This window comes from Oenanthe melanoleuca, chromosome 23 (assembly GCF_029582105.1).
Source record: "Oenanthe melanoleuca isolate GR-GAL-2019-014 chromosome 23, OMel1.0, whole genome shotgun sequence".
NCBI lineage: Eukaryota > Metazoa > Chordata > Aves > Passeriformes > Muscicapidae > Oenanthe > Oenanthe melanoleuca.
In genome coordinates this window covers 4,761,815-5,024,293 of record NC_079356.1, presented here as the reverse complement: position 1 = coordinate 5,024,293, position 262,479 = coordinate 4,761,815, and the positions used below count along the sequence as shown (strand labels likewise).

Sequence of the window (262,479 nt, the reverse complement as noted above, 5' to 3'; positions counted from 1 at the left end):
ACTGTCCCGGTCAGGGCTGTGACACTGTCCTGTGAAGGGCTGTGACACTGTCCCGGTCAGGGCGGTGACACTGTCCCGATGAGGTTTATGACACTGTCCCGGTCAGGACGGGACACGCTGTCAGCCCGGGAAGGAGGAGGAGAAGCCGCCGCCGCCTCTTCCTGCCCGGCTGCGCTACCGGAGATGGTCACGGCTCGCTGCAGCCGCCGGCGGGGCTCTGCTGACACCTAGTGAGGCTTTCCAGCTGCCGGGACATCCCAACCTCCGGGGCTTTGATTTCCCAGCGTGAGAGCTGCGAGTGTCAGACCGGAACCCAGCTCAGGTTCTCCCCTTTCCTCGGGATCCCCCTCCCCTCCGAGCATCCCCCAGCTCCCCGCGCTGCCCTGGCAGGATCCATCCTGCCCTCACCCCATCCTTTCCACCGCTCACCGAGGCTGTTTTCTGCTTTTCTCGCCCTGTTTTCCACCTTGCCCACACACACTTGCCCTGTCTCCGTCACCATCAGACAAAAAAAAGTGATGCAAAATAGAGAATAAGACATCGCCGCTGCACTGGTTTGTGTTTTACAGCATCCTAAAAGTCACTGTAGTGAAGAACCAGCCTCGGCAGAGCAGGGCAGGGCGAATCCAGGGTGAGAGGAAGGAGAAACCCCAGAGAATGAGGAGAGGAACAAAAAAAATAACTTGAGAAGGGGGAAGAGGAGAGCAGGGCTGGCTGGGGATGCCCCAGCCCCAGTGTTTGCTCCCAGGGTGGGTCTGCCCGGCTGAACTCGGTTCCTGGAGGAACAAAGCTCGAGTTCCTGGTCGGGCTGGGGCACAGGAGCTGTGTGTGCAGCCTGCCAGGGCAGCAGAGCTTCCTGGTGCCCATGAGCTGCAGCAACCTGCTCCATCCCTGCCACGCGTTTGGTGCCTCACAACTGTTCTTTTTTTCAAGCACCGTGGGAATGTTTGCTGCATTTTTCAGCCATGTTTTGTCTAAAAGGTCCCTGCGTAGCTCAGACAGCAGCCTTTGGGTTTTTTGCAGCCACAGGAGAGCACTTGTCCCTTGTTGTGAGGTGAGGAGGGCGCTTGTCTGAGCTTCTTTCCTGGGAAAATGGATTTATGGGGGTTTTTTTCAGCAGGAAACCACATCACTGCCCCATAATTTCCATCATCTGCAGTAACCCTGGGGCTGCTGACAACCTTGGGAACAGCAGCTTTTGCAAAACATTAACCAAAGCCCACCAGAACACATCAGCCTGTGTTTGCAGATGACGAGAGTGACCTCAGCCTGGTGGCACAGACAGGGTGACCCCTGGGGACAGCTGTGACACCCATCCTGTGCCAGAGCCCAGCACTGTCCTGAGCACAGCCCTGCTCCAGCATTCCTGCTGCTCCTCCCCAGAACTTCCCAGGCTGGACCTGCCCCGTGCTCCAGCCTCCCTGGGGACCCTGGGTGACATCCCCTCCTGTGGGAATCTCTGCTTGGTTCAGCTTGAAGTGTTTGAAACCAGCCCTGGGTGATTCCTGCTGCTCCTGGATCCTTCCAGCCCAGGGAAATCCATCAGAACCACTGGAATGTTTCACAAATCCTGCTGCCAGATAAATCTGAGGCTTTTTGCCCTTTCCCTGCAGATAAGGAGGGGGTTTATTCCTCACCCTCTGCAAGGAGAAACTCTTCACACTCCCACGTTTTCCCTGCAGGGCTGTCAGCTCTGGAGTTGTCCCTGCAGTCACTCCTCCTGCCCCTCGGTGCCAGAGGATGGAGTTCTGCAGGTTCATGTGCTGCCTTTTGGACCTGGGACTGATGTTTGATTTTGTGCCCTTTGCAGCCATCTGGCTCCCAGAGCAGTGCAGAAACCTCCACCTCCCTTCCTGCACAGACCCCCCAAGTTCAGGGCTGGCCCAGGAGCCTGTTGGAGCTCTCAGCTGGGATTCAGGGCTGATTCTGGCAGCTGCTTCCAGCCCAGCAGGTGTGAGCATATTCCACATTTTCCCTGCGTTTCCCACCTCCTGGCTCTGAGTCCCTGCCCCTCACCCAAGGACATGGCACCCTGCCACCCCAGCTCTGCAGGGAGGTGCTTCCCAGCACTTGGATGCGTTTTTTCCACACCCAAGGTGTGTGTGGATTAATCTATAGCTGTAGGTACATTTTTTGCCTCCTTGTGCATTTTTTGCCACCCATTCTTCTCCATGCTTGGAGTAAAATCCTCTGTAACCACAACTGGAGCAAGATCCCTGCTCCCAGGCTGGAGCTTTGCCCAGGGCTCAGTGTTATCTCTCATGGTCACTTTCCCCCCCACATCTCATTTTCTTTAAAGCCTCAAACAGAAGTGTGCTCAGTGAGGAATATCCAGACCCCAGTTCAAGCTCCTCTGGCTGGTTTTAGTCTCTTAAACTGGCTACAAAAAAACCCAAACAAACAGAGACTCCTCCTTGTGAACTCCACAGAGCCAAAAGAACAAGGAGGCAAAGAATAAAATGTCCCTTATTTCTGCTGAAACTCTTAGAGGAGAAACAAAGGCTCATAGCAATCTTTCAAATCCTGCCCACACCCCTCAGAGGCAGCCAGGTCATGGCAATCCCAGCCAGGAGCAGTGCAGGGGTCAGAACATTCCCAACAATCCTCAGCTCTGTGCTGGCTGGAGCCTTCCTCCTCCTCTTGCAGAGATGCTCCTGACACCCACCTGCCCAACAGAGAGTGCTGGCTTTGTCCCCCCTGCTGTCCTGCAGGGATCTCCCCAGCCCCAGCTGAACACAAAACCAGCTCCCAGCCTCCCCACACCATCCCCTCCTGGCCATGGGGGCAGAGTGGGGCTCGGTGGAACATTCCCAGCTGATCCCTCTGGCTATTTTTAAACCCCATCCTCATTCCTGTCCTTTGTACCCAAATGTGGAGCAAAGGATGAGCCACCCTTCCCCTCCCCAAACTCCTCACTCTCAGCTCAGCCCTGGCCCCACCAACCTCAGCAAAAGGCAGCAGCTCTGTCCCCTGCTGCAGGAATTGGGGACAGGGCAGAGCCAGCAAAATTCACCCATCCATGGGGGTGGTCACTTCATCCCTGTGCTGCTTCCAGCCCCCTTCCCTCGAGTTCCACTTGCTGCTGGAGGATTGGGGAGGGCAGGGCTCTCCCCCTTCCTGCTGTGGGAGCAGGGAATGCGAGAGGAAGGTATAAATATCCAGGAGATTAGTGCTCCCCAGCACTGCCCCTGCAGCCAGTGTTGAGTGTCACCCACAGCCTGCATTCCCTTTCTCTCGGCTCCCCAGCTGCCTCTCCTGTTTCCAGCCTCGAGTTCACCATCTCTGCTGGCAGCACTTTGATTTCATTCCTCCCTCCACCCCCGTTCCCCTCTTGAAAAGGAGGAAATAATGGAGCCTTTGTTGGATGGCTGCGACACAGGCACCGAGCAAGGAGCTGCACGGGGCAAGGGGCTGAGCCCAGCCTGGATTATGGCATTCCTGCAGCACAGCTCAGGAAAGTCAATCCTGCACCCTGTGGCGTGTAAAGGGACCCTGGCTTTGCTGATAGCCGTGAAAAATCCCAGCTGAGAGAAAAAAAAAACCAAAAAACTTTTCACACTCACTTCCGACTTCCCTCACTTTTATGTAAATTAATATTAACAAGTCCTCAGGTTTGGGTTCTGTACAGATATATACACAAACAGGAAACAGCTCTGTATTTACATCATTAAGTTAATTAGGCTCTGTAAAAAAAACCAAAAGAACAGCTCCCACATTAGTGCCCTCTGTAGAGACAGCAGAGGTGAGCTCACATCCTGGGCATGGGCACAGTGTAATGTACACTAACGATCACCCCCAGGCAGGGCACTGGGCACGGCTGTTCCAGGCAAAACCATCCCAACCCAGCCTTCCCTGCCCTCCAGAGCCCGGCAGGGAGAGTGCTGGTCTCTGCTGAGGCACCACCACGTGTGTAATGTACACTACCAGCGCTCTGTGGGCCCCGTGCAAGGCACAGGGCGGGCACAGATCCCCAATTGCAGGCACTGGGGGCTCCCCACGGCTCCTCCAGCACCTCCATGGCACCAGCCCAGGGGGGACAAGTCCTTGGGGAGCCCCAGGGCGAGCAGCCAGCCCGGGTCACACGATGCTGGCCAGTTCTGTGTTGTCCGACTCCGAGCTGCTGTTGCTCTCCTCCCTGGGGGAAAGAGTTGGGAATGAGGCATGGATGAAGTGAGGTCTGCACCCCAGTAATATCTGCCTTGGAGCTTCAAAAAGTGCTCCAGGGTGACTTCAGCACCTCGTGCAGCCCCCACAGGAGTTTTGGGTGGCAGCTGGGGCGGGTTCCTGCTCTGCCAACACTTCACACCATCCCTTTGCAAGCTGGGATTGGGAAAACAAGTCAGCCCTTCCCTCACACCACCACCCACAGGTCCTGGAGGATTCCTGGACAAGTCACAGTGTGTCCCAACCCGTCTGGTCCTGCCCCCACACACACCCCCACACTGCCTGACACTCACCTTAAATCCTGCAGGGCTTTCTTGTTTTTCCTCCGCTTCTCCTCGTCGATGGGATACAGCTTGAACAGCAGCAGGCTCAGCAGGATCAGCCCCACGGGCACAGCAGACACCAGCATCTTCAGGGTGAAGTTCACCTGGTCAGGCTGGGAGCAGCCCCTGGTCTGGTACCCTGCAAAGCTGAGGGCAGAAAGGCACCTTGAGGGTTGGCAGGAGCTGAGCTGCTCCCAGTGCAGAGGGCTTTGGAGAAATAAACTGGGTTTAGAGCCCATTAATTCTCTCCCAGAGCTTGGGAAGTGCCTCCCTCCCTGCCCTCCCCTCAGCTCCCAGGCAGGAACTCACTCCAGGCTGAGCGTGGAGATGCCCAGGGAGACCCCAGCAGTGAACTTGGTGAAGAAGACATAGAAGGAGAAGAAGATGGCCTCGTGGCCATGGGAGCTGGGGTGCTGCAGCTTGAAGTCATCAACGACATCTGGCAGCATGGACCTGTGCAGAGAGAGGGATGGTGACCCCCAGGACTGAGACAGCAAGGAGCCCCACCTGGGGCTGAAAACACTGCAAAAAAAGCCCCTCTGGGGGTTTTTAACCCTTCTGGCAGCCCCTGCCCAGCCCCTCACACTCACCAGGGCAGGAGGAAGGCGGCTGCCACGCTGATCCCGGCGGCCACAGCCACCACGTAGGTGACAAAGAGGTTGCTGTCCACGAGAACCACCGTGATGAGGAAGGGGATGGCAGACTGCAGAGGGGGCAGAGAACAGCTTGGCATCACCACATCCCCTGGCATTTCCCCTCTCCCACATATCCCAGCCCTCCCACTGTGGAGCCAGAGGTGCAGAGTCCCTCCCTGAGCCCCAGGGCAGCACAACCAGCAGGAGGGACAGGCACCAAAATGTCACTGGCAGCAGCCCCTGCCCAGCCTTGTGCCCTTCTGGGGGAGCTCTGCTCATCATCCCCACGTGCTCCCACACTGGAGGGGACACTCACTGAGATGCCCACGTAGACAGCTGTCTTCTTCCCAAAACGGGTCAGGAACCACTGCCAGAAGGGAATGGTCAAGGTGGCCGAGAGCTGTGGGAACAGAAGGTCATGGTGCTGGTTCTTCTCTTGCCCCTCCCAGCAAGAACAGCTCCTGGCACAGCCTCCTCCCAGCCCAATTCCAGCACCTGGGATTTCCACACGCTCCCAGGGCTGGCACAGAGCCACACGTGGCGTGTGGGGCCACCTCCTCCCCCAGGGCAGAGCCCTGGCACCACACCTGCCCTGCCAGAGGGAGGGTCTGACTCAATCCTGGCTGCTGCTACCTGCACACAGCCTGGCCAGCAGCCAGGCTCTGGGGGCACCATGGCACCTTGGACCTTTGCACCATGGAGGAGAGGGCGGGAAACGCTTCCAGGAATGAGGCAAGCTGGAAAGAGCTCTCAAGGAGCTGGTTTGCTTCATGTTCCTGGCAGGAAACACTGAGATCCTTTTCTCAAAGTGGGGAGGGGAAGGAGACAAGTGGCAGGATTTGGACAAAAGGCCCCCATGGCTCCTGCTCTGCCCTGTCTGTGGCCCTGCTCACACAGGAACAAAGGCCCCGCTGTTCCTGCCAGCCCAGGACATTTGGCAGCTTCTTCTCCTTCTTCTTATCCCAGGGGAGCTCTGATCACTGTCCCTGTGTCCCTGTCCCACGGCAGCTCCCAGGGAGCAGCCACAGCGCCCTGAGGGCTCCAGGACAGGGCTGTACCCACCATGATGGCCAGGAGGATGTTCTGGAACTCGTTGCGGAAGCCCAGGGTGTAGGTGCAGAAGAGGGCAAAGTTTCCCTCCAGCAGCTGTGGAGAAGGCAGGCAGGGTCAGAGGGGCCATGTCTGTCCTCCCAGAGCTGCACCCCCAGCACAGGCAGGGAAGAAAGGAGCCATTCAGCCAGGGCACGAGGCCACATCCTGCTCCCTCTGCCCGGGGCAGCTCCAGCTCGTCCCCCACGTGCTCCCAGCCCCTGGGATGGTCCCCACAGCCACCCCCAGGCTGCTGCCCCCTGCCCCCAGCCCTCCCAGCTCACCATGAAGGCCAGTGAGGTGAAGAGGAAGCCAGCAATGAGCTTGATGTAGGGCCCGTGGTTCATCACCAGCTTCAGCCCCTGCAAGAAGGAGACAGGCTCGTCCGACTGCAGCTCAGAGGACTCTGGGGAGCAGAGATCAGCCCAGCGTTAGATCCCTCCCAAAATAACCTCCACAACCCCTGCCCACCCACAGCCAGGGCAGACCCTGCCCTCACCTGGGGGTGTCTCAGCCCCGTGGAGCAGCCTGGCTGATCCCCCAGGATAAACAGGGAGAGGGAAAAAATTTGGATATCAGGTCCCCCTGGGATGCACTGGTTGGCACTGGAACTTGGGCAGCCAAAAATGGGTGAGATAAAGGTTATCTAACAGACCCCAGAGGTGCTCTGGCCTCCTGCAGCACCTCCCCAGCTCCACCTGCCCCTCTCCTCCTCAAACGAGGGGCCAAAAGCTCAGCCAGGCTCCTGGAGAGGAAGGAACAGCAGCAATTCCACAAGTGTCCAGCACTGCAGCCCCTCTCCAGCCTCACCTCTCCTCTCCTTCACACCCAGCACCAGGATGAGGGCACAGAGGACGTAGAGCCCCACGATGACCCCTGCAGCAATCATGTAGGCATTCCTCTGTGTGAGACAGGAGCAGCAGTCAGGGAAGGGATCACCCCAGGAACAAGCCAGCCCTGAGGGGACCCCCATCTTACAGTGTCTGTGAGCGACTCGGTGTCGTGGGTCATGTTCAGCTCCTCCATGGCCACCGAGGAGTTGGTCAGGCTGAAGAAAAAAGGGCTCTGGATGCAGGGAGTGTCCACTTTGCCAACGATCTGGCCCTGGATGGCAGTGCCCAGCACGGTGCCCAGCACCTCCACGGTCATACCTGCAGGGAGGGGCCAGCAGGGCTGAGCTCTGAGCATCCCCAGCTGGGATTCACCACCCTTCCCAGGGAGAAATGAGTCAGCCCAGCTGTGCTACAGCTCCCTGCAAACCCCAGGGATAAAGGAAAAAAAGAAAAAAGGGGGAAAGGAAAAAAAGAAAAAAGGGGGAAAGGAAAAAAAGAAAAAAGGGGGAAAGGAAAAAAAGAAAAAAGGGGGAAAGGAAAAAAAGAAAAAAGGGGGAAAGGAAAAAAAGAAAAAAGGGGGAAAGGAAAAAAAGAAAAAAGGGGGAAAGGAAAAAAAGAAAAAAGGGGGAAAGGAAAAAAAGAAAAAAGGGGGAAAGGAAAAAAAGAAAAAAGGGGGAAAGGAAAAAAAGAAAAAAGGGGGAAAGGAAAAAAAGAAAAAAGGGGGAAAGGAAAAAAAGAAAAAAGGGGGAAAGGAAAAAAAGAAAAAAGGGGGAAAGGAAAAAAAGAAAAAAGGGGGAAAGGAAAAAAAGAAAAAAGGGGGAAAGGAAAAAAAGAAAAAAGGGGGAAAGGAAAAAAAGAAAAAAGGGGGAAAGGAAAAAAAGAAAAAAGGGGGAAAGGAAAAAAAGAAAAAAGGGGGAAAGGAAAAAAAGAAAGGGGGAAAGGAAAAAAAGAAAAAAGGGGGAAAGGAAAAAAAGAAAAAAGGGGGAAAGGAAAAAAAGAAAAAAGGGGGAAAGGAAACAGAAAAAAGGGGGAAAGGAAAAGGAAACAGAAAAAAGGGGGAAAGGAAAGGAGCCCTTACGATAGGCAGTGGCCGAGTCCCGCTCGCTCTGCTCCCTGCTGATGAACATGGTGAGTGCTGAGTAAGGCACGTGGAAGCACTGCAAAGGCACAGGGAGAATTTGCTCAGGATGGAGCAGCCCAAGGACCTGGGGCAGGGTGGTTTCTGCCCCTCTGTGCAGCTCAGCAAGGGGCAGGCAGGGACTGCAGCCTCCATGCCATGTGTGAGCAGAGCCTGACTCACCGTCACGAGGGTCTGGAAGGCACAGTAGAAGACAAGATACCACAGCACTTGTCCTGTGGAGATGTCTGGCACAAACCAGATGAGGAAGTAGGAGATGATGGCAAAAGGTGTGGAGACCATGATCCTTAGAGAGAACAAAATGTCAGCCTTGTGTCAGCCCAGCTCCTCCTGCTTCCACACATCCCGTGGGGTTCAGGCATCTGATCTGGGCTTCTGAGCTGCCCCAGGGGATCCAGACCAGGCTGGAGGCAGCAGCTCGGGTCTCACAGGGTTGGAAGAGCTGACTCAGAGTTCCAGAGAAGAGCTTTCCCTGCACTGAGAGGGATATCTCCTTCCACAGAAGTGACTGATCTGCTCCTGCTCTGGCTTCCACCCCCAGCCCCAGCCTGTCCCCCAGGCAGCACAGCTGTGTTCAGCAGGATGTAATCACCTCCCTCACCCTGGCAAGGGCAGGCAGCTCAGCCCTGCTCCCCAGCAGCCAAAAACCTCTCACCAGCTTGGCTTTGCTGCCAAGGCCCCCCAGGCCCTGCTGCTGGGGTCAGCCCTGCTCTGCTGGCAGCAGTGGAGTGAACCAGCAGCTCCTGGCTCCTTCCTCCACCTCTGCCCAGCCTTTCAGAGCTGTGGGAGCAAGGATGCAAAATGCAAGAGGATCAGAGGGGACAGCTCAAGTGCTGGGCTCTGGCAGCGATTCCTGCAAGTTCTGCCAGCAAGGACATCTGCCCTGCTCATGCAGTGGGTGTCATAACTCCTGTCCCACTGCAGCACAGCCAGGCACAGCTCCCCCCTGCTCCGGCACCCCAGGGACACCCAGGGGAGAAGGAAGGAGGGAAGTGAGCCAGGTGTTGAGGTAGGAGATGGATTTTACTGGGGGATTTGTGAGCACCCTGCGCCCCACAAACCCCAGGACAGAGACAGCGAGTCCTGGAGCGAGTCCAGCAGGACTGAACACGGGCCAGAGCCACTCATGGCCCTTCACCACCAGGGTACAGCGAGATCTTTCCATCCAGGCTGACGCACAGGACACAAAGCTTAAATTTAAAGTCAGGGAGGGAGCGAGAAACACCAACTCCATGGATGGAGAGCAGCGACAGAGGCTGCACAGGACCCAACACATGCACATTTTTCCGCGCCCACGTCACCCCGCCGGGGAAGGAGGAGGGGAGGAAAGCTCTGAGCAGCTCCAGCCCCTCCTTATCTGCGCTCACATACGTGGAGCCAAGGGAAACGCGGAGCCAAACGCTGAATGAAATCACCAGAGCAGCGTCACGCTCATTGCATTAGCGTCAGATGCAGCAATCCCCCCCAGAGCCCTGGCCAGGCTGAGCACGGCCCCTGGCCAGGCTGAGCACGGCTCCTGGCCAGGCTGAGCACGGCTCCTGGCCAGGCTGAGCACGGCTCCTGGCCAGGCACAGCAGTGACTGAGAGTAACCCCTGACCCAGGGCGAGGTGAGGAAGGCGCTGGAGGCGGCTCGGCTGACGCGCCCCGGCTCTCATTGGCCCCGCTGGATGGTGTGTTCCTTTGTCCTGCACACCCCCCTTCCCTCCCTTCCCAGCCTTCCCAAACGGCTGCTGGCCCGCAGGAGCTCAGAGGGACGGGGTTCTCAGTCATGGACACCTCAAGGAAAAGTTTAGTCAGTCCGTGGTGGTCAAGGAAATGGGGATCTCAGCTCAGAGCTGACGTCCACGAGGCTGGGGGAAGAGGAGGAAGTAGTGGATGAGGTGGTAGAAGGAAATGCGCCAAAAAACGTGTTTCAAAGAGAGGGAACTGAAAAAGAGGAGCGGTGGCACTTGGGAAAGGTGTCTTCTCCCTTCCAAGGAACTAGAACAAGCTTTGTGCTGGAGCCAGCTGGGCTTGGTCCCACAGATCAGAGCCCAGCAACAAAACCTCGCACAGGGCAGGGTCACTGGCAGGGGTCAGGCAGCAGCTTTGAGACCCCCCCCCAGTGCGTGCAGGGAAACTGAGGCAGCCACAGCAGCAACACCAGCCCGGGGCGGCGCAGCCCCGCAGAGCCAGAAAAACCTGGGTTTAAGAGGTTTAAAATCAGCTCGACTCCATCCAAATTGGGCTCAGCGGGCAGCCCTTGAGCCAGGCACAATAGCAGCGAGCTCCCGGCGCTGCCGAGGGGCCCAGCTCAAAGCCCAAAGCTCCGGCTAATTTTAACGAAGCGGGAGGAATGCGGCCACTCGGGTCCCACCCCCTGCCTGGAGATTAGGGCGAGCGGAGCCATCCGTGGCTCTCACACACAGCCCTGTGCTAATCTCCGGACCCCAGACCCCGCTGCAGGCAGCCAGCAGCTATTCCAGGCCACGTGTGTGGAGCCTGCCTCCAACAACTGCCTGCTGCTGCCCGGAGCTATTCCAGGAAAGGCAGGAAGCAGAGGCTGTAATCTGCGGGGGAAAGCACTGCTCCACTCCCCCCGTGCCCACCTCTCCCCGTATTTCCCAGGTTATTTTAGCCACCCTGTTCCCATTCAGGCATTAATGCTCCACATCCCGTGCAGGAACAGGTGTTCAGGGACGTCCTGAGCCATTTGGGGGTTCACAGAGCCCATCCCATCTGCTCCTTCACCGAGCACCCACGTGCAGATCCATGACAGCTGTTTCCCTGCCCCTCGTGACTGTCAGCTGGCATTTCCACCACCCCAGGTCGGCCACGCACACCCCTGGCCCTCCTCCCTGTGGAGGTGATGCCATCTGCCCTGGCTGCCACCAGCCAGGGCTCGCTAGCCACCACAGGCAAAGTCCATCCATGGTGGCAAGGACATTGGAACTCGCAGGTGCAGTGACATCGAGGTCAGAGCAACAGGCACAAAGCTGAGGCCACCCAGCTGTTGGTGGCACCCGGGGCTTTTTGGAGCTCTTGGCACCTCACCTGGGCGAGCCAGGGCGTGAGCACATCCTGCCCTGCACACCTCATGCCAGGGGATCCCAGAGCTGGCTGGGAGAGCTGTGACACAGCAGGCAGGGAATGCAGGCTGCCACCAGCAGCTCTTACCAGGGCATCAGGCGGCCGAAGCGGGTCCAGGGGGTTTTGCTGATGAAGAATCCCACCATGGGGTCTGTGATGGCATCCCACACCCGTCCAGCAAACAGGATGATGGAGGCATAGAAAGCATCCACCTGCAGGAGGAGGAATTCGTGTCAGGATATGCAACCCCCCTGGTGCTGCCAGCTGCCCCTCAGGACCAGCCCAACCCTACCTGTGACCCCACAAACATTTGGGGGCAGTCTCTTGGTCTCTCCCCCTCATTCAGAGGGATTTGAGGCTCCCAGTGCCTCCGAGCGCTGCCCCACCATACGGAATTCCCACATCTCAGAGCTCCCCAAACCCAGCACAAGGGAACCCACGGTTCCCTTCCCTCCGTGTTTCACACCGACCAGGCACGCTGCGGGTCTGTAGGACGGGTCCCGAGCCCCCCCAAAGCAACCCCCACGGACCCGCTTTGTCCCGCGGGGACCCCAAACACGAGCGGGACCGGACCGGGCAAAACCCGCATCCCCCGGGGCAAAGCGGCACCGGGAGCTCCGGGACCCGCACCGAACCGAGCCGAACCCCCAACACGCACCTGCGCCACGTCCAGCAGGTAGATCTGGAGGAAGAAGCCGAGCGCGCAGCCCGTGATCTGGTAGGGAGCCCCCCCGACGGCGTAGCACAGCTTGCTGCACACCGACAGCCGCTCGCGGCTCTCCTGCAAGCGGCACCGGGTTAGCGCGGCGGGAGGCGCCCCCGCCCCGACCCGCCCGGACCCCCGCCCGTCCCCGGGCTCACCCTGCGGCGGGGCTGGCGCAGCGCGGCCGGCAGGAGCCCCCCGGGCCCGGGCCCGGCCCGCAGGAGCCCCCCGGCCCCGGCGGGATCGGCGCCGCTGCCGCCGCCGCCGGCCATGCCGAGCGATGAATGGCGCGGCCGCCGCCGCCCGCCCTTGTAGAGCGGAGCCCGCCCCGGCCCGCCCCGGCCCGCCCCGACCCGCCTCCTCCTCCTCGCTGGCCCGGCCTTTCCCCCCTCCAGCGCTGCTCTGCTCCTGGCCCGGTGGTTTCGTCATTCGCCTCTGCCCCACATCCCCTCATCGCTTAGTTCCCCTGTTCTTCATCGCTCAGCCCCACACTCCATCCCATCCCTCAGCCCCCCATTCCATCCCTTCTGTCCAACTCATCCTCAGCCTCCCATTCCATCCCTTCCCTCATCCCCCCACTCCATTCCTTCCCTCCATCCCATCCCTCAGCTCCCCACTCTGCCTCTTCCCTCCGTCCCATCCCTCAGCCCCCCAGTCCAACCCATCCCTCCATCCCATCCCTCCAGCCCTTCCCTCCACGCCATCCCTCAGCCCTACACTCCATCCTTTCTGTCCATCCCATCCCTCCATCCCTTCCTTCCATCCCATCCCTCAGCCCCCCACTCATCCCTCAGCCCTACACTCCATCCCTTCCATCCATCCCATCCCTCAGCTCCCCCATTCCATCCCTTCCATCCATCCCATTCCTCAGTCCCCATCCGTCCCATCCCTTGGAATGGAACAGTTTGGGTTGGAAGGGGCCTTACATCCCATCTCATCCCCCCTCCCAGCCAGGTTGCTCCCAGCCCCATCCTCCCTGGCCTGGAGCAGGAATGGAGCATCCACCACCTCTCTGGGCAACCTGTGCCAGCGCCCCACCATCCTCATCGTTAAAAACTTTATTTATATCTCACCTAAATCCCCCCCCTTTCACTTTAAACCATCCTCCCATGTGCTAGGAGGGCTGCAGGGACACTGGCAGTGTGTCCCTCACTGGCTGCCCACATGGACATCGATCCCTCTCAGGGCTGTTTGCCCAGCACTGAGCACACACAGACCCGGTCAGTGTCACTGTGACAGCACCAGTGCCCTCCAGGCCACCAGGGTCCAAAGATCTCCCTGAGCTGAGGCAGCTCAGCAGGACTGAGCCAAGGGGGCCAGCGTGGCCAGTGCCATGCCCTGAGTGCCACTTGGGATGGGGACAGGCAGGAGGGCAGGAGCTGGGATGCAGCAGAACCTGAGAGATGAGCAGGGTGGGTGGCCCAGCAGCTCCAGGCACTCCCAGTTTTTGGGTGTCACCGCTGACTCACAGTTTCTGGCCCCTCAGCTGCAGCTGAGCTCCCCTGGCACTGCCTTGTCACAGGGATGCCACCTCCTGGGACCCTGCTGTCAGGGTGTCCAAAGCAGTGACACAAAATACCTCAAAACAAGAGGGGAGTGAGGTCTGGATAAAGAGCTGCCTCAGTTTCCCTTTTCACAGGGAAAACCTCTTGCCCAGGAGCAGAGGGGACTCCTGTGGTGGCACTTGGCCATCTCTAGGGACCAGACCCCCCACTGTGTGTGACCCCAGCACCATGACTCTGCTCCCTTTGTGCCAGGGGCTCCTCAGCTCCTGGGAATGCTTTTGGCATTCCTGTCCTTGAGCAAAGCACTCAGGAGCTGCCTGCTGGGCAAACAGGGCTTTAGGGGAACAAAGAGAAGGCCTTTGAGACAGAGATTGTGCAGAAAGACCACAGATAGGTGAACCCTGCCTTACATACGAAGAGGAGAAGTAGACAGACCAGGATTTCCCTGGATTAGGAGGATTTTCTCCCCCAGATCTGGTGTTGCACAATTTCCTGTGGGGAGATTTGGGCCTTTCCTCCCGAGCAGATGCTCTGGGGGATCCTGGTGGTGATAAATGAGCCACCAAGGGCTGATCCCAGCAGGGATGTCCCTGCAGCAGCTCCTGCCAAGCCTGGGGACTCCAGGGACCACTCACAGGGTCACCCTTGTCACCAGGACCACTTCAAGTGACACTACCCCAGCCTGGCCTCCACATCCCTCAGCTGGGGACACCCCTTTGGGGTTGGGACCCAAATGCTGGCCCTGGGGACTTCAGCTGCCATCCTGCCATCCTCCCACACCTCGCACTGTCACACATCCGGCACAGCCTGGAGCAGGATCTGAGCAAGTGTGAGAGCACCCGAAACCAGACAGCCCTGCCAGGCTGGGAGGATGGGCTTGGGGCCAGGCAGCAGAGAGGTGATCCCAGAGCTTCTGGGGGGCCACAGACCTGCCTGACACCACAGAGCCTCTCCAGGGCTCAGGGCACCTCCTGCTGTCTGACAGACACAAAATGAGTGGAGGGAGTGAGGAGCCAGCAGAGCTGGAACCAACGGTGCATTTTCCTCTCCTTTTTCCTGCACTCTCAGAGTGGGTGGCTGCACTCCCGGGGAGCTGGGGCTGCTGTGACCCCGGGGCTGTGGGCACTGTCCCCTCCCTGCCAGCCTGGCCAGGGTTTAGTGACGTTCCTGCAGCCCAAAGGGCCCTGGGGTGGCATTTTGCAAACCCCCAGCCTGACTCTGTGTCTGCTGCCCAGCAGCTTCTTGGGGACAAAGGGGACTGGTTGCACTGCACGTGGCAGCTGCCCTGTGCTGCCCCTCTCCTGCGTGGGACCCTGGGGATCGTGTCACGAGGCAGGGGATGTGTGGGCACAGCCTCTGCTCCCTCCCTGAGCACCCAACACTGCCATGGGGATGGCAGAGTGGCTCAAAGGCTGCTGCTGCAGCGGGATGGGGACAAACAGTGGCACAGCCCCAACCCAGGACACCCCTGAGACACCTGTCAGGCGCTGGGGGTGGCTGCCCAGCCTGGGGAAGCACTCTGGGGTCTGGAGCTTCAAACCCCAGCCCTGCTGGAAGTGGAGATCCAAAGGGCACATGGAGCTGCCCTTGCATCACGCGTGGAGCCGTGCCAGCCTCCAGCAGGGCCACGGCAGCTCCCGTGTGGCCGTGCCAGCCCCAGGGACACGGACCCGGCGCTGTCTGGGGACCTGTGCCAACACCTGCCGCTGCGGGGCACGGCCGGGGTCACCCTGTCCCGGGGGCGGCCCCTCTGCCGCTGTCACCCACCCACCCACGGAGCCACCCACGGACCCACCCACGCTGTTTGCGCAGCCCTGAGAGCCTCTCGGGGCTGTTTGCCCGGGCCGGGGAGCGGCCGCGATGAAAGCGCTGCCGGCGCCTCCCGCCTCTCCAGCCGCGATTCTGCACCTCCAAACATCCCTGCGGAAAGATGGGAGAGCCCCAGGGGCCAGCGGGATGGAAAGAGGGAAGGAGAGAGAGAGAGAGAGAGAGAGAGAGAGAGAAAGAGAGAGAGAGAGAGAGAGAGAGAGAGAGAGAGAGAAAGAGAAAGAAAAAGAGAGAGAGAAAGAGAGAAAGAGAGAGAGAAAGAAGGAAAGAAAGAAGGAAAGAAAGAAAGAAGGAGAGAGAGAGAGAGAGAAAGAGAGAGAGAAAGGAAAGAAAGGAAAGAAAGGAAATAAAGGAAAGAAAGGAAATAAAGGAAAGAAAGAGAGAAAGAGAGAAAGGAAAGAGAGAGAGAAAGAGAGAAAGAGAGAAAGAGAGAAAGAGAGAGAGAGAAAGAAAGAAAGAAAGAAAGAAAGAAAGAAAGAAAGAAAGAAAGAAAGAAAGAAAGAAAGAAAGAAGGAAGGAAGGAAGGAAGGAAGGAAGGAAGGAAGGAAGGAAGGAAGGAAGGAAGGAAGGAAGGAAGGAAGGAAGGAAGGAAGGAAGGAAGGAAGGAAGGAAGGAAGACCAATTGTCACTGCGGGTGCTGGGGCAGCACAAACCTCTGTGGCAGCTCGAGATAAAGGGAGCATCAGCCCGGGCTCCGCCGGGATTCCCGCATCCCGCAGCTCCCGCCCCGGCCCCGCCGCGGCAGGATTGGGATGCTCAGGGCTGGGATGGAAGGGCCAGGAGAGCATTTAGGGCGCTGTGACCATCGCGGGGACCCCACGGCTGGGAAAGCACAGCCCCGGGCCAGCATCTCCCGGGTGCTGGAGCTGGCAGAGCTCTGCACGGTGAGCTGAGCCCCGAGGCAGCGAGGGGAGGGCCGGACACAGCGGGACACAGCGGGACACAGCGGGAACGTCACCTGCTTGGGGACCTCAGGACACACCGGGACACATCGAGACATGTCACCTGTTTGGGGATATCAGGACACAATGGGACACACCGGGACACACCTGGAACATCACCTGTTTGGGGATATCAGGACACAATGGGACACACCGGGACACACCTGGAACATCACCTGGTTGGGGATATCAGGACACATTGGGGCACAGCGGGACGCACTGGGACACGTCACCTTCTTGGGGACGCCGGAACACATCGGGACATGTCACCTGCTTGGGGACCCCGCGACAGCGCCAGCCCAGCCCCGCTCCCATTCCCGCTCCTCTGCCTGCCCTGTGCCCGCTGGCATTGGGGAAACTGAGGCACGGAGCGATGGGCAGCGCTGTCCCCGCGGGCGGGCCGTGCCCGGTGCGGTGCCACCCGCGTGTCCCCGTCCCCGCCGCCCCACGGACGGTGCTCCCCGGGCCCAGCAGGTGGCGCCCGGTGCCCGCCGGTGGCGGCGGACAGGACAGGGACCGGGGGGAACCGGGGGCGACCGGGGGGAGCTGGGATGGAGCGGACTGGGCTGGACTGGGCTTGTCTGTGCTGGGCTGGACTGGGCAGTGCTGGGTTACACTGGTCTGACTGAACTGGACTTCACTGGGCTGTGCTGATCCATGAAGGGCATTGCAGTACTGGGCTGTACTGGGCTGTACTGGGCTGCACCGGGCTGCACCAAGCTGCACTGGGCTGCACCGGGCTGCACCAAGCTGCACTGGGCTGCACTGGGCTGTACTGGACTGCACTGGACTGCACTGGGCTTTACTGGGCTGTACTGGGCTTTACTGGGCTGTACTGGGCTGCATTGGGCTGTACTGGGCTGTGCTGGGCTTTACTGGGCTGTACTGGGCTTTACTGGGCTGTACTGGGCTGCATTGGGCTGTGCTGGGCTGTACTGGCTGTACTGGGCTGTACTGGGCTGTACTGGGCTGTACTGGGCTGTGCTGATCCATGAAGGGCATTGCAGTGCTGGGCTGTACTGGGCTGTACTGGCTGCACTGGGCTGTACTGGGACAGTTTCCTCCCTCAGGGCCGGTGCTGCACCACCCCCAGTGCCCCCAGCTCCCAGTGCTGCCCACTGGGACAAACCCCGTGGCCTCACCCCCACCAGGTGACAAAAGGAGGAGGGTGCTGGGGCTGAAGCGGGTTCACGCACTGAGAGGGGAATCTGTTGGTTCCGGGTGGACTTTGTACCCCTGCGTGTGTGTGTGTAACAATTAAGTGCCGGAGGTGAAAGCCCCGCTGTGTTTTCACAACATTTATTGCCGTTTCTAGAAGGAACTTGGGGTTGGAGAGGTGCAGCATCCTGCATCCTGTTTCCCACAGCGTGTCCCTCCGCACCCCACGGCTGGATGTGCCAGGTGCTGCTGGTGGGAGCTGTGTGTGTGTCCCAGGACACCCCAAATTCTCTCCTGACATCCCCCGTGGCTCCCAACCCCTCCATGCACAGACCTCGTTCCTCTTGGGCACTGGTTTTTCTGGTGTCCCCACAGCCCCTCCTTGTTTCAGGCAGCTTTCTCCGGGGTTGGTGTCTTTCGGGGGGAAATTATTCCAGCTGGGTCTGTGAGGGTTTTGAGAAGGAGTGGGGGTGGCTCCAGCTGGCATCCAGGGTGGCAGCCTGAGCTGGACACAATCTCTGAGTGACCCCACCGCTGCCCAGTGCTGGAGCCACCTTGGGTGGCAGCCCAAGAGGAATTGGGGTGACAGCCAAGCAGGGGGGACAGATGAGAACGAGCACTCAAAAATCGTCCCCGGCAGCAGGCGATGCCTCCTTGTGACCTGTCCCGTTTTCTCCAGTTAGCCTTGCCCTTGTCCCCAGGCTGGTGACACAGCGGCGGGTCCCTCCTTAGCCCTTGTAGGGGGGGATCCCCAAACTCTGCCCCTCCCGATGGGCCAAGGACGGCGCTGGGAGCCCCCGGGGCGCTCCTGGGGGCAGCGAGGAGCCCCCAGCCCAGCGCACGGGGTGGCTGCTGGTCCAGAACCCCGTGAGCATCCCCGGCAGCGACACCGGGCGCCGTGTCCCCTCGCGGGGCGGGGTACGGAGCGTTGTCACACCCTTTATGCAAACATTCGCCTGGCGATTGGCGGAGGAGGGGCCGAGCTCCGCGGCCGCGCTATAAAACCGGGGGAACAATGCGCCCGCGGTCCCGGCTCGGGGGCTGGCGCCGGGGTGGGGGTCCCCCCTCATCCCTGGGGCTGCCCCTCTCCTGAACTCCTGTTCTTCTCTCAGCCGCCCCCAAACCCGTGCCGAGATGGAGTTTGACTCGTACCAGCACTACTTCTACGATCACGACGCCCAGGAGGATTTCCATCGCTCCACGGCGCCCAGCGAGGACATCTGGAAGAAGTTCGAGCTGGTGCCCACGCCCCCGCTGTCCCCGCTGGGCTCTCCCGGGGACAAGGGGTGCTGCTCGGGGGCGGAGGAGCGCCCGGGGTCGGGATGGCTCTCCCGGTACTGCCTGGCCGGGGAAGAGCCGGAGTATCTCATAGGGACGGGGCAGATCTTCGGCAACCTGAGCGCTTTCATCCTCAAGGATTGCATGTGGAGCGGTTTTTCAGCGCGGGAGAGACTGGAGAAGGCGATGACAGAGAAACTTTCCACGGGCACGCAGAGAGCCACGCCGCACAAACCATCCTTCGCGCAGGATTTTGGCTTCAGCAGCTCCGTCAGCGAGTGCGTGGATCCCGCTGCCGTCTTCCTTTGCCCGCTGGCCGAGAGCAAGATCCCCGCGTCCTCGGGATCCGAGGGCCAGAGCGATTCCGGTAAGGGATGGAGCGCTCCGCCGCCGGGCTGCCGGTGCCCCCAGCCCTGCTGGAGCCCGGCGTGGGGCACACGCGTGTCCGCACATGTGTGAGCAGGGAACCTCCCAGCCGGGCTGCGCCTTTGTTGAGACTCCGAGCGAGCCCCGGTCCCGGCCCCGCGAACAAAGCGGGCTCGGCTGTTCCCCCTTCCCGCGGGGTTTCTGCTCGGGAAACCCTTGTCCCTCTCGGGAGGGTGCGTGAGACTCTGGTGGCCCCTTTTCCCTCGTCCCGAGCCCACGGGAACCTCGTGGGAAGGTTGAAGGACAAGTTTTCAGCTCGCCGTGCAAACTTTGGTGTTTTGAGCGTTGCACCGCGCTCTGCCGCCGGCTCATCAATTCGGCTGCTCCCCCTCCTTCCTCCCACGGCCGGGCCGGGCTTCCCTGGGGGCAGAAGGCAAAATCCGCCCCGGGGGCAGCAGCTTTGGGAGCAGCGGCGCGTCCCCCGAGGCGGTGGCTCGGTAGGACGGGCAGGAACAGCAACCCCGGTTGTGGCGAGTCCCAGCCCAGCCCCGGGGCGCGTCTGCCCGTCCCGCCTGGGGATGTGTGGGTGTTTTACACACTCCGATACCTCCAAAACCCACCCGCCCCAAGGGCAGGGTGCCCCGCATCTCTCCAATCTCACGCCAATTTTCGGTGCTTATTTGCAAACACCCTCCGGGCTCTTCACAGCCCCGCAGCCTCGTGGGTTGTTTCCCTCGCTCCCGGGCTGGCAGCGCTGCCGTGACCCCGTTAATAAATCTGCCGGTGGCCGCCACCTGCGCCGGTGAGTCACGGCGCGGGCTTTAATGCCATTAGTAGCCCGGGGACTGTAAGCCAGGTCGCGGGCGTTAAGAGGCTTAGCCCAAATCTGCGGGGGCCCGGCGGGGGATGCCGGTGGGGTCCCGGTGTCCCGGGGGTCCCGGAGGGGTCCGGCCGCGCCACGTGGGCACCGAACAAAAAGCAACAGATTGCAAACAATGAGAGGGGCCGCGCTGATGGACAGGAGCGCGGACCAATGGGATGGCAGCACAGCCGGCCGGCCCCGCGGGACAGCCAATGGGTGCCTGCGGGGGGCGGGGCTACGCGCTCTGACTTTTTTTATTAATGAGCGTGTGTGTGTACACGGGGCTGAGACCGCGCGGGTTGTGACACTGATGGGTGTCCCCAGCCCTGGAGCTCCACTATCGCGGGAGTTTGGGCTTTCTGGGCTGAACCTCAAACCTGGAAGGTTTGGGGTATCAGCTGGGGTCACAATCGGAAGCCCAGCACTGGCCCCTGACAGGAGAGTGGGGGCCAAACCTCTGCCCACGATGCTGAGCATCTCAGAGGACTTTTAGCAAGAAGCTTTATTTTCCCCCAAAGCCTAGGAAAAAAGTTGGAGGCCCTTCCTCTAAAGTGAGAGCAATCGCGGCTCTGCTCACCTCACTGTCCCCAAAGCCACTGGGCATTTCTGGGATGGGGCAATTGGCAGAGTGTTTTGGGGCCAATTAGGCTTTGTTTAGGTCTTTCTGTTTCTGGGCTCGAGATGCCTTTGAGGCTCAGAGTTTGCTGGAGGGACCTCTTCACCCCTCCCTCCCTCCCTGCACAGTGGGGGATTGTCCCCTCTGTCCCCGGGAAGCCGGGGCTGAATGGGCTTTATCACTTGTGAAAAGTAACGAGTCACCGAGGTGGGAAGCTGCAGCCGAGGGGAACAAAGGCTAGTTCTGCCCTTATATCCCTCATTTACAATTCCAATGGGCCATGAAAGCACCCGACCGGGATGAACTTTGGAACCAGGCTGTCCCAGCATCCTGCTCCTCCAGTTCCCCCCCACCTCGCAGGAGGGCTCGGCTGTTTCTCTCCTGGTGATCCTTTATGATGAACACATGTTGCTCCTGGTGCTGAAGTGAGGCGGAAATAAAGCCTCCCAGTCCAATTTTGGGGGACCAGGCGCATGAAACAGGGAAGGAATTCCACTCCTTCCCACGTGATGGTATTGGAAGGGCACTTAAATCACTCAGTCCCTTCTGGAGGTCACAGGGTTTGCAGTGCATGAGCAAACATTAGTGGGGAAGTTGTCCGGAGAGCTGTGGGGACTTCTAGAAAAGTGCCTGGGCATTCCTAGCTGATGAGAATCTCTAGGAAAGTGCCTGGGCATTCCCAGCTGATGAGGGTCTCTAGGAAAGTGCCTGGGCATTCCCAGCTGATGAGAATCTCTAGGAAGGTGCCGGGGCATTCCCAGCTGATGAGTTTGTTCTTTCTTTGCCGCGAGAGCAGAAGGTGAAGAGATCGACGTGGTGACGGTGGACAAGAGACAGTCTCTCAGCCTGAGGAAGCCGGTGACCATCACGCTCCGAGCCGACCCCCTGGACCCCTGCATGAAACGTTTCCACATCTCCGTCCACCAGCAGCAGCACAACTACGCCGCCCGCTCCCCGCCCGACTCCTGCCCCCCGCCCCAGTCACCCCAGCAGGAGCAGGAGGAGGATGAGCCACCCAGCACTGTGGAACCAGCCCCTGCTGCGACCCTGCCTGAGCCTGGCTTGCCAAAACCCGGCAGCAGCCCCGGCTCGGACAGCGAGGACGTGGCCAAGAGGAAAAACCACAATTACCTGGAGCGCAAGCGGCGCAACGACCTCCGCTCGCGCTTCCTGGCCCTGCGGGACCAGGTGCCTGGGCTGGCCAGCTGCCCCAAAACCCCCAAGGTGGTGATCCTGAGCAAATCCTCCGAGTACCTGCAGTCCCTCATCAGCGCCGAGAGGAGGATGGCAGCCGAGAAACGGCAGCTGCAGCTGCGCCAGACCCAGCTGCTCAAACGGATTGCTCACCTTAAGGGGCACTAGCAACCGGTGTGCCCCCCCCCATCCTGCTCCCCACAACCCCCCAGCTCCTTCTCAATTTGCACATTTTTTTTATTTTTTGGTTGCTTGTCGAACTGTTGGCCCTGGGGGCTGGAGCACGTGGCAGTGGCTGCGGGAATGGGTCTGCAGCAGAGACCCCACACAGCATCACCCACCCAGGGTTGGCTTCCTGGAGCTGGGTGTTCCAAGATTTCCCTTGTTCCTCAGTGACAGCTCCAGTTCAAGAGCTCAAATTCATTCCCCCTCCCCAGCAGCCCTTGCACCCTTCTCTGCCATTTGCCACCAACAGCATCTCTGGGAGCTACCCCTGGGCACCCACCTCGCCCTAAAAATCCCAAGCAACCACGTCTGCCTTGGCTCCTGGGAGCAGGCAGCACAGAGCCCAGCACGGGGCTCATCTCTGGACAGATCCCATGGAGATGGTGAGGGCAGGATGTGCCTCTCACTGGGATGAGCAGCAGTCCCCTTGCTCGGCTGGACCGTACCTCACTTCCCCGTCACTTCACGCAGTAGCTGGTCCTGGATTTTTGTGTTCTAGAAACTGCTGCTGTAACTGCGAGTCTTATACTGGAGGCTGTGTTTTTATACTGTATTTTTGTACCACTTTTTTGAGAAGTATTGGTAAAGAGTTTGCTTTTTTATATATATATAAATATATGAAAACTTTTTTTTTTTTTTTTTTTAAGGGGGATTTCCTGCTGTGGGGGAGGGCTCAGTCCTGCTGCACTTTAGGGAGATCAGGAAGGGGCTGGTTCCTGCTGGACCCTTGAGCTGAGTCCTCGCAGAGGCCATTCACCCCCTTGCAGCTCTCCAAACCATCCATTTGCAATAACAGGGGATTTTATCCCTTTCCCATCCTTGTGAGCATCCCTGTGACCCCCTTTTCCCACCCTTGGGAGTTCTCCTTCACCAGCAGCCACTTAAAATCCCCAGCAAAGCTTTGGGCTTTGCTTTGGGCAGGTTGGGCTGCGCTGCCTTCCCTGCCTGTGCCCTCCTGCTGCCCAGCCTGGAGGGGTGGCAGAGTCCCTGTCCCCTCCCAGGGCTGCTGGCAGGGGTGGTCCTGCAGGACGGCACCCTGGGGTCCCTGCTGACCTGCTGAGAACTGTTAGAGTTAACACTGGTTGGATTTAGCACTTTCTTCATTACCTCATACTTCATAAATAAATAAGTTTGCAACAGCCTGGGTTGGCTTTTTCCATGCAGTCGGCTCTGGGTTTCCATGCATCACCTCTGTGCTCCTGGGGGGGCTGTTCTTGCCCTCCCTGGGTTTTTGGGGTATCCTGGCCATGAATAGAAATTAATCTATTTTGCACCAGGGCTCAGCTGCACCAAGACTGAGCTCTTTGTCCTGGTTTTCTCCCAGCACTTGAAGAAGAAGTGGTTGTGGTGGTGGAAATGAATCACCTGGATTATTTTTCCTCCTTTTAAGTGGTTTTATTGGTAAGGAAGGGCAGAGAGCCCAGGCTGGGCTGGGAGAAGGCTTTGATGTAACTATAAACCCCCCTAATGGGGTTTGGGGCAGGGGGTGTGGGGTGATGGCTGCCCCACAGGTCAGGCTGGGGCTGTAACCCTATAGGGAGGGGGGAATGCAATCCACTCACACCAGAGAGCTCCACATCCCAGATCTGCCAAGTGGATGAAATGATATATACGTGTGTTCTTCCTGCTGCCCCCAAACCTGACACGTTTGGGTTTCCTTTGTCCTGGCAGCAAAAGTCTTACTCTAAATGCAGGAGGGATGTGGGATTATGTTACTGCTGAGGAGCCAGGAGCCAGGAGCTGCTGCTGGAGCCTCCATCACCCGCGGGAAACCAGCCTTAAATAGCAACGATGCCACACAGAAGCCCTTAAACACCCGTCCCCCTGGGTGCCAGCAGCGTTTCACACTCTGGGTTGCATCACACGGTGTCACAGCCTCTCAGAGCTGCATTAAAAGGTGCTCCCATGACCCAGAGCTTAAGCAGGGAGCAGGGTGACCTAAATCTGACACCTCGCCCATGCGCAGCAAACAAAGCCCAGATGTACCAGCCCCTCACGGTTATTTTGTTGTGTTTTTGTTACACTCGCAGTCTGTCTTTTCTCAGCTCAAGGTGACCCTCCCGAGAAGGTTTTTAGCAAGTTGGGCTTTTTCTTTTCCTGCTGAAGGCTACATAAGAAGTTTAAAATATTAATTATTTTTCTTGGAATTGATGAGCAGATCCACGAACTGAGACTGTCACTAGTGGGAGATGTCCCCAAATCAAACTGAGTTGCAATTTGTAAACACCTTTGAGTGTAAAGCCTCTATCCTCATATATCTACCTGAAACTTCCCTGGTTACTGGAGCACGTGTCTCCTCTCATATCATCACGGTCAGGAGGAGGGAAGGAGACTGACAGTGCTGTCAAGTGAACAAAATAAGCACACAGGGCTTTCCTGCTTGCTTGTTCAGCACTGCAATTTGTGAGCATCAGCTGCAATCAGCACAAGTGGGCACTGCCAGGGTCTGAATTCGTTAATTTTTAATGCACGCTGCCCTGCTAACACCCTGCTCTTTGCTGTACCCCCCAAACCATTTCTGCTGGCCCATCACATCTTCCCTCCCGTCCCTGCTCCGGCCCGGGGGTGTCTCGGGCACGATGCCGCCTTCACGCCTGGGCTGGCAAATTTTTAGGACAGTTTCCCGAGGCACCGATAATCCCTTGCCTGCCGAGGGGGGGCCGGCTGCCCACACCCCTCCGGCCAGCAGCCTCCCTCTCCGTGTTGCCATGGCGAGGGATGTGTGTTGCCAGGGAGAGCAGCACCGCGCAGGTGCCATGGCAACGGGCTCGCCTTCTCCCCCTCCTCTGTTGCCACGGAGACAGCGGCCCGCTCCCCATCTCCTCCTGTTGCCGTGGCGATGGGGAGGAAGGACGAGCCTCAGTGGACGCTGCGGTCGCCACGGCAACACGCTGCTCTGCGTTGCTATGGCAGCAGCCCCCTCGCATCATCCTACTCTGCCCTGTTGCCGTGGCAACAGCCCCGCTCCTCATCGCTTTGCCCCGTTGATACGGCAACAGCATCCTGAAAAAGGGACCACGGGGTACAGCCCCACGCGTGAGGGGCTTGTTTGGGGGGTAACGGTGGAGCCGAAAATGGGACGGGGGATTGCAGATGGGTTTGGGCACCGGGACACCGGGAGGGGAACGGGCTGGGTGTGGGGAGCCGCGGCACTGAAGGGGACACGGGCACGGAGGGGAACACGGGGGCACTGAGGAGGATACGGGGGTACGGAGAGGGACACGGGCACGGAGGGGACACGGGCACGGAGGGGGACACGGGGGCATGGAGGGGGCACAGAGGGGGACACGGGCACGGAGAGTGGCACAGGGGCATGGAGGGGGCACAGGGGCACGGAGGGGGACACGGGCACAGAGAGGGACACGGGCACGGAGGGGGACACGTGCATGGAGGGGGCACAGAGGGGGACACGGGCACGGAGAGTGGCACAGGGGCACGGAGGGGGCTGGGGCTGGGGAGGGGAGCCCCGGTGGGCACGGGCACACGGAGCTCACGGAGCTCGGGGCCGCACACGGAGCTGCAGCCGCACACGGAGCTCGGGGCCCGGCCCCGGCCCGCCCCCGTCCCGCCCGCCCGTCCCCGGCCGGGCCATGGCGGCGGCGGCCGCGCTGTGCCTGGGCCGGGCCCCGCGGCCGCCGCGGCCGCTCGTGGTGATCCTGGGCGCCACCGGCACCGGGAAATCGGCGCTGGCGCTGCAGCTCGGGCTGCGGCTCGGCGGGGAGATCGTCAGCGCTGACTCCATGCAGGTACGGCCGGTACCGGGCAGCGGGGAGGCCGCGGCCGGGCCTGCGGCGGGGAGGAGCCGCGCCCGGAGCCTGGGCCGGGCTTGGGAGGCGGCTCGGCCTCTGCCGGGGGCTGCAGCGGGAGGGGTGTGAGCTGCACCGGGAATGGTCTGAGCTGCACCGGGAAGGGTCTGAGCTGCACCGGGAAGGGTCTGGGCTGTACCGGGAAGGGTCTGAGCTGCACCGGGAGGGGTCTGGGCTGTACCGGGAGGGGTCTGGGCTGTACCGGGAATGGTCTGAGCTGCATCGGGAGGGGTTTGAGCTTCACCCTGAATGGTCTGGGCTGTACCGGGAAGGGTCTGGGCTGTACCGTGGGGGTCTGGGCTGTACCGGGGCCTCCTGGGCTGTACCGGGGGAGGTGCGGCCTGTACCGAGGCCTCATGGTCTGTGCCGGGAGGGGTCTGAGCTGCACCGGGAAGAGTCTATGCTGTACTGGGAAGTGTGTGAACTGTACCGGGAATGGTCTGAGCTGCACTGGGAAGGGTCTGGGCTGTGCCGGGAGGGGTCTGGGCTGTACCGGGAATGGTCTGAGCTGCACTGGGAAGGGTCTGTGTTGTACGGGGGAGGTCCGGCCTGTACCGGAGTCTCCTGGGCTGCACCGCGGAAAGTCCAAGCCGGGCCTGGAGGGGCACACAGCCCGGCCGGGGCCTGGAGAAGCTCAACCCCGGAGGCTCCGGGCAGGTTCCCTCCGGTTCTCCCGGGCCCCGTGTCCGGGTGCCTGTCAGGGAGAGCCCACGGGATGGATCCTGGCTGCTGAACGCACTCCCGGTGTCCCTGTCCTGTCCCGGTGTCCCTGTCCTGTTCCCGGTGTCCCTGTCCTAGTGTCCCAGCTCCAATGTCCCTGTCCTGGTGTCCCTGTCCAGTCCTGGTGTTCCTGTCCCACTGTCCCAGTGTCCCTGTCCTGTCCTGGTGTCCCTGTCCCAATGTCCCTGTCCCAATGTCCCTGTCCCGGTGTCCCTGTCCTGTTTCCAGTTCCCTGTCCCATATCCCTGTCCCTGGAGCCCTGCCCCTGTCTCAGCTCCAATGTCCCTGTCTTGGTGTCCCTGTCCTGTCCTGGTGTCCCTGTCCCAATGTTCCTGTCCTGGTGTCCCTGTCCTGTCCTGGTGTCCCTGTCCTGGTGTCCCTGTCCCAATGTCCCTGTCCCAATGTCCCTGTCCCAGTGTCCCTGTCCTGTTCTGGTGTCCCTGTCCTGGTGTCCCTGTCCCAATGTCCCTGTCCTGGTGTCCCTGTCCTGTCCTGGTGTCCCTGTCCCAATGTCCCTGTCCCAATGTCCCTGTCCCAGTGTCCCTGTCCTGGTGTCCCTGTCCTGGTGTCCCTGTCCCAATGTCCCTGTCCTGGTGTCCCTGTCCTGTCCTGGTGTCCCTGTCCCAATGTCCCTGTCCCAATGTCCCTGTCCCAGTGTCCCTGCCCTGTCCTGGTGTCCCTGTCCTGTCCCCAGTGCCTGTCCCATGGGCAGTTTTTTGGTTCGTGTCCCCCCCCTGCCCTGTGGGCTCTGAACACAGCAGCACAACCAAAACTGCAGAGTTTGTTCAAAGTGTTTGTTTAAGCTCCCCCACCCCCAATAAATTCACCTTTTGGAATGAAACCAGAGCAAAGGTGTTTTAATTTTAACCCACCAGAAGCTGCAAAGACTATAAAGGGTTGAGTGAGGCAAGGCTGGAGTAACTTGGTAGTGAGCAACCAGGCATCAGCAAAGGGACACCAAGAGGTTTGGGGAAGAGTATTTAAAATTATACTTTCTACTTGCCAGTGACAGTGTGTGTGATCTCATTTCTCACTGCAGGCAGCAGTGTGGGATATATCAGTTATGTGGTTGGGATAAGTCAACAGCAAGGAGCCAAAACTCATTTTTTTGGTCTTAATTTTGTTCAGCTACAAGAGCTTTGTCACAGGATGGACATTTCAGCCACCACAAGAATAACAATTTTGTTGTTGTTTAGGAAAGTATTTTCCATACTGATCCACACTTTCACTATTCACTTCCTATAGTGCCTGAACTTTCCATCAAGTTTAAGGTTGAATATAGTTATTATTTTTCTACATAAAAAGATGTTTTCTGTCCACAACACCCTTTGTGCTGCTCAGAGATCAACTTCTGCTCTCCTGTGCCCACCTCCCTGTTTCCTGGTCACCGTTTGTGTCCCAGTGAGCTAAATTTGAAATCCCAACCTCCTGAATTTGGGGCAAGCGATCAAAAAGCAATTTTATGCAGTGTTTCCCTTAAGCTCTTGGGGGAAAAGAGCAAGGTCTGAGCTGAACTGAAATCCCAAGAGGGCAAAATGTGAAGTGCAGGAGCTTTAATATTGGGGAAGTGGCTGCTGATTTGGATGAGGGCTGCTGCTGCATGCTGAGTCTGCAGGCGGGTTTGGAGCCTAGTGAATCCCTGCTGGTGGATGTCTGGGAGCTGAATCCCTGCTGGTGGATGTTTGGGAGCTGAATCCCTGCTGGTGGATGTTTGGGAGCTGAATCCCTGCTGGTGGAGGTTTTGGAGCTGAATCCCTGCTGGTGGATGTTTGGGAGCTGAATCCCTCCTGGTGGAGGTTTTGGAGCTGAATCCCTGCTGGTGGAGGTTTTGGAGCTGAATCCCTGCTGGTGGATGTTTGGGAGCTGAATCCCTGCTGGTGGATGTTTGGGAGCTGAATCCCTGCTGGTGGAGGTTTTGGAGCTGAATCCCTGCTGGTGGAGGTTTGGGAGCTGAATCCCTGCTGGTGGATGTTTGGGAGCTGAATCCCTGCTGGTGGAGGTTTTGGAGCTGAATCCCTGCTGGTGGATGTTTGGGAGCTGAATCCCTCCTGGTGGAGGTTTTGGAGCTTGCGTTTTGCTCCTCTCCTTTCAGTCGCCACCATGGGAATGCAGACAGCGCGGGGAGGACCCTGCTGCAGGCGCCCAATGGCATCCTGGCTGCGGTGCCTCTTGTCCTGCTTTCCTTTTAATCTCATTCTAGCGTGACTGTGGAGCCAGGGCCGAGCAGCTCGGCTGCTTTATCCCCTAATGCAGCGTGCTGGCGAGGCGGGGGAGCCCCGCAGCCCCGGCACGGCCCCCACCACGCTCCGCTGACCCCCGGCGCCCCCCAGGCAGGGCTGCTTTCTGCCTGCCTTTGTTGTGTCTCCCCGTGGCCTGTCCCCCTGCCACGCAGGGCTGCCTCTGCTGTCCTCGCAGGGAATTTGGAATTTGGAAATCCCATTGCTCATTCGGGACTGACAGCTGCCAGCGAGCGTGTCGCCCTCAGCCCCCTCCGTGCATTCATTGCTGGGCTCTGAGCAGCTCTGACAAATGCTGGCAGTGTTTTGGGCAGCTGCTGGAGCGGGAGCCAGGCTTGGGAAGGGGCTGGGGAGCCCTGAGCCCACCTGTTCCCACACACAGGCACCCCTCTATCCATCTCCAGGGTGTTTTCGTCACGGCTCTGAGTCGCTGTGCTCAAATTACAGACTTAACTGCTGCCTGCTTGCAGCTCAGGAGCTCTGGTTAATCTGCTGGCCTCTTAATCTTTCTTTTTGTCCTTTCTGTTGCTGTTTGTCATCCCAGTGAGTTTTGTTGAGGAGTAAGTAATTCCTTGGAGAGCCAGGCAGGGTGAAGCCAGTCTTGTTTCTTCATTCCTGGCTGTGAACATGCAGGGATCCCTGTGCCAGCTTGATGAGGGCCCCATCCACTCACCATCCCAGTGTCCCTTCTGGATCCCAGTGTCCCTTCTGGGTCCCAGTGTCCCTTCTGGGTTCCTCCCTTGGGGGTGGTGATGCAGTTGCTGTAGCACACATTTGCCACTCAGTGTGTGGAGTCAGGACATCTCCAGAGCCTTTGCTGGCATTGTTGTCATGGCATGGAGTCAGTCGTGCTCTCCTTGCAGCCTGGCATGGTTTGGGTCCTCCACACCCCTCTCCAGCATGGCCCCAGTGAAATCCTGATATTTTCCTGGCCATAGACGGCCTGGATGTGTTTGGGGTCTGTCATGTCACTCCCTGCACTCAGAGTGAAGTTGATGCTTTCTCCCCAATGATGACAGAGTTTGGGATGATGCACAGAACTGATGGCAAAGCAAATATTTGGGAGAGCCTGCCCTTCCCGGGCTGCAGATCCTGAAAAATCTGTGTTTGTGTTCCTGCCTCAGTTCCCCCACCTTTTCCCCCTTCCAGCCCAGCGCAGAGGTGGGAGGACACCCTCAAGGCTAAGCACCTTTGGTGCTGCCTTGCATTCCGTGTCTCGGAGCCCGGCTGCTCCAGGCTGCTGCTAATCTGTTTTGGGGCCTTAGAAAGCAACAAAGGCTTATCTGAGCCGCTGGCTGAAAATAGAAATGAGTGTCAGGAGGACGTCTCGGTGCGAGGCCCTGCCGACAGCCAGCTGGTGGAAACCTTCTCCGGGCTGACTGCCTGTGTGTAAAAGGCTGCCTTTGTTTCCTCCCAGCCCACACACTGACACTGCATTCCTGCCCTTGCTGCCAGATATTCCACCAGGCTCTCGGTGTTTAATCTCCAGGAGAACCCGGGGATGGCAGCCTGGGCTGTGTATCCTGGATGTGCAGGGCACCAGGAGCTGCTGGCTGCCTTTGAGCTGCCCATCAGCCCTCTGTGCTCGCCGTGATTTCAGGCAGGCAGTGGGAACTGGAGGAGCTGGAGGGCTGGAAATGGGGAAAGCAGGCAGGGAGCCAAAGCTCACTGAATTCAGAGGGTTTCTGTGCCAGCTGGAGCCCCGTGTTGAATGGAGCTGCCCAGGGATCAATGGGCTGCCTGCAGCCACGGGGCACGTTGGCAGAGCTGCCTGTGGGCCCGTCCTGCCTGCTCCCCATTCCCTGGGGCAGCTGCCTTTCTGCAGGCTTTGGTTGCCCTCCCTCTCCCCCTGGCTTCCTGCCCCCCGGGCCAGCCTTTTGGGATGGGAGCAGGAGCCAGCCCTGGCTCTCCCAGCTCCAGAGTTAAGCAAGGTGGGAGCAGAGCTGGTTCAGCAGCCCCAGCAGCTTGCATGACTGCTCCAGGCAGGGCTGGGGCTTCCCTGCTCCACTAACCTGGCATCGTCCTTCGCTGCCTCTCCGTGCCTGGTGCCCCTGGGTCACCTCTGTGTCACCTTGTCCTCCTGTCTGGGACCAGGGGAGCAGTGGGTGGAGGCTGTGTTGGAGGCTTGGCAGCTTCTCAGAGGGGATTAAGGGGAAATTTATTTCTTGAAGTCTGGCTGGGGTGGTTTCTGTGGGGGGATGGAGGAGGAAATGAGTGCAGCCATTTCCAGTCCTTTTCCTCATCATCCCGGTTTATCCCATGCTGGGAGACTTCTCTTAAGCAGGAAGGCTCTGAGAACTAAACAGATCCTTCCAAAGCACCTCCTTTGCTACCTCCTGCTCAATCCTAGAGCAGGAACAGAGCTAGAGCACAGAGCTGGGCTGGACAGAGAAGCTTTATGTGTCCCACTGTGAGCTCCCATGCTGAGGAGGGCTGTGCATGGGAAGCAGGGCGAGGAGCTGTCCTCCCTTCTCCTGCCTGGAATCTGCTCTCACAGGGAGGGAATCTGCTGGTGGAACACCAAGCTGAGGCAGCTCCAGCCCTTACAGCCCCTTGTGTGATCTTTGCACAGCCTGGAGGGTGGATTTGATTCATCTCCTGGGATGCAGGTTGCCTTGGCTCTTTACCAGGAATGCTGCCGTGGGCTTGGTGCTGAGGGTTTGGCTTTTCTCCCTGCTCTGCTCTCAGCTGAGGGCCAGCATCTCTCAGCAGTGCTCTCAGAGGGTGTGCATCCCCAGTTTGAGAATAAGGACATGTGGGATGCTGCTGGTTGTGCTCACCAGTGTCTCCTGGTACCTTGGCCAGGACAGTGCCTCATTCCCCTGGCATCACTGCCCTGCTGCCTTCTGTGTCCCTGAGGCTCAGGCAGAGCAGGCAGCACGTCACTTTTAAGGCTTTTAAGGTGTGCATGAGCTGTCTGTGTGTGTTTAGGAGGCTCCATGAAGTTGTGTGTTGCATCCACAGAGAGCTCTGTGTGTTGCAGGAAGCAGTGATCCTTGTCCTCACACGAGGCTCCGTGCCATGCTGGAAATGTTTGGAGAACAGCCCACCTGAGATTTTAGCTGCAGATGAGGAGGTGGCAGCCTGTAGGCCTTAATTTCAGAGCTGTGCTGAGCTGGTGACACTACCTGGGCTCTGACTGCACTGTCCAGGAGCTCAGTCAGCCCTCACCCCTAATTACAGAGCTGTATCAAACCAGTCACGAGCCGTTGGACTCAACGCTTCATCTCCCACGGGCAGGAACAAGCAGCAGGGAGAGGCAGCTTGGCCCTGGCAGGAGCAGCTGCTGGCAGGATTCCTGCTGCCCTGCCTGAGTGTGGCACGTGCCCCTGCTGTGTCCCTGCGTGTCCCAGACACCAGCAGGGGCTGGCAGGGGTGACTGGGACAGGGGGAGGCAGCAGTGGTGACACAGAGTGAAGGACACAGAGGTGAAGGACACAGAGTGAAGGACACAGAGGTGAAGGACACAGAGGTGAAGGACACAGAGGTGAAGGACAGGCTCTTCTCTTCCCCAGGTCTACAAGGGTTTGGACATCATCACCAACAAGGTTTCCCCTCAGGAGCAGCGTCTCTGCAGACACCACATGATCAGCTTTGTGGATCCCCTTGTCTCCAACTACACCGTGGTGGATTTCAGGGACAAAGCCGTGCCTCTGATATCCTGTCATGCTGCAGCTTGCCTGCCTTCCCCCCTCCATGGCCAGAGGGATCAAAGGCTGGGCTCCCCACATCCCAACTGACTGTATTTTTGGAGAGGATTCTGCTGGTGAGAGGGGTTTGGGGCTTCATTTACCCAGCTAACCCTCAGGACAGCCCAGGGATGATCTGTGCTGAGTGTTGCCCTCCCTGGCAGTCCTGGGGTGTCCCTGAGTTTTGGTGGTGGCTGTCAGAGGTGACAGAGAATAATGAGAGATGAGGGACACCTCTAACCCTGTCCTGCAGCCTTACTGGGGCTGGGAAAGTGGGATCTGAGCCCCAGGCTGCTGCTCCCACAGCCCTTCCCCCCTGCTCTCCATCTCTGCTTTTCTCTCCTTGACTCTGGCACATTGAAGATATCTTTGCCCGGGACAAGATCCCCATTGTTGTGGGAGGAACCAACTACTACATCGAGTCCCTGCTCTGGAAGGTCCTTATCAACACCAAGGTACTGTGAATCCCTCTGGGGAAGGATGAATCCCACATTTTGGGCAGAATTCCTGCAGTTTGGCACAATGTTAGAGAGGGGCAGGGAGAACCTAAAGGCCCTGCTTCACCCCATGGCTCTGGAGGATCTTGTTGCTTGCACAGGGTTGGTTCAGGGTTTGGTTCAGGGTTTGGTTCAGGGCTGTCCTGTGCCCCACAGGAGAGGCCCAGCAGTGCCCCCAGGCTGCACAGTGACAGGAAAGTGGAGCTGGAGCAGCTGGACAGTGCTGAGCTGCACCGGCGCCTGAGGCAGGTGGACCCCGCGATGGCGGCCAAGCTGCACCCCCACGACAAGCGCAAGGTGGCCAGGTGAGCTGGGAGTGCCAGGGCAGCAGGTGCAGGGCCCAGCACCCCTTCCCAAGGGAGCTGTGTGCCTGGGAGCACGGCAGGATGAGCATTCCCACCCCTGGGTTTACAGCCTGGGGGCCTCGGAGCGCTGGTGCTGGCGACTCTCTGGGATCTGAGCCCTTTGGCCACACAGCCTGAGCTGCCTCTGGTGCTGGGCTGTGCTCTGGGGCTGCTCCTGCTCCCTGCCCCAGCAGCAGCAGGCTTTGTCTGGAGCTATTTAAAGAGCAAGCTGCCCTGCTGGCTGAGTAACATAGCTGAGCTCTGTGGGAACAGCACGGCAGCAAGACCAGGCTTGCTGCTGTGTCCCAGCCGAGCCCTGGCCCCGGGGAGCAGAACACCGCCCACCCCATTCGCACGGTGCAGGGGGATGGAGGGTTGGGCACAGCACAGCTCCTCCACCTCCCTCCTCCCCTGCCTGGGCTGGGCTGGTGGTGAAGCTCCACAGCAGCATCTCAGCGCTCCTGCCTTCCCTGCAGCCCTGCCTGGCTGGAAAGGGCAGGGCTGGAGCCAGATCCCTGTCCCCTGCAGGGCTTGTCCCAGAGCCAGGCAGGAGTGGGTGGCTGTGCTCTGGGCTCCTTGGGTGCCAGCGCTGCAGCCCCAGGAGCTGGGTGTGCACGGATGCCGGGCACGGGACGGGGCTGGAGCCTGCCCTCCCCCCACATGAGAGGGCTGGATCTGGGCGAGTGTCTGCGGTTTGCTGGAGCCCCCGGGGCTGCTGGGGCAGTGGGAACGCTCCTTCTCACCCAGCCCCTGAGCTCTGTGTGTCTCTGCTTCCAGGAGCCTCCAAGTGTTTGAAGAGACAGGGATCCCCCACAGTGAAATCCTGCACCAGCAGCAGGGGGAGGAAGGCGGGGGGCCCTTAGGTGGGCCCCTGAAATACCCACATTCCTGCATCCTGTGGCTCCACGCAGACCAGGCAGGTGAGAGCGGGCTCCTGGCTGGCTGAGGAAGGGCTGACTCCCTGCTCCTGCCCCAGCCTCCTCCCTGGAGAAGGCAGCAATTCCTCTGGCATCACTGGGTGTGCCAGAGAACTCCCTGACCTGCCGGGCTCTGCCTTGCTCAGGTGGAGCAGCAGCCTGGCAGTGCTGACTCAGGTCCTGGCAGGCTGTGCAGCCCCCCAGGACACGGCTCCTCAGCGTGTCCTGCTGTCCTGCTGCAGCTCTGGATGCAAGGCTGGAGAAGAGGGTGGATGACATGGTGGCTGCAGGGCTGCTGGAGGAGCTGCGGGACTTCCACCGCCGCTACAACCAGGACAAGGTGGCACAGAACCGGTGGGTGAGCAGCCAGATCCTCTCTGCTCCTCCCTCTGCAGGTCTCCCACTGTTCCACAGGACATAGCTGTGACCCCTGCCTTTGGTTCTCCAGGCAGGATTATCAGCATGGCATCTTCCAGTCCATTGGCTTCAAGGAATTCCACGAGTACCTCGTCAGTGAAGGGAAGTGCTCGCCAGAAACCAGTGCCCTGCTGCTGGAAAAAGGTGGGAGGAGCATCCTCTGTGCCCCACAAAGCTCCAGGTGACACCACAAGATGGTCTAAACCAAGGTCACAGCCCCTGCTGCACCTTTCTCTCTGCATTTCCCACTTCTGCCAGCCCAGAGGAGCAGGGATTCGTTTTCCAGTGCTTGGAGAGCATCTCTGAGCACACCCAGAGCAACCCCTCCCTCCCCTGAGGCCTCCTTGCAAGATGTACAGGGCACAGCATGACCTGGGATGTGGAGCAGGTCCACTTGGGTGATCCCAGCTGGGCTGAGTGCTGTGGAGAGCAGGGCTGGAAAAGAGGAATGAAGCAGAAATCAGCAGCAGTGTGGTGAGGAGGAATGTGGGGATCAGTCAGCAGGGATGCACCCTTTGGTGGTGTGTTATTCTGGAATGTCTGGCTGCTGTTGGAGGGGAGCTGCTCTCCATACAAGCAAAGTCCATCTGTGCCAAGGAGGGTTCAGTGTGAAGTGGAGGTGGAGACTGAGGAAACCACAGAAATGATAAAAGGCTTGCAAACTAGTCTGATGCAGAAGGAGCTTGTTGTGTCTGCTCAGGAGATGATTAGGAGGGGTTAGATAAGGCTGGAACTAAATATTGAGCAGTTGTAGAGTGGTAAATATCCTCTGCTGGGTGAAATGAGCAGTCCTGGGCTCTGTTTGTGCAGAGAATTGGGCCTTATGAGAGCAGTGCAGCACTTGAACAGGTTGTCCTATCTGCTGAAAGCTTCAGGGTGGAGATTTTGGGCTCTTTGCACCCTCAGTTTATTCAGGGATATTTGGGGTACCTTGTCCAGCCTTTCCAGGCTGCCACTGCCTCTCCACTGTGAGCTCAGGGCTCTTAGTGCAGGCACAGACCCCCAGACTGACTGTGAAAGTAATTCTCATGGTGCCACTCAGCACAAACTTCTTCATTTTGTGATTTCCCTCCCTCCCCTGGAGCAGACAGCCTCTTCTCCCTGACCTTTTGGGGTTTTTTTCTCTGTTCCAAAGGGATCCAGGCCCTGAAGCAGGTGACCAAGAGATACGCCCGGAGGCAGAACAAATGGGTCCGGAACCGCTTCCTGAAACGTGAGTCCTGTTCTCATTCCCCCCTCCAGCTCCTGAGGGACACTGGGGCTTTGGGGCAGCCTGTTTTTGGGAGTCTGCTGCCAACCAGACCCTCCAGGAGCCACCCAGTGTCCCCATCCACTCACTCTGCCTCCCCCAATTCCCTCACGCTGGTTTGGGTTGCAGAGTGAATCTCCTGCCCCTGCTGGGATGTGTCCTGCTCACAGCCTCTCATCCCAGACACTCCTGTACCCCTGCACCCCATCCCCTCCCAGCAGCAGGGCCATCAGGAGGGATAAAATCCCAGTCAGGGTCTCAGCCTCTCAGGCACCACTAGATGATGATGGTCACAACATCCCTGCAGCTTATCCTGCCAAATGCTCCTGAGGGGCTCAGGGAGGGGGTCCCCACGCACCCACACATGCTCCTGGCAGGCAGAAAAGCCCATTTGACAGCTGCCCTCCAGATTAGGAGCAGGAGCCCTGTGGCTGCTCTGAGCCCAGGCCCTGCTCTCTGCAGTGGCAGGGAGCCAGCAGGACTTCCCCATCCCAGCCCCAGCCTTGGAGCAGGGCCAGCAGCAGCAGCTGGGAGCCAGGCACTTGTTGAAAGGTGCTCAGTAGGGGCAAAACAACAATAAAATAAGTAATAGTTTAAAATAAAAAAGAGAGAAGGCAGGGAGAAACTCGAGTCAAAAAAAGATGGGCTTTGAAGGAGGCAGGAGCTGTGCCAGGGCCGTGTGCTGGGTGGCTCAGCTCACCTTTCTGGTGGCAGGTGTGCTTCACATGGCCTGTCAGGGGCTTGTTTGTGGGTACAGCAATAAAACCAGCACCTGCTGGGGACTGGCACGTGGAGCCTTTGATGGCTTTGTCCAGGCAGGGACAGCCAGGTGAGCCATGGAGAGCAGCCAGGTCACCCAGGGAGCAGGTGCTCTCTGATGGCAGCTGTTCCACCCTGTCCAGCTGCAGCAAGTGCCCTGTGCCCTGGCATTGGGCCAAGAGAGACCAAAGGGGTGGCTGTGAACCTGTCCCTTGTCACTAGTGAAGCATCTCCTGCTGCCAGGAGCATGATGCCTGCACAATCAGTTCCAGCTCTGAGTGGGAATGTGCACGCTCAGATCCCTCAGCCAGGCTCCATGCCTGCATCTCCCTGTAAGCCTGGTGTGGTGGCTTTGTGCCTGCATCCAGCTCTTTCATCCTCCCAGCCTCCTGTGGACCAGGGCTGGGCTGAGGAGGTTGTTGTGATGAGCTGTTGGCATGCTCAGATTCCAGAACACTCCTGTGAAGATGCTTCCCTGAGTCCTGAGCTGTTCCTGCTGCTTGCAGGAGAGAATTTTGGCTCTGGAGAGCTTGGTGCTGTTGGTTTCTGAATGCTGATAGGAAAAAGCAGATCCTCTGCTCCCCCTGGGCTCTGGGAGGGGGTGCTGGGGTTTCTGCTGCTGACCTGCCTCGTGTTTCTGTAGGTCCTGGGCCCAACGTGCCCCCAGTCTATGGCTTGGAGGTGTCTGACCTGCAGCGCTGGGAGGAGGATGTGCTGAAACCTGCCCTGGAGATCGTGGAGAGCTTCATCCAGGTACTGGGGAGCTGGGCTTGGCACTGCCTGACTTCTCAGTGGTCTCCAGGCCCCCTCCCTTGGCACACAGTCTCTCCCTGGAGCAGGGCTGGCTGTTCACATGCCCAGCCTGGGCATTTCCTTGCAGCAATACAAGTTATCTCAGCTGAACATTTCCCCAATGCCTGGTGCTACACTTCGGTAAAACTTTGATGTCTGGCAAGCTCCCATCCCAACCTCTACAGGCAGATTTTCATGCAATTTGAGGCATTATTTGACCTGCAGGGCCGTGAGCCCCCAGTGGAGCCCCTGAGGATGGAGCAGGACGAGGAGAACAAGCGGAGCCACCGCGTGTGTGAGCTGTGTGACAGAATCATCATCGGGGACAGGGAGTGGGCAGGTAGGGCCCAGCAGGGCACCTGGGGGGGCTCTGTGCCCTGCATGACCCCCAGCTCATGATCCTGGCCTTTCAAGGATTGTTTGCAGGAGCTGTGCCATCCTGAACCATCTGTCAGGATCTCTCCCTTCCCCACACCCAATAAACACAGAGAGCATCACACCAGAGATCTGAGCATCAAACTCAGAGCTGTGTTTAGTCCTTCACAGCACTGGGGATGCTTCCTCAAAAAGCACAGAGCAAATCTCTCTCCTCTAAAATTCTGTTGTGTAAATGAAGGTTTCTTAATGTTTTTAATAGTTCAGTTTTTCTCCAATATTTCCTATTTGTCTGTGTTTATTTTTCTTTTTAAACTATTCCTAGCTGTAATAGTAATAGAAAAAGGATTTTCTATTTTCCATAGACTTACTTTAAAAGAGCTCAGCTGGAATCAGATTAAGTCAGTGAGTTTATCTGTGCTGGGAGGCTCATGCTGAGAACCAGAAACAAAAAGTCACGGAGAAACTGGCTGCAGAAATGAAACTGGTAAATCTCCATGTGTTGCTCAAATACAGGATGTGCAGGGTCATGGTTTAACCCCAGCATCTGAGCCCCCCACAGCCACTCTCCCACTCTCTGGGAGAGAGAATTGCAAGGGTAAAAGTGAGAAAATTTGTGGGTTGAGTTAAAGTTCAATAGAGAAAGCAAAGCAAAAGAAGGAATTAATTCACTGCTTGCTAAGGTTGGACAGATGCTCAGCCATCCCCAGGAAAACGAATGTGAGTTTGGGAAGACAAACTCCATCATCCCCATGTCCCCCTTTCCTCCTCCTTCCCCCCAGGATGGTCTGGGATGTCCCAGGGCTGAGCTGGGGTCAGCTCTCCCAGCTGTGTCCCCTCCACCCTGTGCACCCCCAGCTCCCTCTGTGTTGCTGTGAAGAGCAGAAAAGGCCTTGAGGCAATTCCAGAACTCTCAGCAATAACAAAACATCCCTGAGTTATCAACCCCAGTGCTCAGCACAAATCCAAACACAACCCCAGAGCAGCTACTGTGAGGGAAATCAACTCTGCCCCAGCCAAAACCAGCAGGTGCAGACACAACCAAAGATAAATTTCCCAGGTTGTTGGCTTTGAAGGAGTTGCTTGTTCCTGACTGAGGCAGGGAAGTGCTGAAAGCTCAGACAGGAGCTGGCTCTGAGTAGGAGGCTCCTTGCAGGGAGATCAGTTAAGTGCAGTTGTTATTTTAGCCACTCTCAGCTGTCCCAGGAGCTGCTTTGAAGGAACTCTGCTTGTCCAAAAAAGCTTTCAGGTCCCTGTCATCCTTTAGGTCCAGCAATTTTTGTGACCAAGTGGGAGCTGCTGGAGGTCCCCCCCAGATCCCACAGCTGCAGCTCCAAGTCCTTAGGGGTGTGACCCCAGATAGCAATGGATGGTGACAATGCCTCCCTCAGGCTGACCCAGCTGTTATTCTCTGTATCCAGCTGAACTGGGCTCAGATCCACAGATGGTGGGAGAAAAATGCTCCAAATCCTGGCTGTTATTGTGCCTGCAAAATGGAAAAGTGAGGTGAAAACAGTGGTGGGAGCTGGGTGGATCTGCTCTGTTTTCTTGGCTGACAGAGAATTTTGGGAGTTTCCCAGTGCCCTGCTGACTCTGGGGAGTTTTAAAATCGTGTCTGATTTTACAATTTATGTGGACTTCAAGAGCACAACTCCCCAGAACAGCAGCAGCAATTGGCACTTCTCAGCCACTGTAGCTTTGGTGTTGCTGGTGACAAATTGCAGGAGGTGAGACTTTATCTCAGGCTGAGGGTGACCCTCCAGCATTGTGATAAAGCAGCAGCTTTGCATGTGATTTCATCCTTTGGCAGAAAAAGGATGGCTGGAAAACACCTGAGGGCCTTGATTCAGAGCACATAGCCTCTTTTAATTAAGGCCCTGCTTGAAAAGTTTGTGCTTTAATTGCTGCTCTGATCTCTTGCAAATGGCAAAATCACCCTGCTGAGATGGTCAGACAAAGCCTCCCCTGAGATAAAACCGCTGATAAGGAGGTTTGGCTGTCCTTAAGGATGTGATTTCACCAAGAAATGCAGCTCCTGCTGCTCCAAACCAAATCCCTGGGATTACCCCTCTGTTCCCAGCTGGCTCCTGCTGCAGTTCTTTCATGGCTGGGGCACTGCCCTGGAGTTACTCAGAAGTTGAATTCTGCTCCAGGCTTTTCCCTGGCTGCCCTGTGGGATGCACAGGATATTCCCAATGCTGTGGTGCAGGGATCCAGTCCTACAAATGATCCTGGCAGTTCTCCATGGGGAGCAGGGAGCTGCACAGCCTCACCTGCAGCCTGCAAGGTGCCACCTCTTGGGAAACACATTCCCTCTTCCCTGGAGAGGCTGGGAGCAGACTTGGGAGTGACAACCTGGAATCTCCTGTTTACTCAGAACCAGGATTTTCCCTCTCTCAGTCCTTCCTGAGGGGGTTTGGGAGCTTTGTTCTCTTCTGAGCTCTCATAGTTTGGTCTGGAAGTGTGCAGAGGAGCAGCCAGGGCAGGGTTTGGGAGTTCATTTTTTTTCAGGAGTGAATTGTGCAGGAGGCTGGCAAGGGAGGGTGCTCTGCCCTGTGTGGGGGGTTCAGCTTTTTCCAAATTCCACAGATTAAACACTCTGTTTGCCTCTTTCTCCAGCTCACACTCGCTCCAAATCCCACCTGCACCACCTGAAGAAGAGGAGGAAGCTGGAGGAGTCCAGAGGGACCGTGGGGGACAGTGGGGACACAGGGAGCTCGGACGAGGACAGCAGCCTGCCTTTGCCTTAGGCCTGGAAAAGGGAACAGCTGTGCCTCCACCTGCACAGAGAGGAAGCTCCTTAGTCCTGGGCAACCTTGAACCAAGGAGCTGAGTCATTTTTTTTGGGGATGAGGCAGGTGTGTGAGAGCAAAGGCATCGGATCCTCTTCATGTGGCCTCATCCCGCTGTGTTCTGTGTTCCCATGCTCCCCCAGCCCTGCCTGGACCGGGCTGGGCCCTGGGGCAGGGCTGCTGGGAGCCTTCTCCCATGCAAAGTGTGAATTCCTGCATCCTTGGAATGAGTGGCTGAGCTGCTGGTATGTGCTTGTGTGGATCTCAGAGACAGAAATACCCCTGACTCCTCCAGCTTGGCCCAGAGCGAGCTCTGGCTGCCTTTATTGTGGAGAGGAATTTTTTTTTTGTTGTTCTTTTATATGCAAATAAAGTTGCAGGATTATTGTGGGTTCCCCCTCCCTGTTAACAAGCCCAGTTTCCTTGCTCTCTGATTCTGCCTGGCCCCATTCCCTGCTCTGGGCACAGGGCAGGAGATCCAGGTCTGGTTCCTTCTCCCAGTCACCTTTTCCACAGCTCCCGAGGGAGCTGAGCAGATGTTCCCAGCATGGTGGGGGCAGGGAGCCCTGTGCACACAGCAGGTGCAGGAGGAGCTGGCACCTGTTAAACAGGAACTTGGAAATGATCTCATCGAGTTTGCAACAGATGAGCCTGTCCTAGTTAAGGCAGAGTTCCCGGGGGGTTACACTGTGGTTTGGCACTGGGAACTGGCCCCGAATTTGAATCCAAGCTACAGAGCAGCAAATTCCTGGTGCTGTGTCCGCCAGGCAGTCGTGTCCCAGTGCTGTTCCTGGAGGATGTGAGTGCCATTTGTGCCTGGAATGCCCTGGTGAAACCAGGACAGTCTTTCCTGGGTGTTGGGGATTCTCCTGGCAAATGCAAGCCTGGGGGGTTGGTAGGGCACAAGTTTTTCCTTGTGCTGTGCCATGTGGCAAGAGCCAGGGCTCATCCTGCCAGGGAAGGGTGCGTGGGTGGATTTGCCAGCACGGGCTCTGGAGATTCCTGCTTTGGTGGGGATTAGATTAAACCTCCAGTTTGTGTTCCTCAGTGTGGAATTACTCCTGCAGCACCCCAAGGGGCAGCTCCTCGGGCTGTGTGATGGGGTGTGGGAGCTCAGTCTGGAGGGAACATGCAGGGAAGAGCTGGGAATTTGGCACTGGGCAGAGCTGGGCACCAGCTTTGGGATGCTGGGTCTGTGCTGTGCCAGCTGAGCCTCTTCTCCAGCCCAGGCTTGTTTGCCATCCACGCTGACTCAACCCATGGATGTGGGCTCAGCCCAGAGCTGGAGCACACAGCCACGAGGTCATGGCATGGAATTGTGATCTCCCAGCCTGGATGGACGAAATGTGAGCTGGCAGTGAAGCCCCGTGTGCTGAGCTGGTTTGTGACAGACAGCTCTGAGATGTTGAGTCATCTCCCCAGGCCAGGATCACTGGGATCACTGGGGCAGTGCTGGGAAGGAGGGCTGGGATTATCTGCTGCTGCTCCTGGGTGCAGTCAGATGTCCATACTGCTAGAGATGGATTAAATATCCTTAATCGGTTTAATATGAACTTTGTTATCCCCACGGATACATGTTATTCCTCTTCCACCGTAGCCTGTTCTCTTCAGGAGCCTGCTTGGGATGGGCTGTGCTGAGCAGGGGGGCCAGGGGCTCCCAGGCCTTTCCCCCTTGGTTCCCAGGTGTTCCAGGTGTACAGGCTGTGCCACACTTCCTTATCCATGCAGGATAACACACCCTGGTCCTGCCAGCACCACGATCCAGGTGGGTTTTCTTCCTTGGAGAGGTGGGAGCTGCACTGAGAAGTTTTTTGAAGCAGAGCCAGGGCAGCATCCCTGCTGTGGGTTGCTCTCCAAGGGAGGTCACTCCTCGCTGTGTTGTACCTCTGCTGTTTGAGGTCTCCAGGCAGGGGCTGGGATGGAGCTCCTGGCAGGGTCACACCAGCTCCTGGAGCTGGCACAGCTCCTGCTGCTCCTGCTGCTGCTCCGGGCCCTGCGGGAGGCACGAACAATGCAGGGATCGCTCGCCAGTCCCAGCCAGGGCTCGCTGAGAAAGTTGTTGTGGTCTCAGGTTTCAGGCTGCTGTCGGTGCCGGGAGGTTTGGGGATGGGAATGGCACTTCACTCCATCTGCCCTCCGCTAATCCCCAGACAAACGCGGCTCTTCCATCTGTGCAGCCGGAGCCGCCGAGCCCATCACACCAGCCACTTAATCTAAATGGCTTTGGCCAAAGATAAGGTCATTAATTACACTGGGATTAGAAAACAGTCCAGGCCCGGCGTGGCTTGGCTCGCCATCAATTAAAGTCCTCGATCCCCTGGTCTGGCTGAGCATCGGGAGCCCGAGCTGCAGGAGCTCGGTGTCCTTGCTGCCCGGGCGCCATCCCGGTGGCACTGTCCTTGGGCAGTCCCCTGGCTTGGGCACTGCCATTTGTCACCGTGCTGGTGTGCTCCTGTCCCAGGAGCTGGCAGGGCTGGGTGCCAGGCAGAGCAGGGGTCCCCCGGCAGCCCAAATCCTCGTGTCCAGCAGTGGGAGGAGCAGGGGCAGATCCAGGGGTCCCCCCGGCAGCCCAAATCCTCGTGTCCAGCAGTGGGAGGTGCAGGGGCAGATCCAGGGGGCCCCCGGCAGCCCAAAATCCTCGTGTCCAGCAGTGAGAGGAGCAGGGGCAGATCCAGGGGTCCCCCCGGCAGCCCAAAATCCTCGTGTCCAGCAGTGAGAGGAGCAGGGGCAGATCCAGGGGTCCCCCTGGCAGCCCAAATCCTCGTGTCCAGCAGTGAGAGGAGCAGGGGCAGATCCAGGGGTCCCCCTGGCAGCCCAAATCCTCGTGTCCAGCAGTGAGAGGAGCAGGGGCAGATCCAGGGGTCCCCCCGGCAGCCCAAATCCTCGTGTCCAGCAGTGAGAGGAGCAGGGGCAGATCCAGGGGTCCCCCCGGCAGCCCAAATCCTCGTGTCCAGCAGTGAGAGGTGCAGGGGCAGATCCGGGGTCCCCCCGGCAGCCCAAATCCTCGTGTCCAGCAGTGGGAGGTGCAGGGGCAGCACCTCCTCATCTGCATCCCAGCGTGTGCTGCCTCCAGCAGCCCTGCCAGGGCTCTGAGCTGCCCTGACTTGATGCCCACTGTCCCCGTATGTGTCTGTGGTCATCAAGGAGTTGTACATCCCTTTTGGTTCCCTTTTCTCACCCGGTTTTGTCTCTAAAATGCTCCGACAGGGAATGTCTCACCCATGCAGGGCTGCCCTTAGCCAGGGTGGCATGTGCCACCTCTCTGCCCTGAAAGTGCCGTGCTGGGGACACTCAGGGCTGGGATGTGGCCTCATCCCGTCCTCACAAGCCAAGGGCACCACAGGGGGATGCAGTGGGCTCTGTGCCAGGGCCCAGCCAGCACTGGGACACAGCTGCCACCTCTCCCAGCACCGGTGGCCAGCTGGTGTCTGTGCCCGTGCTCACTGGTGGCTTTGGAGGATCCGGCTGTCCCTTGACTCCTGTTGGAGGGTCCCGGTGGTGACGCTGTCCTGGCTCTTCCCAGCCCAGTTCCCACACTGCAGGGACAGGCCAGGGACCATCTGGGGGACGGTGTCACCCGGGGACATCAGCTCCTGCAGACACGCAGCAGCTGCCCTGAGCCCTGTCCCGGCCTCATCCTCAGCTCCCAGGGGGATCCTGGCGCTGTGCAGCGCCGGGGGGATTTAATGGCACCCTCGGGGTCCATTTGGGCTCAGCAGGGCTGGGTGACACCGCTGCCCTCACAGCCCCAGCGGGACAAATGGGGAAACTGAGGCACGGCTGGGGCGTGGAGCAGCTCGGGAGCAGGGCAGGACATTGGGGAGCCCGTGGCAGCATCTCAGGTGGCTGTTGCAAAGTCTGATGTTGCAAGAGCCTAAAAATAAAAGGAGCTGTTGGCCGGGGTTGTGCAAGAGCGTGTCCCCGTCCCGCCCCGCGCGGGAGCTCGGCAGAATTGGCGGCAAAAACCGGGCAGGATGCTGGCGCTGGGCCCAGGAAATGCCAGTGTCCCAAGGGCTGGGGGCTGTCCCCCGCTCTGTCCCCTCTCTGTCCCCTCCGTGCCACCCTGTGTCTGGGGAAAGGGTCCGTGTAGGTTTGGGGACATGGGGGCCAGGTGGGTGGGATGGGTGTCCCCACGGTGACACCCTGAGGAATTCCAGAGGGGTCCAGAGCTCGGGGAGCCGTGGGGACACTGCCCATGTGGCCCCCAGCACACACAGGGGGCAGTGGGGAAACTGAGGCAGAGCCGCCTTGCAGGAGGCTCTGGGGGTGCGGTGTGACCCATGGGTGTCCCTTGTCCCCTCCCGGGACATGCAGGGCAGAGCGGGGGTCAGCAAGGAGGGGGCTGGCAGGACACCAAATCCCAGGGGACTTGGCCCTGTGCCACGCTGAGGACAGTCCTGAGGGTCCCTTTGGGGGGGTGACACAGCCCCAGCCAAGGGCTGGGACGGGGTCCTGCCCTGCGGGGGTCTCCCCCAGCTCGGGGGGCTGCGGGTGGGGCTGCGAGGCACAGTGGGTGCCCCCAGGGCCGGCTTGGCTCGGCATGGACGGGCCAGCGTGGCTGCGATGTCGCGGTGTCACAGGGCCACCTGCCGGCAAAGGCACCGGCCCCGGCGCCTCCAGCAGCATCCCAGTCCTCCCAGTCCTCCCAGTGTGCAGCTGAACTGGGGAAAGAGGGAACCCTGGGTAGGCAGCACGGGTGGCACCCTGCGCTGTTTGTCCCTCCTGGTCACTGCGGGAGGGGGGATTTGTCCCTCAGGTGTCACAGAGAGGGGACACGGTCACGGAATGGGACACAGCAGAGACAGCCCCGCTCCGGCCACGAACAGATTAAATGTCATTTTATTTCACACCCCAAAAAAAAAAAAATGTAGAAAAGAAGAGGTGAGTGTGGATTTAATTGCTCATATTAAAAATCTACCAGGTGAGACTGAGCCATTTCCTCCAGAGTCAGTGCAGATCCACAGGGATCCTTCTTCCTTCTCCTTCTCCTCCTCATCCTCTCCCTCCTCCTCGCTCGGGGACCAGGATGGGGACAGGGACACCCTGCTGCCAGCCCCGTCAGCGCTTCCCTTGCCCGGGTCCCTCCTGCCCGGCCCCGGCCCCCCTGGCACGGTGTCCCCGGTGCCACCCGCACCTCGTGTCCAGGAGCGGCTGCTGGTTCGGGGGTGGGAAGCGGGGGCAGGAGCTCGTGGCGGGGGAGGGCGGCCCGGGGCCGTTTCGATTCGCTGTTAGCATTTCTGTGCATTCCTCCTTGTCCCTTTTCCCTCTGTACAAAATGAGCTGTATGGTCATGGGCGTCGGTGACACGGTGGCTGCGGCTCCGGGGCCGCCCCGCGCTCACTGCAGCAGGGCCCGGATCTGTTTGGACGTGGTGTCATCGTTGAGGTGCCGGGTGGTGTACCTGCATGGGGAGGGGACTGTGTTGGGTTCATGTGGTCAGAAATGTGGATTCTGTCCCCATCTGTTAACCCAGCTGGGGCAGTGACCCTGATCTCCATGGAGATATCCTCTGCTCATGGGCATCTTTAAACCAGCTGGGCAATCATCTTTATCTTCCCACAGCCCATCCTCCCTCCAGGAGATATCTCCTGTTCATGGCCACTGAGTCCCAGGGCATGACTGATAAAATTCCATCATCCCATGGGAGATGCTCCAGCCAGGGGAGGAGCCAAACATTTCCTACCCAGATAAAAACTGAGATTTTGGACACCAAGGAACCTTCTTCCCACTGGATTCCAGAGGAAAACCAGACCTTTGCACATCATCCCTGGAGCTTCAGAGGAAACTGCACCTTCTCCAGGAGCACTGCTCCAGCTGAACCACATCTGCCACTGCAGGAGGATGCAGCCACCATTGAATGGGACTGTGCCAACACCCTGACTGACTGACGGGTGTCAGCTTGGATTCTGACTCTGGCAGGGTTGGGATTGTTCTGTGTAATACTGCATTTCTATTTTAATTTCCTTAGTAAAGAACTGTTATTCCTAATTCCCATATCTTTGTCTGAGAGCCCCTCAGCTTCAGAATTATAATAATAATTTGGAGGGAGGGGGTTTGCATTCTCCATTTCAAAGAGAAGCTTCTGCCTTTATTGGCAGACACCTGTCCTCCAAACCAGGACATTACACAGGTCACAGCCCCTGACCCGCTCTGCTGTCACCCCACAGCCCTGCCAGGGGACACCACCCTGTCCCCTCTGTGTCCCCAAGCCCCCGTCTCACCTCAGAGCGTTCAGGAGCCCCTCGGTGCTGGTTGAGGGCTGGTCTTTCAAGACTTTAATGCAGCCTTTCATCTGATGGGGGCAGAGAGAGGGGCTGTGAGATCCACAGGGGGCTGTCCCCCTTCCTCCCCACCCTCCTCCTCACTGTCAAACCAGGGAGAGGGGCCCCCAGGATGAGTGGCACGGCTGTGACCCCACAGCTGTCACCCCAAGACCACTCACATCGATCTTGGAGGTCTTGGCAAAGGCCCCCACGGGGTGGACGTGGTCGTAGAGGATGATGACTCCAACCATCACCCTCATGCAGAAGAGCAGGGTCTCGGTGTTGGTGAAGCGGCTCCGGTACTCCCTGTGCCAGCAGAGAGCTGCCTGAGCCTGGCTGGGGGGCAGAGGGACCCCAGGAGCCAGATGTCCCCCCAAACCCCAAAGTGGGGCACTCACGGGGTCTCCAGCATCACCCTGCACACGCAGGCCATGGTGCTCAGGCAGTCGGTCGTGTCCTCGATCGGGAGGGTCTTGTTCTGAAACCCAGCAGGTCCCAGCTGCTGTTTCCACCCCCAGCTCCATGTGGGGTGGCTGGAAGGGTTCTCCACCCACCCTGAGGGTCCCCCCAGCCCCCCTCACCTCTGAGACGAACTTGGTGGTGGCATTGCTGAGAGTTTTCAGCATGGGGGTGGCCTCGGCGTAGAAGAGGGACATCCTGTTGGCCATCTCGTTGTTCACCTCGCTCTCTGCATCCAGCTGGGGGGTGTGACTGGGGTCACTGGGGTGGCTGGGCCCCCCCAAGCCATTCCCAGCCCTGTGAGCCCCTGGGGGAGGCCACCCCCGGCCGGGGGCACAGCAGAGTCCTGTCACCTGCAGGTTGTTGATGCGATTCCGGCTGATGGTGCGTCTGTAGTAGCTGAAGTCGTTCTGGATGGCAGGGTTGGTCATCTGAGGGGGGGACACCAGGGTTAGGGGTCCCAGGGGACTCGGCTGGCTCACAGCTTTGGCAGGGTCCCGGTTTGGGGACCCCCCCTCGCTGTCACCCCGCACGGGGAGGCACCTTGAGCTCATCGAAGCTGAGGGTGAAGTGCAGGATCTCGGCGAACTGCTTGGCCAGGGCTTGCTCCCGCTCCAGGTGCTGGGTCGGGGCGTAGGGGGGGCTGGTGAGGGCCTCCAGCAGGCTCCGCAGGGCGTTCTCTGCGGGCAGAGCACCCCCGGTCCCCCTCTGCACCTCCGCACCCCCAGGGGAAACTGAGGCACAGCTCAGCATCCCGAGCCGAGCACACGCCGCACGCCGGGACTCCCGCGGGCAGGGATGCGGGATGCGCGGGGAGGATGCAGGGCAGGTCAGGCGCTCACCCAGCCGCAGCGAGAACTCGTAGAAGCGTTTCAGCTTGGCGACCAGGGGGCACACGGCGCTCCAGGCGCGCTCCTGCAGCCGCAGGTCGCCGGGGTTTTGGATGGCCTGCGAGGGGAGAGCTCCGGCTGTTACCCCGAAAGGCGGCGGGTGCGCGGGCGGGGAGCGCCGGGGCTGCACCCACCTCTCGGATCTCCTGCCCCGCGCCAGTGTAGGACTGCAGCTCGGCCAGGATGGTCTGTGCCTCCTCCAGCACGGCGTTCACCTGGTTCCACACCGCGGTCTCGGCCTCCGTCGGCTGCGCATCTGCAGGGCAGCGCCCCGGGGAGAGAAACCCGGAGGGCTCTGAGCGGGGCCCGGGGCGGCGAGAGCCGGATCGGGGTGCCAGCACCCCATCCCCGGGCTCCCCCGCCGGCCCTTCCTGGCGGGATGCTCCCCCTGATCCGCTCTCCTTGCCCGAGCTCGAGTCAAGCCGTGGAGTGGGGGCAGGCGGGGGTGACTCCTGGCTGCCCTGTGCCCGCGGTCCTGCTCACCGCGAGGGGTCCCCGAGCAGCGCTCGGCCCCGAGAGGCTGCAAAGTGCCCCGAGGGTCGGGGAGAGGTCTGGCCCCCCTCCCCGGGGACACCCCCGGATGGCAAAGGTGGGGGGAGGACGTCTGGGATGGGCGCGATGCGATGGGCGACGGGGGTGAGGGTGGGGACAAAGAACTCAAAATGGTGTGGATGTGGAACTCAGGATAAGTACGAAACGAAAACGGCAAATAAAAATCCCATCTCACTTTCAAAGTCAAGGAAAAAATTAGGGCCTTGGTCAAGTTCGTTATAAGTCAACACTTTTAGAAGGTTCCCCATGTGAAACCTGCAAGAGAAGAAACAAGAGGAAAAAAAGCGTGATGGTGAGGTGGAGCCCGGGGAAGAGGCGCTGGGCTGGGGCAGCGGCGGCGGCCGGAGCCGCGTCCTCCCCCCGCTGCTCCCGGGGGCTCCGGGGGTCACCCGGGGCTGCTCCCGGCCCCGGTGCCGCCTCTTCCCCCCCGATGGTGATGAGCGCTGGATGGGGTGATGGAGAGGGAGGAGCGAAGGGAGGAGAAGCCGCAGGGAAATCCCTGGAGTCTTGGCCACAGCCACAGCCCGGCTGTAGTGCAGAGCCAGCCCCCAAATGAGGGAGCCCCCAGGACCTGTGCCAGGGGGCTGTGGAGGGGCTGGAGGCAAGGAAAAGGTTGTGCTGCCTCGAAGGAGCCAGGAGGAGCAGGAAGGTCCCTCGCCGTGGGAATGGGGGGCTGTGTGACCCCAGCCCGGGGTATTTTGGGGGGTGCTGGAGTCGGAGCTATGCACATCCTGTCCCCTCTGGGGATGGAACTGGGGCCAGGGCTGGGGCGAGCAGATGCCACCACACTCTTTTCACCCTCCCCACTCTTGCTCTGAGCTGTGCCCTGGGAGGAATTTTGGGAGGGGGATCCAGGGGAGCCCTGGGGCTGTGCCCAGCCTGGCATCCTGCCACAGCGGCCACCGTGTCCTGTCCCCCCGTGTCCAGCCCGGGGGGCCACGAGCTGTCCTTGCCTGTCCCTTAGCCCAGATCCGGGGAAGCTGAGGCAGGTCCCTGCTCTCATCACTCGGCTCAGGCTGCAGCCACAGCACCGACCTCGCCAGCAGTGCAGGTGGCACGGATCATCCCCTCCTCCTTTCCCAGCCTGCAGGCTGTCCCTGTCCTGCTGGTGTCACGGGAGGAGCCACGCGGCCACCAGGGCCACCAGCAGTGGGTGTGTGCCTCAGGTGGTCCCGGGCCGGGTGCTGCTGCATCCTGCATCCCAGCACTCAGCCACGATGTCCTCCCCACTCTTTGGGGGCATCTCCTGGGGTCCCAGTCCCCTGCCCCATTTTGGAGACATTTTCAGGGCCCGAAGGCACCTGGGGACACGAGGCTGCTCGGGGCCACTGTGCCTGTCCCCATCCTCTGCACAGCCCTGGCGCCCTCCCCATGCCCACCCTGCTCATGGCACTTACTTTCAAAATCCAGGAAAAAATGAGGACAGTTTTCTAAATCTTTGCCCAATACCTTTATCAGGTTGCCCATGGCCAGCAGACCTGAGCGAGAGAAACAGAACAGAGTGGAACAGCACCGGTGCCACTGGCCAGACCCCCCTGAGCCACCAGCACCCACCTCCCTGTGCCCACCCCTGCCAGCCCCCGGAATGTGACAGCTCTCCAGCACCTCTGCCAGTTCCAGAGGTGGGAAGGGAAGAGGGGTGAGGCTCTGGGAGCCTTGTGCTCCTGGGGCACCCCTGGCCATGCTGCCACCCCTGGGACACCCCAATTCCCCAACCTGGCATCCCCAAAGGACGGGGGGCTGCCCCAGGTGACCCCCACAGTGTCATGCCATTCCCCTGGGTTGTGGGGCTGGGCATTCCCATGGACAGGGGAAGACCCCAAGTGGGAATTGTGCCCCACAGACCCAGTTTGGGGGTGTGGTGCCCACCCCGGAGCATCCCACCCACCCCTCAGCCACGTCCTTGGGGCCTTACCTCGGTGCCTGGTGTGGCTGTGGTGGCTACGGCAGGAGCAGGGGCTGTGCCACCCGCCTGGGTCACTTCATGGGCCGGCAGGGACCTGTGGCACGAGGGCAGGAGGGTCAGGGCACCCCACTGGGCACCTCCCTGCCCTGGGGACCCATCAGTGTGTGACCAGGTGGGGAAGCACTGCATCTCCCCCCATCTCATGCTGCCACCAGCCTTCACCTCATTTACCTTAATTATTTTTTATTGCCACCAGGATCTCACCAGGCTGAGCATCCCTGTCCCACTTCACCCCTTTTGGGACCTGCCAACAGCTTGGGGACAACCCCAGAGTGGAGCCATCTGTCCCCATCTCTCCTTGCAGAGGCCAAGACCCCCAGGGATGACTTTCCCAGCTCCAGAGCTGGGTTTGCTCTTTCCTGAGTGCTGTGTGAAAATCCCTTCCTGCTGCCCATGAGCCACAGCCCAAATCCTGCAGACAACGGGATGCTCCCCAGTTCCCTGCACCCCACCTTTCCTACAGGGATGTGGGGGGTCAGGATTGGCCCCTTGGTGTCAGCAGGCGCCGGGAAGCAGCCGCGGGACTCAGCGGGTTGTAATTAAGCACTTGGGTTTAATTAATGAGGTTGGGGAAGGGGAAAGAGGGAGCTGGAGCAGCAGGGGGAGGGATGGGGTGGCCTCGTGCCTGGAATGGGGCTGTGCCCCCCCAGCACAGACCCTTGGCATCAACGGTGGTGGCTCTGCCTTCCTCCTCCTCCTCCTCCTCCTCCCAGGCCCAGTAAGTGGTGGATTTACACTGGGGCTGCACGAGCCTGAAATGCAGCTGGTTTTGGGGTCACTGGGGTGCACTGAGCACACCCAGAGCTGCTCTGGAGCAGTGAGCCCGAGGTTCATCCTGCTGAGCACTGGGGTGTCCCTGGAGGGCTGGGGGTGTCCCTTGGGTGCTGGGGGGTCCCTGGGGTGCTGGGATGTCGGAGGGTGGGGGATTGGCACCTGCTCTGCTCTGCTACTGGCACTCAGGCTGTGACTGGTGTGAGGGCATCCTCGTGCCCGTGCCACCGTCGTCCTTGACGGGCAGCTTGGGGCTGGGATTTGGGATTTGTCACTGTTGAGCGCTGCCTGTGCCCAGGGAAGGGGCACGGGTGGGTGCCCAGAGTGAGGGCACCCCGGGGTGACTCCAGAGCCGTGGCACAAGGTTTGGGTGCCAGGGATGGGGTTTGGGGTTTGCTGCAGCCCCTCGGGCCGGGGGTGGCTCAGCTTGAGGCTCAGCCCCCGTTTTGTGCCATTTCCTTGGCCCCAGGTGTTCAAACTCCCCGGTGGCACTTGGCCCGGGGGGGTCACGGCACATCCCTCCCAGGGGAGCTTTGGGGGAGGGCGAGGGGTCCCCCAGTGCAGGCTCCCCATCGCACACCCCAAATCCGCAGGGAGAGACACCCCCAAACCGGCTCACAGCGCTCACGGACGAACGTGCTGCCACAGGAGGGCTGGGAACAGCAGCGCCCTGTCCCCGGCCACACCCGAGGTGGCCTCGGCTTCTGTCCCTCCCTGCGGTGGCCTCGTTGCACCCCATCCCTGCCCCAGAACCTGCCCCTCGTCCCGCACCGCCCGCACGAGCATCCTGCCCCACGGGGACCCACGGCGGGTGTCACCTCCACGGGGACAGCCCAGCCCACGGCGCGAACCCCCTCTCCTGCTCCCAATCTGCATCCGGAGCATCCCTGCGAGCCGGCAGTGCCCGGGCTGGCCGCGCCGGAGGGGCAGCGATGCCCGCGCCCCCGTTTTGGGGCTGTGCCCCGGTGCTGGGCGCAGCGTCGCCGTGGGCACCGCAGCCTGGTGCAGCGCCGCAGCCCCGGCCGGGGGCTGCCTCCCCTTCCCCCGGACCTGGCCCCGCTCCCCGCAGCCCCGCGCCCGCCGGGATCCCGCTGGGTGCCCCCCGGTGCTGCCCCCGCCCATGGCACCCCCGCAGGGTCGGGAGCGCGGTGCCTGAAGGATTTTCCATGGGAAGCACAGCTTATCCCGGGAATTGGGGTGCCGCTGCCAGGTCCCACCCCAGGAATAACCAGGGCACCCCAAACCCTGAGCAGGGTGGAGTTGGGGCTTCTCAGCGCGGCGACCCCCGCGGTTTGGGGGGCTCCCCGGCCGGAGGGATGTGTGAGCCCCCCCATAGGGCTGAGCGGGGCCGGGAGGGGTGCGGGGGGCTCGCCCGTGCCCGGCTGCGGCTGCGGCTGCGGCTGAGCAGCGGATTTACCGCAGGGCTGCCGGAGCCGAGCCGCAGCTCCGCCGGCGCGGGCGGGCACCCACCCGTGCGCCCGCACCCACCCGGGGCCACCGCGAGCCCAGGAGGGGCGAACCCACCCCAGCATCGCCCACCCCACCGGCACCCACCCCACCCAGCACCCCCAGTCCTGCCGAGCTGCGGGGTGCGGTGCAGAGCGGAGAGGGGGGCTCCTGTCCCCTGGGGGACACAGCCAGCCCCTCGCCCCGCTCCCAGGCCTGGTGACATCCCTGTCCCCGTGGCCGTGGTGGCCCCGCGCTCACCGTGGCGGTGGTAGCCCGCGGGCGGCGCCGGTGGCCGGGAGGCTGCGGGTGGCGGCGAGCGCGGGGTGTCGGGGACGAGCCGCCCGCCGCGTGCGTGAGCCGCCCTGCGCCAGCTGCCGAATGCACCACAAAGACCACCATAGCCCCCCGGCCCCCCCACGCCACTGGTGACGGTGACGTCTCAAGTGTGAGCGAGATGGGGATGCTTAACCCCCTGCGTGCCGGCCGGCAGAGCTCTGCGGCCTGGCGGGGAGAAGGGGCCGGCTGCTGCTCGCTGGGTTTGGGGACACGGGGACATCCAGAGGGTCCCCCCTGTATCAGAGCCAGCCCCAGCTCCCAGGGCGAGGAGGGAAAACACAAATATTCCTTTGCTCCTGCCCCAGCCCGCGGGTGGCGCCGCTTTCCCCGGTTCCCTCTCCGGGGAGGGAGACGAGCGCTGACCCCACCTGGTGCCACCACAGCGGGACAAACCCACGCGCCGGGACCCCAGTTTTGGGCGGGCAGGGCCCCTCTGTGCCTCACCAGCTCCCCCAGGACCGGGGCAGAAGGGGTTAGGATGGCATGAACCAAGGAACCCCAAAATTTCGCTATTTCTGCTTTTTTACCCTGACTCCTCCCTTTTCCCGGGCCAGCGCTGGGCATGACAGTGGGGACATCAAGAGGGACCCCCAGTGTAGGGTCACCCCAGGTCCAGCTGGCCCGGTGGCACCCAGAGCTGTCCCTCAGGGGCGTGGCGAGGGTGACAGCAGCTCCTCACTCCTTTACAGGAACTTTTGTGCTTGTGGGGGGTCACAGAGGTTCTGGCCGAGCCACCCCGGGCACTGGCAGTGTCACAGCTGGGTCACCCGGCAGGGCAGCGCGACGAGAGCTGTCGGGATTCTGCGACAAGCAGCCGTGGCTGCTGCTCCCCACAGCCCCCCGCGGTTTGTGGGGGGCTGATCGGGCTGCAGCAGCCCGAGGCAGAGGGGGCTGCGGGGTCGCCCCCATCGGGCGCAGCCCCCCGGGCCGTGCTGCTGCAGTCCGTAGCCGCTGGGGGAAGCTGCAGCCCTTTGCATCCCTTGGAGCCGCCGGAGAGGGAGGATTTTGGGATCAGCAGCGCCCTGGAGCTCCGCGCCCCAGGGGTGGGTGTTGGGGGGATGATGCTGCGGGAGTGGGGAGGGAAAAGGTGTCGCGGGGCCAGAGATGCCTGCACGGTGGTGGTGGTGTCCCCTCGTCCTGTTGTCCCCTGTGCAAACCCCAAATCCCGCTGGAACCTGGGCTCAAGCGGGTTTTGGGGTGCCCCAGTCTGGGTGCTGGGCTCAGCTGGGTGCTCTGCCAGTGTGGCCAGCCCTCCGTGACCCCAGGGCATCGCCCCAGCACCACGACTTGGGGTGTCAGAGCCCCAAAAAGGGCACCCCAGCACCCGCAGTCATCCTGACCCCCATCCCAAGGGCATCCCCATCTCCTGGCACCCCCCTGCCGCCCCCCGCCCCTTCGGGACCCCCTTCCCGTGAGCTGGGCTGGCCCCAGCCCTGGCAGCCTGTGCTGCTTCAATTAAACCCTCATTAATATTTCAGTCCCCCTGAGCAGCCCGGGCACGGGCGGATCGCAGAGCCGCTAATTGCTGTCTTCTCTACTCCACATCCACGCACCGCCAGCGGGGCCGGGGGGTTCATTCCACCCCTCCCAACCCCCCCATCCCCCCAGCTCTCGGGGACCCTCACGGAGAGGCTTTGGGGTCACACTCAGCCACCTGCCCAGCAGGGTGACCCAAAATCCGTGCAGCTGCATCACCTCGTTCCGGGTGGGGCCCAGCCCTGGCACAAGGATGTCACGTCCAGCCGTGGGGGGGTCCCACCGTCCCACCCTCCTGCCCCCAGGGTGGGGGAGGATGAAACCTTTCGACCCCACTGCCCCAAATATTCGTGTTTTTTGTAACCCGGCTCTGTCTCATCTCCAGCTGGGGCAGTTTCTGCTGCTCCCTCCAGCAAAGGTGGGCGCACCTGAGGGCAGGTGGGTGCCTTGGAGAAGGGCTGAGCACCCCAAGGCACCCCACAGCCCCACTGGGAACGGGATGGGAGGGGATAGGATGGGATGGGATGAGGAGCATCCCTGGCTGGCCAGAGACTTCATCCAGGCTCAGCAGCCACCAGATGCACGGGGGCAGCTGCGGACGAGCCCAGGTGGCATCGGGATCACGGCAGGGTGCCAAGGTCACCGGGAAAAGTGCTCGGCGATCTCCATGGAAACATTCGACGTTTGGTTCTGGAGATCAAAGTGGTTTTTTGTCCCTCTCTCCTCTGTGCTTCAGCTGTGCCTCTGCCAAGCGATGAGACACTGGCGTGTCCCAGTGTCCCCAGTGCAGGCAGTGGGGAGCCAGCATTCCCGGGATCCCACTGCCAGCATCCCCCAGCATCCCAGTCCCAGTGTTACTGGGATCCCACCTCCACTATCCCCCAGCATCCCAGTAGCAGCATCCCGGTCCCAGCATTCCAGGGATCCCACTGCCAACATCCCTATCCCGGCATTCCAGGGATCCCACTGCCAACATCCCGATATTCCCGGGATCCCACTGCCAGCATCCCCCTGCATCCCAGTCCCAGCATCATTGGGATCCCAGCTCCAGTATCCCCCAGCATCCCGGTCCCAGCATTCCATGGATCCCACTGCCAGCATCCCAGTCTCAGCATTCCATGGATCCCACTGCCAGCATCCCGATCCCGGCATTCCATGGATCCCACTGCCAGCATCCCCCAGCATCCCGGTCCCAGCATCATTGGGATCCCAGCTCCAGTATCCCCCAGCATCCCGGTCCCATTTCCCCTCCCACCATCCCAGTACCCCCCAGTATCCCACCTCGACCCCCACCCCGCGGCCCCTCCCGCTTGATTGACAGCTCTGCCAGCCAATGGACGAGCGCGGCTGCGGGGGGGCGGGGGGCCCGCGGCTACAAGAGGGGCGGGAGCGGCGGGGGCTGAGCCGGCGGCTGGACCGCGGCCCCTCCGGTACCGGCACCGGCAGCGGCTCCGCGCCCGCCCGGCCCCCCGAGCCGCCTCCCGCCCGGTGTCGCAGCACAGGTAAGGGCTGTGGGGCCAGACCCGGCTCCCGGTGCGGAGCCGCCGTCGGGGCAGGTGCGGGAGCTGCTCCCGGAGCCGCTTCCAGGGGGCTCGGGGCCGGAGCGGTGCCAGCATCCCTGTGCCCCTCCCGTCCTCACCCCGAGCCTCATCCCTGCTCCCTGGGTGCCAGTCCTGGCTGCTGCTGGAGCCCGGGGTGCTCTCTGCTGCCCTGGGGGACACCCGCGGTGGTTCCCCTCTGTCCGGTTTTGGGATCAGCAGCCGCTGATCAGTCGGTGCTTTGGGGTGAGCGTGTGGTGGCTCCTCCTGGGTGCTGCTCCCTGCCCTGGCATGGCTGGGTGCTGCTTGGAAAAGGGAATCGAGGGCTGTGGACCTCGGGATGCTGCTCTGGAATCCCCCCAGCCCCTTTGGGCTGTGGTCAGGGGCTGCATCCTCCTGCCAGGGCGGCTGTGGTGGGTGTGGGAGGATTTGGATCATGGCAGGTCTGCCCATGCCGAGTGCCTGGCGTGGTTTGTAATCAATGCCATGGTTCGAACCAGCCCGTGGTGCTGGGGGGCCACAGAGCCGGGCTGGGGCCGCTGGGGCAGCTCTGTGCTCTGTGGGTGTCCGGACATTCCCTCAGCTCCGGGGGTTCAGCGCTGCCGTGGCAGACGGTGACAGATGCTGGTGGGATGATGGGGCAGGAAGGATCCTCTGCCTGTGGGGTGTGCCAGGAACGGGGCGGGCTGGGAGCAGAGGAACCCCCCAGCCCCATCCCTGGGTCCCCCCGTGCTCCCCAAACCCACACTGACACCACAGGACATCAGATCCCTGCGAGGAGCCCTTGGTTGGGCTCCAGGTGAACTTCTCCTCAACTTCACGGAGAGAGAAGCTCCAGGAGCTCGGGGAGAGCCATCTGCTGCTCTGGCTGAGCGGAGCTGTGAGCCAGGGCTGCGTGGGAGCGGGCACAGAGCGTATCAGAGCAGCTCTGCTCTCTGCCCACACAGCCAGGGCCTGCCGGGCTCCTGCTGCTGGCAGCCCTGCCCAGACCCCAGCCCCACCAGCAGCAGCTTTGGCCATCCCTGAGGCCAGCTGGGTGCTGCAGGGCTGATGGTGCCAGCGAGGTTTTTATGTGCTCTAATGGCAGATTCTTCACTGTCCCATCCTTAGAGAAGGTGTTCCTGCCCATGGCACTGTGACTGGAACTAAATGGCCTCTGAATTCACAGAATCACTGGGTTGGAAGAGACCTTCAAGGTCATCAAGTCCAACCCATGCCCTAACACCTCAACCATGGCACCAAGTGCCACAGCCAGGCTTTTTGTAAACACATCCAGGGATGGTCATCCACCACCTCCCTGGGCAGACCATTCCTACTTTATCACTGTAAGGTCCTTTCCAACCCAAACCATTCCAGGATTCTGTGATCATGCTCTAGCAAAGGCAATGGGAAGAGTTTTCTGAATTTTCAGCTGCTTTTTGAGTGTTTTCCTGCAGCCCAAAATGAACCCAGAGGGATGTGGGATCAGCCAGGGTGGAGGAGGGCTGGGAGGACCATCCCTGTCCAGCCTGGTGTGGCTTTTCCTTCCCAGGGGCAGCCATGGGCAAGCACAGCAGCAAGCTGGCCCCGGAGATGCTGGATGACCTGGTGAGGAGCACGGAGTTCAGCGAGCAGGAGCTGAAGCAGTGGTACAAGGGTTTCCTCAAGGACTGCCCCACTGGCATCCTCAACCTGGAGGAGTTCCAGCAGCTCTACATCAAGGTGGGCTCCAGCTGGGGGGTCTGAGAGCTGCCTGGAGGGCTGGAGCACCTCTGCAGCCCCCATGCTGAGTTCCCCCTCCTCATTTCCACTCCTCTTCTCTCCTTCCCGCAGTTTTTCCCCTATGGAGACGCCTCCAAGTTTGCCCAGCACGCTTTCCGCACTTTTGATAAGAATGGGGACGGCACCATCGACTTCAGGGAGTTCATCTGTGCCCTGTCTGTCACCTCCAGGGGCACCTTTGAGCAGAAACTCAACTGGGCCTTCGAGATGTACGACCTGGATGGGGATGGGAAGATCACACGCCTGGAGATGCTGGAGATCATTGAGGTACTGGTGCTTCAAACCAGCAGGGGTTGTTTGCTTGTTCCAGGTTTTTGGTAGATATTTTTGGTCCCTTTCAGCACCAAAGAATGAGTTTTCCTACTCACAGCCTTGTCTTGAGGTGGATCTGATAGGAATGAGTCCCCACAGAGCAGCAATCCTGCTTTGTGTCCTTCCAACATTCCCTCTCATCCCCACTCTCATCCCTCTCCAGGCCATTTACAAGATGGTGGGGACTGTGATCATGATGAGGATGAACCAGGATGGGCTGACACCCCAGCAGAGGGTGGACAAGATCTTCACCAAGATGGACAAGGACAAGGATGACCAGATCTCCCTGGAGGAGTTCAAGGAGGCCGCCAAGAGTGACCCCTCCATCGTCCTGCTGCTGCAGTGTGACATGCAAAAATAGAGCCTGGGGCTCAGGGCTGGACTGGCTGCACCCAAACTCTGCCCCTGTGATGGTTTCAATCCCCATTTCCCCCCTTTTTAAGCCCAGGCATGAGCCACATTCCATCCCTGCTGTCCTGCATCCTGGGCAGCCCCATGTCCCACACCCTCCCAGGGCAGAGCCTGCTCTGGCTGTTGTCACCCTGTCCCACCCTGCAGCTGAGCAGGGACAGCTCTTCCCACATCCCTGTGCCTTTCTCCCTGCTTTCCCCACTGCTCCACCTGGCCCATTCCCTGATCCTAACTGAGACCAACTCTGCCCCCTTCCTGCTGGTTTCCCCCTCAATTCATGGCTTGTGACGTCTCCAGGGAGGCTGAGAAGTCCCAAGTCCTGTTCCTGGTTCCTCCTTCACTGGCACTTCCCTGGAAAGCTGCCTGGAGAGGCCAGGGCAGGGTCTTGCACCAGCTTTGGCTCTTCCACCTCTTTTTCCTGCTGGGAGCAGCCAGGGCTGGCCAGGACACTTGAGAGGAGAACAGAATTGTCCAAAGCCAGCCCTGGATGTGGTCCCACCTTCCATCCCATCAGGTGGGTGACATCCACAGCTGCCCTGAGTGCTCTGTGGCATTTCTGACCCTCCTGGACATTGAGGTGACACCTGCAGCCCCAAACAGGAGTGAGGGTGTGGAAGGCAGGTCCTGGTGCTGCTCCTGCTGTGGGGACAGCTGGGGGCTGGCTGGGGGCTGTGGGGAGGTGTGGATGGGTCCTGAACCTGCTGAGCCTCCTGGCAAAGCTCTGAGACCACAAGAAATAAAATCTGTCTCCTTCCCCCTCCTCCCAGGCTGCTGCACCCACCCCTCCTGTCCCAGGCTGGTGTTTAGTCTGACCAGGCTGGTGTTTAGTCTGCACGTTGTGGTGTTGGTGGTTGTGGTGTCTGTTAGGAGATGGTGAAGTCCTTACCTATTTTTTTAATGGAAAAATAAACTGTGCCCTGTTGTGTGGTTGGTTTATTGGATGGTTTATTGGGGGGAAGCTGACTGGGGACAGTGAGGTGACAACACTGCACTTCTGAGAATGTTTTAGGGATCTCACCTGAGCCTGTGACACCCCAAGGGGTGGAAAAACCCTTGGGGACAGCAGAGTGGGGCTCAGGCTGGGGAACCTTGGGTGGGAGTGAAACCCAGGCAGCTCTGGGGCAGAGCTTTTGGGGTGGGGAGGCCCAGACCCCAAATCTCCCTGGAAATTGATTTATTTTGTCAACCAGGAGCTGGGCTCTGGCTGTGCCCTTCTCTCAGGGCTGGTGGATTTTTCCTGGGCTCCATCAGTCAGCAGCTGGGACCTGCTCTCAGTGCATCTTTGTCCTTTTCTCCACCCCCATTTCCCTGCACAGATTCTCCTCTGGCCGTTCTCCTCCCTCAGCAGCCTGCACAGACAGTGACTGTTGCTAAGGAGCTCTCACCAAATTTTAATCCTTCTCTGTGATCAATGCAGCAGGGCTGGAGCTCTTCCATCTCACCCCATCCCACCTGGATCCTGCAATTCCCCAGCCTCTGGTGTGTCCTGCAGCACTGGGGCACGGGGATGGGAGGGTGCCAAAACCACAGCAGGGTTTTTATTTTTAGGAGTGCTGCTGATGGGAGAGCTCTGCTCCTTGGCTTTGGCTGCTGTGCTTTCCAGGAGTGAGCGTGTGAGTTTGCAGCTCAGCAGGGCCTGGGGAAGAGGGAACAGGGCAAGGTTGTCCCACCCTGTGGGAGCTGGGGATGTGCCAGGGCTGCCTGAAAGGGCAGCAACTCAAAAAGCTCGAGAGAAAACTCCAAGAATAGCCTGGTGATCCTGGGCCCTCCGAGCTCCTGCTTCCCTGGGGGCCACCCTGAAGGTGTTTCCCAGCAGGGAGCTGCAGAGGCCCTGGGGAAAGGGAGGCTGTGAGGCTGAGATGATGCTGAATCCCCAAAGGGTTTGGGATTCCTGGAGCCAGCCCTGCTCTGCAGCTCACAGCTCCCCCTGGCTCTCTCTCCTGGCTGGAGCTCAGTGGAAGTGGGGTTGGTCACAGGGACAGGGGGGTCCCCGAGGCTGTTGTTTGTGGGGAGGGTTTTCCTTTAGCTGGAGCACAGGGATTTGGGTAAAACCCTGTTCTGTGGCCTCCCCCCAGGAGCTGCTCTGTTCCAGGTGAGATCCTCCATCCCTTTCCCCTTCCAGGCTCTTGGGTTTTGGTCTCTGGGATGCACCCCGTGCTCTCCAAAGGCTTCTGGGGGTCTGCTGCTCGTGGTGGAGTTTTTAGCCTGAGCTGAACGTGCAGCTCTGTGGCTGCTCCCACCAGCGCCCGTGGGAGTGGAGAGCGTTAATTAACACTCATTCCATTAACCAGCGAATGGCACAGGTCACCCTGGCACGGAGCTCTGGCTCTGCCCCTCCTGCTGCCACCAGCCCGGCTGCTCCATCCTCTCCAGTTCCCAGCACTGTGTCCCTCGTGTCCTCTCAAGGATGCCCAAACCCAGAGTCTGGAGAGGAGCTGGTGTCCCCCAGGGGTGCCCTGCTGCTGCCTCCTTTGTCCCCAGCCCCTTCCCTGGCTGCCGGGCTCGCTGTCCCCGCGCTGGCTCTGCCCTGGAGCCGGGGCTCCCTCCTCGACCTGTCACCGCTGTCACCGTGGGGAGCGCAGCGGCGGCGAGGAGCGCTCGGTCGCGAAGAGGTTAATCCGTGTCCCGGTGGACGGAAAGCCCGGAGCTTCATGGGATGCCTTATAAAGCGCGTTCCGCGGGCCGGGCCGGGCTCCGGGAGCTCCCGGGGCTGGCGGAGCCGCCGCGCCATGGAACCGCCGGGTCCCGCCGGGGCGCCGGGCCGGCCCTGGGATGAAGCCAAGGCTTTCTACGATAACCTCGCCCCCAAGAAGAAGCCCAAATCGGTGAGAGCCCCCGAGGTGCCGCGCTGCGCTCCCCGCCCCGCCTGCCCCATCCCTGCCCCGGGGCTCTCCGAGGTGTCCCTCCCATCTCCGGCAGGTGCCTCATCTCTGGATTCCCCCGTGGAACCTCCCCGCGGGTCCCTGTGCGTCTCCTCCAGGCTCTCTGCCCCATTTCCTCCACGCGTTTTGGGGTCCCCCGTGGTGTTTCTTTGACCCCCTGCCTCCATCCAGCCCCTTGGCGATGCGCTGGCTCTCTGCAGGCGCTCCCGCTCTTCCGCGGCATCCCTGGGTTAGCCGTGGTTGCCGTGGGTCCCTCTGGGCTCCCGCAGGTCCCCGGGCTGCGGTGTCCTTGCAGGGTGGCCCGGTGCCCCGTGAGCTCCCTGTCCCCTGCGCCAAGGCGAGTGACCCTGCCAGGGACAGGAGGGGTGGCACTGTCACAGCCGGGGGACAGCCCAGGAGCCCGCGGGGTGTCGCCGGGGTGTCGCTGCCCCTGCCAGGCTCCAGAGATTAGAGGGCAAGCCTGCGTTATCTAACGAGGGCTGAGCCTGCCGGCTTTAGGCGCGGGAGCGGCTGAAGAGCGGCCGCGCGTATCCCGGGATGGAGCGGGACAGCGGGGCTGCAGCCCGGCAGGGCTGGGCTGTGCCGGGGCCAGCTGGACCTGCAGCCCCTGAGCCCCCCAGCCACCCTCGGGACCCCCAAAACCCGGGCTGTGGCAAAGCTCTGTGCGACCCCTCCAGCTCCAAGCCCTCACTCGGGGCAGCCCTTGGGCTTTCCTGACCGGAGTGCCCCCGGGCCCGGACCCGCTGCCCGTGCCCTTCCCGGAGGACAGGGACAGCCTGGCTGGGTGGCAGGATGCAGCCGCTTGTCTTTGCTTTGCTCATGGATGTCAGCCCGGGCTCCTCCTCTTCCTCTCCTCGCTGCCAGCTCGCTGGGGAAACTGAGGCACGGGGGCAGCGACACGCAGGCACGGGGCTGGGGGTGATGCCAGGCGCTGTGCCCCCTCCTGGGGCAGGCTCAGCTGCTCCCGCCCAGCCAGGCAGCTGCCAGCCCGTAGGGAGCTTTTCCACAGGATAAATAGTGTTCTTGGAAAACTCCAAACCACCCTGGCACCTTGAACTTTCATCTGATCCCAAGCAGGGGACTCGTGGTGCCCAGGGATCCTTCAGGAAATGGGATTTGGTGTTGTCTGTCTGTACAGTGTCTGTCTGTCCTGGCCAAGCAGGAGATTGCTGTGTGAGGTGACAGGAGAAAATGTGATTTTTTTGGGAAGCCATTCCCGGCTGGGGAATGGGTTAATGGGGCATTCCAGCTCTTCTTCCAGGCTGCTCCTGCCAGGGAGGTCAGCAGTGGGACCTGTCACCCTCCAGCAATGCTGCACATGTCCCCCAGCCTCTCTGGTGGAGTCAGTGGGGCTGGTTTCCTGCTGCCTCCCTTCCTCTGGTTCCCACCCATCTCACCCTGATTTTTGGGATGCTGTAGCTGCAGTGGGGACAATGCTTAACCCTGCAGCAAACCCTTCCTCTTCTCCTTTCCATGACCAAAATCTGAATATTGAATTAATCCCAATAATTTGGTCTCTGCAGCACCCAGGGAAGTGCCTGGGGCTGCAGGATTTTAGGATGGGGTTGGGTCCAGCCCCAGACAGCTCAGAAGGACCAAGGGGTGCAGAATGGGGCTGTGGGTGCCACTGTGGCACCTGTGGCTCTGCTGGTCGGGAGTTCATGGTCCCACTGCACATCCCAGGAGCCTGTGGCATTTCCAAATGTCTGCCCCTAATCCTTGGGGGGCTGCTTAGGATTGACAGCTGATCAGAGCAGCGATTGAAAGGCTGCCAGCTGTTGGACCCCCACGGAGAAAATTGGGCTGTTTCAGGTGTGAAATACACCTTTACCCCAAAGCTGGGGGGTTTGAGGTCTGGGGTGGGAGCTGGAGCCTGCTGGAAAGGTGTTTTTGCACTTCTGAGGTGGAATTTGGACCTCCTGGAGCTGTGCCAATGGCTGATGCTCCTTTTCAGAGGGCTGGGCTGTCAGGACCTGTCCCTGGGTGTCCCTCCTGTCTGGCTGACCCTAGGGACAAACCCAGGATTGGGGTGGGACCTTCCCCCACCCTGGATATTCCTCTTAAACCCCTCATTAACCTCTTGTGGGGGTTCAGGATGGGGCTGGATCTGACCTTCCCATGGGAAGGGAGAGGAGCTCACCGTGAATCCCCAGGCAGCAAATTCAGCTGGATCTGGCTGAGCAGAGCCTGGACTTGTGTAGGGTGAGCTTTCCCTGACCTTGGCTGACCTTGGCTGCTGCTCTGAGGGGAAAACAGAGTTTGTGAATCAGCCCAAACCCTCCAGGGCTGGAGGCTGTGGTGGGATGGAGGCTGTGGGATCAAATCCATCCCAGCCAGGACTGGGAGTGGGACCCTCCCATGCACGCATTTCCAGTTACAAAAAAAATAGTGTTTGCCTTGAAACAGCACAATTTCTGGGGAAAAGCAGGGCTGGGTGGGTTGCTTGCAGCACTCAGACAGAGGATTCGAGGTGCTGTGGTTCCTGAGGCTTTTTAAAGCTCATTTTTGAACGCTGTAATGACCATCTGCAGCTCTAATGGGGGCAGAGAGGCATCCAAACAACCTCGAGGAGGGAACTCTTCCAAATGAAACCTCCACTTCAAAGAAATGCCAAAATGCAGATCCCTCCTTGCAGCTCCGAATCGCCTCGTTTTCCAAAAGTCAGCATTTCCCAGAGAACAGCAGGGCCATTCCAGCCCAGCCAGAGCTGGGAGCTGCTTTGGAGCTCCCAAACTCTTCCCTGGCAGGACCTGGCAGGTCCCATCCCCGGAGGCTCCCTGCCCGCAGGCACCCGGGGCTCCGGCAGCCCACGCTGGGCAGAGCCAGCCTGGAGCTGAGGGTTATTTTTATTGCCGTGTTTATTGCCTCTGAAATGAACCTCCCCGAGGCGGGGAAGGGACCTGGAGCAGCCGGGGCTGTTGCACAAGGTGTGGAGGGGGAGAGGGAGGTGGAAATTCCCTCTGGGCACCGGGCTTGGCTTGTGGCCCCAAACATCCTTCTCAGCCCTGCTGTATCTGGGCTGCTGAGCTGATTTGTTTTCCTCTCCTGGGAATCTCCCTGCAGGGCTCAGCCTGGTCCAGGAGCAGGGAGCAAACACCTGGGAGATTTCAGGAGAGGATGGAGCAGCTAATGGCCGGATGTCCCAGGAGCTTTCACAGTTATTAATATTTTCAGCTAATAAATGGCCCATGACACCAGAGTTATTAATTAATGAGCTGAAGTGCCAAGGCTTGGCCTGTGACCAGTGAGCAGCTGGGACTCTTTGGCACCTGGAGTGGTGCTGGTGTCGTGGATCACGTCCTGCTTGTCCTGGTGTTGTTCCCTTGTTGTCCTAAAAGAGCAACTTCCAAAGGGGATCTGATTACCTTGAAAATTCCCCCTTGAAAATTCCCCCTTGAAAATTCTCCATTGAAAATTCTCCCTTGAAAATTCTCCCTTGAAAATTCCCCCTTGAAAATTCTCCCCTGAAAATTCTGCCTTGAAAATTCTCCCCTGAAAATTCCCCCCTGAAAATTCTCTTCCCCTTAGAATTTTCCCCTAAGAGCAACTTCCAAAGAGGATCTGATTCCCTTGAAAATTCTCCCTTGAAAATTCCCCCTTGAAAATTCTCCATTGAAGATTCCCCCTTGAAAATTCTCCCCTGAAAATTCCCCCCTGAAAATTCTCTTTCCCTGAGAATTTTCCCCTAAAAAGAGCCACCTCCATCGGGGATCTGATTCCCTGTGGAAAGGGATCCCTGTGGCTGCAGTGATCCTCTCAGCCCGACCTAATCCGGGTCTTGTCCTAATCTCCCTCTGTTCAATGGCTTTGCCGGGGATTTGGGGGATTTTGGGGACGGCTGCTGCCTTTGGGAGTTTTCCTGCTGCTGGGAATGGGGGGAGGCTCCCACTGACTCATTCCTGGGTGGGGCTGGCGACTGAGCGAGCCCCAGGGCCAGCCCAGCCCTGAATCCCAGTGCGGATGGGGCACCTCAACCTTGCTCCTGGAAAGTTCAGCCCTGGGCAGGGTGGGAGCTGAACTTTGGAGCGGCTGGAGGAGACACCCTGGGTAAATGGCATTGCCAGGGGATTACTCACGGTTAAATGGCACGGAGGAGCAGAGGGTGAGGCTGGCTGGCAGCCAGGATTTCTCAGAGAGCTTCCCAAGCCCCGTCCTGCTCGCTGGACTCCTCTGTAGGGGACAGGACTCCCTGTGCCGCTGTCCCTCTGCAGGACTTGCTGTGCTGGCAGCCAGGATTTCTCACTTAATTAAGTTATTTTTGTGCTTGCGAGTGAGTGATGGGGATTAACACCCTCCCTGCCCTGCAAGGGGAGAGAGGGAGGATGGGTGGGGGTCAAGCTGACTTTCCCTCTGTCCCCTCTGTCCCCTCTGTCCCCTCTGGAGGCGCCTCCTTGGCTTCAGCTGGAGGAGGTTTTGGATTTGGGGTTTGGATTTGGGGTTTGGATGCAGCCCTCGAACATTCATCATAATAATGACTCATAAATCGTTGCTTGCACCACCTGTTTGTCATGTTCCCGCCCACAATAACTGCACGGGGTGCTCGGAGGAGCTGAGCTGGCGCGGGCTGTCTGTCACATCTGGGCGGCACCGCGGGGTGCACATCTGGCTCAGCCCCAGAGCGCCGCTCTTTCCTGCCTGGGGGGTGGGAAAAGCCACACGAATCCCTCCCGCAGGGGCTTCTCCTGGGTCTGCACGGGTTCTGGGAGCCGTGGGACGGCTTGGCAGTGGGATCTGAGGTGGCCCAGATGTGTGAGGATTGGAGTGCTGGGATGCAGCTGCTGGAAAATCCTTCCAGAGGTGTGTCCTGGTTTGGAGGACAGGTGTCTGCCAATAAAGGCAGAAATGGAGAATGTAAACTCCCCTCCCTCCAAATTATTATAAATTTGAAATTAAGGGGCTCTCAGGCAAAGATATAGGAATTAGGAATAACAGTTCTTTACCAGGAAAATTAAAATAGAAATGCAGTATTACACAGAACAATCCCAAACCCTGCCAGAGTCAGAATCCAAGCTGACACCCGTCAGTCAGTCAGGGTGTTGGCACAGTCCCATTCAATGGTGGCTGCATCCTCCTGCAGGGGCAGATGTGGTTCAGCTGCAGCAGTGCTCCTGGAGAAGGTGCAGTTTCCTCTGAAGCTCCAGGGATGATGTGGAAAGGTCTGGTTTTCCTCTGGAATCCAGTGGAAAGAAGGTTCCTTGGTGTCCCAAATCTCAGTTTTTATCTGGGTAGGAAATGTTTGGCTCCTCCCCTGGCTGGAGCATCTCCCATGGGATGATGGAATTTTATCAGTCATGCCCTGGGACTCAGTGGCCATGAACAGGAGATATCTCCTGGAGGGAGGATGGGCTGTGGGAAGATAAAGATGATTGCCCAGCTGGGTTAAAGATGCCCATGAGCAGAGGATATCTCCATGGAGATCAGGGTCACTGCCCCACCTGGGTTAACAGATGGGACAGAATTCACATTTCTGCATCACAACCCAACACAGGGTGTCACCCACCTTCCCCCCAGCCTGGAGCAGGGCCTTCCCTCCCCTGATCTGTGCCTTGCCCCCAGCCCAAGCCCGAGAACGCCATCACCATCGCCGTGTCCTCGCGGGCGCTGTTCCGCATGGAGGAGGAGCAGAGGATCTACACGGAGCAGGGCGTGGAAGCCTACGTGAGATATCAGCTGGACCACGAGAACGAGCCCTTCCTCCCCGGGGCCGCCTTCCCCTTCGTCAAGGTGAGCACCCACAGTGCCACAGACCCCAAAAATTTTGGGGCACAAGCAGTGGGGCAGGAGGGATGGATCCACGGAGCAGACAGAGGGCAGATAAACCTCCCAGCAATGCGCTGCATTTTCCATCCTGAGCCCAAGAATTGAATAAATCATCTCCATGGATCACATTTTAAATTTCCCTTTAGGGAATTGTCTTTATTTTATTTATTTATTTTATTTTTTTTTTTTAATTATCATTACAATTTATTTATTCTTGTAAATTGGCTGAGTTTAGCCTTGACAACCGAATCAGCCAGTTTCTAATTCTGACACGTTGAAATGAGGCATTTCAAACTTGAAAAAAGATTTTCTAGCTCCTGTACCAGTTAGTGCAGTTTTGGGTGCTGGAGCCCATTTCCAATGAATAAATTAATCAGCTCTGTGGGGCAAGACTTGTTTCTGATTGCTTGAAAAACACTTATTTGTAACTTGGAGCTAATTTATCCTCATTTAATAACTCCAAACCTTTTGTGTTTGACAACAGAAGAGTAGCTGGGTGGATTTTTCCCTCCTCCAAAATGAATCTATTTTTTCCCAGCTGATACCAGCTTGGCTCAGGGTGTAGTTGAGGTGGGGATTTCAGTGACCAGGAGTGTTTTGTTGATGGGAAGGGGGTCAGGACCATTCCTGGAGCTGCCCAGATTTGGGGATTTTGATGACCAAGAATGTTTTGTTGATGGGAACAAGTTCAGGGCACACCTGAGACTGCCCAAATTCATGGATTTTGGTGACCAGAAGTGTTTTGTTGATGGGAAGAGGGTCAGGGCATACCTGGAATTGCCCAGATTTGTGGTTTTAGTGACCAGAAGTGTTTTGCTGGGTGGGAGAGGAGTTGGGACCATACCTGGAACTGCCCAGATTTGTGGATTTGATGACCAGGAGTGTTTTGTTGATGGGAAGGGGGTCAGGACCACACCTGGGTCTACCCAGATTTGGGGATTTTGATGACCAAGAGTGTTCTGCTGGGTAGGAGGGGAGTCAGGACCACAGCTGGGGCTGGCCAAATTTGTGGATTTTGATGACCAGGAGTGTTTTGTTGATGGGAACGAGTTCAGGGCACACCTGGAACTGCCCAGATTTGTGGATTTGATGACCAGGAGTGTTTTGTTGATGGGAAGGGGGTCAGGGCACACCTGAGGCTGCCCAGATTTATGGATTTTGATGACCAGGAGTGCTTTTCTGGGTAGGAAGGGAGTCAGGACTACACCTGGAACTGCCCAGATTTATGGATTTGATGCCCAGGAGTGCTTTTCTGGGTAGGAAGGGAGTCAGGACTACACCTGGAACTGCCCAGATTTATGGATTTGATGCCCAGGAGTGTTCTGCTGGGTGGGAGAGGAGTTGGGACCATACCTGGAGCTGCCCAGATTTGTGGATTTGATGACCAGGAGTGCTCTGCTGGGTGGGAACAGGGGCAGGGCCATGCCTGAGGGCCTGGCTGACGCCCAGCCCTGTCCCCTCAGGCTCTGGAGGCAGTGAATGCTCAGCTCCGGGAGCTCTATCCCGACAGCGAGGAGCTCTTCGACATCGTCCTGATGACCAACAACCACGCCCAGGTCGGGGTTCGCCTGATCAACAGCATCAACCACTACGGTGAGAGGGGACAGAGCTGCATTTGGGGTGGTGGCACCAAGGAAAGGAGACGTTTTCTCCCATTTTCTGGGTGGTGAGCTGGTTGGGCAGCAGAACCAAAGTGAGCCCCAGTGCTTCCAGCAGCCAGGCTGGGTTTGGGGGGCAGCCAGGCTCACCCCAGGGGTCCCTCTTTGCCCTCAGATCTGTTCATCGAGAGGTTCTGCATGACGGGAGGGAACAGCCCCATCGGGTACCTCAAGGCTTATCACACCAACCTCTACCTCTCCTCCGACGCAGAGAAAGTGAGTGGGGCCATTGAAGAGGGTGAGTCTGGGCTCCAGCTCGGGGGGGCAGCGGGGGGAGCCCTCAGGGGGTTGATCCCAGGAAGGAGAACTCCAACATCCCATTCACTTAAGGTTTGCCTCACCCCACATCCCTGATGCTCCAGTTTCCATAGAAATGAGCATTTCCTGCAGCTGCACAGCTCTCCCGAGGCAAGGGAGGTGTTTTCCCTCCTTAATCCTCCCATGCAAAGGCTGATTTATTATCTGGGGGTTGGTTTTGCCCTGGAAGCTCTCGGGGCCGGGCTGCACCTTCTCCCAGCCGCGTTTCCCTCCCACCCTGTTGTGTTTTGCTCTGCTCCTCCTGGCTGGATCCTTGGGTGACTTCCACCTCTTGCCTGATGCTCAGGGATTGCTGCAGCCACCATCTTCAGCCCCAGCAGGGACCTGGAGGTGTCGGAGAAGCAGCTGCGGGTGGCGTTCGACGGGGACGCCGTGCTCTTCTCGGACGAGTCGGAGCAGATCGTGAAAGCTCACGGCCTGGACATGTTCTTTGAGCACGAGAAAGCTCACGAGAACAAGCCCCTGGCACAGGTAGAGCAGGGCTGGGGGCAGGAAAAGCCTCTGGGAGAGAGGCAGCACTCGTGGGATGCTCCAAGAGTTGGGTGTGAGCTGGGGTCGGGCAGTAGCTGCTGGCACAGGGATCCTTTGGGGTCATTTTTGGGGCCCAGGGATCCTTTGAGGTCATTTTTGGGGCCCAGGGATCCTTTGGGGTCATTTTTGGACCCTAGGGTGGCTTTGTGGTAATTTTTGGAGCCCAGGGATGGCTTTGGGATCATTTTTGGGGCCCAGGGATGGCTTTGGGATCATTTTTGGGGCCCAGGGATCCTTTGGGGTCATTTTTGGACCCTAGGGTGGCTTTGGGGTAATTTTTGGAGCCCAGGGATGGCTTTGGGGTCATTTTTGGGGCCCAGGGATGGCTTTGGACTCATTTTTGGGGCCCAGGGATCCTTTGAGGTCATTTTTGGGGCCCAGGGATCCTTTGAGGTCATTTTTGGGGCCCAGGGATGCCTTTGGGCACATTTTTGGGGCCCAGGGATGGCTTTGAGTTAATTTTTGGGGCCCAGGGATGGCTTTGGGGTAATTTTTGGGGCCCAGGGATGGCTTTGGGGTCATTTTTGGGGCCCAGGGATCCTTTGGGGTCATTTTTGGGGCCCAGGGATCCTTTGAGGTCATTTTTGGGGCCCAGGGATGCCTTTGGGCACATTTTTGGGGCCCAGGGATGGCTTTGAGTTAATTTTTGGGGCCCAGGGATGGCTTTGGGATCATTTTTGGGACCCAGGGATGCCTTTGGGGTCATTTTTGGGGCCCAGGGATCCTTTGGGGTCATTTTTGGACCCTAGGGTGGCTTTGGGGTAATTTTTGGGGCCCAGGGATCCTTTGAGGTCATTTTTGGGGCCCAGGGATGCCTTTGGGCACATTTTTGGGGCCCAGGGATGCCTTTGGGGTCATTTTTGGAGCCCAGGGATCCTTTGGGGTCATTTTTGGACCCTAGGGTGGCTTTGGGTCATTTTTGGGGCCCAGGGATCCTTTGGGGTCATTTTTGGACCCTAGGGTGGCTTTGGGGTAATTTTTGGAGCCCAGGGATGGCTTTGGGGACGTTTTTGGGGTGGCACACAAGGTGGAGGGGTGGTGACAGCCTGAAAAGGCTGACCTGGAACAGAGACTAGACAGAACAAAAGGAAAATAGGAATAAAAATAAAATAGGATTTTATTGAAAGGAATAAAATAGATATTTATTAAAAGGATAAAGTAGGGATTTATTGAAAGGAATAAAATAGGAATTTATTGAAAGGAATGAAATAGGGATTTATTAAAAGGAATAAAATAGAGATTTGTTGAAAGGATCCACCTTGGGCAGTGCAAGAGCCTGGCTGGGGCTGCACCCAAATCAAATCCAAGGTGGATCCTGGCCATGAGTTTTACACTTTGATAAGTTTTGACTCATCTACACATTGGGGTCAATTATCCAACCACAACCTCAGGCTATGAGTATCAACCCCCTTGGCCATTGTTTCTGCTTTTTGGGGAGCAGTTATCCTTGATTCTGTGGTAGGAAGGAATTGTTTTGTCCAACTCCCCTGTGAAGAGAACTCACTAACGTGAGCACAGTTACACACGGCGCAGCAGAGATTCCGAAAAAGGATAAAAGCTAAAAGCATCACACGGGTGACAGGTTTGTCCTTGCTCCACCAGGGCCCCCTGAAAGGCTTCCTGGAGGCGCTGGGCAAGCTGCAGAAGAAGTTCTACTGCAAGGGGCTGCGGCTGGAGTGCCCCATCCGCACCTACCTGGTGACGGCGCGGAGCGCGGCCAGCTCGGGGGCGCGCGCCCTCAAGACCCTGCGCAGCTGGGGGCTGGAGACAGACGAGGCTCTGTTCCTGGCAGGGGCTCCCAAGGGGCCCCTGCTCAGGAAAATCCGGCCCCACATCTTCTTCGACGACCAGATGTTCCACGTGGAGGGGGCGCAGCAGCTGGGCACCGTGGCCGCCCACGTGCCCTACGGGGTGGCCCAGAAACACAAACGGCCCGAGCAGGGGGAGCAGCAGAGCCCCAGCAGCAAGTAGGGGATGGGGGGACCCCAGCGCCCTGATCCTACAAGGAGTGCTTGTTCTGGGAGTGGGGGGATTCCCTTATCCCCCTGATCCTACAGGGAATCCTTGTTCTGGGAAAGGGGGAACACCCAGTTCCTCCTGGTCCTACAGGGAATCCTTGTTCTGGGAGTGGGGGATTTCCTCAGCACCCTGATCCTACAGGGACTCCTTGTTCTGGGGATGGGGGGATCCCCCAGCTCCTCCTGATCTTACAGGAAATCCTTGTTCTGGGAGTGGGGGAACCCCAGCACCCTGATCCTACAGGGAATCTTTGTTCTGGGAGTGGGGGATCCCCCAGCTCCTCCTGATCCTACAAGGAGTGCTTGTTCTGGGATGGGGGGATTCCCTTATCCCCCTGATCCTACAGGGAATCCTTGTTCTGGGAGTGGGGGATTTCCCCAGCACCCTGATCCTACAGGGAATGCTTGTTCTGGGAGTGTGGGATCCCCCAGTTCCTCCTGGTCCTACAGGGAATCCTTGTTCTGGAAGTGGGGGATTTCCTCAGCACCCTGATCCTATAGGGAATGCTTGATCTGGGAATGGGGGATTCCCTTATCCCCCTGATCCTACAAGGAAGGCTTGTTCTGGGGATGGGGGGGATCCCCCAGCTCCTCCTGGTCCTATAGGGAATCCTTGTTCTGGGAGTGGGGGATTCCCTTATCCCCCTGATCATATAGGGAATGCATGTTCTGGGAATGGGGGATTCCCCCAGCATCCTGATCCTATAAGGAATCCTTGTTCTGGGGATGGGGGGATCCCCCAGCTCCTCCTGATCCTACAAGGAATGCTTGTTCTGGGAATGGGGGATTTCCTCAGCACCCTGATCCTACAAGGAATCCTTGTTCTGGGAAAGGGAGCTCAGGGGCAGGGAGAGAGCAGAAGAAGCAAATATGGGGATGGGGGATCCCCAGTCCTCTGATCCTACAGGGAATCCTTGTTCTGGGAGTGGGGGATTCCCTCATCCCCCTGTTCCTACAGGGAATCCTTCTTCTGGGAATGGGCTGCACTCAGGGCAGGGAGGGAGCAGGAAATCTTCCTTTGTGCCTCTGCTCATGGGCTGCTGTGCTGTTGTCCCTGCTCCTCCTGGGGCTGGAGATGTTTTCCCAGTTCCTCCCTGCACTCTGCACTCACTCCAGGCAAAACCCCTCCAGGATGGGTCTGCCCTGTGTGGAATCTTTGTGCCAGGCAGGTTTAACTTATTTATTTAAAACCCCAAGCAAATGTTGAGGCTGAAGTGTTGGGCTGGAAAGTTGGGAGCACCCAAAAAACCTTCCAAGCAGCTTTGAAACAAATTTTTTCCCTTTTAACTTGAATTAAACTGTGAATTTTTTCCTTCACTGCCTCAGCTGCTGCTCCCCAACCAGGAAATACTGTCTGTCCTCTCACCTAGATTTTGCCAGCTTCAATGTGGAAAAACAGAAACAAATATTTAACATATTTAAAAAGAAAAAAAAAAAATCCTGTTTCCTGCTTGGAGCTTTGAGCTGCTGTATTGTTGGCCCAGGTTTTTATATTTGGGTATGACACTTGCATGATTTAGCACTTAAAATTAATAATCTCAGTGAGCATCCCAAGCCCAGCTTGTCCAAGGGCTGCAGGGCTTGAATTAAGTTAAAAGCAGGCCCTGATATATTAGGGACATCATTTGAAGTCCATTTAGGTAAATCTGCAGAGCATTTCAGCCTGGGGATTTCAATTAAAGGATTTTTTTTTTCTCCCTTTCTAGGCTGAGTTGATAATCTTTTTCTCCTCAGCTTTTTAAAACCTCTGGTGTTTCCTAAAATAGCCACCTCTGTCAGCGATGCTGTGAGAGAACCAAATCTCTGATTAAAAAACAGGATGGGAAATCAATGGGGAGAAACTGGTGTGAAAATCACACTGACATTTCTGCTCAAAGCCCTGTCCCAAAGGAGACACTGGGGAGGAAAATTTAAAGATTATTTCTTCCTTGTGGGTTTTTCTTTTCCTCTATTTCCATGAAATCTCACGGCTGAGCAGGAAGGATGCTCAATATTGTCAGACACTTTTTTACAAATTCCACGGGTTTAAATTTCCCAGTTTGTGTGTCTGGCTCTTTCCAGGGAAGTCTCAGCTCAAACAGTGAGGCTGGAGCTGGAATTATCACCCTGTTGAGGAATATGTAAATAACCAAGCTGGGGATGCCTTCAGTGGCTTTCTCATTTTCTCATTGCACTAAATCCTGCTCTAGCAGTGAAAAGCAAATTGCACTTTTCCCCCCTTCCCCCAAAAAAAAATTCCTGGCAGACTGTTAAGTGTCACATCTGGGTGACAAACACCTCGGAGGAAGATGTAAAATCCAAACAAACAAAGGAAAAATCTTGGGAGAAACGAGTTTGTGAGAGTCACATCCACCAGCACTCGGGTTTCTAGAAAAATCTTGTCTTTTTTTAATGTGAGCCCAAGATTTTGGGATCTGAACTGGATCCTGGAGACCTTTTCAGGCAGTAAACATTTCCAAGGTGTTTCCTGAGGATGGTGCAAGCCCAGCCAAGGGGAGAGGATGTTGCAGGAGGAATTAATTGTCAGGGTGCCAGTGGGGCTGGGGACAGGGGACGTGTCCCTGGGTGATCCAGGGCTGCTGCTGCTGTTGGCAGGAGGAGGTGGAAGCCCAGGGAAGCAGTGGGGTGCGATTTTGGGGCAGAACCTCGGGTTTTGCAGATTCCAGGCTCTGAGGTGCACAGGGAGCTGGGGACAGGGTTTGGTGACCCTGCTTTGGGTCCTCCTGCTGCCAGAGCAGCTTAGGGGGGATTTGGGCTCAGGAAATGGGTCCCAGGTGAGCCAGACCTCCCCAAACCGGGAGGATTTTCCATTCCCACCATGGCTGCCCCTTTTGCTTTTATCCACCTGGCTCCCTCTGGTTTTGTTGGGGTTTTTTTTTTTGTTTGGTTTATTTTTTTTTCTCCTCCATCACTGCAACTGGAAGACAAGGACTTGCTGCTCGTGTCCTTCCCTCCCTGGTGTCCCCTGGGGAGTGTCCCTGGGGTCACTCTTGGGATGGGCACTTCTCCTGCAGGGTTGTTGTGCTCTCCTGGCTGACAACTGGACTTTTCCTGCTGTGTGTTGTTGCTGTGGATTTCACTTCATTGTCCTCCGGTGGTTTTTTTTGTTTTGTTTTTTTTGCCATGTTAATGGGATCCCTCGGGGTGTTTTTTTCCCATAATAAACAGAGTTGGTCCCAGCCCAGCTCCCTCTGTTCTCACAATGAGTATTTGGTGCAGGGTCTGAGCTCCCTGCTTGGGACCTCCCAGTTTGATGGTGATGGGGTGGGGGTGACAAGAAGGAAAAAGAGGGTTTAAGGGAATTTAGGAAATGTGATGAAAGCACCAACTTTGGGACTGGAGGCCCGTGGGAGGGGTGGGATGTGACACAACCACCTCCCTCTGCTTCGTGAGAGGCTTTTGTGGGGCACCTGGGCTCGTGCTGGAGCCCGGGATAAAAATACAGCTTTGGCAGGAGCCTTTTGTCAACTTGATCTTCTCCCAGCCAACAGGTGGGAGGCAGCAGAAGCTCAGCAGAGGAGATTTATGGTGCTGAAGCAGCGAGCAGCGCCACTGCAGCTCCTCCCTGCCAATGAGGGGAGCAGATGGGCTGAGGGGAAGCAGCAAATGCTCCATCCATCACCAAATATAGCCAAGGAATGTCCGTAGGCCCCCGGGCAGCATCCCTGCTCTGGGTGCTCATTTCAGGGATGAAATGAGCAGAGCTTTCCTGATTTGCTGGAATGCCTTCCCCCAGCCCATCCCCACTCCTGGTGTGTTCTTCCACCAGATGTCTGGAGGGAAAAAAATTTAAAAAAAAAAATTAAAAAAATTAAATTCCAGCACACATTCCAGCCTGTGATGCACCAGGGAAAGTCCAGGTGTGTCCTGGGGGTGGGGATGTCCAGGGCAAAGCCAAAAGCTGCAAATAACCAACCCCAAGCCCTGGACAGAGATCAGGGAGGGACAGGGGAGGTTTGTGCAGGTGGGTTTGGGATGGTTGGCTTGACTTTGCTGCAAGGCTGAGGTTTTGATTCTGCTGCCTGTTTTCCAGCTTTTCCCTTCATCAGGCACGGCAGGGCTTTGCAGGGAGCGTGCTTTGAAATGGAGCCCGGGGAGGAGGAGGAGGAGGAGGAGGAGGAGGCAGAGCTGCTGGGAATTTTGCTGCCACTCAGCAATTGTCAGCACAGATGTTCCCGAGGTAATCACAGCCCTGAATAGCAGGAGCTGCTTTTCGTGATGAATCCAGGATTTAACCCCAGGAACCTGTGGGGTGTCTTGAGGGAGGGGGGCACCCCTGGTGAGATGGACTGTGCTCTGTGTTCACCAGAAGCTGTGACATCCCCTGCCTCAGTTTCCCCATCACCAGGACAGAATCCTGGAATCTGGTTTGGGTTGGAAAGGAGCTTAAAGCTCATCCAGTGCCTCCCGTGCCATGGCAGGGACACCTCCCGCTGTCCCAGCCTCTCCAAACCGGCCTTGGACACTGCCAGGGTGGTGAATCCAAAACTGATGAATGGTGCAGAGGGAATGGAGGATGATTGCAGCTCCTTGGGGAGGGAAAGCAGAAATCGGGCTGTGCTCTGAAGAGCAGTGGAACCCCTGCAGATCCTGATGCGTGGGTGCCACACAAACCCGGGTGGGACCTGCTCTGCAGCACGCTGAGTTTTACACCCTCCCTGCAGGGCAGAGCAGGAACCTGCAGCCATCCCAGGGGATCAAATGTCAGGGCAGGGAGGTGGTGACAGGGTGACAGAAACACCCGGAGCTGGAAGGGCAGATAAGGAGAGCCGGCGGCAGGAGAGCAGGGGAAGGGCACTCGCTATCAGCACCGTGCCAGGGCTGGAGCAGCCCGACCACCTCGTCCCCTCCACAGCGCTATTTTTAGCCGTGGCTGCTGACACTTCTGTCACCAGAGCCTAAAATGGTCCCTCCTGAGCGCACCCAGGGCCACCGGGGCCACCAACGAAGCTGTGACTCAACGGGGCGTGTGTGGAGCCCGGCAGAGCAGCCAGAGCCTCCTGGGCCAAGAGGCGGCTCCTCGGGAGATGCTCCAAAAAATTCGGGTTTAGGGCCTGGCCCCTGTCATGGTGTGAAGGACAGGTGTGTTTGCCAATAAGGGAAAAAACTTCTCTCTGAAATGGAGAATGTAAACCCCCTCCCTCCAAATTATTATAAATTTGAAATTAAGGGGCTCTCAGGCAAAGATATGGGAATTAGGAATAACAGTTTTTTACTAGGAAAATTAAAATAGAAATGCAGTATTACACAGAACAATCCCAGCCCTGCCAGAGTCAGAATCCAAGCTGACACCCGTCAGTCAGTCAGGGTGTTGGCACAGTCCCATTCAATGGTGGCTGCATCCTCCTGCAGGGGCAGATGTGGTTCAGCTGGAGCAGTGCTCCTGGAGAAGGTGCAGTTTCCTCTGAAGCTCCAGGGATGATGTGCAAAGGTCTGGCTTTCCTCTGGAATCCAGTGGAAAGAAGGATAACTTGCTGTCCAAAATGTCAGTTTTTATCTGGGTAGGAAATGTTTGGCTCCTCCCCTGGCTGGAGCATCTCCCAGTGGGATGATGGAATTTTATCAGTCATGCCCTGGGACTCAGTGGCCATGAACAGGAGATATCTCCTGGAGGGAGGATGGGCTGTGGGAAGATAAAGATGATTGCCCAGCTGGGTTAAAGATGGCCCATGAGCAGAGGATATCTCCATGGAGATCAGGGTCACTGCCCCAGCTGGGTTAACAGATGGGACAGAATTCACATTTCTGACCACATCCTGCTTTGCAGCCCAAGACAGCCCCTCACCAGGAGTCAGTGGGTACCTGCTGGGAATTGCCCAGCCCTGACTGGGAATCGTTGCTGTCCCTTGGTGCTGGTCCCTAAGGGATGGCTCTGTGGGAATTCCCACCCACGCTGCTGGGAAGAACCCTTTGGCTACTGGGCTGGAGCAGCAGGTGAGAGGGCAGAGATCTTGGAACCACAGAGCAAACCCACCCTGCTCCCTGCCTGGAGATCCCCTTTTATAAAAACCTCTTTTCCCAGTTCTGCCCAGAGCAGCCAGGGATGGAGGCAGAGATCCCCTGTCCTGGCGTCCTCCCATCCCTGCAGCCACGGCTCCGTTACCAGGGCTGCACTTCAGAGCTTTGCTGGCAGCCTGTGCCGGGTGGGGCTGTGCCAAAATCCCCCTGGGAGGAGAGCAGAGCACAGGAGGGGGGTCTCAGGATCTTCTGGGGCTGCAAGAGAGCTGGAGAGGGACTTTGGAATGGGATAGGATGAGGAAAAATGGGTTTAAACTGAAGAAAAGCAGATTTAAATTGGATATTGGGAATAAATCCTTCCCTCTGAGGGTGGTGAGGCCCTGGCACCAGTTGTTCAGAGAAGCTGCAGATGCCAGGGAGGATAAATGAAGGAAAATCTGCTCTGTTTGCACTGTGAGGGAATCTTGGCTTTCCTGACCTGTGCTGACTTTTGGTGGGAGTTGGACACTGCTGGAATTCACATCCATGCTGACGGCCCCAGGGAATGGGGGACATTTCCTTGGGGACAGGATGGGGACAGGGACAGCTGTGGTGCTGAGCAGGTGCCACGAGAGGGCGTGGAGGGCTGAGCAGTGCCACCAGAGGTGACCTGGTGGCCGATGTCCCCCTCCTCGGTGTCCTTCAAGGGCCAACGTGCCCCAAGTGGCAGTGCCACCTTCCACGGTGCCACCCGGTGCTCCTGCCCTTCAGGTGTGTATTTGGGGAGTGTGAACGAGCATCTCAGCCTCAGCACAGCCCCAGGGCCACCTGAGCCCCCAGACTGTCCCCAAACCCTCTGCAGGGTTTCACCTCCAAGGGGAAAGAGCAGCTGCTTGAATCCCACCAAGCTGGGCACGCAGAGATTTTTCCTCAGTGCCAATTCTGGCAGGGGACAGACGTCCTCAAGTGCCATCTCAGGCACTTTGTCACCCCGGGTGACCCGGCTGGGGGGCTGGGGGGCCATGTGGGGGTGTCCTGCTGGCTGCACAAACAGGCCCTGCTTCCTCGCTGGCCTCCTCCAGGTGCGGCTGGGAATCATTAGGAGCTCTCTGAGTGTGGGAACTGGAAGGGAAAGCTGGAGAGAGGCCTTCTTTCATCTCCCCACTCCCTCCTCCCCCCGTGTCTGCCAAGCCTGGCTTCCTTTTGAATCCTTTAGCTTGTGCCAAGCGCGGGAGAAGAGGAGGGGGGAAAAAAAGAGAAAAAGGGAAGGGAGGAAAAAAAAGAAAAGAAAAAAAAAAAAAAAAAGCGTCAACCACAGGAATGTGTCCAGGGATCTGGCTTCATTCAGGCTGCTCAGCCCTGAATACCCCAGCTCCACTCGGGGAGCAGTGGGAAAACAAACAGGGAGTGACAAAGGGTGTCGGGGAGGGGGACACATCCCCTGCCGTGGGGCTTTGGGAGCACCCAGGGTCAGGGTGCCGTGCTGGGAGAATCCCGGCTGTGAATTCCATCCCGGGATGGGGACACGGTGCCCAGCCCAGCCCCATCCCATCCCCGCGGGGACGCTGCCCCTGTGCCAGCCTGTCCCCCCGACAGGGCCAGCAGGGCTGCGGCAGGGAGGGAGCCCGGGAGGGTTCTCTCCAGCACTCGGGAGAAGGATGGCTTTTGACTCGCTGCCGACTTTATTCCCAGCAAATTAATAATTTCCTCCTGTGGCAGCAGCGCCGGCCCGTGCGGGTGTGCGCTGGTGGCTCCCGCTGCCCTCGCAGCCGCCTCTCCCCCATGCTCGCCCTCAGCCGGGCTCCTTCCAGCTGCGCAGAGCTGTCAGATCCAGCCCAGCTGTGCCGGCCGCGGCCTCGGGAGCATCCCTGCGGGGTGGGAGCTGATGGTGGAGTGCCGGAGGTGCTGGGGAAGCGCCTTGGGTGGCGGCGAGGGAGGCGCAGCTCCAGCCAGGAGCTCTCGCTGTCTCTTGGCTCCGCAGCCGCTCTGGCAGAGCTCGGAGAGACAGAGAAAAAGCAGCGAGGGAGCCGCCAGCGCTCGCTGGACCCTGTCCTGGACACAGGGACAATCCCAGAGCCGGGTGGGAGCGCTGGCCACGCCGGCAGAGCAGAAACCTGGGCATGGGATTTGTCACACGAGTCCTTGCACAGCTCCACACGCTTCTCCGCATGTGCCAAGCGCTCCGGGCACCCCGTCCTGGCGTGGGAGCCGCTGCCGGCTGTCCGTGTGTCCTGTCCGTGTGTCCGGACACCTCCCCGTGTGCGGCACGCACCGCGGCACTCGGGATGGGAGCTCTGCTGGGAACGCCAGCCGTCCCTCGGGCAGCGATTGTGTTTTGTTCCTTATTTATATCCCCGGGGTGGTGCCACAGGTGGGCGATTGTTCCAGCTGACAGCCTGAAAGGCGCAGGAACGAGATTGAACTTCCTGCTATTCAATTAGAGAAAGTGAGCATTCAGCAGCAGCTGCCGGCTGCTGGCAGGAGCCGAGCCCCCGCCGCGCCGGGCGATGCGAAGGCAGGAAAAGCCGCCTGATGCCAGGGGCACGGCGGTTCTGAAGCACCTCTGGCTGCCACTGCTCCCTCCTGAGTTTGTTTTTTGGGAGGAGATTCCCAAAAGTTAAAGCAGCCCCGTGGAGCAGAAGTCGGATGAGGAGGAGCTGGGGGGGCTGAGCCTGGAGAAAAGGAGGCTCAGGAGGGACCCCCTGGCTCTGCACAGATCCCTGACAGGAGGGGAACAGCCGGGGGGGATCGGGCTCTGATCACAGGGAACAGGGTCAGGAGGAGTGGAAATGGCATCAAATTCCACCAGGGGAAGTTTAGGTTAGATATTGGAGAAAAAAAAATCTTCACTGAAAGGGGTGTAAAGCTGCCCAGGGCAGCGGTGGAATCCCTGGAAATGTTCGAAAAACACTCGGGGACATGGTTTAGTGGAGAGCACGGCGGGGCTGGGTTAATGGTTAAACTCGATTTTAAGGGTCTTTCCCAACTTTAATGACTCTGTGGGAAGCACCGGCGTGGAAAACAGCAGCGTGTGCCTGGGGGGGAACACTTTAAGTGGGGAGAGCCCTGCCAGGAGGCTCCAAGCGCTGCTTGCCCCCGGGCCAGCCTCTGCCCTGAACTCTGGCTGATCCCTGACCCTGGGGCCTCTGTGGTGAGGGCTGCTGGCTTTGGAAACCCTCTGGATGTGCATTTCCCCTCCTCTGTGCTGGAAGGGCCGAGGGATGATCCCTTCCCCTATTCCTTGTCCTGTCTCACCAGGGATGCCTGTGCTCCCTCCCAAAGGCAGGTAAGGAAAGGAGTGAGTGCTCCTGTGAGCTCTGCACTGGGACAAACCCCTCTCCCTCTCCCCCTGCACGGCCTGAGCCCCCTCTGAGGCTTTGTGGGAACCCCTGCAGCACCCAGGGTGCAGTGAGAGCTCTGGGGTCTCCATGTGCCAGGAGCCCGAGGCTATCCCTGCTCCATTTCCTTCCCTCACCCTTCCCCTCCTGGGATTGATCCAAGTGGGAAGATTCTCCTGCTGCCACCTCTCCTGGCCCTTCCCCGCGCCATCTGTCCCCAGCACGGTGACAACCTCCCTGGTGGCGTTCCCGCTCGAGATCCTCCCGTGCCCCCCTCATCTCTCTATTTCTAACCCATCTGTTTCCACGGGGCCTCTCCCGGGCTGGTGGTGCTCATCAGGGCTGCGGCTGGAATCCTTTTTGGCGCACGGAGATTCCCGCAGCTCGCTCACCCTGCCCGCTGCGGAGGGAGGGACCGGGCTGAGCTCAGCGCCAGCCTCGCACGAACACGGAGCGTCGGGGCTCGCCGCAGGCCGGGGAGCTGCGGCTCTGCAGCCAAGGCAATCAGCAGCAATTAGCCCCCTTGCTGGGAACTCGCCCTGAGATGCTGCAGAGGCTTTTCCGTGCGTGCCGATGCTTTTGGAAGTGTTCGGGGGTTGGACGTGCCAAGCCGCCGGCCACGTCTGAGCGAGCCTCGGTGCCTCGTGTCACTTCCATGAGGCTGGGAGGGCTCGGGGGATGATGTCTGTGAATGTTAGAGGCACTTGTGTAGCCAGGCAGCGCAGGGACACGCTGTCATTGCCTCTGCAGTGCCATCTGGCCAGCAGCGGCGCAGCTAGAACCAGGGCTGTGCGCAGGAGAACATTTTACAACAGAAAGCAATTAACAGAATAAAGCCCTTTTTAAAATCCAGTAATTAAAAACAGTCCCTCCCCCTTGTTTTCCTTTTAAGCTGAAAGTTGCTGTTTACTCATTTGCTTTACAAAGTGTGCCTTGTTGTGGCTTCAGAAGAAATGAAAGTTTGAAGTGGTTAGAGAAGAAAGGCTTCGGGGCTGCTGCGTTCCAGGCAGGGCGGAGGGGCAGGGGCTCTCCAGCCCGGCTTGTTTGTATTTGTTCTTGTCTACTCACAAGATCGCTAAACACACATTTAACAAGTGGTGAAACTGTCTACCAGCCTGATCTCTCCCAGGGTTCATGAGAGAGGCCTGGCACATTAGCATTGCTGGGGGAAGGGAGGGGGGCACAGGCCTTTTGTAGGGTTGGTGCTTTGGGGCTGAGCAGGGAAGGGCTCCCTGCGCAGGCCAAGTCCCAAACAAAGGCATTGTGTTCCCCGGAGCCCTGGGACTGGCCCCGGGGGAAGGCCAGGACCTTGCCTCACCAGCCACGGGTTTTCCCATCCCAGCTCCTCTTGTTTCCAGCACGGGTGCAGCCCCGAGGCCATCCAAGGCTTTCCAGGGCCAGAGGTGGAGCGGGGCCGGCACCTCCGGGGCTGGCTCGGACCCTCCCTGAGAGCCAAGGAACCCAGGGGACCATCCTGGGCCACAGGAGCTCACCTTGTCACCTTGTCCCCATCACCCTGTGTGGGCACAATGTCCAGTGGCAGCAAGTCATCAGCCCACTCTGTGTGGCCACGGGGGGCTCCTGGACAAGCAGTGACCCCGTCTGTCAGCAGGTTTGGTGCAATATTAATTAATCATTGTGGTTTCTCTGTAAAGCAAGTGCCCAGTGCAGCAGCACCATTATGGGTGGGGAAACTGAGGCACGCCAAGAGCCTAACCCTGGTGGTGTTTGATGTTAAACCACCGGGATGTTCTGCTGATTCCAGAGCAGGATGGTGACCCTGTCGCTGTCCCTCAGCCCCACTGACCTGGTGACACAGAGTGGCACAGACTCAAGGGGCCAGCAGCAGCTCCAGGGTGTCCCAGCTGCGAGCTCAGCAGGTGCAGCCTCCTGGAGCCCCATCCCACGGGATTTGCAGGGCTGAGCCACATTCCCAGACCCGCCGTGGGGCAATAGGTGTGAGGACACAGACAGCCCTGCCAGGGTGGCGAGGGCAGCGCCGAATTTCAGCTCCAGGATCTGCCCTGGCCCTGCCTGGGGAAGGGTGAGGCCACGGGTTTGTGGGAAAATGTTGTTTTTCCCTCCCCTGGACTGCCCGTAGCAGTCGGCTGGGCGGGCTCTGGGTTGCGTGGGCCGGGGAAGTGGGGGGGAGTTTGCAATTGTGGTGCCTCTGGCTTGGAGCAGAGCCACGGCAAACAATCCTCTGCTGGCCCTGCTCCAGATCTGACAGAGCAGGGAGGTGATACCGCATTCATCCCTCCTCGCTTTCATCCCAAATCACCTCCTGAAAGCCCTGCCTGCCTCTCCTGCCCGCCGTGAATCTGCTCAGCCACAGAGCAGGGCAGCCTGTCCACGGCCAGGAATCCTGCCCAGCATCCCTGGAGGCCTCTGCTTTGGAAATTCCAGCTGTGGCTCTGGCAGGCGGCGGTGGGAGCTGAGGTGAGGAGGTGATGTTGACTGAAGATGTGCGGACAGGGCATCCCAGGCACGCACGGGGTTAAAGCAGAGGTGTCAGTTCACGGGGAGGTAACAGATAAGTCCTGCTCCCCGGCTGCCTCTGGCTTTCCAGAAGCCTTGCCCTCCCTCCCACATTCCAGCTGCTGCAGCTTTTCACAGCTGGCCGCTCTCCTGGGACATTTCCCAGAGCTGGGAAGGCGGGAGGGGAGGGGAGGGAGCAGCGTGGTCCCAGCCTGGGAGCGGGGCTGGTGGCTGGGCTGACCACTGCCCCTGCAGGGACACTTAGTCTGGAGCCCTTCATCCCTAGGACAGGCCTGGCACAGGCAAAGCAAGGCAATCCCAGGTCCCTGGCAGGGATCCACCCTCAGTCCTGGCCCGGAGAGTTTTTCCTGCTGCAGGGAAGGGACATCAATCTTTGCAGCTCACTTATTCCTTGGCCTCTGAAGCAGGGCAGCCAATTAGTGCTGGGTGTGATGGATGGCTTAGCCCCGTCCTCGTGACACCCATCTCTGGAAGCAGCTCCCACCACGGAGAGGCACAGGCAGCAGAGCAGGGGACAGCCTCACCAGCCCTGCCTCCCCGAGGGTCTCACAGGGATGGACAGGCACTGCAGCAATGCTCGCTGCGATTCCAGAGGGGAAACAGCCCCGAGCACGGGGCCAGCGCTGCTAATTCAGGGCTTGGGGAGAGATTTCCTCTGATAATTCCCTGGCTTGGCTGTGGCAAAGCCTGGAGCTCTCCGGGGAAGAGCAAATCAGCCCCGGGCAGAGGTTGGTCAGCCTCTGCCTGTGGCTCTGCCCTCGGGGTCACTGTACTGTGGGAATTGGCTGCAAAGATGCCAGGAGGGGCAGAGCCCAAATTTCTGCACCCCAGCTCCTCTTGCCCGCAGTGGGGGAGGTCAGGGATGGGTGACACTCCCAAAATCCAGCTCCCCTCACCCAGCTAATCCTCCCCTGTGTCTCCACTGAACCCTGAGGGTCTCTGCTCTGTCTGGGGTGCTCAGATGCCCCTCACAGTCCCCCCTGGGATCCTGGGGTCGATTATAAACGGCTCTCCAGGAGCACAGGCTGGAGAACGGATCTGATTACAGGAGAAGTGGGTTTTGGGGCCCCTGCTCTGTTCATAATGAAGTGTAATCCTGGAAAAACATGTTGCCAATTACACTTCAATTGAACCCAGATAATGATGCTTAGACAGGGCCCAGAAAAGATGGAGTCTGGACAGTGAATTCCTTTCTATTGGAGAAGAAAATTTTCCTCTGTGGCAGGTCTGGGCTCGGCTTGGTTCAGGCTTGCTGTGATATGAGCAAGAGCCTGAAACAACCAATCTCAGGATCCCATTTAAATGGTTTTATCAGTGGAAAGAGTATTAATCTCTCAAAAGCACATGTTTATGGGAAGTTTGGTTTGGAGATGTATGTGTTTCTAACTGAAATCACTTTGGAAAGGGAGGAGGAGCAGGTCTCAAAACTGCTAAAATAACACTTTTCTAATTCTTCTTGTTCAAAGTAACTTTTCATTTGGAAATGTAAGCTAATAACAGCTCGGCTTCTTGACCACTTCTCCCAGTGAAAACAAAACACCAGAATTAGAGTAACAAAGTGCTGTGACCCCAAGCAAAGCTTTTACCCCCTTTTTCAGTTTACAAACACCGCCGGGATGTCAGGTTTCCACTCCAGCCCAGGTTCAGGTCGCTGCTGCTTCTCTTCAGGAGGGAGCACGGCGTGGTTCAGCCCCAAAAACCTGCTGGGGGAGGGGATTGGGGTGCGAGCGCTCTGCTTGGCCGGGGCAGGCGTGGGCGAAGGGCAGGCAGGAGCCGCGATTTGGCTTTTCCGGAGCTGCTGGGGAATTGCAGACACCTCGGTGAGCTGGCAGAGATGGCTGAGGGAGATAGGGAGCACCCCAGGAGGCCAGGGTGGCTTGGCTGGCCCGAGCGGCGACGGGCTCTTATCGCCTCTGCAGAAGGGCTTTGGGAAACCCACGTGTTGCCAGATCTCAGCGCTGATTATTTTCTTCAAAATAAAAGGCATTATTTTCGTACTGGGAACCTCCACTTGGGCGCTCTCCCTCCTCCCCTCTCTCTGTCTCTCTCCCACACGCACACGGTTTTTGGTGCCTTGGGGGATTTTAGCAGAAAAACAGATTCCTGCCTCCTTCCTGCAAGAGCGAGGAGAAGGGAGATGCTCGCCCGCTGCTGGGCTGTGGGTTAAACTTTCCAGCATTGTGGAAAAAGCCCAGAAAACAACAATTCATCCCAGTGTTCAAAGCCTGAAGCGGGGCTCGTCTCGCAGGGTAGGTGTCAAACGCCCTGGCAGCGCTCTGAGCTGGCACTGGAAGCTCCGAGGCTGTGGGAGCGTGGCAGGGAGCCGAGCTCCCGGCGGGACCACCAGACCCGAGCCCGGGGCCACCGCGGCCGCCCCGGCCCTCGGCAGTGGCCGCTGATGAATCGGTGCCGCTCGAGGGCCCTTTGAGCGGCGCCCTCAAACAGCAGCGCCCTTCCAGCAAGCCGCTCTCCGCCGGGATCACGAGCCCGCGGAGCGGCTGCGGGGCCGGGCAGACATGTGTGTGCGTGTGGGGCTGGATGTTGATTTTTCCCTGAAACAACTCAAGGCTTTATCAGTCCCATCTCTTTCCCACGGTTTTCTGTTGCCAGTGAGGTCACTGGTCCCTTTAAACTGGGGCTGAGGCCAATGTGCAGCGGGTGGAAGGGGGGCCGTGGGCAGGAGGGGGGGGGGGACATGAGACGGTTCACACAGACTGTTCCTTTTACAGGAAGACTTGGGATTTCGACCAGCGAGCGGGAGGAGGCGTGGGGGCGGCGAGGGGGGGCCCTGGGAACCGGGGAGCGCCGGCGCGGCCGCGTAATCCGTCACTCCCGGGAGATGGTGGCTCATTAACCCATTACCCGGGAGGTGGGGACGTGCCGGGAGGGAGCCGGGGAAGGAGAGCCGGGGGTGGGAGAGGCAGAGCGGGCAGGGGAGGAGCCGTGCGAGGCCGGAGCGGCGGAGCCCGGGCAGGGACGGAGCATTGCCCCGAGCGCGGCGGGCGAGCGCAGCCGTGGCCACCGGGGCCACGCGTGGGGCAACCTCGCCGAGCCCACCGAGGTCTTCCCCCCGCCAGGATGAAGCGGCTCTGCGAGGAGAGCTCGTCCGACACGGAGTCTGACGGCACCATCGACGTGGGCCGGGAGGAGGAGTACAGGTGAGGGCAGGCTCCGTCCCACGCCGCTTTTTGGGGTCCCGGTGCCGCTCCCCAACCCAGAGCTGCTCGGGGCGCGACGCTCGGTGCCTGCCGGGCACGGCACGGGAGGGCACCGGGTCTGCCACGGCTGTACCGGGCACGGCACCGGACAGAACCGGGTCTGCCAAGGCTGTACCGGGTCTGCCACGGCTATACCGGGCACGGCACCGGGTCTGCCAAGGCTGTACCGGGTCTGCCACGGCTGCACCGGGAGTCCCTCGCACCTCGCTTAACCCCTTGGGGTCGGGCTGGACCTGCAGGATGACCCCAAAGTGCCGGCCAGGTTTGGTGCTGGCAATGGGGCTGACCCCACGAGGAAGCCCAAGTGGCCATAGAAGTGTTAAAGCAGTGTTAGGAGCTACAGGAGAATCCCATGGCTTCTCCTGCCAGGTGGGAGAGGGGCAGCAGGAGCCCGTTCTCTGCACCCCGAGATGGGGCAGAGATACCAGCGGCACCCACACCCCTGCGCTCAGGGCAACCTGAGGGCTCTCGGGGAATGTGGAAGAAACCGAGAGGGGTTTTTTTTGCATGAGAAAAACGCTTCTGCTGTGCTGATGCATTGGTAACGCACCAGCTGGGGCTGGGATGTGTCAGGGAGAGCCCGGGCAGGGAAGGCAGGGCTGCCCTGGTGCCCCTCGGCAGCGCAGTTGGCAGGTTCTGTCCCATCGCTGCCCTTTCAGCGCCGGGGTTTTGCTGTTTGTGGGGGAATGGTGAGGACAGGAGCGATGCCCTGGGGCTTCCCCGCGTTCCCCTGGCACCGTGCATCCCCAGCCCGGGTTCCCAGGTCAGCCCTCCCAGGCTCCGAGGTGCAGGCGGCGCAGGGGATGAGGGAAAGGCTCTGTTATTTGTTCCCATCCAAAAATCAGCTGCTTTTGAACTCTTGTTTCAGCAGCCAAGTGTCCCCCCTCCCTTTGGTCGCAGAGGCCTTGGATTAATTAATTCCCTCTCGCTCTTTGGTATCCTGAGCAGAGAAACTGCCTGGCTGGTGCCAAGCTCAGGTTCTCATGGGACTAAATTCATGAATCTGCTTCTGATACAGTCACAGCAGAGTCGGGCACGTCTTACCCAAAATGTCCTGCAGAAATTCCCTGAGCCCTCATGCAGTTTCCAAGTGCATCAATATTTAAGCTGCTTTCCTGCTGCAGGTGGAATACATCCCACCCCTGCACATCAGTGCAGCACAGGGAAAAAATACTGGAATTATCACAATATTTTATTTCGGTGACCAGTAATGATGAACTTTTAATCTCTCTCTGGTGCTGCTAATTTGTTTGTCTTCTCCAGGCAGTGGTAGAACCAGGCTGGCTGTGATCTGGTGATATTTGTATAGGTGGATGTTGTTCCTCATGTCACGCAAATCTAGGGCCAAAAGAGCTGAGGTCACACCCCAAGTGATGCCATCCTGCATGGGATGCTGTGCACCCAGAGAAATCAAACACTTCCAGGTGGGGAGTGAGGAGGAGTGATTAGAGCTGCCTGGCTGGGGTTCCCAGCCCATTACCCATCGGTTGAGTGGTTTGGGCAAACCAGTTTCCCTGTAGGGAGGGGATGAGTCACGCCGGGTGTGAGGCTTGGATCAGTGCGTGGAGCAAGTTTGGGCTCCGGGGTCACTGCAGAAGTGCAAGATCTGCTCAGTTCACAGCCAAAGCTGTGCTGTGGCTGATAAAACCAAGCAAAGAGCAATCCAGAAATTTTAATCACCGGAGAATATACCCACACTGTTTTTTTATGTGGTTCCAATCCACCAGATTTATTTTTAAAATACATTTTGCCATGAGATGGGTGTTGATTCCACATCTGGATCTGAAGCTCACAAAGAGCAATGCATCCAGACTGCTCTACAGAGAGTTTAAAAAATCACTGTTCTTCTTTAGGTGCCTACTTTGCATTTCCAGGTGAATTCAGCCCAGTGTCCATACAGAGCCCATTTTCACATCAAAACTGCTCATTCTGTGTAGCTGGCAATGCGTGTTAGTACTTGTGGAGCCAGCCAGCACCTCTGCCCAGAGAGAGCCCACCCAGCAGACATTCAAATAGGGGACCTGTATGGAGATGAGCAGAGCAGGCAGTAGAAGAACGTGTTATTGTGTAAAACCACTTCTGAAAGCACCTTGCTTGGGCCTATTTTTAATAGGCTGAGCTGGGTCTAGTTTTGGGCTCGCTGCAGACAGCACCGTCTGTGCAGGAAAATCCTGAATAGACTGCTATTAAAAATGCTTTGTCAAACTGAAACATTTGGATTGGGGTGAACCCAAGTGTCCCTTTGCCAGATTTGGGTGTCTGACACCAGCTCTGGCTGGGATTGCAGGCGTGTGCACATCCCTGCTCCCAGTTTCGTAAGGCACAGCAGCAGCCCCGAGCCAGCTGCACTTTCAGAGCTCCAGACCCTGCTGGGGGGGTGGGAGGGGGCCCAGCCAGCCTCATCCCCCTCCTCAGCCACGGGGTCTTTCCCAGGGAGTTTCCCACGCTCTGTTATCCATGGTTGTGGAGATTTCACCTCCATGGGGACCTGAGGGTTGAACTTTGCCTCTCTCTGCGTGTCCAGTGCTGACCTTTGGTGCCTTTAGCCTGCAGGCACAGGGTGGTTTGGGGGGCCCCATCCCTCAGCCTTGTCCCCTGAGCAGAGCTGTGAGCCAGCAGGGTCTCTGTTCTGTCACCTGCCCAGCTCCTGGCCCCTCTCTGAATGGTTCAGGGGTGTCTGTGAGTTCAGAACATCCCAGCCCACCCCGAAAATTGTGGTTTGGGAAGCGACTCTCTGGGCAGCCCTCAGAAACCACATCAGTGCCACCACTGGCCTCACCCTGAGGAGCAGCCAGCCCTCCCTGGGTGGGAGCTGGGATCCCAGAACTCAGATCCCTGCTGCTGCTGTGGCTCTGAGATGCAAAGCCCTGCAGACAGGGCAGGCTCAGACACGAGAGACGGGAGGTTCACACATGGAGGAAGAGAGGCCAGAGCTCAGAGCTCAGCCTTTCCAGCCCCATCACGGGTTGGGGTTGAAGAATTATTCCTGGGAGTGGATGGACAGTTTGGTGCAGAAATCTGTCCCAGGCTGCTGGAAGATTCTCAGAGGGGAGAGAGTGGGATTCAAGTCTCTGCTGTGCTCCCCATCCCCAATTCCTGAGCTCTGTGTTGTGGGTAAAAATGAGATGGGAACTGCAGAAAACATTTTTTGGGGTGGGTGGGAGGAAACTGCAGATGGCAGACGTGTGTAGAACATATGTGCAACTGAGCTTGCTCTCCAGCCAGAAGTGATCCCCTCTCCTTTTCCAGCCATGTTTCCAGGTCTGTGTCTCCCACCACGACATCTCAGATACAAGCCAGGAAGAAGAGGAGAGGGGTGAGTGTCCTTTATGATTACCTGTGTCCCCTAGCCCTGTGATCCAGGGGTGGCTGTTGTCCTGTCCTTAGCATTAAAATCACCTTTACACCCCTCCAGATCTTTCCCCAAAACCAATTTCCCCCCAGAGATTTGACCTCAAACCTGACAGAAAAAGGGAAAAGCAATTTCACCCGGGCTTATCGCATTTCCTCCCTCAACTTCTGCACCCCAAAACATCCACCCACCCACACACAGCCCTTCCAAAGCACCTGGAGGGCTCTGGCTCTGCCAGCTGTGCCTGTGAGTGACTGTGGTTTTCTTGTGTGTGCTTGGGAATGTCCCACAGATCATCGAGAAGCGGCGCCGTGACCGCATCAACAGCAGCCTGTCGGAGCTGCGGCGCCTGGTGCCAACAGCCTTCGAGAAGCAGGTCTGTGCTCTGGGGAGCCCCTCCTGCCAGGATAAATTCAGTCTAGGAAGGGTTTTGCAGATATGAGGAAGCAGAGAAATGGGGATTTTTCAATCTGCATTGGGAAGGAGCTCTTCTTTTCTGCTCACTTGATGTGAAAAACAGAGCCCTGGTGGGTGCCCTGCGCATTCTGAGCACTCCTTGGCTTCAGGGAGGAAATCATTGGTCAGATCCCAGCTCCTGAGAGGCCTGGACCATAAAATGACAAGTGACTTTTCCTTTCTGCTCCCAACACAGGGGTCTTCGAAGCTGGAGAAGGCAGAAATTCTCCAAATGACAGTGGATCACTTAAAAATGCTTCACGCCACAGGAGGAACAGGTAAGAACTGCTCTGATGAGCACATGGGGGAGCTGGAGGTGCAAACCTGGAAGGAAAATTCCCCATCAGCAGCAGCAGCAGCAGTGAGCAGCCTCCAGCCAGCTCTGCCTCCTTCCCAAGGGAAATACCTTTTGAGGGAGGGCAGATGGGTCAGCATCCCATGCATCCATTTGGGAGACTGGGCTATGTGGGATGGTGAGCCCACAGGGACACACCCCCAGTGTCACACCCCCTGCTAAAAGCTGTTTTGCCAGAGACTCTTTTATTCCTGCTCAGAAATGGAGCCTGCTTCCAGAAAAACCATATTAAACTCTTTACCTCCTCCCTGGGATACATTTCCTGCGGAGGCTGAATTCTGCATGAGGACTCTGCAAATAAACAAGGCTTTTTTTCCCTTTTTTTTTTTTTTTTTTTTTTTTTGGTGTGTGTGTGTCTCTTGGTTGTTGTAAGAAGAGAGAGGGAGCCCTGTGCAAAATTCAACAAAGGTCTTATTTGTACTGGGACCTCAGTACAGACCCTCTGTCCTGTTCCAGTTAACAGGATGGAGATCACAGCTCCAGTAAAGAAGCCTCTGGCTTGCTTACCACCCAGTTTTGGCTTGCTGGGGACATTGCTGGCATCCAGGCTTTGGTTCAGGGCTGTAACTTGGTCTGGAACATTTGTTTAGATATTCAGTTTGACTGCACTGCAACAAAGGGCTGCATTGTCACGAGAGACCCCGTCAAGCACAGTGGTCCAGCACTTCACTGTGCTGTGACATTCTCTGCTTTATTGCTTATGGTCTCATGAAACTGCAAGTTGGGAGCAGAAGCCTGAAAATCAGCGGTTGGTTGCTGATTTCTGTGGCTTTGAGCTTTCTCAGCCCGGCTGTTTTGGTTCTGCCTCTGCCCTGTGACTTTGGTTTAAAGGGAGTGTAAATTTTGGGAGCCAGGCAGAGGGAAATGTGTTGAGGAGATGCTGTCCTGAGTGGAATATCCCACTGGCAAAGGCAGCCCAGTGCCAGTGCCCATCTAGCCCACAGCCATGTCTCCAGCAGTGCTAAGTGACAGAATCCAATAAGAACAAATTCTTCCCTCCTGAGCACAGCTAATGAAACCTCTTACTGGTCTCACACGGCGTGAGAGGCTCCCTGACCCTGGCGGGTTTATCCTGCTGAGATAACCACAGATGCCTCTCTCATGTCCAGTCCCTGGGGACACCCACTTGGCCGCCTGCTTCAGGACTATCACAGGGCAGCAAAGTGCCTCAAGTGAAACACACAGTGCATTAGAGAGGGTAGTGAAATCCCAGCGCATTCCTGAGCTCCCCATGTCCTCTCCCCCCAGGCTTCCTGGACGCCCGGGCCCTGGCTGTGGATTACAGGAGCATCGGTTTCCGCGAGTGTCTCACCGAGGTCGTCAGGTACCTGGGCGCCCTCGAGGGCCAGAGCGCTGCCGACCCCATCCGGCTGCGCCTCCTCTCCCACCTCAACAACTACGTGGCAGAAATGGAGCCTTCGCCCGTGGCCACGTCCCTGCTGCCCCTCCAGAGCTGGCCCTGGTCCTTCCCGGTGCAGATCCCCAGGAGGGATCCCGTTGTTTTGACTGCATCTTCCCTGCCTTACCCCAGCCCTGCAGTGAGGCCGGCTCCTCTCCGCCGTGTCCCCGGTGAGATGCTGCCGTCCCGCCGGAGCTTCCTGGCCAGCAGGATGGGCTCGTCCAGCAGGAGAGCCCGGGGTGCTGGTTCAGCCACAGCCGTGCCAGCCGTGCCCAGGATGCCTTCGCCAGCGGGAGCACTGAGAGAGGGCTCGTCCAAGAGCAGCCAGATCGCCACATTCCTCTTCTCCCCAGCCTCTGCCGGCATCCCTGTGCCGCCAGCCTACGCAGCACCTCCCGTCTTGGGCGCTGCCACGCAGGGACCCGGCATCAGGGTTGGGACATCCAGGATCTGCCGCTCCTGGGCGACGGAAATCGGGGCTTTCTGACCCTCCCCTGCCCTCCGGAGACAGGAGTTCTTCAGCGCTCACCGCCCGCGGGGCTGAGAGCAAACTCGGCTGAAAAGGCATCTTTCCTGCTTTGCAGAAGCCAAGGATCCATAGAGAAAGTTCTCTCTGCTCTTCCTTCCCTCCTCGCACCGCCCTCCTGGCCTCACCATCGCTCGTCCTCTCCCTCGTGGCGCCTGCAAATGCAAATCTCGCCCAGTTCCGTGCTCGGGGCCAGGCTCCAGACCCTTCTGGCTACGAGCGAGGGGGCACACGCAGATCCCAGCCCCGTTCCTCCTCCAGCAAACCCCTCTGCAGAGCCCAGCCTTGCTCTCCTTTGGAAAACAGCCAGCCTTGAAATACTGTCCTTATTTCCCCGGGGACTCGGAGCTGCCAGCCAGACTTGCTCGTGCTGACTCCCTGCGATGCATCCCCCAGCTGCAGCACCTAATTTAGGTGTGGTGGGATGGACACGGCTCACAGCCCGTGCCCAGCACTGCTGGCACCCACAAGGCAGGCTCCAGCCCCCCCAGCTCCCAGAAAGAGCTGGCTGCCTGCTAATCCCTGTGCTTTCCTCTCCGCATTACCAGCTTTTCCCACTTATGTGCCCTTAAGGTGGAGTGAGGCAGCGGCTTAGCAGGGCTGTTCCCCCAGCCCGGCTGAAATCCTGCTGTGGCTGCAGGGCTCCCGGCACAAATCCTGCCAGAGCAGCCAGCCAGGCTGCCCGGGCACGGCCCCTGCCCGCGCCGAGGTGTGAAGAGGTGAGACAGAGGATTTCAAAGGGACGCCTGTCATGGAGGGGAAGGCTCTGATGGCCAAAGTGAGAAGAAAACACCTTTCCCTCTGCCAGCTTCCCTGCTGGAGCTGTCTCTCCTCCACCCCCTGCTGAACAGCCGTGACTGCAAAGGGGGAAGATGGGTTGGGGCAGCCTGAATTTGAAGTGCCTCCCTCGTTCTCCCTGAGCCCAGCATTCCTCACCCTGCCCTCCCACAATGTCTCTGTTTTCTTTCTCCAGCACCATGTTTGGGTCTCACACCTCTCATCCCCATCCCTGGGCCGGGACCAAATCCCACTGAGGTGTCACTGCACTTGTCCTGAGTCCTGAGAGCTCTCCCTGCCTTGCCCTGTGTGCCCCGAGGTGACTGTCACAGCAGGTCACACCTCTGCTCCTGCAGCTGGCCTCCTCCCTTCTTTGGGCAGAAAAAACAGAAATTTGAAGCTTTCAAGCTTCACCCTGTCCCTGTGGTGGCAGGGCAGGGTGTCCCAGTGCTCCCCCTCACCTGAACAGCTCCCTGCATTCGTGCCTTGACTTTTTGGGATACAGTGAATATTCTGGACCCAGCTGCACGCCCAACCCTTGCCCACCTCTACAGCACTCTGATGTGGAAAGAGAGAAAAGGCCAGTGCAAAGAAAGGTTAAAAAGAGGGAGAAGATCTCTTTTGAATGGGAGAAACTCTTCCCATGCCTCGGGTCAGAGGTGCAGCCGGTTGGGCTGTGTGGATGAGCTGTTGTTTTCCTCCCTGCAGATGGTATCTGCCCTGTGCATGTCAATGTATGCATCTGCCATTGTTTGGGAAGTCAGTCCCTCCCAGCTGTTTTGATGGAAGTCATCACACTTAACACACAGAAATGCCTCTGCTGCTTCTCACCCTTGTCCTCAAGTGCTGGAATCAGCCAGGAATTACATATTCCCTTTAAATAAAGTCCCAGGAGGGAAATCCTGGTGGAGCCTGGCTGTTCCTGCAGCTGGTTTGTGCACTAGAGCTCACGGCCTCACTTTACACTGTGCAGTGCTCTTAGATTCACGAGCTGTGACATCAGCAAAGGTGTCAAATAAAGTCTTTCAAACCCCTGTCCTGGTTGTGAAATGTGAAGTGTTGAAGTGAATCTGATCTGCTTGTCCAGCCTGCCTGGACCTGTGAAGGTCATTGAGGAGTAATTCCATGGCAGGTTTTGATTCCTGAAAAGCTTAAAAAAAAAAAAAAAAGGTAAGATGCAGCTTTTAAGGTGACATCCCCTCTGATTGTTTTATAGCTCTTGGTCATTCTGGCCCCAAGACTTTACTTTGGAAAATAAATCAAAATCAGCCGGGTATTCACCAAGGCTTGCCCTGAGATTGGCAATAATCCATCACTTGAGAAGAAATAATTTTATTTAGGGTGTGCAGAAGTTGTCAGGGAGCACTGATGAGGTCCAGCAGAACCTTGCAGGCAGACTGAGGGCTCGCCCTGCTCTCCTGACCCTTTGCAGCCAGGACCAGAATGACCCCTGTGGCATCTCTGCTGGGAAACGCTTTGGACTAAACAAAGAGCCACAGCTGAGAGCCTGTCTCTGTTTTGAGGAAAGGACCAGTAAATGATCCCTCTTCGTGAAAGATGCTTGGGAGAATTTTACTGGGGAATGGTGGGAATTCAACTTCCTTTCCCATAACTCCTTCTGGCTGCAAAATGCCTTTCAAAACCGCCCATAAATCCCTTCCTTAAGTGCTGTGTGGGGAATTGCTGGAAGGGAGCGACTGCAGCTGTGGTGGAGCAATGGCAGCATCCGTCTGGAAGCGGGAGGATCTTCAGGAGCAATAATAGGGCCATTGATGATGGTCTGCCTGGGCTGCCCTGACCCGGCTGGAGGCAGTGGGAGCTCAGTGCTCTGCTGTGGCCTCAGAGACAGGAACCAAAAAATTACCCTCCGTGGGAGGCAGGCACACAAACCAGCCCCGCGGCTGCAGTGCTCAAACAAAACAGAGACAGCAGGGAGGAAAAAAAAAAAACCAATCCCACTTCCAGATCTCTGAGATCAAACGGGAGCCAGGGTGGGTGGGAGGGCACGGCTTCAGGCCCGTGGGGTTTTCTCCCCACAGCAACACGGGGATTATAGAGCAGTAGCTCAGGACTGCAGCTTCATTTTAGTTTTTTGGGGTTTTTTTTTGTTGTTTCCCAGGGTTTTCTTTAGCCTAAACTCTAATACATCCTGGCAAACTTTTGATCTACCCTGCAGGGGAAATCCCCGAACTCTCCATGCACTCCCTTCATCCTTGTTCTTCAGGCAAAAAAAAAAATTAAAAAATCCTGATGGAGAGGCCTGTGGGAAGGCGTGGGCTGGGGCTGCAGGGTGGCACAGTGATGTTAAACAAGGCTGGAACACACCAGGGTCCTGATGAACGAGCTTGGAGGGGACAGGGACACTCCCAGGCTGTGGGAGATCTGTGCAGCAGGTGCTGCAGGACCAAGACCTGCTCTCCCCGATTTTTCTGCATGAAAATATTGCTTTATCTCCGTTCTGCTGCTGTCTGCCCTGGGTGAAATACTCTCTCTCCTTTCTGTTCCAAGAGCGAGACCTGCTCTCCCAAATTCCCCTGCATAAATGCTGTTTTATCTCCGTTCTGCTGCTGCCTGCCCTGGGTGAAATGCTCTCCCTCCTTTCTGCTCGTGGAGCAATCCCGCCCTGCCATCTGCTGGTGCAATCCTCAAGCCGTGGAGGAGAAATCAAACAGCGTTTGGCTGAAAAGCTGCCGCGTGTGCTGAGAACTGGCTGATGTTTTAGGGTGACCATCAGCGACTGAGGCACAGCTCAGGCACTGAAGATGGATGATGGATGGATGCATGGATGATTGATGGATGATGGATGATTGATGGATGATGGATGATTGATGGATGATTGATGATGGATGGGTCACCCCGCAGCACCAGGGATTGGGGAGATAAAGCCATTAAGAGATGTCCCCTCTGCTCCAGTGCTGCTGAAGGGGCTGAGAAGGTGAGCTGGGAGGATCTCAGGTACCACTGCTCACCAGGAGGGATGAGGGCACCAAGAGCAGGGGGTCCCTGGGGCAGTTTGGTACCCCCAGCCCATCTGGGGGCTGTGGAAAGGATGGACAGGACACAGCAGTGTGGCTGTCTGCACAGAGTGCCCTGGGAGGGAGCAGCAATGTCACTAAACGTGTTTCAGATCAGAGCTGTTCACAGTGCAGCTGCAGCCAAAGGGGGTTTGATGGAACACACTCTCTGAGCTGGGCTGTGTTTTGACTTCAGCTGTCAAAGCAGGGGCTGAACACGTCCACAGCCACATGCCTGTGTCAGTCCCTGGTTTCCCAGCTGTGAAGGACCAAGCACCAAACCGTGGCAGGTGATCCCACCAGTGAGGCCTTGCTGCAGGGAGAATGAGACCAGCAGGAGGAGGATTTGTGCCACTTGTGATTTTCAAGACAATTTGCTTTGCTATTTTTACCTTTATTCTGCTACTCTTCATTATTCCACTGTAGGGAAGGGGAAGATACCATACCCCATTTTTATGATAATGATGTATCCTGCTTTTAAAGCAAATTAAAGGCAATTTAACAATTGAAAAGCCACAATGCCCAGCTAACCAGACTATCTTAGTCCCCCTTAACAGGACAGCCTGAAGGTCACTGGTGAATCACTGAATCCTGCACTGCTGTGTCCTTATGCTCTGCTGAAAATAGATAATTATGGGTCTCCCTGGAGCTGATCTCCTGGACAGCAGCAGAGGGGGTGAATCCTCTCCCATTCCTGCAGCTTTCTGCTGGGAGCTGTTCAAGCCTCACCCTGGGAAGAGGGACTGGCAGCTCTCTCCCATGGTGAGACACCAGGACCCTTGGGGAGCCCATGGGGGGAGCTGGGATTTGGGCTTGTTTGAGAAAAATGATGCTGTGAGCAGGAGGAGGCTGTGGGAACAGCTCCAGCTCTGGCTGCTCCTCATCCCTCTGCCAGCAACACCTCCAAAACCAGAGCTGGGAGCAGTGAGAAGGATCCCAGAGGAATTGTTTGCTCTTCTGGTGCATTCCTCTGCTTGCCCCAGTCCCAGCCCCATGGCCTTGCCCTCCTCAGGAGGCTTCTCTGGATTTTTTATGTGTTTTATAGTGGGATTGATCTGCCCTGTGAGACATGATGGGGCAGGAGGGAAAACAACCCCAAAAACTGTTCTGGGGTTTGTTTGTTGTGTGGATCCATCTCTCTGTCCCTGAATCTGTTTAAATGCTGAGGTAAAACTTGTGTTTTAGTTTCAGCTCCTTGCTGGGAAACACTGAACAGCCTGGCACCATCCTCTGACACCCCTTGGAGATATTTTATGGATTTATGGGATCCCCTCTGGGACCAGGCCCTGTTCCCCTCATGAGGATGATGCTCCAGACCCAAAATCATCTTTGTGAGAGGAATCACAAATTTGTCTTTACAAATAAGCTGTGGCTTTACTGGTAGATAAAACCAGCACTGAGAGATAAAAGAAACAATGGGATGGATTCCACTGATTGATAAATGGGAAAAGAGATTTGCCTTTACAAACAAACTGTAGGTTTGCTGAGAAATGAAATTGGATATTGGAAGATGAAAGAAGCAATGGGGAAAAACCATGAATTCTATAAGAATTAGAAATGAAAAGGGAGGGTTGTACATGAGAGGGGATTCTCAGGTATCAGGTGTTTGGGCAGTCTGTGCCTCTCAAGTACTTCAGCCCATGGGGAAAGAGAGGGAAATTGGGATAAAAAGGAGGCTGTGCCCTCCAAAAATCTGAGAGATCCCAGGGAAATGCCCCATGGCCTTTCTTTTTATTCCAATAAAGCAAAAAGGACTCCTCTGTCTCCTTTTTGGACATAAACCTCAGGTATTTATGAATTAATTTCCCTGACATTTGCAGCCCCCTATGGACCCCCTCCATCATCCCCTCACCTTCACTATCCTAAAACTAATCAAGAAAGCCACATAACTTCCAACAACGATCAACTTTAACCATTCCCACTGTTATAAATGAGAAACAAAGTCTTGATATTCAGCAAAATTTAGATTGGTTTATTTTATACAAACAAAATAGACAAAAAGAGCAAGCAGCGCTGGGGAAAACATGAGGGGTCACCACCCACTCCATGTTCCACAGAACTTGGTTTGCAGCTCCTTTTTTATACTCTGGTTTTCCTAGTAGTGATCAATAATTGTTATTATTCTGTTGCAGTAATTCTGCAAGGTGAGCAGTGGTGGGCAAAGAAACTTCCAAAGAAACTGGGACAGCTCTTGGGACATTGGTCATGGAACCATCTGCTCTTGGGAGATAAAAAACAGGATTGGGAAGCCTGATCTTTAGCAGGTAGTTTGTGATTGATCACACAAAGGCAGGAAATCTGATTCTGCAAAAAAACCTTTCAGACTATCGGTCTTTTACAGACTGGTATACACAATATTCATAACAGGGGGATTTAAACAGACGGGGTTTAATCATATATCTCCCTTTATCTAGGCCCACGTTCTTTCCTTATTTTAAGTATTCTGGTTTATACAAACTCCAAAACTATGACGAACACGAATCATTTATCAATGGTCACACCAACACCGCCCGCTCCCCTGAGGCGGCCCCGAAATGGCGGGAGGCGGCAGCGGGTCCTCCCGGCCGCTAGGGGGCGCCGCGCGCGGCGCGGGCCGCTCCCCGCCGGGCCCGGCCGCCTCCTCTCGGCGGCACCGCGGCCCACTCGCGCCGCCGCGGCGCCTATAAAGGGCCGCCCGCCGGTACCGCCGCCCCTCCGCCCGTCGCGGCCGTCACCGCGTGAGTTCGGGCCGGGCCCGGCACCGCCGACCCTTCCCCGGGTCGGTGCTGTGGGGTGGGGAGGGCTGGGGGGGGAGCGCGGTGCGGCGGGAGAGCGCGGCGGAGGCGGCGGCGGCCGCGCCCTGCCCGCCTGCCCTCAGGCCGCCGCGTGCGCGGGGGTTTATTTAGAATACCTTCAGGCTATCTAGCCCAGCCGGTTTAAAAAAACAAAAAAAACAAAACAAAACAAAACAAAAAAAAAAAAAAACAAAAAACAAACTTGTATTAATGCGTGTAAGATTATTTATTTTTTTATTGTTTGTTTGTTTGTTTCCTCAGAAAAATCAACGGGCCGCCGCTCTGCAGAATCCGGGCTTAAGTCGAAGCAAAAAAAAAAAAAAAAAAAAAAAAAAAAAAAAAAAAGAGACGTTGGGGGTTTAAGAGGTTTTTGCCTCAAAGCGCTCGGCAGCCGGCGTGTGAATTTTGGATCCCATCTCTGCTCTCCAAGATTAACTTTGGGGTGTTTTTGTTGATTTTCGAGCTTGCACAACCCTCTCAGCTGCTCTGTCCTGGCGCTACCCCCTTGTCCCAAGCTTCTGCCCGGCCGCAGCTTAGGCTTTAATTAAGAGTTTGAGTGTTTTCCTAGATTTAATATTTATAAGGAGCTTGACTTGAGACCCGTAAGTGAAAAAGCGCTTGAGAGCGCCGAGGGGAAGATGAACACGGCGGCCAGCAGCTACCCCATGGCCTCGCTGTACGTGGGGGACCTGCACCCCGATATCACCGAGGCCATGCTCTATGAGAAGTTCAGCCCGGCCGGGCCCGTGCTGTCCATTCGGGTCTGCAGGGACATGATCACCCGCCGCTCCCTGGGCTACGCCTACGTCAACTTCCAGCAGCCCGCAGATGGTAAGTGACAATTGCAGCCACATGGTTTTTTTCCCCCCTTCATTTTTCCTCATTTTTTTCTCCCCACGTGTTGCCGTGCAGCTGCTCACCAGCACTTTACGGGTGAGTCTCTTTCTGGTGATGGCAACAGGTTTATTTTTTTACTGCTTGGTAAAATGCTCTTTTAGACAGTCCTATTTTTTGCACTGATACCAAATTTCGGAGATTTGTGTTTGTTCCTCACATAAGAAAATAATTCCCGCTGGGTTTCCTTTCGTTCTGGGGTAGTTTGGGGCTGTTTCTGTGGGAATTGGTGCAGCCAGTCCTAGCGGAGAAACTTCAGAATAGTCAGCCCTGGCTGAGTGCTCAGTTAAGTTATTGATCCACACACTCCCAGTTCAATAATTTAATATCTGCTGTGTCCAAGCTGGATGTGCCTCCCAGTTTGAGGAGTGATGTTCTTGCTTTAAAGTGAAATAAAACACTTTGTTCAATGTGTGGGAAACCAGATTGTCTCATGTGCAGAACCCACATTTGCTTTGCTCTTGCCAGACTCTTTTTCACACTTTGTTTCCTGCTCAAAGCCAGGTGTTGCAGAGCTGAGGCAGCACGTGAAAGATGGGACAGGAGAGGTCATTTTGGAACACGCCTTTTCTGGAAGGAAAATGGGTCAGCGTTTTCTGCCCCAGTTTTCAGAGCTCTGCTTGCTGACTGCTGCAGGTTTACTGCTCCGTGCTGGGGTTTAACATCTCTGCCTGATACAGAATCCAAGTGGAGATGAGTGAGCTTTCCCCTTGAATTCAGAATCAGTTTACAGCAGCACAGACTTCAGCAACATGCAAACTTTCCTTTAGCTTGTAGGTTTTCTTACTTAACATTTTTGCAGAGCTTCCATCCTCCCCCAGGGCAATTCCTTCCATTTGTTTGGATGATCTGATTGAGCACTGTCCTTTCCTTTGTCATGCTGATTAAAAGCTGATTTGCACCCCACTGCATAATTTCTCATTCATGGCACTCCCAAAAAAGCTTTTGTTTTTTTGGGGGGCAGTGTATTTGTTTTAAAGATTCTCAGTGAGAGCCTGAATTTGTGGTCCCATCCTGCCCTGAGTGCCTCTTACAAAACCACCTTGGTCCATTTATGTTCTGAACAAAGTTAGCCCAGCTCATCTGCCTTCCTTAGGCTCTGATCTCATTTTGCAGGAGCAGAGGAATAAAAACAAGCAGCAGAAACAAAGCCAGGAAGGAACTCCAGCTTGGATTAGATAAATTTTGGGAGTGCAGGAGTGTAGTAAAGTTCTCACAAAGCAGAGAGAGTGATCTCAGAAGGGATCAGTGGCTGGTCCCATGTGCTTTAGCAGAAGCATTCTGCACCTCGTACAAATGGGGGCCTTCCCAGTATATTCCCAGGTAATCTTTTATGGTAATAAATAGGCAGGAATTTCGGGGGAGGTTGCACCATTCTGGGCTGCTGGGGAGGCAGCAGACATTTTAGGAAACTCCTGGACTTGAAGTGATACTTGGAGCAAGTAGGTGGTGTCTTGTTACTGGTGAGTCCTAGAAGGTCAAGTGGTTTAAAGCTGATCATTGAGTGACTATCGGGACAGGGAAATAATCAAACTGCTCCTGCCCTCACGAAGAGATGTGAATTTCTGATTTTCTCCTGTCAAACTGCATAAATACAAAACCCAGCTGCTGCACTCCATGTAATGCAGCAGGACATGGACAGATAGTTTGAAGAGGGTTGTCTTCTCTCCTAAACGAACTTGATTGTGAAGAATGTAATTTTTGTTGTAAAATGCAGAAATTTTGACTCTTTTCAAGGTGGCACTTGCCTGCATGAGGCTTCCTGAGAGGAGGAGGGATTGTGTGTTTTCTTCCAGGAATGCATAATCAGAAATGCACTTGGGATTCATCCCACTAAATCTGGGAAAAGCTGATGGGAGCAGTGTGGGAATCTGGTTGGATTTATGGCTGGGAGAGGTGCTTACAGTAATCAGGAGGTTTTGTGCTCTGCACACTTCTTGTGGACACTTTGTATGTTTGAACTGCTAGTAGGTGTTAAAAAGGTTGATAAATGATAGTTTGCATTTCCCTGGCACCTTTTGTGGAAGGGTGAAGGCTTTGTAAATATGAATAAAGCAATGTTTTAACTTTTTTTTTTTTTGTTCTAAAGCAGGACTCTGCCCCTGTGTCCACAGAGCAAATCAAGCAGCCAGAATTCTTCCCCGTTTTAGGGTCATGCTGTCACATCATGACCATACTCTGCACTTCCAGGTTCCTGTGCCCAAATTGGGCCAAAAGTTGTGATTTTTTTTACAGTTTTTTATCTGCTGGAGTGATGCTGGACAGGCATTGTCTGACTGGCAGCAGTGTGCTGCAGAGAGGTTATTTTTAGGGAAAATGAGCTCTGCTGGTTTTGATTGCAGTTCCTTGCTGTAGTAACCAGGGAATGCTGAATTCTGAGCCTGTCATGCTGTGAGAGGCAGGGTAAGGAAACACTTCAAAGTTCTGGCTACTTCAGGCTCAGTGGTGGTTGTTAATATTTATTCTTTTTGACTGTGAAGAAGGGAAAGAAAACAAAACAAAATTCAACAAACAAGCTGAATTTCTCTTTTCATGTGTTCCATGCAACTGAATTCCAAACATTGACAGTCACGAAATGACAACTCAGGGTAATGAAGCAGAGAAACTTCAGTTTGGCTGCAGAGATAAGGTGTTCTGAAAGTGTAGGAAAAACAGAATATTTCCCAAGCTAAGGAGGATCCCAGGGCTGGGAATAGATATGTGTTTTTTGTAGAAAAGTAGAGATAAACTTGTTTGTTCTCCTTGAAGGCAGTGTAAAGGAGGAGCTGTGTGAGGCAAATCGTGAAGTTAAAAGGGAACAGCTGGTATTGACATGAGTTTCATTGCAGCAGCATTTTGTTGTAACCTCAGTGACTGAGGAATTTAATTCTTTTGAATATGAGCCATCTCTTTTATAAAAAATACGTGTGCTTTCCTTCTCAGGACTTTGCTCAGTGACCTTAGTGAGAGCCTGGAGGTTTGGGGAGAATAAAACTCCTTGTGTGGAGTTTGTTGTGTGGGTAAATCTTGGGGTGTGAGGTTGGTTATCAGTCTTCATGCTGCACAAACCACAGCCACTAATCCCAGCATTGTGTTAATTCTATATCTGCAAGGGAGCTTAATTGCTCTTGAGGCCTGAGGCAAGCTGCAGTGAGTGTTCAGGTGCTCTCCCCACCCAGAAAGGGAATGAAAGGAAGCCTGGAAGGGGCTGTGAGTGTGTTTAATGTTCTGTATGAGCTGCAGTTGAGTCTGCTGGAAGCATGACAGGAACCAGTGGGAGAGAAACAGATACAGGAACCGAAATGGCTGAAGCTTTGTGGCTTAAATAGAAGAAAATGAGAAGGTGTTTGCTCAGATGAAGGAAATGGATCAGATGTGCTTGGTGTGAGTCATTCACAGAACTCCTGCAGATCCCTTACAGGTTTTCTGAGGTGCTGGTGTAGTGGGGTTGCATTTCCACCTGTGGGTGTGGCACACGTCCCTCGGGGAATCCATGTAGGGCTTTCACCAGAAGTGTCTGGGCGAGTTTCAAGCTCTGTATAATAATAGAGTGGAACAGTAGCAACCTGTTGAAAGAGCAGTGCAATAATATCTGCTCAGGGAGCTTGGAAGAACAGGGAGGAACTTCCAAACTGCTCTGGAGCTGGGTGGTGGCTTTGTAACCCCCTGGTTATCACCTTCCAGCAGGAGCCTATTCCTGCTGCAAATGGTGTTATCCACCCAGTTTGTGCCTTTGCCAGCACATGCTTCTGCAGGACCTCTGCCTGCTATAAATAAACACTGCCAAATTTGAGCTGCACAGGGTGCCTGCTGGGCTGCCTACACTGGGAAAGGACTGCAGGAAGAACCTGGCCTGCATGGGCTTGGAGCAGCAGCTGAGGAGTCATTATAGCCTGGCAGTTAATTGTGTTTAACACCTTGGTCTAAACAGAGCTGTTGGAGCCCTTAAATTGTATTTTTTCCTCAAGCAGAGCTTATTTCCAACTGGATTTGTGTGTGGGGAGAACAGTGATGGTCCCAGTTCAATTTAAAAAGCAGCAAGAACAAAAAAACACATTTCAAGGCAGATGAAAAATTCTGAGAAACTTCATGCATTAGTGGAAGGTACTGGGGGTAGGGAGTGCAGGCTTTGATAGGCAAATTCCTGGAGGTAGTTTTGGGACATGCTGAGTTGTTACTCAGGCAGCACAAGCTAAATCACATGCAAAGTGTTCAGATCATTCTTTTCCTTAAATTTTCTGCTCCTGAAATCTAATCAGCAAATACCACAGGGTGAAGGTGGCCTGGGAGAACTGAGCCAAACAAATTTGGAAAACTTGGGTTCTGCCCTGTTAATTTTCCTTGATTTTAATGCATGTCTTTCCATCTCTTTGCCTGCTCCATGCTGGGAATTGAGAGTTTTTCTTTCTTCTCTCCTTGCTCCATGCTGGGAGTGTTTTCTGGCACAGAACAGTGCAAGCATCTCAATTTTATGAACAAGATCCTGATGTGTGTACGTAATGATCCTTTTTATACACCAGCAGGCAGCAGAAATAGCCTCGTGGAGGGGGGGTTAGAATGACAGTGCTGGAGTTTGAGAGTTTAGAGAAACACTTCCCTGTTAATCAGATGGGCTGTACAGACCTTTTTTCTCCCCAGAATTTTCTCAATTCTCTTGTCATCTTTAGCAACTTGAGCAATTTCAGAATCATTTTTTGGCCACATAAGTTATGTAGAGGCTGACTCATGTCCTCACAGCCAGCCATGTGTTCGTGCACATTTTCCCTGACTTGACAGGGAGATGATCCTTCTCTCTGAATAGAAATGAAGATGGGGAGATGTGAGCTTCATGAAAAGCAAAACAGCCACACACTTTTTTTACTTCCTTTTTTTTTTTTTTTTTTTTAACCAGAGTTTCCTGTTTTTCCTTTCTTTCTTTGGGTGGAGTAATTTACCTTTATAATAATTCAGAATATAGCTAATAAACCAGGCGTTTTAGTATCCATTTGGCTGATGTGGTGAATGTATTGCTGTAATACAAATTTAAAGTCTGTGTAACCTTTTAGCAAAGACTTCCCTTGAAACATTGAGTTAAAAGTCATTGATCACCTCTGATAATACCCCAGATATTGCTCATGCTTCCATGAGCTGAGCAAAATTCAGAGAAAAGGATCACCCACCCACTAAAAACTTCATTTTTTTAACCAACCCCAGAAATCTCCTCTTGGCTTCTCTTGCAGCTGAGCGAGCTCTCGATACTATGAATTTTGATGTGATCAAAGGGAAACCCATTCGCATCATGTGGTCTCAGAGGGACCCTTCCCTGAGGAAGTCAGGGGTTGGGAATGTCTTCATCAAGAACCTGGATAAATCCATTGATAACAAGGCACTTTACGACACATTCTCAGCGTTTGGAAACATTTTGTCCTGCAAGGTGAGATGTGGTTTCGTTGTCCAGTTCTTTTAGGGTGGGGACATGATCAGAGATGTGAGTGTAGGTAGTGAAAGGGACACTCCTTGATAAGTGTAAGGAGCAGAATCACAGAATATACTGAAAAAAAAACCATAAATCAGCACAGCACAAGTCAGGCTGCAGTGTGGGCAGGGAGGTGCTGGATGTTGTTCAAACAGAGATTTTCCACCCCAAACTTTAGGTTTGAAGTCCACAACACCTCTGTGAACATGACTGCGCTGTGGGATCGTTTTTCCCTGCTCAGGACATGCTTTATCCTGGTGTTCTACAGGGCACACAAGGTTCACTAAGTTCCACTCTTTAAATGAATGGTGCCTACAGGGATCAAACTTTGGTGTTAAAACAGAATCTCTGAAAAGCAGAGTTGACCAGAATCTCAGGGAATGCTGAAATTACATCAGATTTGGTTATGAAGTGCAGGAGTAACACACAGTTGGTGTCTGCCTGGTGCTGCCCCTTGGCAGTAACTCATTGTAATGGTTTTGGAAGCAAAACCAGTGGCAGACTTCAAGTCAGAAATTTAATAGGAAAAATGAGAAAAATAAAATACATGCAATAGTACAAAAGAAAAACCACTGACAAAGTCAGAATACAACCTGACACCCCACTGGTTAGTGTGGTGGTAGCAGTCCAGATGAAGTGGTCTTGTTGAAGTTGTGATCCTGTAGAAAGGTTGGTAGCTCTTGTCCTCTGGAAAACAGTGAGTAAGGACTGCCTTGGTGTTCCAAATCTCAGTTTTTATCTGGGTAGGAAATGTTTGGCTCCTCCCCCTGGCTGGAGCATCTCCCAATGGGATGATGGAATTTTATCAGTCATGCACTGGGACTCAGTGGCCATTAACAGGAGATATCTCCTGGAGGGAGGATGGGCTGTGGGAAAGTGTTTGAGGGACAGGTGTCTGCCAATAAAGGCTGGAGCTTCTCTTTGAAATGGAGAATGTAAACCCCCTCCCTCCACATTATTATAATTTTGAAATTAAGGGGCTCTCAGGCAAAGATATGGGAATTAGGAATAACAGTTCTTTACCAGGAAAATTAAAATAGAAATGCAGTATTACAAAGAACTCAAAAGTCAGAATTTTATCAGTCATGCAGTGGGATTCAATGACCCATTAACAGGAGATATCTCCTGGAGGAAGGATGGAAAAGATGAAGAACATTGCCCTATATGGTTTTTAACAGATGGCCCATTAACAGAGGATATCTCCAGATAGATAATGATCACTGCCCCACCTAGTTTAACAGATGGCCCATTAACAGCAGATTTCTCCTGGAGGAAGGATGGGTTGTGGAAAAGATAAAGAACACTGCCCTGTCTGGTTTTTAACAGCTGGCAGAGGATATCTCCCAAGGAGATCAGGATCACTGCACTATGTTGTTTCAGCAGATGGCCCATTAACAGGAGATATCTCCAGTGGAGATAAAGAACACTGCCCCACCTGGTTTAACAGATGGCCCATTAACAGCAGACATCTGTCACAGAGATAAGGATCACTGCCCCCCAGGTTTAGCAGATGATCCATTAACAGCAGGTATCTGTCACAGAGATAAGGATCACTGTCCCACCTGGTTTAACAGATGGCCCATTAACAGCAGGTATCTGTCACAGAGATAAGGATCACTGTCCCACCTGGTTTAACAGATGGCCCATTAACAGCAGACATCTCTCACAGAGATAAGGATCACTGCCCCCCAGGTTTAGCAGATGATGATAGAATACAGATTTCGGGCACACCTTTCCATTGTAACCTGGGACACTGATTTTCACCGCTGGCCCCTGGCAGAGGAGGGGTGCTAACAGCTGCCTGTGCTCCTGCCCCGCAGGTGGTGTGTGATGAGAATGGCTCTAAGGGCTACGCCTTTGTGCACTTTGAGACGCAGGACGCGGCCGATAGGGCCATCGAGAAGATGAACGGCATGCTGCTCAACGACCGCAAAGTGTGAGTGTCACAGGCGGCAGCAGCAGCGCTCACATGCTCCGGGATGCATCTCGGTATTAACAGGGACACACAAGGCACTGGTTCTCCTGGCCCAAGCCTTGGCCTGCTACCTCTCCACTCCAGGGCTGGTGAGTGACCCTGCCCAAGCCATGGCCTGCTACCCCTCCATTCCAGGACTGGTGGGTTTCCCTGACCGAGCCTTGGTTTGCCACCTCTCTGCCAGCGGGCTGGGGTGGGTTCTGCCTAGGGCCACTGGGACTCCGTGGCCAGCCACAGCACAGATGATTTTTCTGGTTGGTCTGTGGCCTGTTTGTTGTCCTCTGCTGTCACCCATTCTTGTCCCCATTCCCAGCTCCTACTGCACACTCATTTATTTATTTTTTTTTTTTTTGCCTCGCCACAAGTCACACATTATTTTTTCACTCTTGAAACTGATCTGTTTGTTGGGATTTTCTTTTTTTTTTTTTATGTTACAGATTTGTTGGGAGATTTAAGTCTCGTAAAGAGAGGGAGGCTGAGCTGGGAGCCAAGGCAAAGGAATTCACCAATGTCTACATAAAAAACTTCGGGGATGACATGGATGATGAAAGACTAAAGGAGCTCTTTGGCAAATATGGTAAATACAGAAATACTTTTATTGAGGCTGTGAATTTCATGAAATGTGCTAGTTTGAGTGCTACTGTAGAGTCCCTACCTAGGTCACTTTTAGGCTGAGGACTGGAGCTGTTATATGGAATTTAATAATCTTGAAATACTCTTGATATTTTACTAACCCTATCCCTTGGTGACAGGTAAAACTCTGAGTGTTAAAGTGATGACAGACCCCACTGGAAAATCCAAAGGCTTTGGATTTGTAAGCTTTGAAAAGCATGAAGAAGCCAACAAGGTAGGACCAACTTTTATGTTGCTTGGATAACTTCAGAGAAGAAAAACTTGGTTTACCTTGGGAGCCTGTTTTTGAAATGGAAGGAAATTCTGCCTTGGGCATAACCTCTTCTAGATGTGGGAACTTGAAACCATTTGCACCTTAATAGCTTGACATTCAAGGGTAAACTTGGCATTCCTCCAGTTTCCTAGATCCACAGAGAGTGCAGAGGTGTAATCAAGAATGTTAATTGCTGAAGAAATACTACAGTGCAGGGTGAAGGAGGAGGAGGGCACCTAGACTGAGAACAGTGCTCCAAAATGATCTTTTCTAAGCAGAATGCTTGTTAAAATGTAGTTTTAATTACAAGAAAGGGTGGGGATGAATTTCCAAGTTAGCTCTATGGCGTGGCAGCTTGATCTGTGTGATAACTTCAGCTTGTCTTTATTGAGCCTGTTGTTAACAGGAAGGGTGCAAAGGTAACGTGCAAACTCTGATTTATTGACTGACAGGCAGGGGCACAACGTCAGCTTTGGGCAGTCCTGTTCTGACAGGATCAGGGGCTGTCCTGCTGCAGCAGCTGAGAGTTTCCTCTTGCACCCTCTGTGCAGGCAGTGGAAGAAATGAATGGGAAGGACATGAATGGGAAAATGCTCTTTGTGGGCAGAGCACAGAAGAAGGCTGAGCGCCAGGCAGAGCTGAAAAGAAGGTTTGAACAGCTAAAACAGGAGAGACTCAGCAGGTACCAGGTGAATAATCTATTTATTTTCTCAATTTAAGCACTATTTCTGGCCTGTTGAAGGAATTTCCAGTTACTGGGTTAAAACACAGAGGTATCTCTGAGGAATTTGGTGGCAAAGGAAGCATCAGGGGCTTAGTCTTGGTGCTGAAATGATTTAGGGGAATGTGAGACAACAGGCATGAAGTCTCCTTGACTTTCAAATGGGGATCCCTGGAGGGATGGGAACAGACAGCACAACTCTGCACTGCTCTCTAATTTGTGGCAGAACTGGGTCATGTCAGAGGTGGCATCTGAAACTCCCCCAGTCCCTGAGGTGCAGTGCTGTTCTGGGGACATGTGATGATGCCACAGGAAAGCAGAGGAAATCCAGACAAGCTCCCTTTCACCACAGTGGGACTTGTCCCTACGCCTTTGCAACATTTACCACCTTCAGCTTGGGGTGGTGTGGAAGGAACACGATGCTAAATAAAGAGTTTTCAGATAAATTACAGCTCTGGCAGATGGGTAACAGTTGATGTGCTTAAGATTTTTTTTTTTTTTTTTTTAATGCTGTGAATGTCATGCTGTTCTCTCCCTTCCAGGGTGTTAACCTGTACATTAAAAACCTAGATGACACTATAGATGATGAAAAACTGAGGAAGGAGTTCTCACCTTTTGGCTCGATTACGAGTGCCAAGGTACTGTGGGATTTGGGGGTTACTTGGATTTTGAAGCCTGAAGAAGGAATTGTTGTCTGACATGGGATTAAAGAGCTTAATTTGTGCTTATTGTGATTCTGAAAACACCTTGGCTAGTAAATAGTGGGATTTTATGGAAAACTTCATTTTCTTCCCAAGAGGGAAGGCAGGAAGTGGCAAACATGCTTGAGGTGATAAGCATGAAGGGGCACTTCCCTCTGTGCATTTAAAACTGCACCAAATCTTTCCCATTCCTTACTGTGCAGTGTGGGCCTGGGGACACATGGTGCTGACAGCAACGCAGAGCAAATCCAGACAGGTGACTCTTCATGAGAACCTGTCTCTACACCTCTGCAACAAGTTACATCCTACCTAAAACCTAAAAAAACCCAGATTCTTCAGTTGTACTGGTACTGCATTAGCAATTGATCTTCACTGCAGGTGATGCTGGAAGATGGACGGAGCAAAGGGTTTGGCTTTGTCTGCTTTTCCTCTCCAGAGGAGGCCACCAAAGCTGTGACAGAGATGAACGGGCGCATCGTGGGCTCCAAGCCCCTCTATGTGGCACTGGCCCAGAGGAAGGAGGAGAGGAAGGCTCATCTCACCAACCAGTACATGCAGCGCATCGCTGGCATGAGAGCCTTGCCTGCCAACACCATCATCAACCAGTTCCAGCCTGCTGCTGGAGGGTATTTCATGCCTGCAGTGCCCCAGGTGAGCTGCTCGGGGGTTTTTATCCTTCCTTATGCCTGTAAGCAGCAGCTCCTAATGAAGGGTGCAGCACTGGTGTTAATTCTGTGATTTGCCAGCTGCCTGCTCTCTTAATCCAAGCTGAGTGTTGGAAACAATGTTTGTGATGCACTTGGATGTTGCCTCTGAGCTTATCTGATCTTCCTCCAGGCTCAGAGCAGACCCACTTACTATGCACCCAACCAAATGACACAGATGAGACCCAACCCACGATGGCAGCAAGGAGGGAGACCTCAAGGTGAGAGTGCCAGAGGCTGTTTTGGTTGTAGAACCCTTTGGGGGGCTGTGCTTCCCAAAAGGAACAGTTAATTCTTTCCTTTGTGGGAATGATCAAGAGCTGGACTCTGATCCGTGTGCATCCAGTACTCAGCATATTCTGAGATTCTCTGATCCTTGCCATGCACCACCCCTTCAGCTGCCTGTCCTGCCTTGCCAGCTGGTTCATCTGAGCATTTCCCCGTTCATCCCTCAGGGTTCCAGGGGATGCCGAGCGCCGTGCGCCAGTCGGGGCCGCGACCCGCCCTGCGCCACCTGGCCCCCGCCAGCGCCCCGGCCTCGCGCGGGCTGCCCGCTGCTGCCCAGAGAGTCGGTAAGGGGCACTGTCTTCTGGTCCTCCCCTCCTCTGGGAGGGAGGAGGCTGCTCTGGAGACTTGTCTTCTACTGTGTGGGGGTTCTTTTTGATCCCCAGGTGCTCTACGGGCACCAAACTCCGGAGCTCTGTAGGCTCCTACTCTGAGCTCTTAGGGTCGTAGTTGTCGGGTAATCTTCTAAATAAGCAAAGCACCTAATAGTTAAAAAGGTTATTTATTGCAAAGCACATCTTATTACAAAGCACACATCTTATTTCAGAGCACATCAGTCTCAACAGTACACAGACAAGCAATGGCAAAGCAGCTAGCAAATGCAGTGGCAATAAGCCAATGGCTAGAAGCCCTGGCAAAAGCCAATGGCTAAAAGCAACAACTCTCCCAATACATAGTCTTATTTAGCATTTTTCCAACAAGCTAAGATGCAAGCTCAGACCACCACTCTTTAACCTATTAGAATTCTAGTTTATTAGCACACCAGGTTATGTATAGAACTACACATACAGTCTATCTTGTTCCATCTAAGAAATGTCAGCAATATTCTTACTGTAACTCTATTATGTCTAAGTCCTGTCTACAGCTGTGGGCTTGGAGCCTCTACTGAAGATACCAATATGTTTGCAACCATCATTAGAACACAAGCTACTGCTGTGCACTCTGATTTCTCTCTGAATTCTTCAGAGAGACCCCTGACTCACTGACTCTAGCACTACTGGTTGTCAGACCTGGGATGTGTGCAAAGAGCAGAGCAGCACCTGCATCTTCCCTGTTCTTGCTGTGCAGTGCAGGTCTGGGGGCTCTTGGTGCTACAGCACAGCAGTGGAAATCCAGATGGGTTCTTTACTGGTTTGAACTCATCTCTACACCTCTGCAACACCACTCAAAAAATCTCTGTAGCTTATGGGTTTTGCTTGCAGAGGAGATCATCCAAATTAAGTTTTTTTCCAGTGATCAGATGAAAAACAAAAGGTGTGGAATCTATGGATTGGTTCTAGGGAGAACAGCCCCTTCCAGAAGTAGCCAGCTACACTTTGGTTTCTAAGGAACTATCACCATGCAGAGCACAGTTTGAATTCAGAATTAAAACCAGACATCCCAACTTGTTTGCATGTTGCTGCAGGCATTTGTCACCGTGTTCTCCTTCCTTTGCAGGTGTTGGCACAGCAGCACAGAATTTGGCTCCTCGTCCTCCTGTAGCTGCCCCTGCTCCCAGGGCTGTCCCTCCTTACAAATATGCCTCAAGTGTCCGTAGCCCACACCCAGGTGTCCAACCTCTGCAGGTACCACCAGGGGCTGGGCTGGGCAATCCCTGCAGTTTCACATGCAACTGAAGTATTTTTATAGAGACTTCAAGCTACTTTTATGACCCAGACAGTCCTAATTTGGAATTTAAAAACCTGGCAGTTGTGCCTTTGCCAGGGGCACCCTGCTTGGTTTATCTGTCTTGTACTCACAAGCCCTTTAGTAGCCAGACTGGCTGTAAGGATATTTTTCTTGGTTCTTTGTTCCTTAAGTCTCTCTCCTCTTTGCCAAGTTCTCATTGAAAGAAAGATCACCATCCACACCTGGCTTTCTCAACATCTCATGGTGTTTGACCCAGTTTTTATAAGATATTTTTGGTGTGACATTCCAGGGTTTTGAGCTCAAGACTTGAAGGGAGTGTTTGTGAACCTGCACTTTTCTGAAGCTGAGGTGTTCTGTAGGCTTGACAGGGATTGTGTTTTAGGAGGGAACACCTTAGAATTGTCTAAACATGAAGCAATCAGCCTCATACTTATTTCAGAACCCTTGTCTGCCCTTTTCAGGCACCTCAGCCTGCAGTGCATGTGCAGGGCCAGGAGCCCCTGACAGCCTCCATGCTGGCTGCTGCCCCTCCCCAGGAGCAGAAACAGATGCTGGGTGAGTAAAACCCCACTGCTCACCAATCATTTCTCACCCCTTCATGTTTCAAAGATCAGAACTCATCCATGTGAACTTTTTCTCCCTCAGGAGAACGTTTGTTCCCTCTGATCCAAGCTATGCACCCCAGCCTGGCAGGGAAGATCACAGGGATGCTGCTAGAGATTGACAACTCAGAGCTGCTGCACATGCTGGAATCTCCCGAGTCCCTCCGGTCCAAGGTGAGCTGCCCTGTTCCTTTTTTGTGTCTGGAGACCTCTGAGCAGGCAGAAAAGCAGAAAATCTCTCTGGGTTTGTATCCCCAGGTGGAGGAGGCTGTGGCAGTGCTGCAGGCTCACCAAGCCAAGAAAGAAGCTGCCCAAAAAGTGGGTGTGGTTGCTGCTACCTCTTGAACCAGGATGACTGGTGAGTTCTCAGTCCTCAGCTTCAGTGAAAAGCTTCCAGAATCAGTAAATAAAACACATCAGTAAATAAAAACTGTTAGTGGACAATTCATGTGGGTCCATGACCAGCACTTAGCTGTTTACAGTCCACTCTTCAACAACAAACACTCCTAATTCTTAAAAAATACTCATTCTGAGGTTCATTTAAGGGATTTAAAGATGTTGAAGTCCCTGAACATGCTGAGGATGAGTCTTGTGGAACTGCAGGTCTGGGAAACAGCCACAAGGAGCTCTGGTGATTTTGAGGCTGAAGAGGCTCTCAGTGCCCATTCCTCATCCTGGAAACCACCTGCCTTCAGGAAATAAAAAATGTTGGAAATGTTTCACTGGATGTGCACACAAATAGTGTCACCTGTGTTTGGAGCTGGCTCTTGTTTAATTTATGAATAAGGATTTTGATTCTTGGAATGCCTCTTACTGTTTTTCATGATCCATTTTTCTGTGGGTTGCCTGGCATTGCCATCTCCAGAACTTTGTGATGCTGTTTGTGATCACATGTCACAACTCAAGCTGGTGAAGAATGATGAATATTCTTATTTTCACTTGCAAAGAATTTGAGTTTCTTGTGAATAATAACAATTTCTGATCATCTGACCACCATGAGCAGCTTCTCTGTACCTTCCCAATTATGTTCCCTGGAATGCTGTGAGTAACTTCTCTCCCTTTTTCCCCTCTAGGATACAAAGAAGCCAAATAGCCCCTTCCTATTCATCAGCTCAAGATGTTTGAAGATCTTTCACTGCCCTGCAGATCTCAAGGCCATGCATTGTATCACATAGTTATATTGCATTTTGTAAATTAATCTTAAAAATCTTATTTAAAAAGCTCAAGGTTTCCAAAACCACAGTCTGGGAGGGGTTTGCAAGCTTTTCCTTTGCCAGAACAGAGCTGCCCCTTGTGTCTTCTAAAGAGGATTTTAGGCTGGAAGTATTTTTGTGAGTTTGTGTTTAATTGAACAATCCAGTTTGGAAAGTTTGGGAAACATTTATCAATAAAGGAATAAACTTGCATTGCATTGTGTTTGTCATCATTTCTCTGTTGGATAAATAAATGTGGTGTGGCTTTGTGAAATTAAAGTGGTGGGCAGTTATTGGGGATGAATATAAATAGAGATTTGATTTTTTTCTGCTTGCTAATTTTGGATAATGAGTATTTTGAGGCAGCTGAGTTAAAAATATGCCTGGGGCAGTGTCTGAAGGGGGGATGGCTTTAAACAGTGATCTAAGAAGGGTTGGGGAGGTATTTTCAAATTCATTTTTCAAGTTTGGGCCCTGTTTTTGTTATGGGCTGTTCTTTGTTTACACCTATACATTTTCACCTGGCTTTTTAATGGTTCTGCTGTTCTTTTATACTCCAAAAGTGGCCAAGTTTTGGCACTGGGGTAGATAAATTTTTTACAAAATTGGGTGATCTTTTAGGATTAAAAAGTGTTATTTTCACTTGGCTCTTTAATTTTCTACTCTTTCATACTTTAAAAAGTGACTATTTTCAGCTGTCTCTTTAATTGTTCTGCTACTATTTTATACTTTAAAAGAGGTCGAGTTTTGGCACTGGAGTTGATAAATCCTTTACAAACTTTTGGCTAAAAAGGTGTTATTTTCAGCTGGCTCTTTAAAATAGTAGCAGAAGAATTATACTCCAAAAGTAGCTGAATTTTGGCACTGTGGTCGATAAATCCTTGACAAAATTTGGCTGATCTTTTGGGATAAAAAGCATTATTTTCACTTAGCTCTTTAATTGTTCTGCTGCTATTTTATACTTTAAAAATGGCCGAGTTTTGGCACTGGGGTCGATAAATCATTTACAAACTTTGGGATAAAAAGCGTTATTTTCAGCTGCCTCTAATTCTGCCGCTATTTTATGCTTTAAAAAGCAGCCGAGTTTTGGCACTAGGGGTCGATATATCTCACTTTGGGATAAAAAGCGTTATTCAGACGCACATTAATTCTGAAATAAATAATCACAGACTCGTTCAGCTCGAAAGGGAATCAGCTCGTTGAGCCGCCCGAGGGATCCGCGGCGGGTCCGGGGGTCGGAAAAGCCGGGCAGGGGCTGGGTGGTGGATGTTGGATGATGTTTGATGGGTGATGGGCGATGGATGTTTGATGTTTGATGGATCTCGGGTGATGGACTCGCCGCGTTTCTCTCCCGGAGGCGGAGCCATGGATCCGTTCCGGGGCGGGCCGGGCCGGGCTGAGCCGTTCCGGGGCAGCCGCGGCGCGATGGCGGCGACCAAGCGGGTGCTGTACGTGGGTGAGTGGCCGGGCTGGGGCAGCCCCGGGGGCTGGGGCCGGGGCGGTGACCACCCACAGTGCCCGGGGACCACTGGCCATGCCGGGTGACCGCCGGCGGTGACCATTGGCAGTGCCCGGTGACCAACGGCGGTGACCACCCACAGTGCCCGGGGACCACTGGCCATGCCCGGTGACCAACGGCGGTGACCACCGACAGCGCCCGGTGACCACCGGCGGTGACCACTGGCCATGCCTGGTGACTACCGGTGCTGCCCAGTGAACACTGGCGGTGCCCGGTGACTGCTGGTGGTGACCACTGGTCATGTCCGCTGACCACTGGCAGTGCCCGGTTATCACTGGCCGTGCCTGATGACCAGTGGCAATGCCCAGTGACCAGTGGCAGTGCCCGGTTATGGCTGGCCATGCCCAGTGACCACTGGCCATGCCCGGGTGTAATTGGCCATGCCCGGTGACCAGTGCCCGCTGACCAGTGGCCATGCCCGCTGGCCAGTGGCCGTGCCCGATTATGACTGGCCATGCCCGCTGACCAGTGGCAGTGACCGCTGGCACTGCCCGCTGACCAGTGGCAGTGCCCGGTGACCAGTGGCCATAGCCACTGACCACTGGCCATACCCGCTGACCAGTGGCCACCCCGCAGGCGGGCTGGCCGAGGAGGTGGACGAGAAGGTTCTGCACGCTGCCTTCATCCCCTTCGGAGACATCACCGACATCCAGATCCCGCTGGACTACGAGACCGGTGCGTGCCCGGGGGGCCCAGGGTCACTCCTGGGGCATTTTAAAAGGTTTGTCAGGAAAATCAATCCTCAAACACCAGAGGTTTGTGTCCAGAAAGGAGACAGAGGAGTCCTGTAACTTTACTGGAATAAAGGGAGAGGCCATGGGGCATCCCCTGGGATCTCTCAGATTTTTGAGGACACAGCCTCCTTTTTATCCCAATTTCCCTCTCTCTTTCCCCATTGCTGAGGTACTTGAGAGGCTCAGACTTCCCAAACACCTGATACCTGAGATTCCCCTCTCATGTACAGCCCTCCCTTTTCATTTTTAATTCTTATAGAATTCATAGTTTTTCCCCATTACTTCTTTCATCTCTCAATATCCAGTTTAATTTACCAGCAAACCTACAGTTTGTTTGTAAAGGCAAATCTCTTTTTCCATTCATCAATCAGTGGAATCCATCCCATTGTTTCTTTTATCTCCCAGTGCTGGTTTTATCTACCAGCAGACGCACAGCTCGTTTGTAAAGACAAATCTGTCATTCCTCTCAAAAACCAGTTTCACTTTCCTGGTAAATTTTAAAAGATTTAATAAAAGACAATAAGAGACAAACAATAAAGCAAAAGGTTATAATGGCCACATTCAGCCAAGAGCACACAAACTCAGAAAACACTTCTTTAAATGCATCAACATGTTGAATATTCCTAGATCTTCATCCATTATTCAAAATCATCCCCCTCCAACTTCTCAATCAACTTTTTTTTCAATAAATTCCTTCCCTGGGATTCTGGTGTCCAATAATCCAAGAATGTGAAGAATTTCCTGATTATCTTTTTTTTTTTTTTCTATTCTCTGTGTTAATTACATGAACAAAAACTTTTAACACTACCATGTTGCAGTCCAAGAAAAATATTTATTTATCACACTGCTATTTCTAAGTTTTGTTAATAGCAGAACTAAAAGAAACTATATTCATACAGCAAAATTTCCCAACGTTATACACATAGTATTCATTTTAATATTTGCAAAAAGCCAATAATATAATATATTTGCAACCCTGGGATGGGACTGGTGTGTCTGTGCTGCCCTGACCCCTGGCTTCCCTCCCTGCAGAAAAGCACAGAGGATTTGCCTTCGTGGAGTTTGAGCTGGCAGAGGTGAGGAGCCAGAAGTGCTTGAGCCATTTGGGGTTTTTGCTGCCCTTGGGGTTTTGGGATGGATCCTTTTCCTGCTGGAGAAATCTGTGAAATTGGGTGTGGGTTACCCACTTTTCCCATTTTCTCTTGGGCTGGAGTTCTCACTTTTCTGTTTCCAGCCCAAACTGCTCCCCTGCCACCATCCCTGGGATGGTTTCTTGGTTTCATGGCCACCATGGGCTGCCATATATTTATCCTCTTATCATTTGTCCTGGGCTTTGGGCACAAATCTCTCCCAAATGCTTGTTACAGCAATAAAGCATCGTAAATACAAGAGGTTAGTGGGTTGGAAGATGAGACCCACATGGGGTTTGCATATGGATTTACAAAACCCATCAGTTCATGCATCCCTGGCATAGATGAGGTTTAGGAAAACCTGGCAGTTGTCTTTATAATGAGATGGTGGGACATGGCTGTGCTGGGCCTTGAGAATAATCATTAATAATGATTTTATTTTGATTTATTATGAGATGCTGGGACATGGCTGTGCTGGGCCTTGAGAATAAACGTTAATAATGATTTTATTCTGATTTTTTTTTGCAGGATGCAGCAGCAGCTATTGATAACATGGTATGGACCCTGCTGTTCCCTGTTCCATGGGGGTGTGAGGCTCTGTGCCCTGGGTGCTGTGGGCTGCAGAGAGAGCACCAGCTCTGAGCTCTGCAGGGTTTTGGGGTTTATCCCTCTTGGTGGGCTTTGCTGTGCTTTTTTCCCCCTCTGCAGAACGAGTCTGAGCTCTTTGGCAGGACAATCCGTGTGAACCTGGCCAAACCCATGAGGATTAAAGAAGGATCATCCAGGCCTGGTGGGTTGGGGAGCAGAACATCCCTGGGGATGCTCAGAGCTCTGTGCACAAGCTTTGGGTCCATTCCTGTGTTCTGACCTCTCCTTTTGTGGCCACAGTCTGGTCAGATGATGAGTGGCTGAAGAAGTTTTCAGGGAAGACTTTGGAGGAGAACAAGGAGGAGGGAGGAGCAGAGGCTCCCAAAGCAGAGGCACAGGAGGTGGGAAAAACAACGGGATCCATCCCAAAGGATGAGAGTGTAAGCTGGGGGCAGAGCAGAGCAATGTCTCCCCAGCTCACTTTCCTTTGTTTTCCTGGCCAGGAGGAGCCTCCAGCCAAGAAGAGCCGGGTGAACCCGCAGGTGTTCCTGGAGATCAAGATCGGGAACCGGCCGGCGGGGCGGCTGCGCGTCCTGCTGCGCGCCGACGTGGTGCCCATGACCGCAGGTGAGGGGGGCTCCCCGCCCCGCTGCCCCCGGCCTGGCGCGGCCTCACCCCCCCCTGCCCGCACAGAGAACTTCCGCTGCCTCTGCACCCACGAGAAGGGGTTTGGCTTCAAGGGCAGCAGCTTCCACCGCGTCATCCCCCAGTTCATGTGCCAGGCCGGCGACTTCACCAACCACAACGGCACCGGCGGCAAGTCCATCTACGGCAAGAAGTTTGATGATGAGAACTTCATCCTCAAGCACACAGGGCCAGGTAAGGCCATCTCCAGGAGAGAAGGTGGCTCAGCACCATCTAGGAACCACATTTGGGCTGTGTTGGCTGTGTTGATAGCAACACCACTGAATTTTATAATTATTATAATTACGTTGGCCAAATTCTTCTGCCGCGTTCAGACCCTCAAGTCTCACCAAGCAGAAATGCATCATCCCCTCTCCATCCACTTTATTTGCAGTATTACATAAAGCAAAAACAATTTTCAAAGCTGCTTTTCCTGCTTGATTTTAAACAAGGAATGCCACAGCATGGCAGTGAAAAGCAGGAGCAGCAGCTTTATCTCCCTACAAACAGCTTTGCTGCTGCTGCAGCTAAAAATAGCTGAGCACCTTTCACACTTGGAGGTGTTTCTCAGCATGGCTGATTCCCAGCAGTTCCTGTGGATTTTGGTATCCAGCAGAGTGCTGTGGGGTGTGGGGATGGGGCTGGGCTGAAGCAGCAGCTCCTGTGCTCAGCCATAAATCTGCACTGTCTGATCCCAGGGATGGTGTCCATGGCAAACTCTGGCCCAAACACCAACGGCTCCCAGTTCTTCATCACCTGTGACAAGACAGACTGGCTGGACGGGAAGCATGTGGTGTTCGGGGAGGTGACCGAGGGCATGGACGTGGTCAGGGAGATCGAGGTGGGTGAGGGCAGGGGGTGCTGGGGCTCAGCCCCTCCCTGCTGCCCTCAGGAGTCCCACCTGGAGCCCCTGCTGCTCTTCTCTCCAAGGCTCAGGGCACCAAAGATGGGAAGCCAAAGCAGAAGGTGATCATCTCAGACTGCGGGGAGTGCCCCTGAGCGCGGGCTTTGGAGGGGCTGGATTTGGGGAGCCTGGCCTGGAGGGAAGGGAGCCAGCAGGGCTGGGACACCCCAACACCTTCCCAGCACTGCAGCTGCCATAGGAACTCCCCTGCAAAGGGGATAAATCCCTTTCCCAGGGATAAATCACTTCCCAGCCTGCGCTGCCCGAGCAGGGCTGGGCTGGTCCTGCTGCCGTGTTCTGGAAAAAAAAATTATGTTTTGTAAAAATAAAACCTAATTTTAAAAATGCTGGTGAATTCTCTTTATGGGAGGCTGGTCTTTGAGCAAAGATGATTTTTTTTTTGTGTTTGCCTTCTTTCTCATTAATCCCCTGGCTAAATCCTGGCTCCAGGGGAGGTACCTGTGCCAGGGGAAGAAGAGCAGAGCTGAACCTTGTGTTGTTCACAGCAGCATCTCTGGAGGTGTTTTTGGCTTTGTAGTGTCCTTTTCCAGCAGCAGAGGGAGGCAGGGACTGCTCCAGCTCCATCCCCATCCCAGAGGGAGGGCAGGACTGGGATGTGTGAACAAGGGCAGGACAAGGAAATGAGGGTGGTGGAAAAGGAAAAAAAAACAGAGTGATGAGAATGTAGGAAGGGATTTGCAGAGTGGCAAAAACCACATGGATTTATAGTTCTGTGCTGGGCAGCTCTGGCTTGGCACTTCAGGGTGACCAGGAATTGATGGATTTGGGGTTTCCTGTGAAATTATGGATTTTTGGTTCTGAGCTTGTGCAGGTCTTGGCAGGAAGGATGAGGCTGCTGAGGTGGAGAGGAAGATCTGGTGCTCGGATTTTGGGGATGTTTGGAGGTTCTTGTGCCATTTGGAATTTTGGGTTTGCCCAGCTCAGCCCCTCACAAGTCAGGGGTGTTGCTTTTCCATAAGAATTGCTTTTTTCCACTGGCTGGATTCCTGGGGTGCCTGGGGGTTGTGCATTGTCCCAAAACTGAGACAAGGTGAGACACAAGATGTGATTCCTGGCAGAAAAACCAGCCCAGCTTTCCCCTTCCTTGCTTTTTCTTTTGGTTTAAATCCCACATTTTAAATCAACCCTTGCAGGCACCTTCAGCAAGACCTGAGAGTCCAGAGTGAGTGGAAGGTTTGGGTGTTCTCTCTCCCCCAAGTCCCATCCTGAGCTGGATTTTGGGTGGAATTAAACACCCAGATCAGCCAGACCTGTCCTTGGGAAGCTGGACACTGACAGCTGACATATTTCTTATTTTCATGGGATTATTGGGATTTTTCCCTGGCTGTGCCATGTTCTTCCCTCATTTATTGATGTGAAGTTCCCCAGGTAGCCCAGCTGAGAACCAGGACAGGTTTTCCCTTTAAAATCAGAGCAAATAAATAATTTAATTGTGCAAATAACCTGGGGAAGCTGCCTGGGATGGGCACAGCCTGACCTCAAACTCACATCAGGGCTCATTTTCAAGCAAATAGGTACAATTTTAGCAGATTCTGGGTATTTTTTCATTGCAAAATGTCCTCAGAACAGAGCCCTGTTGTGCTGTGACATTAAAAAACAAAGAGCAAGAGAAACTCCGTGTTTACTTTCCAAACTTTGTGTTTATTTTATAACAGTGCTGTAGCTCAATATGGATATTTTATTTTTTTTCCAACTCTGGTGAACTTTGGGTAAACAGGAGGGGGTTGGTCAGCCAGCTGCTTAATTGGCTGATGATGTTTTCATTAAGGGAATTAAAAGCACTGGGTTAGTGGAGAAATGCACAGCTAGAAAAAGCTCAGTCCCAGAGCAACCTGGATGTTGCCTTCCCCCCAAAAAAACAAATCAGTCACAGACAAAACAGAATCAGCCAAAAATCCTCTCTTTCCTATATATATATATGTTTGTATATATCTATGTGTCTCATCAAGCAGGGTGAGAGAAAGGGATTTTATATTATTTACATCTAGAAAGGGGTGGGAGGGGCTTAATTTTGGTTTTTATTTTTGTTGTGAACGGGTTTTGCTGTGATGCTGCCCACGAAGCTCCTCTTGCATGTTTGCAGCAGAAATCCAGGGTCACACTGGTGTGAGAGGGGACACCCAGGGGTGGAAATGGGACACCCAGGGGTGGAAATGGGACACCCAGGGGTGGGGATGGGATATCCAGGGGTGCTAATGGGATATCCAGGGGTGGGGATGGGATATCCAGGGGTGGGAATGGGATATCCAGGGATGAGGATGGGATATCCAGGGGTGGGGATGGGATATCCAGGGGTGGGGATGGGATATCCAGGGGTGGGAATGGGATATCCAGGGGTGGGGATGGGACAGTCAGGGGTGGGAATGGGATATTCAGGAATGGGAATGGGATATCCAGGGGTGGAAATGGGATATCCAGGGGTGGGATTGGGATATCCAGGGGTGGGGATGGGATATCTAGGAATGGGAATGGGACACTCAGAGAAGGAAATGGGATATTCAGGGATGGAAATGGGACACCCAGGGGTGGGGATGGGACAGTCAGGAATGGGAATGGGATATCCAGGGGTGGGAATGGGATATTCAGGGGTGGGGATGGGATATCCAGGGATGAGGATGGGATATCTAGGAATGGGAATGGGACACTCAGAGAAGGAAATGGGATATTCAGGGATGGAAATTGGATATCCAGGGGTGAGGATTGGATATCCAGGGATGGAAATGGGGGGTCTAGGGATGAGTATGGGATATCCAGGGATGAGGATTGGACACTCAGGGGTGGGACTGGGACACTCAGGGATGGGAATGGGATATCCAGGGATGGGGATGGGACATCCAGGGATGGGAATGGGACACTCAGAGAAGGAAATGGGATATTCAGGGGTGGAAATGAAATATCCAGGGATGGGAATGGAATATCCAGGGCTGGGAATGGGATATCCAGAGATGAGGATGGGATATCCAGGGGTGGGAATGAGACACTCAGAGAAGGAAATGGGATATTCAGGGATGGAAATGGGACATCCAGGGGTGGGAATGGGACAGTCAGGGATGGAAATGGAATATCCAGGGATGAGGATGGGATATTGAGGAATGGGAATGGGACACTTAGGGAAGGAAATGGGATATCCAGGGGTGGAAATGGGATATCCAGGGGTGGAAATGGGATATTCAGGGGTGGGAATGGGATATCCAGGGATGAGGATGGGATATTGAGGAATGGGAATGGGACACTTAGGGAAGGAAATAGGATATCCAGGGATGGGAATGGGATATTCAGGGGTGGAAATGGGATATCCAGGGGTGGAAATGGGACATCCAGGAGTGGGAATGGGATATTCAGGGATGAGGATGGGATATCCAGGAGTGGGAATGGGACACTCAGGGAAGGAAATGGGACATCCAGGGGTGGGAATGGGACAATCAGGGATGGAAATGGAATATCCAGGGATGAGGATGGGATATTTAGGAATGGGAATGGGACACTTAGGGAAGGAAATGGGATATCCAGGGGTGGAAATGGGACATCCAGGGATGAGGATTGGACACTCAGGGGTGGGAATGGGATATTCAAGGAAGGAAATGGGATATTCAGGGGTGGGAATGGGATATCCAGGGATGAGGATTGGACACTGAGGGATGGGAATGGGACATTCAGAGATGAGGATGGGACATCCAGGGTGGGAATGGGACACTCAGGGATGGGAATGGAATATCCAGGGATGAGGATGGGATATCCAGGGGTGGAAATGGGATATCCAGGGGTGGGAATGGGATATTCAGGGATGAGGATGGGATATCCAGGAGTGGGAATGGGACACTCAGGGAAGGAAATGGGATATCCAGGGGTGGGAATGGGACACTCAGGGGTGGGACTGGGACATCCAGGGGTGAGGATGGGATATCCAGGGATGAGGACTGGACACTCAGGGAAGGAAATGGGATATCCAGGGATGAAGATGGGATATCCAGGGATGGAAATGAAATATCCAGGAATGGGAATGGGATACCCAGGTATGAGGATGGGATATCCAGGAGGGGAATGGGACACTCAGGGATGAGGATGGGATATCCAGGGGTGGAACTGGGACACTCAGGGGTGGAATTGGGATATCCAGGGATGGGAATAGGACATCCAAGGATGAGGACTGAACACTCAGGGAAGGGAATGGGATATCCAGGGATGAGGATGGATGGGATATCCAGGGTGGGAATGGGACACTCAGGGGTGGGACTGGGACATCCAGGGATGAGAATGGGATATCCAGGGTGGGAATGGGACACCCAGGGGTGGGGATGGGACACCCAGGGGTGGGGTTGGGATATCCAGGGGTGGGAATGGGATACCCAGGGGTGGGGATGGGACACTCAGGGGTGGGACTGGGACATCCAGGGATAAAGATGGGATATCCAGGGGTGAGGACTGGACACTCAGGGGTGAGGATGGGATATCCAGGAATGGGAATGGGATACCCAGGGATGAGGATTAGAACTCAGGGAAGGAAATGGGATATTCAGGGATGGAAATGGGATATCCAGGGTGGGAATGGGACACTCAGGGGTGGGGCTGGGACATCCAGGGGTGGGGCTGGGAGCTGTCTGTCAGTGGCAGCCGCAGGATTTCACCACCATGTTGCGGTGCTTCTTGAGGATGACGTTGTTGTTGCTGTCGTAGTAGAGGACAGAGGTGGCACTGAGCTTGGTGGGGGCACAGCACGCCTTGGGCACGGCCTCAGGCTTCATCAGGTGGACCTGGGGGAGGGATGGAGCCCGTCAGGACCAGCAAACCTGGCTCCAGGCAACAGAAAATCATCAAACCGACCAAAAAACCCTGGGTGAATGGGGGGATTATTTCCATCTTTTTGCAAAAATATTTATTCTAAACTCCAGGCAGTGCCTGCTGCGGTTTATGTTGGATCAGGGCTCGTGGCACTGCGTGGGCCAGGCAGCCCCTTCATTAATTCGGGATTTCAGGGCCCTTTTCCTCACTAAAACAGACAAATAACTTTTATAAAACCCCATAAATCAGCACAGCACGAGTCAGGCTCCCGTGTGGGGGGAGCGGGGGGATGCTGGGTGTTGTTCCAACTGAGATTCTCCACCCCAAACTTCAACCCTGGAGTCCACAAACACCTCTGAGCCCCGGGATCAGTGTCCTGCTGGGGATGTGCTCACCACTCATTCATTTATGGGCCAGCCCAGCTCTCCCAGCTCGGAAATCCGGAGATTTTGCTGCCCAAAGCTGCTATTTGCAGCTCAGGCTGTGGCTGGCACAGCCCCACAGCTGCCTCTGCCCAGAAAAGCCAGATCCAGGTGATTCACATCCTGCCCCAGCCACGCTGGGTTTGGGGGTGATGGGTGGGTGTAGAGGGGGGAAAATGCTCCTCCCTGCCCCAGCCAGGATGGTTCCCAACCCTGGATATCCCTGGGAGCTCTGTGAGTGTCAGAATGAAACACCTTCAAAGGCTGGGCCAGGGCTGGGCGCTCCCTGTAATTAACTGAGCAGGGGAAACCAAACACTCACAGGGCAGGAAATTCCAGAAACTAAAGTGCTGCCTGGGATGTGGGGTGGCTTTGGGAAAAAAAAGAAAAAAAAAAAAAAACCCAACCCAAAAACACCAAAGATTTCTGGCTCAGAATGTGCTGAGCCCAATGTTTGGGTTTGGGATAAACCCCTGGAAACAGCTGGGAGGGATGCAGGGATGACACAGAGATTTTTTGGGGGTTCTGATGTGCCCAGCCCTCTGCCAGAGGGACCATCAGCCTGGGAGAAACCAGCAGTTCTCCCCCAGCTGTGTGAAACTGGACAGGATGGTTGAGCCAGGAAACCAAGAGCTGAGGGAGCTCTGGAATTACAAATCCCAGAAGTGGCTGTTGCACCCTTCTGGCAGAGGATGAGGGGACAGAACTTGGTGCCCTCACTCGGGGTCTGGCCATGCATGCCTTGGAATTCCATGTTGGAACCTCCTCAAAATTCCATAATGGAACCTCCTCAAAATTCCATCTTGGAACCTCCTTCTTGGAATTCCATATTGGAACCTCCTCAAAATTCCATATTGGAACTTCCTTCTTGGAATTCCATATTGGAACTTCCTCAAAATTCCATATTGGAACCTCCTTCTTGAATATTCCATATTGGAACCTCCTTTTTAAAATTCCATGTTGGAATCTCCTTGAAATTCCATATTGGAACCTCCTTCTCAGAATTCCCTATTGGAATCTCCCTTCTCGGAATTCCATGTTGGAGCCTCCTGAGAGCCTGTGGCTGTGGCCAGCCTGTGAGCAGCCACCCAGATGTGCACGAACCCTTCCAGATGTGCACGAACCCCCCCACATGTGTGTGAACCCCTCCAGATGTGCAAGCACCCACCAATCCCTTATTTCAATCAGGAGCCCAACTTCACCTTCCACAGAAACACCCTTGAACTCATCCCAAAATCCCAGCTCCTCCTCAGGACCCCCAGTATCCCCCCCCCAGTGCCCCCCGGTGCCCCCAGTGCCCCCCAGGACCCCCCAGTGTCCCCCCAGTGTCCCTCCAGTGTCCTCCCAGTGTCCCCCAGTACCCCCCAGTGCCCCCCAGGATCCCCAGGATCCTCCCAGTATCCCCCAGTTCTCCCCAGTGCCCCCAGTGCCCCCCAGTGTTCCCAGTGCCCCCAGTGTCCCCCAGGACCCTCAGTGTCCCCCAGTGCCCTCCCAGTGCCCCCCCAGTGTCCCCTCAGTGCCCCCACAGTGTCCCCAGTGTCCCCCCAGTATCCCCCCAGTGCCCCCCAGTTCTCCCCAGTGCCCCCAGTGCCCCCATGCCCCCAGTGTCCCCCAGTGTCCCCCCAGTGTCCCCAGTACACCCCAGTGCCCCCAGTGTCCCCAGTGCCCCCCAGTGCCCCCCAGTGCCCCCAGTGCCCCCCAGTGCCCCCCAGTGCCCCCAGTGTCCCCGAGTGCTCCCAGTGCCCCCCAACGTCCCCCCAGGACCCCCATGCTCCCCAGTATCCCGCCACTATCCCCCCAGTGTCCCCCCCAGTGCCCCCAGGACCCCTAGTTCTCCCCAGTGTCCCCCCAGTTCTCCCCAGTTCCCCCCAGTATCCTCCCACCGCCCCCACTGCCCCCAGTGTCCCCCAGTGCCCCCCAGTATCCCCCCACTATCCCCCCAGTGCCCTCAGTGCCCCCAGTATCCCCAGTGCCCCCAGTGCCCCCCCAGTGCCCCCAGTACCCCCCCAGTATCCCCAGTGCCCCCAGTATCCCCAGTGCCCCCAGTACCCCCCCAGTGCCCCCAGTGCCCCGGTGCCCTGACCAGGGACTGCAGGATGGCGTGGTTGGTGGCGTTCATGCAGGAGTCCAGGGGGAACGCGCACTCCCCGTCGCAGTAATAGGCTGAGTATCCCTGAGGGGCAATCACCCAGTCCTCAAAAACCAAAAAAGGGATTACACACAAAAAAAGGGATTTCACACAAAAAAAGGGATTTCACCTGCTGTGCCCCTCATCCATCCCCTGCTGCACACACGGCTCAGCCGCCCCTCCCTGTGCCAGCTCCAAGCGTTTATTCTGATTTTTTTGGGCTGAGCCATGAGTTGTTCGGGGTCTCCAGCGGGGTTTGGGGCTGTGGCTGTTCATGTTTCCCTTCCCTGGCAGGAGAGCCCAGCCTGGGAGGAAACCCAGAGTGGGAGGACGGGATGATCTGGGATTTTTTGGGGTTTTTTTGGTTTTTTTTTTGTCATTTTCTTCCCCAGCAGACAGTACCAGCCAGCCCAGGTCCTGGAAGCTGACGTAGAGCTCGTGGCGCCGGCAGACCTGCCTGCCCTCCCTGGGGTGCACATCACCTGTGGGGGGAACAGGGAATTCCTGAATCCTGAATTCCCACCCCAGCCTCCCCTGGGTGTTTCCAGAGCTGGGCTGGGCTCAGGGGAACCAAGGGAGAGGTTGTGCTGCACGGAGGGAAAGCAGCTCCAGGCTGGGCTGTAATTGATATCCAATACAGGATGAGGGAATTGAGCCTTGGAGGGGCTGAGCCCCAGCTCTGCTCCTTCTGAGATTTTCCCAAACTCTATTCCAGGGCATTCCTGCCCCCCCTGCCTGAGCTTTCTGGAGCTCTGACACCTTCCCAGGGCTCCAAACGAGGCAAAAATCCCAATATTCAGTAATCCTGACACACTCACAAAACACCATTTCCTTGAGGGCATCCAACCCAAACCCTCCCTGCGCCTCCCATACTGCAAAAACCTCCAATCCTAAAAACCTCAGAACTTTTTGCTTGGGCCAAAAATGGGAATTTCAAGTTTTCCATAGGGCTGCCCCCTCCTGCAGGAAAAAAAACAAACCACCTTACCAAAAATTCCTGGGAGCTTGTTTGGGTGGGGGAGGTCGTTTGATTTCTTGGGTTGTCTCCTCCTGGGGGGTTTTGCTGCTCGTGTGACACGGGCGGGGCTGGGGCTGGCTCGGAAAAATGTCACCATGAAGGGCTGCTTGGAGCGGGGTCCCCTGCGCCCCAGGAGCCCGGCTGAGCCCGGATCCACGCTCTGCCCTGCAGGACACCACATGGCAGGGTTTGTCCCCAAAAAAAACCTCATTGGGTTAAAGCAGAGATTGGAAATAAAGGGATTTCGCAGCATCCCAAGAGGTTGGAGCCCCCTGAGGTTTGTATTCCAATAAATGGGTGCATGCGGTTATTCAAGGGTTAAAAGTGATTTTTCTCTTTGCCCCTGTGGTGGGAAGGAATGGATGGGATTCCTTCTCCCGTGGAAGAGGAGCTGCTCTTTGCGTGCCTTCCCACCTGGGAAATGTGCTGGAGCAGATTCAGTCCCGTGGGGAAGAAAGGGTTAATCCTGTGCCACACCCACAGAGGATCCCCCAGGTAAGGAGCTGATCGAGTGTTGATGGGGTTAATTACAGCCCGGACTGCTGCCCCTCATCTCAGCTGGGAACTCAAAACTGCACCGAGAGCAGCGCCCACCACATCCCACGGCACGGGCAGGACTCGGGTTCCCGGGAATTCCGCCCCGAACGCCGGGGGGAGACTCACCATCCTCGGTCTCCACATAGAGCCGGAGCCCCAGGCTGTGCTTCTGACCCGCTGACCAGCGGCTGCTGGAGGCTGTGACATCAAACACCAGCCAGCCCTCCGCCCCGGCACGCAGGTCCTGCACATCCAGCAGGAGCAGCTCGGATTCCCTGCGGGAGCGGGGGAAGCAGCGGTGAGTAACACCCGAAGGGCTCCGGCAGGAGGATAATGAATGGAAATGACTCCCGGAGCTGTGTCCGGACAGATCCCACTCTCAGGGCTGTGCTGGACACCGTGGGGGGGTGTCCTGGGAAAAGCTCCCTCCCCACCCCCTGGGAATGGCAGGGATGGCACTGCCCGTGGGAAAGTGTGGGAGCAGCTGGACACGGCTGGGTGGGGTGGGAACGGAGAGCCTGGAGCTGCTCCCCACCCCTGCCTCATCCTCAGCATCCTCATCCCAGTTCTCATCCCCATCATCCCATTCCCATCCCCAACATCCCATTCCCATCCCCAACATCCCATTCCCATCCCCAACATCCCATTCCCATCCCCATTCCCTTCTTCTTCTGTTCCCATTCCCTTCATCTTCATTCCTGTACCCACACCCATTCCCATCAGCTTCATCCCCATTTTCATTCCAGTACCTATCCCTATCCCCATCAGCCTTGTTTCCATTCCCATTTTCATCATTCCCTTACCCATTCACATTTTCATTCCCACTCCCATTCCCCTTCCCCATCCCCACTCCCCTCATTTTCATCCCCATTCCCATCTTCATTTCTATTCCTTCCCCATCCCCATTCCCGTCTTCTTCATCACTATTCCCACTCCCTTCCCATCCTCTTCACTCCCACACCCTTTCCCATCCCCACCATCCCCATCCTGATTCCATTCCCACCTCCTTCACCCTCATCTCCTGCATCCTCACCTCCATTCCCATCATCTTCATCCCTATTCCCATTCCCATTTTCATTCCCACTCCCATTCCCCTTCCCCATCCCCATTCCCACCTCCTTCACCCCATTCCCATCCCACCCCCACCCCCCCACACTTCCTTCATGCCGTGCCCTCTCCCACCCCCTCATCCCCATTCCAGCCCCTCATCCCCATTCCCAGCCCCTCATCCCATTCCCACCCCCTTATCCCCATCCCAGCCCCTCATCCCCATTCCAGCCCCTCATCCCTATTCCAGCCCCTCATCCCCATTCCCATCCCCACTCCCACCCCCTCCCAGCCCCTCCCATCCCCATTCCCAGCCGCCCAGCCCCATTCCAGCTCCTCATCCCCACTCCCATCCCCACTCCCATCCCCACTCCTATCTCCGTTCCCATCCCCACTCCCATCCCCATTCCCAGCCCCTCATCCCCATTCCAGCTCCTCATCCCCATTCCAGCCCCTCATCCCCATTCCAGTCCCTCATCCCCACTCCCATCCCCACATCCCCATTCCACCCCCTCATCCCCATCCCCATCCCCGTTCCCATCCCCACTCCCATCCCCGTTCCCATCCCCACTCCCATTCCCATCCCCTCGCACCTGCCGGGCTGCCCCGCGGACACCTCGTACACGCTGATGCGCAGGTTGCCGTTGCCATGGCTGCCGCTGCCGTTGCCGTGGCTGCCGTTGCCATGGCTGCCGTTGCCGTGGCTGCCGCTGCCGTTGCCGTGGCTGCCCCGGCCCTTGTGGATGCGGAACTCGGCGGCGGTCACGGCTTCCCCCGCCGGCAGCTGCGCCAGGTCCAGCCGGAACTCCTTCCAGTAGGGCTCGGGCCACTGCAGGTCCCGGTCCTGCTCCACTGGGCAGCGAGGAGGGTCAGGGGTGGCTGATCCGGCCGGGACCTCCCCGCTGACCCTCCCAAAGGGATTTTGGGGACAAACCCAAAACGGTTCTGAGCCGCTCGCCCTCCCTTGGAAATTCCCATTTCCTGAGAGTTTGAACCAGATCCATCCTCCTCTATTCCTGCACTGCTTCCCCTCCCTTCAGTATTCCCTCTTCCTTTATTATTAATTAAAGTTAAAATAATTTAAATTAAAATTCAAAGCACAAATACTGGCTATGGGAGGAGCACTGTGCTTTAGGGGTTGCAGCTTCATCAAAAGCTGAAAAATATACAAAATATACAAAAAATTGAGGTTTTGGGGGTCAGCAGGATCATCTGGAGCAGGAATTGATGTTTTCCAAATTTTTCCTGCTGCAGAAAAGCCCAGGGCTCATCAGGGCCAGCACTGGATGTCACAGGTCCATAACTAAAGATTTGTCCTCAAGTCAAAATTTATCCACAAGTAAAGATTTTCAGGCTGTGTTTTTTTGGGGAATTGGGGGGATTATCAGGTCACTGCTCTGTAAAAAAAAAATCCCTCCTTTTTTCCTGAAAACACTTATTTCTCCTTCACACTGGGACAGGAAAAATCTGATTTTAAAAAGAATAAACCTTCCTTTCTCTATGGCAATGCAGCCCCCACAGTTTTGCTAATGTGCAATTATTTGCTTCAAATTACTCTTTAAAAATATCCCAATCTTCCTGGTCTGAGTGTAATTAAAATTAATGATTAAATATGATTCAATGTGACTAAAGCTTCTCCAGCTTCAGGCACAGAAGCAACATAACCAATTTGACCTGGCGCTTCCTGTTAAAACTAAAACAAACAAATAATTACCTAAATCAAAACCAAACGTTTAAAATGCATTTTTTAACCAATTCCAGGGGAGGAAATATTCCAAATTTAATCCACTATAAGCTTTCCATTCCCATTTATACAAAGTGAGCAGCACATCCAAACCCAACACCGAGATTTCACTTATATACCCACAAGATTTTTTTTTCCTTCTTCTTATTTTTTTGCCCCCTATTTTTTTTTTTTTAATTTTTTTTTTAGCAAATCCCACATTCCCTCCAGCTCCTGGTCTCACCACAAGCTGTGTTATAAAAAAATCCCAGGGCGGATGCGGAGAGCGTTTCCTGCCCTGGTGGAGCAGCTGCAGCTGTGGCAGGAGGATGCTCTGGGGGACCTGAGCCAACCCCTCTGGGGGGGACAAAACCCCCCAAAAAACCCTCTGCAGCCCCTCAGGCTCTTCCCTCTTTCCTGATTTTGGTGCCTCGTGGCCTCACAAAATTCTTAAATTCTCCCCAAAACACAAGCAGAGGAGTCACCTCTGGTTTCTCAGCACTGATAAGCCCCCAGTGGGTGTCCCATGGTTGGTTCAAGGGGACATTCAGGTACAGAGTTGTGTCCCCTTGGGTGTTTTTGGTCACTCCAAAATATTTGGCTGTGGCTGGACCTTCACCCAGAGGGATTTTTTTGTCAGAGCCAAGGAGGTCACAGCAAATAAAAAAAGCCAAAAAGGTGATTTTTGTCCCCAGAGCAGAGTGAAACCTCATTTAAAAATTTTAATGAAAACTTCCTGTGGCTGTGGAGGTGATGGAGGGTCCAGGGATGAAGGCAGAGGAGGGGATTTGGTGGGAGGGGAGCTCAGGGACAGAAATGCTAAAGGGGCTGCAATTAGCTGAGCTCCTTGATGAACCAAATAAACTGGATCTGACAGCAATCTGGGATGAAATTCTGGGAGGAACCCCCCAATTCTCTGCTTCTTCAAGGACAAAAAAAAGGAACCCCTTGGGAGGGGGAGGATGGAGGGAAAAACTTGCCCTTCTGTGCCACAGCAGCTTGGAGAGGGCTCAGCATCCCCTGTTTGCTGCTAAAATATAAATATTTGTGAGATGAGAGCCCTGCAGCTCCCCCAGCAGGGCTGTGGGGGCTCAGATGCTGCTGGGGCTGTGCTGGAGGAGCTTTGGGGTGCCTGGGAACCTGCCCCCGATTTGGGCTTGGCTCAGCCACAGCAGCAACCCTCAATTACCGTGGGTGGATGATCTGGATGGCAGAGCAGACGCAGGAAAAGCCCAGCCCAGGAGCTCTGCTCTCCTTTCCCCTCCTCTGGCATCACCCCAAGGAGCTGCTGCATCTTCCCCTGATGCTGAACTGTGCTCTGTGCTGCCATCAACCCCCAAAAAATTATTTAAAAATGATATAAAAATGATATAAAAATAATTATACACAGATATAAGCGACTCTGTCGCCGTTCCCCTGGCAGCTCCATCTCAGCTGGGCCTCCTGGTGTCTCCCAGTCCCTTCCCAGCTCCCACCCTCCCTCCTGCTCCCCAGGTTATTCTCAGCTGCAGGTTTTGCACTGTGCTCTATAAACGCTGCACCAGTTGTAATTACCAGTGGGTCCCCACCATCATTCCAGACACCAAATTAAAAGGAAATGCCAGGATATTCAACCACAGCAAGTGCTCTGGGCCCTAAAATAGGTTTAAAGGAGATGCAGGGAAGATGCTGTCCTTCACTAGCAAGCAGGAAAAAATAAGCTCTGGAGGTTTTCTGAAGTGGGGAGGGATTTAGGAGTTTTCCCAGACTCCCAGTTTGCCTCATGGGTGTTTCCTTCATCCTCCTGGGAGCTGCAGGACACGGGCTCAGCTCTGCTTCTGGCAGCCTTGGTCCCTGCCCTGCACACCTCCAGCAGGAGCACTGTCACAGGTGGATCCCAGGGATTTATTTGGGAAGCTTTTCCCATTAAAACACACAGGGAGGGTCCATCCAGAGGGTGGACCTGGGGTGGGTGCCAGAAGAGGAGGCTCAAATGGCTGCAGAATGAAGCCAGGGGTGGGAAAACCCTGAGTGGGATTTTAGGGAACTGTGGGGGTGAGGCAGTGGGTGATGAACCGGCAGTGTGCAGTGGAGCAGCACATCCCAGCTCCCAAAATCCAGGTGAAGGGGCTGCCCTGAGCTCCCACCCCACGCCCGTGGCTCCCTGCACTGCCTGGGGTGCTGAGGCTGCTTTGCCAAGGTGTCCTGAATTCCTCCCCAGGGCTCCCTGGATTTCCCAGGAGGATGTTTGGTCCTGAATTCCCCTCCAGGGCTCCCCGGATTTCCCAGGAGGATGTTTGGTCCTGAATTCCCCTCCAGGGCTCCCCGGATTTCCCAGGAGGATGTTTGGTCCTGAATTCCTCTCCAGAGCTCCCCGGATTTCCCAGGAGGGTGTTTGGTCCTGAATTCCTCCCCAGGGCTCCCCGGATTTCCCAGGAGGATGTTTGGTCCTGAATTCCTCTCCAGGGCTCCCTGGATTTCCCAGGAGGAGGTTTGGCTGTGGGCACAGCTTCATCCCAAACAGCCTCATGGACTCACAGACTGCTTTGGGTTGGGAGGAACCTCAAAGATGATCGAATTCCAAGCCCTTGCCATGGGCAGGGACAGCTTCCAGTAAAGCAGGAGCCAGGGAGGCCAGGAGGGAAGGGGGATGTGTGAGCTGTGCTGCCCTGAGTGTCCTCACCCCATTCCCATTACAAATCTCTGCTCCACAATTACACCCTGCCCACAGCCATGACTCAGAGCTGAGGAGAAATCCCCAAACCCATCCTCACCCCGGGCTTAAAAACCCCAAATCCCACCTGTGTGCCCAGCGAGGGCACAGAAACAGCACAGCTCAGCTTTTATCCTCGCTCTGGGAGGAACAAAAGGATGGGATGGGTGGATCCAGCATCTCCAAACGCAGCTGGGGGTGCCCTGGCTGCCCCCCAAAAGCTGGGCTGTGTTTGTGCTCCAGGGAGGATTCTCATCCCACCTTCTCCCCGGCTCACACAGGGGTCCAGGTGCCCAATAGGACACAGACTTTACCCCATTTGCATGTCCCATCGGGATAATTGTGCAGCTAATTATGGATGCAAATGAGAGCTGGCCTTCTCCCACAAGAAAACCCTTATTTAATTAACATGAAGGGGCTGACGAAGCCGCAGAAATCAAAGCCATTCAAATGGAAGGCTGGAGCTGTGCTCCCCAACTCTCCTGGCTACTCCAGGAGCCCTGGGAAGGGGAGCAGTGCCCCTGCACCCCTGTACCAGCGGTGGCACCTCCCACAGGCTCCCCCAAACATCCCACTCTGGTCGCCATCAAATATTTAAAAGCCCGTTTTGGTGCTTGGGTGTTGTCCCAAGTGCTGAGGGGATTTAAGCTTTATTTTTGTCCCCATCACTCTCAGCTTTACCGGGATGCTGAGCTGGAGCTCAGGTCCCTCAGGGCTCTGGAGGGGAGCTGGGTGCACCTGAGGGTCTGTCCCAGGGACACTCCTCCCACCCACGAGTGGTACAGGGGTGTGGGAATGGGCAGGAGACACAACCACAGCCCCTCCCTGGCCTAAACCTCCCCCCAGGGGTGCAGATCCCCCTCGCTGGCCTAAACCTCCTCCCAGGAGTGCAGATCCCCCTCGCTGCCTGCAAGGAGGGATTCTCCCCATCCTCAGAGGTTGTGGAGCACTTCGTGCTTGGGGCACCCCTTAAAGCAACGAGCAGGGGCAGGGGAAAGCTCCATACCCTGGTCTGCAAATCCCACCGGGTTCAGGCACCCAGTGCTGCTCTGCGAGGGGATTCATCCCCTCCCGACTATCCTGGTCCCGCTGATGCTGGGACAGCTCTGCTGCTGCTCCAGCAGCTGCCTGCAAGTACGAGGGATGCTGGAGCCTGGTAACCAGCTGGACGGGATTCCAGCAATAATGAGCAGCCTGGAGGATTTTATTCGGGATTCAGTGTCCCACCGAGGGTCGCCCTGCTGCCGGCACCGGAGCTGCTGTCCCGCCTGTCCTGAGCCTTGTGCCCACCGAAATGGGGACAGCAGGGTGGGCGAGCCTCCCTCAGCTCCGCCTCGCTGCATTTCCCTTCCCCATTCCCCCTTTTTAAACGGAGTTTGGATTCATCCCGCCCACTTTTTTTTAGCACCCGCGTCCCTCACCGCCGCTCTCCCCGTTATCGAGTTAAATTTGGGCAAAAAAGTTCCTTGATAAGAGTTCCTAAGTTCTAATCAGTTCCTTACTAAGAGTTCCAAGGATGCCCTGAGAAACCACCCCAGGGCCGAGGGATGCTCGGAGCTGCCGGTAGCACAATCAGGGACCCGAAATTCGGGTTGGGGTCAGCTCAGCCCCGTGTGCCTGTCCCCGGTGTCCCCCCGGTGCCTTCCCCGCTGTGCGGGCTCAGCCGCCGCCTCCTCGCCGCTCCTGCCCGTCCATTCCTGGTCGCTTTTGTCCCCTCGGTCCCCCCGGTCCTGCCTGAGCCGCCCGGATCGTCCCCGAGCGCTCCCGCAAACCCCGGCCCTGCCAAAGCCACCGGGACCCTGCCCGCACATCCCGGTGTCACCTCCCGGTACCCTCGGGTGAGCCCCGCTGTGCTCCGATAGTCGCGATATTCCCGGTCCTCCAAAGCAGCCGGGACCCTGCCCGCACATCCCTGTACCCCGGGTGCGCTCCGGTGCCACCCGCTGCTCCCGATGCCCCGAACATCCCGGTACTCCCCGGTACGCCCCGGTGCTCCCGATGCCCCGAGTATCCCGGTGCCCTCCGGTACTCCCCCGGTCGTCCCAGTGTCCCGCACATCCTGGTGCCCGCCGGTGCTCCCGGTGCTCCCGGTGCACGCTAAGCCCCGCACATCCCGGTACTCTCCGGTACGCCCCGCTGCTCCCGATGCCCCGCACATCCCGGTACTCTCCGGTACGCCCCGGTGCTCCCGATGCCCCGAATATCCCGGTACTCCCCGGTGCGCTCCGATCCTCCCCGTGCCCCGCACATCCCCGTGCCCCCCGCCCTCCCGGTGCCGCCGGTGCCCCGCAGCTCTCACCCATATTCACCAGGCTGACCACGGTGTCCGCTCTGCTCACGACGCTGCCGGGCGGGGGGCTCTGCGTGCTGAGCCCGGTGAGCACCGGGCGCGACACCGCCGCTTCCTCACCGTCCTCACCCTCCTCCTCCTCCCCGGCCACGGCGTGGTACAGATCGAGCATGAAGAGCGGGGCAGCGGCGGCGGGGGCGCGGGCGGGGCCGCGGGGCCGGGGCCGGCCGGGCAGCCCCAGCACGGCCAGGATCTCCCGCTGCACGTCCCGCCGCTCGCCGCCGCTCAGCCGCCGCTGCGGGACCCCGGCCGAGTGCAGCCGGCGGCGCAGGACGCTGCCGCTGCCCAGCTGGCACAGCACGGCCGCCACCCACAGCAGCGCCACGGCCCCTCGCCGCCCCCCGCCCGCCCCGCGCCCCATGGCACCGCCGGGACCCCCGCCCGCCCCGGTGCGGTGCGGCCCCGGGCACCGGCACGGCCCCGGCTCCGGTCCCGGCCCGCCCCGGCGGGGCGAGGGAGAGGGATGGTCCCTGCAGCGGCACCGCCCCGGCCCCCGGCTCGGCTCGGCTCGGCTCGGCTCGGCCGTCCCCGCCCGGCGGCTCCCGGGCATGGGGAGCATCGCTGGGCGTGAGAAGTGACGGGCGCCCAAAGGTGCAGAGACCCAAATTCATGGGAACGCTTCCCTAGGGATGCTTAACCTCGTGGGCACCCAAACCCGTGGGGTCTCCCCTTCACTCACACCCAAAATCATGGGCACACACCCCTAGGGATGCTCCTGCTCGTGGGTGAACAAACCCATGGAAATCCATTCCTAGGGATGCTCACCCATGGGAACCCACTTCTAAGGAGGGAAACTCAGTCTTGTGGGAAACCAAACCCAGGGGTACCCACCCTCCCTGGCACCCAAATCCATGAATGTTCACCCCCATGGGAACCCAAACCCAGGGGTACCCACCCTCACTGGCACCCAAAATCCCTGAATACTCACACCAGGGGACACTCACCCTTGTGGGAACCCAAACTCAGGGGCACCCACCCTCCCTGGCACCCAAATCCATGATTGCTCACCCCCATGGGCACCCAAACTCTTGGACACCCCCTCCCAGGCACCCACCTCCCCACCCCACTCTGCACCCTCACCCACCCACCTGAACCGTTTAATTTTGGGGCTGGGTGCTTCCCTGCTCCACCCCACAAGAAAACCTGGGTGCAAACACCCCCTGACTTCCACAACCCACCCAGGATAAACCATCTCCAGCTCATCCTCACAAATCTAACACTGGGGAATAAAGTAGGAGGCAAGATCGTTTATTACCGCAAGCAATTTTAATACAAAAATGTGCCTGGTTTTTAAACAATTCATTGGTAGAGCTTCAGTTTTTTTGCCTCAATTTGAAACCAATTGAGAGAATCACACAGCAACACGGTCAGAGCCGGAGAGGAACAATATTTAATAAATACAGGAGCTGTGGAGAACCCTCACCCCCGGCCCGTCTCCTGGTCACTTGGTCAGTTGGATTTTATTACAAAGAAAAAGGAGCGTACAAAAGCGAGACAGGACTTGCAGCGAGTGTGCTGGTGAGACTCATTTCAAGGACAAGCAACTGTGCGTGTAAGTCCAGATTTCTCCTAGGAGCAGAGTTCACATCAATCTCAGCCTGGCTGGGAGTGGAATGACCAGTTAAATAATAAATAGGGAACAAAGAGATGCAGATAAAACAGTGATTGTGTAAGGAACGCCTGGGGGCGGGCTGGCTAAGCCACGGATCCAGAAGAATCCTTGATTTTGGGGGGCCCACCACCTTTAAGGGATGTATCCAAGTGATCCAGACCTGTAAGTGAAGCCCCTCCCCAAACCCCTCACCCTCGGTTTGTTCTTTAAAAACAAAAGTTGTCAGGACAGTATTTTCAAGACAGCAAAATTGTCACGGCCTTTGCTGTAGTGTGTGCAAATTTTATTAAAGTCAAGCTCCGCTTTCTTCAGGTAAAACCACATAGCTTTAAAAAAAATTGGAAACATAAGCCCCAAGTCCCCTCACCTCATGTTTCTCTGGTTGAGGTATCTGTGATTTACAAAAAGAGAGTTCCTTGAACACTGCAGGATTCAGGTCTTTGCTTTTAAATATAATTTACCTTGCTGAGACAGCAAGTTAAGTTTATAAAGATGCATTTAGGAAACAATCCTAAAAGATAAAGCAGGTTCACACCCTGCACCGCGCAGAAATCCTATTTATATTTTAGTTTTTCTTTACACTTTCACATCTTGACCTTTTTTTTTTTTTGCTTCCTTTTTTAAAATCTTTTTCTTGATTTTTTTTTTCTTTCTCTCCCACATTTCAGTTTTCCAGGCCCCTCTCTAAACAGGGGTCACCGAGAGGCAATTTTTTTTTTTTTTTTTAATATCTACATAAATATTCACATGAAAAATAGTAACTTACAAAAAAGAAAAAAAAAAAACCAAAAAAACCCAAAAAAACCAAAACAAAAAAACCTCAAATAAGGCAGCTTCATAACACAACTTCTCTTTTACACTTTTAACAATATAGTTTCTCCCATTTAGAATAAATATACATCCAATGTACGGGGTTAAAAACTGGACATAGGGTTGGGTCGCTTGGTTCCCCCTTCTTTTTTTGTGTGTTTTTTTTAGGAGGGTACAGTATTATCTCTTAGGGCCTGGAGTTTTGGGGGTGGCAGTGGGTGTTTTCTTGGAGATGGTGGGGATTTTGGAGGGCTTGCCGCGGCGCGCGCCCTGCCCCGCGGCGCTGCTCTCCGACGTGTCCGAGCACGCCGACGCCGTCTCCAGCACGTCCAGGTCCGAGGCGTCGCTGCCCCGCCGGCTGCTGGCCCGGCTGCCCGTGCGGCTCCCGGCGCGGCTGGCGGGGCGGCTGGCCGCCTTCTTGGGGTCTGAAATGGGAAACAAAAGCTGTGAGCAGGAGGGTTTGCTGGCCGCCTTCTTGGGGTCTGGAAGGGAAAACACAAAAACTGTGAGCAGGAGGGTTTGGTGTTTTATGTCTGCCTTCTTGGGGTCTGGAAGGGAAAACACAAAAACTGTGAGCAGGAGGGTTTGCTGGCCGCCTTCTTGGGGTCTGAAATGGGAAAACAAAAGCTGTGACCAGGAGGGTTTGCTGGCCGCCTTCTTGGGGTCTGGGAAGGGAAAAAAAACCGTGAGCAGGAGGGTTTGGTGCCTTAGGTTTACTGTGTGCCTTCTTGGGGTCTGCAAAGGGAAAAAAAACTGTGAGCAGGAGGGTTTGCTGCCTTAGGTTTGCTGGCCGCCTTCTTGGGGTCTGGAAAGGAAAAACACAAAAAACTGAGCAGGAGGGTTTGGTGTTTTAAGTGTACAGTGTGCCTTCTTGGGGTCTGCAACGGGAAACAAAAACTGTGAGCAGGAGGGTTTGCTGGCTGCCTTCTTGGGGTCTGGAAAGGGAAAACACAAAAACTGTGATCAGGAGGGTTTGGTGTCTTAAGTGTACTGTGTGCCTACTTGGGGTCTGAAACGGGAAAATAAAAACTGAGAAGAGGGTTTGGTGTCTTAAGTTTATGGTCTGCCTTCTTGGGGTCTGAAATGGGAAAACAAAAACTGAGAGGAGGATTTGGTGCCTTAAGTTTGCTGTCTGCCTTCTTGGGGTCTGAAAAGGAAAACAAAAAGCTGTGAGCAGGAGGGTTTGGTGTCTTAAGTGTTAAGTTTGCTGTCTGCCTTCTTGGGGTCTGAAGAGGAAAAAAACCCACGGAAAACAACAAAACGGAAAAAAACAAAAAACTGAGAGGAGGAAGGTTTGATGCCTTAGGTTTAATGTCTGCCTTCTTGGGGTTTGCAAAGGAAAAACCCAAAAAAGCTGAGAGGAGCAAGATTTGATGCCTTAAGTTTACTGGCTGCTTTCTTGGGATATGCAAAGGAACAACCCACAAAGGAAAAACCCAAAAAGCTGAGAGGAGTAATGTTTGATGCCTTAAGTTGTAAGTTTGCTGGCTGCCTTCCTGGGGTCTGCAAAGGAACAACCCAAAAAAGCTGAGAGAAGGAAGGTTTGGTGCCTTAGGTTTGCTGGCTGCTTTCTTGCACTTCTACTTTGGTATCTAAACCTCTTACTAAAAGCATTAGAGCTCATACTAAAACTTACTGACTCACTGACTTATCCTAACACTTAAACTTTTACTTTCTGTGTGAGTGGTTAATATACTTCAATCCATCTAAAGGCTTTAATTCAATCTTTGCACTCTGATTTCTCTCTTGCCCTGCCCAAGGTGAATCCTTTACAGGCCTTTTAATAAATCCCTGCTTTATTCCTTTATCACTGTCTAGCCTCTGTTCCAGGCATCACTTCCCCATCCCAAAACACCAAAATCCCCAACCCCACTGTGGGTGCTTCCACCAGCACTCCTGAGATGGGAATTTCAACACCAGCATTGATTCCTCCCCAGATTTCAGCAACTCCACCTCAAATATTCTGAATTTTCTCCACTGTGCCGGGGGGGAGTTTTCCCATCTTTTCCCCTCACTCACCTGCCCGGGTGGTTTTGGCACCTGTTGAGACTGGTGAGGAGCTGTTACTGGTGTCCCCAGCCAGGGAGGTCCTGCTGGAGTGGAAGGTGGGGCGCTTCAGCTTGCTGCCAGCTGAGGGGGTCACCTGGGGAGGAAGCACACACAGGACATCCTTCAGCTGTCACCTGCCCACATCACCCCCAAAATCAGACCCTCAGCAAAAGTCTGGGCATTTAAGGAACCTCCCCATCTCAATGGTCAGGGAGGGCACAAGTTGCTGTTCCAGTTCATAAAACAAAGGGAAAAGCACAAATCCTGGAAATTTGGAGGAGAAAGTTTGGGAGCTGCAGGTTGATGAAAGGGAATTTGTTGGGAAAAACAAAATTCCAGGCAAAGCTGTTAAAAGACAGCATCAGCTGGGCTTGACAGCTCCACAAAGTGAATGTGGAATATGGAAAAACAGGGATTTTAGCATCCAATTTTATCCCCAATCCCCAACAGGGATTTTTAGCTCAGGAGCATTTTGGGAAGTTGAGCTCAATTCAGGATCTTGAGTAGCACAACCCATAATGGGAGGAGAGGTGCAGGGACACCCTGGTGCTGATGCCCACACCACTCCCAGTGGCAGCCAAATTGGAAAACTGATGGACAGGGACACAAAGCACAGCAGATCAGCTCTGGCTCTATCCTGAAATGCCCTTCCCCGACCTTTAAGATGCTGGAGGTGCAGCTGGCGTGGGGTGAAGCAGCACAACAGGCAACTCTGCTCCCACTGCTGCTGCAGGAAGCCAAGGGGAAGGTGCCAGCAGGGTGAAGGCACCTGGGTCCAGCTGGAAAATGCAGCTCCAGTTCCTGCTCACCATCCAAAGCTCTGGGTTTGGGGCAGTGCTGCAGGAAAACCTGCCTGTGGTGACCCCAGGGCTGAATTCCCACTAAGAGAGAGATTGACACAAATCCCAGAGGGTATTTCCCACAGAGCTTTAAAGCAACAGCTGGAGGGGTTTTCCTCCATCTTTTGTGATTTCTGGGAAACCTCAGAGATGTTGGGATGTGATGAAACCGGAGCTGCAGGGGGAGAGGGGCAGCTGAGGGAATCAAAGTCCATTAACACACGATTTTCGAGGTACCACTGTCATCATCAGATTTCGATTCTCATCCTTGATCCTATTTTAAAACAGCAGCAAAGCATCAATTTGGGGTGATTGGGGAAGTGCTCCTGACCTCCTGGTGAATCAAATGACTCCATTTAGCACATGGAAGCACTGCTGAGCAGGACACAGTGAACCACCAGGATCTACCCGGTGCTCCTCACCACCCGCTGGCAAGGGCAGGAAAAGTCCACGAGGAGGCTGAAAACTTTAGGGAAACCTGAAAACTTTAGGGAAACCAAAATCCCAGCCCAAATTCATCCTCCTGGGAGCATCAAGGCGGTGGCTGGGCACAGCAGACGTGCTTCAACACGGTGAGAAACACAAGCTCTCCATAAAACTGAGGCTGTGGTTACGGCGCATGCGCTGTAGCTGATTTTCAAGTCTCAACTCGGGCTGCTGCATTTCAATTTTTGGGAAGCCAAACACGGCCCCTTTCTAATAAAGCTGGGAAAGTTAATATATTTTTGACAGCACAAGAGGATTAATAAGGTTTGGAAGCAGAGGAGGTGAACTGAAATGAAAGCGTTGTGCTGTCTTGAAGCTGATATTTGAATTTGAATTTGAACCGAGTTGCAGACTGGTGAAAAACGCCAACAGCAGGAGCGTTAGCGGTGCTACAAGCGCTGCTCTACCACGAGGGAAGCGTTAAGAGCAGGCAGGGCAGAGGGGAGACTCTGTGCCAGGGGCTCTCCAGCCTGGCAGCAGCTCCCTGGGGCTGCCAGACCATACTCTACCTCGCTCGGGAGCTGGAGGTCGGAATAATCGAATCCCCTCAGGGGGGTGCTGGCTTTACTGTTTATCAACCAGGGTTTGTCATAACATCGAGAGAAGTGGTGTGGAGTCTGTGAAATGGAAAAGCCAAGGAAAGGGGGGGAGAGGTGGGATGAGTGGTAAAAAAAAATTAAAAAAAAAAAAAAAAAAAAAAAAAGAAATGGGAGAGTATCCGGAAAATGGCACTAAAATGGAGTGAGAATCAAACAGGAATTACATACATTAAAATAAAGGGGAAAAACCCAAAAGTGGTGAAATAATGACATGGTGGGGAAGGAGAGATGAAGGGTGGTGGCTTCCTCCTGACACCACAGCCCAGCCTTGGGCACCAGGAACCTTGGGCTGCACGGCGAGCGCTGGGGACCCTCCTGTGGAGCCCCAGGGATGCAAATCTGGGCTGCAAACCTGGAAACCTGCAGCATGCCACCCCATCCCATATGGACACCGCTTCCAGAGCCCTCCTCAATCCCTCAAACCCCGACCTTGCTCCTCCCTACACCTCCTGCAGATTTTGGAATCGCCGAACTGTGGGGCAAGGAAAAGCTCAGGGAAGGGAACAGCCAGGGCAATGTGGCTCCTTCCCTCCCCAGGCTGCACCAAAGGCTCTCATCCACCTGCTGCACAGTTTTAAGGCTCCTCCAGACAGGTTCTCCTGGGATAAGGGAATACCAATTGATGAGGAGTTTTCCCGCCTGGTTTGAAGATGATGCAACCAAGCAAAACCCTTGAGCTTTAAAGGTATTTTTGGTAAAGTGGCTTGTGAAGGGAAGGGAAAGCTCCACCCCTGGCACCCACCTTGGCTCCACTGGCTGGGGTGGCCGGGGAGGAGGGCATGGAGGCGCAGCTGTGGTTGCTCTGGCTGGCACTGGAGCTGGATCGTGTTGGGGAGGCTGCCCTGGAGGAGGGTTTGGATCTCCTGCCCCGAGAGCGGAACGGGGTCATGCCCTGCGAGGCTCCCTCGGGCAGGATGAACTTCTCCCGCAGCTCCAGGTTGGTCCTGCCTCGTGCTGGAGAGAGGAGAGGAGAGGAGAATTCAGCTTTGGAAGGATCCAATACCCTCCAGGAGGGGCTGAGGGTGGGAGCAGCTTCCTTGGGCATCTCCCCACCTTGCCCACCACCCTGCTTCTCCTGCTCTGCCTTAAAACCTCCTGCCATGGATCAGCTCTTTGGGAAACTGGCTGATTAAAGCTGCCCCAGAGCCAGGAATTCACACTGGGTGCTGCCTTCCTCTCTTGTGGAAAAGCATCCCAACAGCCTTTAAACTCACCATGTCACAACAGCATCCAGTGTGATCTTTAACATGGCTTAAAAATAGCAAAAGCAGCTTTGAAGGGTTGAGGTGCTTGAGAATCTGAGAGAGATTCTGCTCTCCACACATCTTTTGGAGAGAGAGGAGACAACACCACCTTCCCCAACTCTTCCACCCAGCCACTGAAAACAGACTTTTCGAAACTTTCATCCTCAAAGAGCTGGAGGGTCTCCCTTCCACAAGCAAGGGGCAACCAGGCAGGGAGAAGGTCTGTGGGCTTCAGCTGCTGGGCCAGCTGTGTGCCAGAGTGCTCCATGCTCAGGGGTGATGACACAGGGAGCGAGGACATGCACCGAGCCTTACGGGACACCGGAGGAATTCCGGAGCCGACGGATTTTGGACCAGAAAGCCAAGAAAGCAATTGCAGGAGGGAAGCACCACGCTGAGATAAGCAAGGGATAGAAACAACCTCGATGTCAGCGCTGCAAAACATCTGCTGCAAAGCGTGAAGGGCGGAGGAGGAGGAGCAGGAAAACCCCCGAGGGCTCGCTGTAAATCATGCTGCTTTCAGCAACAGCCGTAGGGCAGCCGGAGCACGGAATGCAGCAGCTTGAACAAGACACAGCCGAAGCAATTAACACCCCGGAGACCCCCAGGGAAAGGTGGAGCACTCTCCAAAATGCTCCAGTCCTGGCCAGCCCCTGGCTAATCCTGCTCTGTCCCCCTGCTCATGGATCTTGTGGTTCTGATCACGGTCAAACCTCAAGGTTTTGGGAAGGAGACCCCAGCTCTGCTTGCTGAGGTCTTAAAACCAAGGAAAACACAACCCTTCCCTCTTTGCCTGGATAAACACTGCCAGGTTTGCTGCAGCATCACCAGACCTGGTGATTCCAAGCTCTTGGTTTGCTTTGGATTTGTTTTCTCCATCTGGATAATGACCCACGCTGGTCACCCAGCATCCAAACTCCCCTGGGTGGGTGGGAAGGCTCTGAGTGCCCCAAGCCTTACCTCTGCACGGGTCATTCTTCACCAGGAACTCGTCCAGGGCCATCCACCCTCCGCCCACCCGGACCATGACCGTGCTCCGCAGGATCCGGACCAGCCGCAGCTGCTGGGAATCGCCGAACTGTGGGGCAAGGAAAAGCTCAGGGAAGGGAACAGCCAGGGCAATGTGGCTCCTTCCCTCCCCAGGCTGCACCAAAGGCTCTCATCCACCTGCTGCACAGTTTTAAGGCTTCTCCAGACAGGTTCTACTGGGATATGGGAATACCAATTGATGAGGAGTTTTCCCGCCGGGTTTGAAGATGATGCAAGCAAGTAAAACCCTTTAAAGGTATTTTTTTAGAGCAACAGTTTTAGGATTTGGAGGTTGGATGGGTTTTCTTAGCCAGAATTGTAGTTCTTTTCTCTTTTTTTTTTTGTGAAGGAGAGGCTGGCAGTGCCCTGACCCTCCTGGTGCAGCCCACGTGGGAAGGAGCCGTGATTCAGCAGCACAAGCTGAGCCAGACACCTCTGATCACCAGCAAGTCTGAAATCCAGGGACTCCCCTGAGCCTCAGACTTGACCCCACCAGCCACAAAGCCCCTGCTGCAGCAGTCACCCAGTGAGGATGTTTGGATGAGTGCAGAGTGATGGGAATCCAGGCAGGAATCCCCAGCGATGTTGATTAGTGATTGCAATGTTCATTAGTGGTTTGAAATGCCTGTGATATCAAAAAGTGCACCCCAGATCAAAGGCATGTGTCTATAAAGCTCCCTAAATCTCCCTGGACACCCAAGGCCAGGCTCCTGGGTGTCTGCCAGGCCTGGGAGGGACATGGAGAGCCTGGCTTAGATGTGGCAGATCTGCACCCAGGTCTGCAGAACACCTGCTGGGATGAGAAGACAAGTTTTGGAAGCAAGACCCTCTCCAGAATGACTAAAAAAAGGGGGAAAAAAACCTCAAACAGGAACATTTTCTGTGGGTGGAGATGCAAAAAATAAGAGATTCAATGAAAACAGAGAGTGCAAAGTGACTGGGATGGGTCAGGGCAGGAGGTGACACCTCTGACCTGCAGGATTTGGGACCTGGACCATTGGTGGATGTCCCTGCTCGAGGGTCCCACCAGGCTGAACTTGTCTCAGTTAAAGAGCTGCCACTGTGCCCGCAGGCAGGGAAGGCAGCAGGGAAACTTTCTCCCTCTCTCCAGGCTCTATATGAGGTATCCCTCAAGAGCCAGCCCCAGGGACGAATCAATTCTCATCATTCTTCAGTTTTTGTTGAAAACATTTCTATAATCACTGCCTAAACTAAAGCCAGAGCTCTCAGGACTCATCCACTTTTAACATCCAAGTTTGTTTCACTTTGAGCATCTTTTGGGGCACCTTTTTGGGTGGGCACCACTGCTGCATGTGAAAAAGAAGATTTTTTGTCTGGGCAGGGGCAGTGGGGACATCAGAGGGACACAGGGTGCTCCAGCCCTGTTCTGAAGGGGGCTGGGTTTATTCCAGGATACATGCAGGTTCTGGGAGGGCAGCCTTGCCCCAGTGAGGAGTTACTCAGTGGGAGTAGCAGGGATGAGGGTTTAGTTGTCCTACAGGATTACTCAGTGCTCTCATTCCATGGTGATTGCAGCCCAAACCCACCCTGAGCCTGGTGCAGGTTGTACCCCCTGGGCTGGCTGTGCCCCAGTGCCAGGATTCACCACCATGAACATCCCCAACACATCCAGGAGAGGCACCCAGAGAGAAAAATTTATCTGCTTTTGCCAAATCCTGCTTTTTCCATCCAATTTTTTTTTCTCTTTTTTTTCTGCCCAATCTTTTTTTTTTTCCTTTTGGGGTGGCACTCCTCTGTACCAGGCTCTGCTGAGCAGTGCTCCCAGATCACATCCTCCCACAGCACCACAGGACAGAGCAGCATCACAACACACAGAGCTACAGTGGTTAAAAAAAAAATTCCAGAGGTGAGAGACAGCACCACAAGGTAAACTGTACCTGATTGCCGAGGAAGAACTATGGAGGGAGAGGGAATGGGGAGAGGGGAGGAAAGTCCAGAGGAAGAGGAGGGGAAAGAAAAACAAGAAAAACATTTATGGGATTAACAGTGCAATAATAATGAAATCTGTTAACTGCAGGAGTTAGAAATCTGGGGGGGTTTGGGCAATTTGGGGGAAGGGGAAGCTCTGGGGGTTTGGGCTGGTGCTGCCAGAGGGGGATCAGCTCCTCCCAGCTGCAGCACCAACCCCAAACCCAGCTGGGGCAGGAAAGTGGGAATTCTGCCTCCACTTCGCCCGGTGAAGGGTTTGAAACATAAACAGCAGCTCGTTACAAAGAGATTCTGTCAGGAAATTATTCTCCCTTCTTCGGGAGCCAGCTAAGAAAAACACAGTAAGGAACACCCATCCAGGAGGGGAACTTCAAGGGTGGCTCCAGCTGAGTGAATGCAGCGTTTCACAGCCCCGGGCTGCCTGCCCCAGAACAGGGACACTTTTATGTTCTCCCAACTCAGGGAACGCCCTGGGGCCAAGGATGGAGCTGGGAAAACACATCCCAGCCACCTCTGCCACTGCCAGGGGATGAGGTCTGTGCCTCACCCCAGGTCCCCTCCCCGTGCCAAGCTGGGTGATGCCCCCTCCCTCTGGGGAGGGGGAGCAGATTTTGGGGAGGTTTCCATCGCCCTCTGCCTTACCCGGTACTTGTTCTCGCCGATCTGCTCCACTTGGAATCTCTTGGCACACTTGCACTGGGCCACTTGCCTGGTGACCTGCCACCAGCAACACGAGAGGTGAGGAGCCAGGATTTTGGGAGCTCACATAAAACAGCCCCAAGCAGCCTTTCCTTCTACACACACTCAGTTCCAATCAATTAATTCAGCTCAGCACCACCAAAACCCTCTTTTAATCTAATTTCTCTCTTCCCCACTGCCACCCCGCCGCCTGAACCACCCCCAACCTTGCTGAGCACCCCTTTTTTTTGGTGCTTCACCTCATCCTCGATCTTGTCAGCATCAGTGGTGGGTCTGTAGGCATCCTTGTTGGGATGGAGGGCAGCCACAAACTCGTAGTAGTCGATGTAGCCGTCACCATCGCGGTCGAAGATATCGGCCACCGCCGTCATCTCCAGCTTCGTGGTGGGGAACTCTGCAAGCAGAAAGAAACCAGGAGAGGGTGAGCTCCTCAGTCAGGATGCAGGAGCAGGGAGGTTGTTTTCCAGGGACTCACTGGAAGCCAGGATGCCGTCGATGAATTCCTGCCGGGTGATTTTCCCGTCCTGGTCCTTGTCGATGCGCCGGAAGAAATCCATGACCCGGGATTTCTTGTGGTTCATCCACCTCATGTATTTCTTCCTCCAGACGTCAAAGTCGAAGTTTGCAAACTCCTTCAACTGGAAGGAAAACCCAGGGAGAGTCAGTGGGGGAAATCCCAAAGGAGCAGCACCCACAGAACCACCCCAAACCCGCCTTGGGTGAGCTCCTGGTGCTGCCCTCCCTGCCCGCCCTCCTTGGAAGGTTCATCTGGATTTATCCAGAAATTCCCACTGAGGGGCTGCCCAAACTGAATCCCCAGCACAGGACACACAGCAGAGCTGACAGCCAGCACGTGGATTGTGCATCCCAGGAGCTCAGGATGCAGAGCTGCCCACGGTGCTGCAGGGACACACAGGCAGGGAGGATCAGCTACAGCACACAGACACACACACCCCTCATCCCTCATCTTCTGGGGATGCTTCCTCCCCCCAGAGAGGAATTCCCACTGCCAGCATCATCCTGGGCACAGATCTCCCCTCTCCTCTTCCCTCTGAGCAGCCAAGAATGGATTTCTTGCTCATCTTCCAGCTCTACAATCCCCAGCCTCAGACCCTCCAATTTAAACCTTTCTTATCTCCCCACCCCAAAAAGACCCCAGCAGCTCAAGCAGCTCACACCAAGGTATGACAGCAATTTTAAGGGTTTTTTTTTTTTTGGTCTCTTTCTAAACATTCTCAGGGTGAAAAGCAACAAAGCAAAAACATGAATACGAAGGAACTGAACTGACCTACAGCAAAAGCAACAAAAAACAAAAAAACCACTCACTTCTGGGCATAGCTGCTTTGTTAAGCATAAATAAAAACAAAAATGACATTAGATGGTTGGATAAAATAGAGACAGTAATTGTTAAACTAATTACTAGGAGGAAAGCAGGGCCTGGCTGTCATTAACTCTACAGATACCAAATACAGCAGCACAAAGCTGGCTAATGTGCAGTTAATTACTTAATTACCAAAGGGTTTTTAGCCTTAATATTTTAGGAATACTTGATTTCTGGAAAAGCAGCAGGAACTGTCTGCAAGAGCTGAGGCAGCACTGATTTAAAATGCTTCTTGCACCTCTCTGGGGATGAAATCCCAGCTCTGGGCAGGGGCTGTTACCTCCTCCAGCCTGTCCAGGGCATCGTTGAGCTTCCTCTGCCTCTCCAGGGCCAGCAGCCAGACCTGCTGCCAGCGTGCTGAGAGCTGGTTTATCCTGGGATTCTTCGTTTCTGACTGGGAGATAATGGGCATACTGGGAGGAGCAGCCTGCCCCAAGGATTTCCCTGGAAAAAAAGGGAGAGAAGTTGTTGGAGGTGCTGTTCATGGGTGCAGCGAGTCTGAAGAGCAGCAGTGAAATGTGTTTTGGTTTTTTTGGAAGGGAAAAGCTACCATATCCTTGCTGGCTGCTGTCCTAGGTAGGAGGACAGGGTGACAGACAGACATCCCCCAGCACTCAGGGATTCACACTGGACTCTGGCATCAAGAAACCCCCCAAAACTTCACCCCAAAGCAGAGACAGCAGAGCAGTGCTGGGCCAGGAGCATCACACCCAGCATGGCTCTTTTGGGAAATGCCACCTGGATTCTCCCCTCCTGACAAGGCTCAGCCACCTTCCTGGTGGCTGTTAGTGCAGGATGCCTTGTTAATTGACAATCAGAGCTAATTAGCTGCCTAGGAATCTCATTTCCTGCCATCCCAGGACCAAAAGCAGACTCACTGTTGCTGCGGGACTTGTCGATGAAGGGCCCGTGGGGAGGCTCAGTCGCTTTTCTTTTGTAAGTTTTTGTCACCCTGTCCACGTCGGGCTGTTTCCGTGTCATCTCCTCCATAAAGGACTGTCAAAACACAGAAAGGATTAAAAAAAAATAATCCTTTGCAATTTCACCATTTTTTGCTTTGCTTTCCAAGCACCATTGACTGGGGTTTGTGGCTGAGCTGCTGCAGGGATTTGCCAGGGCTGGAGATCATCCCTGGGCTGGTTTTGTTCCAATTGGGTCCCAGGCTTGTGGCAGAAACAGGAATTTTGGACAGTAAATTAATATGATTATGCAGAAGTTGATGTATTGTTTACTTTTTAGTTTTAATTATACATTTTAAGACTGCTGTTTAGATTATGCATTTATTGATTAGTGCCTTTATGCTATTTATGCTTCCTGCACAAGCTTTTCAGGTGTGATGGTTGGTGGCTGTTTAGAACTTCACTGCCAACCTTTATCTTGGGGTTTTTTAATTTCAGTATTTTGTTTTTTAGCTTCTTCTCTCCCAATTTAGTACAATTTATGTTTTAGTGGCTTCGAAGGGTTTTAACAAGTTGCAGAAAAATGCTTAAAAACGGCTCATTTTGTGCACTTGCTATAAACATTGGTTTAAACTAAGAAATATACAGAAAAACAGGTAAGTGTGTGAAGGAACAGCAAAATATGCAGAAAAACAAATAGGTAGAAAAATATGGAGAAAAACAGCTAAATATGGTTTGGCTGGTGTACAGCACACAGACTAAGGCTTGGACTTGTTCAGACATGGCACTGTGGCCAAAAATTGTTCAGCATTAATACACACACTGCTCTAATAGGGAATTCCAGGAGCAATCAGTGCCTCCCCACCCAGGGAGGCAGGAGAAGCCTCCCTGCCCTGCCCCTCTCCCAGGCTCAGCTCAGGGCTCACCTGGTGCTCGGAGATGAGCGCCTTGACCTGGTCAATATTCTGGGGCATGGGGTCCTGGTCCCGCTGGATCAGGGTGGTCTCAGCCCACTGGATCCAAGCCAGCAGCTCCTCCAGCAGCTCTGCATTGGCCACCAGCTCGGAAAGCGCCGACTCCAGCCTCTGCTGGTGCTGCTTGGCCCAGGTGAGAACCTGTTGGTGCAAGAGCCCAAAGTTTCTCTGATCTGCCTCACGACCATCATCAGAGACTGAGACCCAGGACCCACCATTCACTCTGGACCTGAGTTCTGGCCTGGCCCAGGTGGATGCTGGCCCAGCACTGTCTGTGGCTGTGCTGGTGCTGCCCAGCACTGTCTGTGGCTGTGCTGGTGCTGGCCCAGCACTGTCTGTGCCTGTGCTGGTGCTGCCATGGCACACTGTGCTGCTTACAGCGCCTGTTCCAGCACCTGTTTCTTGGAGCAATGATCTCCACATACAACAGTCCATAAATCTCCCCACCTTTAGGCTAGAGGTCACTCACTTTGGAAAAGGACTATAAAAAGTGACTTTCCTAAAGAGACTCTGAGATCTCTCTCTACCCAAGGGACTGAAGACACATCTATTGTCAGACGACCACGAGGATGTGTCCCGTCTGTTGGTAGCTACATCCCATCCTACCTCTCTCTTCTATTGCAAAACTGAATTGGTACATACAATCAACTGCTTTCTGCTGCATAAACCCTGAACCTTTTGCTTTTATGTTTTGCACCTGGGGTCGAACGAGCCATCACGACTCCTGCTGGGGTTGAGCGGATGGTGACAGTTGGGAACGCGGGGTGACCATCCACCCTGGAGCAGCACCCACGGCTCTGTGGCCATCCCTGGGAGCCCCACAGCCCAAATTCACCCTGCAGCACTCACCTCCTCGAACCTGGCCCGGATGATGGTGATCCAGTGCTTGATGGTGGTGATGCAGTCGGGGTGGCAGGCGCCCAGGATCACCTCGCCCATCCCCACGGCCGCGTTCACGTCCGCCCTCTTTTCCTCCACTTTCTTCATGAACTCCTGCAACCCCCAAAGGAATTATATATAAATTATACACTCCCCCACTCCAAACTTAGCCTGGGCTGTGTTTTGGAGCTCCCCCTCACCTTGTGGGCATCGATGAGGGCCTGCAGGGCCTCGGCGTCGTCCGGCAGCGCTCCCCGAAATCGCAGGGACTGCTCTGCCTCCGACAGCCACTCCAGCAGCATGTGCACGGCTGTCCTGAACTCCTCAGCCTGCAGCAACAACAGCACAGCCCTCTGTCAGACCCCCACCTCCCCAGACAGCCTGCTGGATTCACTCCTGCCAGCTGGAGGGCTGAAAAGGGCTTTAAAAACACATAAAAAGGGGGGGAAAGCCCCTGTTTGGGGCTGGGGTTTGGGCTGCCGGGTCCTGCAGTGCTCAGGCACCTCCATCCCCTCAGCAGCAGCTGCACTGAAGAAGGAAATGCTTTTAAAAACAGCACAAGTGCTGTATCCTGAGCAATTTGGCACCTGGGTAGCTTATTCTGTAAATTGCCTACTTGATGTAAAAGCTGCTTAAGAGCCTTTGACCTTTTTGGTATTTTTTTGGTTTTTTTTAGCTTCAATAGAATCTCTCTGGACACTGGCAAACACCAGCCTGGCCTGTCTGATCACTGTTGTGCACATCAGTGAGATCTTTCTATCCTCCCTTTTCAAACCATCCTTTATCAGCTCATTTTTTTTAAGAAAACAAATCAGTAACAGGCTGCTTTGCAGGAACCACTGCAGGGCTGACCTGGCCAGGACAAAACCTCTTCCCCGAGCTTGGTGTGGAACAAACCTGGAGCCCAGCAAAGCGCCCAGAGGGAGTTTCCAGCCCCAGTTTTTTCTGCTCACCTGCTTCAGGGCCTGCTCCAGGCGGGTTTGCTTGGACACTGACAGCTTGCAGACCGTGTCCCAGCGGTTGCTCAGCTCCTGCAGCTGCACCTTCACCCAGGTGGTGTCGTCCCGGCTGTTGTCGATCAGCTCCCGGCCCGAGCGCTTCAGCACCTGCACGGTGCCTGTGCGCTTCCCCAGCTCCTTCTGGAACACCTGCACCAAGACAGCACAGCTCAGCCAGGTGAGGCAGCACCACTCCTGCCCCCTTCCCGTAGTTCTGAGGTTTTTTGCTGTTTTTCCCCTCTTTATCCACTGCAGGAAAGGCGTTCCTGCAGCTCTGTGTCTGTGCTTTGGCTCTTGGGGAGGACAAAGCCCCACTCAGGTCTTGGAGAAGAGCTGGGGAAAGGTGTTCTCACCTTGTGAGCATCCATCAGGTTCATGACCAGATCCAGGTCCCCATGGACAGGCTGGTCCTCAGCTAACTGGGGCTCCACCTTGTAGAGCCAGTCCACCAAAGCCTGCAGCGCATCCATGAACTGCCCAGAGAACAACAGGGCTTCTTCCAGCTTGTGCTGCCTGGAAAACAAACATCCCAGGGAACTTCCATGAGCAAACTCAGCTCATTTTGTCACACCCCAGTGACCTCCAGCCATCCCTGTGGCACTGCTGGTACAACCTTGGGGCTGGGCTCACCTTTCCACGGATTTTCCACACACCGTGTCCCACTTATCCCTGACTTCTCCCAGCAGGTTGTCCAGTTTTTGAGTGTCATCTGCAAGTAAGGCTTTTTCTTTGAGGGCTCTGCCTGTTCTGATGGTGGTGTCATACACAGGCTGCTTCCCACCCAGAGTCTTCTGGAACTCCTGGGAAATTGAAACAAAACAAAACTGCTTCAGAAAGGCTGGCCTTGGCTCTGAGGATTCCCAGATTTCCATGGCAATGGGAGGCATGGAGATGCTTTTCTCTTTTCTCTCCCAACTGAGCCTCTTCCACCCCAGCACCAGCCTGGAGCTTTACCTTGTGTTTGGAGAGCTGCAGCTTGATTTTGTCAGGATCATTGGAGATCTCCAGCTCAGAGTCCAGGTGATTCTCTGCATCCTCCAGCCAATCAATCAGCTTCTTCCAGGCTTCGTGGAACTGCAAGGCAACACCAGCAAGCCTGAAACTCCACACTGGTGGTGTCCCCAGTGCCCCTGTGGTGCTGGGACCTCCTGCTGGCCTTTCCCAGGGTGTGCCACACCCTTCCCACCTGCTTGGCCCTTTTCCTGGCGTCATCCAGAGCCCGTCCCCGCTCCACCGAGCGCTGCACCACCTTCTCCCAGCGGGACTGCACGCTGACCAGCAGGTTTTTGATCAGCACCACGTCCTGCTTCTGGCTGAGGAACTTCAGCTGGTTCCCAGTCTGATCCAGCTCGATGATGCGGTCCCGGTGCGCGTTCACCTCGTTGGCGAAAACCTGAGAGCACAGAGGGTGTCACAGGAGGGGGTGTGACCCCCAGGACCCCCAGGGCAGCTGGGGAACCACCCTGGAGCCCTTGGGTACCTTGTGCTCGTCGATCTGGGCCAGCACTGCGGCCAGGATGAGGCTGGGAGGGGGGGCAATGTTCAGGCTCTGCTCAGCCAGGGTCAGCCAGTTGATGAAATCCTGCAGGGAGTTCTGGAAATCCGTGGCCAGGGCCAATGCCTCCTCCAGCTTGGCCTGTGGCAGGGGAGGGAGAGAGAAAGAGAGGAAAAAACACAACAGGGAGGGTGAGATGTGCAGACAGAGGCAGCCTTTGTGTCCCATTGCCCCAGGAACGGCACTGCTCTGCCAAGGGGAGGGGGGGGCTGCACTGAAAGGCAAGGCTTTCTCTCCAAACAAGAATGGTCCCTGAAAGGGGGGATCTTCCTAAGCACATGTCACCCTCAGCTCTGTGGGGACAGGGATGATATTCTGGGGGCAGCAGCTGCAGTGCTGTGAATTTATTCTGGGCCCAGGCCACCACGGGCCTTGTTTTATCTCATCCCTGGCCAAAAGCTGAGGATGGAGTCAGCTCAGAGCAGGGTTTGGCTTGACCAACAAAGCCTCCCTTTGAGAGCTGAGGGAGGCTTCTTCCCACCCCCCTGAATTAATCCAAAACACCATTTCACTCTCATTTTCTGTGTGATTTAACCAATGCTGATGATAATCTACAAAAAAAACCCCATACTAACAGGTTGACACTCAGCACCACCTGAAAAACAGACAACTCAACTTTCCAACCAAGGGAGGCAGATTTAAAAACCCCAACTCCCATCTTCGTGTGGGAAAGCAGAGTGGGAAAACAGGGAGCAGACCATGGGGCAAGGCTGGATGCATTTTCCTCTCAATGTTACCTTTCTCTCCTCCATCTTGGTGCTGACCAGACACCATTTCTGCTCCAGCAGGGCCACACTCTGCTCTGTCTTCGAGCCAGAGCCAGAATCATCACGGTTGAGCAGCATCAGCCTCCCCTTGGCCAGCAGCTGGCTGTACACATCCTCCTTGGCTTTGAGCTGGCTGTACAGCTCCTGCAAAGAGCCACCAGCAAAGGGTTAGCCAGAGAAAAGCTCAGAGGGGGAAGAACACGTCGTGCTGCAAAGCTGCAGGGGATGGGAACACGAGGTTGAGGACAGTGACAGCAGAGCAACACTTTGAGCTGAGAAAAGCTAAAGCACCCTGATTGCTGTGCCAGGCATCAAGTGCTAAATGAGCTCTAAGAGGAGACCAGAGCAGCCTCTTTTCACCATCACACACAGAAAGGAGAAGTTTTGATGCTGATATTTGACAAGAACTTGTTGGATTAAAAGCATTGAAAAAAAAAAAAAAAAAAAAAAAAAAATCTCTCCTGAGAAATTACCATGTGGGCATTGAGCTGTTCCCGGGCAGTTTCTGGCAGACCTCCTGTGGGTTTTGATGCTGACAATTGGCTCTCCATCCTCGTTAGCCACAGGAGGAAGTCTTCAATCTCACCATGGAAACCCTGAGCCTGTTCAGGAACAGAGAATCGGCCCCGGATCAGATGACATCAGCCACCATTGATCATGTGCCAGGGGTAAGGCTGTGTTTGCTTTGAAAGCAGATAAAGAGGCAGGGCTGGATGTGTTCAGAGGGTGAGACGTGGTGTGTCCACAGCCCACAGGTGTGCCTGGTCCCCACTGAGCCCCTGGGCAGGCACTGAACCACAGAAAAACTTCCCTAATAAAATCCCCAACTCTTTCCCCGTTTATTTCTCCCTAGAACAAAAGGGAAAGTGACACCCCAGCGCACATGGGGGTGCTCCCAATGCCTCCTGCTGACCTGCTGGAGCGTGGACTGCAGCTGCTGCTCCCTCTCCTCAGTTTTCTGCAGCACTGACTCCCAGCAGGAGTTGAGCTTCTGCAGGCGGCTCCGCAGGCTGCTGGCATCGTCCCCAGCACTCGACTCCAGCAGCTCGTTCCCTGCCTTGTTCACTGTCTCCACCGTGGCCTGGTGGGCCAGGACGTCGTTCTTCAGCACCTGCACGAGGTGGGAGAACCTTGGTCACCTCTCCCAGCACCCTGAATGCTCCCAACAGCTTTGTGAGGAGTTCAGTCCTGACACGGGAACGTGCTGGAGTCAGGGAGTCAGGGGTCTCTGAATTCTTCAGAGAAATCAGAGTGCAGGGATTGATTTGGATGGACTGAAGTACATTAAGCCACTCACACATAAATAGACATTTAAGTTAAGTTAGTAAGTTTTAGGGTGAGTTCTAATGCTTTTAGTAAGTGAAAGGTTTCAAATGCCACAGTAGCAGTGAGTGTTCTAGTGAAGGTTGAAACACACTGATATCTGCAGTGGAGGCTCCAGGCCACAGTTGTAGACAGGACTTAGACATGATAGTTATAGTAAGAATATTGCTGACATTTCTTAGACAGAACAAGACAGATTGTATGTGTAGTTCTATACATAACCTGGTGGCTAAGAAACCAGAATTCTAATAGGTTAAGGAGTGGTGGTCTGAGCTTCCATCTTAGCTTGTTGGGAAAATCCTAGATAAGAGTTTGTATTGGGGAGAGTTGGTGCTTTTAGCCACTTGCTCTTTGCCAGGTTTTTGCTTTGCTACTGCCACTGCACTTGCCATTGCTTGTCTGCTTGCCTGTTGAGACTGATGTGCTCTGTAACAAGATGTGCTTTGTAATAAATAACCTTTTTAACTATTAGCTGCTTTGATTATTTAAGATAACCTGACGAAATAGGAGCCAAGAGCTCAGAGCAGGAGCCTGAGAGCTCTGGAGTTTGGTGCCTGTAGAGCACCTGGAGGTCCAGAGAACCCCACAAGAACGGTCTAAAAATGTACCTGGAGTGGGGAAATACTCACATGGTGCTTGGCAAGCTCCACCTCGATGACTTTTGGGTCCCCATTGATTGGTTTTTGGGCATCCAGCAGCTCCTCAGTGTGGGTCAGCCAGGCCATCAGCTCTGCCAGGGCATGCTGGAACTGGCCCAGGGCCAGCAGGGCAGCTTCCAGCTTGTGCTGGGCAAGGACAGGGATGGGAAAGGGGAGTTTTAGAGGGTTCAAAGCACCTGGTGTCTTGAGTTGCAATACAAGATGTAACCAGAAATGTGTATTCTGTCACCATCTGTTGAAGCAGAGTAAGGGCAATAATCCTTATCTCTGTGGGAGATATCCTCTGCTCATGGGCCATCTTTAAACCAGGTGGGGCAATCATCTTTATCTTTCCACAGCCCATCCTCCCTCCAAAACAATATCATCTGCTGCTGGGCCATTGAGTTCCACTATATAAGTAATAAAATTACATCATCCCATTGAAAAATGCTCCAGCCAGGGGGAGGAGCCAAGCCTTTCCCACCTAAATAAAAACTGAAGTTTTGAACAAGGAACCTTCTTTCCACTAAATTCCAGAGGAAAGCTGAACCTTTCCACATCATCCCTAAACCTTCAACAAAAACCTGCACCCTTCTACAAAACCACTACCTCAACTAAACCACATTTCACTGCAGGAGGATGCAGCCACCATTGAATGGGACTGTGCCAACACCCTGACTGACTGACGGGTGTCAGTTGGATTCTGACTCTGGCAGTGTTTGGGATTGTTCTGTGTAATACTGCATTTCTATTTTAATTTTCCTAGTAAAAAACTGTTATTCCTAATTCCCATATCTTTGCCTGAGAGCCCCTTAATTTCAAAATTATAATCATTTAGAGGAAAAAAGTTTACATTCTCCATTTAAAAAAAATCTCCTGCCTTTATTAGCAAACACCTGCCCTTCAAACCAAGACATGTGGTGAGTTCCACCTCGTGGCAGCCCCAGGTGCTCACCCTACCTGTCTGTGAGCAATTTTCTCCCCCAAGTTCTCCCAGAGATGTTTGAGCTCTGTCAGTGGCTCCTTGATGATGTCTCTGTCTGTCTCATCCGTAGCCTTTTTTAGCATCAGTTCACCTTGGTGATTAAGCTTTTCCATCTCAATCTGCTGCTGGTAAACCTCCATTTTAAACTCCTGCCAAGACAAGCAGGACAAAAACCAGAAGGGAGTGAATCACTGGAGCTGTGTGAGGCCGAGCAGTGCTGCAGAACCCCTCCCTGCCCTGCCAGGTACCTTCATCTCGTTCATCTGCTCCTTGACCGTGCTCAGGTCGGTGCCCACAGGGGACATGTTGCACAGTTTGATCACAGCGTTGTCCAGCCAGTCAAACATGGCCTGGAGGAGCAAGGACAAGGTGAGGGGATGGCAAAGTGTCCCCCCTGCAGCTGGACAGAGATTGTCCTGCCACCCCACCACAGACATTCCTGTCTGAGCAGGAATCAAGATTTGGGAAGACCAACGCAATCAAATATCAAATCAAAATATCAATCAAAAATCAAATATCTCCTCAGGGCTGTGGTTGGGACACTGGCCCAGGAGGTGATTCCTGCTTTAAGGAAGTGCAAATCCCAGCACAGCTCCAGGGACAGGGCTCACAGCCCCCAGCCCAGAGCAGCAGCCTGGCTCTCACCTGGAGCGTGTCCTGGTATTGCACAGCCGCCTGCATGGCCTCCTCCAGCTTCTCCAGCCGCTCCTTCCACGTCTTGTTCAGGTTTTCCCACGCGTTGTTCATCTGTGGAGCACCACAGGATTTGTCAGGCTCCTCCACCACAGCTCCCACCTGATTTTTTATCTGCAGGGAAGTTCTCCCTACCTCATCAATGCTCTTCTTCACTTCTGGCTTCTCAGTCTCGCCACAGGCAAAGATCAGGTCGGTCCCGAGGAGCCGGATGAACTCCAGCTCTTCATGCAACCCATCTGTCTCCTCCTTGATGGTCTGCAAGGCACAGCCAGAGGAAAAACCTTCATGATCAAACCCCCTTCCAAAACTGCTCCACGAGCAGGAGGGTCCTCCCTGCTCCAGTGTCCTGCAGCCTGGCCAGAAGCCCAAGCCCAAACCCCAGGAGCAGGTGACACAGAGAGCAGGTGGCCAATTTTGTCACTGCTCCTACCTCTGGGACTAAAATAAGAACATCTGTATTTAGCTGTGAGCCTGAGCTGTCCTGGCTGGAGATGTTGTTTACAGGAGATGTGCTGTTTACAGAGTGAGGGTTTGGAGGCTCAAAAGGTGCAAACCAGAGTCAGGATGGTTATGAAAAGGGAGCAGCAAAGCTAAACTTAGCAAAGCATGAAGAAACATCCCTGCTCCTCAAGGCCTGAGTCAACTCAAATCCACCTGAAGTGGATTTTGACACTTACTTGAAGCAACCAGCAGCACACAAATCCAAGCACTTATCTCTGCTCTGCCCAAAATCTAAATATACTCCTCCCACGCCAGCCAGACTCTGGCTTGGGTTGGGAGCAGAGCCCTGGAAGCTTCCACATCACTCCCAGCAAGTGGGCACAGAGCTCTGACCACACAGAGCTTCCCAAAACAGCAGCAGATAATGTGATTTAAGGTGAAGGATGTGTGAAATCCACTTCTGGCTTTTTTCCTAGCAGCTCCAAACTGCAATGGAAATAACACTTCATGATCTGCCTGACCACCTACAGAACTGATTTCCAGCCACCTCTGGCCATGGTCATGATCTAAGATCCTCCCAGTTTAGCAGATAAGCTGAGGAGCAGCCCCATGGGCCTCACCTCTGCTGCTTCCACCTGCTGCTTGATGATGGAGGGGTCAATGCCTGGGCTCTCCAGGTCGTGGACAATGTCCTGGGTGTCCTTGATGGTTGTCAGGAGTGCTGCCATGTCGTACCAGAACTTCTCTGCAAGCTCCAGGACATCAAGGAACTTCATCTCACGTTCCTCAGTCCGAGCTTTGATGTCTTCCCAGAAGAAAACCATCTGATCCAACTTGTCCTGGATGACTGGGGAAGGAAATTAAAACTATTCAGTGAAGAAGGAAACCTTTTGGCAATGCAGGAGCACTCTGAAAACGCTCAGAAACAGCCAACAGGATATCCAGAGGGGAATGCAGGTGGCCAGGACTATCAGAGCATTAACTCTGGGAGATGCTGAGGGACGTGAGAAACTCCAGCTTGCAGAAAATCCTTTATTCATGTGCAGGCCTGGGGCAAATTTGCCCACACACTCTCCCTCCAACAAACCTCTGTTCTGGCCACCTCTAGCATGAAGTCCCTGCTCACTCAGTCCATGAGCTGCCTGTTGGGCTGCCAAGGAAGGTGCCAATTAGTGCCAATCGTGCTGATGGGTTTTTTGTGCTCCCTCCCCTCCATTAGATGCTGAATCAACATCAACAAATCCCGTCCCAGGGGCCACCAACAAGAGGCCAGCTGGGCTGAGAAGCCACAAATACTTTTGTACAAAAACAAATGCTTTTTTTCTCTTCTGACTGATGCTGCCCTGTCTGTTCCAGATGGAAGCAGGCACATCCATCCATCCATCCATCCATCCATCCATCCATCCATCCACCCATCCATCCACCCATCCATCCATCCATCCATCCATCCCATCCATCATCCTTGTTCCTCAAGCCAGGGGAACTTCCCAAATCCATCCAGAGGACTCATCCTTGGTTCTAAAGCTTGGAGAACCTCTCAAAATGCATCCAGAGGACTCATCCTTGGTCTTAAGTCCAGGAAGACCTCCCCAGTCCATTCAGAAGACTCATCCTTCCCTCTAAGTCCAGGAGAACATCCAAAATCCACACAAAATCCAAACCAGCACATTCCTCCTAAAGCCAAGAGAACCTCCAAATCCATCCAGAGGACTTAACCTTGGTCCTAAGTCCAAAACAACCTCCCAAATCCATCCAGAGGACTCATCTCTGGTCCTAAAGCCAGCAGAACCTCCCAAATCCATTTAGAAGACTCATCCTTCCCTCTAAAGCCAGGAGAACCTCCCAAATCCATCCAGAGGACTCATCCTTGGTCCTAAGTCCAGAATAACCTCCCACATCCATCCAGAGGACTTATCCTTGGTCCTAAGTCCAGAATAACCTCCCAAATCCATCCAAAGGACTCATCTTTCCCTCTAAAGCCAGCAGAACCTCCCAAATCCACCCAGAGGACTCATCCTTCCCTCTAAAGCCATTAGAACCTCCAAAAAACACCCCTGGGACATCAAACCCTCCCGAGCAGCGCCGGAGCCACGGTTTGGAGGGAGGGGAAGCCCAAATCCTCCCGGGAGTACCTTTGGCTGCCAGGTCCTTGTCTGGCCCCTGGGAGCGGGCGATGAGCTCCTCCCCACGGCGCCTCAGGGCCTCGAAGGAGGGCTGCAGCTTCTCCAGCTCCACCGTGGAGCTCTTGTTGTCGCTGATGCACTCGCGGATCTTGTCCACCTCGGCGGGGATGAGGGGCGGCAGCCGCAGGCGGCTCGAGAGGCTGCCCAGCGCCTCCAGCATGGGCTCCATCTTGTCGTGGAACTGCAGGGGAGCAGAGCCAGCAGGGCATTAGGGCAGGGGGGCAGCAGAGGGGACGGCAGAGGGACGGCAGCGAGAGCCAGCGGCTCGGACAGGGGACGGAGAGCGCCGGCGGCGGCAGCGAGGGCACCTGAGCAGCAGCAGTGACACAGCAATGGCACCTGAGCAGCAGCAGTGACACCACTGCAGCAGAAATGGCACCTGTGCAGCAGCAGTGACATCACTGCAGCAGAAATGGCACCTGTGCAGCAGTAATGGCACAGCAATGACACCACTGCAGCAGAAATGGCACCTGTGCAGCAGCAGTGACATCACTGCAGCAGAAATGGCACCTGAGCAGCAGCAGTGACACCACTGCAGCAGAAATGGCACCTGTGCAGCAGTAATGGCACCTGTGCAGCAGCAATGACATCACTGCAGCAGCAATGACATCACTGCAGCAGCAATGACATAACTGTAGCAGCATTGACACCTGTGCACCAGCAATGACACCACTGCAGCAGAAATGGCACCTGTGCAGCAAAAATGGCACCTGAGCAGCAGCAGTGACACCACTGCAGCAGAAATGGCACCTGTGCAGCAAAAATGGCACCTGTGCAGCAGCAATGACATCACTGCAGCAACAATGACATCACTGAAGCAGAAAGGACATCACTGCAGCAGAAATGACACCTGCGCAGCAGAAATGGCATCACTGCAACAGCAATGGCACCTGAGCAGCAGAAATGAGATTCCTGCAGCAGCAATGGCAGCAATGGCAGCAATGGCACCTGTGCAGTAGCAGTGGCACAGCAATGACATCACTGCTTCAGCAATGGCACAGCAATGGCACCTGTGCAGCAGCAATGACATCACTGCAGCAGAAACAGCCCTTGTGCAGCAGTAATGGCACAGCAATGACATCACTACAGCAGCAAGGGCACCTGTGCAGCAGAAATGATATTTCTGCAGCAGCAATGGCAGCAATGGCACCTGTGCAGCAGCAATGGCATCACTGCAGCAGAAATGGCACCTGTGCAGCAGCAATGGCACCTCTGCAGGAGCAATGACACTCCTGCAGCAATGACATCACTGCAGCAGCAATGGCACCTGTGCAGCCTCCTGCTGACACCTGCCCTGCTCCAGCAGAGCCCACAGACCCTCACAGAGCCACCTGTGACCCAAACACAGCAGCTCCTTGCACTCAGCCCTAAAAGTTCCTTTTTTTTTGCTGCTGCCTTGTGGCTGGGCACAAAACCTCAGTGCTGGATGAGGGAATAGCCAGGCAAAAAGTGCTGCTGGAAAAGCACATTTTTGTTTGGTGCTGCTGAATCTCCATATTTTCTGAGGGAAAGCCAGCCCAGTTCTCAGCACCAGCGGGAGCTGCATGCGGGTGGGGAGGAGCTGCGGCCTCAGAAGCAGAACCAGAAAGCCAGGAGGGAGTGAGGGAGGGGGTCTAGCAGTGTTTATTGGCTTTTTTTAAAGAAAAGTCAACTTTGGCCTTAAAGACCCCAAAGTGTCTGCTGGTGGGAAGGACAGCTCAGCACTGCTCTTGTCCCTCTCCCAGTTCCTACTGGGAACAGCCCAGTGCAGGTGCCACCAAATCCCAGCAGAGAGGGGCTCTGGCTGCAAAGTTGATCAGGACAGGCTGGCTCAGCCAAGAAAGCAGCAGCAAACCAGCACATCCAGCTGGGAGCAGTGTGAACCTTCCAGCAGCAAAACCTCTGCCCTGCAGAAGCTGAGACCAAGCAGCAACTCAACAAAAGCCATCCCAAAAAAAAAAAAGTGATTCCAGGCCCCCACCCCCGGCGTTAATTTTTGAAGCATGTTCTGCTGAGCTGTGCACGGAGCAGAAATGAAAGTCTGGGTGTCAAACAGAGTCAGGCCAGGGAGGGTAAATGAACATCTGTGCTGGGGGGACTGGCTTACCTCGGAAATCTGCAATGGTGGGGCGCAGTCAACACAAGAATGAAATGTGGGGAGGACGGGCACAGGCAGCAACACACACAGACAACACATTCCACAGTGGGAGTGAGAGATGAGAGGGATGGGGAATGTGGAGGGGGGGAAAAACTCGGAGTTAATACAAGTGCAAACCAAGAGAAGTGACTACACAATACAGGAATTAAGAAAATAAACACCCAGGACGTGACAAAAACCAACTGCACTACGGGAACACGGGGTGAAATGGAACATAACTGGGGGGCATCAACCCTCAGCAGCAGGGTTCACCCTCCTTCTGGACTTCAGCACCTCCAGTCTCTCCCTTTCCTTTCCTATTTCTCCTCCTGCACTCACCCACCTCCTCAGGAGATGCCCAGACCCCGCAGACATCCATTATTTCTCCCATACAAAGCATCCCATGGCTGCTCACTGCACTCACAGCTTATCAGAACTGAAAATTATCTCTTCAAGCTCTTTCAAAAGGCTCTTCCAACCTTGGGTGGATGCCAGAGCAGCCCCTTTGAACCAGCATCATTATTGAGGTCGTAAAACTTTACGACCCTATTTACTGTGTGAAGCCTCAAACTCCTTCTCCTCTGCTCCCACAGCCAGCAGGAAACTCCCCTGGAGGTGCCTGACCACTTTATGCCTTATAAAGGGGTTTTACAGGGGGGATAAAACCTCATTCCAAAGCTCTCCTGGGGGGCTGTGGGAGGAAATCCCCCTCCCTGGCATACCTGGGTGGACTGGGAGAAGGCCTCGTCCAGGGCCAGGGCTCGCTGGCAAACCTCCTCCTTGATTTTGGAATACAAAGCCTCAGCCCTGGTGTATTTCTCCTGCACCATCTCCCCTTCCTCAGGGTTCAGGTCCTTGAGCTGGGGCCCGATTTTCAGCAGCTTGTCGATGTGAGGTTTGTGCTCAGCGATGGACTCTCTCAGTTGCTAGGGAATACAGGGAGGGGGAAGGAAAAAAAACCACATTTGTTTAGAAATCTGCTGCGAGCCTGCTGCCTATTTATTCCAAACAGCACTCCAAGAGCAGGGATCCTATCTGGGAGGAACTCACAGCCTGGATTTCATGCCCCAGCATCTGCCAAGCACATGGCACTGGGTTCTTCCCAACATGGCTATGGCACAGAGCCTGGCACGGGCCCTTCCCCAGCCTCTGACCCTCCCCACAGCTCCACGGGGGACCCCACTGGGAATTTTGTGTTTTGCAGTCTCTACCCTAAAAGCACAAAGTGTTTTTTTCCCCCCTGCCACGAGCAGGAATCCAAAAGCAGCCAGGTTTCCTTGGGAGCAAGCTGAATTTTGGTAAGGAGTGCTCCAACATAACAAGCAGATTTTCACGTGGCACTCTGGCATTACACAAGCAAAAAAAACAGAACAGGGGAAAAAAAAAAAAGAGGAAAATTCAGAATAAAAAGCTGCTCTTGCTCCCTGTTGAGGGCACTGATGGGCAGGAGGTGCAAACTCTGCATCCTCTTACCCTCATGTCATCCTGCTGCTGCTTGAGCTGCTCGTGGTCGATGGCTGGGGGTGGCAGCTGGGAGATGAGGGCTTGGGTCTCCTCAATCCAGGGGTTCAGCTCCTCGTGGGTCTCCCAGAACTGGTTGACCAGGACCTGGGCTCGCTCCAGGCGGGCGTAGCGCTCCGAGTTGAGCTGGCTCACAGCCTCGTACTGCTGCACCAGGGACTCGGTTTTCTCCTAAAAACACACAGAGGGAGCAGAGTCATGGGCAGGGAGGCAATTAATTCCAATTAAAGCAGCCTCAGGGATCCCCCCCTTCCCCATCTCCAAACCTTGCAATAAAACCAGGCAATAAAGGAGAGTGGTAAATGTAGAGAGATTTCTGCTAATGCTGGTGGGAATTACTAAAGATGGGGTAATTTTAAATTCCTTCAGCCCCTGCCAGGGCTGAGGATTTGCCTCTCTGCTCTCTCTCTGTAGTAAATAACAGAGTTCTCACCTGGAGAACAGCTTTTTGCTCCTCACCACAGGTCCCAAAAATCTCGTTGCGCTGGCTGAACAATTCATCCATGGAGTCTTTGTGCCGGATGATGTCGATGGAAAACGCCTGCAGGAAGAGAAAGGGGAGAACTCAGAGCTGAGCCCAGCCTCTCCCCAGCATCCTCTGCCAAAGAGACCCCACAAAACCCAGCCAAGTGTCCTGTGGCAAACTGAAAATCTGGCTGGGAATGCAGATTCCTGCCTGCTCTCCTCATCTACACCAACCTCTCTCAAAACAGCTCTTAAAATTATCTATCATCCACACCCAAGGTCCTCACTGGAGGAAAAGCTCCATCACCCATTTGTCAGTGAATGTTACCCCACAAAATGATGCTCTCCAGGGCTGCATCCACCAATAACTTTGCCATTCCCAAGGTCCACGAGATTAACAGTGGGAAGCTGAGCTCAATTTAACTCAATGCTTGACAGTTCAGCCCCCCCGCCCCTTATAACACTGTCTTATTTTCCTTTTTTTCTTTGATTTTAAATCCAATAAGGCTGTGTGCTGCTCTGATTGCCCAGGCAAAGGGAAGAAAAGGGACGTTTATTTAAAGTGCACGTTCTTTCAGGCATGAGCTCATCTCAAAGATATATAGAAAAAAAAACAACAATCCCTCCAGCACCTCTTTGTTCCACTCTGGCTGCTGGGAGGGAACTGTGGAGTCCCTCACTGCAGGGAACAATGAGCAAAAAGCAAATGGAAACCACCCTCATTAATCAATATACACATTTCTCTAAACCTTTCACTGGTGAGAACGTGGCAGAGCTTGCTCTGCTGGCCACAAGGAAAGGATTTCATGGGAGTTCTCCCAAGGGAGACCAAAGCAAAGCACCCATCAAGCCCTAAATGGCTCCTGTAAACAGTCAGGAAGATTTTTCCTTGGGAAGGCAAACACTTGGATGATTTAGAGCAATTTTTCCTTTTGTTTTTTTTTTTTTCCTATTCACATCTCAAGGCCAAGTGTTGCATCTCTCCTGTGTGCTCTGGGCTCAGCACTGCACACCTCAGGTAAAGCTGCTCCCCCAAAATGCATCCCATAATCCCAAAATGGACCATCCCTCCTTGCTGCACACCCCAGGGAAGAGCTGCTCCCCAAAAATGCATCCATGACCCAAAGTGGAGCCTCCTTCCTTGTTGCTCACCCCAGAGTTGAGCTGCTCCCCAAAAATGCATCCATGACCCAAAGTGGACCCTCCCTCCTTGCTGCCCACCCCAGGGTAAAGCTTCTATCCCAAAAATGCATCCCATAACCCTAAAGTGGACCATTCCTCCTTGCTGCACACCCCAGGGTAGAGCTGCTCCCCAAAAATGCATCCATGTCCCAAATGGACCCTCCCTCTTTGCTGCACACCCCAGGGTAGAGCTGCTCCCCAAAAATGCATCCCATGCCCCAAATGGACCCTCCCTCTTTGCTGCTCACCCCAGGGTAGAGCTGCTCCCCAAAAATGCATCCCATGCCCCAAATGGACCCTCCCTCTTTGCTGCTCACCCCAGGGTAGAGCTGCTATCCCAAAATGCATCCCATGCCCCAAATGGACCCTCCCTCCTTGCTGCCCACCCCAGGGTAGAGCTGCTATCCCAAAATGCATCCCATGCCCCAAATGGACCCTCCCTCCTTGCTGCCCACCCCACCCAGGCACAGGGGTGCACACAGACCTTCTGCACCTGCAGCTGGGCCGTTGTCTGGTCCTGCTCCAGGCGGATGGGACCCAGAGCCATCAGCTTCCTCTTGGTCTCAGCCACCCAGGCCAGCTCTGCATCAGCTGCCTGCTCGTACTGCAGGGGGAGAGGAGGGGCACTGGTCAGTGCTGGCAGCAGGGATGGAGCTGGGGACAGTGGGAGTCACAGAGGGACCCACAGGGACACGGGGACAAACTCCTCATCCTGGGGTGTGGAGGAGAAGGGGGCACTGGGTTTCTGACTCCAATATGCCCCTGTGGCTGGTTTTGGGGCAAGCTGGAGCAGCCACCTCTCCCCACACCCTCCCTGCCTGCAGGGAAAGGGACATCCCTATAAACAGGAGCATTTCCTCTGCTCCTCCATGGAGAACTCACTCTGGGTATTCCCAGCACTCCAGTCCAAGCAGGACAAGCATTTTTGGGGAGGACTGCTGGCCTGGAACAAATCCTTGTGCTCTCCCAGTAGGGGATGAGTTTTCCCAGCTTTGATAGTCATCAGTTTTACACCATCCCCACCACCCCTGCAGGCAGAATCTCACAGGCAGGATAACAGAGTGCTGCTCCAGAGTGATCCCATCCCAAAATCACCCAGCAGGACAGGTCAGCCACCATCCCTGCTGCCACACCCTGCTGCTGGGATCCACTTCTTGCCATTCCCGATGGGATTTGCCCTTCCTGCCCACCCTGTGTGACAAGCCCTGCTCAGCCACTCACTCCCCTTCTCCCAAGAAAACCCTGCAGGGTTTTTCCACTCACCTGCTGAGACCTCTGAATAGCAGCATCGATTTCTTCCACCCTGTGCTTGATGGTGTCACTGACCAGCTTGTAGCGCTCGTTGGTGTCCGACACCAGCTTGTCCAGCCCCTCCCGGGCTCTCCAGGGCACCAGCTCCAGCAGAGCCCGGCTCACCTCGTTCACAGTATCCAGGACCAGCCTGTGCTCCATCACCTCCTTCTTCAGCTCCTGTGAGAGGCACCCGTGGATGTGTGTCCTCCCCAAGCTCTGAACAAGCCACCCCCACCCTGCAGTGGTGTCAGTGAGTCAGGGGTCTCTCTGAATTCTTCAGACAGAAATCAGAGTGCAGGGATTGAATAAGTTTTAGGGTGAGTTCTAATGCTTTTAGTAAGTGAAAGGTCTTAAATGCCACAGTAGCAGTGAGTGTTCTAGTGAAGGTTGAAACACACTGATATCTGCAGTGGAGGCTCCAGGCCACAGTTGTTGACAGGACTTAGACATGATAGTTAGAGTAAGAATATTGCTGACATTTTTTACATGGAACATAATAGATTGTATGCATAGCCCTATATGTAACCTGGTGTGCTAAGAAACTGGAATTCTAATACTGAGTTTGCATCTTAGCTTGTTGGGAAAATCCTAGATAAGAGTTTGTATTGGGGAGAGTTGGTGCTTTTAGCCACTTGCTCTTTGCCAGGCTTTTGCTTTGCTACTGCCACTGCATTTGCCATTGCTTGTCTGCTTGCCTGTTGAGACTGATGTGCTCTGTAACAAGATGTGCTTTGTAATAAATAACCTTTTTAACTATTAGCTGCTTTGCTTATTTAAGATAACCCAACAAAGTAAGAGCCAAGAGCTCAGAGCACCGGCGGCCAGAGAGAACCCCAAACTCTCCCACCTTTTGCCGCTGCTGGAACTGGGGGATCTGCTCCCCAGCAGGGGACTGTGCCCCACTGGAAGCCAGCTCCTCCTCCACCTTGCTCATCCAGCCAGTCAGCTCCTCGTGGGTGGACTGGAATTTGGTGGCCAGCTGCCGTGCCTGCTCCAGCGTGCGCAGGGCCCTGGAGCTGGCGGCCGTGATGTCGGAGTAACGGGTCTTGATCCCATCCAGCTTCTCCTGGATCAGCAGCACCTCCTCCCCTGGGGGGCAGCAGCAAGGGGAGAATCAGCCTGGGCTCTGGGGGCTGAAGGAGCCACCCCAGGAGGTGTCAGCAGCCACTTTCTCTGTCCCTCATCCCTTTAAACAGTGAATTCCAGCCTCACTTTTCTTTGTACTTACAGTTTTTACTTAGAGCTGACATTTCCCATCAGTGTAACATCCACAAATCCCTGAGATGGGATGGGATTTTGGGATAGAGGTGTGCTGCAAAGCCTGGCTTTGCCACAAGCCCCAAATCCAGCCTAACTCAGTTCTCAGCAACGAGCCACAGCTCCAAGACAAAAGGGTCAGTTCACCCCTCGCTGCTGCTTCCAAGAGGACACAGAGCTGCCTGCCAAATCCTTTGTAATCACTCTTCCTGCTCCACAGCTCCCACAAGGACACAGGGCTGTCCATCTGCTCCGAGCAGACCACATCTGAAGGAAACGCAGCGCCCCGACCTCTCTTCCCACTCATAAACATAAACTCACACCCACGTGGCAACAGCCACAACTGCTCAGTCTGGGAAAGCAATATTAGGAGAGGGCTGGGGGTATTTTTAACCTCTTTTCCATGTGATTGAGCAGCTGGCTGCAGTGAGAAAAGCCTTCCTCAGCACTGAGCATCCCCACTGCAGCAGTGGGAATCCCCCGCTCCCCAAGCTGTGAGCTTGGGATTTTGGGACCAAGCAAACCCTAAGCTGGAGTGTTTGTGGCTTTAGCATCCAAGCCTGGATGCAAAACAGCTACTCTGGGAGTTTCCAAAAGGAAATGAGGACCTGAGGGAGAAAAGCCTCCACCCAACAGAGCATGGACTTCCCAAGGAAAAGCATGTGGAGGGTGGATTCCCAGACCCCCCAAAATTCCCAGAGCATGCCAAAATCTCTGTGTTACCTGTGGTTTGCTTCAGGAGAGCTTGTCCATTTCTAATGGCTTGGTCCACGTTCTTCTTCCTGTTCACAATCTCCTCATTCAGAGCCTGAAGAAAAAGGCAAATTTGGGTTATCCTGCTGTGGGCAGGTCCCTGTGTCCTGCCAGCCAGAGATGCTATGGGAGGCAGGAACCTCCCTGCTGAGCACAGGCAGGGTGGACAACCCATCTGAAAGGTCCAGCCACACTGCTATGGGAATTATTGGGATTTTTAGGCCCAAATCTCAGAGCAAACGCAACCCAACCCATCATATCTGTGTCACCAAAGGACTTGTCCTTGTATTAGACAGAACCTTGCTCTTGAGAAGAGCCTGCACAGCCCCAGGCAGTGGAAGCAGAGGCTTCCTCAGTGGCCAGCCCAGCTCCAAAACCCACCAGGCTTTTCCAGCTCTCAGTTTTGGAAACAGCACCCAGCTTTCTGAAGGCACAGGGTGGCCAAGCTGGCTCAGACACTGTTCACAAATCAAACAGAATCAAACAATCCCCGCCTTGAGAAACCCATTTCTTTGGGAGGGGGAGGGCACACAATTGTTGTTTCTAACACATGAAATCTCTTTATACTCCTCTCCAAACCTCAGAGAGACCCACCAGCAGAACAAGCTCCTCAAAAACTAAACCCAGGCCAGAAACATAAACAAAACCAGATAAAAACGCAACAAAACAACACAAAACATGGAAGAAAGAAAAAAAAAAAAAACAACAAAATGAAACAGAAAATACCAGCTGGTCGGCATGCTGCTTCTGCAGGACGTCCTGTTTGTAATCCTTTATGGCCACTGAGCCCAGCTTGTCCTCCACCTCTGCCAGCCAGTTGAGCACTTCCACCTCCTCCTCCCCAAAAATCCTGGCGTTGGCCAGAGCCTGGGCCAGCAGTGCTGCCTTTCGGCTGCACCTCTCCTGGACCTCGCTGTAGCTGCTCTGCAGAGCCTCTAATTTCTCTGCCAGCAGCCTCTGCTCAGCAGCACAGCTCAGGGAGGACAGAGACTGCCCGACCCCCAGAGCCTGAGACACATCGCAGCGTGGCTCTCTATGTCCTCCTCGAGAGCCTGAATGGTGGAGGGGAGAATGGACACAGAAAAAGGGGGGGGGAACAAAAATAAAATATGAGTGGAGAATGAGGAAAATAAAAGAAATGCAACGTAAAAGGGGGAATGCAACGATGGACTCAACTGAAAAATGGAGGAGACACAAAAGCCACCCCTGGATGGGCAAACTGAGTTGAAATTAAAAAGAAACACATGAATGGGAATGTTTTTTTTTTTTTCCTATCCAGATCTGCTGGGAGGCACAAGGACATCAGTTTAATGTTTACCCACGCTGGTGGGTCAGGGCTTGCAGCCTTCTGCTGTACATAAAACAGCCTGGGTAACTCCTCCAATCCTTGCTTGTGCCAAAACCCCCTCTGGTTGTGGTGGAAACAACCACTGGAGCAGGACCTGACTGCAACCACCTCCATCCTGCTCCTGCACAGGTCCTACCTTGTGGCGGCTGATCTGCTGCTGGATTTTGGCAGTCTGGGTGCCAATGGGCTCAGAGTTGGCCAATTTCTTCTCTGTCACCGACAGCCAGTCAGACACAGGCTCTGTGGTTTCATGGAACTGCTTTGCCAGCACCAAGATATCCTCCAGCTGCTTCTGCCTGTGAAAAGTAATCATAAAATTAGAAGGGAATAAATGTTCAAGGAGCTGGTCTGGTGGAAGGTGTCCCTGCCCACAGCAGGGGGTTGGAACAAAATGGTTTTTAAGGTCCTTTTTTGGTCCCCTCCAACCAAAACCAGTTTGAGATTGTTTGAGTCAATGAAAACTCTAAGGAGCAGCTTCAGGTATTTGGAAAAGCAAGTATTCAGGTATTTGTTCAGAGCAAGGTGAGACACCATTGTCAGGCAAGCTGCAATGGCAAAGATAAAAATCAATGTGGAGGAACTGCAAAATAAGCTCTTCCTGCAGCTGTGACTTTAGGATCCAGTTTATCACCCTGGGAAGGCTTCCCCATTGTGCAGCCTTTTCATGAAACAGTTGGAGATGGAAAGGACCTTAAAGATCATTTAGTTCCAACTCCCTTTTGTTCCATCCCTGTCACTGTCTTGGAGATGCCTCAGCTTGTGGCCAGGCTCTTGGTCTTTCAGAGCTTCTGGTTAAAGAGAATCCTGGATGGACAGTCCTGGATGGACAGCTTGTTGGCAGATTAAAATCATTAAAATGATTAAAAACATGGAGAAGGGTCCAATCCAGCCCTCAGAAGTGACTTCATAACCCCAAATATCAGCTTAGGTAGAAATAAGTAACTCATAAACAAGATTCTGGCTGCACAAAGGTGTCAACAGGATGTTGCTAAACGTTAAAGCTTACAGGAATAAAAATAACATCCCTCCCCTGCAGGGAAATTATTTAATCTCAGCTCTTCCCTGCCATTGTAAACCACTGTTATCAGCATCAGTTTCCAGCCAGCCTTTGATTCCTCAGGTTTTCCAGCTGTTTCCACATTTCCAGGATGTATCTGCACCGAAATTTCCTGAATGCTGTCACCCCAGGCTTGGGGGCACTGGGGGCTGAGATGCCCCCAGTCCCTCTCACCTGGAGGTGCCCCCAGCCCTTTCACCTGGCAGCTTCTCTCAGCCCCTCTCACCTGGAGCTGCTCCAGTCCCCCTCACCTCTCAGCTGCCCCAGCCCCTCTCACCTGTCAGGTGCCCCCAGCCCCTCTCACCTCTCAGCTGCCCCAGCCCCTCTCACCTGTCAGGAGTCCCCAGCCTCTCTCACTGTCAGCTGCCCCCATCCCCCCTCACCTGGCAGCTGCCCCCAATCTCTCTCACCTGTCAGCTGCCCAGCAGCCCCTCTCACCTGGAGCTGCTCCCATCCTTCTCACCTGTCAGGTACCCCAGCCCCTCTCACTGTCAGGTACCCCAACCCCTCTCACTGTCAGGTACCCCAACCCCTCTCACTGTCAGGAGCCCCCAGCCCCTCTCACCTGGCAGCTGCCCCCAATCTCTCTCACCTGTCAGCTGCCCAGCAGCCGCTCTCACCTGGAGCTGCTCCCATCCTTCTCACCTGTCAGGTACCCCAACCCCTCTCACTGTCAGCAGCCCCCAGCCCCTCTCACTGTCAGGAGCCCCCAGCCCCTCTCAGTCAGCAGCCCCCAGCCCCTCTCAGTCAGCAGCCCCCAGCCCCTCTCACTGTCAGCAGCCCCCAGCCCCTCTCAGTCAGCAGCCCCAGCCCCTCTCACTGGCAGCAGCCCCCAGCCCCTCTCAGTCAGCAGCCCCCAGCCCCTCTCACTGTCAGGAGCCCCAGCCCCTCTCACTGTCAGCAGCCCCCAGCCCCTCTCACTGTCAGGAGCCCCAGCCCCTCTCACTGTCAGCAGCCCCAGCCCCTCTCACTGTCAGGAGCCCCAGCCCCTCTCACTGTCAGCAGCCCCCAGCCCCTCACCTGTCAGCAGCCCCAGCCCTCACCTGGCAGCTGCCCTGCCCAGCAGCCCCTCCCAGCGCTGGCCCAGGCTCTCCAGCTGCCCCACGATCTTGTCCCGGTCCGCGGGCTCGGCCGCCCGCGCGATCCTCTCTCCCTCCGCCTGGATCATCTCCACCGTGGCCTTGCGATCGTCCAGCAGGCGCTGCAGCAGCTGGGGGAGGCAAAAGAGACCAGACTGGAGCAGCAGAACCAAATCCAGCCCTTGGAGGGGTCACATCTCTAATTGTGGCTCAGAAATGCTGCCAGCACTGGGCTGAGACCAGGCCCAGCCCAGGGGGATGGCTCTGCCTTCAAAACCAGTTCAAAAAATTACAGAGTTATATTATATTGTTATGTTGTATTGTATTACATTATAATAATCACATGCTTTGATTTGGGCAGCCCTGAAGTGGTCAGGCAGCTGGACAGGGTGATCATTGTAGGTCCCATCCAATTGAACTTTCATCTATTCTATTCTATTCTATTCTATTCTATTCTATTCTATTCTATTCTATTCTATTCTATTCTATTCTATTCTATTCTATTCTATTCTATTCTATTCTATTCTATTCTATTCTATTCTATTCTATTCTATTCTATTCCATTCCATTCCATTCCATTCCATTCTTCCTTTTCTTTTCCCTTTTTTTCCTTTTCCTTTCCCTTTTTTTTCCTTTTCCTTTCCCTTTTTTTTTTCCTTTTCCCTTCCCCCTTCCCTCTTCCACACTACTCAAGATCCAACCACTTCTGTGCAAGAGTTTTTCAAGTCTTCCCCACCAACCACCCTCCAACTTATCAAGTTTTTAGCCTCCACTTGAAGCACATTTCCTCTTCCAACCTCCACAGGTCAGACCAAGCCTGGGTAAGGATTCATTTCTAAAATATTTCCCCATGACCACACTTGACCTTCCCTCCTCCCACTCGGAGGGCAGGCGCCGACCCCGGGCTGTTATCTCAGCAAACACGGGCACACCTCGGGCCTGCTCTCACACTCTGTAACATTCCCTTTGTCCCAACAGCCAAACCAGGCCCTGCACCAGCACCAGCTCGCTCCTGACACAGCAGAATTACCAGCACAAAGCCAAACTCAGGGCTGGAAAAGCATGGCAAACCAGCAAAGCCAGCAGGCAACTTCAGGAGGCAGCAGGGCAACGAGGGGATGTGGTGACTCAGGCAATGGAGATCACTGAGTGTGGGCAAGTGTTCATTTTGTGATGTGAGGAGCTGAGACCCGCCAGGAAATGTTCATTTTGTGACATGAGGAGCTGAGACCCACCAGGAAATGTTCATTTTGTGATGTGAGGAGCTGAGACCCACCAGGAAAGAAGCATGGACATCCCAGCTGGACTCCCAAAATTTTGCCTGGTTGTGTGAGGTCCCGTCCCACAGCGCTCACTCACCTTCTGCTCCTGGATCTGGGCTTTCACCACCTTGTACTCTGCAGAGGGAGGTTTCTGGTTGGAGATGAGCTCCTCAGTGTCTGCCAGCCAGCTCAGCAGCGGCTCCAGGGCGTCCTGGAACTTCCCGCAGTGCAGCAGAGCCTCCTGCAGCTGAGCCACCCGCTGGGCCACCTGCACCCCAAAAACAGCCCCACTGCAGAGTCAGGCACTGCCTGCGACCCCAAAACCCCAGGGACACCAGGGCAGCCCCTCCCCAGGCTCCCACCTTCTTGTTGAGGGTGTTCCAGCGGGTGTTGATCTCCTCCATGTCGTGCTCCAGCCCCTGCACATCACAGTTTTTCCCGGCGCTTTGGATGAGTCCCTGACCAACTCCATTGACCTGCTGCAGCTTCAGCTGGAGGGGATCCACTTGCTCCTTCTGGAATTGCTGTGGGTGGAAAAGGTGGGAGAGAAAAGGTGATTTATTAAGCTCTGAGCTGTTCTTCCAGCTGCTCAATCTTTCCATGGATACTTCCCTCTCTAGGGATGATGCAGCAGCCACTTGCACTGATTTTATTGGAATTGTGCAAGTTTGTCTGAACTCCTCCCTCACCCTGACCTAGTGACACAGATGTCACAGGAGTCTGCTGGTGTGGAGCACAGCTCAGGGTCTATCCACACCCACCTCTGGTTTTAAATGGGTAAATCCCATTTTTCCAAGCACTGGAGTGAGTCAAAAAAGAGAAAACTGAGGAAGAAATTAGAGCATCGGCTGTGACTCGCCATCAGATTGGGAAATAATGCTCCTGGGGAAAAAACCCCAAGCAATTCTCACAGTGCAGCTATTGAGAAGGGAGACCTGACATCATATGAGTTTTGTTAACCACGAAATTACAGGCAGCGAGGAGCTCGCTGTATTTCCAAAGACAAAGGCAACAGGCAATTAATGTGCGAGTCGTTTAGCACGGATTTGGCACGGTCCTGCCTGGGAATCCTGTGGGGAAAAGCTTTCTAAACCAAAAAAGATTTGATAGGGAAGGGGGAGGAGGGCGAATGAAGCTCCCCATTGTCAGCAGAGGCAGCAGGGAGAATCCTGTTTCTCCGGAGGAGATAAATGCTCTTTATCAGAGCTGGGGATCTGCTGGAACCACGCTCTGCCCGTGCACCAGCCCTCTCCAGTCTTTCCTCACCAGTCCCAAGGGACAAGCCTGCCCTGTCCCCCACAGCAAACACCCCCAAATCCCCAGAAAAAGGCAGCAGATTGCTGGCTCGCTCTGCTGCCCTGGCAGCCCATGCAGAGCAGGGGTCACCCCGCAGCCGGGCTGGGCACAGCACAGCCCTTGGCCCTGCCACGTTTTCCCGTTGGGAAGCAGAGGGGATGGCAGCCAGCCACCTGCTCCCCGTGCCCAAGAATGCACAGACACTGCCTGCACTGAAAAATCCCCACTTGGATGCAAGATCTCCCCCAGCAGAGCAGCAGCTCGTGGAGGACATGGCTCTCTGCACACAAAACTCCCTAAAAACACCAAAATCCACGAAAACACACAGGCACAGCTCCCAGCCCGAGCAAGAGACACTGCTTTGACATTCCCTGCCTCATTTCCAAAGGGAAAAAAGCTACTTTTTCCCAGCAGAGCTCAGCAACTGGAGGCAGGGAGGTCCCTCCAGGACAGGAGCGCAGGGTGAGCTGGCAGACACTGTCCAGAGCTGTTTGCTCATGGAGAATTCTGCCACGGTTATAAGAAATAAATGGGGACTTGGAATCACTGATTCCTGGGCTGTTCTCCTGTTACTGTTTATATATGGAGCTGCTGGGTAGAGGAGCCAAAGCCACAAAAGGATCAGGCTGATAAGCCTGGCATGCTGGGCTGGTCTGAGCTCTCCATGCACTGCAAAACAAACCCCAAAGGAGCCAGGCAGAGAGGGAAAAGCCTGGATGGTCCAGCCAGGGGTACCTGCAACACAGGTATGAGCCAGCCTGAGAGCCTGATGCTCCCTGAGGAGCCTGACAAAAATAATCCCAGCAACAGCCTGAGGGTGAGCGTGTCCAACACACTTGTTTTCCTTTGCTCATAAAAGATTCCAGCGATTTAGTTCATTAACCTCACTGTGACTCAGCGTGGAAACAAATATTTAACGACTCCCCTTTGCCGTGCAGTGAGGTGTCCTGCCCTGGGGAAGAGCTGGACAGACATTTTGGGAGAGCAGAAGGACATCTGCTCCACCAGAACTCCTCCTCACTCCCAAAAAGGCTTCCCAAAACATCCCCTCAATTTCTGCTTCTCTCATCTCCCTTAACCCTGATGTGGAATTGCAGAAAGCAGCTCCAGCAATGCTTGTGGGGTTAACAATCAGAGGTGCTGAACTTAAAATAAGGGTCCCCCCCAAGCAACAAGACAATTATGGCAAGAACCCAGTGGTTTTTCCCTCGCCCAGGTCCCCTCTGGGTGTCCCAGCCCCTGCTCACATGGACCCCCCATGTGAAACCACATCTCCAAGCCCCTCCACGTGTGTATCTCAAAGGAGTGGTACAGCCCAAAGGATGAGTAATTGCCACCAAATCGGGATTTTTGGTGCTGACTAACTTCTGATGTCTCCTTAGTGATATTTCTCCTAATCCAGATGGCAGGAAATCAGTGCTGGGCTGTGGGAACTCCAGCACCGAGGTCTCTCCAGGCAAGAGCCACGAGCAGCACAAATCCCCAAACAGCAGAGAGAAGCTGAGCCCCTTCCTGAGCTCCTTCTGAGCCTCAGCACCTCAGTGCTCACAGAAAAAAAAAAATGCAGACAGCGATGACTGCACGGGACAGGAATTGCTTGCCCTTAATTCATTTTACAGGTTTCTCTTTCCTGATATATTTTCTGCTTCAAAGATGGGAACTCCCTGCCAGGAACCAGTGAGAAGGTTTTTTTCTGAAGTCCGTGATTTCCATCTGAGTGACCACAAAGTACTTTAATTAGCCAGAAAGTGTCAGTCAACATTTCAGGTCATCGAGCAGCGAGAATCTTTCGCCTCCCTCACTTACACAACCACACAACTCCCCCCTCCCCCCCACCCAAAAAAAAACCCCAACTTTTTGCCTGCCAAATTCAAGCTGATCTGAGGAGGGAGAAGGCAGTTTGGAAGCCCAGATCTGCATTACTGAGTGGGCTCCCAGCTCCCACCCACCCCTGGAGTGCAAAATAAAGCGATTTCTGCGCCCGAAGCCCCGGCTGCGGGAGCCTGAGCAACAAATACCTCGTTATCTGGAACGAATCCATCTGGGAGAGCAGGGGGCCCTTCTGCCAGGAGGGGACCCTCCGTGCCCAGTGCCCCCTCTCCCTGGCTGGGGCAGGAGGACAGGGCACCCCCACAGCTGCGGGGACGGAGGGGACCCCTCAGCACAGCCCTGGGGAGGGTTTGTGCCCTGGCTGCTGGGGCAAAGGCTGTCCCCAGCAGCTCTGGGGTGCTGGGACCCTCTGGGAGGGCTGAGAAGGCACCAGGGGGACCCTCCCAAGCTGCCAGCCCTGCTGCAGATGTGCTCTCAACGGGGTCATGCTCCAAAGCCATCGCTTCGGCAGGCAGCTGCTCCAGGATGGCAAAGTCATCTGTGTCCCCCAAGGCCACTGCCAATGGCACGGGGCCACCACTGAGGTCCCTGGCACCCGGGGAGAGTGGCACAGTGGCCACAGGCACGTCAGCAAAGGCTGGTGGGGCTTCCAGAAGCTCCTCCACCATCAGGGGCATGGCAGTGCTGGTGGCTCCTGGAGGTTCCTCAGCGTCCATGGCAGCATCCCTGGTGGCTGGTGGCATCCCCTGAGCCTGGGGCTCCAGGACAGCCACGTCTCCAGGCAAAAGTGGGCGGGTTGGAGCAGAAAGCTCCCCAAAATCCCAAGGGATGGCAGGCCCTGCAGTGGACAACGTGCCAGGAAACTCTTCAGGGGCGGCTGGGCTGGCAGGACGAGGGAGCTCCCAGCTGGGGGCAAACAACAAGTCCACATCTCCTGGCTGCAGGATGGCTGCTGGTGTCCCCCCAGGTGTGACAGCCACCTCCATGGGGCACCCCTCTGAGTGGGCAGCCCCTTCCAGAGACAGGCCACGGCCCAGGGAAAGCATTTCCCATGGGAGGTCCTCAACAGGCACCGGGAATGTTGTCGGAGCCATGGAGCCTGGCTCTGATGCAGAGCCAGCGTGGAAAGGCAGCAGAGAAGCACAGCAAACATCCCCACTCTCTGCTGGATGAGTCCAGCCCTCAGCTCCACTCCTTGATCCCAAATCTGTGGCTTCATCCTCAGAAACCAGCTCTGGGACATCCCAGCTGGTGACCTCAGTCCTTCCAGGCAGAAGGTGATGGGTCCTGAACGGATCCATGCCCTCAGTGCCAGCCTGGATATGCCGTGGGGGGGACCCCAGCTCCTGCACTGCTGTGTCTGGGGGCTGGCCAGGACAGGTCCCCTCGGGAAGCAAGTCTTGGTTATCTTCACCCCACCCCAGGGGAGCACTGGGGAACCCATCTCCCCCCAGTCCAGCAGCTGGATGTGCCCCTGTGCCAGGACAGGGCATCTCACCAGCCCCAAACTCTGGCTCCACGAGTGGGTCAGGATCAGCCTCCCCCAGCAGCGCTGGGGAGCTCTCCAGCAGGGACCCCAGCCCCACCATGGCCACGGGGCTGGGGGAGGCCCCTCCGTCCGAGTCCGTGGGGGTGACAGCCAAGGTGTCCCTTTCTGAGAAGGGCTCTGTCAAGGGCTCCAGCGTGCTCAGCACCTGTGAGCTGCAGGTGACATCAAAGTCCTCCAGATCTGACACCACAGCAGAGTCCGAGGCACTGATATCCCTGTGCTGACCCCCTTCAACCACCAGCCCGGCCAGTTTGGCCGAGTCTGTGTCCAGCCCCTCTGAGTCCACTGGGGACATCTGAACCTGCAGGCAGCTGGGGACAGCTCCATCACCCCCATCCTCATTCAGGCACTGCTCTTCCAGCTCCAGGAACATCTGCACCGAGTCTGTGTCGGACAGCTCAGGGCCCGTGGGGCTGGTTGAGCGCTCCAGAATTGGAGCAAAGTCCTCAACCCCACATTGCACCGCTGCGTCCTCCGTGCAGCACGCGCTGCCACCACCCTCTGGGGACGTGCAGGACAGGGAGGTGCCCAGGCTGGGGGCACAGCCATCCTCCAGGGCAGTGGATTGTTCCCTTTCTTCAGAAATATCTGCCAAGCAACAGCTCCTCTTCTCCTCTGCCACCAGAACAGCCTTTCCTCTCTCTGACAGCGTCGCCTCCTCCCACTCCTCCATCATCACCCAGCGCTCGTCCTCCTCAAATCTCAGCTCAGACTCAGTTTTCTCCCTGAGATTGGAGGTGATGAGAATATCCAGCCCCGTATCCAGCAGCTCCTCACTAAGGCACGGAGAGAGGTTCACGTTCTCCACTGTAGAGTCCGACTCGGAGGCCTCCAGGGTCTCCTGGCGCCCATCGTTGAAGGCTCCCCGGATGAAGTTCTTCCTGGCTCGTGGCCAGGTGGCACTGGGGAGCCGGCGTGCCCTGGCCAGGTCCCTGGCCCGGCTGTCACCGGCGTTCAGCAGGGCCTGGCGCTCGTCCCGGGGGCCACCATAGCCATCCACACCGAACTGCTTGGCCACCAGCGCCTCAGCCGTGCCAGAAGATTTGGAGACGTGCTCCAAGGTGAGAGACTCCGACATGGGCTCGCCGTGCTCGGGCTGGCCCGGCGGCTCGGCCAGCATGGCACTGGAATCCCGCTTATCCCGCAGGGAAGGGTTGGAGGCGCCCGCCTCCGACACCTCGCTGAGAGAGGCCCCCATCCTTTCGGCAAACTCGGTGAAGTTGGGCGGCATGAAGGACTTCCAGGAGCGCCGGTTGACGTTCTCCTTCTTCTCGGGGTTCGGCCGCCGCTTTGGCGGAGCCGGCGCCGGCTTGGAGACGTCGCTGCTGAGCTTGAGCTGGTCGAAGATGACTCGCTCATCCAGCTTTTTGGGTTCTGGTGGTCTGGACTCGAAGACGTTGGCAGCTCCCAGAGTGCCGTTGCTGGATATGGTGCTGCCATCCCCCTTGCCCAGGGTGCTCTTGGAGAGCTGGTTGAGCTTCGATCCCTGATCGATCTGCTCGTTAATTCTCATCGTGTCGTATATGGATCTCTGGGGCACGTAGCAATCCTCTATATAACCATCCTCATCCTCGCCCTTCCCCAGGCACGTGCGGTTCTGCCGTAAACAGTCTGGCCGGCTCAGTGGTTTGCCCATACTCTTGTCCTTAAGGATGACAGAACCACCCTGGCAACCTTTTGCCCGCCACGGCAGGAAGCATCACACAACCAGCAGGTCCCAAACCCACCGGGACGGCCTTTAATCCCAAAGTGGCACTACGGGGATGGGAGGAGGAACCAGCAGCACCGGCGGTCCTGAGCAGTGAAACAACTCATCTCACCCCCCTTCCTCATCCCCCTAAAAAAACCCCCTCCATCAGCAGAACATCCAAAAATCCAACAGCTTCGTGAAAATATTCCAAGCGGCTCACGACAGAAACGGCGGAAGAGTTTGAAGCTCTTAAATCATCCCGCCCGTCCTTCTTGACTAACAAAGGCACTGCTTGTCCCGGCCGCTCCCGGCCGGCAGTGGCGAGCGGCTCCGCGCGTTTTCTGCCCGGCTCCCAGCGCCGTGCAAGTCCAGCTGGTCCGAATTAGCCTCTCCCCCCGACTCTCGTGTTTTCATTTGAACTGAGCTTGTCAGCGGATATTCGTACAACTTTAAACACAGGAAGTTCTTCATGCAGGGCAAACTCGGAGGTTTCCTGTCTCAAAAACATGATGGCATTGTCGCTGCCGGTGCCACCGGTAGTGGTGGAAGCCCCAAAATCCAGCCGGGGGGTGCTCGGTGCTGGCAGCACGGCTGCAGAGTCCGGCGGTGGAGGAAGGCTGCTGGCTCTCCGCTTTTTTTTTTTTTTTTTTTTCGCTTTCTCCCCAGAGGAAAAAAAAAAAAAAATTGGCTATAAAACGCATCCAAAAATGGCAAAGGGACGGAGCGGGATGGAATCCCCTGAGTTGCCTCTCCGGGAGCCGACGGGGAGCAGCCGCGGCTGGAGGCGGCTGTTGCCGCTGCTGCTATTGCTTCTTCTTCTCCTTCTTCCTCCTCCTCCTCCTCCTGCTGTGCTGCCGGCCCCGCTCGCACTAACTTTGCGGGCGGCCGGTGTGGGGCTGCGGCGGCTCCGCGTTACCGGGCGGCCCGGCCATGGCACGGAGCCGGTACCGGCGGCGATGCGGGGCTGGGAACGGAGGGATCAAACACAGACTCACACACACACACACACCCCGGGGCCGCCCTCCCGTCCGCTGCCCTCGGCTCTCGCCGCTTTTGTGCGCGGCTCAGCGGCCGGGCCGGGGGCGGGGGGCTCCGCGCCGCCCCCGCGGGCAGCCCCCGGCCGGCGCGGCGGGATGCATGGTGCTGCCTTCCTCCTCCTCCTCCTCCTCTTATTCCTCCTGCTTTTCCTCCTGCTCCCGGCCGCCTCCGCCCGCTCTCCGAACAAAAGGCCGAGCCGCACAGGCCGCCGCACGCCCCGGCCCCGCCGCCGCCGCCAGCACCGGCACCCGCGGAGCTCCAGCCCCGGCGGAGGGCGGGCGGGGGGCGGCACCGCGGGGCGGAGCGGCACCAAGCGGGGCCGCCCCTTCCTCCCGCACACCCCCCCAGCACCCCGGTGACCCCCTTCCCGTCCCCGCACCGGGAATGCGGGAGAAGCGGAGCGGTGGCGGGGATGCCCCCGGGGGGATGGCGGTGCTCGGCGGCAGCGCGGGGACGGTCACACCCGCCCCGCCGGGCATGGCCCCTCCTCCGGGGGGAGGCGGCAGCCCCCGACAAAGAGCAGCAACGCCCTGGCTCGGCTCCGGCTCCGGCTCCCATCGCCACCGGCCCCGCTCGCCCGGCCCTTTGTCCGCTGCTCCCCGAGCCGCCGCTGGGAGCGAGATGAGATGGAGATGGAGATTCCACCCCCCTACACACACATCGGGTCTCTCTGCTCCTCGCACCCGCCCTCGCACAAAGAGCCGAGTTTCGAAATCACCGGAGAAACCCACCCGAAACACCCCCCGAAGTAGCAATTCTGCCTTCCCCCATGGCTCTGCCAAAAAAGCCACCTCGCAACTTGTCACCGTTCCTCTCAACCACTGTAGGCTCTTTCACTAAGAATCATTATTTTTATAGCCCCAGCTCTAGGGTAACATCCTCCCATCCTGAGTCCTGCCACCTTTCTTTTCCTCCCCCAAACCCCTCGGGTTTAAGAGATGGGGAACAGTGGAAGTGGGGAGGGAGCAGCCCGGCCGCGTGAATCACCGCTGCAAGTGATGCTGAGGGAAGTCACAGACTGGGGAGAGAAAACAGGAGGGCTGGGAACAGCCTCCACGCATCTCCAGGCAACAACCCGCCCCACCAGCCACCCGGCCTGCTACTTTTGGGATGAATTATGGCATCGGGATAAAAATACAAGGTGTTTAATACAGAAAAACGTGCAGCACTGCACTCCAAAAGCAGCGGCACTGGGAGAATCAGACCTGGGTCTGAGCTTTGCTGTGCCACAGCTTCACCAAAAGCCTTCCCACCTGGCCATGGTGAGCCACAGCAAAGGGAGATGAATTCCTGAGTATTTTTTTATGCACTGGCATCCTGGAAAGAGGCAGGCTTTGCCAAGGTCATGGTGTGGTGTGGTGGGAGCCCAGTTTTCACATCCCCAAGCTCTCAGACCCTTCATCCCCACGTCCCAGCACCAACTGTGCATGCAGCAGCCCCAGCAGAGCATTCCCAAAGCTTTGTTTTGCTTTTGGAGAGATGGGAACGGATGTTTTGTGGAATGGGGAGGGTTTGGGGTGGGGATTTGCCCATTAAATGCTCCTCGGATGGAGAATTTGTACGGCGGGAAACCTTTGGAGCCCCCTTTTTTCCACTATTAAACATAACCAAGGAAAAACACGGGAGATGGGGAGGGAGTGGGGATCTGGGGGGTTCCAAACATTCCCCAGGGAGCCCCTTTGTCCATCCAGGACATGTCCCCACCACATCCCCCCGAGCCCTCCTGGACAGACAGCCGGACACCGAGCCCTGCAGCCTCCTCCAGCCCCAGCTGCCAACACCACCAGAGCGTCCCAACGCCTGGATTTTTCCCCTTGGCAGGGGACACCGCAGCTCCTGCTCCCTGGTATTAATCCAGAGCAGCTGAAACAACAAGAGGACAACGGTGCTGTGCCAAAAATGCTGCCCTGGTTCCTCTGCTACCACCTTGGAGCTGCACCGTTACCGCTCCGGGGCCCCTCCGCCAGGAATCCCAGGCATCTGGGCTGGGGCGAGGAGGCTTTTTTGTTCCACTGTGAAGGAGGAATGATCTCTCTCTCTCTCTCTCTCTCTCCCTCTCCCTCTTTTTCTCGACGTGGAGCTGCCCCGTTTCACAGCCAGAAATTCTTTTCCCATTTCCTCACCGAGTCACGTGCCAGGAGCGAGCCAAGTCTTCCCCCAACACGTTCCCCCCACCAAGAATTTCTAAAACCATTAGGGAAATATTGGGCACGGACCAAAGCCAATTGGAAACCTGCTGTGCCTGGCCCGAAGATCCCAGCCAGATCTCTTGCAGGTTCCCCAAATCACAGCTTCCAGCCCCAGGTGCCACCCCAGTGATGGGGACAGGAGCCAAACAGTGCTGGGAATTGCAAGGTCAGGGCTTTGCTTGAACTTTGTGTCGGTGCAAGGGATGGATGTGGAAGGGCATGAAGGTCCTGTCCTGATTTTTGTCCTTTTGGGTGTTTCCAAGTGACCACCAAGACCCCTCATTTGGCTTTTGCTCAGTCCCCAAACACCTCCTGTCACCCAACCTAGACCTGTAGCCGCATCCTGTGGATAAAACACCCTCAGCTAAAACCAAGATGCTCCCCAAGCCCTTCTCCAAGTAGGAACATCCCCATTTGTCTCCTGAACCTGCTGGTTTCAAGCCTTCCTCATAAGGCCACCAGCCCTGGGTCATGGGGACCTCACTGTCCCTGTCACAGGCTGATGTCACAGTTTATGGCTGTGCCACATCCACTGTTTACATGGCACAGCACTGTTTGGAAACCAATGTATTTTTAGCTTTCTTTTAACACATCTCAGCAGCTGGAAGCGAGGGACCTGTGTTATGTGACGAGCAAGAGAGCTCAGAGGCAGCTCAAGATCTCTGATGGATGGGTCATTTCTGAGATCAGGGTGCAACCACGGGTCTTCTCCACCCTCAAAGCTTCTTTAAACTTCACCTTGGTGCCCCTTCTGCCCTGGGAGTGCAGGGGGATGGAGGAGAGCTCCTGGCTTGGCACTATGAGCTTTGTCCCTACAGGTCTTGCTGACCAAATCATAGAATAGTTTGTGTTGGAAGGACAGGAAAACTCATTGTGTCCCACTCCCTGCTATGGGCAGGGACACTTTCCACTGGACCAGGCTGCTCAAGCCTGGCCTTGAGGGATGGAGTAGCCACAGGACAAAGCTGTCCCCTCTGTCCAAAATCCTGTGTTCCCCATATCTGACTCCATGAGGCTGGGACACTGTGCCATGGCAGAATGGATAACCCCAGGTGCCTCCAGCCCAACAGAAGGACTGAGGGCGCATTTCAGCCTCCCTCAGACACTGCAATAAAAGCACAAAGCCAAATCAAGCACAAACAAAATCTCCCTTAGAAACGGCGCTTTAGGTTGCGCTGGGATTTTTAGCAGAGGATTCATGGTTTTTTTTAAAGCCTTTGCTGCATTTGTCAGAAGGGCAGAGGGATTTCTTTCTTTCTTTCCCCCTTGCTCTCCTCCTCACTCATTCCTTTTTCCCAAACCTTTGTGCTTGCCATGCCAGCACCTGGTCCAGGCAGGAGCACTGGGGCTATTCCCACCCCGCTGTGCTGCTCTGGGTGCTCCCTTATCCCTGTGGCTCACAGCTGACTTCAAACCAACCTCACACCAGGGCTCTGCCACCCCTCAGCCCCTCTCCAAAGGCTGCAGCTGCTGGGGATGCAGGGAGCCAGCACATCTTTGAATCAGCCATTTGGAACCTTGCAGCCTGTTCATTCAGGCTGGGGGAGGAAACCTCAGCAGGTCTGCACCTCCACGGGGAAAGTTTTAGGAAGAGGTTAAAATCCAAACTCTCAGAGAAACCTCCTGCACTTTTGGATGCACAGCTTCAGTGAGAGCTGTTAAAAAATATAAAAATTAAATTTATTTTGTTCTTCTGAGAGCACAGGAGCTGCACCGCAGCGATCTCCCTGCAAGGCAGCTAATATAGATGTTGGTATAAATAATTCTCCTGAAGGAAGCCTGGAGCCCACGTGTTACAGCAGTGCTCAGGCACAGCCCCAGGCACTCAGCGTTCCCATGGAACCCCATCTTTGTGCACAGAGCCCCCAAAACTCCCTGGCACCAACCTGAGATGGGACAAGGGCTGACCCACGTGCCAGGAGATGAAAGCTGCTGAAATGCTCATTTTTGTCCTCAGCTGCTCTGTTTCCCTGCAAATTGAAGCACCCTGAGCTCTGTTGGCATCCCACTCCCACCCCACTGCCCACCAGCTGCAAAGGGGGACAGCAGGGATGGGGGGTGATTAATGAACTGCTGTGAGGCTCTGTAGGAAGTGAGGTAAGTGTGTTATCATCCTGAGAATCCACATCTAAACCACTCCTTCAGCAGGAGAACTGGCAATTGTTCTTGGAAGGCTGCAGTGACTAATCCAAGCCTGAGTCCTGCTTGCTCCAGACCCAGTGGCCACAGTCCCTCCCTTCCCAAGCCTGGCTTGCATGCTGTGGGTGATGGGAATGTCCCCACGGATCCCCCACCCTGCACAGCTTCATCCTGCCGGGACCAGGCTCCTCTCCCTCCTCTGCTCAGCCCTTACAGACAAAAACCTTCCCATCTCCTCCTCCCTCGGATCCTCAGCTCTGCTGGTCTTATGCAAAGCTGGTATTTTTAGTATCTCCTGGAAACACTGTGAAGTGTCATCACCAGCAGCTAATGAGTGCTCGGGAGAGGGGACATTCCTCCGGCCACCTCCCTCTGCTCAGACCTGGCAGGGTCACCAAAGCATCTGCAAGTGGGTGGCTTTTGCAGCACTGACCCCAGGCAGCTCCTGAAAGGCACCATTTGATCAAGGAAAAAAAAGGAAAGGAGGAAAGAAGGAGGAGGGGGAATAAAAAAAGAAAAAAAAGCCTCGCTATGATTTGGTTGATCTCAGCAAGTCTTGGCTTAATTCACTCTTGTTCTCGGGATCAGGGAAGCGCCTGTGCCTCTGCTGACACGTCAAGGTCAAAGCCCACCCGTGGCTTGCTGATGAACCAGCACACCGACAGCCTTCCCTCTGGGAAGGAGCAGCTCCAGGGGCACATGTGCTTTTCCCTCAGCGCTAAAATTCACTTCCAAGGAGGGAGGAGGCTGCCAGGGCAAGCACAAGATCACCAGGCACCCAGCCACTGTCCTGAGCCAGGCTTGGTGACAGCCCTGTCACCCCCCATTTATCACCCCCTTCCCCAGCGAGGGGAGATGGTGCCTTTAAGGCAGCTTAACAGCTGTCAGAGAGGAGGCATTTCTGCCTGTGCTGCTGATGCTGAAAATACAAGCCAGAGATACTTTAAGTAGGTCTGGAAAGCGTTCAGCGAGAAGACACGGTCACGCAGCCTGTCCCACTCCCAGCCCAGTCCCACCCAGCTGCTCCCAGACCCACGACTGTCGGGAGCCTCACGCATTCCTCCGGGGGCACAGAAGGGTTAAAAATACCCTCAGCCAGGCTGGGGGCACAGCAAGTGGCACAGGGTCCCTTCCCTGCCACATCCCATTCTCAGAAAGCCACCTCCCCTCGCCCACCTGCCGGGGGCTTGGCTGTTTGATGGGGTGTGGAGTGCCCAAAAAAGCCACCCCGGAGGCTGTGACCACTTGTCCTGGCTGAGGATCACTGCTGCCCTGTGTCCTGCTGCCTCCAGAAAATGAGGCTTTGAGTGTCAATACCTTGTGCCATCAGCACATGGAGTCACTCCCGCTCTCCACTCCAGCCCTGCAATCCCAAAATGGGATGCTGCTTTTCCTCTCTGCCCATCCTCTGCTCTCCATAGGAGGGTTGGAATGAGATGATCTTTAAAGTCCCTTCCAACCCAAACCATTCTCTGATGTTCAAGAGCAGCTCTGCAGCGGCAGGAGCAGAGCTAACAGTCCCAGGGAGAATCACCAAAATCACTGAGGTTGGAAAAAATCAAGATCACCCCACACAGGAAGGTCACAAAATGCCCCTGAGCACTGAGGAGCACAAGCTGCAAACCTAAATGGGCTAAAACTTCTGGGCAGGAACCCAAACTTTGATCCTCCTGCAAAACATCCTCGGTGGAAGGATGCTGGGCAGTCACATCCATCCCTCCCTGCCTCTGACATCTGCAGGGGACACCATGAGGTCACACCAGTGGCAGCCCCCTCTCCAAAACCATCAGTGACACTGAGGCAAACCCAGGGACACGAGGCACCTCCAGTGGCATTTGTGACAGCACAGTTGAGTCAGCTCCCTGGTGGAAAGGTTGGGGGAAATACGAGTCATAAATAAAGTGCTGAGAGAAGCTGAGATCCCCCAGGCAGGAGGAGGGCACAGCAGCCCTGGCTCTCACTGCTGCCTGCTCCCAGGGTCAGCCAGCAGCACTGCAATGGCCAGATGAGTAATTCTGGTCTGGGCCTCACTCACTGCATCACCACTCCCGGGATTTCTCTCCTGATTTTTTTTTTTTCTTTAATTGAAGCAGACAAAGAGGTGCTGGAGGCACAACGGCCAACCTGACCTACTCTAGAATCAAGCAGTGAGGCTTCAGTTATTGCTGTCTAGGGATTCTCCCTCCCCCTCTTCATCATCCAGCATTAAACCTTTACTGGTGAGACACAGCACTGCCAGAGCTCACTGCACTGAGCAACTCCAGTTTCCAAAAACCTCCCCAAAAAATGCCAGGAGGAGAGGCAGGATCCCCAAACTCTATCTCTTCCCTCTGCTGCCTTGGCAAAGCCATCACACAGGGGAAAGCTGGATGGGGAGACCCCCTCCTGCTCCTCCCTGCTCTCAGGGTGGGGTTTAATTAACTCTGTGAATCCTGGATAAACAGCCTGGCTGTGCCAGCAGGGCAGGTCCTGGCTTGCCACATTCCTGTGCCGTGCCCCAGCGCCACCAGCTCAGCTGTGGTGACAGCAGGAGCCACCACAGTGTCCATGTCACCAGGTGTCCCCACCCTCAGCCAGCTGCACCTGCACCCACCCAAAGTGACCTTTTGGTGATGTCCAGTTCAATGCTTTTTCCCCTTGGGTTTCATTTTGGGGGTAGAGCTCCAGATTCTTGCAGAAATCCCTTCTGGGATTGCTCTGCTGCTGAGAGGAAGGAATGCAGGGTTGATCCTGCTCTCATCTTCCTCACAGGGACAAAGTGTCCCCAGCAAAGCAGAGCACCCTGGCATGACACAGCTGAGATTTTTTGCTGGAGGAAATGCCCACAAAAGCTGCTCCATCCCTGGAAGAGCTCAAGGACAGGTGGGATGAGCAGCCTGGGAGAGTGGAAGGTTCTCACCCAAACCATTCCATGATTCCATGACTGGGGAGGCACCAGGATCCTTCACTCCTGAGCCCAAGAATCCCTGCCAGCTGCCCCAGGGCTGAGTTTTAACCCTGTGCCCTCACAGGTGAAATGTGGTGACGTTAAGAGTTTGTCCAAAAACACCCCTGTGAATCAAAGAAGGTCCCAGCTCAGAACTGCCAAGCACAAGCTTTGAAACCCACGTTCAAAATCCACTGTGTAAAAGATAAACAAAAGCCAGGCTTAAGCTTGCTGAGCCAGGAGGCCAAGCCACCCCAGCACAGATGTCTCTTCCAAAACACCCAAGAATTTGATTCCATCAGCCCAGGCTGGCGGGAGCTCTGTGGCCAGCCAGGACCAGCCCATGCCTGGGGATTTCTGGCACCTCTGCCCCCAGCCAGCAAACCTCACCTCTGCCTCTCCAGCCTGTAAAGGAGGATGAGCCACTTGCACTGAGCAGCACAAGCTCTATCCCATTGGTTTCACCATTTTTGGGGTGAGGAGTTCCTTCCTGTGAGTGACCCCCCTGTCTCATCATACCTGGGGAATCCTGCAGTTTGCCAAACTGAATCCACAGAGCTGTTGTGTTTAGAAACATCTCAACTGTAGCTCATTTGATTCCAGTCATTAAAATTTAATATTAGTGTAAGCTTTGAGAAACCTGAGCTGACAGCAGAGACAGTGGAGGGGGAAGAAGTGCCCCAGCCTGGAAACTCCTACCAGCAGCTCTTGCTGGTGCCTGGCACTTGTCCCTTGTGCTGAAGAGCCCAACTTGGCCCTGTGAAGCTCAGCACAAAGATTCTCCCGACTTTTAGCACCTTTTTACACAAAACAGAGGCTCCTCAGAGGGGCAGCAATGGAATGAGAGCCACATGGGTTAAATTCCTGCTGGAGATCAGGGGTTAAAGATGAGGTTGCTTTGCTCTGACAGCTTCACATGAGCTAAACCCACGTTGTTCCTGCTGTGGCACAGATGGATCTGAGGTGATCCATGGGGATGTCCATATAAGCACAGGCTCCAAACCACAGAAATGCCTTTCAGCTGCACTTGATCTCCCCAGAAAACTCAGGGCTGAATTCGATGACCCCACTAAAGTCTCCTCCTGATGGGATTTCTTACAATCCTGCTACACCCAGCCAGCCCCTGCCTGGTTTTCCCACACTCCCTGAACTCCAGCTCCACCCTGGATTGCTGTCCTGGCTCCTGATGGCCATGGGAGCTGGTCCCCAAAATCCCACAAAGCAAAACCCCTCCTGCAAACAAAGCTTCCCCCTGAGCACGATCTGACAGCTGCTTCCCAACCTCCTGCCTCGAGGAACCCAGCCAGGAGGAAAACTTACAGCAGGAGAGGGCTCATCCATCCCAAAGCCAGGATTAGTCCCTCTGTGACCTGGGAAAGGGGCTGGGGAGGGGAGAGAGGAAATGCACAAATGGCAGTCTTCCAAAAGTTAAGGAGGTTGTGGCCTTTTGGGGAAAGAAAAGGGAGAAGAAAAATACATGGGAAGCTTCAAATATGAGCTGCTTCCAAAGTCATCCGTTCCCAGCCTCCACCAGAGCCTTCAATGCATCTTTTTTTTTTATTAAAATCTGGACACAATGAGTCCAGAAGTGCCCACCTTTGTCAGGGCTCCATTGGCAACTTGCCTGGAGCCCCCGGGGCCATGCCTAATTTGCATCTCATTTACACAGATGTTCATTAAAATTAATGCCTTAAGACATAATATCTGCCTGCATTTGAGCCTTCTGGACAGACAGTGTGACTGCTCCTGGGGAGCCCTGTGACCCCATCCCTCAGCCCATCCCTCACCCCAGCACCAGGAGCTCCTCTGCTCCACCAGGACACTCCAGACACGCCCCTGCTCTGCAATCCAAGGAGGGCAAGAGTTGTGATTTTGTCTTAGAGAGGGAATTTATTGGGAAATAAAAGCCTGGCGAAATAAAAACCACGAGAGCTCCCAGCAGAGCAGGAGCCAGGTCTATCCACAGCTCTCCCTCCAGTCCCTGCTGATGTGCACATCAGGATCTGGGACTGTATTCCCCTAAGACAGGACCAGGAGGTGAAGCTTTGCCAAGATCAGCTCTGCAACCTTCAGGATTTGTGCAAAAATCCCTTGGGATGCACCGAGCATGGGAGGAGTGGAGGAATGGAGGAAAGGAGGAATAAAGAAATGGAGGAAAAGAGAAAAGGAGGAATGAAGGAAAGGAGGAATAGAGGAAAGGAGGAATAGAGGAAAGGAGAAAAGGAGGAATGGAGGAATGGAGGAATGAAGAAAAGGAGGAATGGAGGAATGGAGAAAAGCTGCTGGAACCACGATTGCTCCATCCTCCACTCGTGCTTCTCCCCCATTCCATTCCCAGCCATTACACAGCAAAACCTTCCCTCCCCTGCTGCAGCTTTCACTTTCCCACCCACAAAGGATTCATGGCTCTTGGTAAGGACACCTCAGACCCCAAACCCCTCGGCTCAGGTCACCCCAAGGTTACTGAGCCCTGCACCACGTGCAAACCCCACAGTGGGTTAAGCTGCTCCTGCCCAGTCTGGGTTTTGTCATTGCTCCTAATGAGAGCTGCTCAGCTGGGAATAATCCCCTCTTCTGCAGGAAAGGTTCACTGATTTTAAGGACTAAAATCTTCTTTTTGGATATATTTGTTCCAAGTGACTCTGTGGTGTTTGATGACGAATTAAATCCTTCTCATTGATATCAGCTCAAAGCAAACTGCCCAACACAAGCAACACCACCAGGTGAGGTTGAATTTGTCTCATAAATACACTTCAGCTCTTTTTTTTTTTCTTTTTTGGATAAGCAACCCCAAACCAAAAACACCTTGTCCTGGTGAAGGTTTCACAGAGCTGCTCAAGTGGTGGAACAGGATCAATTAGCCATGAGATGAAAAGTAAATGGCTGTAAAAGTGCCTCTCTCTCCTACCCCCCCATTAACACCAGGAAACGAGCAGCCAGATGTAAATCAGCCCAATCATCAACTCCTGAGCACATCAGGAATAGAAGTTTCACAGCAAGAGAATTTCTAAGCTGTGTTAATATAATTAATGTAGTGTAACAGCACAACCCAACACCATAATACTGTGGAGAAATATATCAAACACACTCCAACTCTTCCCTCTCTCAAATCTTGATGGTCTCCATCAGCTCCTTGCTGGAAATGTGAACAGCCCACATAAAACTTCACCTTGGTTTTATTTCCTGGGCACACTCCTTGTCTCACAGTTTATCTGTGGCTCTTTTTTGTACCCAAGGATCCCAAAATGGATGTAATGTGTGACCCACATGGAGTGATCAAAAACAGGAACAGTGGGCCAGGCAGAGCCAGACTACAGGATGATCTGATCTTGACCAGACTCTCAAACATTGCAAATTCACAGCTCAGGTGGACTCAAACCCCTCCCTTCCTCCCCAAAATCCAAATGCCACCCACCCCTAGCAGCCCACGAGGTGCTGGCAACACCAGCAGAACAGGGATTTTCCTGCCAATCCCAGGATCTTTCCACACCTTTTCACCACAGACTATCAAGTCCACCAGCAGGATTTCACATCCTCCAGAGCAAGAACACCCCAGTGCAAACCCACTCACAACCACAACAACAAACAACGAAGACGCCGCGGCTCGAAAAAAACCACAACGCCGAGAACCACTTTAAAAAAACAACAACAACAACAAACTGTGATGGAATCAAACTCACCTTGAAGTCTGCCAGCTGCTGGTTGATGGTTTCCACCTCTGTCCCCACCACCCACTGCAGGGCTTCGTTCTCCTCGGCCGCTGTGGTCATGAGGCTCAGCTCCTTCAGGCGCCCGTAGAAATCCTCGACGCGCCCCAGCGTGGTCTCCACCTGCTCCTGCCGGCTCCTGCCCCTCTCTGCCAGCTTGCTGCACTGCTTGCTCAGCGTCTCCAGCTCCCTCTTCAGCCCCAGCAGGTCGGGGCTGCCCTCATCCTCCAGCATCCTCTTGCACTCGCCCTCGGAGGAGGCGATGTCGCCCTTCAGCCGCTGCAGTTTGCCCAGGAAGGCGCGAGCGTCCTCAGCCTGGGACTGGAGGCTGTCAGAGTCCCTCCCGATGGGGCCCATGCTGTCCAGCTCATCATCCAGGTCTGCCAGCTGGGAGAACATCTCCCTGACCCTGCTGTTGAACTGGCCGATCCCCTCCAGCTTGTTTTCCATCAGAGCGCAGCAATCGTTGATTTTCTGCTTCACGGCCTTGAAGTCCTGCTGAGCCACCTCAGCTTGGCCTAAGAGCTGGGAGCAGTCAGATCCAGCTGGAGCATCTTCTACCAGACCTTGAGTGAGGTTTTTCAGATAATCCACCTGTGGCTCCAGGGCCTGCAGCACCTCCTGCTGTGCCCTGAGCTTCTCCAAATTCTTGTTGCTGCAGGCTTGCGGCCCCAGGGCATCGTAGATCTCCAGCTGGTGCTTCGCCCCTTCCAGCTTCTTCTCGATGTTCTTGAAGCTCTCCTGGAACTCCTTGAGCCTCTGGGACATTTCTTCAATGGAGCCAGTCTTGGTTTGCAGCTCTTCTGTGATGGCATCCATCTTCTGGTTGATGCTGGCCTTCTCGTCCCGGATGTCGTCCTCGTCCGTTTGGGAAGCGTCTGTCAGGATGTCAGCAGCACTGTTGAGCATCTCCAGCAGAGACCTGCGCTTCTCCACGTCACTCAGCATGGCCTTGGACCTCAGAAGAGTGGCCTCCAGCTGCACTGGATCCAGGGTGACCTCCAGCTCTGCCATCCTGGCCTTGCAGTCCTCCACCCAGGGCAGCAGATCGTCCGCGTGCCGCTGGTACTTCTGAGCCTTCTGCAAGCAGTCCTTGAGCTTGGAGTGTCTGTCAGCAGCCTGCTTGCTGAGCTCCTCCCAGTGTGTTTTCAGGCTGACCAGCTGGTTCTGCAGAGTGGTCTTCTCCTCCCCAGGCTGGACTGAAAGCAGCAAAGATTCCCCCTCGGCCACAATCATCTCGTAGGAGCCGCTGTGTTGGTTGAGGCTCTTCTGGAACTCTTCTTGCTCCTGGATTTGGCTCTGCAGCCTCTCCAGTTTAGCAGAAATGGGTTGGCTCTGGGCTTGCTGGCACCTTTTGTCATCCAGCCAGGTCCTGAGTTCATCAAACATGTGCTGGAACTGCTGGGAGCTCGCGAGCGCAGTCTGCAGTCGGTTCATCCGGTCGGCTGCAGCGCAACGAGATTAGAAGGCGACAATTAAGCTCAAAATCAAATAAGCAAAGTGCAATTATTTAAAATCATCTCAGATGCACCAACTGTGTTTTGATTAACAGGAAGGAGCTTTCCATTTCATCACCATTTTGCTCCCTGATTCATAAATCTCTGAGGTAGTAAGAGGCAGCGGTAGTGCAGAAGTCTCAGCTCTCCTGACCAGTCTCTAAATGCAACCTCTCAGAAACCAGAAGAATCCCAAGATCAGAGGGTGGCCACTGGGGTTTCTTCATGCCCCAGTCTGAATTTAGGCTTTTTTTTCCAAGCATGTGCCACCCTGCTTGGTGAAGAGCCACATCACACCTCTGCTCCCTCTCCAGGCTCAGGTATTTCTGGAGCTGGAACTCTCCCATGCTTAATCCCACATAAAACACCCATGAAGAACCCTAAAAAGTGATAAATGGTCCTTCTGCTATTATTTTTATAAACCCAGTGATGGGAGAGCCCTTTGGCAAAGAGCAGGGCTGGAGCTGACATCCCAACATCTCTTAAGCAACTCCTCCTCTCACCTGCCAGATCTTCCAGCCCTTTGAGGGGAAGTGCCACCGTCTCCAGACGTTTCCTCAACTCATCTTTGAGGTACTGCTCCCCAATCAGGACAGAGAGGTCATCACAGAGGCTCTGAGCCTCTGAGATCTCCTCTTCCAGCTGCTCCAGGTCCGAGCGGATCTCGCTGGTCTCCTCCAGCTGCTGCTTGACAGCATCAGGCTGGGTGCTGATGGCAGACTGGCTGCTCAGGCGCTGCCCAACAGCTTTCACCTTCTCTGAGAGGCCCTGCAGCAGCTCCTGGTACTGGGTGCTCTTTACTATGGCTTGGTCAATCTGGCTGGAGCGGGAGTTGAGGCGCTCTGTGAGCTCTGACCATTTCTGGTTGACCCCTTGGAGCTCATCCTGCACCTGGCTGCTGGATGGAGAAACATCTCCAGGGCCAGTCAGGATGCTCTGGGCTGCCTGGTTGAGCTGCTCGTGCTGCTGCCGGCGAGCTTCGAATTCCTTCAGCATAAACTGCAACAGAAATAACATAAAAATGTTTGCATAAAACTGACAGCTGCGAGTACACACAGTCAAAACAAACCAGACCTTTATCCAGCCCAGGGAATCAGCAGGAACAGGCCCTGGGGTGGGACAGCAGTTGGGCTGGGTAGCCCAGGATTTACTGTGACCTTGGAAGTTAAAAAGCTGGGAGGGGTCTGCAGCCCCAGGACTTTGCTCTCTCTCTTATTTATCCTGTAATGTATCATAAACCACTTAGATGAGACGAAAATCTAATTATCTCCACTGGGGCTTTTCTGCTCCATGATGTGGCTGCTTCCAGCCATGTTAGGATTTGGAAGCAGGAGGAATGGCAGGGCCAGGCTGGCAGGCAGAGGGGCAGCATTAGCAAGTCCTGCAGAGCATCAGCACAGCCTTGTTTAAAGCAATTTCACCCTCCAGGAGGGGCCAAGTGATTCACTGTGAGTCAATGCAGAGAGGGAAGCGAGCTGAGCACTGCACCCTTTCCAAGTTACTCACAGCAGTTTGGGCTCAGCAAGGCTTGGAAGAGGAGCCATGAGGTCTCTGAACACTCACAAGACAAGCACAAGTGTAAGAGCCTAAAATGAGGGATGGGGGACTCCAGGTGGGCTCTTTAAAATGCTGTTTATTGTATTTAAATGATGCAGCAATTAATTTATAATTTAAAATGCTGTTTATTGTATTTGAATGATGCAGCAATTCACAGGTCCTGGGTGACAGAGCCCAGCCCATAGCTGTGGGTTTATCTGAAAGCTTCTTCTAGTTCTGGTTCCAATTTACTTTTCATTACAGAGCATCTTAAAACATGACAACCAATCAATACCTTTACTATTACCTATAGCCTATCATACCTACTAACATTACCATATTCATGTTACTATTTTCCAATCACAAAAGGTTAGTGTGTTACAGTTTAAGCTAAAAGTCTTTTCTTGGTTTTTTTGCAGTGGAAAATTCTGAGATCTTTATTTGCAACATGGTGTTTTTGTTTTTCTGTGAAAATCTTTTTGCTTGGTAAAAACATCTTTTGTTTGAGGTGGATTTATCCTTTGCTTTAAGTCATAAAAGCCCCTTCCAACTCACCTGCTCTTTGCCTTCTTAGTTACCCAGTAAAACTCACTCAGCAATTCTTTTTATTTTTTTATATTAAAACTTACTATCACTTCTATACCTTCTTCAGATCCTACACTCAAAGATCTTTCTGTTATACATACACATCTGTGAGATTTTCTTGTCAACTCTTTATCCTTTCCAACACACCACCTGCTCCCACCACCACGAGGACACAAACCCCTCTCACCTGCACCTGCTGCTTCTGAGCGTTCAGCATGTTGGGGTCGATGGAGAGGGGGCCCAGCACGCTCATCATCAGCTCCTTCTCCATCAGCCAGGGCCTCAGCTGGGCTTCAGCAGCCTGGAACGTGGCCAGCTGGGTTGCTGACTCCTCCAGCTTCTGCTGCCGTGCTGCTGTGGCTTGGCTGGCCCTCTCCCACCTGCAGTCTGAACACCAAACTTCTGTTGGCTCTGCTTGAGCCCACCCCTCCATCACCAAGGTTATTTTCCCCTCCCCATGGTTTTTCCCAATGGGAAATATCTCTGTTTTCCAATAAAACCAGCGTGGCTCTGTCCATTCTCCATCTAACAAGCCATTACCCAAATCTAGTGGCTGTAAAGAATTTGGAATCTCTGGAGGAGAAAACCTTGCAAGCAGGATTTCTGTGCTCTAAGTCACTATTGCCACGAGCTGGGCTGAGCCATCTCACACCCCTGGCCCCAGAAATGAGGATACTCTCACGTCCTCAGATCTCCTGGATGGAGTCAACACATCCCTGCTGCTTCAAGAAGGGAATCTCTGGGCTTCTTTTTGAACACACAGCCTTGTTTAGTCAACACTTAATTACCTAGGATAGCCTCACTAATGACTAGAATTTTATATCAAGCAGTGAAGCTTTTAATCAAAATAATCAACCTGTGCCGCTAACACACTTTTCCCCTCCTTTTTTTTTTAAGGAGCAGTTTAAGGAGGCAATCCTTTAAAACCCACATCCATCACAGGGATTCCATTAATCACGACAGTGCTCATCTCAGGAACACCTTCCATACCAGACAGCTCAGAGATGGGTTTGCTGTTTACTGAATTTTAATTAGAAGTGACTCTGCTCTGGCGTGACTTTGGGATCACCCCACACTCCTGAGCCACGTCTAACGTGATGTTTGGAGACAGAAGCCTCATTAATGCTTCAGGCACTTACTCAGGTCTTCCTGCATCTTCTTCCAGTTCGCTGCTTCTGGGGAATCTGGATATTTCTCCAGCAAGCCAGAAAGTGCCTCCTTTACCTTTTGGATTTTCCCAGAATTCTGTTCCAATTCAGCCAGAAATGCCTGGAAAAGAATGATTTGAACTTCCTCAGATACAGGGCAAAAAGAATCACTGAGTAGGAATGAAGCAGCAGCTACAAGCTGAAGCTGGATAATTTGTGTTCTTTTCTCTTTAATTAAATCAATTTTTTAGCAATATTGTGAGCTGACTTGGGCAGGGAAAGGCTGGGAATTGCTCTCCAGGAGAAGCTGGAGTGACCCAGGCTCCAAATAATCTCTTTTTCCATCAGTCTGACATCAACAGGTTTAAAAGCAAAGGGCAACTTTGCTGCTCCATGGCTCTGCCTGGAATTCCTGATCACAGGGGCAAACCCTTGTGACCAATTCTGTGCAATTAAGCACATCTCTGGGATCCTTTGGGGGATGCACAACCCTTCAGGTGATGCCACGACCCCGAAGTGAAATCACCTTGTTGTGCTCAGCTTGCGCTCGCATCGTCTCCGTCCTGGTGGGCGAGGAGGAGGCGTCCAGCTCGCTCAGGGTGCGTTCCTTGGACTCCAGCCACTGCAGCAGGGAGCTGGCCTCCTCCTGCACCTGCTGCATGCTGTCCAGCAGGGCTGAGAGCTGCTGCAGGCGCTCCTGCAGCGCTGCACCCAGCGCCTGGTAGCGCCGCCCCACCTCCGACACGTCGCACTGGATTTCCGTCAGATCTGCGCCCAAAAATCCAGCCTGGGGTCAGCACCTCTGCCCCACCTTCTCCACTCAGCCTGCCAGGGTCTAACCCAGCCCCAGGCAGTGCAGAGCTCCTCATCTCAGCCTCCTTGGCTTGATGTGGCCAGAAATGTGGATTCTGTCCCATCTGTTAACCCAGGTGGGGCAGTGACCCTGATCTCCATGGAGATATCCTCTGCTCATGGGCCATCTTTAAACCAGCTGGGCAATCATCTTTATCTTCCCACAGCCCATCCTCCCTCCAGGAGATATCTCCTGTTAATGGCCACTGAGTCCCAGGGCATGACTGATAAAATTCCATCATCCCACTGGGAGATGCTCCAGCCAGGGGAGGAGCCAAACATTTCCTACCCAGATAAAAACTGACATTTGGGACACCAAGGAACCTTCTTCCCACTGGATTCCAGAGGAAAGCCAGACCTTTCCACATCATCCCTGGAGCTTCAGAGGAAACTGCACCTTCTCCAGGAGCACTGCTCCAGCTGAACCACATCTGCCACTGCAGGAGGATGCAGCCACCATTGAATGGGACTGTGCCAACACCCTGACTGACTGACGGGTGTCAGCTTGGATTCTGACTCTGGCAGGGTTTGGGATTGTTCTTTGTAATACTGCATTTCTATTTTAATTTCCCTAGTAAAGAACTGTTATTGCTACTTCCCATATCTTTGCCTGAGAGCCCCTCAATTTCAAAATTATAATAATTTGGAGGAGGGGGGTTTACATTCTCCATTTCAAAGAGAAGCTTCTGCCTTTATTGGCAAACACCCATCCTCCAAACCAGGACAGTCATCTTCACCTCTCCTGCCACATGGGATTTTCCACTTGTCCCCCCTATGCCCTGTGACAGTTTATAAACAAAGCTCTCTGTGAGCTTGATGTAAACTGAGCCCCCTTTCCATAAAGCCTCTGCTAATACAAGGTTGAATAATTTGGCACCAAGATATGAAGCCATTTTAATGCACCTATTATCTCATTGAACCGGCGAACTAACAGCAGATAACGGGCAATAATTAAAATTGCTCTTCAAACTGGAGGGCTGGATGCCGTTATAATCCCACAGAACCAATAAATTTAATTGCAGGCCTTAAAATGAGCTCCCATTTATCAGTTCCTAACAAGGTGTCAGGGTGCTGTCACTCCCCAGGGCTGCCCCTCTCCGTCCTTCAGCCCGACCTCCACCCTCCATGGCTGCAGCTGAGAATTCCCAACCCATTGCCAAGCTCATTTCCCTTCTGCTGGGATGCTGATGGTGTCACACTGAGGTTTGTACTCCCAGGGAATGGAAATGCATGGACAAAAAAGGGACAGGGGGATGGCTCAGTGGTGCTGACAGCTCACCTTTGCATGTGTGGTATCCGTTCACGCTGCCTCCTGAACCTCCTGGAGAGGGGAGAGTGGCACCTGGGCAGAGGGGACAGGGACAAGAGGGACAAGAGAGACAAGCGAGAAGTGTGAGGGATGCAGACAGCAAGTGATGAATGGCTGCTGCATGACAGAGACCACCAGGAACCAACCAAGTCTCCACTGCCCACCTGCCCAGCACTGGTCATTCATTTGGTTTGGAGTCCCTTTATCTCTCCTCACTTTCTTGGAGCTGCTCCTGCCTTTCTGGGGCTTCTGGAGCTGGGCAGCTCTGCCAGCATCCCATCATCACCCAGAGCAGGGATAACGTGGCTCCTGCATGGGCTGCAATTCTGGGGACCACAGGTGTCTCACCACGCCTGGGAAGTTGCTACCCTGAGCATGATTCTGTGAATTATACCAAATAAAACTGCTGAATCCTGAAGGGATTCATTCCCCCATATCCTCCTTTTTTAAAGGGATGAAACTCCTCAAACCAGCCCTGTGCTGATGCTCTCTCTGCCCAGAGATGAAGGATGCACCAGTGTCCCTTCTCTGGACACCAGATGTCACAACCAAAGGCAGATTCACATTTTCAGGAAAGTCTCTCTTTTCTAACTACATAGTTTAAAGCTTTCATGGACATAAGGGGCTGCACCTTGGGTCACCCACAAGCCTCTCCTCACTTCTCCTTATGGTTTCCCAAAGAACTGCTCATGCACTTAATCCTAACCAAAATATCCAGACCATAAACTCCTATAAATTCCCATCAGTGATGAGAGTCCAGGGACTTGTTCTCACAGGCTGGAAGACATCCTAGAGCTGCTTTCCAAATGAACCAGACATAATCTCATTGCTTCACAGACTTGAAGCCAAAAGGGAGACCAGTAAATCACATCTGACTATTGCAGCCCCAAATGTCATCCAGATATGAAACCCAAATGCTGGGGGTTGATTAAAACACTCCAGCCCTCAGGAGGCTGAAGAACATCACCAGGAGAGAGCAGGAGCCACTTCCATGAGCTCCCAAGCTCTATCAGAGACTGATATGTGTCCCTACAGCAAACACAGGGAAATTCAGAGCTCGTTAGGCTACAATTAATTAAGCTAAATTAGGATGATGCATTAAAGCAACGAGCGCCAGCGACTCAACCACTGGGCTGAGCCCCACCATACTCAGAACACCACAGGCCCTCTGAATTTGGTTCAAAGGGGGAAATGACCCCATTTTCTGCTCAAGGCAGGCTCAGAAGATGCACTGGTGACAGCAGAGTTGTCCTCAGGGCTGTTGGCCACACTCACCTGCCTTGGGTGGGGTGTTGGGGGCTGTGATCTCCAAGATCAGGTTCTCCAGGAGGGTCCCTCTGTGGGCAATCTCCTCCACCTGGGGCCCCTTCCCCTTCCATTCCTCCAGGAGATCCTGCTCAAAAAGCAAAGTTTGGGGTTGGAGGCCACACTCTCCCAGCCACAGCCCTTCCCTCCTCGCCTGTCCCCTCTGGTGACACCAGGACACAGCACCAGGCACCCAGCTCATGGCTGCCTCAACAAGTGGCTGTGACACATCTATTTTTGCCAGGGGGGAATCAAACAGCAAAAAAAAGCTCTTCCCAACTAATGGGTCTGTTGAAGGAAACCTTCTGCCTCCCACCATTCTGGGGACATCCCTCCTCCCCCTCCCTGCAGAGCCCAGCCTGGCTGAGCCCAATCCTGCTCTGCTGTGACTCAGCAGAGCTGCTCTGCCTCTGAGCCAAACCCCAGCACATCCTCATTTATCACAGCCCTCTTCTGTGACAAGAGGCCACCTTCCACATCTACCACACAGGAAACACTCCAAAAAAAGTGTGTTAGAGTCTCCCACTCCCAAATCCCACCCAGAGCAGCACAAGGAGTGACAGGAAACCAGGCAGTGCACAAGAAAACTCCACAGGAAATACTCCAAAAAAATGAGTGTGTTCCAGTCTCCCACTCCCAAATCCCACCCAGAGCAGCACAGGGAGTGACAAAAAACCAGGCAGTGCCCAAGAAACCTCTCACAGAGCTCCCTGCTCTGCAAACCACTGGGTGCACACTGAGGATTCCTGAGACCCCAAACCACCTCCAGACCTCTGCTTGTTGGGATTTATTTCACATTCCAATATTTCAACACTCTCCCAGTTTGACTCCAGCTCCCTTGGCCCACCTGGATCTGCTGCCTGCGCTGCTGCAGCTCCTGGGTGCCCAGGGAGGTCTCAGCAGGTGGAATTTTGCCTTCACTCTCCCTCAGCCACTTCCTCATGGCACCGACCAGATTCCGAAACTCATCCAGTTGCTCCTGGCAGGATGATGCATCCTTTTCTCTGGGAGTGAAAAGGTTTCAGAGAGTCAGAGCTCGTGCTCTGCATTGCAATTAGCCCCTCCTGAATGTAGCATGGTTGTGTCTCTAGGAGCCCTTTTTTTAAATTAGTATTATTATTATTATTAGATGCTGCCTGGGAACAGCACAAAAAGGGGTGCACCCAGTGCCAGCCCCTCAGTGCTGCTGACCCCCTCAAATCCTGGCTGGTGGCACCTTTGGGCAGCCCAGTGGTGGCCAACAGCCATGGGACCACCACTGCCAGCCTGGCCAGGATCTTTGTCCAGGGAAAAGTGACATTTTTGGGAAGACAGGGCTCATTCATGGTGTGTCCCCCCAGGCACCTACACCCTGGGGGAGCCCAGGCTGTGCTGCCCCTCCTCCCTGGCTACAGCTCCATCCATCCTGAACCCCCGGCTGGGAGTTACAGCCTGCACAGAGCTGAATTTCTGGGAGCTCCATCTGCTTTTCCCCACCACCTTCCCTGCACTCCACAGGGATTTTGGAGAGCTGTGACTCCTGGCAATGCTGCTGCTCTGACCCTGCTCAAACTCCCTTTTATCCCCACTCCAGGGCACTCCAGGCTGCTCTCTGATCCTCCCAGCAGGCAGCAGGATGCTCTGGGATGGAGCTGTGGCATCTCCCACACTCTGGGAGCTGGGAGTGCAGAGCTCCTGCTGCAGCACCAGGAATTTTTCACAACGCCCCCAGCCAAGGCTTTTTTTAAAAGCGTCAGCTGGAGCAGAGCTGCCTCAGGATCCTGACGTGGGAGGAGGGCAGCAGGAAGAGCTGGCTCATGGCCCCCCTCCTTGGAAAGGAGATCTCCAAAGGGTCTTGTTCAGACCACAAAGCTCCCCTGGCTGGAGCTCACCTGTCTTTTGCCACCTTTTGCAGCTGCAGGAAATCTTTCTTCAGGCTCTGCAGCTTCTCCTGCTGCTGGAAGGTGCTGGGGGCGAAGCCACAGGAGCTCAGCTCCTCAGCCAGGTGCTCCAGGGTGGCCAGGTCCTCCTGGTGCTGCCTCATCTCCGAATTCAGCTCCTGCCAAGAGCAAAAGGTGATGCTGACCCTGTTCCCCAGCAGCAGAGGGGATGAACTGGGCAGTCCCACGTCCTGTGGGCAGTGCCACATGCTGGGCACAGCTCATTGCCACCTGCTCCTCCAGCTCAGCAAATCCTTGGAGCAGCTGCAGGGGCAATTCCCACTTTCCCACTAGAACCTAAAAACCTGGCCCCAGAACCCATCTGAAAACCAGCCTGGCTGGACTAGATCCTAAACCTGGCCACAGAACCCATCTGAAAACCAGAACCCATCTGAAAACAAGCTTGGCTGGACTAGATCCTAAACCTGGCCAAAGAACCCATCTAAAAGCCAGTCTGGCTGGACTAGAACCTAAACCTGGCCACAGAACCCATCTGAAAGCCTGGCTGGACTAGAACCTAAAAACCTGGGCACAGAACCCATCTGAAAACCAGTCTGGCTGGACTAGAACCTAAACTGGGCTACAGAACCCATATGAAAACCAGTCTGGCTGGACTAGAAACTTAAATCCTGGCCACCAAACCCATGTGAAAGGCAGCCTGGCTGGACTAGAACCTAAAAACCTGGATACAGAACCCATCTGAAAACGAGTCTGACTGGACTAGAACCCAAACCTGGCCACAGAACCCATGTGAAAACCATCCTGGCTGGACTAGATTCTAAAAACGTGGATACAGAACCCATCTAAAAAGCAGCCTGGCTGGACTAGAACCTAAACCTGGATACAGAACCCATCTGAAAAAGAAGCTTGACTGGACTAGATCCTAAAGCTGGGCACAGAGCCCATGTGAAAGGCAGCCTGGCTGCAGGGAAATGCCCCCCCTCCTTGCACAGCTGGCACAGCTGGCTCTCACCTGGATGTGCTGGGAGAAGCGCGCGATGTCGCGCTCGGGCTGGTTCCCCGACGCCAGCGCCCGCGTCCTGCTCTCCGTGAACTGCTGCAGCTTCTCCAGCAGCTGCTCGTACTGCTCCACCTTGGGCAGCAGCCCCTTGAGCGTGTCCTCCCTCTGCTGCTGCTGCTGGCACAGCCTCCCAAAGTGCTCTGTCACCTGGGCCAGCTTGTCCTGCAGGGCAGAGGCCGCGGGGCTGTCGGTGGCCGCCGTGAATCGTGTCACCATCTCCCGGGTGGCTTCCAGGCAGCTCTTCTGCCTGGCAATGTCCTGCTTCAGCTTCTGTGGGGGGCACACCAGGAAAAGGAAGGTTTTTTTAAAGAGCAGAACTAGCTGGGCTGCCCACAGGAGCACCAGCAGGTGTTTCGACAGAGTTGGGAAAAAATCGTTTTACATCCCAGATTTCCTGAGCTGCCCAACATGCTCCGCTTTTCTCTGTGTCTGAAATGTTGCTAGCAAAGAAAAAATGAGATTTTCAACAAGTCTGTGACCTTGCATGGTTTGCCCAGAGATGCTGGAGCTGCCCAAATTCAGGACTCAGGTGCCACATCCAGGGCCTAGAGGTAGCAAATTTGGGGCTTCTTTAAGCAGCCCAAAAAAGCCAAATTTGGGGTTCAGGCACCAAATTCGAGTTACCTGGAGCACCTGGGCTCCTTAGGAGCCAAATTTGGGGTTCAGAGGTGCCAAATTTGAGGCTCAGGTGCAAAACCCAGAGCTCAGGTGCCAAACCCAGAGCTCAGGTGCCCAGTTTGGGTTCAGGTGCCGAATTCAAGGCTCAGGTGCCACTCTGGGGTGAGGGAGCTGGGCCAGCCTTACCACACTCGTGGCAAGCGAGTCCTGGATGGAGGCAGAGGAGAGCACAGCTGGCTGATCCTTCTCCAGGCTCCTCTCAATCTCAGCCACTGACTGCAGGAGGCTCTCCAGGCTCTCCTGGACGCTCTGGGACTGGGCGATGGATTTCTGCAGCAGGTCCGAGCGCTCCGACAGCTGCTGGGAGAGGCTCTGGAAGCGGCTCACGATGGCATCTGCAGGGTCCAGCACACAGGACACTCAGTGGCACAGAGCTCCAAGTCTCAGAGGGTCACCTTTGGCTCCCCCAAAGCTCTCAGTGCTGACAAATCCCCGTCCCCAAATTCCCAATGTGAGCGGCCACAACCCTCCCCATGTACAAACACAAACCCTGAGGAGGCACTGCTATGTGATTACCCCCAAATTCCCCAAAAAGTGATTTATCTTTTCCCTCTCTGGCTTGTTGTAAATCTCCCCAACCCTCCCTGCTTTGCTCTGTACCTGTTGTTTCCTGGATGTGGCCGTGGTCTGGGGCTGGCTCCCCTTGGATGTCCAGCAGGGTCCGAGCTGCTTTCTGGAGCTTCTCCACTGGCACCTGGTGCTCAGCCAGGTCTCCCTGCAGTTGCTGTTTTCACACAAGAAAAGCCAAAATCAGAGCTGGGTCTCATGCAGGATTCCCACACTCATGGAGCCCAGGGCTCCATTTGCACCCTCTGAGGGATCCTCTGCACTTTGTCACCAAATTGTTAAGAAATGATGGAAAAACCCACACTGCAGGCAGAGCTGGATCAGAGGGCTTGGGCTGTCCCAGTGCTCTGGCACCCTCATGAGGGAGGAATGTCCCCCTCTATGTCCCCCTGGGGTGTCTGACTACAGCCCCTGCTCCTTTCTCTGGGCACCACTCCCACAAGTTTAACCCTGCAGCACTACAACATCTACAGGTGAATCTTTGCCCTCAACCAGCAAAAAACCCCAACAGGTCAAGCCTGCTCCCTGCTGCTGACTGCTCAGAGCAGCCAAATCCCCACCCAGGCTCCAACAACTCCCAGGAAATCCCCCAAGGCTCCTGTACCTTGGTGCTGGCGAGCTGCTTCTGCAGCACGGCCAGATCTGACGGAACCGCCTCCGAGAGCAGCTTCCCAAGGGCAGCTTCACTCTCCTGCAGCCACGTCCTGAGAGACTCTGCCACCTCCTGGAACTGCTGGTAGTGATCCAGCAAGGTGTTCAGGTGGGAGCCCAGCTTGGAGCACTGCAAAGGAGCAATGAGAGGTGGCAGGGATGCACAGAAGCACTGAGCAACCCGTGGGAAATGTTGGAGTCAGGGGTCTCTCTGAAGAATTCAGAGAAAAATCAGAGTGCAGGGATTGAATTAAAGCCTGTGGATAGACTGAAGTATATTAAGCCACTCACACACAAAGTAGACATTTAAGTTAGTAAGTTTTAGGATGAGCTCTAATGCTTTTAGTAAGTGAAAGATTTCAAATGACAAAGTTGCAGTGTGAGTTCTAGTGAAGGTTGAAAAACATACTGATGTTTTCAGTAGAGGCTCCAGGACCACGATTGTAGACGGTGTTTAGACATAATAGAGCTACAGTAAGAATATTGCTGCCATTTTTCAGATAGAGCAAGATAGGCTGAATGCATAGCCTATACGTAACCTGGTGTGCTAAGAAACTGGAATTCTAATAGGTTAAGGAGTGGTGGTCCCAGTTTGTGTCTTAGCTTGTTGGAAAAATCCTATATAAGAGTTTGCATTGGGGAGAGTTGGTACTTAGCCATCTGCTTATTGCCACTGCCTCTTGCCACTTGCTTGTGCATTTTGCCATTGCTTTTGCCAGGGCTTTTAGCCATTTGCTTTTGCTACTGCCATTGCTTTTCTGCTTGCCTTTTGAGACTGATGTGCTTTATAATAAATAACCTTTTAGCAACTATTAGGTGCTTTGCTTATTTAAGATAATCCAACAAAGCAGGAGCCAAGAGCTCTGGGGGTTAAAAACCTTACAGGAATCAGCAAGAAAATAAAAACAATTTTAAAATAATCAATCTTGCCACAAGCTAAATGAATTATCAGGGGTAACATGCAGACAAACAGCAAGACAAGGGTGCTGCCCAAGCCCTGAAGAAGACAATCCTTGTGTATAGTCTATAATTGTCCTGGAAGTCCAGGCAGGCAGCTGGAGGACAGGACAGGACAAAGGAGGAGAAGAGAAGGCACAGCTGGCAGCCCTTGCCATACCTTGGAGTGCAGCCTGGTGTATCTCTGAGTGGCATCCTCCAGCTTGCTCCTGACCACACTCCTGGACATCACCAGCTGGGATTCAGCATCCTCAGCATCCCCATCCAGAAACTTCTTCCCCGACATGGTGACGAAGCGCAGGTCGCCCTTGTGGGAGATGACATCCTCCGAGAAGCTGCCCTGGCGCCTCAGCAGCCGCCTGAGGGAGGCAGGGTCGCTGTCCCCCTTGCACATCCCTTCCAGCTCCTGCTCTGCCTGCTCCAGCCAGGCCTGGAACTCGCTGTGGTCCCGCAGGAATTTGAGGAGCTCGTCCCGCAGCAGCTGCGCGCGTTTGAGCCGCGCCTCGGAGCGCGCCAGCGCCGCCGGGTACTGCTGCCTGAGCTCTGCCAGCTGTGCCTGCAGCTGTGCCCGCTGCTCCCCTGCCAGGCTCTGCCCCTGCTTCTCCAGCAGGGCCTGAGCTGACTGAGTGGCCAGGATGACGTCCTGCTGCTGGGACAGCAGCTCCTGGTGCTGCGCCTGAAAGATGCAGGAGCGAAGGTGAGGCTGGGGATTGAGGGAATGTGACACGGCAGCTGTGGCTGTGCCACTCCTGGAAGTGTTCAAGGCTAGGCTGGAGCAGCCTGGTCTAAGGGAAGGGGTTCCTGAGGGAAGGCAGGATGATCTTTAAGGTCCTGAGAGGAATGTTGCAATTTGTCTTTACAAACAATCTGTGGATCTGCTGGTCGATAAAACCAGCACTGAGAGATAAAAGACACAATGGGATGGATTCCACTGATGGATGAATGGGAAAAGAGATTTGCCTTTACAAACAAACTGTAGGTTTGCTGATAATGAAACTGGATATTGGAAGATGAAAGAAGCAATGGGGAAAAACCATGAATTCTATATGAATTAGAAATTAAAAGGGAGGGTGTATATGAGAGAGGAATATCAGGAGGTATCAGGTGTTTGGGAAGTCTGTGTCTCTCAAGTACCTCAGCCCATGGGGAAAGAGAGAGGGAAACTGGGATAAAGAGGAGGCTGTGTCCTCCAAAAATCTGAGAGATCCCAGGGAATGCCCCATGGCCTCTCCCTTTATTCCAATAAAGCAAAAAGGACTCCTCTGTCTCCTTTTTGGACATAAACCTCTGGTGTTTGTGGATTAATTTTCCTTACAGCCCTTTCCAACCCAAATCTTTCCATGATTCCCTGAGAAAGCACCCAGCAGGGTGGGGGAAACTGGGAATATTCCAGGTTGGGCTCCAGAAGGGGTTGGGCCCCTTCTGTGGCCACCACGGGCACCTTGTGGACCCTGATTACACCTTGCTGTGGCACACACACACCCCACACATTCTGCACCTCCTGCAGGAAGCCTTCCCCAGCCTCCCACATGGAGAATCCCATGTTTCAGAAGCCAGACCCATCTCACACCAGGGTCAGGGTGTGGGGCAGGAGGCTCTGGCTGGGATGAGGAGTCAGTGCTGACCTTCAGCCTCTCGTACAGCTCATCCAGGCTCTCAGCAGCACTGTCTGCTCCCACAGCTTGGCCATCAGGGACATCCCCAGGGCTTTTTCCTGCTTGTGTCCCTGGATCGACAGGGTGTGGTCTGTACTCTGGGAGTCCTCCCTTCTGCTCCAGCAATGCCACCCAGCTCAAAAGGGAATCAATCTTATTGCTGTTCTCCTCCAGCTCTTTGGCAGCTTTCACCTGAAAGAACAAGGGCTCCAGATAAGAATGATCCAGTTCTTGCATGTTCAGCAAACTGCTGCACGGGGGAGGGAGACAAAAATCAGCAGAATTTAAAAAGAAAAACCCGAGGAGTTTCCCTGCCTCAGCAAATGCCTGAGACACCTCCAGACCCTTTGAGGCTCTCTGGAAGGTGCAAAGAAGCTGTGAAAAAACTCAGCTTTGCTGCTACATTGAATTTCTCATCCTGATACAACCCAGAGTCCTTACCCCAAAAGGGCTGGGATGTGACTGGCAATCCTCATCCATTAAGGTCACCCCAAAGGCAGAGTAAGGGACCTTTCCCTCCCCCATTCCCTGCACAACCAGCTCATCCCTCCCTGTACCTCCCAAGGCATTTCCAGACAGAAATATCCAGGGGAAACCTCACCTGGGGAACACCCAGGAAGGAACAACCATTGCTCTGTGCATCACCCAGATGGCTGCCAGGACCCCACAGACCCCCTCAAGCAAAGCCTGGAGGCTCTCCAGCTCCTGCCACGTTACCTTCTCAGTCTCCTGCTGCACTGCAGCACTCACAGCACTCTCCAGCTCCTTCTGGGCCACCTCTGTCCTCTCCTGCAGGGACTGGTACTGCTCCTTGGCACGCTGCAGGTCCTGCTGCAGTGCTGCCAGCTCCCCAGGCTCCAGCTTGGCCTTGTTCTCCTCCAAAAACTGCTCTGTGCTCTTCAGAACACCAGCAAAGGAGGCAGCTCTGCTGTGGATGCTCCTCTGCAGCTCCTGCAAGGACAATGCCATGGACATGGACAATGCCATCAGGCTCTGGGCACTCCTGGGGTGCAACCCCCACAGCTGTGCCCCCCAAATTTTGAAATATCACCGACCTTGACATCACTTTGCCTCTGCTGCAAGGCAGGCAGGTCTCCTTCTGCTCTCTGCTGCTCTGCCAGCGTGTCCTCTGCCTGGCCCAGCCAGCGGCTCAGCTCTGCCAGGCTCTGTGCCCGGGCTGCCTGTTGCTCCTGCAGTGTCTGCAGGCACAGCAAAGAGGACAGGGGACAGTCAGAACCAGCCCTGCACTCCCCTCATGCTGCTGAAAGGCAAGGTGAGGTTACAGCTGCAGCAGCTCCTGCAGGGCAGGATGCAGCACAGAAAACTTTGGGGCTCTCCAGGTGCTCCCTGCGGTGGCACCTTTGTCACCATTCAAGGTTTCAAACCATTCAAGGTTTCTCTCTGTGGAGCTCTTTGGGCTCCAAGGTGGAGCTGCACTGCTCTCCCAGGAAAACTCAGCCACGAGTTTCTGTGCCTGTTCATTCCACCTCACAAACATTAAAACAGCAGCAGAAACTCGCTGAATGAGAGGCAACAACAAGCTGGGTCAGGCAGCGCCACTTGGAGCCCCAAACAACCCCAAATAAGGTTTGTTTTTAATGATTTGGGGTTGGAAAGGGAGCCCTGGAGAGGGAAAGTGTTTCTGTAGCTGATCCAGCTCCTCTTTTTGCTGCCAGAGCACAACACAGAAGCGCCAGTTTGAGCAATTGAGCATGATGTGACCTGAGAGTCCCTGTGCCACCCCTCTGCCGGGGGGGATAACAAGTTTTTTTGAGTTTTTCACTGGGCATTTCAGCAAGGTGATGTACAAACTTGTGCAAAACACTGTGCCTGCTTCTCCCAGTCACAAGATAAAACAACAGAAGCAAATTGAAAGAGCCTTCTTAAGAGCTCTTCAGCTGCAAAGCGAGTTCTTCCTGGGTTAGGATGGGCTCACACTCAATCTGAAAAGGCAAAGCAAACTGGTTAATACACACACACACTCCAGAGAGGACAGGCAAGAGTTACAGAGAGCAATTGTTAATAAAAAAACACATCAATCCTGTCTTGGATGAGAGGATCCATGCAGTGCTGGGTGCTGCAGCAGTGCAGCAGAGGATTTGTTTTTGTCCTTGCCAGCTGTTTCCTTGGGACAGCAATGCCTGATGTGTGCAGTGGAAATTGGACATTAAAACTGTTGGGTGGCCCCTCTGCACAGGGATTTTTGGGGGTGGTTACAGGGTTTATTCCACCCAGCCCCAAACAATTCCATATTTAGCACCCAGACCTTGGCAGGGCTCTAGATTTTGGGAGCAAAGCAACTTTCTGCCTGGTAGGAAGAAGAAAGACTTTTAGAAGAAGCTCATGATGTGCAGTGAGAACTCCTGAACTGGGAGTGGCATGCAGGGGAAATCCCAAACTGGAGGTGCCTCAGCTCCTGTTCCTGTGGCTGGGAAGAGCTTCAGCGAGCAAAGGGCAGCCAGGGAGGAGATGTCTGACAAGCTTCACCTGCTCTGTCTGCTCCACTTGCTGCAGACAGACCTGCAGCACCTCCACCCTCGCTGTCACACGCTCTGACAGGTCCCTGAAGGCTTTCTGCAGCTCATGGAGCAGCCTCAGCAGCTGCCTGCTCTGCTGGGGGGTTAAATCCTGGGCGTGCTCCGAGATCAGGAACTGGATGTCAAAGGCAGTGGCGTCCAGCTCAGCCTTGGTGTCAGCCAGGGGCTCCTTCAGCTCCTGAACAGGAGAGAAAATGTAAAACAGGTCAAATGATGCAGCCAGGGCTGTGCTGCACTGCAGGTGCCACAGGAAATGTGTTCCAGAAACACCAAACTCTCCCAAAACAACACTGAGCATGGAGGTGAGAGCATCTCAGCACAGGGATTTTCCAACTTCCCTCTGTGAGGTGCTGGAGGCATCTCACCAAGAGGTTTCTTGGGTGTGTGTAGGGCTGCCCTTGTGTCTGAAGATGGCCCCTGATTGCCACCACCAAACTTGGAAACAATCTTCAAATCTATTGCTAGAAGATGGGTAAGAGGCTCCTCGTGCAGGTGATAGAGACCAGGTGTGATGGAGCAGCTTCCCAGAGCATGCAGCTCTCTCCTCAACAGCCTGACAGGAATCTCCCCAGGCCATTCAGCCACCCCCTTGCACAGCAGCACCTTCAAACAACCAAACCAGGCTGTGCATTTTGGAAACAGATTTTAGTGAACACTCAGCACAGCGAGCTCCTGCTGCAGCACAAGCTAAGGGCTCTGGGAGGGAAGCAGGATTAAAAGCTTCTCCTCTGTGCAGAGTGCAGCAAGTTCATCAGGCTGCAGGATTAGGGGCATTGCCATGGTTACCTTGTAGTGCTGCAGGCAGTGGCTCAAGCTGCTGGCATCAGTGGCCTGCTGGAAATCGCTGTCATCCAGTGACCCCGTGGTGACAGACACCCAGCTCAGCAGCTCCTGCAGCTTGGCCTGAAGAGCCTCGTGCTGGGCCAGGATTTTACCCTTAAAAAACAGGAATTCATGGTTAAAAGGAGGAATTTTAGGAAGCTTGTAGGGCAGCAGAGGGAGCAGGGCCCAGCTCTACCTTTTCAGCTTCTGCTGCCCCACGAAGGTTTTGCAGCCGGGACTGCAGGATTTCATTTGCAGAGCTCAGAGACTTCTGGAGGTTCTTGGCATCCTTCTCCAAAGCCTTCAGCAATTGCTCAGGGACTTCTTCAGGGGGGTTGGCCACGATCCTCTGCACAGCATCCAGCTCCTGATTCACTGGGAAGCTCAGCTCCTGCAGCTCAGTGCCCAGAGCCTGACACAAACACAGCATGGTTAGTCTAGGACAGGGTGACTTCACCTCCCTGCTGCCAAAACCCAGCAGGGGTTTTGGAGAGGCAGCTCCAAATAGTCTAGAAAGATTCATCATCACCCTCCAGCCCTGCTCAGCTGCCAGCACTCTCCTTTCTGCCTTTCTCCAGGCTGTAAAAATTCATGTCAGGCTGTTGTCTGAGCAGGGAAGAGAAGGTGGATGAGGTTTGATATAAAACCCTATTAAACCTGAGACAAACTCCCAGAAGCAGGGAGGGGTGCAGGAAGCTGGGGAGAGGGAGGAAAGCTCTGTCTAACACCAGCCAAGCCTGGCTCAAACTCCCTCACCTCTGCTTGCTGCCTCAGGTCGTGCAGGGCTGCCAAATTCTGCTCTGCTGGCTGCACCCGTTTGATTCTCATCTCGATGTCTCGCAGCATGGAGAGATAAGATATCAGCCTCTGGTCGTGCTCCAGACACATCTTCTTGCTGAACTTGATCTGCAGAATCAGACAGGAAATCAAAGCTTCAAACTTAGGCAGAAAAGGAGACAAAGTGTTATATAATTTTTATTTTTTTTTTCTAAAGGAGAAATTTGTTAATAACGTTCCCGCTCATGGATTTGCCACTTGCCAGCCTTATCTACAAGATTTACTACAGGAAAAATAAAACACAAGGCTCTTTTTCCAACATAAGCTTATAAATGGCAAGAGATCTCTTGGTGTTGCAGCAAAAAGTGCCAAAAAAAGAGTTCTACTTGTTAGTCATTGAGCAGTAATGCTCCAGCAAAAGGAGCCACAGCTAAGCCCTGAGTGTTTCCAGTTGTACATCACTGGCTCCTTTGCCAAGGCTCTCAGACAGATTCAGCACCAAACATCCACAAATAGCTCAGAAAAAAATGCTAAAATAGCAAAAAAATATTCACTGACCTGGGCTGGTCTCGTGGATTCCCTGGAGGTTTCCAGCAGCTCCCCCTCCACGATCACAGGTAAGAGCAAACCCCGATCGCCTGGACCTGGCTGCTTGCTCCTCTCCTGGGGGGTTTCTTCCTGGGATTTTGGGGGAGCTCCTTGGTCTGCTCTGAGCTCAGCTCTTTGCTCCTGCTGTTTCTCCTCTCCAAGCTCCAGGGCTGGGGAGGTTTCCCGTGGTTCTGGGGGTTCCTCTCTGATAATTAAGTCGTGGGGCAGTTCCTGTGTCACGGTGGCTGTGCTGGACACATCCAGGGTGGTTTCCAGCCTGGTGTCTTCCTGAGCCATCCTTTCCTTCCCCAAGGAATCCTGACCATGCTTGACCCCACCTTTCAGCACTTCTGGAGTTCCCCCTTGCTCAGGGGGCACAGGGAACACCTGATCCTCTCTGGGGGTTTCTTTCCCAGGAATTTTCTTTCCTTTTCCTCCCTTCTGCTTGGCTGTGTCTCGTGCCAGCTCAGCAGCAGCCTCAATGCTGGATTCATGTTTTGGCTCTGGCACCCTGGAGACAAAATGCTCCTCCTCACCCTTTTTCCTTGGAATTTCATGGGAAACCAGAGAAGGAGGGAGCTGCTTTTCTGCAGGAGGTTTCTCTGCCTGAGTGCTGTCTCCTGGAATGCTGCCCTGCTTTGCTTTCTTCTTCTTGCTTTTCTGTTTCTGGGTAGGTTTCAGCTCAGTTTCACTTGTTTTTTCCTGATCAATGGGACCTTCTGTGTGAGGGGTTTCTCTTTCTGTGTGTTTGACAGCTCTTTTCCCTGCCAGCTCATCTTCTGCAGGAACACCAACCTCAGGGGGTTCTCCAGGACTCATCCCTCCCTTCCCTGGGCCCACACTGACAAATTCCCTGGGGGCTGCTGGTGTCTCCTGGACCACTCTTATCACTCTCTCTCCTTGCCCAGAAGTCACCACTGCACCTTCTCCACCTGCCACAACTCCCTCTGCACCTACAAACTCCCTCCTCCTCTCCTCACCATCCTCCTCCCTGTGAAGCACCTCCGTGCCCAAAAACAACTTTTCCTTCTCCAAAGTCAATCTCTCCACTTTCTCTGTCCCTCCATCCACTTTTTCCCTCAATTCCTTCCCCTGAGCTGCTCTCACTTGGGATCCTTTTGGTATCTCTTTTTCCACAGCTCCTGCCACCACTGTCTGTTCTGTCCCCAACACTGAGGGGTGTTCTGGAGTCACCTCAGCCTCTGCCTGGGGATGATGAAGATGATGATGTTCATCTTGGGGATGGACACCACCCTCTGAAGCTTCCTGTGGTTTTAATTTCCTTTCTGTGCGTGCTTTGGAGGATTTCTCAGGGGCAGCAGCTGCACTCTGAGCTGTGTCATAGCTCACAGCTTCAGGCTGAGCTTTGGGCTCAGCACCATCAGACCTGGCAGATCTGGCAGGGAGGATGACACCTTCCTCTTCTGGAGATAATTCTATTTTTTCCTGTGAAAGTTGCATTTTTTCTCCTTTGCAGACCTCAGATCCAACTTTCTCTTCGGGCATTGGCACATCTTGAAGACCTGCAGCTAATTTTTGGCTGATCAGTCCTTTTCCAACAGCTTCCTTCACAGTCAGCCTTTTCCCACTGGGGGCATCAACAATTCCCCCAGCCCTGAGCTGGTTGGTGGCAATGACTTTGGCCATGGCCTCATCCAGCACCCCTTGCTCCACTGCTGCCCTCAGGGACAGCCTCTTGCTGACTGTGCCCTCCACCACCCCTCCAGCATCTGCCTGTGCCTGCAGCAGCCTCAGGGTGGGCAGGGGGTCCAGCTTTCCCAGCCTCACTGCCTCAGCACAGGGCAGCCTGGTCCCTGTCACCTCATCCTTGATGGCCTGGAAGGGATGGACCTCCAGGTACCTCTGGCCGGACTCAATGTCGATTTTGCATTTCCTCAGCAGCTCTGAGTAGGGAATGATCATGCAGCTCTCAGGGTCTACAATCCCTTCTCTCATTTCTGAAGATGACAGGGCTTTCTCCACCACCTGCTGGGGCACCAAGCCCTGCTGCACCGCTTGGCACAGCGCCAGTCTCTGCCCAGAAGCTGGATGGAGAATGCTTCCACTCTCAGCCTGGATTTCCTGCACTTCCCTCTGGAATTCTGGGCTGATGAGCCCCAGTGACACTGCCTGGGGCAAGGGCAGCTTCTCCTTTGTAGCTGGATGGACAAACTCCTGCAGGACCACGCTTTCAGCTTTCCTGAGCTCCTTGCACAGCTCTGCACTGATCAAACCGTGTTTCATGGCGTTGTCCACCGAAAGCCTCATCCCAGACACGTGATGGATGATTCCTCCATCAGCAACCTGCTTGGCCAAGAGCTGAAAAGCTTTTTCCTTCTCCAGGAGCCCTCTCTCAACAGACTCTGCCACAGTCAGAGGCTGTTTGGTTTCAGGATCCACAATCCCACAGGTCTCAGCCTGTAAATTAATGAGCTTCTGCCTGCTCACCTCATCAGTGCCTTTCCCCTTGGAAGCCTTCTCCAGCTTGACCAGCTCTGTCTGACTCCTTGGCTCTATGAGGCCCAGATTCGAAGCCAAAGTCACTGACACTTTTTTGCCCCTTTTCAAGTCCACAATCCCCCCAGTAACCACCTGCCCTTCCAAGATCCTCATGGCTGTCTCCTTGTCCAGGAGCCCAACAGCAGCAGCGTCCTTGATGGAGTAGACAAAGTTGTTACCTGGGTCCAGGACACCACTTATGGCTTTGTCAGACTCCAGCACCTTCTGGAGCAGCTTCTCATCCATCAGACCTTCCTCAATCACATCCTCAGTGGTCAAGGGCTCGCCCACCTGAGAGTCAAAGAAGCCAGTGAACATGCTCATGCTGTCCATGAGCTTCACGGCGGCGTGGCCGGACAGCAGGCCAGCGGCCAGCGCCTCGCCCAGCAGCAGCGCCCTGCCCGTCTGCTCCTGCCTGATGCCACCACTTTGCAGCTGCCTCAGGAGCTTTTCCAAAGTGTCCTCTGCTTCCTGCTCCTCAGGGGCTGGCTGGGATGGTTCCTCAATGCCCTCATCACCCAGCTTCTCAATTCTCATCGCTTCTTCCTGCTCTTCTTCCACTTCCAGCACACTTCCCACGTCCTCGCTCTGCCTCTCTGCCTCCCCACGTGCAGGGAGCACAACCTCCTCTCCACCATTTTCAACTACTTCCTCCTTTAGCAAGTAAACCTCTCTAGCACCTTCTGCCTCTCCTTCAGGTTCTCTCACGCCCTGAGACCTCTCTGCCACGATTTTCAGTCTGTCTCTACTTTCTGGAACACCCATTGTTACACAGATTTCACTTTTCACAACCACTGCTCCACTTTCCAATGCCCTCTTCTGATATTCAGGACCTTCCACTCCATCTTCTGCAGGAGGCTTGGACTCTTCTTCTCCCTCAATGATCATTTCCTCTGTTTCTCTGATTAATCCACTATCAAGGTCACTGGGAGGTTCTGGCATCAATAATTTTACCTGATGTTTATCTGTGGTTGTAAAAGTGACTTGCTCTCTTCCAAATTCAGCACCAGTTTCACCCTTGATGGTCTCCTGTTCAGTGGAAACCTTCTCCTGCTCTTCCATCTGCAGGAAATCCTCTGCATCCTCCAAGAGGAGGCTCTCAGGTCCCATCACCACCTCCCCATTCTCCAAAGCAGTTCTGGGTGGCAGCATCTTCTCACTTTCACCTTTTGAAGGAGCAAACTGAAGCTCAAGCTGCTGCAAAGCCAAACCATTGCAAGGTTCACTTTCAAGAGCTGCATCTGCCTCTGTCTCCTCAAAGCCTCTCAACTCCTGTGCACAGGATCCATTTTCTTGGCTTTGGATGAGAGCTTTAGTGAGATTTTTCAGCTCTGCATCCACCAAGAGCACCTTGTGGCCATCATGGATGTTGATGTAGCTGTGGGTCATCAGGTGGAACATCAGCCTTTCCTCATCACTGCTCAGCAGAGGCTCCTCAGGGCCTGTGGGGCTCCTTCCAGGGGAGCTCTGGCTGTGCCTGCTCCTGCTTGGAGATGCAGAGAGCTGCACGCTGCCCATGACATCAGGAAGGGCTGTTGACCTCAGCTTCTTCACCACCTCTCCCTCCAGGACGCCCTGCTCCACTGCCCTCTGCCAGGACAACACCTCTGTGGTTTCTGGCACAAAAACAGCCTGCAGGAGCTGCCTCTTGCTGAGAATCTCCTCAACCAACTCCGTGGAGAGCATCCCCTGCTCCAGAGCATCTGCAACAGGGATGATCTCCCCTGTCTCTGGCCACAGCAGCCCCATGAAGGACTGCAGGGATTCCAGGACCAGCAGGGCAGTGTTTGGAGCCACCAACCCCTTCCTCAGGGCTTCATCCACGCTCAGCCTGTGCCCCGTGGCCGTGTCCATGATCCCTCCCCCCTGGAGCTGCCGGATCAGCAGCGTGCAGCCCAAATCCTGCTCCACCAAACCCTGCCTGACAGCCTCAGCCACGCTCAGCCTGAGCCCTGTCCTGGGCTCAACAATGCCACCAGCACACAGCTGGCCTTCCAGCAGCCTGATGGCCACCTGCCTGTCTATCAGCCCCTCCTGGGCAGCACGGGAGATGCTGATCTCCCTGCCTGAGCTCAGGCTCAGCATCCCACCCGCCTGCTGCTGCACTGGGAGCAGCCTCAGCCCCGTCTCCTGGTGCCTAATGCACCTCTCCAGGAGCTCAGGCAGGCTGGTTTTCTCAGCAGTGTTGGGGTCAATCAAATCCTTGCCACCTTCCAGGTGAGACAGGAGCCTGGAGTGAAGCTGAGGGGGAAGGAGCTTTTCTTGCACTGCTGTTTCCATGCTGATTCTGCCCTGCTGGAATTTAAAGCCCCCAGTGACGAGCTCAGCCTCAAGAATCTTTAGCCCAACGTTCTCACTGATCCTCCCCTCTTCCATGGCAGCCACGACGGGGAGGAGCTGCCTCCCTTCACATCTGACTTCTTCCACCTGCTGGAGAGCATCCTTCAATTCCTGCAGCACCTGGAACGCCCTGAGGTCAATGATGTTCCTTGCCAGAGCTTTCTCCAAGGAGAGTTTCTCACTGGTCTCTGGGACAACTAAGTCAGAGGTGATCACCTGGGCCTCCAAGAGGGCCAGGCCAGTGTCCTGATCTATCAGACCTCTCTGCATGGCACCAAAGACAGGGATTATTTCTAGTGTGCCAAGATCGATCACTCCTGCCACGGCTTCGCTGCCCTGGAACAGAAAGAGAAGGAAAAGAATTAAATTAAAATCCAGCATTTCCAGCACTCATTGCATGAGTTTCAGGGAGGCCTTAGTTAAAAATAATTAAAAAAAGAAATGAACTTAAAATCCCCAAACAGGCTAGGAAGTCCTAAAGTGTTTGAAATCTAGTCCATCACCAGAACAGCACCAAGATGCTTCCAAAATCCACCAAAGCAGCAAAGCAGCAAGCACCAAAGCTCAGAATCACTCCTGATGCTCCACAGAAAAGAGGGTAGGACACCAACAAGCACGACAAAGCCCTTCAACAACTCCAGCTTTAAAAAGTAAAGACAACACAAATCCCACTGTGCACTCATGGGGAAGAAAAGCCCCCCAAACCCACTTTGGGGTACAGAGGAACCTCTCCCAGCACAGACTCCATGCTGATTCCTGCCATGCTGAAAATCCTGCACTTCCCAAGCACAGCCTAAGTGCCAGGATGGATGGGGGCACCACAGAGCCCCTTGCCAGGAGCACTCCCAGCCATGCACCAGGGCAGGACAGGAACAGCTCCCCAGGCATCACCACAGCCCTGCTCTGCCCACTGCAGCACCTCCAAGCTGCTCCTCAGACAGGGCCAGGGGAGAAATAGAAGAGGTTCCAGCATGGGAACAGTGACAGACTGAAACCACAACTACTGTGGTGTTTTTTGGAGAGGCTTTTCTTGCTGCTATCCCCACAGGGAGGGTAATAATTTAGGTGATGATAAAGAGTGTCTTTGCTCAAAGGCTCTTTGGACATTTGGGTTTCTCTCTGTGCCACCTATAAGGCTGGCCCAAGCAGTCCAAGATTTTTGTGGGGATAACAAGGAGGGAATCAGGATTATGGAATAAATTCCTTTGGCATCTCAACACCCTGCTGTGGGGACAGGAGGAACATCCTGGGACAACCTCAGCTCTCCACCACCATCCAGACCCTGACGTGCATACTCAGAGATGAACAAGAAAGACAGAGAAGAGGGAAAAACAAAAGAGCAAGATAAAAAAACAAAAAAAAAGAGATGGATGGGAGGGAAGGGAGTAAAAGGCTTTTACTTACCAGACTTGCAGGGTGTGCCTTGAGCAGTTAAAGACAGAGCCTTATGGAGCAGTTCAGCCGTGTCACACACAGTGTAAAGCTTGGGGTTAGCGTCCAGCATGCGACTTTGGTTTGCAAAAAGAACCCCACACACAGGTCCGTCCTCTTTCCCTTTTGTGTGTTTTGTTTGTTTAAATCCCAGGGGGTTAGTTAAACTTGTAAGCAAGGATGTCAGTTAATCTCAAAAACAGTTGACATGAAACACAAACCGTACAGGGACACATCATGCTCAATTTAGCGCGTTCTGCTTTGCAATTTTTTTTTTTTTTTTTTTTTTTTTGTCTTTTGTAACTTCTTTCTGACAGTTGGATGTTTCCAGCAAGCAAATGTTAAAGAGTTCTTCATGCTCCCTCTACAGTGAAGCAATGGCTCGGCACCAGAGCTGCAGGGATGGTTTTGCAGACGGGGATTTAAGGTGAAGCCCCACTGCCATTTCTCATTTTGCTGCCTGGGCTTCACTGAGTGCATGAGTGAAAACTGTTCCAGCCCCAAAGCAGCCTCCTGCTGTACCAAAACAAGCCCTGGAGAAGGCTTTTGCTCTAAAATAATTTTTCCTGACCAAAAGGGAGGAAAAGGGAAAGGAAAAAAAGCATCCATTCCACGGGGAGGCTGCACCAAATCTGTGATGGCTCAACAAAATTATTTGTTCACCTTTCTGCTGCCAGCACAAGGGCTAAAGGGTTGCAATAAAATAAATAATTTCCTGCTCTGAAACACCTGGAATGTGCTGGGAAGTCCAGTTTTGAGCAAAACACTACATATTTAGGTGAAAGGTGGGCAGGCAGATCTCATAAAAAGCAGCTCTGCCACGAGTGGCTTGAACAGGGCTTCACTCACAAACCCAAGAGCCAAGACCTGCATCTCACAGCCAGATGTGAGCGGGCTGTTGCTTCAGGGTACAGGGAGCCAGCAAGCAAACACACAAAAAAATCCATTGACACATGAATATACACTGAGAGAACAGGCACACGAAAATCTGTGAATGACAGCTCGTAACAGAGGCAACAGGGACACACTTCCAGCCCTCCCTGCAAGGATGGAGCCTGGGGGATGTGAACAGGGAATGGGTCCTGAAGGTCTCCCAGGTCAGCTGAGGGGCTAGAAAATGCATTTGCCTTCCACAAGGAAAAGCTGCTTGAAAAAACCTTTGGCCAAACCCTGAGATCTCCAAGGCCACCTGAGTGTCCCCTTCCTGCAGCCCCTGCCTGTGGGACTGAGCCCTAAAAGGACACAGATTTCCTCAAGGGCACCATCTCCAGGGGACAATTCCTGCTCACCAAGCACCAAGGAGCCAACCCTTGGAGTCCTGATGGCAACCAAAGGACAACTCTACCACAGACCTGGAAGGCAGCAGGAAAAAAAACAGCTCCTGCTTTTCTCCAGGGTGACCATGAATAGGAGAGAAGGGAGGGCAATGTGCAAGTAAGAGGCTGTGAGTGACCACATACAATAAAATGAAGCATTTTCCATGAGTAGGGCTGAGCAGCAGCAGTACCTTGTGCTCTGTCTCCTGAGCCAGCTGGCTCTGCAGCTGCTGCAGCTGCTCCGTGGAGTTGCTGCAGAGAGCCTGGTAGGTTTCCTTCAGAGCAGAAATCTGAGCAGAAATCTGGTCCTTTTCTGGTTGGGAAAGCCTGCAAGGGGAAGGGGAAATGCCTCAGCTCCACAGAATTACCATTCCAAGCACAGGAAAAGCCAAACCCTCTGCCCTGCTCCTTGCCCAGCTCAGACAAAACCTGCCAGGATAACTGAGCAAAGCTGAGCTGCATGGCAACAACCAAATCCCAAAATATACAGGGCTGCATCTCAACTATAAAGGATTAATATCATCCCACAGCATAAATGGGGTGTACTTTTCACAGATCTCACTGCAGACAGTAAAGAAGACAAGTGCTGTGTGCAGCTCATTGTTTTTAACTGGCACTGGGTCCAGCTCTAAGGAATCTCATCTCCAGCCCTGATCTCTCCCTGGGTCACACTCACTTGTGGCTGTGTTTTGCCAGGAAGATTTGGGAAGTTTTGATGGCCTCAGAGACCTGCTCCTTCTTTGCAGTCAGCTCCTCATTCAAGGCCTGGAAAAAATTATAAAAAAAGAAAGAAAGCAGCTTAATGCAGCTGTGAAAAAAGAGCAAAAGTTAAACCTCAGGGTGTGGTGTCACTCCTGCTTTACCTGCTGCTCTGAGATGGATTTCTCAATGTCTCCCAGCTCTCTGCTCCCAGCAGCAGCTGCCCTGCCCTGCACACTCTGCTTCAAGCCCAGGGCCCAGCCCAGCAGCTCCTTCACCTTGTCCACGTGCTCCTGCTTCTCCTCCTCCACCACTTTCTGCACACACAGCAGGAAGGAGGAAGACAAGCAAAGGTCAAAAGGCATCTCCAAAGTGGGAGCAACGCCCAGGATGTGCCCTCAGCACCCTCAGAGATGGGGGGAATGTGGGGGGACAGGGCCAGGTGGGACCCACACCCCAGGAATGAGGGGACAGGGCCCAGGTGATCCCACAGCCTCAGGAATGGGGGGACAGGGCCCAGGTGGGTCCAACACCCTCAGAGATGGAGGGAATTTGGGGGAACAGGGCCCAGTGAGTCCCACACCCTCAGGGATGTGGGTCAGGGCCCAGGTGGGTCCCACACCCCCAGGACTGGGGGGACAGAGCCCAGGTGTGTCCCACACCCCCAGGACTGGGGGGACAGGGCCCAGGTGGGTCCCACACCCTCAGGAATGGGGGGACAGGGCCCAGGTGTGTCCCACACCCTCAGGAATGGGAGGACAGGGCCCAGGTGGGTCCCACACCCTCAGGAATGGGGGGACAGGGCCCAGGTGTGTCCCACACCCCCAGGAATGGGAGGACAGGGCCCAGGTTGGTCCCACACCCCCAGGAATGGGGGGACAGGCCCAGGTGAGTCCCACACCCTCAGGAATGGGGGATCAAGGCCCAGGTGGTTCCCACACCCTCAGGAATGGGAGGACAGGGCTCAGGTGGGTCCCAGCCCTCAGGAATGGGAGGACAGGGCCCAGGTGTGTCCCAGCCCTCAGGGATGTGGGTCAGGGCCCAGGTGGGTCCCAGGTGTGTCCCAGGTGGGTCCCAGCTGGGCCCAGCCCTCACCTCCTCCTCCTCCAGCCGCCGCAGTGCATCACTGATGTACTTGACGTGCTGCGTGGTCAGTGTCACCAGCGCCGTGTAACGAGTCCTCAGATCCATGAACTGCCAAGGCACAGAGGGGAAAACACAGGGAGAACGGCAAATCAGTCCTGCTGGCAGATCCAGAGTGTCACCCTTCACAGGACATGACATGGATGTGGCACCTGTGGCACAAGGGGCACCTGGCAGAGCTGGGATGGCACCAATGGGATGCAGCACGTTCTGCTGGGGAGGGTGGTGGCCACACAAGGCATGCTGCACGACACTGGGGCGGGTGCTCAACTCTCACAGAGGGATATCTTCAATATCCACACAGAGCAGACAGGAGCTCGGGGCCCTACGAGGTTCTCTCATCCCCCAAGATGCACACACAGCAACACTGCATGGTGCTCTGGTTATTTACCTCACAAAGCTGGAGGGCTGAGCCGACCCTGCTGGATTTGGGGGTTCCCAGGAGTCTGGGTATGGCATACCTGGTGCTTAGGGCACTAAGCCATCCTCTCTGGCTATTGGAAAAAACAGCGAGGGTGGAAACTTTTATTTATACAGGAGAGTTCAGCAGATGTGGGGGAAACATGGCTTTGGGACAGCAAATTAATATGATTATGGAGATGTTGATTCATTGTTTGGTTTTTAGTTTTAATTATATATTTTAAGACTACATTTTTTGATTGGTGCTTTTATGTTGTTTACTCCCCTTGCATGATTTTTTTAGGTACTATGATTGGTGGCTGCCTGGAACTTTACAGCTTACTTTTATTTTGGGCTTTTTAATTTTGGTATTCTGTTTTCTAGCTTTTTTTTCTTTTTTTGATTTAGTATAATTTATGTTTTAGTGGCTTTGAAAGGTCTTAACAAGTTGCAGAAAAACACTTAAAAATGGCTCATTTTGTGCACCTGTTATGAACATTAGTTTAAACTAAGAAATATACAGCTAAGTGTGTGAAGAAACAGCAAAATATGGAGAAAAACAACTAGGCAGCAAAATATGGAGAAAAACAGCTAAATATGGTTTGGCTGGTGTATATAGACTACAGCCTGGACTTGTTTAGACTTGTCACTGTGACCCAAAATTGTTCAGTATTACAACAAGCAGAAAGGAGCTCATTTCACAGAGGCTGCTGGGTGGTTTTGCTGGGCGTGGAAGAACCTCCCCCAAAAATCCCAAAATTTCTGCCTGCTGAGCTGAGGTGGGTTCCTACCTCCTGGGTGATGGCATCTGAGGAGGAGAGCATCCGTCTGCGCTTCATGGGGGACTTCTGCTGCGACTCCACAAAGGCCCTGTAGGTCATCAGCTGCAGCTCATAGTCCTGCAAAGGTGGGGAAATGTGGGGCTTGTGAGATCTCTGCAAGTTCTGCCTGGGCTGCTCCTGCCCAGCCCATCCTGCCCAGGGGCAGGGGGACAACTGTACCTTGACAGCAGCAGAGTATTGCTGGGAGAATTTCTGACACTGGTCCAGCTTGGCTTGGTTTTTCTCAATTTCTGCAGCCAAAGCCTTCAAGGAAATTCAAAGCAGAAATGGTTGTCAGGACAGGCTGTCCAGTAAAGCTGTGGATGCCCCAACCCTGGAAGTGCTCAAGGCCAGGTTTTACAGGGCTTGGAAATTTCCTGGGATAGTGGAAATTGTCCCAGGAGGATGGAAACAAGATGATCTTGGAGATCCCTTCCAACCCAACCTTTCTGGGATTCTGCAGCCACGGGGATATGAGCAGAATTCTGGTTCACACCCCTTCAATTTTTCACACAAGACCTCATCTGCACCTCGAGTCAAGCAGAGCTCCTCCACTCCCCAGACAACCCAGCTCAGCCCTGCAGCCTCTTCCCTGCTGCTTTTCACATTTCCAAGCTCAGAGATGAAAAGAAGTGACATCCCGAGGTGCAGCCTCACCGTCTGCTGGCTGAGCTGCTCCGACAGCACCCGGCTGTCCTCAGCCTGGCCCGGCTTCATCAGCTCCTGCTGGGCTGTGATCTCCTCAATCCACTGGATCAGGGCGCTGTGGCACTGCCGGTAATCGCTCAGCACCTCCTGGATGCTCTCCAGCTCCGTGTGGCTGGGAGAAAAACACCACAGGTTAAGAGGAGAGGGGATGAAATGCCACCAGAAAAATTCACAGCAGCAGCAGAGCAGGCTGTGAGCTGAGCTGAGGTGCAGGAGGCAGAGGCTCTCACCGGGTCTCGATCTGGGCGCAGACGCGCTGCCAGCGCTCCCACAGCTGGCTGCCCTTCTCCTGGAAGCGCTCCAGGTCGATGCTGCGCTCCTGCCGCAGCCTGAACAGCTGCTCCCCGACCTCCTTCGCCTTCCCCATCTCCTCCTCCAGCGTGGAGAACACGGAGCCCTTGTCCTTCACCTCCCCCAGCCACTGCTGCAAAAGGAGACAGCCCCGGGTCAGTGAAAGCAGAAGGGAACAAGTGATGTCCCCCCAGACATTAATGGGTTTATTTTTCCACTCTCCTTAACCTGTAAAGAACTGGGAGGTTTTAGGAGGTGTAGAAAGAAGGGGAGCATGCTCCTAGGTCAGACTGGTTCAGGCCTGTCTGTCCTACAGCAGCAGACAGAGCACAAGCCACAGCACCTCCTCTACACACAAAGCACTCAGGGCTCTCACATCAGCAGCACAAAACCCTCTCAAATGCACCAAGGCAAGAAAAGGCAAATTCAGCAGAGAAAAGGGAAGGATGCTGCTTGACAAACCAGCAGCACCAACCTGCAGCGCTGCCCTGTGAGTCTGAATGGCTGCCAGGTCAGCAGGAACAGCCTCCTCCTGGCTCAGCTTCACCTCGTAGCCCTTGACCAGGGACTCTGCCCCTTGGGTGCTGCGGATAATGACATCAACCGTCTTCAACCTGGGAAACCAAACACAGGCAGCACCATGACATCCCAGACAGGGCAGAGATCTGCAGGGGGATGGATTCAGTCACACCCAGCACAAGGAGGATGGATGGAGTGACTGGAGGGACAGAACAAGGCTTTTAGTGAGCTGGGAACACTCAAAAGGGTTCTTGGGAACAGAGATACATCCCAACTCACTTTTCCAGGTAGATGGAAGACAGCCCATGAGTCTGCTCCATCTTGTTCACCACCAAGTCCAGCTCTGAGCGCAGCTGGGGCGTGCTGGGCCCTGCAGGAGCTTTGTCCAGGAAGCTGCAGCATCTCTCAGACACAGCCTGGAGCTCTGACTGCAGCTGCTGCAGATCCTCCTGCGTGCGCTGCAGGGAGGGAGACTGTGAAAGGAGAGCCCAAACAGGCAGGGGGAAAAAGGGAGGGGGAAAGGCAGGGGGAAAAAGGCAGGGGGAAAAAAGGCAGGGGGAAAAAAGGCAGGGGAAAAGGCAGGGGGAAAAAGGCAGGGGGAAAAAGGCAGGGAAAGGCAGGGGAAAGGCAAGGGGAAAGGCAGGGGAAGGAAAGGCAGGGGAAGGAAAGGCAAGGGAAGAAAAGGCAAGGGAAGAAAAGGCAAGAGAAGAAAAGGCAGGGGAAGGAAAGGCAGGGGAAGGAAAGGCAGGGGAAGAAAAGGCAGGGGAAGAAAAGGCAAGGGGGAAAGGCAGGGAAAAGGAACTGGCAGGCAGTGAAGCAGGGAGCCCACCTGCCGAGCTTTTCCCGCTGCCTCCCTCAAACCCTTCGCCCACCCAGAGAGGAACTGCAGCTCTTTTGGGATTTTTGACCCCCTCCTCCCTCCCCTGGCCAGCTGGCCGCAGCAGGGCTGACCTCCTGCTCCGCCATGCGGACGGCGTTCTCCTGCGCGGTGTCGGCGCCGGCGCGGGCGCTGCTCGCGGGCTGCACGCGGCTCAGCAGCCGCCGCTCGCACTCCTCCAGCCGCAGGCGGATGTTCCTCAGCTCCGACAGGAACGTCCTGGCAACGGTCTCGTCCTTGTCCTCTGCAAGCCACAGACACACAGCAGCAGCTCAAGCACCACTCTGGCCAAGATCTGCCCCAAACAGCACCCGGTGGAATCGCTGGAATGGCCTCACACTGTGTGTTGGGTTGATGTTTGCAAAAATGTGGATTCTGTCACCATCTGTTAAACCAGCTGGGGCAGTGACCCTGATCTCCATGGAGATATCCTCTGCTCATGGGCCATCTTTAACCCAGCTGGGCAATCATCTTTATCTTCCCACAGCCCATCCTCCCTCCAGGAGATATCTCCTGTTCATGGCCACTGAGTCCCAGGGCATGACTGATAAAATTCCATCATCCCACTGGGAGATGCTCCAGCCAGGGGAGGAGCCAAGCCTTTCCTACCCAGATAAAAACTGAGATTTTGGACACCAAGGAACCTTCTTCCCACTGGATTCCAGAGGAAAACCAGACCTTTGCACATCATCCCTGGAGCTTCAGAGGAAACTGCACCTTCTCCAGGAGCACTGCTCCAGCTGAACCACATCTGCCACTGCAGGAGGATGCAGCCACCATTGAATGGGACTGTGCCAACACCCTGACTGACTGACGGGTGTCAGCTTGGATTCTGACTCTGGCAGTGTTTTGGGATTGTTCTGTGTAATACTGCATTTCTATTTTAATTTTCCTAGTAAAGAACTGTTATTCCTAATTCCCATATCTTTGCCTGAGAGGCCCTTAATTTCCAAATTATAATAATTTGGAGGGAGGGGGTTTACATTCTCCATTTCAAAGAGAAGCTTCTGCCTTTATTGGCAAACACCCATCCTCCAAACCAGGACATACTGGCACTGGGATCTCTGCTCAGATGGAAATCATGTTAATTAAATCATCCCATTCTGGAAATGAGTCTGGCCACAGGGAACCTCACTGGAGTCCTAGTGGGACTCAGGGTGTCACAAGTGCCATCAGCACGTGTATTTTCCCACAGGATGAGCTCCTTGCTTGGAATGCATCTCTGCTGCCAGCACTAGAACTCAGTGTTGAACTAGAACAGGACTCAGCAGCTCAGCTGGAGCTGCAAATCCAAGGCCTCTCTGCAGGAATATTGCTGGAGCAAAGCCGAACACTGGGATGGATAGCTGGGGAAATAAGGAGGGCAGCTGCTCACACCATCAACCAGCCAGCTCAGCAAAAGAACACGAGGCCATCCCATAAACCCTTTGTTTATGAGTTCCCACAGCTCCTGGTTAAACCACCAGGCCCTTTGAAGCTCACCATTCTCCATGGACTCCAGCAGCTGCCGGATGTGTTCCTTGGACGACTCCACTTCCTCCTCCAGGCTCAGCCGGTCCGACACGGAGAACAGCTCCGAGTCACGGCTGTCCTGCAGGAAATCCTCGTAGTGTGCCTGCAGGCTCTTCAGGGCTTGCTGACACTCCCCCTGAGCCAAGGATCTGAGCTGTGAGAGGAGAAAGCAGCACATCCAAACATCAGGAATGACTTCCTGCACGGCGGCTGATCCGCCTTCGTTTGCCCAAGGAAAAGTCAGAGGGGGAAAGGTAAATCCTCTGTATCAGAGCCAGCTGTGCTCACTCCCTAATGAAATGCTCAATCCACAATCCCTCAGCAGCAGCAAACTCCTGATGCTCTTTTTATTGGGAAAAGCTGCAATCCCTTTACACAGAACCCCCAGACTCAGGTTTTCAAGATGTAAATGGTTTCTTTACCCCTGCTGTTCCCCACAGCTGTAAACTGCAACCCTTTCCTGCACTGTCCCAGCTGTGAAGAACCTTGACTTCCCCAATCTCTGGTTTTCCCCTCTCCTCAGACACACAGAGAGCAGCACAAGCCCAGAAGCAGGCAGGGAAATTCCTCTGTACCTTTTCCATGCTGAAGCTCTGCACCAGGGCAATGTCCTTGCGCAGGTAGTTCCAGGAGATGAGGCTCTTGGTGTTCACGTGGAGCTGGTGCCACAGAGCCATCACCTTCTGGTACAGCTGCTCCACCCTGCAAGGGGAAGGAGAGGATGCATCAGCCCTGGATCCTGCCAGCAAACCCAGCCCTGACCCCGTTAATCCTCCAGCCATCACTGCCAGACAGCAGCCCAGTGATCAGTCCAGTGATCCCAGTCTGGCAGCAGGCAGGGAGTGATGCTCCTGCTGCTCAGTGCCAGATCCCTCAGGGGATCCCTCCTCCCAGATTGTCATTTTTTTTCATTTTGCAAGCTGCTGCAATGGAGCTTGCAGCTGTAGAACCACGATGGATTCCTTTCCTCACACAAACCACTTCCATACCTCCATCCCCACCCCAAACCTGTCCCCTCCCATGCTACCATCCCATCTCTCTGAGACTGCCACCAAATTACCTGCTGGCCATCTCAACAGCCTCTTTGTTGGGTGGGGGGATCAAGAAGCAGACAGAAGGCACCATGGCCTCGTTCCCCGTGGGGCTGATCACCTTCCACTTGGTTCTCTGGGAATTGTCCTCCAGGACACACTCATCATTCCTGCAGATGGTGATCTGCAACACCAGCAGCCCATCAGAAACTCTGCATGCCTGTCCCTGCTGCCAGCCCCTCTCCTGGGGGTGAGCCAGCTCCCAAAAATACACAGATGGAAATGTTTGAATCCAGCAGCAGCCTGGAGTGGTGCCAGGCTCGTGCAGGGAGAGGAAGGGACAAGGAAGTTCCAGGGAGTTGGCTGCCACCCACGTGCTGGTTTGATGAAGCCTGTCCTCCTTGGAAGGGGAAAGGACTCCAGCTCCTGCCCAGAATAAATCTGAGACATGGAAATCTGCTCCAGGAAAAACATCCCTGCTGCTTCCCTCCCCCCTGTCTTCCCACTCTGCTCCTGCTCCCCATTGACAGATCCTACAGTGCTCATCCTAAACCACCAGGGCTGTCACTACCTTGTCCCTGCCTCCCCTTTCCAAGTGCCACCAACCCCCTCTGGCTGTCACTCCCCCTGTCCTGTCCCTGCCTTCCTTCTCAAAATGCCACCAACCCCCTCTGGCTGTCACTCCCTTGTCCCTGCCTTCCCTCTCCAGGTGCCACCAACCTCCACTCTCTTGTCTCTGCCTTCCAAGTGCCACCAATCCCCTCTGGCTGTCACTCCCCCTGTCTTGTCCCTGCCTTCCTTCTCCAAATGCCACCAACTCCCTCTGATTGTCACTCCCTTGTCCCTGCCTTTCCAATTGCCACTAACCCCCTCTGGTTGTCACTCCTTTGTTCCTGTCTTCCCTCTCCAAATGCCACCAACCTCCACTCTCTTGTCTCTGCCTTCCAAGTGCCACCAACCCCTTCTGGGTGTCAATTCTTTGTCCCTGCCTTCCCTCTCCAAGTGCCACCAACCCCTTCTGGGTGTCACTCCCTTGTCCCTGCCCCCCTTTCCAAGTGCCACCAACACCCTCTGGCTGTCAATTCTTTGTCCCTGCCCCCCTTTCCAAGTGCCACCAACCCCTTCTGGGTGTCACTCCCTCTGCCTTGTCCCTGCCTTTCCAAGTGCCACCAATCCCCTCTGGCTGTCACTCCTTTGTCCCTGCCACTCCAAGTGCCACCAATCCCCTCTGAGTGTCACTCCCTTGTCCCCGCCATTCCAAGTGCCACCAACCCCCTCTGAGTGTCACTCACTTGTCCCTGCCATTCCAAGTGCCACCAATCCCCTCTGGGTGTCACTCCCTTGTCCCTGCCCCCCTCCCCAAGTGCCACCATCCCCTCCCAGCCCTCACCTCGATCTGCCTGTAGTCACACACAGCTTTGATGGGGATGGTGCCCTTCAGGGCATGTTCTGGGTTCCTGGGTCGAAGCTGCACGATGGTTTTGGACCTCCCCACCAGGCTGGCCACCGAGCTCTTGGACTGGATGAGCTGCTCCTTCTCGTCCTGGCAGGGAGAAGGAGGGAGGGTTGCTCAAGGATGCTGAGGGGAGGTGTCTCCTGGGCATCCCCACCCCAGTGCTGGCCTGAGCAAACACGTCAGGAGGATCCTGCTGCCCTGGCAGGATGGGAGGAGGGCTCAGGAGATGGGATGGGACTCCCTGCTACTCCCACTGCCCTGCAAAGCCACATGCACACCTCTGGCTCTCTGGCTGGCAGGAGGAAAAAATATTTTCTTTCAAAAAGGAAAAAAAAAAAAAAAAAAAAAAAAAAAAAGAGAACACAACATCCACCAAAACAAAATCCCAGGAGCTGTGAGGGGCCCAGAGCAGGACAATGTCCAGCCCAAAGCTGGGGGGTTCATCTGCCTGGAGGAGAGCCCAGGGGAGCATGCTCCCTTCTCTAAAGCAAAGGATGAAGGGTGTTTAAACCAATGGCTGCAATGGGAGATGATGAATTATGGGGATAAAACACCTCAGGGGTGCAGTGACCACACAGGTCTGGCTTTGGGGAGAAATCTCCCAGCTGGAGGTCACTGATCCCTACAAATCCCTGCTGGGTTTGGTGATGGGACCAGCCCGGGGGGGATGGTGGCAAAGCTCCCCTGGAACAGCCTCTGGCACCACAACACTGATTAGTGACAGCTCAGCCCGTGCTGGCTGTGGCAAAGGTTTCAAAAAATAAAAATAAAAAATAAAAAAGGATCCCAGAAAAGGTTCTGCCTCATGCTCGGTACTCTGGGGTTGGTTAGTGTGCTACGACAGTGGAGGAGAATTTAATGGTTAAAATAAAATATAAATAGAAAGAAAAGAAAAATAAAAGAATAAATGATTAAATAAACTACCTGTGCCTGTCCCAGGGAGCATGATTGGAAGAAATACAACTTTAACTTATTAGGTAAGAAAGAGTAATATAGCTGAGCTCAGGGCAGTGCCCCAGTCCTGGGTTTGTGGCCACTCTGGGTGCCCAGAACAGCCTCTCCCACCCCAGATGGCACCTGGCAGACTCCTGATGTTCCAGGGCTCCCAGGCACAGAGCCCAGCAGCCAGGCTGGCTGCTCCATGTCCTGGCAGCAGCAGAGACAGGCCAGGACAGCCCTGAGAGAGGATGGGGGAGCCCCAGACCTCCAGGAGAGCAGTGCTGCTGCACCCATCACCCCAGTGCCACTCACTCTGTGACCCCCTGCACACACTCAGTGTCACCTCCTGACCCTGCCACCACAGCCACAGCCCAAATCCTCCCCTGACCCTGCTGTCAAACACCAGCTGATGCTTTGCTCCTCAGGGCTTGTTTTTAGGTTGGTTTTTTTCAGGCTAAATCAGGCAAGAAGGTGACAGAGCCATGGCCTGGGCTCTGCTCAGCTAAGCCAGGCCACGTGTTCAGAGATCAGCCCCTGGCACAGCCAGGCTGCCCTGGCTCTCCCCCACCCAGCAGGATGGATTAACACAGGATTTGGGCTGGATAAAGAGCAGGAATTGCTCCACCAGCTCCAAAGCAGGAGCAGCAGCATCTACAGGCCCTGCCTTTGTCAGCAGGATGGAGCAGCAGCAGCTCCCACATCAGGCTGTGACCTTGCACAGACAGCACAGGCTGCCTGCTCCTCACCCTGAGGACACAGAGATGGTCCCTAAGTGACAGTGACCAACTCCACACAGCTGGGCCAGCACAGCCTGCAGCTCATCCAGCAGCTCCAAGGGAAAGCAGAGCACTGCCCGAGCTGGAACACCAACCACATCCCCCAGACTGCAGGGACAAAGCTCTCCCTGGGGAAGCAGGAGGTGTCCCAGGCAGTGCTGCTGGAGCAGAGCAGGTGCTGAGGTGTGCCAGAACCCACCATGGAGTCCTGCAGCAGGTCCTCCAGCCGGGTCAGGCTCGTGCTGTGGTCACAGGAATATTTCCTTCTGATGGAGTCCTGCAGGTTCCGCAGGTACGCCTCCGACTCCCGGGCGTCGCTGAAGAACTGCACGAGCAAAAAAGGGGTCACAGGAACCTGGGCAGCCTGAAAGCAGGCAAGGAGCACCCCAAAGGCTCAGCCAGCAGCTCCTGAACTGCTCTGGCTTTAGGCTGCAAGGGCAGGATTATCCCATGTGGATGACTAGAACTCCAGGGAAGTCGATGCCTTTTTTCCTTTCCTCTGGCAATGCCCAGGGAGCAGCTAACACACCCCAGAGAAAGCCCAGATCCCTCCTTCCCTCTCCACAGCAGTGTGAGGAGCTCATGGAGTGGGATCCAGAGGATGGGAAGGAGGGAATTTGGTCCCAAATACCTGGAAATAGGCAGCGTTCTCCTTCACGTGCTGCTCCACGCACAGGCAGAGCTGCTTGATCCACTGCCACTGGGTGTGCACAGCAGCACTGTAGGCCTGGAAAACATGGAAAAGGGCACTGGAAAAGGGGCAGTCACAGCCAGGAGGGACAGAAATAACCAAATCTGGCTGCAGCCAGGAGGGTTTGAACATAGGAGATGGCAAACCCTGTCTCAGTGTCCCCGTGTCTCACATACCCACGATGCCAGAGGCAGGAACAGTTTTGCTTTTACCCCTTGGAAAAGGTTCCCACAGCCCTTTGCTTCACCACCACAGTGTCCCTGGAAGCCTGGATGACTCCAGGGCAGCCAAAGCCATTCCCTGCATCACCTCACTGCAGGAAAAGCTCATGTTCTCTGTGTGTTTGTGTCCAAATTTGAGGTGGGGATTATTTAGGAACAGTCACTTGCCCAAATTAAAAAAGCTCTACCCCTGCACTGATATCCTGCCACCATAAAACACTTAGTGAGGCACTGTGGGGTGGGGCAGCAATTCTCCCAATCCCAGCTGAGGTGATTTGACCCCTGGGAACCCCCCAGCTGTCCCAGGCTCCTGCTCACCTCCACGGTTTGCTTGGCTGGGTGGTTCTCCAGGGAGAGCAGCTCAGCTGTGTCCTGCAGGGAGTGGAAGATGTCCTGCTTCTCCTCCAGCTCTGCTGTCAGCTCCTGCACCAGGCACACAGGAAAAGTCCAAATCCCATCTCTGGCACCTTGCTCTGTGCCCAACTAGCACAGTGTGGAAGTTCTAGAGGAAGTGCCAGCAGATCCCAGGGAATCCAGCCCCATTCCCAATGGGAATCTGCCTCCTGTGTGCCAAACAGGACTGGAAACCTGCCCAGGGACCTCCTCAGCTCCAGACAGTGTGATTGTGGAAAGATGGGAATTTATTTGTACTGCTTTCAAGAGGAATCAATTCTCCTCTTTGCCTCAGACATAACCCACTCACCCCCACTAGCTCAAGATGCCTTGAGCTCCAAAATAATGCTAAAAATACATCTTTTGATGCCTTTTTGATTGCAATTCAGCTGAACACACACTTTCTACTCTGGGGAGAGCTTCCATCAGCTCTGCTCAGGAGCAACAAGCTCAGTGAGCAGGGAGGGATCACCCAGCCTCAGAAACTTGGGTCTGTTGGGAGCTGAGGGCTCCACACTGGATCAGAAGCAGCACTCACAGAGAAATAATTCTTCTTGGCTGCAATGTTGGGGTTGTTGTCACTCCAGTCATAGGCCAGTTCCTCCTCCTCCTTCTCATTCAGCCAGATCAGCTCAGCAGTGGCCCTGGACACGAATCCATGCAAGCTCTGCAGGTGCCTCAGCCTGAAGCTTGAGGTTTCCTGGACACAAAGAATTATTTATTATTGCTCCTCCCTGCTCTGTAGCTGATGGTTTTTTTCCTCTCCCCAGCCCTGGAGGCTCTCTGGGAGCACACTCACCATCAGTTTGCAGTACTGAGTCTCCAGCTTGCCCAGTGTCTCTGTGTAGCTGGCACGGAAATTCGGAGACATTTTGCCCTGAAGGATGAGAAATGTTCCTGTCACCCATCACAGGACAGCATCACTCAGAACCCCAGCCCCAAATCTTTCCCCACAGCTCTGTGTGAGGAAGGGGAGGAGGAGAGGAGGGCAGCACTGCATCAACTCAGAGCTCCATCCTTAAAAATCACCTCTGTCCAGGAGTGTGCCCCACAGGAGCAGATCCCAGCCCCTCTGTGGGCCATGCCCTGTGTCCCCACCATACCTCGTACATCCTGGCCTCCTTCACGCTGCAGCCCAGCTCCTCCACGCTGCCATGGATGTGTCTCTGGCTCTCCAGCTGGGATTCCACACTTGGCAGGTCAGTGCCCCACTCTGCCCGCTCCAGTCTCATCTGAAACCACGAGCTTCAGCTCAGCACTGCTCCTTCTCTCTCATTCTGCTCCCAAAAGGACACCAGGAATCCTCCCAGATCACCCCACAGGGATCAAACACCTCCCAGGCTTGGTAGAAGATCCTAAGCCAGTGCTCCACCATGGAATATTTCTGGGACAGCCACAAGCTTCCCACCCACATGAGACCAAGTGAGTGCATCAGCACAGATCTGCTTCCTGCTTTGAAAGGCTCCTCTGATCCCCAGTGGCCACCAGGACCATGAGAGAGAAAATCCAGCCCCAGACAGGAGAGGAGAGAGAGAAATAAGAGAGAAGAGAAGGAGGAGAAGAGAAGAGAAGAGGAGAGGAGAAGAGAGGAGAAGAGAGGAGAAGAGAGGAGAAGAGAAGAGAGGAGAAGAGAAGAGAAGAGAAGAGAAGAGAAGAGAAGAGAAGAGAAGAGAAGAGAAGAGAAGAGAAGAGAAGAGAAGAGAAGAGAAGAGAAGAGAAGAGAAGAGGAGAAGAGGAAGAGAAAGAGAAAGAGAAGGAAGAGAGAAGAGAAAGAGGAGAAGAGGAAGAGAAAGAGAAGAAAAAGAAGAGAAAGAGAGAAGAGAGAAAGAAGAGAAAGAGGAGAAGAGAAAGAGGAGAAGAGAAAGAGAGGAGAGAAAGAAGAGAGAGAAGAGAAAGAAGAGAAAGAGGGAAGAGAAAGAAGAGAGAGAAGAGAAAGAGAAGAGAAAGAGAAAGAGAAAGAGAAAGAGAAAGAGAAAGAGAAAGAGAAAGAGAAAGAGAAAGAGAAAGAGAAAGAGAAAGAGAAAGAGAAAGAGAAAGAGAAAGAGAAAGAGAAAGAGAAAGAGAAAGAGAAAGAGAGAAGAGAAAGAGAAGAGAAAGAAGAGAGAGAAGAGAGAGAAGAGAAAGAGAGAAGAGAAGCCTCAGATCTCCAAAACCTACAAACCATCAAAGCAGCCATTCCCAGACAAGGGCAGCAGAAGGCCTGGGGCAGCTCCCCACATGAGCACAGGCAGGTGTGGCCCAGCACTCACCTGCATCTCCTCCACCCAGGCCAGCAGCTCGTAGACGAAGCGGAGGCTGCCCTCATCCTCAGAGGAGGAGATGGCCACCAGCTCTGCCCTGCTCATGGGCTTCCTGAACCAGGAGGCCGAGCAGGTGTGGAGCCCCTTGGTCAGGGACTCGCCCTTCAGCTGAGTGGTGCTCAGTGTGGACGGGGGCACCAGCTCCAGGGTGGAGAAATGGCCTTTCCTGTACAGGTTGGTGCACTCCAGCCTCAGAGTCACCAGCTCATCCTGCAGCCTCATGATCCTGGGGAAGCAAGGGAGGAGGGGTGAGTGCTGCAGTCAGTGAGTCAGGGGTCCCTCTGGGTTCTTCAGAGAGAAATCAGAGTGCAGGGATTGCATTATGCCTGTGGATGGGCTGAAGTATATCAAGCCACTCACACATAAGTTTTAGGATAAGGAAGTGAGTCAGTAAGTTTTAGTGTGAGCTCTAGTGCTTTTAGTATGTGAAAGGTTTCAAATGCCAAAGTTGCAGTGTGAGTTCTAGTGAAGGGTGCAGAACATATGATGATTTCAGTAGAGGCTCCAGGACCATGACTGTAGATATTGTTTAGACATAACAGAACTACAATAAGAATATTGCTTACATTTCTTATATAGAACAAGATAGGTTGAATGTGTAATTTATACATAACCTGGTGTGCTAAGAAACTGGAATTCTAATAGGTTAAGGAGTGGTGGTCTGAGTTTGTGTCTTGGCTTGGAAAAATCCTATATAAGAGTTTGTACTGGGGAGAGTTGGTGCTTTTAGCCTTTGGCTTTTGCCAGGGCTCTTTAGCCATCTGCCTCTTGCCATTTGCTTTTGCTACTGCTTTTCTGCTTGCCTTTTGAGACTGATGTTCTTTGTAATAAAAAAAGTTTATAGCAACTATTAGCTGCTTTGCTTATTTAAGATAACCCAACAAAGCAGGAGCCAATAGAAGGAGGCTCAACAACCTCACAGGTGAGGAGATGGACACGTGGCTCCCTCCTTGCCCCATGCAGCCCCCTGAAGGAGCCTCTCCATCACCTATAGCTGCCAGGGCTGGGGTTTTGCCCCAGGCTGCCACAGCAAGCCCAGGAAAATGTTCTGAATACAACAGAATTCCTGGCTGCTTGAAGGCAGAAGTCAGCTACAGAGTGGTAAATGCAAGCAGAGCCTAGGCTGAGGCCATCAGCTCTTCTGTGATTTCATTCTGCTTGCAGCACTCTCAGCCAGAGAGAGAAGAGATCTGGGAATCTGCACAGAGATTCCACAGGCAACTTTATTTCTCTGAAGGGATTTGACAGTAAATCCAAATACACAGAATATCAGAGGGGTTTCATAGGGCTGAGGTGGATAGAAAAGTGACCAACAGAGTTATAAGTTGAAAGCTAAGTTTAAGGTAGAAAATGACCAATTACCTAGAGATGAAAACCAATAAAAACTCTAAAAAAGAGGAGGGTCTGCAGGGGTTGAACATTTCTCTAGCACAAGACACCCTAAGGAAGGATTCCTTATCTCAGGGAAGGCTCCAAGGGGGCCCTAAGGGAGTGTCTGAAGCACCCCCAGTCACCTGAAGACCAGCTCCTCCAGCTGGAAGTAGTTCTCATCCCGGAGGATCTGCAGGTCCACCTGCAGCTGGCGGAGCAGCCCCTCGCACTCCTGCAGGAACGTCACCACGTCGGCCTCGTGCTGCACCTGCTGGCCTGACTCCAGGTGAGCAGCATCCTGGGGGACAGGGGACACTTAATCCCAGCCAAAATGTCCTTTGTGTATGTTGGAAAAACAGTATTTATCCATCAGCTTGATTTTTAACGTTCAAATTTAGTTTCTGTGTTTAGTTTTAAACCCGTTGTAAAAACTAGAGTTGTTAAACCTGAGTCCTCTCAGCCCAGGAGGGGCAGGGAGAACACCAGAGCACCCCAGAACAACACCAGAGCACCCCAAAGTAACACCAGAGCACCCCAGAACAACACCAGAGCACCCCAGAACAACACCAGAGCACCCCAGAATAACACCAGAGCACCCCAGAACAACACCAGAGCACCTCAAAATAACACCAGAGCACCCCAAATTAACACCAGAGCACCCCAGAACAACACCAGAGCACTCCAGAACAACACCAGAGCACCCCAGAACAACACCAGAGCACCCCAAAGTAACACCAGAGCACCCCAGAATAACACCACAGCACCCCAAATTAACACCAGAGCACCCCAGAAAAACACCAGAGCACCCCAGAATAACACCAGAGCACCCCAAAGTAACACCAGAGCACCCCAGAAAAACACCAGAGCACCCCAGAACAACATCAGAGCACCCCAGAATAACACCAGAGCACCCCAAAGTAACACCAGAGCACCCCAGAATAACACCAGAGCACCCCAGAACAACACCAGAGCACCCCAGAAAAACACCAGAGCACCCCAGCTTGGAGACTGGACAACCTCTTTAAAAAAAAAAACAACTGAAATGTTGGAGACGAACTGAAACAACTGGAGATGAACTGAAAGCTTCCAGGAATGGGAATCACCATTTTTAACTCCCAGTGTTTCCTTCTCCCAGAACAAAGAAAACCTCTTCAGCAATCTGCTCCCTACCCTGGCTCTGCCACTGAGTCCTTCCCACCAGGCAAATAAAATAGATTTTGGGAGTTTCAAGATAAATAAAATAGATTTTGGAGGTCTCAAGATAAATAAAAGAGATTTCCGGATTTTTAAGATAAACAAAATAGATTTGGGGGGTTTCAAGATAAATAAAAGAGATTTTGAGGGTTTTAAGATAAATAAAAGAGATTTTGAGGGGTTTCAAGATAAATAAAAGAGATTTTGAGGTTTAAGCCTCATTATACAACACAATTTATTCTACTGATTTCCCCAGAAATGCTGTTCTCCTCCACACCAGCCCCTCTGCAGATGTCCAGCCCTACTTGCTGCATTCCCAGAGACAAGACCATTCCCCACTCCCCTGTCTGTGCATCACCAAATATCCACCAGCTCCCCTACAGCACCCCTGGGACAGGCTGAAGGGCAGAAAAGAAAGGAAAACTGTCCAGGCAGAAGAGAAAGCAGGAGCTGGGTACAAAAGAAGAGCAGAGAAACAAATAGATCAATAAAATCAGGAGGGGGAAAACTCACAGCCTGCAGCGTGTTCTTCGCCAGGGTGAGCTTTTCTTCACAGCTCAGAGCACCATTCTGGATTTTGTTAGCAATTTGTAGCAGCAGTTCCAGCCTGCAATGACACAGGGGGATGAGAGAGGGGTTTTTGGGGTCCCTCTGGGCAGGGGGTGTCCCTGCCATGGGCACAGCACTCACCTCTCCACTGCTGGCCTCAGCAGCTTCTCACGTTCCAGCATCTCGATGATGAGCTTGCCCCACTCCTCCTCCACATCGTTGGGGTGGTAGCCCTGGGGCAACTTGATGCGCCCAAATTCGATCCAGACCTGCAGGGAACAGAGGCAGAAATGTATTTCCCACCTCTCCCTCCAGCTGGCTGGGGATTCCAGCCAGGGAAGGGGGGCTCTGCCTCACTGCCTCCTTTATCCCAAGGGTTATTCCCACTTCTCCATTCCAAAACAAACCTGAACTCAGCACAGTTTAGTCTTGCTAAAACAGCCCAGCATTCCCACCCACCAGCCTCTGGGCAGCCACAATGATCCTTACCTCTAGCAGTTTGTAGAGCTCCTCTATCTGTCCTTTTTCCTGCTCTTTTGCTGGGATTTCAGTTTCTTTGAAGTGGATGTACTGGTTATAAAGTGCCTGGGATGGGAAAGGCTCGTCAGGAACCACCCTGGGGAACTGGGGAACGCCACCAGCCACCCCTCAGTGCTGGAAACACCTTGCCCAGGACTCACCTTTAGCTCTACAGGGTTCTGGGGGAAGGATTTGTCTGACATGAGTATCGTGTGCTGCTTGATCCACGAGATGAGGGACTCCACACGGCTCTGGTACTCCAGCCACCTGGAATCCACCTCCTGTGGGGGGAGAGCGTCTTTGCAAATCTCCATGGGGATAAGGGAGAGTGTGGGGGTTGTAATGTTGGTTGGATGGTCGCTGGACAGACTTAGGAGCTCTCTATTTTTTGTTTGTTAGGTTTATAGTTTATTATAAAGGTGTGGGTGTAAGAGAGAGTGTAGAGCATGGAGAGTAAGAGAGTAAGAGATAAGAGCAAGGGGGTAAGAGACAGCAAGAGAGAGATTTTTTGTTTACAACACAATAAGTATTCTTCTATGATGAATATTTTAATTTCTAATAACTAATTTAATACAATATACTAATTTCCTAATATTCACATAAACTACTAAATTACCATGTTTTATGGCTTTCTTATCTGTAACCCTTATTTTTAGACTTTTCCTGCCAGGCTTGGGACAGGATGTCTATTGGTTCTTTGGTATTTGTGGCATTTGGTATCATCTAAACAAAGGAAGAGGCTTCAAGCCTTCACATGGCTGTTTTCAGCATCTATGTCAATGTATGCCAACATTTCAATTTCATTTATTGTTTCAGATCTACTTGCTGGGCACTTATAAGATTTTTCTATTCCCTCCCCAGCAGGAGAGCAGAGAGGGAACTGAGGTGCCACAGGGGGATCATGTGCCAGGGCCTCCCTGCTGTGAAAAGGAAAAGAAGAGGATCCTCCCTGCCAGCTGCTCTCTGGAGCTTTTTCCTGCAGAGCCTGGGCAGTGCTGACACCCCAGCAGAGAATTCCTCCCTCTCCTCAGCCCTCTTCCACAGGGAGCAAACCCTTTCCCAAAGGCTCCCCAAGCCCCCAGCAGTGCTCACGATGGCGCTGATCCCTTCTCCTCCCTCGGGGACTTTGGGAAAGGCATCGTAGATTGAAGACACGTAAGTGATGACGGATTTCTCATCCGGAGAGGGCACGTCCACATCTGGAGAGGGACAGGCAGGAAGGCAGTGAGGAAAGGGAGGGGAAGACAGGCTGGCAGCTGCCTGCAGTGCCCCCTTCCCTGGGCACCCACCTTCAGCATCCAGCAGCCGTGTGACCCCCAGGCGCTCGGCGATCTCGAAGGCTTGCTCCAGGTTCTCCCTGTTACTCTGGATCTGCACCCTCTCCATGTCCACCAGATCTGGCCTGCAAGGCACACCCCAGAGTCACACCCAGCCCCAAACTGCCAGGTCACAGCACCCTGGATGGCCATGGGTGGCTCTGAATGTTGGTCTGAGCCCCTGTCCCACGTGGGGGCTGCAGGATTTCCCTGTCTCATCCCCTTTTCAGGCTGCAAAGAAAAACCTCCTCAGCTGGGGAAGAAGGAACCAAGAGAGGTTTAACTGCTGCTCAGGAGACCTCTGAGATCCCTGGATGAAAGCATGGATGGAAGTGCTGCTGTTCATGGAGAGCAAAAGGGCAGCACTGACATAGAACCACCGCAGCACTCAAGAGTTTAAAAGCTTTTCTGCCTCTCTCCCCACCCTCATTAAGATTTTTTTTTCCTGAAATCTGATGTATTTTTTGCTCATTCCAAGCATCTCCCCCTCCACAGCTACAGAAGAGCAGAAGAGATAATTCTGGTAAAAAAGACATTGCTCCCTGCCAGCCTCACCCACATCTCCAACACTCCATCACTGACCACAATGGTGGGCAGGGACCCCTGGGAGCTCCTCATCCCTCCTCCCACCCTCAAGACACTCCCCATTGCCTCCTGCCTACCTGTATCTGTGGATGAGGGCATTGAACATCTTGCCATCGCTCCAGCAGGAGGAGAAGTTGGTGCACTTCAGCCCAATGTAACCTGCTGTCACCTTCTGTGTCCACAGCAGCAGCTTCTCCTTGGCTGACATATCCCCCAGCTCCCCGCTGATGTAGATGTCAGAGATCTGTAAGGAAGCAGCAGAGCCATGGGAGGATGCAGGAGCAGGGAAAGCACAACCAGGCACATCCAGTTTCTATGAACTTGCCCCAGAGCTGGCTGCCAGAAAGGGCAGGAGGAAATTTGTGGGCAGCACGGGGGAGATGAGACCCTGTGGCTGAGGAATTTGGGAAGGGGTCACAGACTGCCTGGTGTGGAGATCCAAGCAGGCAGAGCCAGACATTTGCCAGCCCCATTTCCCAGGTGCTGCTTGGCCACACAGCCCAGCCCAGCTGGGAACAAGCTGACAGCACCAAACCCCAAAGAACCAACAAGCAGCAGAGCAGAGCCTCTCCCTCTGCACCATCCCTGTCCCCACAGACAGGGACACACCCCACTGGGAACACAATGTCCTGGGGAGAGGAGGAGGCTCCAGCAGGTCCCTTCCTGCCTCTCCCAGCTCCAAACACGCTCCTGGACCCTCAGTCCCCCTGCCCAGCACCCTTGGACACCCAAGGGACCACCACCAGTATCTCTTGTTGGGGCTGCAGGTGTGGCAGGGGAGCACCCAGGGTGGGCAGTGAGAAGGGACCACCACCAATATCTCTTGTTGGGGTTGCAGGTGTGAGCTCCACCTGGAGCATCCTGTTGTAAAAAAACACCAACTTAAGAAGCAAGAAAACACTTGGAGAGGAGGTGTCTCCCTGACCTCCACCAATGGAGCAGCTCCACGCTGGGGGAAAAGGGAAGGATGGGGACAAGGATGTGACATTCCCTCCCTCAGCCTCAGGGGTGGCAGGGGGTGCTGGTGGCAGGGGGTGCTGTGACCCAGTTCCCAACAAAAGGCAGCGACAGTCACGGACCCTCAGACAGGACTGGCTGCCAATCCCAGACTGGCACGTGACCCCGCGCTCGTGTCCCCGCTGCCAGCCTATTCCTGACTGGCACAGCTTCCTCCTCCAGCTCCCCACTTAGTACAATTACCTCCCCTTAATTAAGGGCAGGACAAAGGGGAGGATGGGAGCCGCTCAGATTTGCCAGATTTGCCGTGGACAGGCAGCGCAGGCTGTTTGCTCCGCGGATTCTCCCTCCCGGCACTGCGGGGAGAAGGTGTGCCAGCCCCCAGCCCTTCCCACCGCCCTGAAAACACCCAGCTGCCTCATCCCTGCCCAGAACACACCCAGCTGGGTGCTGGCACTGCCCAGGTCCCAGCTGGCAGACATCCCTTTGCAGGCAGGAGACAGGGACCTGCGGGATTACGTCTCTCCCGCCGGCGGGGCGGATGCTGCCGGTGTCATTGGTATGCTGCAGCTCACCTCCCTCTCCAGCCTGACACGCTCAGCACACATGAAACTGCTCTTTGTCAGCTGCTGCCACACTGCCAGAGCTGCCTTTAACCCCTGCAGCCCCGGGGCTGGCTCTCCCCAGGGATGTCAGGAGCTGGGATGGATGGGATGATGCGCTGGGTGAGCAGCAGGATGCAGGATGGGACCCTCCAGCCTGCAGGGAGCAGGGGAGGACCCACAGAGCTCCCTCTGCTCTGCACCCCTTTATTAATCACCTGATGGCTCTTCATTAAGAGCAGAATGAACCCTTCTGTGGGCCCATCACCAGCTATGCCTCACCTGGGCTGTCCAGCAGTGCTGCCCACTCAGGAGCACAGCACCCAGCTCTGATAAATCCTTTATTTTTAATCTCTGACACAGCACTGGGGTTCTCCAACCACTGGGCCTCTTTCCTGAGAGCATCCTTGAAGGAAACTCTCTGAGATGTGCTTACATCCCTAGGATGTAAGGGTGCAGGGTGTGGCACCAGCTCCACCCTCCTTTCTTCACATGTCTGTGACAGGACAAAGATTTAGGGAGGCAGCAGCAAGAAAAGAGAGTGGAAACTCGCAGGACTTGGGGCCAAACCCTTCCAGCATTGGCTTCATGCATCAAGCAACTGGTGGCAGGATGCTGAAGGGCACGTGGTGGATGTGACACTGGGCCCAGCCTGGCAAAGGTCTCAGGACCACAGCCCCTCTGACCACACACTTGTCCTGGGGCATTCACAGCTTGATCACACCTGAGGGCAGCTCTACCCACACTGTCACCCCCCAAAGAGTGACCACCAAACAGCAACAGGCTCCAAAACTCAGCATCATCCCCTCCTGCTCCTCCTGAGACCCCTGGGAGCAGGCAGAGCCCCCACATGTCCCTGTTCATCCTGCTGCCATTCCTCCTGCACGGGCAGCAGGAAGGGACACCCCAAACTCACACACAGAGCAGCAGGGACACCCCAAACTCACACCCTGAGCAGCAGGGACACCCCAAACTCACACCAGAGCAGCAGGAAGGGGACACCCCAAACTCACACCCTGAGCAGCAGGAAGGGACACCCCAAACTCACACCAGAGCAATAGGAAGGGACACCCCAAACTCACACCTGGGCAGCAGAAAGGGGACACCCCAAACTCACACCTGGGCAGCAGGGACACCCCAAACTCACACCCTGAGCAGCAGGGACACCCCAAACTCACACACAGGCAGCAGGGACACCCCAAACTCACACCCTGAGCAGCAGGGACACCCCAAACTCACACCAGAGCAGCAGGAAGGGGACACCCCAAACTCACACCAGAGCAATAGGAAGGGGACACCCCAAACTCACACCCTGAGCAGCAGGAAGGGACACCCCAAACCACACCCTGAGCAGCAGGAAAGGACACCCCAAACTCACACCAGAGCAATAGGAAGGGACACCCCAAACTCACACCCTGAGCAGCAGGAAGGGACACCCCAAACTCACACCTGGGCAGCAGAATGGGACACCCCAAACTCACACCCTGAACAGCAGGAAGGGACACCCCAAACTCACACACAGGCAGCAGAAGGGGACACCCCAAACTCACACACAGGCAGCAGCCCTGAGGGCACGAGTGCCACTGGTGACAGCAGCCACGCACACTGGATCCAGGGACTGTCACTCCCAGGAGCAGGGGACAGGACAGGCCGGTCCCCAAGGGACACTTTCCCAGTGGAGATGCTGGAAAGACTTCAGGAGCTTTCTGCCCAGCATCCTGCCACCCGTGCTCAGCAAATGCCGAAACGACCAAGAATTTGGGACGCACTGAGCCGGGTCCCCCCACCCCTGTCCAAAAGGGGGCGAGGGCACACGCACACACTGACCATTGCTCCGGCTGTCCCCGAGCTCCCCCTGCAAGCCCGGCCCTCCGCGGCGAGCCTGAGGCCACCATCAGAGGGTGGCACCGCGGTCCCGCCGGCTCCTGCGCCCTTGGCCGGCCGCTCGCTGCCGTACCCCGAGGAGCTCCGGGCGGCGCTGCCGCTGGGGGAGGACGGGCTGCGGGAAGCCGGCGCTGCGTGAGCATCTCCCTCCCCGGCCCGACACGGCGGCAACCCCGAGCTTCTCGCCACGGCGTTTTCCAGCTGATCCACCATGGGGGACGGCGTGGACAGCTCGGACACGGTGCCCGGCTCTGCTGCGGAGGAGGAGGAGCACGTCCATGCGGCGCTGGAGCTGGGATCGTCGCTGCCTGCTTTCCCCCAGGCATCCCGGGGCTCCCGGCTGGGCGCTGGCTGCCGGCCGGGCACGGACGGGATCTGCCCCGCTCGCAGGGGCAGCAGCACGGCCCGGCAGCTGCCGCTCCTCTGCAGCTCGACCAGCCGGCTCACCGCCTTCTCGCAGTCCTTCTCGGCCGGGTTTTCCAGCAGGCGGGCGATGACGGTGGTGCCTTCCTCCCGGGGAGCCCCCGCCACACCCGGCTGCGGCTCCGGCACCAGGCGCGCTTTCTGCACCTCGCCCTGGAAGCGCTCCTTCACCTGCACGATGATGCCGGGGGGCAGCGCCGCCGGATCGGGGTCCCCCCTGCTCTCGGGGGCCTCCTCTCCTCCCTCCGCCTTCGATTTGGGCGCCTCCTCATCCTCGGCCACCTCCAGCGCCGGCGGCTCCTCCTGCGCGGCCGCCTCGGGCATCGCTCTCCTCTTCCCTCTCCGCCTCCGTTTGAAGCGCACCCTTTTTTTGGGAGACAGCGGTGCCTTCCCCACCGCTTTTTCCTTCTGCTCTTTAACGCAGCCCAGCGAATTCCCCATCTCCCGCTGCTCGGCAGGAACGCGGCTGAGCGAGATGCCGGCTCCGGGGTGAATACAGCCCGAGCCGCGCTTCATCGGACGGAGCGCCGGGCTGCGCGCACTGCCCCTCGCCGCTGTCCCCTCCCGCCAGCCCCGCCGCCACCGCCGCCGCTCCAGACAGCCATCTTACAGCCTGGCCGCCGCGAGAAGACAAATTCAAAGCATCTCACTGCAGTTCAGAAATCACTTGACCTAAAAGCAGAGGGAGCGGGGATTGGCTGCGGCGTCCTTCTCTCCAAATATGAGGTAATTGGAGCACGGCCCTTGCCAACACAAACAGGGAGCAGGAATCAGGCAGCGGAGAGAGGAGGGGAGTGGGAGAGGGTGGGGAAGACGGGGATAAAACACAAAACCTAAGGAAGGTTGGCAAAGGTAGAATAAAGGAAGGGGTGGGAGAGGAGTCAGAGTGACTCTGCATGCTCGCCAGCCGGCTCCGCAGGGCTGCTGCTCTCCAGTTCGGGAGGTTTGCTCCTTAATCCTTAATTCCGGGAGCCCCAAAAGCACAACTCTGCTGCCAGGCTCGCCCAGTTTGGGGCACAGAGGGGCAGCTCGAGGTGCCCTGGGGACCCGGCATCGCTCCAGGGAGCCGCGGTCGGAGGCTCCGAGGTTCCCCGACAGGATGGGGAGCGCGATCCCGCGATCCCAGTCCGGTCCCAGTCCTGCCTCTCTCCTGTGCCTCCTGCCCCAAACCCTGCCAGGAGCAGGGGTTTGAGGAGCACGGAGCATCCCAACCCTGCCTGCCAGCTCAGAGGGACCAGGGCAGGCTAAAATCCACCAAGAGTGTGGGTGAGACAAAAACTGGGGAGCAGGGGGCATAAAGATGGGGGGACTGAGCTCAGCCCCAGGAAGCAGGGAAACATTCATCGAGGAAACACTCAACAGGGAGCAATCCAAAGATGACTAAGGGAAACCAGTGACCACAAGAGCTGCCAGAGCACAGGGAAAAGCCCCCAGGGCACCGAGCACCCCCTCATTGTCACCACACCGGAGCTGGCACTGCCTGAGCTCCACCACCAGCACCATCCCACCCCGAACCTCCCCCGGGGCTCTCCCAGCCGCCTGCCCGCAGGCAGCAGCACTGGGACACTAAGGGAGATTAAGAGGTTCACAATGGAGCTACAACCCCAGAAAAAATCCCGTTAGTGCAGCGGGAGGAGGATGTGCCAGCAGCAGCCCGGCTCACCTCACCCACCCTGTCCCCCACGCCAGAGTGGCACTGTCCCCTCCCAGCCAGGCGTGGAGGGGACCCAGACCTCCTGATACCCCTCTCCTGCAACACAGGATGCACCAGAGCTGGGTGACCTCGAGGACAGCGGGGACAAAATGCCACAGCCAGGGTGACTCATCAGCATCCACAGCCTGGGAAGAGCCTCGTCAGCAGCCTCACACCCAGCCCAGCCCCATGCTCCCCACAAAAGCCTCTCCCTGAGGCACTGCCCATCCTCCAAAAACACCATCTCCAAGGGCAATCTTCCCCAGGAGTCCCAAAGCCAGCGCTGGTCTGGAAGCTGGCAGCAGGGATAAGGCAGGGAGCTGGGATCCAGCAGGTCCCACACAGCTGATGCCACGTGGCCAAGGAGCAGCTGACAGCAGCCCTGCCCAGCAAAGCCCAGATGCCAACTCACTGATGGCACACGTCATCCCCCTGAAGCCATCAGAGCTACAACTGGATAATCTGAAGCTATTAAAGACCCAAAACTCGCTTTTCCAAGAGAATCTCCAGCACACAATTGCTGGAGACAGTCCCAGGTCAGGGCACTTCTCCCATCACCAGCTGACACATTCCAAGGAAAAGTTCTGTGGCTGCACTGCCCACCCAAAGGGCTGGGAGTCCCTTGGGATAACAGCCTGTGGCCCCTCCAAATTTGCTCTTCTCCTCCAGAGACTCCAGCTGAGCAAACAGCCAAGGCCAGCAACCCTGGGAGACTGCTGCACACAACCCATCATCCATGATTTCATTGTGCAAATGACAAGGGGAGGGTGCTGCTGCTCTCCCAACGAGGTCTCCATGACACTGCCACGAACCTCCAGACCCATCCACGTGCTGATATCACCATGGGAAATGCAGGAAACACGGATTCCACTGCCCCAGAGAAGAGACAACACGCTCTTGAAATCCCAAATCTCACATCCTCCAGCAAGAAAATTCCATGTCCTACCTGGAAGTGGAGGATGATGGTCCAGATGAGCCCCAGGGTGAGCTTGGGGTTGCCATCTGTGATGTCATCGTTGCGGATATTCACCAGCTTCACCTGCAAAAAAAGAGCAGCGGGGTTAAAGTTTCCCATCAGCCACTCCTGGAGAGCAGGGAGACACCAGGCTGTCCCCAAGGCCACCCCAGACATTCCAGTGAGGTCCCACTGCTTCCCAAAGAGGCAGAGATGCCACCTCATCTCCTGGCTCGGGGAGGATTTTTCCATGTTTCCAGCACTCTCCATCCAGAAGTGCTTTCCCAGCACTTAATGGTTTTACTTCAGCTCACAGAGCAGCATCCCCGAAGCTCTGGTGCATAATTGAACAGCTACAGACCACAGAGAGCAGGGGGAAATGGGATGACCAAGCTTTAACTCCAACCTGGGCTCAAAACCAAGCTCTGATGAAGGCAGGAACATCCTCACTCCTCCCCTGGGGCAGTCCCCTCTCCCCACAACTCCACAGGACCCCACAGATCACTCCCTGCTGGGGAAAGACATCCCAGCAAGGCCACCACACTTCAAAGGAAAAAGCTGTTTCATCCAAGTGGAGAAACAAGTTCCCCAGAGCCTTTGGCAAAATGTCTCTATCAAGGAGCTGAGGAGGAGGAGGGGGAGCTGGAAGCAGCTCACCCTCCCTGGAGTAGGGAATGTGCTCAAATTTATTCCATGCCCTCAAGCCAGAAGTGAGGGAGAAAAGTCTGTGCTTCAGCATGAACTGGTACCATTTATCATCATCATCATCATCACCTTGGCATATCTGGGAGCATCACAGTGGGGAGAGCCTGACCCAACAGGCAGAACAGGACACCTGGCCCCCAGGGCTGTGGGGGTTCCACCTGCACAGCCAGCAAGTCTTGGGATGCATCCCATTGCTGCAGGCAGGATCTGCCCAGGCTGTGCAGCTTGGCACAGGCACTGAGGGGCCAGCAGCTCCCAAAAGCCTGCTGGAGAGAGCCTGTCCTCCAAAAACTGAGGGATAATGAGTCCATGAAGAACCCCCAGTGCCAGCCCCAAGGTCAAGGGCTGGGCAGAGCCAGCTGCCACATCTCCCCAAAAGCTGGTGGGAAAGCACAGCCACCCATCCCCACAGCCAGGATCTGCCAGGGAGCCCCAGGGGAGGCTTTTGGGGTGCAGAAGTGACATTTGCCAACCCTTTCTCAGAGCTGGGGTCAGCTCCCTTTTCCAGAGTGGTTTTTGTGTGCAGGCACAGGGCAAAGCCCCCTGAAAGCCATCCTCCACCAGCACACCCCAGCACAGGCTGAGGCAGCTCCTCACTCCCTCCAAAGCCTCAGACAAGAGAAAGAATTCACAAAGCACATCCAGCTGTGCTGGAGGAGCTTTCATCAGCCCTCACCTGTCGCTGCTTCAGGAAATCCAGGGCAATCTGCACGTTCTGCAGGCGGTGGAAGCGCATCCGCCCCTTCTCACGTGGCTGCAAGAGACAGGCAGCACCTTCAGGTCAGGTTTGTGGGGCTGGGCTGGCAGCACCCCACATGCACAGTGATCCCCTGTGCCCCCCTGCCAGCGTGCTGCTGTGACCCCCTGTGTCCCCACACATCATCCTGGAGTGGAGAAGGTCATTGCTCTGCACAGTCCTGCTGGAAGAAGGTGAAAATGCCCTGCTGGGGGATGGAGGTGGGGAGATGCTGAGATCCAGAGCTCTGCTGAGGCACTGAGGGTCAGTGTCCAGGCCTGGCTCAGCTCTGAGATCCCAGGGCAGAGAAGAGGGTTCAGCAAAGAGATGGACTCAGCTAGAGTCCAGTTTATCCAGGTGGAAGCAGAGGCAGGACAGAGGGACTCAGGCTGGGGCTGACTGCAGGTCCCCAATGGTGGCAGGGGAACCCTGAGCTCAGCACCAGCTCTCCCCACACATGGCAGGGGCTGCTGCTCCAGGCACCTCTGAACCCCTTGGAAGGGGCACAAGAGACACCCTGGGCCTTGCCCTTTGCTGCTGAAGTTGGGGGAGGAAAGGGGATGGATCAGCAGGAGCAGGAGGAGCGACACCCAAACCCAAATCCCAGGAATCACCAGGATGTTCACAGAACCACAGGAGCTTTGGGTTGAAAAGGACCTTAAAGACCATCTAATTCCAGCCATGGTGGGGGGACACACCCCACAACCATGTCCTGAACTGCTGGGACACCCCAAGTGCTCCATGTCCCTTCCTTTGCCAGCCTGAAGGGAAGAGTTGTTCTTCCAAGGGGAAAATCTGTCCCTGCAAGGGGAAAAGCTGTTCCTGCCAAAGGAAAATCTGTCCTTTCCCAGGGAAACATCTCCAGGACAATCAGGAAGGTGCCCAGCTCCAGGGAGGTGACACTGCCCAAGGACATTGTCACTCCAAGCACAGGGGCTGAAAATCACATTTTGGGGTGAGACCCTCAGCTGGGGCTGTGCTGTGCTCACTCCCACCCCATGCAGGATCCCAGAAGGTGCCTGTCCATGCAGTGCCAGGTGTGCAGCCCTCTCAGTGGCCCCAGCAGCGTGCAGGAGCTGTCCCTGTCCCTGTCCCTGTCCCTGTCCCTGTCCCCTCCCACCCCGTGGAGGGGACACATGCTGACACATCACCCCCACCCTGGGGGCACAGCTGAGCACCCAGGGTGGGTTTTATCCCAAAACAGGGAGGGGATGGCACTGGACTGTCTGGTGAGCTGCTGCAGCCAGGGCAGGCTCGACCTACTTCTTCATCATCATCATCTTCCTCCTCCTCGCTGCTGGCACGGCACCAGGCCGGCGCTGGCACCAGGCGAAGGCTCCACTGAGCTGCTGGCTCTCCAGGCTAGGGAGGACAGCAGGGTGGCACGGCAGGGACACAGAATGGAAACCAAAATGTGACACCCAGGCACGAGGAGAAACCAAAAAGAACCAGAAAAACAAAAAAAAAAAACCAACAAAACCAAAAAAAAAAGAAAAAAAAAGACAGCAACAGCACAGGGTGAAGGTGGCTGGGCTCCAGCACTGGAATTCTGGAATTTCCTCCTGATTTTGGAACACAAGTAGAGTGATCCAAGTTTTCAGCCCCCACAAAAACTGATTTGGCATCTCTGGAGGGTACAGGGGGACGTAGGAGATCTTTGCCCAGATCCTATTTTTGGGGGAAACTGAAATAATTCCTGCTGTGCTACAGCAATTGGGATCTTCCCAGAGCTGAGGGAATGTGTCAGTCAGAGAGGGAAGAGGAGGAGGAGGAGGAAGGAGGGGAAATTCTACGATGCTCCAGGCACAGGGAGAGGTTTGCACCAATGACTGCTACAAACCCAGAGCTGAGCATGAGGCAGGAGTGTCATAGCTGAGATAAACTGCAGAAACAGCTTTTGGTCAAATTCTGCTTTTATCTATGGTTTTAAACATGGAGCCACACCTGGAAGGTGAAGGTGTGTAAAATTTGGCAAGAAAAGGGTTTTACCCTAGGCAACATAATCAGGTGAGAGACCAGCCTGGGGAACAGGGGTTTGAGTAAAAATAAATAAATAAAATACATTAAAAAGAAATAAAATTTTAAAATATAAAAATATATAAAAGTATAAAAATAAATAAAATAAATAAAATAAATAAAAAAATACAGTAATAAATATAATAGCAAATAACAACACTCCTAATAATAAAAGAAACAATGACAGACATTTGGAACTGAAACCATGGTGTGAGAAAAGACAGCTGGGGGTGAAGGGGAGGAAGGAGAGCATGGAGGGGGTTTGGGGGACTGCAGAATCCCTGCCCAGCCCTGGGGACTCACCAGCTTCACTCCTGACAGCACTTCCAGCAGGGAGATGAGGTTGTGGCCATCTCTCAGGTCTTCATAGAGGTCATTGATGTGCTTGCGCACCTGGGGAGGGGAAAAGCCACCAGGGATGCCAAAATTATCTCCAGGGATAATTATCTCCCCTTCCCCAAACCTTCTCCCAGGGGCTGCTGCTGATTTCACACACAAAATCCAAGGTGACACCATCTGCACTGCAGGTAACCCCATGGGACAGCCCCTCCTGAATTTAATTTATCTTCTCACATTGCTCACAGCATCTCCCCAAAAAACAGCTCCCCCCTGGCAGCCTTCCCCAAACACCCAGACTCTGTCCTGGGGCTTTACCCACTTGGGAATCCCTGAATGTTTTCCCCCAGCAGCCTCAAGATTTTTCTCTGTTTTCCCCTCCTCTGTAAGGTTTAGGAAGCAGCCAAAAGCTTGGCACAGAGCTTTGCAAAGCTGGCAAGAAAACACAGCTGGGACACCTAGTGCTCAAACTACTTTTTTTCCTCCTATTTTTTTTTTTTTTTTTTTTTTTTTTTTTTTTTTTTTTTTTTTTTTTTGGCAAATGAAGAATTAATTAAAACCCACCCAGCATTAACCAAGAAAGCAGGAGGCACCTCGTGGTGCTGTGTTAATCCTGCTTAACAAACTTTGGATCTTGTTTCCACCCTGGAGCATCCTTCAAAGGACAAAAAATGTCCCTTTTTCCTGGCAAGGGGGGCTCAGGATCCCCTCCTTTCCTCCAGGATGCACAAGCCTCATGTTAAGCAAGGATCAGGAGGGGAAGATAATAAAAGGGCTGTGTGGTGATGCTACAGTTCCCTCCAAAGGCTCCAGCACATTTCCAGCACGTCCTGCTCATATGAACACTCAAAACAAACAGTCCTAGCATTAAAAAAAATAATTAAAACCCTTAAAAAGGCATTTATCTGCCAGTCCTGAGCTGCCACGGACAGAGAGACAGTAATTTCAGTGGCTTAATAACAAAATCCGTGACTCTTACCTTCATCAAGTGCTTATTGACCCATTTAGTGAAGGTTTTCTTTTGGACTCTGTCCCGTTCATCTGTCAAAAGGAGACAAAGGCAGCTCTTGGTCAGTGGTTCTCATGCAGAAACTCAAACGACTTTGAAATGACGGGAAGAGACAGAGGGATGGCCAGCAGTGCCAGCCCAGACCAGGGAACAGAGGCAGATTATTCAGGGAATGGGCAGCACGGGGCTCCAGCACGGCCCCAGGGCAGGGAAATGCCACTCTGAACCAAATCCACCCTTTTGTTTCTGCTGAGAATAACGATATTTAGTGATTGCTGGGAGAGGCACAGCCAGCAGCACCTGGAATTCATCCCCTCTGTGCCACCCCACCTCCCCCAAGGGAGGCAAAGGGGGGTTTGCCCGATTTTAGGAGGGTGTCCCCCTCTCCCCTGCCCACTCCCAGGAGGTTTTAGGGTGTTACATAAACCCCCAGATGTCCCATAGCAGGTCCTGGCCGGGCAGTGCCAGCGTGTGCAATTAGCAGCTTATTCTGTCACTGTATTTTTGGTTCATTGGATTGCCAGGATTTAATGTTTATTTCTGTCCCTCAGCTCAGCCCTGGCCGGGCACTGGGAGCTCTGAGTGCTGCTGGGACAGGGTGACAATGTGGGGGTGACACCCCTGTCCCCAGGGGTGGCAGGAGGATGGGATGGAGATGTTGTGGTGACGCCAAGCAGCGATGGGGGAGCTCTAGGCAGGCCTTTTGCTCCATGAAAAAATAAAACCAGAGGAAAAACTCGGGCAAACAGGCAAAAGGAGATGTCCCACAGGGCAAGGGGAGCTCAGGGCAGGATTTAACAACATCATCTTGGAGCACAGGGAGGTCCCCAGCACCAAACCATGGCACACAACCCCGAGCACTGCATCTCCAGCCCAGAGGAACCCATGGCTATTTCAGGAAAGGAAATACCAAAAACACATCTCTGACATCAAGATCTACCAGGCAGCAGCGCCCCTTGTTTGGTTTTAAGTCAAAAATGGCGAAAAAGGAGAAAACCAGCATCTCCTGGGGGTCCCTGGGAGAAAACCTCCGATGTCCCCATCCGTGCGCATTGGAAAGCACCACCCAACGCTCTTCCTCTTCCTCTTCCTCACCGCGGCTTCCCCTCCCAAAGCAGCGCGGTCCAACACGTGGCACGGGGTGGCACAAGCTCCCACTCCGTCCCCAGGCCACAAACCAGCCCCAGGCCGAGCCACATCCACCCTCATTCCCATCCCGGCTCCAGCCTTGGCACAGGACCCGCGGAGGCACCGCCATCCACAGGACGCTGTGTGGATTTGGGGGATTTTCCTCCACCAGAGCGGCAGTGCCGGGTCCCTTCCCATCTCTGGTGTCCACTCGGGATGGACACAGCCCGAAGCAGCCCCGGGCGGTGGGTACTAACCAATGCAGCACATCCGGCACACCAGGCAGGCGCCGAGCCGCCGCTTCTCCCCGGGCAGAATCCGCCTCTCCATCGCGGGATGGAGAACGCCGGCTCCCGGCAAAAGCGGGGAAGGGTCTTCTGGCAGCACCTCCTGCTCGCCACCCCGGGTGCGGACGGATGAGTTCTGCCCCACAGCTCCTCCCACCGAGCCACTTCCTCACCCCCGGTGCCCCCGGTGCCCCCGGCGCGGGCAGCGCCCGTTCCTCCTCCGCCGCATCGCCACCAACCTTCCCCCGGCCGCTCCGGCTGCTCCCAGCTCTGCAAAGCCCTCGGCAGCCTGGAGCCCCCCGAGCCCAGCGCAGAGCCGCTGCTCCCCCCAAAACACGGCGGAGAAGCGATGCCCAGCGATCGGGATGCGGGCACAGGCTCTGCCCGCTCCGCCGGCTCTTGGCTTGTTTTTCCTCCTCTTGTTTTCCAGCTAATTGCACCAGCGGGGACAATGCCGGGCTGTTCTCGGCGCTGCCCAAATCGCGTCCCCGGTCCGGAGCGCTGCAGCCCCGCTTGGCACGCGGGGAGATAACGGGGGCCGCTTTATCTCACCGCCTCTCTTCCTCTTCTTCTAAATATAATCCCCCCGCAGCCCTCCTGCCGGCTGCTGACCCGGCCTGGAGGGCGAGAAGAGCCGGGCTGCTGCCTCGGCGAGGTGGGATGGTGTCCCCGAGCATCGCAGAGGGACAGAGGGATGTCACCAGGATGTCACCGGGTCCCACACGGACCAGCGGGCAGGCGGCCACCTCCAGCGCTGCACCCCAGGGCTGCCCACAGCCTCCTCCACGAGGTCCCTCTGCCCATGTCCCGCAGAAATGAGGGGTTTTCCTCCCTTTTTTCGGCCCTGACTCACTCCTTCGGGTGGTTCCCGGGCTCTAACCAGATTAAAGCTCCCCAGCCCGGACCCGCGCTATCAGCTGAGCTAATAATAATGCTGGTTACTGCTTACTAACAATATTAAGGCATTGCAAGCTTATCTCTGCCCAGCTAATCTTTTCCAGAGTCGCCCTGACAAATAACTTGTTGCAATCTCCCCACCATGATCGTCCTCTCCCTGGTCTAGCAGAGTTTTGCTGGCCACAGCCACCAAAAACCACTCTGTCACCAGGCAGGGACAGCCAGCACAGGCACTGCAGGTAGGCAGGGCCAGAAGGAAGACTGGAAAAGGGAAGGGAAATCTGTCCCACTCCAAAGACAAGCTAGTGGCAGAAAAATGGGCAGCAGAGCCTCAGGTGCCTCACACACAGGGCATGGAGCAAAGGCTGGTGGCAGTGACACAGGGGACATCACCAGCAAACAGAGACTGGGAGCCTCAGCAGGACCACACGTGGTTTAATTCCCTCCCCACCTCCTCTCCCAACATTGCTCATCAGAGCTCAGCTCACTGCATCCCCCAAAATGGGGATCCCAAAGGAACAGGGGCACTGCAGCACAATCCCCCACAGAGGCTCAAGTGTGGCTGCACAAGGGGAAGGTGAGGCTTGGGGGATTTTCCTCACCTAGTGAAAGGAAACAAGGAAAACCACCCTGCCCCACAACAAAACCAGAAAAACTCCCACTCCCCATCCTGCAGGATCTCAGCATCCCCAGGCACTTTCCACCATCACAGGGATGGCTCCCACAGGTGCTGGGTGCCAGAGAACCCCCAGCACCACCACAGCTCCCTGCACAGACAATTCCCTCCCTGTTTGCCTCTGTCCTGGCAGCCTGCCTGTCCCCAGCAGCTCCCAGCACGTCCAGCCAGGAGCTGCTGCTCCCCCCCAGATCTCTGCTCCATCACCACCAGCCTTGCTCGCTGTCACACTCCATCCCTGTGTGCCAGAGTGCAGCCCCAGGAACCAGCAGGATAAAAGATTCCTTAGTTCCTTAGATTCAGCACCATCCCTAATCCCAAACCTCCATCCCTTTGACATCCCTGGGAGGGAACCAGGGGGTTTCAAGTCACCAGCTCCAGCAATAAAGTTGGGAAGTGGCTCCCAAACTTTCTCCTGCTGTTAAATCCAGAGGAACACAGGAGACATCAGACAGGGCACTGCCCTGGATGATCTCACAGAGATATCCAGGATATCCCCAAGCCCATGCTCAGTGTGAAAGTGGGATTAAACCACGGGGTAAAGGAGGGGTTAGTTACTTTAAAAAGCCAGATCTCCAAATTTTTAAGCATTGAAACCCAGCGTTTTCCCTTCAAGGCAAGCAAAGAATGAGAATGCACAGGGGTCTTTTTGAACTTGGCATTTTTGAGAGGGGGGATATGAAAAAAAAAACAAAACTGTCTGGCTGAGGAGCACAAGGTATTTAAAACATGCTGGCTGCCAACTTGAGAGCTGACATAATCCATCATGACACCAGAGCCAACAGGGCAGGATTTACAGAGCCTTTCACCCAGGGAGGAGGAAAGGGAGCCTGATTCAGCCTGGAAGAATGCACAAGAGATACCTGCGGTGGAAAAGTATCCAACACCGGATATTTAATGAGGGAGACACCTGAGATGTGGTGACGCAAGGCAGAGCAGGGCAGATGCTCAGCAGAGCTGGGTGAGCGTCACAGAATGAAAAACCTGCTGCAAAACGATCCTGATGTTCCAGGATTGGGCTTTACCTGCCCTTTTCTGGGAAAAAAAGTGATGAAAAAAAACAGGTTTTGAATATACATGCTGCTTGCAACACTTACTCCAAGATTTTTTCCAAAAGGGGTAGATTTGGAAGGGAGAAATAGCAGGTCAGTATGGGGAAGAGATAGTCCAGTTGGGAAACATCCAAGAGGTCCCCAAATGGAGCCAAGAACATCACTGGACAACACTGCCCAGCACGGAGATTAATGAAGTGGGCAGGTCAGCAGGAGGAGTTGCAGCAGGGCTGGGTTTAGTGGGTGACAGGGTGTGTTTGTGCAATTCCCTCTCCCAGGAGCTCAGAGGCAGAAAGGAAGGAGCGTGTCCCAAAAATCAGCATCCAGGGAAAAGCCTGCGCGCGCCGCTGTCCCGCCCATTTGCATGGAAAAAAAAAAAAAAGAAAGAAAGAAAAGAAAAGAAAAGAGGGAATCGGTCATGGGCGCGGGGAGAGGGCCCCATGCGGAGGCACAGGCGAGAACAAGCAGCGCTGGAAAGAAAAAGAGCGAGGAATCAAAACAAACAAATCCCAGGAGGGAAGAGGTCGGGAGGGAGAAGGAGTCAGCAAAAGCTGGAGCCTGGAGCTATCCCACAGCCCTGAAACAAATCCTTGCCCTCCTCGGGCAGTCATGTGCGAGCCCTATTTTGGGAAACTGAGGCAGGGTCAGCCCCAGCTGCTCCGGGAGAACCTCCCAGGGCTGTGCAGAAAAACGGGAGGCAGAAGCAGGAAAAACAAAAACCAGCCAGACCCCCACTCCATCCCAGTCACCCCCAGCCCCGCACAGGCCGGGAATGGGTGGTGAGGCCGAATTTAGGCATTAAACCTCTGCCCCACTGGGAGCTCCCCATTGCCGTGTCCTCCTCCCTCCTCCCCACGTCCACGTCCCTGCTGCCGGCACGGCTCCTGGGGAGGGAAAACAGCCCTGTCGGTGCTCCTGCGGCCATCCCAGCCCCCCGAACACCCCCTACCTTCCCTGCTCCGGCTCCTCCAGTACAGGACGCCGGCGATGCCCAGGACGTGGCTCAGCACGAAGGCGGCGGGCGGCAGATAGGAGCTCTCGGAAAGCGGCATCGCTGCCTATTCCCGGCCCCTCATCCCAAACCTCCGATTTTCCTTCTCCTGCTGGAGCCCGGCATGGCCGGCAGGGGTGAGGGGATGGGGGCTGAGCGGCTGCTTGGAGGAAAAAAACTTCCAAAACTTCCAAAAAAAAAAAAAAAAAAAGAAACTTCCTGCCTGCGCCTCTGCCTGCAGCTGGCTGTGTCCTGCGGCGTCCCCGGAGCTGGCAGGGCTTGGGGACAGATTTGGGAGCTGCGAGAGGGGGCGGGTAAAGGGAGAAAAGTGAGCGTCAGGCCGGCTCAAACATCTTTCCTCGGAGTTCTGGCGGCCAAACTTCGCTCTGTGTGTGTGTGTCTGTGTGTCCCCCCTCCTTTCCCCGCTTGCTGGGGAGGAGACGTCATCTCCTCGATATCCACTGCCAGCCCCGCTGGCTGGGAAGGAGCCGCAGCCCGTGGGGATATCGGAGACGGCGCTGCCGTGGTGGCACGGCCACAATGTCCCCGGACTCATGGGGGGGCTTGGGAAAGGCACAAAGCCTCAGTTCCCCCCTCCCCGGGATGGGTGACAGGCAGCAGCGTCCCCTGAGGTGTAAAACATGGGCTGGGACAGCTCTTCCAGGGGTTCCTGGGGTATTTGGGATGGCACACTGCTCACACAGGAAACTCTGCCCAGCCAGGAGTGACAAAATTTGTGCTTCTGGGAGCTGAGGATCACATCCCCCATCACCCTCCCTGGATGCTCTGAATAGAACTATTTCCTATGAGGAAACAGCCCAAAAGATGCTCTGACACCGGGGGTGGGTGCAAACACCCCAAAAGATGCTCTGACACCACGGGTAGGTGCATTTCCCCACCCTTCCCGTGGCTGGGTGCTCTGTTTGCCCCCAGCACAGCAGATTTTGGCAGCCCAGCCCTTTCAGCAGCAGTTTGCCCCGGGCTGGGCGTTACTCAGAGTTTCATTTTCGGAAACGCTTCCGCTGCCGGCGGTGCCAGGAACGAGAGCAGCCGGTGCCTCCCTCTGCCGTTGCAACCACAAAAACGGGCTGGGGAGGCTCCCACAAAGCCCGGATTGATCTCACAGCCCCTCACACAGCCCTGCCAGCTCCAGAGAAACTCTCTTGGATACTGGAATTAAAGGCTCATTTTTCACCATCCCTTCTCCCGAGGGCTCAGACAAGAGGGGGCTGTTCTGATGGGGCTGGGGGAGTTTTTCAGGTGAGGTGGCACAGAGCAGACCTGCAGAGCACCAGCCTGGCTCAGGATTTGCTGCTGGGAGACCCAGCAATCCCAGGATTTACTGACCAGGAGATGCAGCTCGTGCCAGAACTCCCACAAATCCTGCTCTGGGAAACCCCATGAGGTCCAAGGGTTCATCCAGGTGCAAACAGAGATTTCTGTTATATTTATAACCCTGAGCAGCTCCCCAAACCCAACAGCCACCAGCTGGTCAGGCACACAAAGAAAACCACATCAAGCAAAACCTGACAGACCCTGAAACATTCCAAAACCTGGCACAGTTTTCCAGAGAAGCTGTGGATCCCTGGAAGTGCCAAGGCCAGGCTGGACAGGGCTTGGAGCACCCTGGGATGATGGAAGGTGTCCCTGCCCACGGCAGGGGGATGGAATGAGAACCTTTAAGATCCCTTCCTATGACTGCCTCATTCCCTGGAGTCCCTACAACATCTTTTGGGACAATGAGATGGATGATAAAAAATACAGAATTACCCCGGGGCTCGGCGCTGTTGCAATATATTCTCCAGAGCTCCATCCCTGCCTGGATGAAAAATATCCCAGCATAGTTTTCCTCCCAGGACGTCTGCTTTCTGTTAAAGCTGCAGGAGGAATGACCCACCACGAGGCCACCATAAATGGGGCCAACCTGAGAGGGCCAAAGAGCCTCCTGTGAGGCAGATGGGTGCTGGTGACGTGATGGAGCTGGGATGTGCCAGGGGAAAAGGGCCCAGGAAGCAGGAGCTGGTTCCTCACATCCCCTCATCCTGCTGCAGCCATGGGGGCTCAGCTGCTCTTGGGTTTCCCTGGTGTTTCCTGCACAGAGGGGATGATAAAATGCACTGAGTGCTGCCAGCTGCTCCAGCTGGAGAAAGGCTTTGGGTGAAATAAATTCTTAAAATATATATATAATCGTGTGTAAATATATGTTGTTATTTATTTTTATACATATAAATATAATTTAATGGAATTGTTGAATGCCCTGACATGGGAAAGACCCACAAGGATCACCAAGCTTGACTTTTGAATATATTTATATAAATATATATTGATATCAATACATCACTCTGCTGCATCACCCTGGGGATTCCTGTGATCCCAAATTCACCCAGCTCAGTTTAACACCACCACCCCACTTTCCTTTTCCCTGCAGGAAGCAGATAGGGCAGAAGGAGGTGGCTGATCCGGGGTGTCAGGAGCCGAGTTTGGGGGTGACTCTGCCAGGCTCTGGGGACCACCCAGCCCCGGATGCAGCCACCAGCCCCCACCCCCCCTTGCTTTCCTGCCATGGAAACCACCCCAAAACACAAACAGCTCATTTTTAGTTCCTTGCAAGGCAGCTTTGCCCAGAAAGGAAAGGGGTGGGGAGAGGACGCATCTCCCGCCCGCGCAGGAATTTGGGGAGCGGAGAGGCCCTGCCCTCCCACAGGGGGGTCCCCACCTTGCAGGGCACTCCCTTCTTTCACAAGGGAGCATTTTACACCACCCAGAATGGTGGGACCCCAGCACTGCCCTCACCTGTGTTTAGGGTACCCCATGGGGCAGCTTGGGGGGGATATGACCACAGACTCCCCTCATTCCTGCCCAGAGCTGAGTCACACCAAGCTTTGGGTGTCCTGGGCTGTTCCTCCCCCCTCCATGTGCCTCCCCTGTGAGTAATGCTCAGAGATCAGCTCCCGGCTCAGCTCCCAGCTCCAGCATCTCCTTATATGACCGGAGGAGCTGCTGGGCAGCGTCACACGGGAGCAGGGCACAGCCCCCGTGTCCCTGGCACACCCAGGCCATGGAGCCACCCTGGCACCCGTGTGGGCAAGGCCAGGGGGCTGCTCCTTCATCCCCTGGGTGCAGAAAGCAGCAAGAAGTCAGTGAAAACAGGGTGTCCCAGCCCTGGGAGGTGGCAGCCAGGTGGCACTGTGGAAACGCTGGAAATGCTGCAGTGGGCAGCGCTGTGGACACAGCCAGAGCTGGCACCTGGCAGTGCTGAGCCGGGCTGGAGCATCAATCCAGGGCTCTGCCTGCATCCCTCCGTGCCCAGTGCCCCCCAAAGCCAAGCCCAGCAAAGCCCCTGCACGGCCTGCAGCAGGAAAACCTGGATGTGGGAGCAGCTGGGAGTGCCCTGGAGGGCTTCCCTACCCCAAAGGGTCATTGGGGTCACCCCACCCTGCCCACCAGGCACCCCAGCAGTTCAAGGGCTTGTCCAGCAGCAGTGCTGAGCACACACAAACTTGTGACTGCAGGACAGGAGCCAGGTTTCCTGCTGTGCTTCCTCAGCAGAGCTTTTCCCCTTTCTGCTGTTTTTTCCTCCTTTCTGGGAGCTCTAGGAGCAAATCTCAGTTATGGCAGCAGCTGAAAGTCGACCAGGAGGGGAAGGACAGTCCAGGTTTTGGATCAGGGATGCCCTGGTAAATCAAAGCATCACCTAGGAGCATGTCCTGCATAGGAGTGGGGCCAGGAGTCTGTCTGGGGGGCTGGATGGGGTCACAGGGCTGCAACAAACACTGCCCCTAACCCTGAACCAGGGCACGGAGCACAGCGCTCAGCTGAGATCATCCCCCCTGTGCTCACAGCATCACACCCTCCTGGCAAACCACAGCAAAGGCAGCTGCGGACAGACAGACAGACAGACAGCTCAGCAAGGCTGTGAGCTCTCCAGCACGTGCCAGGGCACCCCAATTTTCTGGCAAGCACGGGCAGGGCCCCGGCGGGGCGCGGAGCCTCGCTCCACCCTGCCCGCGGCGCCAGCAGCCTTGGGAAAGGAAAGCCAGAACAAAGATGACGTTCCCTCTGATCTGGGCTGTTAAAAACAAGGTGGAACGAGGCAGGTCACAGCTCCCAGCGCTGCCCAGCTCCAAGGCTCCAGCTCCCAGTCCCCTCCTGCTGCTGGTGAATCACCCGGCTGAGCCTGTGCGGGCACAGCCCTCGCCAGCCGCTCCTGGCACAGCGGGCACATTCCCCACGTTCAGCGTTTCCTTCTGGCTTTCATCATCCCCAAGAGGCCACATTCCTGC

At 54.9% G+C, this 262,479-nt stretch overlaps 11 protein-coding genes, 1 long non-coding RNA gene and 3 other non-coding genes across 24 annotated transcripts; 11 read left to right on the top strand and 4 right to left on the bottom strand.

Annotated features, from left to right (window-relative positions):
* Window positions 1-3,565: 3,565 nt before the first annotated feature.
* MFSD2A (MFSD2 lysolipid transporter A, lysophospholipid) lies at window positions 3,566-12,247 on the bottom strand. Its single transcript, XM_056509214.1, has 14 exons — window positions 12,114-12,247; window positions 11,911-12,033; window positions 11,340-11,464; window positions 8,345-8,468; window positions 8,123-8,201; window positions 7,190-7,362; window positions 7,022-7,112; window positions 6,496-6,617; window positions 6,185-6,268; window positions 5,439-5,522; window positions 5,078-5,190; window positions 4,797-4,940; window positions 4,458-4,634; window positions 3,566-4,135 (listed from the first exon to the last, which is right to left on the bottom strand). Exons 1-14 carry the CDS (start codon window positions 12,225-12,227, stop codon window positions 4,078-4,080), a joined length of 1,611 nt encoding a protein of 536 aa, XP_056365189.1. The 5' UTR covers window positions 12,228-12,247; the 3' UTR covers window positions 3,566-4,077.
* Window positions 12,248-18,404: 6,157 nt separating this feature from the next.
* Window positions 18,405-23,069, top strand: MYCL (MYCL proto-oncogene, bHLH transcription factor). The gene is made up of 2 exons (XM_056509215.1): window positions 18,405-19,031; window positions 21,305-23,069. Exons 1-2 carry the CDS (start codon window positions 18,521-18,523, stop codon window positions 21,868-21,870), a joined length of 1,077 nt encoding a protein of 358 aa, XP_056365190.1. The 5' UTR covers window positions 18,405-18,520; the 3' UTR covers window positions 21,871-23,069.
* A 2,427-nt stretch (window positions 23,070-25,496) lies between these two features.
* TRIT1 (tRNA isopentenyltransferase 1) lies at window positions 25,497-40,933 on the top strand. Of its 4 annotated transcripts, XM_056509314.1 has the most exons (12): window positions 25,497-25,673; window positions 32,206-32,353; window positions 32,743-32,834; window positions 33,033-33,181; window positions 33,998-34,140; window positions 34,380-34,491; window positions 34,586-34,698; window positions 35,690-35,767; window positions 37,206-37,315; window positions 37,580-37,694; window positions 39,151-39,235; window positions 40,349-40,933. In XM_056509314.1, the coding sequence occupies exons 1-12, from the start codon at window positions 25,518-25,520 to the stop codon at window positions 40,560-40,562; spliced, it is 1,515 nt and encodes a 504-aa protein (XP_056365289.1). In that variant the 5' UTR covers window positions 25,497-25,517; the 3' UTR covers window positions 40,563-40,933. The 4 variants fall into 4 exon arrangements, with proteins under 4 accessions (XP_056365289.1, XP_056365290.1, XP_056365292.1 ...); XM_056509315.1 differs by lacking the exon at window positions 39,151-39,235 and having other exon boundaries at window positions 25,499-25,673; window positions 32,206-32,348; window positions 32,738-32,834; XM_056509316.1 differs by lacking the exons at window positions 25,497-25,673; window positions 32,206-32,353 and adding an exon at window positions 32,361-32,456.
* Window positions 40,934-45,344: 4,411 nt separating this feature from the next.
* LOC130262179 (CYFIP-related Rac1 interactor A-like) lies at window positions 45,345-53,312 on the bottom strand. 3 transcript variants are annotated; one of them, XM_056509036.1, is made up of 12 exons: window positions 53,130-53,312; window positions 50,601-50,685; window positions 50,083-50,163; window positions 48,268-48,389; window positions 48,086-48,191; window positions 47,787-47,923; window positions 47,597-47,674; window positions 47,366-47,482; window positions 47,183-47,262; window positions 46,964-47,090; window positions 46,743-46,813; window positions 45,345-45,922 (listed from the first exon to the last, which is right to left on the bottom strand). In XM_056509036.1, the coding sequence occupies exons 3-12, from the start codon at window positions 50,150-50,152 to the stop codon at window positions 45,859-45,861; spliced, it is 972 nt and encodes a 323-aa protein (XP_056365011.1). In that variant the 5' UTR covers window positions 50,153-50,163; window positions 50,601-50,685; window positions 53,130-53,312; the 3' UTR covers window positions 45,345-45,858. The 3 variants fall into 3 exon arrangements, with proteins under 3 accessions (XP_056365011.1, XP_056365009.1, XP_056365010.1); XM_056509034.1 differs by lacking the exons at window positions 50,601-50,685; window positions 53,130-53,312 and adding an exon at window positions 48,861-48,940 and having other exon boundaries at window positions 50,083-50,161; XM_056509035.1 differs by lacking the exons at window positions 50,083-50,163; window positions 50,601-50,685; window positions 53,130-53,312 and adding an exon at window positions 48,861-48,987.
* Window positions 53,313-56,074: 2,762 nt separating this feature from the next.
* HPCAL4 (hippocalcin like 4) lies at window positions 56,075-59,640 on the top strand. The gene is made up of 4 exons (XM_056509219.1): window positions 56,075-56,185; window positions 57,753-57,922; window positions 58,034-58,249; window positions 58,458-59,640. The coding sequence occupies exons 2-4, from the start codon at window positions 57,761-57,763 to the stop codon at window positions 58,653-58,655; spliced, it is 576 nt and encodes a 191-aa protein (XP_056365194.1). The 5' UTR covers window positions 56,075-56,185; window positions 57,753-57,760; the 3' UTR covers window positions 58,656-59,640.
* A 1,741-nt stretch (window positions 59,641-61,381) lies between these two features.
* On the top strand, window positions 61,382-76,539 carry NT5C1A (5'-nucleotidase, cytosolic IA). Of its 3 annotated transcripts, none has more exons than XR_008842093.1 (7): window positions 61,398-61,530; window positions 67,144-67,311; window positions 68,811-68,940; window positions 69,121-69,243; window positions 69,610-69,794; window positions 71,457-71,877; window positions 72,290-76,529. XR_008842093.1 is itself a non-coding variant. In XM_056509320.1 (7 exons), the coding sequence occupies exons 1-7, from the start codon at window positions 61,435-61,437 to the stop codon at window positions 75,445-75,447; spliced, it is 1,158 nt and encodes a 385-aa protein (XP_056365295.1). In that variant the 5' UTR covers window positions 61,398-61,434; the 3' UTR covers window positions 75,448-76,539. The 3 variants fall into 3 exon arrangements, 2 of the variants coding, with proteins under 2 accessions (XP_056365296.1, XP_056365295.1); XM_056509320.1 differs by having other exon boundaries at window positions 71,457-71,821; window positions 75,357-76,539; XM_056509321.1 differs by lacking the exon at window positions 72,290-76,529 and having other exon boundaries at window positions 61,382-61,530; window positions 71,457-72,101.
* A 10,030-nt stretch (window positions 76,540-86,569) lies between these two features.
* Window positions 86,570-94,766, top strand: HEYL (hes related family bHLH transcription factor with YRPW motif like). Its single transcript, XM_056509312.1, has 5 exons — window positions 86,570-86,804; window positions 90,114-90,180; window positions 90,509-90,592; window positions 90,869-90,950; window positions 92,276-94,766. The coding sequence occupies exons 1-5, from the start codon at window positions 86,725-86,727 to the stop codon at window positions 92,911-92,913; spliced, it is 951 nt and encodes a 316-aa protein (XP_056365287.1). The 5' UTR covers window positions 86,570-86,724; the 3' UTR covers window positions 92,914-94,766.
* A 4,576-nt stretch (window positions 94,767-99,342) lies between these two features.
* On the top strand, window positions 99,343-114,759 carry PABPC4 (poly(A) binding protein cytoplasmic 4). 3 transcript variants are annotated; one of them, XM_056509084.1, is made up of 16 exons: window positions 99,344-99,460; window positions 99,779-100,348; window positions 105,610-105,803; window positions 107,666-107,781; window positions 108,258-108,397; window positions 108,573-108,667; window positions 109,258-109,395; window positions 109,970-110,065; window positions 110,507-110,779; window positions 110,966-111,053; window positions 111,288-111,404; window positions 112,555-112,682; window positions 113,208-113,301; window positions 113,392-113,522; window positions 113,607-113,706; window positions 114,422-114,759. In XM_056509084.1, exons 2-15 carry the CDS (start codon window positions 100,156-100,158, stop codon window positions 113,691-113,693), a joined length of 1,890 nt encoding a protein of 629 aa, XP_056365059.1. In that variant the 5' UTR covers window positions 99,344-99,460; window positions 99,779-100,155; the 3' UTR covers window positions 113,694-113,706; window positions 114,422-114,759. The 3 variants fall into 3 exon arrangements, with proteins under 3 accessions (XP_056365061.1, XP_056365059.1, XP_056365060.1); XM_056509085.1 differs by having other exon boundaries at window positions 99,346-99,501; XM_056509086.1 differs by lacking the exons at window positions 109,258-109,395; window positions 109,970-110,065; window positions 110,507-110,779; ... (5 more) ...; window positions 113,607-113,706; window positions 114,422-114,759 and adding an exon at window positions 109,159-109,247 and having other exon boundaries at window positions 99,343-99,460.
* LOC130262373 (small nucleolar RNA SNORA55) lies at window positions 109,675-109,810 on the top strand. Its single transcript, XR_008842107.1, has one exon. It is a non-coding gene; the product is annotated as a small nucleolar RNA SNORA55 (small nucleolar RNA).
* LOC130262371 (small nucleolar RNA SNORA55) lies at window positions 110,300-110,427 on the top strand. Its single transcript, XR_008842105.1, has one exon. It is a non-coding gene; the product is annotated as a small nucleolar RNA SNORA55 (small nucleolar RNA).
* On the top strand, window positions 112,154-112,281 carry LOC130262372 (small nucleolar RNA SNORA55). Its single transcript, XR_008842106.1, has one exon. It is a non-coding gene; the product is annotated as a small nucleolar RNA SNORA55 (small nucleolar RNA).
* Window positions 114,760-115,919: 1,160 nt separating the features above from the next.
* Window positions 115,920-120,450, top strand: PPIE (peptidylprolyl isomerase E). The gene is made up of 10 exons (XM_056509283.1): window positions 115,920-115,997; window positions 116,637-116,735; window positions 117,827-117,870; window positions 118,453-118,479; window positions 118,633-118,714; window positions 118,813-118,913; window positions 119,016-119,139; window positions 119,206-119,391; window positions 119,895-120,037; window positions 120,127-120,450. Exons 1-10 carry the CDS (start codon window positions 115,967-115,969, stop codon window positions 120,193-120,195), a joined length of 906 nt encoding a protein of 301 aa, XP_056365258.1. The 5' UTR covers window positions 115,920-115,966; the 3' UTR covers window positions 120,196-120,450.
* A 1,294-nt stretch (window positions 120,451-121,744) lies between these two features.
* On the bottom strand, window positions 121,745-137,178 carry LOC130262184 (bone morphogenetic protein 8B-like). The gene is made up of 7 exons (XM_056509042.1): window positions 136,767-137,178; window positions 130,646-130,904; window positions 129,132-129,280; window positions 128,439-128,633; window positions 127,853-127,932; window positions 127,406-127,516; window positions 121,745-124,872 (listed from the first exon to the last, which is right to left on the bottom strand). Exons 1-7 carry the CDS (start codon window positions 137,176-137,178, stop codon window positions 124,723-124,725), a joined length of 1,356 nt encoding a protein of 451 aa, XP_056365017.1. The 3' UTR covers window positions 121,745-124,722.
* Window positions 137,179-138,049: 871 nt separating this feature from the next.
* MACF1 (microtubule actin crosslinking factor 1) lies at window positions 138,050-258,612 on the bottom strand. Its single transcript, XM_056509387.1, is given in 100 exon segments — window positions 138,050-139,664; window positions 141,259-141,382; window positions 143,123-143,230; window positions 143,955-144,166; window positions 145,417-145,534; window positions 147,384-147,401; window positions 148,078-148,152; window positions 148,374-148,528; window positions 148,610-148,772; window positions 149,796-149,959; window positions 150,394-150,511; window positions 151,341-151,529; window positions 152,238-152,381; window positions 152,468-152,596; window positions 153,221-153,415; window positions 153,619-153,778; window positions 153,896-154,065; window positions 154,220-154,339; window positions 154,452-154,658; window positions 154,746-154,901; window positions 155,558-155,731; window positions 156,061-156,189; window positions 156,501-156,698; window positions 157,540-157,695; window positions 158,509-158,682; window positions 158,782-158,883; window positions 159,179-159,280; window positions 159,362-159,484; window positions 160,291-160,517; window positions 161,803-162,034; window positions 164,692-164,895; window positions 165,443-165,661; window positions 165,924-166,031; window positions 167,622-167,741; window positions 168,401-168,607; window positions 169,278-169,519; window positions 170,411-170,495; window positions 171,167-171,462; window positions 171,465-171,492; window positions 171,925-172,084; window positions 173,889-174,055; window positions 175,284-175,454; window positions 175,549-175,710; window positions 193,524-194,995; window positions 195,550-196,045; window positions 197,355-197,554; window positions 198,307-198,436; window positions 198,842-199,083; window positions 200,447-200,509; window positions 201,752-201,869; window positions 202,629-202,785; window positions 203,653-203,819; window positions 204,674-204,991; window positions 205,526-205,734; window positions 206,000-206,123; window positions 206,571-206,747; window positions 207,735-208,250; window positions 209,200-209,421; window positions 209,947-210,180; window positions 210,285-210,428; window positions 211,717-211,944; window positions 212,553-212,702; window positions 212,785-213,000; window positions 213,345-213,494; window positions 213,924-219,128; window positions 221,731-221,866; window positions 222,216-222,304; window positions 222,403-222,555; window positions 223,334-223,432; window positions 224,572-224,679; window positions 224,782-224,865; window positions 225,259-225,421; window positions 225,540-225,733; window positions 226,076-226,214; window positions 226,399-226,577; window positions 227,071-227,240; window positions 228,479-228,662; window positions 229,084-229,210; window positions 229,569-229,723; window positions 230,930-231,082; window positions 232,910-233,035; window positions 233,342-233,437; window positions 233,941-234,045; window positions 234,554-234,715; window positions 234,815-234,892; window positions 235,119-235,247; window positions 236,265-236,541; window positions 237,830-237,984; window positions 239,394-239,487; window positions 239,571-239,698; window positions 239,919-240,014; window positions 240,110-240,229; window positions 241,041-241,147; window positions 241,238-241,350; window positions 241,927-242,093; window positions 248,355-248,447; window positions 249,745-249,822; window positions 252,124-252,213; window positions 253,136-253,197; window positions 258,155-258,612. Coding segments are annotated over 100 exon segments (22,206 nt in total). The 5' UTR covers window positions 258,258-258,612; the 3' UTR covers window positions 138,050-139,419.
* On the top strand, window positions 140,279-140,584 carry LOC130262341 (uncharacterized). The gene is made up of 2 exons (XR_008842099.1): window positions 140,279-140,427; window positions 140,546-140,584. It is a non-coding gene; the product is annotated as an uncharacterized LOC130262341 (long non-coding RNA).
* Window positions 258,613-262,479: the final 3,867 nt, after the last annotated feature.

Bases quoted from the DNA above. Each gene is read 5' to 3' on its own strand.
- PABPC4 (XM_056509084.1), top strand. From the start codon at position 100,156: ATGAACACGGCGGCCAGCAGCTACCCCATGGCCTCGCTGTACGTGGGG. The intron at 108,398-108,572 runs GTAAATACAGAA...CCTTGGTGACAG, and splicing joins GGAGCTCTTTGGCAAATATG to GTAAAACTCTGAGTGTTAAA. The intron at 113,523-113,606 runs GTGAGCTGCCCT...TTGTATCCCCAG, and splicing joins CCGAGTCCCTCCGGTCCAAG to GTGGAGGAGGCTGTGGCAGT.
- MYCL (XM_056509215.1), top strand. From the start codon at position 18,521: ATGGAGTTTGACTCGTACCAGCACTACTTCTACGATCACGACGCCCAG. The intron at 19,032-21,304 runs GTAAGGGATGGA...CCGCGAGAGCAG, and splicing joins CGAGGGCCAGAGCGATTCCG to AAGGTGAAGAGATCGACGTG.
- LOC130262184 (XM_056509042.1), bottom strand. From the start codon at position 137,178: ATGGGGCGCGGGGCGGGCGGGGGGCGGCGAGGGGCCGTGGCGCTGCTG. The intron at 130,905-136,766 runs GTGAGAGCTGCG...CTCGCTGCCCAG, and splicing joins GGTCAGCCTGGTGAATATGG to TGGAGCAGGACCGGGACCTG. The intron at 127,933-128,438 runs GTAAGGTGGTTT...TTCCCCCCACAG, and splicing joins CAAGCTCCCAGGAATTTTTG to GTGATGTGCACCCCAGGGAG.
- NT5C1A (XM_056509320.1), top strand. From the start codon at position 61,435: ATGGAACCGCCGGGTCCCGCCGGGGCGCCGGGCCGGCCCTGGGATGAA. The intron at 68,941-69,120 runs GTGAGAGGGGAC...CTTTGCCCTCAG, and splicing joins CAACAGCATCAACCACTACG to ATCTGTTCATCGAGAGGTTC. The intron at 69,795-71,456 runs GTAGAGCAGGGC...TTGCTCCACCAG, and splicing joins AGAACAAGCCCCTGGCACAG to GGCCCCCTGAAAGGCTTCCT.
- MFSD2A (XM_056509214.1), bottom strand. From the start codon at position 12,227: ATGGCCGGCGGCGGCGGCAGCGGCGCCGATCCCGCCGGGGCCGGGGGG. The intron at 8,469-11,339 runs GTAAGAGCTGCT...GTTCTCTCTAAG, and splicing joins TTCGGCCGCCTGATGCCCTG to GATCATGGTCTCCACACCTT. The intron at 5,191-5,438 runs GTGAGTGTCCCC...CCCCCTCTGCAG, and splicing joins CTGTCTACGTGGGCATCTCA to TCTGCCATCCCCTTCCTCAT.
- PPIE (XM_056509283.1), top strand. From the start codon at position 115,967: ATGGCGGCGACCAAGCGGGTGCTGTACGTGG. The intron at 118,480-118,632 runs GTATGGACCCTG...CCCCCTCTGCAG, and splicing joins CAGCAGCTATTGATAACATG to AACGAGTCTGAGCTCTTTGG. The intron at 120,038-120,126 runs GTGGGTGAGGGC...CTTCTCTCCAAG, and splicing joins ACGTGGTCAGGGAGATCGAG to GCTCAGGGCACCAAAGATGG.
- LOC130262179 (XM_056509034.1), bottom strand. From the start codon at position 48,933: ATGGGGAACCTTCTAAAAGTGTTGACTTATAACGAACTTGACCAAGGC. The intron at 47,924-48,085 runs GTGAGCGCCTGA...CTCTGCCCGCAG, and splicing joins CGAGTTCTCGCTGCGGCTGG to AGAACGCCCTGCGGAGCCTG. The intron at 47,091-47,182 runs GTGAGTGCCCCA...CTGCTGGCACAG, and splicing joins AGGGTGATGCTGGAGACCCC to GGAGTACCGGAGCCGCTTCA.
- HEYL (XM_056509312.1), top strand. From the start codon at position 86,725: ATGAAGCGGCTCTGCGAGGAGAGCTCGTCCGACACGGAGTCTGACGGC. The intron at 90,181-90,508 runs GTGAGTGTCCTT...AATGTCCCACAG, and splicing joins CCAGGAAGAAGAGGAGAGGG to ATCATCGAGAAGCGGCGCCG. The intron at 90,593-90,868 runs GTCTGTGCTCTG...CTCCCAACACAG, and splicing joins CAACAGCCTTCGAGAAGCAG to GGGTCTTCGAAGCTGGAGAA.
- HPCAL4 (XM_056509219.1), top strand. From the start codon at position 57,761: ATGGGCAAGCACAGCAGCAAGCTGGCCCCGGAGATGCTGGATGACCTG. The intron at 57,923-58,033 runs GTGGGCTCCAGC...TCCTTCCCGCAG, and splicing joins TCCAGCAGCTCTACATCAAG to TTTTTCCCCTATGGAGACGC. The intron at 58,250-58,457 runs GTACTGGTGCTT...ATCCCTCTCCAG, and splicing joins AGATGCTGGAGATCATTGAG to GCCATTTACAAGATGGTGGG.
- TRIT1 (XM_056509314.1), top strand. From the start codon at position 25,518: ATGGCGGCGGCGGCCGCGCTGTGCCTGGGCCGGGCCCCGCGGCCGCCG. The intron at 25,674-32,205 runs GTACGGCCGGTA...TCTCTTCCCCAG, and splicing joins TCAGCGCTGACTCCATGCAG to GTCTACAAGGGTTTGGACAT. The intron at 39,236-40,348 runs GTGAAAACAGTG...CTCTTTCTCCAG, and splicing joins CTGCAAAATGGAAAAGTGAG to CTCACACTCGCTCCAAATCC.